Below are 243,372 nucleotides of genomic sequence, written 5' to 3'. Positions count from 1 at the left end.
AGAATCTACATGTGATCCATGCATTGCAATGGATTTAGATATGCCCCCTCAGACTTCTTAAGTCTATAGGTTTCCCTCTCCATCTCTCATTTTATTTTCCTTGGAAATGTTTTGTTGTTGTCATTGTTGGATGAAACAGTTTCTCTGTTTTATCGTTTCCTATAGAAAATATCCCTCTAGGATTAGAAATTGCTGCTATAAAGAGTCATTTAGAATAGCTACTTACTAAATGGTTATGCCTCTAACTTGATTCAGAGTTAGATTTCACTTGTCTTTTTCTTAATTTATATTTTTGGGAATTGAGTTTTAATTTGTTCTCTTATTTTACAATTATGTAAAACATACATTATTCCAAATTCAAAACTATAAAACAAAATATATTCAAAGATTAACTTCTACCCCTTTCCCCATTCCACTCCCTCCCCCATTTTGTTTAATTTTATAGTTCTTTAATTTTAATTTTATAGTTTATCCTCCTGCTCTTTAAAAGCAAATCTGTGTATACATTAGATAAAGGTAGATAGATAGATGATAGATAGATAGAGAGCTATACATTTAAATAAATGGTAGTTCACTATCCATGATTTTTTATCCTCCTCACTTTATAAGAAGCATATCCCAGAGATCACTCTATAATAGTAGAGAGATATAGTGTTCCCTCCCTTTCAGAACTAGAATCATCCCGTCAGGTGGATAAATAATGGTTCATTAGACTAGTCCTCATTGATGGACATTGGGTTGTTTGCCTGCTATCCTCTTTTTGAAGTGTTAACTGCTTGTGCTCATAAAGACTGAAGAAGGTTCAAGGCCCCAGCACCTTCCCACAAAGAACAAATGGCAGTTCTTTTGACTACTGTCATTCCCACTTAGATGCCCCCCATTTCTCATCTTTCTCCTTACTCTGTTTAGGAGAGGCTTTTACCTAATCTCTTTTCTCAACTACCCTTTCCTATTTTCCCACAACATCTTCACCTCCACTTGGTGGGCAGGGGGCGAGGGGACACAACTGTACTCTGCAACATTCTCAAAAATCTCATCTTTTCTTCTTTTTTCTTTCTTGGTGGAAAGTTGAAGGAGGTCTTTATTTTCCTTCAGAAATCTTGTTATTTTGATAAAATAAGTGGATTGTGGGCGGCATCACTAGAAAGAAATACTCCTCAAAAAATTAAACTCTCATGTCCCGTACTTCCTGGTTTCTAAGAATATAAACCATTAAATATTCTCATGTCCAACATTTCTAGCCACAGCTGCCCAACACACTATGCTGTGTGATCTTCTCTCACAATGCTGAGTGGGAACAGCGAACTGCCGCTCCCAGTCAGCCACACGCTCCCAGGGGTGAACAATAGACACAATCATTCTCTGCATGCAACCCATTCTATTTTTCACTCTGTAATTTTAATAAATTACATGAAATACTCAACACTATTATAAAATGGGCTGTGTGTTAGAGGATTTTGCTCAACTGTAGACTAATGTAAGTGTTCTGAGCACGTTTAAGGTAGGCTAGGCTAAGCTATAATGTTTGGTAGGTTGGGTGTATTGATGTATTTTTACCTTATGATATTCTCAACTTTTGATGGTTTTAGCAGGATATAACCCCATCTTAAGTCAAGAGAGATCTGTATTTTTGGGAGTAGCCCATCTCAGTCTGTTCACAGGGCCTGAGAGTCTTCCCTTGATTCTCATTCTTTGTTAGAATTTATTCACATGCAAGAAAAGAAAGCAAGGCTGTTGAGAATCCCCAAAACAGGTCACTGTGGCTGAGGTAGGACCTCAGGTCCATGTCTCAGCTAACAAAATAAAGGGAAGTCTATAGAAGGAGATGGAGGTGTGGCCTCTACATTAGAGGTGATGTGGGTTGGAGATAAACATTGAGAATGACTTACAGTATTGAGCTGGCATTTGTTCCTCTCTTCTTACTTTAATCTTTCATCATCTCCTCCTCTCATTTGGCTCAACCTAAATCCAGGGGGATTAAGAAGTGGTAAAATAAGAACAAAAATAGGACTTAGTGAAGGTGAGGCACAGACCAGGCCCTTACTCACCTCTTTCCCTCTACTGTTAGTCTTCCTGTGTTATTTTTATATCATTATATTATTATGAGTCACTATAAAGAGTACAAAGGAGTATATAGTGACAAGTAAAATTCTTCTCCTGCCCTCACCCCACACCCTACACAGGTTCAGCTCCCCAGAGACAATTATTAAGGGAAATACTTCCTACCCCTGATTTTTCCTTCCACATGGGGATGTGTCAGTCCTGGCTTCTCTCCATTCCACCATGGAATTTGTTTTTTTAAATGGCTTAATCTGGGCGCCTGGGTGGCTCAGTTGGTTAAGCAACTGCCTTTGGCTCAGGTCATCATCCTGTAGTCCCAGGATGGAGTCCAGCATTGGCTCCCAGCTCCACAAGGGGTCTGCTTCTCCCTCTGACCTTCTCCCCTCTCATGATCTTTGTCTCTCTCTCACTCTCTCTCTCAAATAAATAAATAAAATCTTTAAAAAACAAATAAATAAATAAAAATGAAAATAAATAAATGGCCTAATCTGAGTGGTAAATTTGAGAAAGAAACTGGGGGCTGGAGCTTCAGGGGGAAGCTGTGCTCTGCTGCTTGTCCAGATGTGGGCTCTGCCTGCACTTCTGGAAGGGCTACCCTGGTCCAGCACTTTTATGACTGCGTGGATCAAGTTTCTCTGCCTGACAGGCAGTGAATGAGCCTTTTAGCTCTCACAACCACATATACTCCAGCTTAGCCTTTATAAGTAATAGAGTAACACTGGAATCTCCCATCAACCTACTCCTTGCCTTACCCACCAGTTTGTTCAGAAATTGGTTGGGAAAGAGGAGTTCCATTGACTAGTTCTCTTCAGAGGCTCCAACACCACTTACTTCTGACTCTACTATTCATAATCTTTGTAATCTTTGTAAGGTTAAAGAACTGTATCTCCTATTTCTCTATCCCCCTGCTTCAGATAGTATTTTTCAACTACCAAACCTATAAAATGAAAATTTATGAAACGAAGAATTAGTTCCCTACATTCTTGCTCCAACTTTTCGTCTACATCATCTTCCGGCTTATCAGCTCTACATTTAATGTGTACATTATTGAAGTTTATGGTATTTTTACTTTATGTGGATTTACATACATGCAATTATAATTCAATGTTCTAAACTTTGTCTAAAAGCCAAATTATGAAAACTAAAAAACAATTACAAATATTTAAAATATGATTGAGGAAATGCTATTCTCAGCAGAACAAATGAAAAGAGTGAAACAGAAGCTTACGTCAGTGAACATGTGCTACTTGAAGGAAATTTTCCAATGTTGAGATGAAATGAATATTCTTTTCATATATTCCATCAATCATTATCATGCCACATTTTTTGTTTGCTTCATATTCAGACAATGAGTTTTATACAGATGATTGTTTTCTCCCACTGTGTTAATCAGCTCAGGCTTCCACAACAAAACACCACAGACTAGGTGACTTAAACAATATATTTATTTTCTTATAGTTCTGGATGCCGGAAGCTCAAAACCAGGGTGTTAACAGAGTTGGTTTCTGATGAGATCTCTCTTCCCGGGTTGTAGATGGCCACTTTCTCACTGTGTACTCATTTGGCCTTATCACTGGAGATCTTTTTCTTCTTATGCAGATACTAGCCCTATATATATATACAGCCCCACTTTTATGACCTCATTTAACATTCATTGTCTTCCTAAAGGTCCCATTTCTAAGCAGAGTTACCTTGGGGATTAGAGTTTCAGTATATGAATTTTGGAAGGACACAATCCAATCCAAAACAGCCATGGTTTTTCAAATTCTCCACATTTAGTAAATACTAGAATAAGTAATCCCCTATGTCCATAAATAGAGAAAAGTATTATTTACCAAATGTCTAGAAACTAACCTGGGGATGCCCTAAAATGAAACCATGGGCTTGTCTGCTCTGGAAAATATATATAAAGTTGTAAAATTCCCAAGCCAAATTACTCTTGTCCTTGGAGAAACACGAATTCTTATCTAAATCCTAGAGCCCCCCTTGAATGGTCTAGGACCAGACAGTTGTTTTTGAAGACACTGAAGACTATGCCCTCTCCCCCAATCTACTTTCTCCACCTCTCTCACATCCTAGTAAAGTTATTTATAGATAATATGACCTACATCCAAGAATGAAGGGGTGATGAGCCAGGCAATCACTCTCTTCATAAAATCATAGAGTGAAAGTCATCTTAGGTATCCTCTTGTCCAAAGTCTCCATTTTATAGTTGAGTAAACTGGAACCCAAAGAATTCGGTTGATATTTTATGCTCAAATTACAGAGCAGGGTATATTAGCCTTCATTGACTTATCACAATAATATAATAAAGAGGCAAAATAATAAAAAGCATTGGCTCCCTCAGTGTTCTATTTTTGTCTCATGGGTCAGCTCTAGGTGAGATTTAGATATATTAGCACAGATGAGGAGATTGTCTCACTATTTGGGAAGCTCTGGATGGGGAGGAGGACAAGAGTGGAAAAGTACTAAACACTGAGGCAGAGTGTAGAAAAGGGTCTTGAAGTCTGCTTGAGAAGAATGCCACTGAATGAAGGCATTTGGACTAGGAATACAGATATGTGCAACAGCACAGCTGGCCTATGGGGGAACCAAGTGTCTGAAACACCCTCCAGACAGCATCAACAGTGGCAAAGGCAGCTTTCTCCCAAGAGGTCTACCAGATAAAACCTTTCTAATTGCCTATAATTGGGCTTGGAAGATCACACATAGAATTTTGGTCTGGAACCAGACTCCTCAATTACCTATGCTAACAGCACCTTTTCATGTCCTTAGACATGTTTACAAAAGGTCTCTAACTCCCTAGGTATGACTACCGTTTAATGTGTATTTTGATTATCGCAGTTAACTATGGTCAGAATAAATCTAATTATCACAAAATTTTCTTCATGGTGAAGATACCAAAGAGGATATAATTGGACATTATTATGTATTATTATGAGTGCTTTTCTATGTTCAAATACAGAGGTGGCACATTGCAAAAATCTCAATAAATACATGCATGTGTTTCTTTACTTGTTTTGGTTACTCTAAAGATCTAAATATAAGCAGTAGTCCATTATGTTTTCATTTCCTGTACTATATGACCTTTAAATTTACTTTCTTATTATTCCATTCATTGTATATGGTTTTAATTATAATCTCACATCTTTCTTTGTAGAAATAATCTTGGTGGAAATAAAGAAGATACTAAAGATATGTTGATTGGTATGTAAAAGCTTGTGGATGCTGACTAAGGAGATTTCATCCTAAGAAAAGATACCCCAGCTAGGATACAGGAATCTCCCTTCCCTATTCTTGCCTCTAGACCCCACCTGCTTCCCTGCTTTAACACATCCCCTAAATCAGGACAAGAAAATCTGGAGAAAAAAAGAGGTGGGAAAGAGAAGAAATTCACAGCCTAAAACAAGCCAAAGCATGTTCCCACCCATTTCATAGGACTTTTTGAAACTTACTAAAGTAAATTTAGCTCTGTAAATGTTTATTTTTAAAGGTTGGATATTAAGTATGGAAGGGAAATTGAACTGCAGAGCAAGATGGAAGTGTTGTGTGAAATTTCAATGATTGTTCCCATTAACTGAAAAAATATTTGCTTAGGACTTCTTTGCACTACCACCCTTAGGTTAGCCAAGGGAACTGGAATGTGCTGGCCAGGAGAGCGTCACTGCCATTTTACCTACCCATGTTTTCAAAGCTGGAACATCTCCAGCTATGCCTTCCTATATTTAGTGTATTTATATACCTTCCTCAGTTTGAATAAATAACATGCAGAATGTTAATAGACCAGATTAAAGAGGAACTACACTACACAAGGGAGAGCAATCATTAAGCTTCATCTTTCTCCTTCCATCTCTGCCTCAGGCTTAAAGCACTTTTTATCCTGAGAGTTAAAACCCTTTATTATGATTTTACTTATATGACAGAGTAAAATTAATTTCTCAGTTGGTATACGGCCCTACAAAGTTTGTTTGAGGTGCTTTGCTCATTTGTTTTTGGCTCGGGTTCCTTTGTTGCCTTAAGACAATTCATAAGCGTTTTTAAAAGTAAGCCTCTAGTATTTCCTTTCCTTGTCACTTTTTAAGGATTTATTTATTTATTTGAGGGAGAGCAGGGGGGAGGGCAGAGGGAGAGACTGAATCTTAAGCAGACTCCCTGCTGAGCACAGAGCCCTACTCTGGCTAAATCTCAGGAACCTGAGGTCATGAACTGAGCCGAAATCAAGAGTTGGATACTTAACCAACTGAGCCACCCAGGTGCCCCACCCTTGTATTTTTTGTTTTCGATAACTGATTTATAAGTCTTCCCCACTACCTTGCTCTTTTTTTCTCTGCCTACTCCCTTGACAATTTTTTGGTCTTTCTCCCACCTAGGTCAGTGTGTTTCAATATGCAACCAGGCAACGTGATATATACACTGTAAAATACAGTTGTCCTGACTTGCTGTTTTCTACCTTTATGCCTGGAGAGAGAGTAAAAATCTGGAAGTGTGTGTTTCCCATCTTCTGGGGAAAAAAAAATCCATGCCATACTAATTGGCCTAAATTGTTAAAATCCAAATTCAGTTGGCCTATGTTATGACTTTAATCACAGGTTCCTTTGAATAGGGCCAAATCCCAGCTGCCCAAACCAAACATCTTAAAGGCTGGAAATAAGTAATGCTATTGCCTGACTCCCCATTGCTCTTCTGGCCCAGATCAGCAGGTGTCACCTCGCCCTGCCCTTCTCAGCCCTGTTCAGGGGATCACCCCCTTGGTGCAAGGCAGGAGCTACAGACTGAAGAAGGAAATAAAGGCGAAGACATTATATCTGGGACTCTATCAACCAGAAACACTAACAGGCTCTGGTTTCCTTCTGGCCACTCTTTGAGACCACCAGGAGAACAGTGACTACTTCAGCCTCCTTTATTCATGAATAGAAGTAAAATTAACCTAAATTATGCTTGGGTGAATTCTCCTTCTCATATCCTCCTACTAAAAAGGACCACATATATCCATGAAGTCAGTACCTTTCCGTCATTTACCCATAATTAAATTACTCAGTATTTCAGAATTGTTATGTATTAAGGCTAACTGTAATCCTTTCCAAAGAAAATCTACCAAACATAGTCCTAAGCAATGAGTCAGTCTCATCCCAGAAATCACTCAGAAGTTGTATATGAGCAAAGATAAGGAGGACGTTTTCATGGAAATACACCAAAAACAAGATACAGAATAAGAAACCACTCCAGACTATTTTATATCTAAATATAAACAAGAAGAGCTATATTATAAACCATAGACAAGAAAAAACTTGAATGAGTGCTATTGCATCTTATCCATCTCTGTAGAACAACTTGCTAAGACTTGGGGAGAAACTATGCCCTACTCTTCTACAAATAAAGAAGAAGAGGTTTGGATTTTCACACAGGAAAAAAAATTTGTCCATATATGTATGTGACATTGAGTAGCAAGGAAGATAGTAAGTGCCACCCCTGTATTAAGCATCCCAGGAATATGAGGTTCACAGACAGGGCTTTGGACTCTGCTTCTAAATAAGGAGACTCTGTTTTCCATTTGTATTGGCAGTCAGAACACTTGGCTATCCCACCAAGAGTAATTGCCTTAGTCACAATGAGGCACTTAACAAAGAACCAAGGAAAATAGCATTCAGTCTCAGGTTTCATAATCAGATCAAAGCAGTGAGATGACTAGAGCAGTGAGTTTTGTTCCCTGATACATCCCAAGTACTTATAGTGATTCCTGACACCTAGTAGGTGATCGATAAACATTTACTAAGAGAGTAAAATATGGAAGAACAAATAAGCAATGATTCAACACCATTTACATTGAATTATAAACTATTTCTTGGTGTGTATTACCATGAGACATTTTGCAAAACATTTTGGAATTACAGCAGCCTCCTTTACTTGCTAATAAGTTACCAAATATTAAAGCTGAAATGAATTTAAAGCAAGAACATAAGCATATTTTTTAATTCAGCAAATAAGTATTGTGGTCCTACTATGTGCAAAGCATTGTACTCTATAAGAGTAAGAGCTGTTACATGAAAAGCGAATCACAAAGCAAGTATGAAACAAAACAGAAGTGGAACACACGAAAGAGGATGAGCAGAGTTGACAGCATCAGAAAAAGCATGATACTTGCTTTAATCATTTGAGCCTTAATGAGCAGTAACCAAAATCTCGTATCAAGAAATCCACACTTTCACCCTTAATGTCTCTCCTTTTTTTTTTTTTTTTTTTTGGATTTTATTTATTTGACTAGAGGGAGAGATCACAAGTAGGCAGAGAGAGAGGGGAGGAAGCAGGCTCCTTGCTGAGCAGAGAACCCGATGCGGGGCTCGATCTCCAGACTCTGGGATCACGACCTGAGTCGAAGGCAGAGGCTTAACCCACTGAGCCACCCAAGTGCCCCCTATGTGATTATATAGATTGTGTTGGTCAGAATCTGGTCAAGAAATCAGAAACCACTCTAAGTGTTTCAAGCAGTGAGGAATCAGAGCTCTTACACAAAACCACTGAAAGGATGAAGAGAATAAAAGTCAGGGAAGCTCCTCGCAGCATTTAGAAATCAGGAAATTCAGGGTTCAGAAGAAACCTCTGCCAATGATCTCAACTTTCCACAGCACCAGAGGGAGTGATTTCCAGAAGAATATTTAGAAACTTCACACAAAGCCTTATGTCTGCCTGTTGCTAGAATTTACATGCTTATCCACAGCAGCTGAGTCAATGGTAACTTTATTTCTCTTTTTTCTTCCTGTTACGTCCTAAATCTCATGGAGTGCTTTGCATTTCTGGAACCTATACTATAAGTGTGAGGGCGAAGCAGTTTGGAAAAAGTAGTTTCCAGGCCTCCAAACCCTACAGTATGGAATACGGGGCTGGGTTGGAGGGGAGATTAATATTGTGCAATTGGAATATTGCTTAGATCCCAACAGAAAATCCAGCACAATGATTTAAGGTAATACTATAGCCAGATGTACATTGTTTTCATTCATCCTGTAGAGTTAGTCATCTTTCTTCTGTAGATTTGTTGCTGTTGCCTTTCTGAAAATCTCAAGTTCAAGACCCGCTCTATAGGTGCCATCCCAGAAAGCTATGGGGACTGGTTGGGCCCAACTGACTACTTGATCTGTTGTCCCAGAGGGGACAAAATCCTAGTAAGAAGCTTGCCTGTGGGCTGCTTAGAGAATGCTGCTTTGTTTTTTTGTTTTTAAGATTTTATTTATCTATTTGACAGAGAGAGAGAGATCACAAGCAGGCAGAGAGGCAGGGGGAGGCAGGCTCCCCGCTAAGCAGAGAACCTCATGTGGGGCTTGATCCCAGGACCCTGAGACCATGATCTGAGCTGAAGGCAGAGGCCCAACCCTCTGAGCCAGCCAGGTGCCCCGAGAATGCTGTTTTAATAAAGCGATATTTCCACCAGGATAAGGCCCTGGGAAGTCATAACAAGATGGGAAGAAAGTGCTTTCAGGGAAGGTCTTGCCAAGGAGGATTAGTAGCGTTTCTCCAAGCAGACGAAAATGCAGCGGACAAAGAAATCAACAGAAACAGCATGATAAGCCTCTACTATAATTTCTTTTTAAAGAAATTACTTTTTTGAGTTTTAAAGAAATTTACTTATTTGAGAGAGAGAGAGCATGCACACACATGTGCAGTGTCCGGAGGAGAGTGCAGAAGGAAAGAAAGAGAACTCAAGCAGAGTCCCTGCTGAGCTTGGAGCCCAAGGAGGAAATTGATCTCACAGCCCTGAGATCACGACCTGAACCAAAACTAAGAGTCAGATGCTTAACTGACTGAGCCATCCAGGTACTCTGCCTCTACCATAATTTGTGTATTGTCTCAAGAAACCATCATTACAAACTGTTTTAAAGTTAGTGCTATCAACTGAAGAGAAAAAAAAATGTATACTCTAGAAGTAGGGCTGAAGAGAAGATACAGAATGGAATGATACAGTCATATTTCTCTCACTTAAAACAACTCAAAACAGAAATTGTTTCCATCAGCCCTCCCAACTTGAGCTCCCAACAGAAGCCCCTTGGGCAGTGTAGGGAAGAATTATTAGCACAAACAGCTCACCTACCCACTGCTCGGGCCACTCCCTTACTCTCAGTTCATCTCTCCAGGAGGGAACTTCAGGGCCACCCAGGCTGTGAGCAATATTTTGCTCTGGAGAGAATGCCTCTGGGAATGGAGTTTGACCTCCTAAGTGGAGAGAAACTCCCTGCCCTCCCTCTTCTGACCGGCTTCTTTGGGTTAGGGAGCACTGAAAAACCAAACTCAAGTCTCAGGTTCCTATTTTGATCTATAAACTAAGAATAACGGTCTTTTATCTTTTCTCTCCAATCTCTAGAGTTTTTTTCCTGTCAGCAGAAGTTCAGGCTCCAAAAACCCACCTAGGAAGCCGACCCATAGCCAGCTCAAGACCCATACCCCTTTTCTCCAGAAGACACAGCAGGAAATGTACCAGAGGACTTAGCCAAAAGCAACATGGCAGGAGTTGTACAAGGAGAGCAGTGAAGGGGTGAGAATCTGTGATAAGATTTTAAAGGTACTTCTTCTCCACTGGATTCCATTATTCAAGATGGGTAAAAATAAAACCCTTGGAGAACAAAAATACATTGAGAAGTAGCCAAAGCACTAGAATCCTCTTCATTAAAGAAGGAGGAAAAAAGGAAGGGACAGAGTGAAAGTGAGTGAGTGAAAGATTTTAATTTTTCCTTAAGGAAAACTAAAGTCTCTTCTATGAGGAAACCCAGATTTAGGATTACAAATACTTCTTTTTTAAAATTTAAATTCTATTTAGTTAACATACAGTGCAATATTGGTTTCAGGAATAGAATTCAGTGGATCGTCACTAACATACAACACCCAGTGCTCATCAGAACAAGTGCCCTCTTTAATGCCCATCACCCATCTTGCCCATCCCACACCCACCTCCCAAGTTGCAAATACTTTCAAATACATTAGTATCATATGGAAAAGACTGAAAAGAAGTTGATAATATATCTCTTTTCAGTGTGTTTACTTGCCCTGAATTTGATGGGTGGTGTACTTCAATTATGGTTTTCTTCCTTATAGTATAAAATGCAATTAGGGAACGGTCATTACTAGACTAATCCTTCCCTTATATTAATCCTCTGTAATAAAGAATAATCAGTCATAGGGAAAAGAAGATTAAAATTAAAAGGTTTAGTCAAACCCTAAAACTACAGGTTGAACACAGAGCTGCAGCTCTATGGTTGCCAGAATGCCTTTGCATGAAGCTAACAAATGAAGAATATATGTTACCGAGACATCCTTATGCTCAGTAAGTTCATTACTGAGAATAGTTTTAATTAAAAGTCTATCATGCTGCATGGATAAACTCATTAGTACAACCCAACTATCCCCAAATTGGACAAAAAAAGAATGTGAGGCCAAAAGACTATTAGACTTTTTTTTTGAAGTATAATCAACATACAATATTATACTAATTTCAGGAGTACAACATAGGTATAAATGTCCACATAATGAGCATTTATATACATTTGGAAATGATCACTAAGATAAATTTGACTACCATCTATTACCTAAGTTCTAAAAATGTTAACTACATTCCCTATACTGTACACTATATTCCTGTGACTTATTTATTTATAACTACAAGTTTACACTTTTTAAAAAAGATTTTATTTATTTGACACACAGAGATCACAGGTAGGCAGAGAGGCAGGCAGAGAGAGAAAGGGGGAAGCAGGCTCCCTGCTGAGCAGAGAGCCCGATGTGGGGCTCAATCCCAGGATCCTGAAATCATGACCTGAGCTGAAGGCAGAGGCTTTAACCCACTGAGCCACCCAGGTGCCCCGAGTTTGTACCTTTTAATCCCATTCCTTTATTTCACCCATCGCAAGGTGGTCCTCTCCTTTGGAAACCACCAAATTGGTCTCTGTATCTATTAGTCTGTTTCTGTTTTGTTGGTTCATTTGTTTTGTTTCCTTAGATTCCACATGTAAGCGAAATCCTACCATATTTGTCTTTCTCTGTCTGACTTATTTCATTTAGCATAATACCTTCTGGGTCCATCCATGTTATCACAATAGCAAGATTTCATTCTTTTTCATGGCTGTATAATCTTCCATTGTGTATATATATCACCTCTTTATGCATTGGATATTCTTTTTTTTTTTAACGTTTTCTTTTTTTTTAAAGATTTTATTTATGTTTTTGATAGAGATCACAAGTAGTCAGAGAGGCAGACAGAGAGAGAGGAGGAAGCAGGGTCCCTGCTGAGCAGAGAGCCCGATGTGGGGCTCAATCCCAGGATCCTAAGATCATGACCTGAGCTGAAGGCAGAGACTTTAACCCACTGAGCCACCCAGGTGCCCCTAACATTTTCTTTAATTAACATATAATGTACTATTTGCCTCAGGGGTACAGGTCTGTGAATCATCAGGCTCACACACTTCACAGCACTCACCATAGCACATACCCTCCCCAGTGTCCATAACCCAACCACCCTCTCCATACCCCCTTGCCTCCGGCAACCCTCAGTTTGTTTTGTGAGATTAAGAATCTCTTATGGTTTGTCTCCCTCCCAGTCCCATCTTATTTCATTTTTTCCTTCCCTACCCACCAAACCCCCACTTTACCTCTCAAATTCCTCATATCAGGGAGATCGTATGATAATTGTTGTTCTCTGATTGACTTATTTTGCTCAGCCTAATACCCTCTAGTTCCATCCATGTCATTGCAAATGGCAAGATTTCATTTCTTTTGATGGCTATGCATTGGATATTCTTTATGTATTGGATTGTTTTGAGTAAGAATTAGGCTCAAAAAATGTAAATGAAAAGTATTCTTTATCTGTTTGGTATTTTCTGTGTACAAATTCTCCATCCCAAAAGTCTAGGTAAAATTGTAAAGCCTAGAAAAATTATAAAGTCCAAAAAAACCTCTAGCAGGTATATTTTTGAAATCTGATTTTTGTAAGCTTCTCTCTAAAATAAATCTTTCAGGGTGTTGTGGTGGATCAGTCAGTTAAGGGTCTGACTCTTGATTTTGGCTCAGATCATGATCTTGGAGTCATGGGATTGAGTCCTGAGTTGGGTTCCACTCTTAGCAGGGAGTCTGCCTAGTATTCTCTCTCTTCCTCTCCCTCTGCCCTCCTCACTATCTCCCTCTCTGAAATAAATAAATATATTTTTTAAATTAATTAATTAATTAAATCTCTCAATGTGACCACTTTCAGAAAGCATCTAACTGGGGAATTCCAAAGCAACTGGTTTTTCCTCGGACAATGTTACATGAGAATCTTTAATAAAGCTTTTCTTAATCTCAGCAATTGCTACATTGTTGAATCATTACCATCAAAACAAAACTCACTATTCAGAGAAGTATGTTTTTCATCTGCATCTCCTTCCTTTTTCCATTTTTGATGATAATTTCATGATTATTCCCAGCTTTGATCTTCTAGTGTTTTCTGTAGGGCCATAATGGAATTTTATGGAGGATGATTCTTCACTGTTCAAGACAGTCTATGACATTGTAGGACAAATTAGTATTCCTAACTCACTACATTGAGCAACATCTCCCAGTTCTTCTGACATCACACATTCTCCCCACATTCCCAAATGCCTACCAAAAGGTCGTACTCATGTGATTGAGAACCACTATACCTCTAATGTATGCTTCTGTATGGCCAACTACCTTCTCTCACAATTTATACTTCTTGTGACTGGGACACAAGATTTCTTACTCATAATGCAGAGGTTTCTCTCCAGAGGTGTATTCCTCTCTGCTGAAGGTGTGGTTCCTACTGAATATGGTCCCATTCTGACCATGACACATGATTGTTGTTATTTAGGGTTTTCTTATAAGATAAGATTTTCTTATCTTATATGGAGACTCGGAGCAATGTGGAAGTAAAAGTGTACGTATTTGCTTGACCTTGGAATTCCCTCTCAAGCTGTCTTAACCCAGCTCTGCCTACATTCACCACGGTCCAGCACTTCCTCATCTGAAAGGGCAAATGAAAGTGTTTTCTAGATATTACTGCACCAGTTGTATTCTTTTCAAGAAAGGCTCTCAGTTCTAGTAAGAGGAACTACTTTTATTCACTGAGGTCTTTTCCCAGCAACATATGTGGTGTGTCTTGAACACAGCCACCATGTGAATGAACTACAGCAGGCTTTTTTAATCTCAGCAGCTTCCCCAAGGATAAGAGACAAGTAGCTGCCTAGTAAACAACAAAGAGGAATTACGGATTATGAAGAAAGTAGGCCACTCTGATACTATAGGACACTATATCATCAATCTTGCTAAGGCCTTGAAGAGCTTTGTGTTGAACATTTCTGTCCTTTGTGTTGGTGGTCCTGTCAGTTCTCAGGTCTGTACTCATAAAGAGTTTTCCATCATTCAGATTATTCATCATGAGAACATAAAACAAGCAAATTCTTAAGTCCACATGATGTTTGGAGAGAGGGAAAACATTTATTCCTACGCATAGGTGGTGATCTTGGCATGATACAATGCTTGGCACAAAGAGTAAAACATTTTGGAATAAGATGGAACAAATGAAAGAGATCACCCTCAATTCCACCTTGCTCCAAAAACTATTTTTATTTTTTCATGTAACTTCCAGATCCTATCTACAATTACATAGTTTACATGTCATTTCATGTATTGTGCTTTTAAAAAATACATTTTCTGTATTCTTACTAGCCTACATAATAATTATATTTAATGGTTGTACTGGAGTCCCTCTTGTTTACAATCTGTAATTAACTACATTATTACCTTATTGTTGGATATTTAATATTTTTCTTTTTCTTTTTTTTCTCTTACAGATAGAAACATCTGTCCTGTATCTGTCAAAATATTTCCTTAGGAAAAATTCTCTAGTGTAGAATTACTTGGTCAAAGTACATGAATATCTTTGTAGCTTTTACTCAATGTTATCTTACACATTTTAAAGGGAGATAAGTCAATTTGAAATATTCTTTGTCACATATTTGTATTTAAACTTTACCTTCAACTCAGATGACATAAAATGATAACTCTGAATTGCCTTTCTTTGTTACTAGCAAGAGCACCTACCTTTGATTAAGCTATGCTCAAAATATCACCTTGCTCATTTGCAATTCTTTCTCAAAGTGGAGAGTATCACAGCAACAACAGTTGATGAGCTTGTGTTGCTTTCATCCAGAGTTAAGTCAAATTGCAGAGGAAAACACTCGAAGGAGACAGACAACATATCTTTTATTCTTTGTTTTCTGATGATCCTTTTCCTGACTTTCTTCCATTATGTAAAAAGAAGCCTCAAATATTTTGTGAAAAGCCTACCTACTGAATTAATAAGCCTATGTAATAAATCAATGTTTCTTTCACTACATAAAATATAAATTTACTTTCATTAACCAAGAAGGAAAAAGAATGTATAGGAGGTATACTAGTGAATCTAATAGAATACAAGGAAGATCTGGGTCACTATGGTCTATCATTTAGAATATATTTTATTGCAAGTAACTGAAAATTTAAGAGTGGCTTTAGATATAAAGAGATTTAATTATTTGGCAAAATAACATTCCAAATTTTCCAGGGCTGGTTCTGGGACTTGACAATGTCATCAAGCAGCCAGACTCTTTCTACCCTTTTACTTCACCAGCCTCAGGTGCCAGCCATTTTTGTGCTTATTTGTCTCATGGTACAAGATGGCTGCCTTGACACCGGGCACTCCATTCAAAGGCAGAAATCAGAGGGTGAGGGTGGTGGTGAAGGCAGAGAGAAACTTATCATTCTTTCTCTTTTTCTCAAGGAATAACAAGTATTTCTCAGAAGACACTTAGCAGACTTTCTATTATGTCTCATTAGATAGAGCTGAGTTTATGATTATTATTGAAATGAATTTGGTTATAGGTTCATGACCATCCCTAGACTAGAAGTTGTACCCATTTTCCTTGAGATCAAGGAATCTTCAGCTAATACTGGAGGGAGATTGTGATGTTTGATAATGGATAAAAACAGAAGCTATGCTTTTAGGTACACAGCCAGAGCCGGCGTCACATTTGGGAACCAGGGATTTTGTGGACCTTCCTTTCTTTTATAAATGGGTACCCATTGGCAAGGAACTCAAATATCTATTTTCTTTAGGTCAAACTACAGGTATCTAAGAAAAAAAACCTTATTAGTTCCATGTGAGGTTTGGAGAGAACCTCAAAGTGAAGATATAGTTTCTGGTGCCTCATCTGGTGATTCACAGGTGGGAAAGGGGAGTGCATCAGCCCTTAAAAAAAAAAAAAAGGGTAATTCCTGGATGGCTCAGTCAGTTTAGCATCTGCCTTCTCCTCAGGTCATAATCCCACCATTTTGGTGTCATGGGCCAATGGTGTGTCCTTAGACATTGCTTCGAGAAATTCTGCTTCCTTCAGGAAGGCTTCATCTTTCCACCTCCTCTTGCCTTTTTTAAGACATTCATTTTTTAAAAATTTTTATTTATTTTTTAATTTCTTTTTTTTAAGATTTTATTTATTTATTTGACAGAGAGAGATGACAAGTAGATAGAGAGGCGGGCAAAGAGATAGAGAGGGAAGCGGGCTCCCTGCTGAGCAGAGAGCCCAATGTGGGACTCGATCCCAGGACCCCGAGATCATGACCTGAGCCAAAGGCAGCATCTTAACCCACTGAGCTACTCAGGCGCCCTATTTTTAATTTCTTTTCAGTGTTCCAGAATTCATTGTTTATGCACCACACCCAGTGCTCCATGCAATATGTGCCCTCCGCAATACCCACCACCGGGCTCACCCAACCTCCCACTCCCTGCCCCTTCAAAACCCTCAGATTGTTTTTCAGAGTCCACAGTCTCTCATGGTTCATCTCCCCCTCCAATTTCCCCCAACTTCCTTCTCCTATCTTCCCATGTCCTCCATGTTATTCCTTATGCTCCACAAGTAAGTGAGACCATATGATAATTGACTCTCTCTGCTTGACTTATTTCACTCAGCATAATCTCTTCCAGTCCCATCTATGTTGATACAAAAGTTGGGTATTCATCCTTTCTGATGGAGGCATAATACTCCATAGTGTATATGGACCACATCTTCCTTACCCATTCGTCCGTTGAAGGGCATCTTGGTTCTTTCCACAGTTTGGCGACTGTGGCCATTGCTGCTATGAACACTAGGGTACAGATGGCGCTTCTTTTCACTACATCTGTATCTTTGGGGTAAATACCCAGTAGTGCAATTGCAGGGTCATAGGGAAGCTCTATTTTTAATTTCTTAAGGAATCCCCACACTGTTTTCCAAAGTGGCTGCACCAACTTGCATTCCCACCAACAGTGTAAGAGGGTTCCCCTTTGCCCACATCCTCTCCAACACACATTGTTTACTGTCTTGTTAATTTTGGCCATTCTAATTCATGTAAGGTGGTATCTCAATGTCACACCTTCATTTTTTGAGTGGTTAGTGAAAACTCTATTATTAAGGGCAAAGTTTTTAAATTCTTTTATAGACACAAAGCAAGCACATAATATAGCATACAGTTAATGATTCTGCTGTGTGATAAAGAGCAAGTCTTTTAAACTTTCTGTGCCGAATAAATCATTTAAAGAAAAATAGTATGATTTGTCTCTCTTTCACTTTTTCAGTCAGGTTCCTCATGTAAACCAGTGACATAGCCGCCAAAACGTGTAGTATTTTAGCAAAGCATTTTATAAAAGTGTGTAATCCTTTTATAAGAAAATACCAGAGTTCAAATGGATTTCTTATATACTCTCTCTTTTGAGAGAGATAATAGCCCTTCAGTTGGAAAATCCAATTACAGAAATCTATATATTTTCTCTTAGTCATCAGAACATTCAGAAACACAATGAATCCCATTTAAAAAAATGTTCATACCCTTGAATGAATTATAGTAAGCAGGACTAAGATCTAATTAGAAATGCTGCTATTATCTGAGATTATTTGTGAGCCAAAAACCAACTGCTTAAACCAAAGCAGAGAGACACACAAAGGCCCTGGACTAACATCTGGGTTGAAAATTTGGTTAATATTTTCCTTCCACACTGAAGCACCCAGATCTGCATCCATTATTACCACACAGAAGTTCTTGTTTTTAAATCACTGAATACTATTCAGGATTTTCCGCAGGAAGCAGACCCTTAGAAACAGGAAGACTTTCTAAAAATTTCTCCTTTCAGGAAAAAGACTAGAAGTCAGGAAAAGGGGAATGCATGCTACAGAAGGAATCTGCCGTATATTAGACTGCATTATTTCCAGATGCAGCTGAAAAACACTTCCTTTGTAAAGCCTTCCTTGAGCCCATAAATTAGCAATTAACTTCCCTGTTTTGGAGACTACCAGAGCTGATCATTTAAATCTCTTCCTACCATTTATGTTAATGACTTACACTACTGTTAGTTATTTTCCCATCAATCTTCCTTACCAAAGTTACAAATTCTTGGGGGAAACAACCAGTTCTTTCACATTTGAGTTGCCTCCTTACCCCCGCAGCGTCTGGAGTAGTTAATAATAACTCCTACTGTGTGTCAGGCATTGTGTTAGCTACCAGACAGAAAATGGGTAACAAAATCAGCACAGTTCCCTTTGCCCATTGCTTAAAGTCCAGAACACATAAGAGATATAACTGAGTAAGCAATAACAACAAAATGCCAGTGCATCCTGGGATGGAATTTGAGGTGACAGTTCATTTCCATGGCATGCCTACATTGTGAATACCTCAAGGGTATGAATACCTGAAGTGCAGTTTGTTCGGTAGAATTCCACATAAAGTTGAATATAAAATCATGGAAAGCTGAGGGAGTTCAGATGTCAGTTCCTAGTCTTTGAGTCTGATAAGGATCATGTGAGCCTCATACACAGACTATATATGCACTAAAATGAAAAGGGTCCCTGCAGCCATCCTGAGGCTTTAGGGTGGGGAGAAAGGTCCTTTAGCTCCCAATGCCCCAGCTTTGCCGATTGTTCCTTTTAATGAATGTCTTTCTAAATATTCCTAAAATCCAGTGTTTGCTTGTGCTAACACATGTGCAAGCTCTACCTTTCATGAGGAGCTCAGTGAACTGGGCTGGTAGATATCCCTTGCATGAAGGAAAGTACCGGAAACTGGAAACACACACAGAACGTACAACTTAGTTTCAACATACATTCATTTGTATTGGTAAGTGATTACCAAAGCTTGAGAAAAACAGCATTCAGATAACACTAAGAAAGTTAAGATGGATATGGAAAGTATGAATTATTCGTTCAACTTATAATTATTGATGGTCTGTTACATGTATGTTCTTTTACAACTATGAGATTTGTAGTTACTTTAGAGTTTAGGGACTGGATTTTTCTTTTCTTCTTCTCCATCTTATTCTTTAATCCTCAGAATCCAGGAGGGCTCAGGAATCTGTGTTTTATTTTATTAAGGATTTTGTTTATTTATTTGACAGAGAAAGACACAGTGAGGAAACACAAGCAGGAGGAGTGGGAGAGGGAGAAGCAGGCTCCCCACTGAGCAGAGAGCCCGATGCAGGGCTCAATCCCAGGCCCCCAGGGATCATGACCGTGAGCTAAAGGCAGACACTTAACTGACTGAGCCACCCAGGCGCCCCTGGAATCTATATTTTAAAAATATCCCTGATGTGGGTGGTCTAGCACCTGTACTTTAAGGAAGTATGTCTAAATTCTAGAGTAGGTCTAAATTCTCTATTCTCAGCCTGGCATTTCTTGATGTCTTTTTTAAAAATTTAATTTAATTTAGTTATATATCAATTTATTTAAACTAAAACAAAAACAAAAACAGTTCACCCATTTCTCCCACCTTCTATCCTTTGCCTCTGACAACCAATCAATCTGCCTCTGTATCTATGAGATTTAATATATACTATATATAAATAATATCATTATATAAATTATTATTAATGATATACACATTGTTGCTACAAATATATAAATCATTAATATTAATTATATTAAATATATTAATATATAAGTATATATATAGATTCCACACATAAAAGAGATCACACAGTATTTTTCTCTCTCTGGCTGACTTATTTCACTTAGCATGATGTCCTTGTGGTCCATCTAAGTTGTCATAATGCTGGAATTTCCTCATTTTTGCGGTTGAATAATATTCCATTGAGTGTCTGTATCACAATTTCTTTATCTATACATCTACCAGTAAACATTTGAAATCAGGGGGTGGTGATGCCTCCAGCTTTGTTCTTCTTTCTTAAGATTGTTTTGATTATTCAAGGTCTTTTATGGTTCTATACAAATATTAGTACTGTCTGTTCTGTTTCTGTAAAAATGCCACCAGTATCTTGATAGGATTTGCACTGAATCTGTAGATTGCTTTGAGTAGTATGGACCTTTTAACAACGTTAATTCTACCAATGCATGAGCACAAAATATCTTTCCATTTGTTTGTGTACTGTTCAATTTCTTTCATTAATGTCTTCTAGTTCTCAATATACAGATTTTTTACCTCCTTAGTTAAATTTATTCCTTGCTATTTTTTTTCTTTTTGATGCCATTATAAATGGGATTATTTTCTTAATTTCTCTTTCTGATAACTCATTATTAGCATATAGAAATACAATAGATTTTTATATATTGATTTTGTATCATGCAACTTTGCTGTATTTGTTTATTAGTTCTATAATTTTTTTTTATTTTTTTTCCATTTTATTTATTTTTTCAGCATAACAGTATTCATTCTTTTTGCACAACACCCAGTGCTCCATGCAAAACGTGCCCTCCCCATTACCCACCACCTGTTCCCCCAACCTCCCACCCCTGACCCTTCAAAACCCTCAGGTGGTTTTTCAGAGTCCATAAAAAAAAAAGAAAATTTGGAAGGGGAGGCGAACCATAAGAGACTATGAACTCCATCTGTACTTTTTGATGTAACATTGTTTATAATCTGGGGGTGGAGAGGAGAAAAAATATAATGTCTAATAAGGAGAAAAAGATAAAATAAATCTAATTAAATACAAGACATGAGATTTTATATAGTTATGAAGTATCATTTTTCAGAAATCATTCATGATAAGTTAAAAGAGTATAGTACAAAGAAATACAGCATAATAATAATGTGTAATCTGTACACATACATTTAGTACAGGAATGGAGAAATGCTCATTAAAATATTTAGTTTCTTTTGGATTTCTTTTTTTTTTTGCTTATTTATACTTTGTAAATTTTCTATAGTAAATAAGCAATATCACTTTTCCATTTTTAAGGGAAAATTTCAAACTTACACAAGAGTAGAGAGAATAGTAAAATGAACCTACATGTATCTAGTTATTCCACTCCAACAGCTATCAACCGAAGTCCTTTTATTTTTTTTTCTCCCATTTTATTTATTTTTTTCAGCATAACAGTATTCATTGTTTTTGCACAACACCCAGTGCTCCATGCAAAACGTGCCCTCCCTATTACCCACCACCTGTTCCCCCAACCTCCCACCCCTGACCCTTCAAAACCCTCAGGTTGTTTTTCAGAGTCCATAGTCTCTTATGGTTCGCCTCCCCTCCCCAATGTCCATAGCCCCCTCCCCCTCTCCCAATCCCACCTCCCCCCAGCATTCCCCAGTTTGTTTTGTGAGATTCAGAGTCATTTATGGTTTGTCTCCCTCCCGATCCCATCTTGTTTCATTTATTCTTCTCCTATCCCCCTAACCCCCCATGTTGCTTCTCCATGTCCTCATATCAGGGAGATCATATGATAGTTGTCTTTCTCCAATTGACTTATTTCACTAAGCATGATACGCTCTAGTTCCATCCACGTCGTCGCAAATGGCAAGATTTCATTTCTTTTGATGGCTGCATAGTATTCCATTGTGTATATATACCACCTCTTCTTTATCCATTCATCTGTTGATGGACATCTAGGTTCTTTCCATAGTTTGGCTATTGTAGACATTGCTGCTATAAACATTCGGGTACACGTGCCCCTTCGGATCACTATGTTTGTTTCTTTAGGGTAAATACCCAGTAGTGCAATTGCTGGGTCATAGGGTAGTTCTATTTTCAACATTTTGAGGAACCTCCATGCTGTTTTCCAGAGTGGTTGCACCAGCTTGCATTCCCACCAACAGTGTAGGAGGGTTCCCCTTTCTCCACATCCTCGCCAGCATCTGTCATTTCCTGACTTGTTAATTTTAGCCATTCTGACTGGTGTGAGGTGATATCTCATTGTGGTTTTGATTTGTATTTCCCTGATGCCGAGTGACGTGGAGCACTTTTTCATGTGTCTGTTGGCCATCTGGATGTCTTCTTTGCAGAAATGTCTGTTCATGTCCTCTGCCCATTTCTTGATTGGATTGTTTGTTCTTTGGGTGTTGAGTTTGCTAAGTTCCTTATAGATTTTGGATACTAGCCCTTTATCTGATATGTCGTTTGCAAATATCTTCTTCCATTCTGTCAGTTGTCTTTTGGTTTTGTTAACTGTTTCCTTTGCTGTGCAAAAGCTTTTGATCTTGATGAAATCCCAATAGTTCATTTTTGCCCTTGCTTCCCTTGCCTTTGCCGTTGTTCCTAGGAAGATGTTGCTACGGCTGAGGTCGAAGAGGTTGCTGCCTGCATTCTCCTCAAGGATTTTGATGGATTCCTTTCTCACATTGAGGTCCTTCATCCATTTGGAGTCTATTTTCGTGTGTGGTGTAAGGAAGTGGTCCAATTTCATTTTTCTGCATGTGGCTGTCCAATTTTCCCAGCACCATTTATTGAAGAGGCTGTCTTTTTTCCATTGGACATTCTTTCCTGCTTTGTTGAAGATTAGTTGACCATAGAGTTGAGGGTCGATTTCTGGGCTCTCTATTCTGTTCCACTGATCTATGTGTCTGTTTTTGTGCCAGTACCATGTTGTCTTGATGATGACAGCTTTGTAATAGAGCTTGAAGTCCGGAATTGTGATGCCACCAACTTTGGCTTTGTTCTTCAATATTCCTTTGGCTATTCGAGGTCTTTTCTGGTTCCATATAAATTTGAGGATTATTTGTTCCATTTCTTTGAAAAAAATGGATGGTATTTTGATAGGGATTGCATTAAATGTGTAGATTGCTTTAGGTAGCATGGACATTTTCACAATATTTATTCTTCCAATCCAGGAGCATGGAACATTTTTCTATTTCTTTGTGTCTTCCTCAATTTCTTTCATGAGTACTTTATAATTTTCCGTGTATAGATTCTTAGCCTCTTTGGTTAGGTTTATTCCTAGGTATCTTATAGTTTTGGGTTCAATTGTAAATGGGATTGACTCCTTAATTTCTCTTTCTTCTGTCTTGTTGTTGGTGTACAGAAATGCAACTGATTTCTGTGCATTGATTTTATATCCTGACACTTTACTGAATTCCTGTACAAGTTCTAGCAGTTTTGGAGTGGAGTCTTTTGGGTTTTCCACATATAGTATCATATCATCTGCGAAGAGTGATAGTTTGACTTCTTCTTTACCAGTTTGGATGCCTTTAATTTCTTTTTGTTGTCTGATTGCTGAGGCTAGGACTTCTAGTACTATGTTGAATAGCAGTGGTGATAATGGACATCCCTGCCGTGTTCCTGACCTTAGCGGAAAAGCTTTCAGTTTTTCTCCATTGAGAATGATATTTGCGGTGGGTTTTTCATAGATGGCTTTGATAATATTGAGGTATGTGCCCTCTATCCCTACACTTTGAAGAGTTTTGATCAGAAAGGGTTGCTGTACTTTGTCAAATGCTTTTTCAGCATCTATTGAGAGTATCATATGGTTCTTGTTCTTTCTTTTATTAATGTGTTGTATCACATTGATTGATTTGCGGATGTTGAACCAACCCTGCAGCCCTGGAATAAATCCCACTTGATCGTGGTGAATAATCCTTTAAATGTACTGTTGAATCCTATTGGCTAGTATTTTGGCGAGAATTTTTGCGTCTGTGTTCATCAAGGATATTGGTCTGTAGTTCTCTTTTTTGGTGGGATCCTTGTCTGGTTTTGGGATCAAGGTGATGCTGGCCTCATAGAATGAGTTTGGAAGTTTCCTTCCATTTCTACTTTTTGGAACAGTTTCAGGAGAATAGGAATGAGTTCTTCTTTAAATGTTTGGTAGAATTCCCCTGGGAAGCCGTCTGGCCCTGGGCTTTTGTTTGTTTGGAGATTTTTGATGACTGTTTCAATCTCCTTACGGGTTATGGGCCTGTTCAGGTTTTCTATTTCTTCCTGGTTCAGTTGTGGTAGTTTATATGTCTCTAGGAATGCATCCATTTCTTCCAGATTGGCCAATTTGTTGGCGTAGAGTTGCTCATAGTATGTTCTTATAATTGTCTGTATTTCTTTGGTGTTAGTTGTGATCTCTCCTCTTTCATTCATGATTTTATTGATTTGGGTCCTTTCTCTTTTCTTTTTGATGAGTCTGGCCAGGGGTTTATCAATCTTATTGATTCTTTCAAAGAACCAGCTCCTAGTTTCATTGATTTTTTCTATTGTTTTTTTGGTTTCTATTTCATTGATTTCTGCTCTGATCTTTATGATTTCTCTTCTCCTGCTGGGTTTAGGGTTTCTTTCTTGTTCTTTCTCCAGCTCCTTTACGTGTAGGGTTAGGTTGTGTACTTGAGACCTTTCTTGTTTCTTGAGAAAGGCTTGTACTGCTATATATTTTCCTCTCAGGACTGCCTTTGCTGTGTCCCATAGATTTTGAACTGTTGTGTTTTCATTATCATTTGTTTCCATGAATTTTTCAATTCTTCTTTAATTTCCTGGTTGACCCATTCATTCTTTAGAAGGATGCTGTTTAGTCTCCATGTATTTGGGTTCTTTCCAGCTTTCCTCTTGTGATTGAGTTCTAGCTTCAGAGCATTGTGGTCTGAAAATATGCAGGGAATGATCCCAATCTTTTGATACTGGTTGAGACATGATTTGTGACCCAGGATGTGATCTATTCTGGAGAAGGTTCCATGTGCACTAGAGAAGAATGTGTATTCTGTTGCTTTGGGATGAAATGTTCTGAATATATCTGTGATGTCCATCTGGTCCAGTGTGTCATTTAAGGCCTTTATTTCCTTGTTGATCTTTTGCTTGGATGATCTGTCCATTTCAGTGAGGGGAGTGTTAATGTCCCCTACTATTATTGTATTATTATTGATGTGTTTCTTTGATTTTGTTATTAATTGGTTGATATAGTTGGCTGCTCCCACGTTAGGGGCATAGATATTTAAAATTGTTAGATCTTCTTGTTGGACAGACCCTTTGAGTAGGATATAGTGTCCTTCCTCATCTCTTATTATAGTCTTTGGCTTAAAATCTAATTGATCTGATAGAAGGATTGCCACCCCAGCTTTCTTCTGATGCCCATTAGCATGGTAAATTGTTTTCCACCCACTCACTTTAAATCTGGAGGTGTCTTCACGTCTAAAATGAGTTTCTTGTAGGCAACATACTGATGGGTTTTGTTTTTTTATCCATTCTGCTACCCTGTGTCTTTTGATTGGGGCATTTAGCCCATTAACATTCAGGGTAACTATTGAGAGATATGAATTTAGTGCCATTATTAGACTGTAAGGTGACTGTTACCGTATATTGTCTCTGTACCTTTCTGATCTACTACTTTTAGGCTCTCTCTTTGCTTAGAGGACCCCTTTCAATATTTCCTGTAGAGCTGGTTTGGTGTTTGCAAATTCTTTCAGTTTTTGTTTATCCTGGAAGCTTTTTATCTCTCTTTCTATTTTCAATGATAGCCTAGCTGGATAGAGTATTCTTGGCTGCATGTTTTTCTCGTTTAGTGCTCTGAATATATCATGCCAGCTCTTCCTGGCCTGCCAGGTCTCTGTGGATAAGTCTGTTGCCAATCTAATATTTTTACCATTGTATGTTACAGACTTCTTTTCTCGGGCTGCTTTCAGGATTTTCTCTTTGTCACTAAGACTTGTAAATTTTACTATTAGGTGACGGGGTGTGGACCTATTCTTGTTGACTTTGAGGGGGGTTCTCTGCATCTCCTGGATTTTGATGCTTGTTCCCTTTGCCATATTAGGGAAATTCTCTCCAATAATTCTCTCCAATAGACCTTCTGCTCCCTTCTCTTTCTTCTTCTTCTGGAATCCCAATTATTCTAATGTTGTTTCGTCTTATGGTGTCACTTATCTCTCGAATTCTCCCCTCATGGTCCAGTAGCTGTTTGTCCTCTTTTGTTCGGCTTCTTTATTCTCTGTCATTTGGTCTTCTATATCACTAATTCTTTCTTCTGCCTCATTGATCCTAGCAGTGAGAGCCTCCATTTTGGATTGCACCTCATTAATAGCTTTTTTGATTTCAACTTGGTTAGATTTTAGTTCTTTAATTTCTCCAGAAAGGGCTTTAATATCTCCAGAGAGGGTTTCTCTAATATCTTCCATGCCTTTTTCGAGCCTGGCTAGAATGTTCAGAATCGTCATTCTGAACTCTTGATCTGACATATTACCAATGTCTGTGTTGATTAGGTCCCTAGCCTTCGGTACTGTCTCTTGTTCTTTTGTTTGTGGTGATTTTTTCCGCCTTGTCATTTTGTCCAGATAAGAGGATATGAAGGAGCAAATAAAATACTAAAAGGGTGGCAAAGACCCCAGAAAAATGTGCTGTAACCAAATGAGAAGAGACCCCAAATTGTGGGGGGAGAAAGGGGATAAAAAGAGGTTCAGAAAAAAAAAAAGAAAAAAATTTAAAAAATAAAACAAATAAAGAAAAAATATAAAAAAGAAAGAAAAAAATATATATATTTAGATAAACTAGTCAAAAAACGTTAAAAAAGAAAAGGGTAAAAGTTTTAAAAAATTTAGCAGAAGAAGAAAAAAGAAAAAGAATTGAAAAATGAAAAAAGAAAAAAAAAATTGAAGTAGCCGGAAGACTAAAGAATCACGGGGAGAAAGCCATGAGTTCCGTGCTTTGCTTTCTCCTCCTCTGGAATTGCGCTGCTTTCTTAGGAGTTGAACCTACTTTCCTTGATAGATGAACTTCGTCCTGGCTGGATATTTTGTTGATCTTTTGGGGGAGGGGCCTGTTGTAGTGACTCTCAAGTGTTTTGCCCGAGGCGGGATTGCACCGCCCTTACCGGCGGCCGGACTAAGTAATCGGCTCGGGTTCGCTTTTGGGAGCTTCTGTTCCCTGAACGCTTTCCGTAGAGTTCCGGAGGACGGGAATGAAAATGGCGGCCTCCTAGTCTCCGGCCCGGAGGAGCCGTGAGCCTGGGGCCCCACTCCTCAGTGCGCCCCCAGAGGACAGCACCCAATCACTCCCGTATCCCCAGCCTCTAGCCGCGCTCCGAGCTCACCCAGCCCGCGACCAGTTCAAGGTAACCCCGAGCTGAGAGTTCAGTCCTCGGCTCTGTCTCTGCAGCCGGCTTCTCCATTCTAATACCTGTGAGCTCTCCGACACTCCGACACCCCCGATCCTTCTGTGACCCTGCGGGGCCTGGGGCCACGCTGGCCCCGCGTGGGCTTCACCCTGGTTTAGCCTCTGGAGCAATGTCCCTCAGTGGAACAGACTTTTAAAAGTCCTGACTTTGTGCTCCGTTCCTCCGCCGCTTGCCGGGAGCCGGCCCCTCCCCCCGCGGTCTATCTTCCCGTCGTTTTAGATTCACTTCTCCGCCAGTCCTACCTTTCAGAAAGTGGTTGATTTTCTGTTTCTAGAGTTGCTGTTCTTCTCTTCGATCTCCCGTTGGATTTGTAGGTGTTTGCAATGTTTAGATAAGCTATCGAGCTGATCTCCTGCTACCTGATGTAGATTCAGCCTGCTACTTCTCCGCCATCTTGACTCCTCCTCAGTTCTATAATTTTTTGACAGAATCTTTAGGGTTTTCCTCATATAATGTTATGTCGCCTATAAAGAGTGACAGTTTTATTTTTTCCTTTCTAATTTGGATGCATTTTATTTATTTTTCTTGCTTAATTGCTCTGGCTAGGACTTCCAATACTATTTTCAGATATGATCCCTAAAGCACAGGCAATAAAATAAAAAATGAGACTATATCAAACTAAAAATCCTCCACACAGCAAATGAAACCATCAAAAAAGTGAAAAGATAATCTACAAGATAGGAAAAAAATACTTGCAAACCATGTATCTGGTAGGGGGTTTGTATCCAACACACACAAAGAATTTATACAACTGAATAGGAAAAAGACAAATAACCCATTTTAAAAATGGACGAAGGAGGGGGATGGGGGGATGGAGTAACAGGGTGATGGACATTAAGGAGGGCATGAGATGTGATGAACACTGGATGTTATATATGACTGATGAATCACTGACCTCTACCTCTAAAACTTATAATACATTTTATGTTAATTAATTGAATTTAAATTAAAAAAAAAAAAAAAACAGCCTGGTGAAGGGCCATGTGGTGTGGTGTTAAAGGAACAGGCCAGGGAGCCAAACTTCCTGCCCTCCTGTTGCAACTTTTTTAACATAGTAACTAGGTGGCTTTGAACCAATTATTTAACTTCCTTGTGCCTCGGTTTCCCCAACTATAAAATGGGGATAAAAATAGCACCAACCCCTGTAAGGACCGATTTAGCCAGAGGCTTCCATTAAGGTTAAACAATAACCTTGTTGTTTAATCCCTAAACTGTCCCTGCTCCCCTTTCCCCGGGGGACTGACTTAAAAACAAGTCCCAGAAACCAGCCCCAGGTAACAAAGCCCAGATACAAGCGTGGGTCCGGCCATGTGGAGACATCCCATCACTGCGAGGATGCATACTGTCACCCTAGTTACCAAGGAGTATGGGCCCCACCCTTTGGGAACCTTTTGGGCACCAATTCTAACCAAGGTGTGATAGGCTAGGTCAAATGTCTACTATAGGGTAAATTGTAATTCAATTGGTCACCTAGCATCACTATGCAGCTTTCTCTGTGTGTTACAATCTCATTGGCCACCTATGTGTGGCCAGGCCCAACCGCATGGCCTTTGCCCTAAAAAACTAGTCTGTGAAACAGAGAAGGGCCACCCTCTCTGTAAGAGGCACAGCCCTGGCCCACCAGTTTGATTCTTGATGCTTGGCGCGAAATAAAGCTTTGCTTGACCTTTGCTTTATATCAGTCTCTCGCCTTTAATCAAGGACCCATTTTGGGGGGGGGGCATAACAACCACATAAAATTTTTGTGAGAATTAAACATGTAGAGCGATGGTGGCAAATATCAAGCAGTCAATAATTGTCAGTTGAATCTATGAATGGGCATTGGCCATCTCTTAAGGCAAGACTGAATAAAAAATACCAATGAGGTATATCTTTTAAAATGTAATAATAATAAATAAATAAAATAATAATAATATATTAATAATAAAAAATAAAATGTAATAATAATAAAGTAATAAAAATTATTATCACCAATAATAAAAATTATCATCTGGGACTATTTTTTTAAAAAGATTTTACTTATTTATTTGACAGAGATCACAAGTAGGCAGAGAGGCAGGCAGAGAGAGGAGGAAGCAGGCTCCCTGCCAAGCAGAGAGCCTGATGTGGGACTCGATTCCAGGACCCCGGGATCATGACCCGAGCCGAAAGCAGAGGCTTTAACCCACTGAGCCACCCAGGCGCCCCACATCTGGGACTATTTTTATCATTTCTTACTCTCTGGTGATCTCAGAACTTCAATTTAGTGTTTTATGGTTTTTTAAGTGAATAATTTTAATAATATCTGCCTTGTAGGGTAGTTGTTTTGGTTAGAAGTTCAAGAAGTTATAATGATTATTCTGAGTAAGCAAAAACAAGTTAAATTACTCTTGATATTCTCTATTAAATATTGACAGGGAAATATTTTAGAAATATTTTCACTGAAAATAATTTTAACTTTAATGTTCAAATTCAATTATGCTTTGAAAAATATTCTCTTCAAGGCATTTCTTTCTCTTAATCCCACAATGGGGAATTAAAATAAAACCTGGGGACAAGCTAATGTATAAACCTAACAAAATATATTCTTTCCCTTCCCCAAGCCAACTCTGGGAACTAGAGGGCTATATTCTCACTACAAATGTAAGCCTGAAGTAAATCTATTCTCGACCCAAGAATTGCAAGAAAAATCAATTCTGTCAAATGTGACCCTGGTAAAAGAGGGGGAAATGATGCTAAGAATTTGGATCCACAACTCAGTTCTCATTGTGGGTTTGTATCTGAGATCACATATGTGCAGTGCAAAAATCTCAAGCTGAGAATTCAACATAATCCTTTACTGGTAATACCCCAGTTTCCTGAAAGAGACAAATGGAAATACACTCTGCAGAAATTCAACTTCCAACCAAGCCAATAAGAATCCTCACAAACAGGGCACCTGGGTGGCTCAGTGGGTTGGGCTGCTGCCTTTGGCTGGGGTCATGATCTCAGGGTCCTGGGATAGAGCCCTGCATCAGGCTCTCTGCTCGGCAGGGAGCCTGCTTCCCTCTCTCTCTCTCTCTGTCTGCCTCTCTGCCTACTTGTGTTCTCCCTCTGTCAAATAAATAAATAAAATATTTGCAAAGAAAAAAAAAAAGAATCCTTACAAACAAAATTCTAAGGAAAATGAGCAGTCCACAATCAAAAATAACAAAAGTACATTGTTTTAAAAAGGTACCAACAGGGATGCTTCAGTGCCTCAGTCAGTTGAGTGTCTGCCTTCAGCTCAGGTAATGATCCAGGGGTCCTGGGATCGAGTCCCATGTCGGGCTCCTTGCTCAGCAGGAGTCTGCTTCTCCCTCTCCTTCTGCTTGCTGCTCCCCCTGATTTTGCTCTCTCTCTCTCTGACAAATAAATAAATACAATCTTAAAAATTAAAAAAAAAGGCACCAAGAATGAAAACCAGTACAACACTATGGCCCTCAAAAGAGTCCTATAATAAATTCAGACTGTGGGGTTATCTTTAATGGATTTGTAATGTGTCAGCTTCACTAGGTTGAAGTGCTTTTCCCAGAATTCTCTTTCTTGAATGTTTCCGGTTAATGTTTCCTGTAGCCTGACAGGGGAAGTCCTTGGGGTTTGGAAAGCCAGAGGCAAACAGCAACCATACTGTTGTGTGTATGCAATGTTGCTTTCACGGCTCACCTCTTGAGGTGAAGCATTAACTGGACCGCAATGGCTCTTGTCTTCCTTCCCATCCTTCAGTTGTTTCTCTGACTCCTGGGAAAAGCATGTGTACATAGTTCTGTGACAAAAACCAAAAACCAAAAAATAAAAACAAAAACAAAACAAACAAACAGAAAAACCCCACTTCTATAAAATACCCTTGTCACCAAGAGCGAAGACAGCAAGAATGCACATGTGTTTCAGTCCACCTCACGGAAGTCCAGTTCACGCTGGTGAGCTCCAACCTGCTTGCGATCTTCCTTTGCTGCCCTGTAGACTTCTCCAGACTCAGAAGTGCAGAACAGCTTTGCAGAGATTATTTAATCAGCTCTCCAATCTGCATGAGCCAATTCCCAATTAAAAAAAAAAAAAAGTATGTGTGTGTGTTTCTTAGTGAAAGATTTATGCTGCTGTTGGAAACTTGACTATTACATTATCAGACAGATTATAAAATGCCTGTGTTTCATCTGTTTAAAGAAACAAGAGGTCGGGCTTCTGCATTGGATGTAAAAAGCTGCTAGAGATGGATGCCCCCCATCCTAACAGGAGAGAGAAAATCAGGTAATTAATAAAATTAAAACTTCTCTTAAACTCGTCAGAGAGGTCATCACAAGACAACCAAGTAAACTGGATTCTAAAAAGTGACAATCCCCTCTACAGGGAAGCAGAATTGTTTTGCTTTTGAGAGGACGTATGCAGAACTGATTGCCGAAAAAAAGAAACTGGCTGAGAGTGACAAAATCTTTTTGTTTACGATTTTATTCATTTATTTGAGAGAGAGCGAGAGCGCAATAGCGGGAGGGATAGGGAGGGAGGGGGCGGGAGAGAAGCAGACTCCCTGAGGAGCAGAACCTGACACGGGCTTGGTCCCCGGACACTGGGATCATGACGTTTAACCGACAGAGCCATCCAGGCATCCCAGACTGACAAATTCTTGAAGGCTAGTTCAGCAGCTGAGCATAACTGGGCGCCCCAGGCACAAAGAGAATCTACACTCACTTTCAAGGTCCTTCCTGCAGGCTTCCTCTAGGTGTTCACAGGAGAGATGGAGCATAGGGCAGAAGAGTCAACAGAGTCCCTATTGGTAAAACAAGTCTGCAACGGTAATGGAATGATGGTAGAGGAAAATGCAAGAAGCTGCTTCCCTAGACCCTTCTTTCATATGAAGCACAAGCTCTATACCACTTGGGTAGGGGAAGTAAACCCTTGTGAAAGATCCACTTCCGGAAGGAAGGGTAGAAATAAAAGCTCTGCTCCTGAGAAAAAGATAGGAAAACCTCTTGGGCTCAGATTCCTGTACCGGTATAAATGAGGGGTCTGCTGGGGCGCCTGGGTGGCTCAGTGGATTAAGCCACTGCCTTCGGCTCAGGTCATGATCTCAGGGTCCTGGGGTCGAGCCCCGCATTGGGTTCTCTGCTCCGCAGGGAGCCTGCTTTCTCCTCTCTCTCTGCCTGCCTCTCTGCCTACTTGTGATCTCTCTCTCTGTCAAATAAATAAATAAAATCTTTAAAAAAAAAATTATGGGTCTGCTGCCACTGGAGGGAGGGTAAGAATATATAATGAACGCTACTGTGTTTATAAATAAAAGAAAAAAGATAACATTTGGAAAAAGATACATATGTGTGTGTCATTAAAGAAGAAACTCCAATGACAAACATATTAAAAATACTCAACTTTATTAATAATTAGGGAAATGCCAATGAAAACCATGAGACGCCATTACATACCCTTCGAGTCTGCATAATTTTAAAAATCTGGCAAAACCAAATGCAGAAGAAGAATTCTTCTTCAGTAGGGATTCTCATGCAGTAGGGATTTCTCATGTAGAAATCTCATGATTTCTACAAGGGTAGTAATCGGTATGACTGTTTGGTAAACGAACTTTTCATCACTAGTAAATATAAACTTATACACACACTGCAATGTCAGTAATTTCACCCCAACGTATAGATCATTTCATGCGCATGAGCAGCTGGGGACAAGTGTAAGGACAAGCAAAGCAGGATTGTTCACAATAGCCCTAAACTCAAAACAACCTGAAAGCCTATCAACAGCAGAATAGATAAATAAAATGCAGATACTAACCAGCAATGAAGAGGAAGGAACTGCGTCTACATGGATGAATATCCCACACACACAACATAGAATAAAGTAAGCAAGTCATAAAAGTACACATAACCCATGGTTGTATTGATAGGAAATGCAAAGCCAAGCAAACCTAAAAAATACATTCTTTAAACATGCAAACATGTGGCAAAAATATAAAGACATAAACTGAATGGTAAAATTCAGGGGAATTATTTTCTTCTGGAGAGAAAAGAAGAGAATGGAATTGGGGAGAGGTATAAAGGGAAATTCTAATAAACTCTCCATGTTCTTACTTACAACTTGGTTGATGTGTAAAAGGATGGTTGTTTTATTATTAAAAACATACATATATATTTTAAATGTTCTTACGTATGTGGGATAGATTTCACAATAAAAAAGAAAAAAAAGTGAAAAAATAATGACTCTTCACTTCAGCCAGAATAGAGTAACAGGGACCAGATTTATTCTACTACTTAAAACAACAAAACCCAAAAAAACTGTACAGAACATATAAAACAACGGTTTCAAAACACTGAACATCAGGCATTGAAGGATAACGGTTCCTGATAGACAGGAAACGAATAAGGTGGACCCAACAAATGGCCCGGCTTACTGCTTTGAGAGAGTTTCCAGTGCAAGGAACAGAGGGAGATCTCCCGCAGAGCCTGGGAGACTCCCAGTGGTGATGTGGAACCAACATGACTAGAGGTCACAGCACTGAGAACCAGAAAGAAAGCAGCTGCTTGGAGAGAAAACTCCAGAGGTCTGCAGGGAGTCCTCTTTGAGAATGTAGAAAAATTCTGATGAACACATGCAAGTGAGGAAATCATCCAAGTTTGGGGGGGGGAACCCTGAAAGAATCAAAGGAGATAGTCCTGAGCCACAGGAAATTATGTTGTAGGTTATTTACTGAGTGACTCCTATATGTGAAGAAAGTTAACATGCATCTCTCATCTTCACAATTACCTGTAAGGTAGATAGAGGGTAATAGTTTTTGCAGGGCTACGCAGCTAGAAAATGTCAGGACCCAGATTCAAGATTAAGTCTTCTGACCAAAACCACACATCTTTTGCAATTTCATGTGTTCTCTCTCCTTTTACAGTAGCCTGTGATTGACAAAATTCCAAGAGAATTGATTTGCTCTTCTTTCTTATTTGGTGGAGATCTCCCTTTCTTAACAAACAAGTGCTTGAAAATTGCACAAAACACTAAAAATGTACGTATGCAACATATTTTATGAATACTTTAAATTTCCTTCGATTTTTTTTTTTAAGTAGGCGCCACACCTATTTTGTTTTTTTTTTTAAAGTATGCTCCACGTGTAGCCCAACATGGCTTGAACTGCAAGCTGGGCTTGAACTCACAACTCTGAGATCAAGACCCACAGGCTTCACCGACTGAGTCACCCAGGCATCCTGCGTTCCTTCATATTTTAATTCAAGGTCAACCATCTTTTAAAGAAGGGTTATGGTTTTACTTGTCTTATTTAAAAAATGAACTGACTACTTATGGTGCACCAGAATAAACTGCAAAAATATTTACATAGAGTTTTAGCTATTTGAAGCTATTTTTTAAATGATTTATTTTGTCTACAAAAGCTTTTCCATCTTCAAGAATGTTGGTAAAATCCAGGGGCTTTAATTAAGGCATCCCTGAAGTCGGCATCACATGATATCCTAGAAGGTTGTTGGAATGAAAGAATAAAATCCCTAACTGAAGAATCAGATTTGGTGATGGTATGCACCATCTCCAATTGAACAACACAGAAGGTCTGGATTAATCTGGGTCACTAGAACCCTGAAAGTAGATCCAAGATTTTTAAAGATTTTATTTATTTATTTGAGAGAGAGAAAGGCAGAGAGAGCACAGGAAGGGGTGTGGCAGAAGGAGAGAGAGAAGCAGACTCCTTGCTCAGCAGGGAGTCCCATGCGGACTCAGCCCAGAACCCTGGGATCATGATCTGAGCCAAAGCATGTGGACTCAGCCCAGAACCCTGGGATCATGATCTGAGCCAAAGCAGCCCTTTAACTGACTAAGCCATACAGACGCCTCCCAAATTTCATGGTTTTGCTTGTGTAGTTTTCCAGGAGGAGTCTAAGAGCGTTCTTTGGACTCCCAAAGGAGTAAAAATAAGAAACTCTTCCTCAAAACTTGTAGTTCTCAAAGTGTGGTCTCTGGACCAGCAACATCAGCATCACCTGGGACCTTGTTAAAAACTCCAGTGCTTGAGGAGCCTGGCTGGCTCAGTTGGTAGAACTAGTGACTCTTGACCTTGGTGTCTTGAGTTCAAGTCCCACAATAGGCATGGAGCCTACTAGAAAAAAAAAAAAAAGCACCAGTGCTCAAGCCTCATCTGGACCTGCTGAATCAGACTCTGAGGGTGAGGTCCAGTGACTCCCATTTTCACCCATTCTCTGGATGATTCGGAGATATGCAGCGTTTGAAGACACATCTCTATACTGCCATTCGATTTACCTCAGAAAGTCACTCGTTCTCATCTGACCAAAAAAGCCTTCCCCTCTTCCCTTCAGAGAACTCCCTCCCTCTCTTCTCTCTCTCTCTCTCTGTCTTTCTGTCTTTTTCAAGTTCATCTCTAATGCTACTAAATGCAGGAAGCTTTCCAAGCCCAGAGGAACTAAATTCAATTTCTCCCATCATCTGGAAAGAGTCACCTCCTGCAGCTCCCACCCTGACCTAGCAGAGGATATTCACATTGTTTCTTGAAAGAAAAGTAAATAAACACAGAAAACCAGAATCAAAACTTCAAACCAACCACAGAAAGCACTTGGTGTGTGTTTGGACGATATGTGAATAAACAGGGGACATGTTTATTTTACTGTTTTAGAATTTAAACTTCTGGACCAAAGGAACTATAACATATATAATATATAACTCTTGGGCAGCAGAGGAGTCAAACATATTTTTAAACACTGTATAATTGTAAAAATACTCCCAAATCATGATTCTGCCCGATTATCTGCTGTAGAATCGCCCGGCTGGATTTAATCAGTGTTCACGTAATTGCTTGCATTTAAAATTTCTCCTCCGAGGTTATGTCCCTGCCATGCTCTAGCTACCACATGGAATATATGAAAACTCTGACCCCTGTTCCCATGGCCACTTCCCGTGGCATTCTATGCTTCTGGCTTAGCTTTCCTGGGAAGAAAAACTGGATACTTTCTTGGTACTGAGCCATGCTCCCATCTGGGATAAACATTAGGAAAGAGGGAAGGAGCTTTTGTTCAGATTATAAATGCCAGATGCTGCCACATTAATCGTCCTGCGCATCCCAATGGTGCTTACTTCAAACATTTGGTTTTCAAACCCACCCCTCTAAAAGAATGTGCTGGTAACTGTCAGGAATCATAGAGGAGTGATGCCTACACTACTTTCACAAACACTCTAAGATTGCCACTGACAGAATAAAGGGAAATCCCTGGACCGTATTGTGGTTTATCAGTTTTCACATAGCAGAGTGTTTCCCAGATTGGAGACTTCCCCACCCCAGGGAACCATGAGAATTGTTAAAGAGGTCACCATTTTGGCTTCAAGCCAAAAGGACATAAACCGCCATCAACGAGAGGCTTTTCAGCCTTAGAGTTAGTATTGACTTATAGGAAGCCACTCAGTTACTATAAATGAAAGAGCTCTTTGACCATTTTTCTTGCAAAATCTGAGGGAGAGTGGATAGGTCATAGCTGATGTGAAGAAGCAGCGAGAAGAAATGTGAAGGAATGATCAAGAGGAGAGAAAGCAATAGTCAAAGAAGAGAAGGTGGAAGGAAAGAGGAAGCAATGAAGAGGGAAAAACAATCCAACAGAATCAACTTCATTTCTAAATCAGTGCTTATAATAATCACAGTGATCACTTTAGGTCCAGCTTTCAAGGGAAAAAATATTACAAAGGAGTGTAAATAAGGTCTGGATTGGTAGGACTGATTTTTGCTTTTGTCTTAAGTTCCAACATGTTCCAGCACTGTTATAGATCCTGCCCCCTTTTTTTTTAATTTTTAGATTTTGTTCATTATAGATTTAAAACAATTTTTTTAACATTATTTATCTTGATTACTGAATTTTTTGGTGCCACTTCAATTTTGCACTCAGGGCAGGTGCCTCTCTTGCCTCACTCTGGTCCTGGCTCCCTAGATCAGACTTCTCTTCAAAAGTCGGTTTGGGGGCGCCTGGGTGGCTCAGTGGGTTAAGCCTCTGCCTTCAGCTCAGGTCATGATCTCAGGGTCCTGGGATCGAGCCCCGCATCGGGCTCTCTGCTCTGCGGACAGCCTGCTTCCTCCTCTCTCTCTGCCTGCCTCTCTGCCTACTTGTGATCTCTGTCTGTCAAATAAATAAATAAAATGTTTAAAAAAAAAAATGAGATGGAGAAAACACATTTCTCTAGAATGGAAAGTCTAAGTGAGTTCAGCTGAACATAGATTTTGAGACTGGAAACTCTCTCAAGAAGTTATTTTCACAGATTATGGGGTTAGAGACATGCTTGTGCCTGAAGAATTAGATACGAAGACTTATTCTGAATACAGTTTCCTCCAAGTGCCCGTTGACGTCATCCAGCCAAAGCCAGGCAAACAGTTGCCTCCTGGTTCTCTCTTGCTCTGTCACCGACCTAAGGCCCTATTATGAAACTGAAGATTCTTGTCCTGCTAAGTCTGATGAGAAGGACAAACCAGGAAGACAGCAACTCGCAGGTTTGATCTACAGTTTGAACCTGATAGACTTCTCCCTGGAGCAATGTCAGAGGGTTCAGAAAAAACATGCTTTGAATGTTAATTTATCTGTTCGTGTGGGAAAGATCCGGCTTCATACATATTAATTCTGAATCTGTAGACTCCGGCAGGAGACCACAGAGATGCATTCAGATGAAGAAAATCCTTGTGGAATAAACCTAAATTGACTGACCCGACCTAAATGGAGAATTTTACTATTACTATTTTACTATTCTCCATTTTTCATCGAAAGAAACTGAAGATTAGAAAAGCGATTTGTAGGAACACCTGGGTGGCTCACTATGTTAATCATCTGCCTTCGGCTCAGGTCATGATCCCAGGGTCCTGGGATCAAGTCCCACAGGGGCTCCTTGCTCCATGGGGACCCTGTTTCTCCCTCTGCCTGCTGTTCCCCCTTCTGGTGCTCTCTCTCTCTCTGAGACAAATAAAATCTTAAAAACAAAAACAACAACAACAAAAAAGAAAAGAAATAAAAGTGATCTGTCCTTGGCCAAATCAAGCAGCTTGTTAATTAGGGGGCTGTATGTTTAACCTGAGTCTATCTTATTCCAAAGTCTCCATGCTTTCCCCTAAACCAGGACTCTGCAGACGACAGACCACTTGCCAAGTCCACTGTGTCACCTCACAGTCCGCAAGCTAAGATGGTTTTTATACCTTTAAATGGTCGCAAAAAACCCAAGGAAGAATATTATTTTGTGACATCTGAAAATCACCGGTGTCCATAAATGAAACTTTACTGGATGGAACACGGCCACACCTACTCGTTTCCTTAGTAATCTGTGTGGCACCCCCAGTACAATGGCAGAGACACACAGCCCACAGCCTAAAATATTTACTATCTGGCTCGTTAAGTGAGATAACATTTGCTGACCCTGCTCTATGTCACTTTGCATCCTAATTCAGTAGTAGCAATTTTTTTTCAAACACCATTTAAAAAAATAATAATCCCAGCATTAGCAGGCTTTCTTTCCTCACTGTAGACAGAACCAATATTCCTGAACCACATCTCTCTGGTTTTCTACAAAAGTTAAATCTCCCCGCTTGCCACCTCCAGCCTGCAAAAGAAATCTCATTCCTACTTACTGTTCTACCAATCACACTGACTTTCTTCTTTAATTTAATTCCAGTCCATATGGAAGAGAAAAACCTACCCAAGCATGTAGACATGACTGCTGGTTTCTTGATAAATCCACGGATTTCTGCCAATCCCGTACCTGGTTATAGGAATCTTACCAAGCCAGGAGAGAGCTCATACTTAAGTAGCAGCAAAAGAATATTTTTTCAAGCTACATAATCCTCCGAGTAAAGAATAACAAAATTACGGCAAGGTAAATACCACCATGCCACAATGCAAACAAAACAGAGGAGCTATTGCAAAATTCTATTTGAATATCTAGTCTTCTTCCAATAGGGCTCTGCCGCCTGCATTTCCTCTGACAGTCAGTCACTCTGCTGACCTGGCATCCCAGATATCATTGTGCAAATGTTCTGGGAATCCAACAGTCAGTTCTTAGCACCCTTCTTCTAGCCCCCGAGCATTATTCATAATGCTAATGTCATCACCATGAGCCAATTGTATTCCCATAATCTCCTTCAAGCAGTGGAAGGAAGGAGAGGAGAGAACTGTCTCTCCCAGGGACTTAAAAGGTAAGGCTGAGACCAGTCCTGTCTTCACAACAACCAGATTTCTCCAGCCCTTGCTTCTCAGAGCCGCCTCCTTCAACCTGTCCCCAATGGTTTCCAGTGGTACTCTCCAGCTATCGTATTTATGACTCTTGCTATCCACTAAAGGAATTCACGGAACAAAAATTAACTATTATTAATAGGGCTAGTAGAAAGCTCTTCCTTAGATAATGAGGTTGAGGTGTCTATGCCAAAAGATATTTTCTTATGTAGAAATTCTATTTTTTTTTGCCCAGTCCTCGGTGGCTTAATTTCCCCTCCCATTCTTTGGCCTTAGTTAAATCATCTTTTTTATAGGGAAAAATGTTCCCAGCAACCTAGGTATACAACAAACTTCCATGAAAATAAACTCTATTTCTCCATTCCCCCGAACTCCCAGATTTCTGACATGAGATTTTCTAGAGTCCGCTAAAGTCAAAGGAGTTCCACAAATACCTTATGCACTAATCTGGTTTTTAGACCTACTTGATATGATGCAGTTGGGTTTTGACAGGCTAGCAGAAAGGAAATGACTTAAATCAGAAGCAGACTTGGTTTAAAATTGTCTTGTCTGTGTGGTGGTTGTTGTTTTTTGTTTTTTTTTTCCCTAGATGGTTCCAGAAAAAACAAATACAATTCTTTGTGAGTGTCTACTTCGGAAATCGTTTTTTTCCCTTCTTTGTCATTCTCTGTGTGAATTCCAAGGGGCCACTGAAGAGAATTTTCCAGGAGCAAAGGGAAAAGAAGAGCCAGTGGAAGACTCAGCTTGCTCTTACTAACATACTCTTTCATACTTGTGGGTGAGCTATCTATTGATTAGCCGGCAATGAGATTATTGTTAAAAGCTCACCTGGTTCCTTGACTTCAGGAAAATAAGTATCCTTTAGTTCTCAAACTAAGACCAGTTTGAAAAGTGCTCTTTAAGAACCCTGCTAACTACATCAGAAATGAATTAGATAACTAGTCCAAATAACTTAGATAACTAAACCAACATTTTAAAATAAAAATATTTTAGGGAGAAAAGCAAGATTTAAAAAAGTCTAATTCCAATGAGAGCAAAGATAACCCTTTAAATGTGGGAAGGAGCTGAGTCAGACTCTGTCAGCAAGCTTCACTGAAGCCTGGGGACATGTAGCAACACGATCTAAAACACACACACACACAAAACAAAAACACAAAAAACTTACACAGCAACTTTTATTCAAGGATCTCAAAGTATGCTACAAAAGTAAAATCGTCTACCATTCCATGGAGGGGGTAGGTTTGGGAAATTACCATTGTCCTTCTAAATCGGCATTCTTGACATTTGAGCTTGATAATGCTTTGTGGTAGGGGGCCATCTAGTGCAATGCAGAGTGTTTAGTAGCATCCCTGACCTCAACCCGCTAGTTGCCATTAGCGTCACTTTCCCTTTCCTGGTCATGACTATCAAAAATGTCTCCGGACATTGCTGTGTGCCCTTTGGGGGAAAAATGGTGCCCAGTTGGGAAGCACTACTCTAAATAAACAAGTCTAGGCACAAAAGCGGTTAGTAAACTTGTACAACAGTGCCCACCAGAAAGCAGTGGTCAAACTGGAAGAAGAAAGAGATGATTCTTGAGTCCCAAGCATGTGACTCTTACTACCACTTCTGCCTACTTCCATGGAAACTCATCTGGGTCCCTAATTTATTACTTGGGTTGGTTAGTTCTGAAAATACATCCACTAGGACTCAGCAGTCAATGTAAATTTTCCCTCATTACATACTGGATGGTTGGCTGTGTTGAGTACATGTGACCGGTGTTATTCTCCTGGGTGTCACTAAGTGATTTCTGAGACTAACGCCTCTCATACGGGGCAAGTCTGTATAGCCAAATGGACCGGCAACAACCCCCTAGTTGTACATGCAGAATCAGTGAAAATGTAAAGCTTTTACTAAGAGCAGAGTTGTTGTGGGCAGAATGGGGTGGGATGAGGAGCCCACTGGATGACGTCACCAAGCAGATGAATGCTTTTAGATTTCATCTAGTAAGTCCCTCAACTACATTAATTTTTTTTTAAGAACATTGCTTGGAAATGATTGCAACATATACTTTTGTGAATTGATTTATTTAAAAGATATTTCATTTGCATACACAATTTTTGATATGTCAGTGCTTGTCTCTTGACAAATTATAAAATGCCTATGCCTTCCCTCTACTTTATTCACATCAGTGTGTGAACTTGTTGATCTCTCCCAGTGAGTCAGTGAAATCACGTACAGATTAATTCAAGCAATGCACCAGCTCAAGCATTTTGGGAATACAGACAGGTGTAAAAAATAATTTTTAAAATACGAGTCTGGGAGACACAGAAGAAGAATGGGGTGGCATGTTGGCGCAACCATTAGGCAAAACTGGATATAAACTTGTGTCACTTGGCTCTATATGTATTCAGTGAACATATGTTGAGTACTCACTGGCTCCAAGGCTCTGTGCTAGAGAATATGAGAATGCCCAGAGTCAGCTTCTGCTTGAGACATATATATATTCTGTGTGTGTGTGTGTGTGTGTGTGTGTGTGTTTTGCATAGGTTAATAGGAAAACTATTATGTATGTATAAGTAATCATACTATGAGGCAGAAGGTAATCAGTACTTTAAATAGTACTTTAAAGAGGAACAGGCAGGGGCACCTGGGTAGCTTAATTGTTAAGTGTCTGCCTTTGGGTCAGGTCATGATCCCAGGGTCCTGGGACCGAGCCCCACATCAGGCTCCCTGCTCTGCAGGAAGCCTGCTTCTCCCTTTCCCACTTCCCTGGCTTGTGTTCCCTCTCTTGCTGTGTCTCTCTCTGTAAATAAATAAAATCTTTAAAAAAATAAATAACTAAAGAGGAACAGGCAAAGTGTGCGTCTTTGGCATTCCATGAATCCACAAAGAATTAAATTTTCATCATAAGAGTTGGGTGTGGAGTAAGAGATGCACTGAATTTCCCTGAATTTAGGGTCAAAACTCTGGGTTGACTCTCTCTCTCTGCCTGCCTGCCTACTTGTGATCTCTCTCTCTCTGTCAGATAAATAAATAAAATCTTTAAAAAAAAAAAAAAAAACAGACCTCTGGGTTGAATCCTGGTTCTTCTGTTTCCTAGTTGCATACCTTCGAGCATTTCATTTAGCTTCCAGTCTCATTCTGTCACCAACAAAAAGAGAATAGCAGTGCCTGAACCAGTAATTGTGAAGAGTGTAACATTATTAAATATTCAGTTAAATGTTATAATTCCTAGTGTTAGGAATCAATCATAGTTCTACTTGGTTTATTGCTTACCTCTGCAAAGCCCCTTAAGATAGTATCTCTAACTTACAAAATAATCCTATGAAATAGGCATCATTATCTTCCTTTCATAGGTAAAGAAATTGAAGGCCGGAGAGGTTAAGTGATTTGTCTGAAGTCATATGGCTGCCTTCAATAGACTCTGCTGAGTCTATGGAACCTAGGCCTGTTGAACTTGAAAGCTTGCGTCATTTCCACATCATCATGCTGCCTTGTCCCTAGGTCTCTATTTCATATCTGAGAACAAAAGGTATGAATAAACAGGTTAATATGGGATTCACTGAAATACAGGGATTGATAAAATAACCATCAAGGGAAACATTGATTTACCATATTTCAAGGAAAAAAGAGAGAGAGAGAACAAATACAAGTTACTCTGAACAGGATTCTTAGAAAATGAGACAAGGTAATAGAGAACTTGAGACAAAAAGCAGGTGTGAGGAAGCTCACACCTCTTTCCTCCAACACTGGGGCAGAATGAGACCCTGAGAATTTGGGGAGTTTTTGAGAGTTCGTGTGTGAACTCAGACCCCCGCAATGCCTCCCCTACCTGCACCAGGCTGGAGTTGTATTCTGCAGCACGAGAAACAAAAAGAATTAGCTAGCCTGCCCCCAGAAATGAAGACATTTTCTTTTTTGGCCACAGTCTGACATATCAGGGGGAAATAATCTATTCTTATGCTTCACAAATTAGAAAGATGTTGTTTTTCTGGGAGAGAAGGAGAAACATCGAATCATGACAAGTACTCAAGGCCAGCAAGGACTTAAAGAACTCCTTTATAAAGTGATGGGTCATGAGCCGGCTTCATGCAGCTATCTCACTGCATCCTTGGGACATGAATGTAAAGCGCGTATGCCATATCACTGTTTCGCAGGTGAGAAAACTGAGGTTCGGTGACCCTTGTATTTTTCTCAAGGTGTCTCTGGAACAATCATTTGTGTTGCTTTGTGAGGATCAGCCACCTTCAACAGGAAAGTGTGTCTGCTCTCATCGACCAGGCCTGCTCTGTTCCCTGAGCACAGACGTACTTCCACTCATTTTCTCTGTTCTGCTCACCCTCCATCGGGCACACCAAGAGACTCTAGTTGGCACAAAAATGAGCACTGAAGGTGTTTCCAGTAGCCTGTGACTTATGAACTGAAAAACTTTTGACAGCCAACTCTCAATTATCTGCAAAAGGCTTGCAAATCTCCTTGGCAAACTCCTGCCACTTGGCTGTATTCCCACAATACAAGAGGATAAGTCCCGTGGTGTAAGGGATTTTTCATTTTGGCATGAGCAAAGAAGTAGGAAGATAAATCTGTAGGCAAGAGGAACCATATGATGCCTCCAAAGCCAAGGAGAAACTCGTTTTCTTAAGATTATCTATTGCTCTCCTCCACTAAGGCGGATAATTGGGGTCACCTGAATCTCTAACCTTACACCAGTGCTGAACTAGGTATTAGTCTATCCTTATAGATGATGAAAATATGTCTCAAAGGTTAAGCAACTTGCCCGAGGCCGTACAGCTGGCGGGTGCCAAAAGTGAGGCTCTTGAACCACACTTACCTTTGGTAAGGCACTCCCTCCCCAGTGAAACTAACATCAGAGTGAAACAAAGGGGAAGCACTCCTTCTCTTTCAAAGCATGATTAAAAAGGGTTAAAACTTTGGCTCAATTATCCAACCTTTTATCTAGTCAGCTACTTACAGTACATGTTACATTTTATTCTGGCCTTTTCCTTTTGTAAGTGCTCATTGATAGAAGAATAATATCAATATTAACCCCAAAACATGGTACTGCAAAAATAAAATTCTAGTGAGAAAACACCTTCAAGATACTGGATTCATTCCGAGTCAAACGGAAAAGACTTTCCCTAGAACAAAGTTTGGATCTATCATTTTATTAATACCATCTAATAAAAGTTACCATTAAGCATTGATCATGCCAGCTCTTTCTAGAAAGTGGAAGTTTATTCCTATACCAAGTTGACAAAACTAGAACTAAGCCACTTGCTCAAGGCCACTGGCCAGAACCTGGATTCAAACCTAGGTCTTTGTAAGACTCCTTTCTTCTTACTGCATTGACACCTGTAACAAAGAGCTGTTTGTATATGCAACCCTTCCCGTGATGACCTCTCAGCCTGTCATAAATATTAGAGAATGGAAAGTTACAAGACTGAGAAATCTGAATGGATCTAGTGCCCAGAACCCTTCACCACCGGGCTGACTTACAGCTCAAAATTTTTACACTTCCAGTCATCTGACTAAAAGTAGAGGCTGGTTTCAAGAGCAAGCTGGGATGGCAAGCATGACAACAGATTAACTTGGCCGGGGGGGGGGGGGGGAGGGGGGCGGGGAACCTGAGAGACACTAAAAGCAAAGAGCTCTCAGGATACACGCGACAACATGGGGGCATGAAACACCCAGATGAAGTAAAAAATGACCTCAGCTACAAGGATCATCCCAACCATTAGACCCAGGCTTGCCTTGGCTAGCAGCACTACTCATCTGCCATGTGGAGAATGGCTTCTATAAGATCCGTCCACAAAACAATGGTTAAACCAAAGATGAGACCCAGAATGCCCAGCTGCCAGGACAAAAAATATATTTAGAAGACAGAGCTAGTATCTAAATTGTGTCTTCAAGAAGCAAGTTGGGTGAAAATTCCGATTCCTCAACCAGATGTTCACCACTGTTGCAGGTTCCAGAAGGATATCTACAGAGTCATCCCACACTCATGTACTTTCTCACTTGCTGAGCTTCTCACCCCCATCCCTCTACCTCTGTTGAGCTGGATAGGCACGGCCCCTCTAGCTCAATTAAAGCTTAGCCTAGAAGTAGGCTGAACATTCCGGGGTCAGTGATTCTCCAACTTTAACCTGCTTTAGCATCATCTCGAAGGCTTGTTAAAACACGACCTACTGGGCTCCACCCACAGAGCTTTTGATTCAGTAGATCTGGAATGAGCCCTAAGAATTTACATTTTTTACTAGTCCTTTGGTGATGCTGATGCAGCTGATCTGGGGACCACATTCTGAGAATCACTGTTACAGACCCACATTCAGACCTCGACCCCAGGGTTCTATGTCTCCAGAAGAAGGAAGAGAAGACAAATTCAAGGAAAGAGCTCTTCCACACCAGGGCAAGAACAGCTGACCAATCCATTCCTTTCTCAGAGCTCCATTCAGTTCCTCCTAGGACTTCCAAAGGCCCTGCCAATTGACAAGCTCCCTCAGTTCACCTCTCTTTGAACTGGCCACATGGAAAAAAGAGAAAAGAAAAGAAAAAATTAAAAGGACAAATTGAAGAGCAAAATAAGTCCCCCTGCCCTTCCAGAGGGTACTCCAAGGAATAGGAAAAAAGGTTAACCTCCCCCAGGAATGCCACTCTATATCACGATGACCCAATTATTGATCTCCTTTTTCATGGGGGAGAAGGGTTAAGCTTAGACCTGCCATTAACAAGGTTTATGGCCTCACACTGTACCAGGTGACCTTTATTTTGCAAACACATTTACCATAAAGTAAAGGAATTGACACATCTACTAAGAACTACCAAGAAACATGCACCAAAATGAATCTACGCATCAACACGTGGTAACTCCCCAATTATTTTTTCTCTTTAGACCTATGATCTCAGAAAGTGCTTTTACCCATGCAAATTAGAGAAGATGGAGTTAATTCTATAATGTATTAGATGGCTGCTGAGATAACTATTGATTTTTTTTTTCACCTCAAAAGACATTCAATTAAGGAACATGTGCAAATAAATCCTCACTGCTTCCAGCTTGAATGGTAATTTATAAAGGTTTAGGGGTTAGAATGTGCAAAGTAATTTTAGCTTGGAAGAAGAGTTACAGGCTGGAATGTTTGTGGGAAATATCTTCTACATGAGGAATTTCTGCTCCAAAATGCCTTGATTAATTAACATAAATAGTTCTGAGGAAAAAAGGAACAGCATCTCAGGTCTGGCAGGACCCTGGCTGAATTCTTTGGAAACTACAACACAGGCTAAACACAGCGAAGCCAGGACTCTCCCATTCATGGCTGGTCCAATTCCAAGGAAACGCCTTGGGCTTGGGACAGTTCTGGAAAGGATCTGCTCTAGTTGGCGGTGAACAAAAGTCCATTTCTGCTGCTCCCAGGTCCCCTGAGAGAATGAGTCAGCTTCAGGGTCCTAGAGGTGTGGGCTGCAGCTGAGGAGACCTGCAGGACGTATAAAGAATAATCCTAAAGCCCTGAGCTTCATTGCAAGATTGTCCTTCCAGAATTCCAAAATGAAATGAAGCATTATGGGAGAGAAACAGAGTATTTATATTCAAAGTATCCTGCTGAGCTTTTTAAACATGCATTATTTTATTTAGTTCTAACATTAACCTTGCAGGACAGGATTCTTGCCTCTTCTATTATGCATGGAAAAAACGAAAGGGCGTTCAAAGAAGTGAAAAAATATGCCCAGCATCACACAGCACGTCAGTGACAGAACCAGGTTAAGGACCAGAGCCTGTTTCACTCCAAAACAACAGTCTTCTTTGTCAGATTCTTCTAATTAACTACAGGAAAGAGAAAAATTTTAAACTGCTCTACAATATTTTAAGCCACTCAGACATTGATTGGGGAGCAAGAAATCTGCAGGTTTTCCTCAATGTCAGGAGTGAGTCCCACCAACAGGTCCCTGGGCAATATTGCAAAGTAGGTAATGCTGGGTTTACAAACTTTCCATCTCCCGGGATGCCTGGGTAGCTCAGTCAGTTGAGTGTCAGACTCTTGATCTCGGTTCAGGTCTTGATGTCAGGATCCTGAGCTTGAGCCCCACATTGGGCTCCATGCCCAGAGTTCTACATTTAAAAAAAAAAAAAAAAAAAAAAAGGAAAAGAAACAAAACCTTCCCATTTCCCAATCTCCCTCTCCTACTCCTGAGGCCCTACATTGTCCCCTTTATCAAAGCTCCCCTCCAACTCCTGGAGCTTTCCAGACCATGTAGTTGTACTAGAGTCCACTCCTCTGTGCAAGAAGAAAAGAAGAAACCTGCCTAATAATAGTAGGGAGGCTACCACCCCCCAACCGGCTTAAAATGAACTCTTCACTCTCCACCACTAACCTCTTAGCTATCCTTCTAATGCCTCCATGTACCTGACTTCTTATGAGATGAGAGTAAACTATATTTGAGTAAAGTAGTTTGCACCATTTGAGTGACAAGTAGGTTCAATTCTTCAAGGAGATATCTGTATTTTAGAGCTTTTAATTAACTGGTGATGCTACGTGGGGAATTTTATGAGCTGGGAGGTTTTTCTAAACACATTCCTTCTTGTCTCTATCAATTTTCCCTCTCATTCCCCAAGTAGTCAGGGGAGCATATGGAGTCCCCCACATGAAAATTTGTTAAAGTCTGCTCTAACATTATTAAGTTTTGAATTGGTGAGACTTTTTGCTCCTGCGATTTCTTCCACATAAAGAAATTTAATTTTTTTATGAACAATGTTCTGCCTAGAAATGGAACAATGCCAAGAAAACCCATTAGAGTCAAGACAGTTGTGAGACTTCCCCAAATTCCAGAACTAGATGGTATAGATTCCCCCCCAAAATTTCATTAAATAGTATATGTCACAAAACTTTTTATGTAAAGTAGTCAAAATCTTCTTTGTTCAGACATGCTACTTGCTGAGGATTGTTGAATAGCTGCTAAGTCTTATCTTACAGCGATTATCACTGCAATTTTAAGAAACTGAAACATTAAATTTGATATTTACATTCAGAGCAAAAGTTGCATATGCTCGTCTTTTACTTAATAGTAAAGAAAAATTCCCTGTGTATTTAAAACCCCAATGGTATATTTTCTAAAGCAGAATGGATGTGGAGTCCCTTATCGGTGGTAAAAAGCCGAACTTGCTTCTTACAGTTGTTGGAAGTAGGAGGGGTAAATACAAATAGCGGGGAGAGGAAAAGCAGGTGAGACCACAGAAACCCCTACCATCTGTTTTCTCTCCTCTACTCTGGATTCCTCCAAATCACTGCTTCTTATGCCACTGCTAGAAGCTGATGGCTAGTGGCCTCTGAGGAGCAGGGTACTGCCGACTATGGCCCCTGAGGTCCTCTTCTGTCCATGGAGTCCCACTGGCCTCCTATCTATTTCTCACACATACCCCATGCCCATCTGTCCTTGGCCTTTGCTCAAACCGTTTCCTCCTCCAAGCACATGCTCACTCAGCCTTCAATCTTCCTCCTAATAATTAAATATTAGTCATTTCCTAAGGCCCAAAGTCACATGTGACTTTCTTCAGGATGCCTTTCCCCGTCCCTCCCAACAGAGGCACAGCTCTTCCTGTTCGAGCCTCTCAAGTGCCATCTTCATATTTACCAAATGGGCCTCTGCCATCTAGTTCTCGATGATTCCTAGGGCCACGTAGTAACAGAGCTCCCACCAGAAGGGGAACGAAGGCCTGTCCAGCCTTGTCCTTTTAGTGATGCTTGTCACAATGTCTAGAATATGAAAGATGTTCAGTAAATGTGTTTTTCAATGGAAGTGAGAAGAAAATAGTAGCAGGGTAAGGAAGCGAAATACTCCTAGAACATTCCCTTGGAAAACGGAAAGAAAGATAATTTTTAAACTGTTCCCATCTTCCAGGACTCTTGCCCTACCTTGTTTTGAATATGAAATTCAGGTTATTGTGTTTGTACTTCCCATCAATTAGTTGTGATCCTGCCCAGAGATGAGAATGCTCATCTAGAGGGGTGAGAGCGGGAAGAGTCTCTCGCTTGCCCACAAAGAGAAAGAAGTAACGGGAGAGTAGAATTTGGATAACCAGGATTGTTTATTCATCTCCTACACTGACTTGCTCCATGGCCTTGCAGGTCAACCCCTGTAATAAGGCTTTATATCTGGTCTGAAAAAAATTACATTTAGTGACTTTTGTCACACCTGGGGACCTCCAACAGGGTCTGTTGTCCTGTGCCTTTGTAATCCCCTCCAGGCAATAGGATAGTACTAGCCTGATTTTTTAAAATGTCAGATGAGGTGGCAATCAGGAAAGACTCTCCAGGTGAAGTTCTAAATTTTGCCCCATAAGCCCTGAGACATCTTACTCTTACTAAGTAACGTAGTTGTTCACGCTACAGCATGAGTGGACTTCCCCACCAGCCAGCCTCCACCAAGCTCTGTGCTGAGGCTTTTCCTCCCACACCACAGCTGCCCATCAGGGGTCAGCGCCAGCCTTCTGTCCACAGAGGGCTGGTTCCCCGGCAAAGAGCCCCAACCAAAGGAGGGGCAATGAGCACAATTTCCAGGCGACTGTGGCCCCTGTCCAGGGGTGGTATCAGGTTAAGGAGAGGCTTGCCCTTGGCTCCCATACTTCTATCCTGGACGTTGCCACACGGTGTGTGCCAATTCAGCCTCTTACCTCTTCCTTCCCCTCCAAACTGCACGCTCTGTCAACCTTGGCTCCAGCCAGATAGCTGTCTTCTAGTCCCCCTTCATTAAGGCATAAACTCCAGGGTCATGTATTTCCATTACCTTGGGTCAAGCTTGGGAGTACAGAGCAGAATAGTACCGTTTCCTCTTCAGCTTTTCCATTAACCAGTCCAGATTTTGTTATTGGCCACAAGCTCAGAGGCTTAGGGAGCAGCGCTGGGAGAGCTCAATGATACAGTTAGCGTTCTTGGACTAGAGGAAGAATCTTTCTATAACCAGGGGACCCCAGGAGCCCCTCCTAGACAAGTCAGACCTGAGAAAAGAGAAATCGATTTATTTATTCGATCCTATTTATTTATTTATTTATTTATTTATTCATCAGACAGAGAGAGAGACCACAAGCAGGCACAGTGGCAGGCAGAGGCAGAGAGAGAAGGAGGCTCCCCATCGAGCAAGGAGCCTACTGTGGGACTCAATCCCAGGACCCTGGGATCATGACCTGAGCCTAAGGCAGCAGTTCAACCACCAGGTATCCTGAGAAATCAATTATTTTAAGCTAGCGTTGGCATATGCCTCTCCTGCAAACCCCCAACCCCTGCTCTCCCAACACCTGTATCAGGTTCTGAACTTCCCAGCTACAATATGCACCCCCTTTGTTGCCTGGCAACAAAAGTCTATATAGCAAATTGCTGCCATTTTCCTACAGGTCAGTGAGAAAACACCCAACGCCCCAGTATCAGCACATTTTTAACCGTGAAAAAAGTGGCCCTACCAAATTATAGAACGTTGAGAGAGAAGTTGAGGGGTCGTAGACAATATCCATCTTCTTTATAATTTTTCTTGGGGCCGCCCTAGATAATCCTCAACAATTTATCTTCAGTTCTCTCCAGTAACAAAAGCTGTTCACAAGAATTCCATCCCATCACACTCCAGTGGGAACACTGGCTAGAGTGCATGGAAGCGTCAATGCCTTGAAACTCCTCAGACACCATCTCTTGGGAATTTCCCCAGGGATGGGAAAATGGATAATTGATCTCTCCCTCACCCATTTCTCCAATTTTGACTTTTCCTTTCCTTTTTTTTTTTAATATATAATGTATTATTTATTTCAGGGGTACAGTTCTGTGATTCATCAGTCATACACAATTCACAGCACTCACCATAACACATACCTTCCCCAATGTCCATCACCCAGCCACCCTATCCCTCTCACCCTCCTCCTCTCCATCTACCCTCAGTTTGTTTCCTGAGATGTGACTTTCTTTGGCATATTCGCAAGGACAGAGGAGTACTAAGAACAAAGTATAGTAGTTAAAAGCAAGGGTCTTGAAGTCCAAAAACTCTGGTTTCATATTGTGACTCTGTATTTCATGGGTTTTATGGCTTGGAGCAGATTACTTTAGCTTTCTTGGCCTTTCTTTTTTAATTGAATAATGGAGATAACATCTCACTTGCCAGGTGCCAGGAAGATAATACACACTCTTAGCTCAGTGAGGACTCAACCATGGCAGGTATTACCAGTACCGAATGAGGGTCCACAGGGCCACAGGCACGAATGACATTTCCTGGAATTGCTCAGCCCCATGCCTGCAAGGACATTTTACCCTGTAGCTCTGGGAAGATGTAAGTGAAAAGGAGAATCTTTCATAGTCCACGTGAAGCAGAAGTTGGACAGCTATTGGGCAAATTCTCAGCAGAAGCAATAATGCTTTCAATTCTGCCTACGTATAAATTTGGTCAGGGCAATTCTGGAGTTCTGGAGGAAGCAAACCCCTTTACTAATTTTTCTGTATCAAGGGAAGAATGATATCTTGTAGAACTTCTTAAAGGAAAATCTTGCGTTTTTAATCAAATAAACACCTTGAACTTTTCAAAAGAACACTTAAAAATAGAAAGGAACTTTATTTTACTCTAAGTGCATGTCAGGAAACACTAAAATTTCTGAGATGTAATGGGGTATTAGGCAAGAGCAGGAGGAATATTATGCAGATTAGACATAATTAGACATAACAATTAGGCATAATCGCTACCATCAAGGAGCTTCCAGTGTAAAGAGCAGGGCTTCTTAACCGGGGGTGGGGGGGTGGGGGGGTGGGGGTGGGGGTCAGGGGGGGTGTCCTGGATGAGCCTCAGAGCACCCATGAGCCTCCTGAAATTGTATACACAATTAGGTGTGTATTTGTGGGCAATCTCGGTCAGAAGGTCCAGGGTTTTCTTCCCATTCTCAAACAAATGAAAAAGAAGAAGAAGAAGAAGAAGAAGAAGAAGAAGAAGGAGAAGGAGAAGGAGAAGGAGAAGGAGAAGGAGAAGGAGAAGGAGAAGGAGAAGGAGAAGGAGGAGAAGGAGAAGGAGAAGGAGAAGAAGGAGAAGAAGGAGAAGAAGAAGAAGAAGAAGGAGAAGAAGGAGAAGAAGGAGAAGAAGAGAGGATTAAGAACCACAGATCAAGACTAAAGAACCATTTAATTGTAGTGATTTTTCTATGGAATGCTACAAAAATAGACTACTTCTTGCCATCTAATTCTGGGTTTCTCACACTGGTTTAGATAAAGGACAAGCTTAATTCTTGGCCTGCTGAATTTAAAGATAGTCTGAGTCTTTCATTCTTCTGTAAACATGTGATTTTTCAATACATTTGGATTTCTCAGAAATTATTCACAAAACCTGTGCCAAGATCTATGGCCCCCTTGGTATTACATTTGGGCCGCCTTGAGCCACACCATAATTTACAACCCGCCCCGTTGTGTTGAGCCCTCCTCCCCGCATGACTAACAGGAAGAGAAGTTTGGCAGCAACACAGTCTTAATGAATGAAAAATGCAAACCTTGCAAATCCCTCTGCATTTAAATTCCCCAGAGTCCTGATGCAGACACATTTCCAAAAAGCCTGCATTTTCAAGATGCGATTTACTGCCCTTAAAGGTTTGCTGTAGGCCACCCAAAGTACATAGTCCTTATTAAAATGGGCTTTTATCAGCCAAGCAAATACAGCGATTCTTATGATAAAAGGGAAGAAATTTGTTGAAATGAGAAGCTCCAGTGAGAATGATAAGTCATATGTTATCATGCATATTTCAGTCTGATTTGCACACAAGGTCAGGAGAGAGAATTGATCTCTGACTCCGCATGGTTTTGCTGCATTCCACCACTATACCTTGAAGAAGGAAGGAGACTTCCAGCTAGTTGTACACTTATATGGGGTTTTCTTCATAAAAAACAAATGTATACGAAGGGAGAAGCTACCCCTCCCGGGGTTCTCACCGGTGGTGGCCAGCAATTTCTTTTCATTTGTAGATTTGAATTCAGTGCAGGGAAGACTCTGGGGAGAAGCAGAAAGGCTGCCTTTTTTTTTTTTTTTTTAAAGATTTATTTATTTATTTGACAGACAGAGATCACAAGCAGGCAGAGAGGCAGGCAGAGAGAGAGGAGGAAGCAGGCCTCCTGCTGAGCAGAGAGCCTGATGTGGGGCTCGATCCCAGGACCCTGGGATCATGACCTGAGCCAAAGGCAGAGGCTTTAACCCACTGAGCCACCCAGACACCCCAGAAAGGCGGCTTTTTTGTTAGCATATGGAAAATAGGCTTTTCTGGAGTGTGGGGGTACTATCCACTCTAGAAATAGGATAGTATGACTCCATGCAGGATACAAATTATAGTACAGGCCAGGATCCATTTACTTGAAACTCTTGGGGTCAGATGTGTTTCAGAATTTTGAATCTTTCAGATTTTTTAAAGGTGAATATGGAACATATACTCTTCTCTTCAGAGAGAATGGGGCAGCTCCTCATAATCAAACAGACTCCATTTCCCCCTTCCTCGAACATTAAAGTATTGGTCAGGGTCCTACCTCATGGTCCCAAGATGGGTACAACAACTACGAGAATATTGTTCTCATACAATGATATTTAAGAGCTGGGGGAGAGGGGCATGGGTTTCTCCTCAGGTCTCTTTCTTACCGTGGAGAAAAATTCTTTCCTAGAAGCCTCCAAAGAGACTTTCCCTAAATGCTATTGTGCAGAACTGGGCCTGAAATATATTTGAATATGAATTCCAGACAAGAATTCATTCCCTGCACTTCCTGAGCACGCGGCAGCCATAGCTGAACAAAGAAGTCAGGGTCCTTATTCAAGGACTAAGGAAGGAATAGAGTTGGCTAAAGTAACTAATGGTGACAACCACCCAGATTTTATCAGACAGTCCAGGCAGGTCCTGGTTCCTAGGGAAGGAACATCAGAAATGGCCAAATTGGCATCCGATTAAAGCATTAGCCATCTGGGACCCTCATTTCTGTGCTTCTTTTAAGACGCCCCTATAGACACTAAAACTCAGACTTGTTACTCAGGTATATAGATTGGTATAACCCGTGGTAATTAATGCCCTGTCTTAGGATTTGATCCTAAGGGATGGTGTTTTAATTTCAGCAATATAAAGGGAGGGGATGAAGGTGGAAGAGATAAAGTAAGAGAGTAAAAAACAAAGCCATAAAGACACAAGTTATAGACTGGACCAGGGGGTCAGCAAACTTTGGCTGCTGAACCAAATTCAACCCATTGCCTGTTTTATAATAAAGATATGTATAGGTACACAATCATGCTTATTGGTTTACACATTACCTACAGTTGCTTGTGTGCTACAACCATAGAGTTGAATCTTTGTATCAGAAACCACATGGCCAGCAAAGTCTAAACATTTGCAATGTAGTCCTTTACAGAAAAAAAGTTTGCTGGTCCCTGAGTTAGATCAACTCGCCAAAGGAAGGTAATAAGAGAACAACTGTAAGACAACATTCTCCGTTCTCAGATCAACAAAGGGTCCCAGAGGAATTAATAGGGATCACAATAGATGGGCTGCATGGCAAAAGGGAATCTAAGTTAAATGTCCTAAGATCCGGGCATAAGGCCATAGGCATGTGGGAACTTGGAAGAAGGCATAGCTTGATCCCAGAACTCAATGCAGGACTGCAGGATTAAGCAGATGACTTGGGTGGGGATTTAAAATGAAAGCCAAAGTAGATGCATGGCTCTTCCAAATGGGTTTGTGCACCAGGGAGAGTGTGTGTGTGTGTGTGTGTGTGTGTGTAAATTCAAAAAATTGAGGGCAACAACCCTATAATTAGGGTTAGAACCCCACAGATCAGCAAGCTATAAATCAGGAAACAGTGGTTAGTAGAGATTTACAGCACAGAAGCCAGTGCTTGGATATTATGTTTGGGATAAACCTACAAGAGAACTAAGTAGTAATCCTTCACTGGTTGGGGGGAATCTGGATCTATTGAAATGATTCCTGTCTCAAGTCAGAATTGTTCTGGGAAGTGGTCAGAATGGAGCCAGATGGCAAGAGACCAGCAGCTCAACTGAGAGTCACTGGGGGCACCACAGGCAGGGACCCTAGGTGGCTGGAATAGACCTATTTCCCTTGGAAGTAATTACTTGAAACTATTGGTCTAGAATCACCATCCTCTACATTAGATAGCACTAAAAGAAAAACAATTCTTTTCCCACATTCTTTTTTCGATTCCCTTCTATTTGTGTAAGTATAACAGCAGCTATATCCCACTTCCCCACTCTTTACTCTAATGATGTTGTTGTAACATGCTGCAAGATTATATTTTAGGTTAATGTTTCCTGGTGGCAGCTGGAAAGACACCTTAACATCAATATTAAAAAATACTTGGAAATTGCATTGTAAGATGGGCTTCCTGTAGACTGTGAATCCACCCCACAGTGCGAGGGTTATTACAGCTCCATCGAAGAGGGTGTTCCCTTCCGGAGGCAGTGTCCTTGCCTTTTCCTGTTCTTCCGTGGCCCAGATCTCATAGGAAAGCCTCCCTAACCCTTAGAGATTTAGCCAGACTTGGCTTGAACGCCCAGAGTTACAGCTTGTATGAGTCCAGGGCCTCCTAATTTTTCCCCAAGCACTCCTGGCCTTTTAACCTTCTGGTTCCCTCTATCTTTGCTCCTACGTCCGTTTCTATAATCTGAATCTCATCTTCCATATGAGTTGAATTCCATCTCCCAAGAAAGATATGTCCCCCCAGAACCTAAGAATGTGGCTTTCTTTGGACATAAGGTGTTTGCAGATGGAGCGAAGTTAAGATGAAGTCATAAAGGTGGGCTTTGATCCAGTATGACTGATGCCTTTCTGAAAGGGGAAAATTTGGACACAGGGATAGACTTGCAGAAAAGAGCCAATGAAGTCAAGAGACACAGGAGAAGGTAGCCATCGTAAGACAAGGAATGCCTAGAGCTACTGGAGGCTAGGATAGTGCCTTCCCCAGTGTCTTCAGAAGGAGAGGAGCCCTTCTGACACCTTAATTTTGGACTTCTTGGCTCCATAACTGTGAGACAATACATTTCTGTTGTTCTAGGCCATTTAGTTTGTGGTACTTTGTTACAGTAGCCTTCGAAAACCAATACACGTGCCCAGCAGGTCTCGGCGTAAAGCTCTGCCCCTTGCCTATGGAACACCAACACATCTGCTCATGCCAGGCCTCCGCTGGCTGTGTCCAGTTAGGGTTCCTCAGAGCAGTGAATTTTCCATCCAATTATCCATATGAGAAACTGCCAGACGCACCATTCCCCCCCAAAACTGCCCTCCCTCCACATTTTTCTAGTCATCTCTACATCTTCATTTGCCACCACCCCGACTTAAGTCACTATTGACCTTCTGTAGCAGTCACCTAATTGGATTTACCTGTTTCCAGTCTCACCCCTCTAACCCATCCTCCCAACCGTAGCAAGTATAGTCCTAAAAAATGTAAATCGTCTCACTATGCAAACTCTTAAGACAAGATCTAAAATCCCTAAATTGATCCAGTCTTTTCTCTGGCCTAAAACCCTTGACAATGCTACACTCTAGTCTTGTGGAAATCTTTTCAGTTCTTCAAATATTCTGCCCTTTCTCTCCTCCCCACTTTTGCAAGTGTTGTTCCCCTTGCTTGACACACTTCCACGTCCTCATCTGGTAAATTCCAACCCATTCATTAAGTCCCAACTGAAAATTCTCTTCTTCCAACCAGGGCCCTCCCTGAACTGGAAAACAGGTTATGTTTCTGGCTACACATCCCTGTACTTCGACCATGGCATTCATTCCTAGAAATGTCTTGTTGACTATCCATTTACCTCACTAGAATAGGAACTAACCCCCACTTACTACTATAGTCTTCATTTCCAGTAAAAAGTCCAACATATCGTAGGCACTTATGAAACACTTGTAAGAATTCATGAATTATTTCAATGAATTTGACCGTAGAGGTACTTTCTTGTATTTATTTCATTAACCTAATCCATTTTAGGAAATACTGTTCCACTCGTTAAAACTAACCTCCTTACCTGGGATCCATGGCTCATCAGAATCTTTCCACCTTCCTTATCAATGCTCCCTATTCTTACCTTCTTGCATCTGGGCCATAAGGATATTATTCTCTCCACTGGAATGCAAGATTCTGGCCTCTTACCTGCCCAAAATGTAACCGCCCGTAGAGTCAACCTCCTCCATATAATCCAATCTGTCTCTACAGTTAACTAGCACTAATTTCTCCTTCCTCTGAGTACTCCCAAGAGCACTAAAAGTCTGGACTAGTAATTCTGCATATAGTGTTCATGGTCTTCGTGTTTTACCCTTGTGTTTTTCATATATTAACCACTATTTTCTCCCTGGACTTTCCCAATTCTTTCCTTTGTCTGACCCACTTAAGCACATGGTCAGACCCGAGTTCTGGCCACAGGGAAGGAAGCAGGAGAAAATAAATCTCTGGGTTTTGTGACCAAAAAAGTAAATTTCCAGATTGATTTTAAAAATCATATCAAAGAGAAGAAGAGATGAACCGAAGATTCCCCCAGACCAGGTAGAGAGAAGAATAAAGATGGAGAGGCACTAAGCCAAGAGACATTAGTGCATCCCAGAGAGAGTGTTTCTCTACCTGCTTCAGGGCAGAAGCCTGGGAAGGAAGCAAGACCTCTGAAAGGTGTGGGGACTGGACGCAAGAGGCACCTGCAGGATGCTTACTGCACAGAGCTCCAGGGAGACAATAAGCCTCCAGAAATTTGTCTGTAAGATGTGTCTGAGCAGATAGAGACATGAACATCACAAATACACTTCACCTCAGCTAGGCAAGAAGGAAGCAGAATAGATCCTGGATTATATTACATGAGAGTATTTGAGAGGTTTGTAAGACCTAAAAAGCCATACAGACTCTTTTGGAATGAAGGACATCTTAGTGACAATCGTATGCAAGAACAACTAGAACAGTGGATCCCTGATGGACAAATGATTCAAGGACAGATGGCTCTGTCCATCCTGGCACTATTTACACCCTCTAGACTTTAGACAACCTGGAAATTAACCTTGCTAAACTATCAGCTTCTTGATAGCAGAGATTTCATACAATTTCCTTTTAGTGTCTCCTCACAAAGTGGTGCCTTTTACCAAAATGGCAAATGAGTAAGTGAATAAATGATGTTCCCTGGAAGGAAATTGCAGTTCTTTAACTAGAGTCTCCAAGAGGAATATATTACTAAGCCAACTCAGTAGTGCTGTGAAGTCTAGGTCACTGCACATTGAACATAGGAACTCAGGGGAAAGACTACCTCATCCCATGGTGGAAAGAAAAGGGTATGTGAGCACAGAGAAGGCCCACTGGTCACTACAGAACAGGGACTGGTGAATGGGTATCTGGAGGCCACACACCTCACCTTATTATGATTGTGCCTTCATTATGGATGATAGATCATGGAGCATTTTGCAGAGACGGCCATTTCAAGTAGGCCTCAGAGTTCCTACTTTTCTCACAAACCCCAGAGGAATTGGATCAAATATCTTTACTGAAGGTACTCTTTCTATACTGTTGGTAACATACAAGTTTACATCAACTTATTAAAGTTTTTTGTTTGTTTTTTTGTTTGTTTGTTTGTTTTTTAGGTATCTAAGTGCAGAGATAAAAGAAAAGGGGATAAAAGTAGGGGTTTTGTTAGAATGCATTAGTGCATTGGTGGGAATGCAAGCTTGTGAAACCACTCTGGAAAACAGCATGGAGGTACCTCAAAAGTTGAAAATAGAGCTACCCTATGACCTAGCAATTGCACTACTAGGTATTTACCCCAAAGATACAAACGTAGCGATCCGAAGGGGCACGTGCACCCGAATGTTTATAGCAGCAATGTCCACAATAGCCAAACTATGGAAAGAACCTAGATGTCCATCAACAGATGAATGGATAAAGAAGAGGTGGTATATATCTACAATGGAATACTATGCAGCCATCAAAAGAAATGAAATCTTGCCATTTGCGACAACATGAATGGAACTAGAGGGTATTATGCTTAGTGAAATAAGTCAATCGGAGAAAGACAACTATCATATGATCTCCCTGATATGAGGAAGTGGAGATACAACGTGGGGAGTTTGGGGGTAGGAAAAGAAAAAATGAAACAAGATGGGATCGGGAGGGAGACAAACCATAAGAGACTCTTAATCTCACAAAACAAACTGAGGGTTGCTGGAGGGAGGGGAGTAGGGAGAGAGTGGTGGGGTTATGGACATTGGGGAGGGTATGTGCTATGGTGAGTGCTGTGAAGTATGTAAATCCGGCGATTCACAGACCTGTACCCTTGGGGCTAATAATACATTATATGTTTATTTTTAAAAAAAAGGAATGCATTAGTGCTTAAATTCAAATGATCTCAGAAAAAACTATAAAAATAAATCCTGAGAAAGTATGGACAGGTTGTAATAGTTTGGTTTTGTTTTTTTTTAAAAAGATTTTATTTAATTGACAGACACAGATCACAAGTAGGCAGAGAGGCAGGCTGAGAGAGGGGGAGAAGCAGGCTTCCTGCTGAGCAGAGAGCCCGATGTAGGGCTTGATCCCAGGACCCTGGGATCATGACCTGAGCCAAAGGCAGAGGCTTTAACCCACTGAGCCACCCAGGCGCCCCAGGTTGTAATAGTTTTATTCTCCACTATAAAATAGCATTTTTTGTATTGTAACTGCATGAAAAATCCTAAGGTCTAAAAAAATAAAATAATATAAAAACTTAAGTAGAAAGCAATGCCATTTTTGGAAATCACTAGTAGTATACACATTTTAAACATGTTAATTTCCTTTTTATTGGGCCCAAATAGCTCACAATTGTAACAAGATAATAACTATGGTTTTGTTTGACTCTTTGCTCATTGCCAGCAGCAACTTTTTGTGGTGCAACTAACAATCTGAAAATCATTAATCACTTATCCAGGAATTTAAAGATGTGACTATTTCCAGATAAAATACATCAGTGAGGAAATCTTGACTTAACATTTTGTAAAAAGATAGAAAAGGAAAGAGAATCTACAGGAGAACATGAGACTAAAGCATTATAATTGGGGCAAAATCACCTTTATAAGGAAAAGAGTTGGCCCTTGGGTTCAGGAAAGCATACTTTTCAACTGCGGGTGGGGCGGGGGGTGGGGTTGGAAGTCCCAGGTTGAAGAGCTATAGCACTTGCAGACATCCCTGCTCCAGCAAAACACAGTCAGGGTCTCCCATTGGTACTTGTCAGACTTGCACTTGGATTCTCATTCAGCATGTCCTTTTCTCTTGGGCGTCCTGACCTCAGCTTTTTGTAGTTTTATAGTTCTAGCAATATCCCAGTCTTTAGTGGCTTTGCCCCGAATACTTTCCAGATCTGTCTTTTTAATCAGACCACTTGGAGGAAGGCTGAGGTGAGGGAGAGGGCTGCTCCCAGTGACCAGGTCAGTGAGGGCAATGAAGCAGCAAAGATCACTCATTCACACATACAAGAGCAGTTCTGGGCTGAGCTCTTGAGCCGTACAAATGGGTTCCCCATGCTTCCCTCCTAAGTTACTGGAATTTATATATCCAATTCCCAATAATGGCTATTCTATTTGGTTTGCAATTCAGCTTTGCCCCTGGCTAAAGATTTTGACACCTCCCAGAACCTAGCTCAGTGCCTCTCATGAGAATATTTGTTGCCATCTCAGCCACCTGACCGTATTCCAGCCATCTAGATACTGGGCAACATCTGATACTCCATCAACACTCCAGTTGTGACTGAGTATGCCCCCAGACTGGGTCAGATTAATCAGGCCAGCATGCCACAGAGCAAAGTTTCTTAATCTGTGGACCTCACAAAGCTGGGAGAGATGGCTAGTATGATGAAGATGTTTCAAAGCTCTTGAGAGATTGGAAGCCTGGTTCAAAAGCAACAGAATGAGACTTAATAGCCTTGAGTTTGGGTTCCAAATACCATCTCATAAATACAGATGTTGGAAAAAATGGCTAGGCTATTTTATGTGAAAAGACTGGGGTGTTTTTGTTGATCATAAGTTCAGTGTGATGTGACTTAGCTGCTCTAAAAGCTAATCCCCTTGTAGGCTGCATTAATAGGATTGTGTCCAAATCACGCAAGGCAATAATCTCAGCAGACTCACCTTCAACTAGTCAGGCAACAGCTGACTACTCAGATGTGACCTCCATTCTCCAAGAAGGTCATCAACAACCACAGACAACTCAGGGGAAGCAGACCAGGACAGAGAAGTATGAACTGTGCACTGCATAGGGGATTGTTGGGACAACTGTTGATTCAAACTCTTTTGATTCAGCAAAAAAAACTTAGCTGGTTTAGGCAAGTGGAGGTCATGAATCCTAATGCAATAGACCCGGCTGCCATTCAGATGAGATACATAGGTACGGAAGAGCGAGTTGTTTATCTCTAGCATCTGATCTGATTCATTGGTTCCCATAGAGTAGCAGCTTTAAATATTTTGAATATCACCCCTAGAAACAGGAGTGCCTCCTAGAATCCAAGGGAAGGAATATAGCTGAGCTTTGGGAAGGGCTAGAGCCAGGAAATGGAATGTCACCGGGAAGGCTGGCCCTATTGACTCTCTACTCTCCCCTCTGCTTCATTATTCTTTGTCTATGAGACAACTTTTTCCAATCCCTAGTCTACTTGCCCCAAACAGGCTTTCTCTTAATCCCAGTTCCAAGTTCCCAATAGAAGGGATTCTGTTTGGTGTAGCATGGGTCAAGTACCTAGCCCTATCCCTGTCAGTGTGGCCATGTGGATGGTGTCCATTAGACAAACATGGCAGCTAGAAACTCACCCCTATGAATTTAGATGGGGATGATCAATGAACCGTTCTGTGGCAGGCAAATATCCAAATGTTTTGTACCAGTTTCTTAACTTTCTTTGATGTCACATGCCCCCTTGAACACTTGAAGTAACTTAAGTTTTCCTCTGTGTAGAAACACCCACAATTTTGTTTATGTTTGCAGGAAGTTCCCAAAACCTTGAAATATATCCACAGATCCCAGAATAAGAAACCCTGGCCCAGGGGCACCCGGATGGCTCAGTGAGTTAAGGCCTCTGCCTTCAGCTCAGGTCATGATTCCAGTGTCCAGGGATCGAGCCCCGCATCCGGCTCTCTGCTCAGCAGGGAGCCTGCTTCCCTTCCACTCTCTATGCCTGCTTCTCTGTCTACTTGTGATCTCTGCCTGTCAAATAAATAAATAAAATCTAAAAAAAAAAAGAAAGAAAAAAAGAAAAGAAACTCTGGCCCAGACAGTGAAACACTGAGGAGAGAAAATATGAATATCTGCCTTCAAACAGCTGAAGAATTGTTGGAGAAGGGGATTAAAATATGTAAATGTATATACGGGAAGACTAGAAAGCTATATAAAAAAAAATGAAAATGTGGTTCTCTTTGGGGATAGTATAAATGGATAGCTCTTACTTTTTTTTTTTAAGATATTTATTTATTTATTTCATAGAGAGAGACAAGTCTCCCACTGCATCCCCTACAACTGTCCCTCCAGCTTATTCTGGTTCTTCTATTCCTCAAATTCCATCACTTCCTTAAGTCTCTCCAAATGCCATGTTTTCAGTAGGGTGCACTCTGTTTTAACCTGCATTCTTCTACCCCTTCATTGCTGTTACTCTCCATGCCCCTTATCCTACTCACTTTCTTTTTCTCATAAGATTTATCATCTTCTAGGGGCACCTGGGTGGCTCAGTGGGTTAAGCCTCTGTCTTCGGCTCAGGTCGTGATCCCAGGGTCCTGGCATCGAGCCCCGCATTGGGCTCTCTGCTCAGCGGGGAGCCTGCTTCCCCCTTCTCTCTCTGCCTACTGCTCTGCCTACTTGTGATCTCTGTCTGTCAAATAAATAAATAAAAATCTTAAAAAAAAAAAGATTTATCATCTTCTAACATACTACATCAATTGCTATACATTCTTGTTTATCATCTAATTCTCCTCATATGAATGTAAGTGCCAAAAAGGCAGTGGATCTTGTCTTTTTAAATTTTTTTGTTTGGTTTGTTCAATCCCAAGCACCCAGAACAGTGCCCAGCTAATAATGGACACTGAGTAGGCATTTGTTGAAGGAAAGGAAGGAGGGAAGGAGGGGGAAAAGACTTGAAGTGGTTATACGGGGACAGAGCGGTTCTCTCACAGGAGGAATTCCTGAAATGAGAGAGAAGTTTGGCTTGGAAATTTGAAAGTTTCTTACAAATCTTAAGTTTCTATGTGATAGGATTCCTCTTCTTCCACCATAACCCAGATTTTTACTTACTTAGATTTATTATTTGCCAAATTTCTCAGACAGGAAGCATTTGGTTACAAGGAAGAGAAACCACCCAGGTTATATTAAATGAAAAGGGAAGTTTTATTTTTACACATGGACTCTCGTGGATTCCAAGGGCAAGAACTACAGGGTGGCCCCTTGAGAGGCTGAAACCGGATCATCTCTTTGCCTTTCTGGTATTTCATCTCTCTTTCCCTCAGGGACATCTCATTTCTCCTTAGTGGAGAGCTGCAAGACCTCCCAGCTCTAGGACCCATCGCTAACTAGTTAGAGTCTCTGTCTCTAATCCAAATTCTTCAGGAGTACATCTGATTGGCTTGGCACAGCTTATCAATTGTTTTCCCAACGTCCAATGGTACCATCAGCTGACACCAAAGACAAAAACATTAGAGAGTGCAACCATGACCAAAAGAAGCCACCATGGTGGGCTTGGGAAGGGAGGCAGTTCTCAGAGAAGAAGCACATGAGCTGAACAGGCAAAGTAGCTAACATGCCAAGGCACCACCCCTCTGGAATCTAACTGCATTAACGTTCTGAACAATCTAATTTCATTTCCCCAGCAATTTCCTGTCTGGAAGAGGTTGCTGATTTCTTTGAAGCTAAAATAGGCACATCCCTCACTTGTAAAAATAATAAACAGCTTTTTGAGAAACTTCTAAGGAAATTTTTTTACCACCTGGAAAAGCACAGTGAGAGGGTTCATCTCCCAGAATAAAAGCAACAGAGACTCTACCCTGAAAGAGATCTTCAACTTATTGCAACATTCCACACCATCATCACAGATGTATATATAATTTTTTATAATAAACTTTTAAAATTGAAGTATAATAAATAAAGACATGTACACCAATCATATTCAGCTTGATGAATTCTAAAAGGTTACACTCAGTGTAACCAGCAACCAGATCAAGAAACTAACATTACCACCTTACTGGAAGCAATTTCTCCCCCGCCCCAACACATAGCAAAGGTAACCATTCTCCTGACTTCCATAGATTAGGTTTGCAGTTCAAATGTTTGGCCCTTTTTTCCTAGTGAGTTACCTATGTTGTGTTTGTTGTTTCCTGTTTGTTTGCTTTTTTAAGCAGCTTCATGGAGGTATAGTTGATATGCAGTAAAGTGCATGTATTTAAAATGTACAATTTGATAAATTTGTACACTGTAATCAAGACAGTGAATATACCCATCCCTCCCAATCCCAGCTAACCACTAGGATTTTTGTCATTATCCATTCATTTGTATTTTCTAGAATTTTTTATAAATGGAATCATGCAGTATGTCCTTATTTCTGCCAGGATTTCTTCACTCAGCATAATTTGAAGATTCACCCACATCGTTATACGACTCATTCCTAGTTCATTCCTTTTTATTGCCAAGTAGTATCCCATTGTATGGATATGCCACATGTGGTTAATAAAACCTGTTAATGGGCATTTGAGTTGTTTCCAGTTTGGGGCTACTTAAAGTAAAACTAGAAAGAATATTTTCGGACTAGTCTTTGAATTAACATATCTTCTCATTTATCTTGAGTAAATGTGTAGGAGTGGAATGTCTGGGTCCTATGTTACATGTATGTTTAACACAAAAAACTACCAAAATGTCTTCCATTTTATACTCTCACAAGCAGCATATGAGAGTTTCAGTTGTTCAGTCTCTCACTAACACTTGATGTGATCAATCTTTTTTAATTTTAGACATTCTACCAGGTGTATAGTGCTATCTCATTGTTATTTTAATTTGTATTCCCCAAAGTTTAAAGATTTTTTAAAAAATATTTTATTTATTTGACAGAGAGAAATCACAACTAGGCAGAGAGGCAGGCAGAGAGAGAGGAGGAAGCAGGCTCCCCGCGGAGCAGAGAGCCCGATGCGGGGCTCGATCCCAGGACCCTGGGATCATGACCTGAGCCGAAGGCAGAGGCTTTAACCCACTGAGCCACCCAGGTGCCTCAAGATTAAAGATTTTGAGACATCTTTTGATGTGCTTTTTTGTTATCTATATGTCTGTTTTGGTTAAGTGTTGTACAAATCTTCTGCTCATTTTTTTTTTTAAGATTTATTTATTTATTTGAGAGAGAGAGAGAACGCAGGTGAGCAAGTGGGGGAAGGGTAGGGTGAGAGAGAGAATCTGAAATGGACTCAGTGCGGAGCCTGACAGGGGGCTCCATCCCAGGATCTCAAGATTATGACCTGAGCTAAAACCAAGAATCGGACACTTAATGGACTGTGACACCCAGGCACCTCTCTTCTGCTTATGTTTTAATTAGGTTGTTTATTTTATTATTATTGAGTTCTAATAGTTATTTATGTTATCAGGATACAAATCCTTTATCAAATATGTGATATGCAAATAACTTCTCCCAGTCTGTGACTTGTCTTTTCATTTTCTTAGCCGTGTCTTTCAAAGAGCCAAGATTTTAAATTTTGATAAAGTCCAATTTATCATTTTTTTCTTTCATGGGTCATACTTTGGGTATCATAGCTCAGAGGTCGTTCCCTCACTCAACCTCACACAGATTTTTCTCCTATATTTTCTTTCAGAGGTTTTATTGTTATTAGGTTTTATATTTAGCTCTATAATCTGTCATGAGTACATTTGTGCATGTGCTGAAAGTTATGTATTAAAGTTGGTTTTGTTTTCTGCTTTTGTTTTTGTTGGATTTTTTTTTTTTTTTTACATTTTGCTATCCCACTGCTTCAGCATCAATTATTGACAAGACTATTTTTTCTTCATTGAAATGCCTATGCACCTTTGTCAAAAATCAATTGGCCATATATATATATATATATATATATATATGTCTATTTCTGGACTACATTCTATTCCATTAATCCATCTGTCTATGTTGATGCCAATACTACACTATCTTTGTTATTGTGGCTTTATATAAGTCTTGAAGTCAGGTAGTATAAATTCTCTAACTTTGTTCTTTTCCAAAGTTGTTTCAGCTGTTCTAGGGCCTTTGCATTTCCAAATGAATTTTAGAAATAGTTTATCAATTTTTCAAACAAACAAACAAAAACATTACCAAAATAATGATTGTATTGAATTTATAGATCAATCTGGAGAAAAACTGACAACTTAATAATATCATCTTGTGATTCATGAACTCAATATATCTTACTTGGGTCTTTAATTTCTCCCAACAATGTTGGGTCTTTAATCTATGGGTTTATAGTTGCAAATTTGGATAATTTTTGGCCATTATCTGTTCAGATATTTTTCTGTACCTCATCCATCCTCTGGAGACTCCAAGTCTATGTACACTAACCCAGTAGAAGTGGTCACATTTTTATTGATGCTCTGTTTATTAGTTTTAATTTTTTTCTCTGTGTTACATCCTACTATGTGTTCCAATTCACTAATCTTCTGTAATGTCTAATTTGCTGTTAATTACATGCAGTTTATTTTTCACGTTATTGTATTTCTCATCTCCAGAAGATTTATTTACATCTTTGTAGTATCTTCTGTGTCTCTACTTAATATGAGGTCATCTCTCTAGCTTCTTGAAAATATAGGATATAGTTATAATAGTTACAATAACATCTAATTTTGTCAACTAATTTTATCATCTGTGTTGTTTCCAGGTTAGCATCAGTTGATTTTTCTCCTCATTTTGGGTCATATTTACCTGCTTATTTGTAATTTCTGATTAGATGTCAAATATTGCAAATTATATCTGGTTGGGTGTTGGATATTTTTGCTTACTTATAAATCTATTGAGCTCTTATTTGGGACACAGTTAAGTTACTTGTAAACAGTTTGATCTTAAGAGTCTTACTATTAAGTGTCTTAGGCAAGACTACAGCAACATTTATTCCAGGGCGAATTTTGCCTCACCATTTTAAAAAAGATTTTATCTATTGATTTATATAGAGAGAGAACGAGCAAAGGGACGAGCAGAGGGAGAGAGAGAAAGAATCTCAAGCAGGGCTCTATCTCATGACCCTGAGATCATGACCTAGCCAAAATCAAGAGTTGGACACTTAACCAACTGAGCCATCCAGATACCCCTTTGCCCCACTATTGAGACAAAAATCCTTCAGAGTACCCTGCAGTGCCCTATGAATTATGATGTTTTTTCTTTTTCTTTTTTTTTTTTTAAGATTTTATTTATTTATTTGACAGAGAGAGATCACAAGTAGGCAGGCAGAGAGAGAGGAGGAAGCAGGCTCCCTGCGGAGCAGAGAGCCCGATGCGGGGCTCGATCCCAGGACCCCGAGATCATGACCCGAGCCGAAGGCAGTGGCCCAATCCACTGAGCCACCCAGGCACCCCTGAATTATGATGTTTTTCACTCTGGTTGGGAGAATGGAAATTATTCCTACTCCTACTCTGGTGATTTTTTCCTCTCGTAATCCTTTTCAGTAGTTCTTTCCCTAGTGTCAAGTAATTTCTTCACCTGGACCTCCTGATTCGTGTTCAACTGAAAACTTGAGGGGACCACGTGAGTGGGGAATCTCCAGGGCTCTCTCTCTGTAGCTCTCTCCTGTCTAGTACTCCGTCCCATAAGTTCTAACTGCATTTGCTTTCCCACAACCCCAGATCCATCTTCTCAACTCAGAGAGAGTGCAAGCTCCCTGTGCTATAAACTAGAAAGTCTTTTGCAGAGAGTAAGCAAAGACAATTGTAATGTTCACCTTCTTTGTTCCTGCCTCCAGGTATCACTGTCCTTCAATGCCTGAGGTCTAATGTCATGAAAATTGATGTTTCAGTAAAGGTAGGTAAATCTAGTCTCCTTTACTCAATCTTGGTTGGAAGCTGAATTTTTAATTGCCTATCATCTTCTCACTGATTCAGACATTTCATATATTCTAATTATAAGCCCTGTGCAAATAGAGGTAAGCAAATGTCTTCTTTCATTCTGTCACTTGTTTTTGTATTCCTTTTAACATGATTTTGATGAAGAGATATTCTCAGTTTTAATGTTGCCCAATATATAACTTTTTTAAATTTTAGGGTTAGTGCCTTCTGTTTCTGTTGACATTTTCCAAAATCAAAAGATAATTTGGTATGTTTTTGTTTAGAAAAGTTCTAGTTTTTTCACTTCATTTTTTAAAAAAGATTTTATTTATTTATTTGACAGAGAGAGAAATCACCAGTGGGCAGAGCAGTAGGCGGGAGGGGGAGAGTAGGCTCCCCACTGAGCAGACATCCCCACACAGGGCTCGATGCCAGGACCCTGAGATCATGACCTGAGCCGAAGGCAGAGGCTTTTTTTTTTTTTAAGATTTTATTTATTTATTTGACAGAGAGAGATCACAAGTAGGCAGAGAGGCAGGCAGAGAGAGTGAGAGGGAAGCAGGCTCCCTGCTGAGCAGAGAGCCCGATGTGGGACTCGATCCCAGGACCCTGAGATCATGACCTGAGCTGAAGGCAGAGGTTTAAACCACTGAGCCACCCAGGTGGCCCATCACTTAATTTTTTTTTAAAGATTTATTTACTTTAGAGAGAGCATGACTGGGAGGGGCAGAGGGAGAGGGAGAGAGAATCTCAAGCAGGCTCTGCGTTGAGGGCAGAGCCCAAGGGAAGGCTCAACACCAGGACCCTGAGGTCATGACCTGAGCCAAAACCAAGAGTCAGACACTTAACCTACTTAACTGACTGTACCATCCAGGTGCACCTTTTCACTTTAATTTTTATTTTTATTTTTTTTTAAAGATTTTATTTATTTATTTGACAGACAGAGATCACAAGTAGGCAGGGAGGCAGGTAGAGAGAGAGTGGGGGAAGCAGGCTCCCTGCTGAGCAGAGAGCCCGATATAGGGCTTGATCCCAGGACCCTGGGATCATGACCTGGGCTGAAGACAGAGGCTTTACCCACTGAGCCACTCAGGCGCTCCACTTTAATTTTTAAATCTACAAATCATTGGGTATTGATTTTTGTATATGTTATAAGATAAGAATCAAGATTTTTTTTTTCTTATGAATGTCCAACTGACTCAGGACCATTTACTGAAAAGTCTATCCTTTCCCCTCTGTACTGTACTATCAACTTTGTCCTCAAATTAATGATTATAGATGTATTGGTCTGTTTCTTGCTTCTCTGTACATATAGTTTTTATCTTAGTCTGATAAATAACACTGGTCTGAAGCAGTCATTTCATAATTTTCAGTTTAAAAGAAAACTGAGTCAGGGCATCTGGCTGGCTTAGTTGGTAGAGCATGAGACTCTTGTTCTCAGGGTCATGAGTTTGAGCCCCACATTGGGCATGGAGCCTACTTAAAATAAAAAAAGAAGAAGAAGAAATAAAAGGAAACTGAGTTTTCTTAAGTATATATAATGTTGACTTAGTAGAATATTGTTGTCCACCCAAAATACAATTTGAACTCAAGAAGTGTGAAAAGGTAATTATTATATAAAATAACCCTAATACCATTATATAAATGTTTTTTATGTTATAATCACAAAGGTATTTTGGTTAAAAACTGAATACTCTCTCTTAGCTCAGTAATAACCTACATTTTGAAGCATTAGGTTAGAAATGAAATTATGCAATCCAGGCAGTGTTATCATAATCTGTTTAATTTTTTCATGGCCCCTAATAATTATAATCAAAATATTCTAAAGACAAACAATATACTATCCCTTTCTCAAGAGACCATTTTCTCATTGTATCTGTGTGAATCTTATTCCAAGGATTTTTTTTAAAATTTTTAAAAATATTTTATTTATTTGACAGAGAGAAATCACAACTAGGCAGAGAGGCAGGCAGAGAGAGAGGAGGAAGCAGGCTCCCTGCGGAGCAATGAGTCCGATGTGGGGCTCGATCTCAGGACCCTGGGATCATGACCTGAGCCGAAAGCAGGCTTTAACCCACTGAGCCACCCAGGTGCCCCTCCAAGGATATTTTCATTCCAAGATTATTTAAACAGAACTTCCTCAGAAATGCTTAGATATATGAAAATTATAATTTGTAAAGTGCACATTTAAGTTATTTTTTTTAAAGATTTTATTTATTTATTTGACAGAGAAAGAGATCACAAGTAGGCAGAGAGGCAGGCAGAGAGAGAGAGGAGGAAGCAGGCTCCCCGCGGAGCAGAGAGCCCGATGCAGGGCTCGATCCCAGGACCCTGAGATCATGACCTGAGCCGAAGGCAGCGGCTTAATCCACTGAGCCACCCAGGCGCCCCAGTTATTTGTTAATTTTAAAATATTACATGTCTTTTTTAACTTGAAAAAATCCTATTATAAAAGTAATGCATTTTGTGGGGCACCTGGGTGGCTCAGTGGGTTAAGCCTCTGCCTTCGGCTCAGGTCATGATCTCAGGGTCCTGGGATCGAGCCCCGCATCGGGCTCTCTGCTCAGCGGGGAGTCTGCTTCTCCCCTCTCTCTGCCTGCCTGTCTGTCTACTTGTGCTTTCTCTCTCTGCCAAATAAATAAATAAAATCTTAAAAAAAAAGTAATGCATTTTTGTTATAGAGAAAAGGTCAAATATATATAAGATACATGGAAAAGCTTAAAAAAAATCCCACTTTTAGGTTAATGATACAAAGTATGGTTTGCCACTTTTTGGAGCCTAGTTATTCAGGAGACAATTTCTACCTGTCTTAGTCTATTTTGACTGCTATAATAAAAGTAACTTAAACTGGGTACCTTATAAAAAACAGAAATTCAGAAATTTATTTCTCACAGTCCTGGAGGCTGGGGAGTCCAATATCTCAAGTACCAGCAGATTCAGTGTCTAGCAAGAGCCCTCTTTCTGGCTCATAGATAGGGCAAGAAAGCTGTGTCCTTACAAGGTGAAAGGGGGTCATGGAACTTTTTCTGGCTTTTTAATAAAGTTACTAATCCTAATCATGAGGGTTTTACTCTTATGACCTAATCACCTCCCCAAAGCCCTACCTCCTAATACCAATGGCTTGAGTGCTAGGATTTTCCTACATGAATTTTGAGGGCACATAAACCCTCAGACCATAGCACTGCACCTTGATGCCAACACCATTTCTTGTTACCATGTCAGTAGAAAGCAAACATCTCGGTCACTCAGCCTCCTGATCAGAGCCCTTCACTTCATCTATTCATTACCTCATTCAACAAGTATGAGTTCTGTACCTGTTATACACCAGGTACCCTGCTAGGTAGCAGGGGTACAAATAAACTGAATGAACACAATAGATATGGTCCTTTCCCTCCATAGAGTCCATTGTGTAGTGAGAGAAGTAAATATCAATAAAATAACCTCAGAAACAGATGTAAAATGACAACTATGATACATATTCTGAAGGAAAGGATAATAAATAACACAGTAAGAGGGTAGAACACGGATATATATCAACCAAGGTATGAGGAAAAGTTTTCCTGTCGGAGAAACGGGTGACCCGATCTGAAGGGTGGACAAGAATTAACCAGTCCCAATAAAACGAAATGAAAGTCACCCAAGGGGGATGGCAGCGTGCCAGACATGGGAACAGCAAGAACACAGGCCTTGTAGTAGGAAGGGAAAAGCATGTGTTTGCAGAATTGGAAGGCTGAGTGACTTAGCATTATGTAGGTCATATTAAGGATTTCGGTTTTATCCTAGGATCAATGGGCAGCCATTGAAGTAATCATATTTGTGTTTTTTTTATGATTACTCTGGCTAAAAGTGGAGAATCTACTGATCAGGGGAAATAAAATGTAGATACATGACGACTATAACCAAAAATCCAAGTGAGAGATAAAATAGCTTCAAAAAGAGTGGTAGTACATGCAAGAAGGGAAATAATCAAGATTAGAGCAGAGATCAATGAGGTAGAAACGAGAGATACAGTAGAACGTATCAATGAAACTAGAAGCTGGTTTTTTGAAAGAATCAATAAGATCGATAAACCATTGGCCACACTAATCCAAAAGAAAAGAGAGAAAGCCCAAATTAATAAAATTATGAATGAAAAGGGAGAGATCACAACTAACACCAAGGAAATAGAAACAATCATCAGAAATTATTACCAACAGTTATATGCCAATAAGCTAAGCAACCTAGATGAAATGGATGCATTCCTGGAAAGCTACAAACTCCCAAAATTGAACCAGGAAGAAATTGACACAACCTGAATAGACTGATATCTAGTAATGAGATTGAAGCAGTGATCAAAAACCTCCCAAAAAACAAGAGCACAGGACCTGATGGATTCCCTGGGGAATTCTACCAAACTTTCAAAGAAGAAATAACACCAATTCTCCTGAAGCTGTTCCAAAAAATTGAAGCAGAAGGAAAACTTCCAGACTCTTTTTATGAAGCCAGCATTACCCTGATCCCCAAACCAGGCAAAGACCCTACCAAAAAGGAGAATTTCAGACCAATATCACTGATGAATATGGATGCAAAGATTCTCAACAAGATCCTAGCAAACAGGATCCAGCAGCACATTAAAAAGATTATCCACCATGACCAGGTGGGATTCATCCCTGGGTTGCAAGGTTGGTTCAACATTCGCAAATCAATCAGTGTGATAGAACACATCAATAAGAGAAGAGAGAAAAACCACATGGTCCTCTCAATTGATGCAGAAAAAGCATTTGACAAAATCCAGCATCTGTTCCTGATGAAAACGCTTCAAAGTATAGGGATAGAGGGAACATTCCTGAACTTATAAAATCTATCTATGAAAGACCCACAGCAAATATCATCTTCAATGGGAAAATGCTTGCAGCCTTCCCGTTGAGATCAGGAACACGACAAGGATGCCCACTCTCACCACTCTTGTTCAACATAGTATTAGAAGTTCTAGCAACGGCAATCAGACAACAAAGAGAAATAAAATGTATCCAAATTGGCAAGGAAGAAGTCAAACTCTCTCTCTTCGCGGATGACATGATTCTTTATATGGAAAACCTCAAAGACTCTACCCCCAAACTACTAGAACTCATACAGCAATTCAGTAACGTGGCAGGATACAAAGTCAATGTACAGAAATCAGTGGCTTTCTTATACACCAACAATGAAAATACAGAAAGGGAAATTATTAAATCGATTCCATTTACTATAGCACCAAGAACCATAAGATACCTGGGCATAAACCTAACCAAAGAAGTAAAGGACCTATACTCGAGGAACTACAGAACACTCATGAAAGAAATTGAAGAAGACACAAAAAGATGGAAGACTGTTCCATGCTCTTGGATTGGAAGAATAAACATTGTTAAAATGTCTATACTGCCTAGAGCAATCTATACTTTTAATGCCATTCCGATCAAAATTCCACCGATATTTTTCAAAGAGCTGGAGTAAATAATCCTAAAATTTGTATGGAGCCAGAAGAGACCCCGAATTGCTAAGGAAATGTTGAAAAACAAAAACCAAACTGGCGGCATCACGTTACCCGATTTCAAGCTTTACTACAAAGCTGTGATCACCAAGACAGCGTGGTACTGGCATAAAAACAGACACATAGACCAGTGGAACAGAGTGGAGAGCCCAGATATGGACCCTCAACTCTATGGTCAAATAATCTTCGACAAAACAGGAAAAAATATTCAATGGAAAAAAGACAGTCTCTTCAATAAATGGTGCTGGGAAAACTGGACAGCGATATGTAGAAGAATGAAACTCGACCATTCTCTTACACCGTACACAAAGATAAACTCGAAATGGATTAAAGACCTCAACGTGAGACAGGAATCTATCAGAATCCTAGAGGAGAACATAGGCAGTAACCTCTTCGATACCAGCCACAGCAACTTCTTTCAAGATATGTCTCCAAAGGCCAAGGAAACAAAAGCAAAAATGAACTTTTGGGACTTCATCAAGATCAAAAGCTTCTGCACAGCAAAGGAAACAGTCAACAAAACAAAGAGGCAACCCACGGAATGGGAGAAGATATTTGCAAATGACAGTACAGACAAAAGGTTGATATCCAGGATCTATAAAGAACTTCTCAAACTCAACACACACAAAACAGATAATAATATCAAAAAATGGGCAGAAGATATGAACAGACACTTCTCCAACGAAGACATACAAATGGCTATCAGACACATGAAAAAATGTTCATCATCACTAGCCATCAGGGAGATTCAAATTAAAACAACATTGAGATACCACCTGACACCAGTTAGAATGGCCAAAATTAGCAAGACAGGAAACAATGTGTGTTGTAGAGGATGTGGAGAAAGGGGAACCCTCTTACACTGTTGGTGGGAATGCAAGTTAGTGCAGCCACTTTGGAGAACAGTGTGGAGATTCCTGAAGAAATTAAGAGTAGAGCTTCCCTATGACCCTGCAATTGCACTGCTGGGTATTTACCCCAAAGATACAGATGTAGTGAAAAGAAGGGCCATTTGTACCCCAATGTTTATTGCAGCAATGGCTACGGTCGCCAAACTGTGGAAAGAACCAAGATGCCCTTCAACGGATGAATGGATAAGGAAGATGTGGTCCATATACACGATGGAGTATTATGCCTCCATCAGAAAGGACGAATACCCAACTTTTGTAGCAACATGGACAGGACTGGAAGAAATTATGCTGAGCGAAATAAGTCAAGCAGAGAGAGTCAAGTATCATATGGTCTCACTTATTTGTGGAGCATAACAAATAACATGGAGGACATGGGGAGATGGAGAGGAGAGGGAGTTGAGGGAAACTGGAAGGGGAGATGAACCATGAGAGACTATGGACTCTGAAAAACAACCAGAGCGTTATGAAGGGGCGGCGGGGGGGTGAGGGGGGTGGGAGGTTGAGGAACCAGGTGGTGGGTAATAGGGAGGGCATGTACTGCATGGAGCACTGGGTGTGATGCCAAAACAATGAACACTGTTATGCTGTAAATAAACAAATAAAAATAAATAAATTAAAAAAAAAAGAGTGGTAGTACAGAAATGGATGATAGGAAATGATTCTGTAGGCAAGCTCCTCTAAATTTGGTAGTGCGCTGGTGATGGAAGATGAGAAAAGACGTAAAGAATGACTCCAAGAGGAAAGAATCAGAATGGGACTAGATTGGGTGAGAACTGGGAGATCAGGATTTTGATTTTGTTGATGTTGTAAAGCCAAGTGGCATATAAAGAAGGCAGTTAGATTTATAGGATGGTCTCTCAGAAGAGAGAACTCGGCTAGGAGAGAAAACTGTGAAGTGTCTGTGTGGAGAGAAAGTCACAGATACCACCACACGGGAGAAAGCACAGAATGAGACGAGAGGTGGCTGAACTTTAGAAGGCCAAGGGCAAGTAGAAGAAGAGTCTGCGAAGAGATCTGAGATGGAGCAATGAGGCATGGAGGTTCAAAGATGTGGGGTCTCAGAGAACAGGGGTACTGAGTTTTTGGAAGGAGTGATTAAGAAATGTGAAGACTGAAAATTCTGGTCTCATTTACTGATGTGGGGTCTACTGGTGACCTTGGCAAATACAAGAGAGAAATTGGGATGGTTGCCAGGATGAAAGCAGGTTGAAGAATGATGGAAGATAAACTAGAGATAGAAACTATAGCAGTACTTAAGAGAGGTCTGGCGGTGAGAGAAGAGAGAAGAGTTGGTGCCTGAAAAGAAATGTAAGTGGCAAGATGTAGAGGGTTTTTCACATCATTTTGTTTAAACAGAAGAGATATATGTTTAAAATGTGATGGATAGTTTAATCCATTTTTCAATTAAAATGAAAGAGAACTGTAATCTATTGCCTCTAACCCTTTTGTCAACTACAATGTAGCCAATTTTCATTTTAATTATATGGTAGTTTATTCAGAAGAATAGTGCTAGCATTAGGGAAGAATTAAATAATCTATAATTGCATGTTATCAGCAATTTCATATAAGATTCTCCTCACAATAGCTATAAAAGGTATTATAGTAATGGTTCACTTCCATATTTAAAAAGTATAGTGTATGTGTGTGTTTATGTGTGTGTTAATGTGAACCCATTCAGATTATGATGGCATAAAGTAAAACTTGGCAAACTATTGCCTTTTTGCCAAATCTGACTCACCATTTGCTTTTGTAAATAAGGTTTTATTAGAATACATACATACACAAATGGCAACGGAAAGGACTACATTGAGAATATTTGGATGAAGAAGAGATCGTTTATAGGTGAGGCTCTTGAGAAGGTGCACTGTGATGAAATCCAAAGCATAAGTGGAGGGATTGGCCTCTCATAGGAAGGAAGCAATGTTTTCTATTTGCCATAGGAAGAAGGAAGAGTAAGAGGAATGAAGATAGTATGTAGGTTTGCATAGTTGATGGCTATAGTTTGAAGGAGTTTACATCTGAGTACTTTGGCAATCTTCAGTTGATGGAGATGGTGGGAGAGGCAGAAATTTGAGAAGTCTGAGAAGGTTTAAGAATTATTGCAAGCATTATTTCGAATAGCCAAAGAGTAGAAACAATCACAAATGGAATATTATTTAACTATAGAAAGGAATGAAGTGCTGATATATGCTACAATATGGATAAACCTTGAGAACAATATGTTAATTGAAAGAAGCCAGCCACAAAAGGCCACTTATTGTATAATTCCATGTATATAAATGTCCAAAAGGGGCAAATAGAAAGATTAAGTGGTTGTTGGAGGCAGAGGGGGTGGGGAAGATGGGGAGTGACTGTTAATGAGAATTTCTTTGTTAATGGGACTTCTTTTGGGGGCAATGAACTATTCTAAAATTAAATAGTAGTGAGGTTGAAGAGTTTTATAAGCATACTAAAATCACTGAATTGCACACTTTAAAAATGTGAATTTTATAGCACATGAATTATATCTCAATAAAGCTATTTTTTTTTTTTAAGACAAACTAGTGCACTGTCCAGATAAAGGAAGTGTGACTGCCAGGTAGCAGGGACATCCATAAAGTGAATGAAACTTCAGTGCAGGTCTCCCATGAGGGTAGGGAGCTGCTGGGAGAGATGGAGAGTCCTAGTTGGAACTGGACGCCAGGATGCACTCAGGAAGCATACTTGTGTAAGGATTCTGGTAAATCATCATTGAGATCTCAAAAGAAAGGCATCTATATCTCCATGGATCTAGTAAATATGCTTGTCATTTATGTCTTCATTCTAAACACATATTCATCCTAATTTTATATTTGTAATTATATATTCTTTTCTTTGAAAAGGACTCTCCAAACTGTATAAGCTTTAGGGCCCAGAAAACTAAGACCTGTCCTCTGCAGAAAGATGAGGATCTACTCGAGGTCCTTAAACATTAATTTATGGTGATTCCACTTATTCTGTCGGGTGATTCCCTCCAAAAGTACTTGGTTGCTTGGGTGCAGAAGAAAGTAAAGTTGGGCTCATCCAGAATTGGGTTTTATGAGTTGGGACCATGTCATTAAAAATATGGATCATAGAATTTAAGTTGGACAAAGGGGAAGCAGAGAAAGGAGAGTTCTGCTCAATCATGAGAAGGCAAACTGTTAATAGGCTAGAAAAGCTGTTATGAAGATTACACAGGGGGGCGCCTGGGTGGCTCAGTGGGTTAAAGCCTCTGCCTTCGGCTCAGGTCATGGTCCCAGGGTCCTGGGATCGAGCCCCACATCGGGCTCTCTGCTCCGCAGGGAGCCTGCTTCCTCCTCTCTCTCTGCCTGCCTCTCTGCCTAGTTGTGATTTCTGTCTGTCAGATAAATAAAATATTAAAAAAAAAAGATTTAAAAAAAAAAAGAAGATTACACAGGAAGATCTTAAAAGATCAAGCTGGAGGACATGTGGTTAAAGGAGGATGCTGGAGGTGAATGACAAAGTCCCTAGTAGTGATTGCTCGAGTGATCCTTTGCTCTAAGAAAAAGTCTCAACTCTAATCTGCAAGCATCAGTGCAACCTGTCCCTTCCCTGTAACCTCACCCAGTCCAATGTCCCTCTCACTTGCCTCACTGCTGCCTTCATCCAGGTCCTTGAGAGCTCCTTCTAGACTGAGGACTTGTACACCTAGTAGTTCCTCTGTCTGGAATACTCTGCTACTTTACCAGGCTCACCCCACTCAACCTGAAGATCTCCACTTAAGTCTTTTCCTCAGGGAAGTGTATCCCAACCTATCCGTTCTCTTCTCAGGGGTAGATTCTCCTGTTCTATGCCCAAATAAAACTGTCTATATTTTTTTCACACCATTTTCACACCACATTTGACTGTATTGTAGAATTTACAGGGCTAATTAACTGTAAAATGTGTTTCTCCAGGATAGAGGAATGGAAGAATAGGTCTGGCTTTCCTCCTTATCATATCCCAGGTCCTCAGGGACTTGCACATAAATATTTGTTGTGTGAAAGAAAGTTAAGATTCTTATGTGTGATAGCTATTTCTGGCATGCATTTTAATGTATAAAGATATAAAATGTGATTTCACAGATAATCTAAAAATTGCATGTAATGTTAAAATAATGCAAATTTCCTTTCTAAAATACATACACGAAGATGTATCTCTCTTCAACCTCTCTTTGACCCTTGTTTGATCTAATACAAATCTAAAACAACACAGTTGAAGATAGGGAAAATACTTAAAGATTTCTTCAAATATTCTATCTCATAGAAATGAGATAACTGAATCTCTTATTTGAAATAACAAAAAAATTACTGGAACTTCCAAAAGCTAAATAGTACAAGATATATTATAATTTTCCATTAGAAAGGCTTTATAACAGGAGTGGAGATAGTGAAGAATTTTCTTTTTTCTTTTTTTTTTTTAAAGATTTTATTTATTTATTTGACAGAGATCACAAATAGGCAGAGAGGCAGGCAGAGAGAGAAAGGAGGGGAAGCAGGCTCCCTGCTGAGCAGAGAGCCCGATGCGGGGCTCCATCCCAGGACCCTGGGATCATGACCTGAGCCGAAGGCAGAGGCTTTAACCCACTGAGCCACCCAGGCGCCCCAGAATTTTCTAAAGCCAACAGTGAACTAATGTTATGAATGTTAATTATAAATACTTTTGACTCAGTGTACATACACACTTCCTATGGGAGAAGTGGAAAACAAATTCAATGATTTATTTTCCTTTGGACTTGTGACAAAATCTGCATTCACACACTTAAAAAGAATTGCTCTGGTTTATTAGCTGCTGTAAAAATGACAATCACTGACATTCCAAAAGCCTTAAAATTTAAGAAAAACAACAAGTTCCCTTGCTCGTTCTTTCTCTCTGCCATGGTCAAGCTTATTCTTTTATCTTTTCATAAAACAAGTCTTGGGAGTCTCTCTTCACATCTTACAAATCTCCATCTAAATGTCTCTTCAAGGAAGTCTTACCTCTCACCCCATCTGACTGAGCCCACCCCACTTATTCTTTCACTTTACTATATTTGTTTGCCTCAGGGCACAACATTTATCACAATCTGTGATACCTTTTCTTTAAGATCCTATGCCACTACAGGAATGTCACCTCCCTGAGTGCAGGGATCTTTGTCGCTACTCCAGCACCTAACTGCAATTGCACACTTTCAAACTGAGAGGAACTCCTGAATATGAATGTCGTGTTAATAAGCAAATGCCGTGTTAACTTAGCTCCTAATATTTTAGCACTTTCATCTGATTATTTATATTACCTTCTGCAGATTGTTTTGGGGCTATGTTTTTTATAAGTAAATTGGGAAAGATATTTCTATTACAGGACAATGGTAAGCTCAGGACCAGGAGTCATAATTGTAAAACACACACAAGTAGGCAAATAGAAGTAGGACATCCAGTAATTCTCCCTGTTCTAGACCAACATTCCAAGGGTAGATTTTAAACAAATACAACGTCAAGTGGAAGAAACTGGCAACAAACGGAGGGAGTGTGAAACTTCAAAATGTCCCACACAAAGACTCAGTCAAATCCCACGACCCCACTAAGAGATCCTACCACCCTGGCAGGCCTGCTCCGGGGACCCATCCACGCCAGTCCGGGTTGGTCCCCCGTCCTCCCCACCAGGCTAGTGGTGCGCGCTGCCCCCTCACCCTCTCTCCTCTCGTCCCGGGCCTTAAGTTTCCCCGGCCCGGATCCGCGGGGTCGCGGTCTCCCGTTTTGACTGCAGGCTGTCAAGTAGAGAAAACCCCCCAAAGCCCTGATCTTCTGTATACTACAAACTCTGAACTGATACTCGACAGAGCCAACTGGCAAACCCCAAACTGACACTCGAACATTCCTCGGTCCTCCCAGGGCCCGAGCCCCGGCAGCCCTGGTCTCGCCAAGGCTTCGTCCGCCTTCCCCCACCAGGTGCCGGCTGGGGGCTCCGGCTGCCGCCGCCGCCGCAGGGCGGCTGAGGACCCCGTTCCAGCTTCCCGAACTACAGATCCCAGGGTGCCTCTCGGACTCCCGCTCCCTCCCTCCGTCCGCTCCCTCCGCCCCCGGCCCTTGTTGTTTTGGCTGGAAGCGCTCCGCCGGAGTTTCAGAGAAAGTCTAGGCAGAAACCGGAGCTGGCCAGAACGGGGGAGGGGAAGGAAGAAAGGGAGAGGGAACTGGGAGGCCCTGCCGCTCTGAGCCTGCTGCGCGCCCCTTGGCGGGGGAAGCGACGCTGGAGGAGCGTGAGGGGACGGGACAGTGGGGTCCTTCTCCGAAGCCAAGCGCCGAGTGCCTGGTTCCTCCGCCGCTCTCCGCCCTCTCCGGCGGCGGCGAGAGCGGACCCACCCTCCCGCGGGACTTGCGCCCTGCCCAGCTCCTGCCGCCCAACGACACTCTGCGTTTCGCCGCCACTACGGCGGCTCCCTGCGTAGCCCAGGACCTGCCCTGAGCCCGCACGAGACCCTCGCGGTTTCCTTTTAACCTCTGTCCGCTCCCCGCTCTTTACCGGGCGCCGCGGAGAAGTGACCCACTCTCTCCCGAGGAGGAGGAAGGGGAGGATCGCGCCCGGCGCACCGAAACCAAGGGGCGATCCGGAGTGGGCGCCGCATGGGGGCATTGTGTGAGTGAGTGAGTGTGTGTCTGTGTGTGTGTGAGAGAGTGTGTGTGTGCGCGCGCGTGCAACGTAGTGTCTTTCGGAAAGCGCTCGGGGAGGTCCTGTTCTTAGGGGGCGGAGCGCAGGGGACCGAGGCTCGGCTCCGTGCTGGGGTAGAGTCTCGCTGTGCCGGAGCGCTGCAGAGGCGGCCGGCGGGACGGCGCGCCTGGCGGCTAGGCTGGCGCACTGAAGGGAGGCCCGGGCGCCCTCGGCCCGACAGCTGCCCCGGCTCCGAGGTGTCGGCCTTGGAGACGCTGCCAGCTTCTGTTCACCGTCAGTGGACCCGCGTGGGAGACGCTTGGACGCGCACAGCCAGCGCGCCGCGTAGCCCGCGCGTCCCGTCCGGCCCCGGCTGCGCCTCGAAAGAGCGAGGCTCTGGCGGCTGCGCTGCCGGCGGGCGTCGGCTGTGTCGGGAGCGCGCCCGCCCGCCCCTCAGCTGCCCGGCCGGCAGCCGGAGAGGCGCGCACCATGAGCGGCGGCGAAGTGGTCTGCTCCGGATGGCTCCGCAAGTCCCCCCCGGAGAAGAAGTTGAAGCGTTATGTAAGTAGAGCTTCGGCCGCCTCTCCTTGGGCCTCCCCGACCGCACCGCTGCCCCGGCCGCGCGCGGGGCGGGTTCTTCAACTTAGTCCCCCATCTCTTTCCCCTCGGCCCCTTCCCCGGCAGGCTCTGCACCGAGGCTGTAAAGCTCACATCCCCGGCTTCCCTCCACTTTGCCGGCTAACTTTCTTCCTCCAGCTTCCAGAAGGCCTGCTGTGCGGCGGGCCTCATCGGCCCGTGGGAGGGCCCGGGTTTCCACCTAATGCCTGCAGCATGTTTTTACTACTCCTCGTAGCAGAGGTGAGGGGAAGAGTATTCTTCTTTCTTTATGTCTGCGTTTGATCATCATGGGGCTGCTGAACACTGAATTTCCCGCAACCGAGAAACCGCTGAGGTTTTAGAACTCAGCAACTCTCTCTTTGGTCGGCGCCCTCATCTCGTCTTCCCCCACCCCCCAACCCGAGGTGCGGGCGACAGTGGACTGTGAACCTCAGAAGTTGGTATTAGAAACCAGCATCTCAAATCCGTGCAAAAGGGAAAGAAAAGTTAACTACGCGCCCTGCCGTTTGCCTAGCAGGGTTCGCATTTTCGCGGTTTTGAATCGAGGGACGGCGGGGTTTGGCCCGAGAGCCTTGGCAGTTTGCAGCGAGAGGAGGGCGCTGGGGGGAGCCTGGCGGCTGGTATTTGGGCGCCTTGGACGCGCTGTCAAACCTCGCAGGAGGGGGGACAGCTGAGGCCCGTAGGATTTCTGTGTGTTGCGGTCCTTTCCCAGGCCACCAGGGTTACTTAAATGGCATTGGTGTAATTGATACAAGATGCTGATTATGTGTTAAACCATTTTAGCTGTTAAGAAAAATATTCCTTGAAAGAACCAACCTCACTTTGGTAGAAATCTATGCCTTCTTCAGGGGTCTGGATTCTTACCCCTTCTCCCCCGTTGGTTCTTTGGTCGCTCCCCTCTGCAAAGGAAAAGAAATGACGTTTGTCCTGGTGTATGGAACCAATGTTTTTCTAGTAAAATGTGTTTTCAAAAGCAAAATGTATGCCTCCCTAAATACAAGTCTACTGTCAGGGGCCGGCACTTCCAATGGAACTTACTTCTTGTTGAATGATATCAACACCCAGCATTAGAACCCAAATTAGTCTTAATAGTCACTGCTTGGATAGTGGAGTGAAGTGCAGTGTTTAACTGCACCGACTCACCAGAGAGTTTCTGGTTCACTTTCTGCCAGTATTTGTTATAGACAAGTAATTGTCATTTAAGAACTTGATGCCACACATCCCAAGAAACTCGAACCCTTCCAGATCCCGTCTCTTTACTTACCACAGTTTCCTGAATGTTCTGGTAGAGATGCAACTTTCTTCCAACATTTGCGGGAGGCCGTGGTTTACTTAGGTCTTTAGTTCCAAAAAGAAGGTTGTATGTGTGTGAGAAGGGGGAGTAGGGAGATAGGTGAATTTGTCTTGAGAGGCACAGTTTAGAAAACACGTGGACCTAACGATGTTCTAGGAGGAAACTAAAGGGACAGTACAGTTGCCTAAATAAGTAGTGATTTTAGAGACGTAACACATTCTTTCACATGGTTGGTTTATGGCTCTCTCAAAAGATGCCTGCCACTGGACTAGGCATCATAAGATTAGACAATATAGCGGGAAAGAAGCCCTGCCTAGTGGGCTTGCAATTTAATGTAATATAATTTAAAAAGAAAATCAGCCAAAAAGATTGTCTTAAGACAATGAAAAGTGCCCCCCCCATATGTATTATTTCATTTGATCATTACAACAGTTTTATGAGGTAGGTATTATCTCTGTTTTACAAATGAGAAAACAGTTTCAGTAACCAGAATGTGCCATAGGATTTGAACCCAGATCTGCCTAACTGCTATAAAGGTTAATGACTCATCTAGTTCAAATGGAGCTCAGACTAAGTCATCTTTAAAGCTCCTTTCAGTTTATAACGTTCTAGGAGTCTGTGAATATTAGTTGAGAATGCTGGGAAGAAGCAAGTTGGGGGATAAGATGCGTAGGCTAAAGAAACATAAGACCCTCAAAGCAGCTTTCTGAGTTTTCAGAGAAATGAGACAATATGTGAAATGAGCCAACAGCATAAAGTGGTTTCAGATCGTGTGCCAAAGCTGACTGTTATTTATTTATTTTTTTAATAGATGTTTTGAGGAATAAGCTCATTGTAGTCTGAAACCATAGGGATACTTTTGAGAGATAGCAGACTCCATAAACTGTTTTCAGCAGGGGGAAGAATATGCCCAACAGCTTGGAGGAGGTGGGGTTTTTCTTGCCTTGCTGAGTACTAGTGTTTTCTTTATACATGGATATGGCCCAGGAAAACAGTGTGCAGGGTGGCTACCAGAATTTAAGGGGTCCCAGAGGATGACTGGAGAATTGTTAAGTTAGAATGAGGACTATCTTACAGTTTAGCTGTCAAGTTGGTTGCCCAGAAGTTTTTGACATTTCCAGATTATCGATCTTGAGGCGTTGATGTCCAGTTCAGATTGTTTTTGCTAAAGCAGTTTTGACCCTCAAAGACATGCATATATTCATCTATTTCTTTTCATGTAAAATCTTTATGAAAATAAAGGGCAAAAGGAAACATTTTTGGCCATCCAGTAGACAAAATGTTGCTTGATAATAGTTTTTAATGAATGGATTTACTGTGAAAAGATATCTTGGATGAATGGTACTGTGATTGTTAACGAGATGTTAGGGAGTTTGGACGTTGATTGTTTTGGGGAGCATTTGGCCCATGGGATTTCGACAGTTGTCTTACTGTTTACAGTATTTATAGGGTAGTCCAAACGATTAAGATGGTACTTAAGGGCTTTTACATGACAAGAAGTGGTTTTAGTTTTTATCTTTAAAGTCATCTCACTTATGGCTTCAGTGCATTCCATTTACAGCTCCTTTTTATGTTTACTATTTCATAGTCAACTCACACAGCCTTTTCTTTGCACACTAGTGTGTTCCTCTGGTATGAAAGCTTTTCTTAAATTTCCTAGAGAGAGTGAAAGGGACATGAAAAGAGAAAGCCTGGAATAGTGTGTATATTCCCTAGCCTTTTCATTTCTTTTTACTTTTTTCTACATCTATTTGCAAAAGGGTAAGAACCTCTTCTATGTATTTCATCCTCTGAATTTTTTTGAAGTCTACTTAAAGTAGAGGTGAAAATGTTCATGCTTTCTTTCAATTTTGCTACCACTGTGTTTCGGTTTTTTCCTATGTTGTATATTAAACAGCTGCTTTTTTACGTTGAGGACCTCAGTGGAAACGTATACAGATCACCATCCCTAGGGTTACAGAAAACAAGTAAACTCTTGGTAGTTTGCACTGAACGGTGGTGCTCAGATTTTTAAGAAGTTATTTAAAGACAAATCAGCTATTTGAAATAATGGTAAGATTTTCATCACTACTTGAAATTTCAGCCAAGATGAAATGTAAGTCTGAAAACAAAGGATTGATTCAAGCCAGCTGGCTATCACCATATCTCTGCAGGAGGAGCTTCCCTGTGGCCTGCCTCAAGTCTGGACACCAGGTTTGGGCTCCTCCATGGCCCAGCTGTCAGCATTGGGCAGGTGTGTAATCTCAGCAGGAGAACCTGCTTCTGAGGCCAGACCAAGGTGGCCTGGGAGCTGCCAGCCAGTCTGGGAGCAAGACCTCGGCCAGTTCTCTAGTGTGTAATCAGCACCCAGCTTGGGCTCCACTGTTAAGCTGTCAGTTAATAGGATGGTTCTTGTCTGGACTTCCAGAACATGCCCCTGGTTTTGGAAATGGGCCTAGAAACAGAAATCGCCTCTTTCTCTCATTGGGCACCTCACATCTTACATGGAGGACAGGGGTACAAGTGGGCAGAGTTAGCATCTCCTTGTTCAGGTACTGCCCAGGATCTGTGCTAAGCATTAGGTCACTGCTCAGTAGTGCCACTACGGCACATGGGATTGTGATGTGATGTCTGTAAGCTCTTCTGTACTTTTTTTTTTTTTTTTTTTTTGCAATTACTAGTAGCAGTAAAGGGACTCTCTGAAGCTTTTACTTAGTGATTGAAGGAGCATAATTATTCTGTCGAAGTAATTTTTTTCTTGAAAACCCCAGGATAGTAAATGTCCATTCAGATTCTTAATGTTTTCTTTTTACCTTTTCTCATGTGGCAGGAATGCTGTTTCTGTTAACAAAGATCATCAACTACTAATTACATTAAGCCTTCATGATAGGTGGTTGATAGTTGATAGTTAATTGTTTCATTATGCCTGGACTTAATGATGAGTATAAAACTCTCCATGTAAAACTTGCTGAATTCCTAAATCTGATTGTTGTCTTTGGGATTTAAAATTATCATTAGAAAATTGTATCAGTTTGGAGGGTAGTTTTAGAATTCTGCTGTTTTGAAAATTTGATTTTAAGTTTTTTAAAAAGATCATATTTGAACAAAATACAATAATATGACAAGGGTTATACTTGGATAATCTTGTTGACAGCTGAATTGTTTATCTCAGTGTGTTGTGTAGTTATTAAGCCTGCTTTAAAAATAAAGTATCGAAGCTTTTTTAATGACTAAATTCCATATGTATGTATGTATTTAAAGTTTATTTTCAATAATCTCTGTACCCAACGTGGGGCTCTAGCTTATGATCCCGAGATCAGGAGTCATATGCTCTTCTGACTGAGCCAGCCAGGTGCCCCAGTAGAATTCCATATTTTGTAGTTAACATAAAAATATGTAGATAAGGTCTTGATAATTTGCAGATGGAGGAAGTTTAAGAGTGACAGATTCAAAACATTGAGTGCTATCACTCCTAATTTTCTTAGAAACTAACACAGGGGAAGGGACATCACAGCAGGTAGACTACTACTTTATTTGTGAAGGATTTGGAGAAAATTGTGCTACTGTGAAAGGAATCCTGGACTGAGTGTCAGGATGCAGGATTGGATTGACTTTGCCGTTTTCTAGGTGATTCTTTGACCATTCTGATCCTCAGTTTCCTCATCTGTAAACTGAGGAAGGGGCATGCAGGTCTAGATTCTAAATTCTCTTGTGGCTTAACATTCCATAGATATTTCCTTGGAAGTGAGAGGCAGAGGGGAGGAGCTTCTTATTGAGAAGCCTCCTTTTTGGGAAATAAATTTTAATTTCTTGCTCATCTTAAATAGTTTAGTGAATGTATGAGGAACTGCTTAAGCAGTCTGGGGACTCTCTAGCATTTGCCTTAATAGAACAGAGGCTCACTGAGTACAAGGCCGTGAAGTTGCTGCCCTGAGTGTCACAGTGTCATCGTGTCTCCAGTACCCAGTGCTGTGCCTGCCTCAGAATAGAAGTGCAGGTATCTGTTGACTGAATAAATCAACTAGTATTTCTGGAGCTTTTGTAATGTGTCATGTGTGGAATACAATGGAGGGAAAGGCCTGCTCCCTGCCCTCAAGGAGTTTCTGATCTATCTGTGAAGACACGCTGTAAATGCACCTACATTTAAATCGTTTTACAAGACATATGTTATAAGACCATATATGATTACTTGCCAGATGAATGATTCAGACAATAATTGCTTAAGAGTTCAAACTGAGAGGGGAATGGGAGGGGGCTGCCAGGAGAGGATTCACAAATGACTTTTCAGGCTCTGTTCTTGGAAGAACTGAGGTCTTGCTGGCAGAAATAGTAGATCCCAAGGGAAGCCTGGTTTTAAAGGAAGAACAAAGACAGTGTTGAGTTTAGACATCCTAGGGAAGAGAACAGCTTCAGAACATCTAAGTTTCAAGCATGGAGTTTGGATGTCAGCTGTAAAGTGTGGTTTGAGAAGTTTCTGTTTCTGCCATGACCTAATGCTCCTGATGGGATCCTGACCACAAGTGAATATTATGTGTCAGATAAGAAAGGAACAAACAAAACAACTCTTTTGGTCACCTGAACTTATTAAAATTCCAAGGGACCATGTGTTATTTAAGAATTTCTTTATGTCTGTTTTGAGCTAAATAATTCATTCTGGCAAGCATTTAGTTTACAACAGAGAGGGAGCATGTTCTGGTGGGAGGGAGAATAAAAGAGCCTTTGATTCATTTGCTCCTGAGTTCCAGCAGGAGGGCCAGCACTCCCTTGGGCTAGTGTCTTATTTTGGACTTTGGAAGCCATCTTAGCCCCGCTGTGTGAGTGCCAGCTAGTGTTGGAGAAAAGAGAATAACACCATTGGGTCTCATTAAACCCCCTCTGACTGTTGATGGACGGGTTTCTCTCATTTCACATTCCTCAAATTAACATGGTGGCTAATTTCCACCAAGTTAGAGCGTCATCTGAGTTTGCCATTTGAACTTTGGCTTGAAGTCACAACATTTCTGTGAGTCCTTTTATCTCAGTCTAGGGATTTGAGTACAGGAAACTTATCAAGTCACAGGTCTCTTTATTCTCTCCTCTTTGGCTACAAGCACACATAAAATTAGCATTCTTTTCTTCTTTAGATTACTCCTGGGGAAAAGTGGTTCTTTGTACAGTGGATTTCCACATCCATTAAATAAGTAGCCTCTTCAGTTGCCAAGTAGATGGCAGGGAGTCTTACAGAATAGGAGGTGGCAGTTCAGGCCTGTGGAAGTACTGGGAAAAGTCACTTTAGTCACTTTGACCATTCCAGGCTTATAGGTGTAAGCCCCTTAAATAGTATAAGAATGCCTGAGCTGGAAAAGGGAATCTTTTATATTTTCAGCAGTTCTTTTATTCACAGGCGCAAAACTCTCCCTAACTGAAGAGAATAATTCTCATTGCTGAAGGCACATGAAGTAGAGCCTAACAGCTTTTGACCCTCTCGCAGCCTGCTTTGTGAAAAGTAGTTACCGCTGCGCACCGAACCCATGTTTGGTTGTTATCTCTGTTACATTAGCTCTTGAAACGTTCTGATTACAACTTGTAGCTGCCAAGCCCTGTCCTGCAGTATTATCTGGAACAAAAATTTTCCATGTGGTTGTTTTTAGCAAAGCTGCTCTATACAAACTGCACATGAAGATGTAAGTTGCAAGAAATAGAGCTTCTAGAAGGGGAAATGTGAGTTATCTTAAATTTTTTCTACCATTTAACTATTCTCTCCTTTTGTGTATTTCAGAAATTTTTATCATACTTCTAAACTGAGTTTTATTTTTATATACTGGAAAGAATGCCAAATTCACCATGAGTTTTTCTTATGGTGGTATTTCTTTTTTCTCTCAACCTTTTACTTAGAATTCATACTTGGCCTAAATAATTCCCTGTGTCCAAAAAGAAAAAAAAAGTCCTAAAAGGAAAAAAACAAATGGCTACATTGTTCCATGAATTAAAAACAATATACGGAGAGTCCAAATATTTCTTTTCAATGTAAAAATCTTAGGTCATTTTTTTTTTAAAGGAAGAAAAATATTAAACTTTGCTTTAACTATCCTGTTCATTGTTTTTCTTTTCCTTTTTTTATTTTTCTTTGACTCGTGTGGTTTAAATTTTTTTTTTTGAAAACAGTTTTATACGTTCTTTAAGAACGCCACAGATGAAAAAAGAAAACATCAACATTCCATTTTACATTTCAAGAGAAAAGTGAGAGGAGGGCAGCTATAGTCTGAGAAGGGGAAAAATGTCAGTTGACGCCATGGCTTTGTACATTACTTTCCTGTTGCTTGGTTGAGTCGGATATTTGTCATTTGCCTACAGATATTTAGTTAGTATACATGAAGGAAGCAGGTAAATATAATTTTAGTCAAGGTTTGCTTTTGTGAAATGAGGACATAGGACATTAGCTCTCAGGAGAAGGTTGAGAACTCAATCTATTGTTCTTGTTTTTGTTTTTATTTTTGTTTTGTTTTTAGTTTACTTATTTATTTATTTATTTTTATTTTGTTTTTTTTTTTTAAAGATTTTTGTTTATTTATTTGTCAGAGAGAGAGAGTGAGCACAGGCAGACAGAGTGGCAGGCAGAGACAGAGAGAAGCAGGCTCCCTGCCGAGCACGGAGCCCGATGTGGGACTCAATCCCAGGACGCTGGGATCATGACCTGAGCCGAAGGCAGCCTGTTAACCAACTGAGCCACCCAGGCGTCCCTTATTTTTTTTTTTTAGTAATCTCCAAACCCAGCGTGAGGCTCGAACTCATAACCCTGAGATGAAGAGTCCCATGCTCTACTGACTGAGCCAGCCAGGCGCCCCTTTATTTTTTGTTTTTAATACATCAGTTACCTAGTTGCTATAACTATATTTTATTTGCTAACTTTTTTTTAAGTGGGAGAAAGGTGAAAGAACTCTTTGTCCCGTGGATCTCTATCTACCCTCTTGCTCTTTTCTCTTTGTTTTCATTTCTCTCTCTGTAATGTAAGCCTAGCCAAGCTACCAGTATCACAGAGTATTTGTGTTAGAATCTTTATATACACGTTCTTTCATCTTTTCTCTAAAAGGGGGGAGTTATTTCTGACCCTGTAATGTGGTAATCAAGACTAGGAGTAATAATGTTCCACCTAGCATGTAGATTGTTTTCCTCTCCTGAAATGCAGTTTTTAGTTACTACTGTATTGGGAAATGTGGTCAGGCCACTTTCCGAGTAGCAGAACTCCTCCCCAGATGACTACCTGATTAAAGAATTAAGTACCTGGTGTGCTTTCTCAATTCTGATCCATCACATATTCCCATTAGTGCCTTGGCCAGGGTCATAGCAGCCAAGATGAAAGTGCTTCTAGTTGGAGGGATGACCAGTTGCTTAGCGGGAGAGAACTTTTAATCTTCCAGTCTTGAAAGAGAAATACTTGGTAAAATGCTTCCTCCAGTGTTTTGAATTCCAGTGGCGTTAGGTAGATCTTGAAGAGGAATGAATGATCACCTCCTTCAGTTAAGGAGGTATTATTTGAACCCCCTTCCCTCCGGCAACGTTATAATTGACCCCAAAGTTGTGTAGGAGTATTAAATTTTACAAGTTCTCCTTGACAGTTTCAGATTTGAATGTTTGAAGTGTTGAGAAAAGGTAGAAGGAAATACTGAACAAGAATGCAAAGTATTTGGGGAGGTAATTTGATCCTAGTGATGCTGTTACATAAAACCAAAGCCTTCTGAGTAATCTTCACTGGGTATATAGGTCATTTATCTCCGAAGAACAGGGTGCAAAATTAAAATGGTGCTTTTGAACAGTATTCCTTTTTTCCTTTTTCTTCACTTAAGTAAGTAGTCAAAAAAGGAAAAGCAAGCCTAATATATTTTTGTATTTGATGTATTTTTCCAGGTGATTTTCATAATGACCTACAGTATACACAGTAGAAGGTACATACACACAATTTGTTTACAAAGAAAATTATAGCTTCAGTATTCATTCTTTACTGTTTGTAATAGGATATTAATTTCCAGAGGACAAAGATGGCATTTGTTCTCTGTGTCTAAAGGTACAGTGTGATACTTAGCATGATCTCTTGAACAACATAACCAGATAATTATACAATTTTAAACCTAAAATTATAGATTGTCTAGTATAGTGTTTTTCAATGTTTCTAACCCTTGTCATTTGGCTGTCTTTTGGCTTTTTATCCAGTTTTTCTTTCTATGATTTACATTACCAAAACAAGTTATATTGAGTATCTTTCCCAGTTACACGGATATCCTTCCCTAGTCAAGAATCCAACCTTCTCTTTTTATAAGGAGTGAAAATTAGCCTCTGGGAGACTAACTGATTTGTCCCAGGTCCTACATGTTAACTAGCTGTTCTGGCAGAGCCAGATCTCTCATCCCTTGGGTCATATCTCTTCAGTCACTGAGGGAATGCCTGCTATGAAAAAGTACTGTGAAGAATTCAGAAAAAGAGGACCAAGAGGGCTGTCTCCATTTTTTGGGAGTTTATATGCTACATAGGATGCATTTAGTATGATCAGTGACATTTGAGATAAGACTCTAGAAGAATTTAGCAGAAGGAGGTGAATTCAGGGACTTAATGAAGGCTTAATGAAGGTGGTTAGATATTTCTCACCAGGATCTTGAACAGTGGATTTTGTTTTCAAAGCAGGAGCTGAAATGAGACTCTTTCTATTCCTCCTTCCTTAGACAGACTTTTTTTTTTTTTTTTTTTAGTAGGCTTTGTACCCAGTGTGGGGCTTGAACTCACAACTTTGAGATCAAGAGTTGCATGCTCTGCTGACTGAGCTAGCCAGGTGCCCCCAGCCAAATTCTTTTTTTTTTTTTTTTTTTTTTTTTAAGATTATATTTATTTAGGGGCGCCTGGGTGGCTCAGTGGGTTAAAGCCTCTGCCTTCGGCTCAGGTCATGATCCCAGGGTCCTGGGATCGAGCCCCACATCGGGCTCTCTGCTCCGCGGGGAGCCTGCTTCCTCCTCTCTCTCTGCCTGCCTCTCTCCCTACTTGTGATCTCTTTCTGTCAAATAAATAAAATCTTAAAAAAAAAAGATTATATTTATTTATTTAACAGAGAAGGAGAGAGACAGCAAGAGAAGGAACACAAGCAGGTAGAGTGGGAAGAGGGAGCAGCAGGCCTCCTGCTGAACAGGGAGCTGGATGTGGGTCTTGATCTCAGGACCCTGGGATCATGACCTGAGTCGAAAGCAGACGCTTAACAACTGAGCCACCCAGGCGCCCCACCACCAGCCAGATTCTTGAGTGGGTTTTGTACACTTGGCTGCTTCCACCTGCTGCTCATTTCCTAATGGAATAGAGTCTGTGTCCTTTTCCTAAACAGTTCGCTCTGAGGTCCCCAATGACCTCCTGGTTGCCAGATACAGCAGAACTAGATTTGAACTTTTTAGTTCTTACTTTTCATGGAACTCCTGACTACATTGATGGACAAACAACCAGTTCCTCTTTTCAGAGTCTTCTTTCCATGCTTTCCTAATACTGGGCTCTAGTCTCCTTATGTATGGGAGTTCTTCAGCGTTTTAGTGCCAGTCCTGCATGGGCCTTGTCTCTCATTTCATGCTGTTGATTACTGCTTCAAAACATGTGAGTTCATGAATCCCTTTGAAAATTTGATAAAAGGTCTGGGCTCTCAGTTTCTGCAGAATTCTTATAAACTTACACATAATTGTTACTATAACCTTGCATTTTTTCCTAACCTTTAAAGCCCATCTCTGGATCTTAAATGGCCTTGAATCATACAATAATGATTCAAGGGTGTTATCTCAGTCTGTTTCTCAGTCCACATCTGTGGATCTAGCTGCTTAGATCCTTAACTACATAGATGCCCCACAGCACCCCAGCCTCAGCATATCCATAGCCAGCCTTAGCCTCTCCCTCTACCTGGTCCTCTCGCTGTTCCCTCAGTCAGTGCCTCCACCATCACTTGTGCAGAGCTGTTTTGTGTTATCTGTCCTTCATTCTCCATACCCAGTGACCAGTCCTATCAGTTTTACCTCCCAAATATCTCTTTGAGGGGCCCCTGCATGGCTCAGTCAGTTAAGCATCCAACTCTTGGTTTCAGTTCAGGTCATGATCTCAGGGTTGTGAGATCGAGCCCTGGGATCGAGCCCCACATCGGGCTCTCTGCTCCATGGGGAGCCTGCTTCCTCCTCTCTCTCTGCCTACCTCTCTGCCTAGTTGTGATCTCTCTCTGTCAAATAAATAAAATATTAAAAAAAAAAAAAGATCTTTCATCCTCTTCCACTGCCCCACCTCCTTACCGCCTCATCCCCCTGCGTGCATGTGCATGATCTCTCTCAATCTCACTTAAAGAAAAAAACAACATATAAATATCTCTTGAGTTAATCAACTTCTGCTACCTGAGGTGCCTTTGCCTTTCTTCTGGTTTGAGGCAGTAGCCAGTGGCCTCTCTCCTTCCATTCTTCCACACCATCTTCAAACTGTCTTCATTAAGGCAGCCAGAGTGGCCTTTGGAAACACAAATCTGAGCATACCGCTCCCAGTTTGAAGCTGCTCTAAGCAGTTCCTTTGGCTTTTGCCCAAACCTCTTCTCTCAGTTTGCAAGGCCCGTTGTGATGGGGTGCCTGCGTGTGCCTCCCGTAGTATTTGTTGCTACCTTCGCACTCCGCTTCAGCTCTACTGAACTTCCACATCCCACACTGGCCTTGTGACCTGTCAGTCTGGCCTTTGCCCTGCTCTCTTCTTCTCCCAGAATTTTTGGTCCTCCCATCTGCCGGCACAGCCAGGCTAACTTCTGCTTGTTCTCTGCCCCTGAAGCCTCCTCTGAACTCCCACCACTCTCGCACATAGACACAGTGGGCTGCCAGCATCTGTTTAATCCTCCTTTGATACTCTTCTGTTTCCATAGCATGGTGCCTGTCGCAACTGATCATACATGCTTGTTTTAATTGCTTACTGCCCATTCGTATAGTGGGGCCATATGGTGCCTAGTGAACCCCAGGTACTTTTGCCTTCGTGGCCTTCCCTTTCTCTATTAAAAAAAAAAAAAAGAATAAAAGTTGTATTTTGCAAGTGTGTCACTATAAAGATGAGTAAGTTCCAAGCTGGTATTGTTATTGTTATATTCTTTTTTTATCCTGACTTTAAAATAAATTAATATAAAAACACTTCTCATGGGCATTGTGCCTTCTGTGCCTGATGGGTATGTTGCTTTGTTAAATGGGCATAAATACTTTGGGCCTACTCACAGTTATTTTATTATGTGCCCCTTTTGTGATGGCTTGGATACCCTATTAAGCAATATTAAGATTTTGTATTTTAGCCCCTAGTAATGGAAAAAATATATGGAAAAATAGGGTGATATACTCAAAAGGTATATATAACATATATATGTACTATACACATATATATTTAAAAGAATATATATATTTAAAAGAAATTGTGAGTTTTCTTATGATGTCAAAAATATGTTGTATGAGTTATTTTATTAATACAAGCTTTTCTTCATGACGCTTCTGTATCCAGCAGTGGTTTTGGTGGATGTGGGGAGGTAATTTGTGGAGACATTCCAGAATGTCTGGAGACATTTTTAGCTGTCACAGCAGGGGTACTTGGGCTGTTAGTCGGTGGAGGCAGGATGCTACTAAACATCCTGCATTGCACAGTACAGCCCCTCCAACAAAGAATTATCTAGCCCAAAGGGACAGTAGTGTTGACATTGAGAAACCTTAATGTAGAGGGATTCTTCACAAAGCTTAGTTTCTGCATGCTTATTATTTAGATTCTTTCCCTACGTGTCCATTAAAAGCTATATACTTGACCCCTGAACAACACGGATTTGAACCAGGTGGGTCCGCTTAGATGTGGACTTTTTTCATTAAATATAATGGAAAATGTTTTGGAGATTTGCAACAATTTGAAAAACTCAGAGATGGGGGCACCTGGGTGGCTTAGTCCTTTAAGTGTCTGACTTTAGAATCCAGCTCAGGTCAGGATGTCAGGGTTGACCCTCAGGCGGGCTCTGTGTTGGGCATGGAGCCTGCTTGAGGTTCTCTCTCTCCATCTTTGCCCCTCCCACCCTAAAAAAAAAAAAAAGACAAAAGAGAAAGAAAAACTCACAGATGAACCAGGTAACCTAGAAACCTAGAATACCAGAAAAATTAAGAAAAAAGTACTCTTGTAAGAATGCAGTATATAATACATAAAACATATCAAGTATGTGTTGATTGACTATTTTATAGATAAGCCTTCTCTGGTCAACAGGAGGCTATTAGTAAAGTTTTGAGGGAGTCAGAAGTTAAATGCAAGATTTTTGATTGCATGGCTGATTGCATCCCAGCCCCTGTGTTATTCAAGGGCCAACTATATTTCAACTGTAGGATTGTATTGTAGCACTGGAACCAAACTTTTTTTTTTTTTTTTTTTTTTTTTTTTACCTCAGTAAGGCTAAGAACAGTCATTGAAGTGGCTGAGCTTATGAACACGAGAAGTTGGTGCTGTGTAACTTTCACTAGGGTTTATTTGAGACAAAATCTCTCTCAAAGGGTCTGTTGTCATTTAAATCATTACCCAGATATTCATTTTTGCCCTTGCTAATCCTCGCCAGAGTACAACCAATTGTTGTCTGGGTGGGGAGGGGGATGTGAAGTGTTTATTCATGATTTTTATTACCTCTTGGCTTCAGTATCACCATTCATTGTTCACAAGGCACCCAGCTTGTTTACTTTTTATAAATTACATATAATCAGTCCTCTTGCAGGTCTGGCTACTGTAATTGGCAGTAGCCACAGAGCAGGGCTGACGAGTCCGCATTTATGCTGATGTCTCTCATTCAGCTCATGTTCTACTTTCCATGCTTTCTTGCCTCTTCCCTCTGTTTTTTAAAAGGAAGGTGAAGAGAGAATTGCCACCATGCTCTTTTCAGATACCAACGGTGCTTGTTTATTATTTGGTTGAGTCCCTGTGTCTTTTGGGAAGAATCCAGGCTTTGGGGCAGTGGTATTCAGACTTCTTCCATATGTATTATAGTCACCTGGGCAACTTCTAAAGTGAGGATTCTTGAGCCCTACCCACCTTCTGCTATTTAGTAAATTGAAGCTGAAGTCCAAACCACTTTTTGCCTCAAACCCCTGCTGATTCTGATATAGGTGATTTTTGAAATTATACTTGGAGAAATCCTTAGTTGGGCATGGAGGGGAAAAGGGAGAAGAAAGGAAATCCAGTAGAAGTAAATGTGTATGAAGAGTGGGCTAGGAAGACAAAACCCGAAACTCAGAAAGTAACTTTAGCCTCTCTGTTGAGAGATAAGGGAAATATGCTGTGTTGCTATGTGCTTTCTGTTTCTAGTAGTGATTTAGATCCAACTGTCCCATAAAGGGGACATACTTAGAGGAAGACAGAGTGAAAGGGAATTTTTAGAAAGGTTAGAATGTGAGAAAGTGCCTAACTGAGATGCTCGGAAGACATTATTTAATCAAGGAAGGTATTATGTAACTATTGATTTAAATGTGTGTTCCTGAATCAAGAGTTTATGAATGGCTTAAGACAAAGGGGAAAGATATGAAGAAGGATTAACCCTTCACCAGAAGTTCTGGTTATTCTGGTTATTGGATCTGAGAGCATATTATTAAAATCCAGGTTTCCTTGAATAGTTCTAAATTCAAGTATTCTTTCCTACTGTCGTTATTATTCATGTCTGGTTCACTTTAATTTGGGTTAGTTGAGATGTGGTTGATTTATAAAAGAGCAGCAAAGAAGTTCTTTTGTTTTTCAGTCTGTGTGTGTCTCTGTGTATCTGTGTTTAATGTATATATTCTAATCTACTTTTTAAACCTAAAATTTGATTTTAAAGTCCATTTTAGAGAAAGAGAGCAAGAGAGACAGACAAGACAGACTCTATTTAGAAAACTAGTCAAGAAGTGGACTAGGTGGAAGTGGTTATTTAATCCTAGCAAAGGAATAAAGTAAAGTACTTTATTTCCAACTTCCTACTGAACTTAACTCCATTTCTAGAAAGCTATGTCTGTTTTTTGGCGTATTAGTTCCTTAAGGGAACTTCATGATTCCATTCAGTTACAATGCAGAAAGCCCTTGACACCGCCCCCATCCAAAGTAAAAGGGTTTTGGAGTGTTACTTACGAAAGGGTGGCTATCAGCTTTTGTGAAATCATTCTTTACCCTGCTCTCGGCCATCCCTGTGTCAAAGTGTTCGTTTTTCCATGCTAGCAACCGAGACTATTTTGTAAAACTTTTCACCATTATGGTATCGTATTTACTGGCTTGCTGATCTTTCCTCCCTCCCTTCTTTTTTCCATCCTTCGTGCTCTCTCTTCTCCATTTATTTAAATGCCCAGAAATACTTTAGCCTCTTACATACTCTTCCCATCTGCTCACAAGATCTTAGAGAATCTCCACATCTACTTTGTAAGTGTCGAGTATCATTACTGTTATTATATGAAGTGTCTACCACACCCTCTCTTTGCACTGTGAGTCCAAGTAAGTTTGGTTAGTAAATCACTTGGCTCCTGAAGTGAGGAGAAGGGCTGTTGCTCGATGCGGAGACCAGAACCAACTTTTACCACTTACTCTGGCAACCAAGAAAGGGTAGACTCCTGTGTGCAGAGAATTGAAGTCAGGGCTCACGACTTGCTCTCTTCATTCCAGGTGACCTTATTTTCTAGCGTTCCTGTACTGTTTAAATCATATACTTGGTAAACCTCTTTTCTTAGGAGTTTCTTAATATTTCTATTTTTTCGATTGTTTCTGTAATTTATTCCAATCCATATGTTGTTTAACATATCGATAGATGTTTCGAGTGAATATTTATATTTGCTGAAAACAAGGATGAATGCTCTTCGGGAGAACCATAACATTAAGTAGTCCTGCAATTGCAGCATAAAAAAATATATAGCTTATCAGATTTCAGTAGGAGTATTTTAACTTAAAATTTTCTGGTTTAGGTTCAACTTGGAAAATAAGTTATAAAATCTTAGGTAAGCAGATTTATTGTCCTTTGTATAAGTTACTAAAGAGAAGTATTTCTTGTATATGATTAATCATTAAAGTTAATATATATATTTAGCCTTATGGTAATTTTATATTTACTTATATTTGAATAGGAAAAGTACATGGATTGACTTAAAATTTTAGTATGTTGATGCTTTGGTTATTTATATGTTTTAAGGTATAGTTTTTAGTACTCAGACATATTTAAATGTTTGATATTTCCCTACTAATTTTAATGGGTCTTTAGCAATTAATGATATTCTTTTATGATAGGTTTTGTACATACTTAAGTTTTGAGGAAATTGGCTTTTATTCCTAAGTTGGAGAAACAGTATATTTTAAGTATATATTTTATATATATATATAATGTATATATATATTAGTATATGTTTTTATGGAGGGAAATTGGAACATGGATATTAAAATATTTTTAATCTTTCACATAAGGTTCTAGCCTTGAAAACATTCATGTATGTTTTCAATAGAAATCGCTTGTGTTTTTAAACCATATATTTCCAAAGCAGAATAAATTTTCATAACTTTGAGATTTTTATTGAAAACCTTAGGGGGAAGAAAATGACTCAAGAAAGATAAAGACCAGGTTTTCTTTTTTTTTTTGGTAAGACCAGGTTTTCTTAGAGTAGTGAAGGGGTTAAAAAATTTCTACTGCTCTTCCTATTCCTAATGAGAAAAAATGAGGTCCTAGGCAGTTGGACCTAGGAAATACCCTGAATGCAAGGCCAGCTGGGTTCTGCAGGCAGACATAGACAGGAGCACAAGCTCCAGCCCAGCCCAATGCCATTCCCAGTACACACTCTCCCCCTCTGCTTTCAGTAGGTTGCTGTGATTTATCACATTTGAACAGATGGACACTCTTAAGAGTATTTTCATTGTCTCTCAGAGCAGTGGCAATATGGTAAATTTACCCCAATCCCTATTTTTTTTTTAATTTTAATTTTTAATTGTAAAAAAAACAAATAGTATAAAATTTACTAATGGGACACCAGGGTGGCTCAGTTGGTTAAAGCGGCTGTCTCTGGCTCAGGTGGTGATCCCACAGTCTTGGGATCGAGTCCCACATCGGGCTCCTTGCTCAGCAGGGACCCTGCTTCTCCCTCTCTCTGCTCTGCCTGTTCCGCCTGCAGCCCTCCATGCTTCTGCGCACGCGCTCTCTCTCTCTCTGATAGATAAGTAAATAAATAAAATCTTTTAAATAAATAAATAAAATTTGCTGTTGCCCATTTTAAAGTGCACAGTTCAGTGATGTTAGCTATAGTCCCAGTGTTGTGCCACCCCAGTCTCTCTTGCCTCTCCATTTAATCTTTATAGCATGGGAAACACCTGCAGGGGCTTTATTCCAGCGCCATTTGGAAAGGTTGGGCACCTCACCTATGTTTACTCCTTCTCTGTAGTAGGAAGTTAATTATGTGGGATTTGCTCACCTGAGCCACACAGAAGATCCTACTTTAGTGTACATTTGGAAATCCCATGCCCCTGTCTGCCCCTGAGGAAAAATTCTTTCGTGATCTAGAGTCAGTGTTCAGTTTACTCTTGAGCATATGAGAATGAGTCACCCTGGGTAAGTATGTAATCCCATTTATACCTTCCTTCCAATCTCCCTTTAATTTTTAAACTTAAGATACTAGATCCTGACTTCCTTTGTAGGGTCTGGTGACTGGGGACTGATTTAGGGACTGGGCGATGTTGAGATTATTTTGGAACAGCACTTTCTGTTCCACTGAAAATGAAGCTGTATGGCCTAAGTTTTAAAATTCAGACTATGTGTGGAATGTCTGTGTGGATGAAGAAACATGTTAAATGCTTTTTGGGAAGGCAGGAGGGAAGAAGAATGAAAATTTTAAGCTAGTCTGATTTTTGTGGGAGCAATTTTGAGATTTTTAGAATATGTATAAACCAAAGATGACTGACTAGATGCTCTGTGATTTCTTTGTGTACACAGAAGGAATACGTGATATCCGGCTAAAGAGATATTGCTGAATAGGTGTATTAGCTGACAAACTATGAGTTCTGCTTTTGATTCGTTACTATTATCTGAACAATGTGTAACCACTAAAAATATTTCACTGGGAAATTATTTTTAAAAGAATACTTGCAGGGACGCCTGGTGGCTCAGTGGGTTAAAGCCTCTGCCTTCAGCTCAGGTCATGATCCCAGGGTCTCTGGATCGAGCCCTGCATTGGGCTTTCTGCTCAGCAGGGAGCCTGCTTCCCCCAACCTCTCTCTCCGCCTGCCTCTTTGCCTGCTTGTGATCTCTGTCTGTCAAATAAATAAATAAAATCTTTAAAAAAAAAAAAAAGAATACTTGCAAAGTACTTTGGAATCTTTAAGGAACTTTGAATGTGGTACTTAAAGAATGTAAACCATTAGTGTTTATATTTTCATACCTGTGGAGGTATATGGCAGTGGGAGTGAACTTCACAATATCCATTTTTTTTTTTTTTAAGATTTTATTTATTTATTTGACAGACAGAGAGCACAGGTAGGCAGAGAGGCAGGCAGAGAGAGAGGAAGGAAAGCAGGCTCCTTGCTGAGCAGAGAGCCCGATGCGGGGCTCGATCCCAGGACCCTGGGACCATGACCTGAGCTGAAGGCAGAGGCTTTATTAACCCACTGAGCCACCCAGGCGCCCCCACAATATACATTTTTTAAGACAGCATGCATTTGAACAAACTATTCTCCCTAAATGCTTATTTTAAATTGGCAGTGGTTTAGCCAGCGCTCAGTAATCTCACATAGCAAGTGTTTGGCACGCCTGTTTTAACCTGCACAGGTTCACTTCGCACAAAGAAAGGGAGGGTGGGGTTACATGGTGGAAGCACCATGTTAGCCTCATTAACATATTTTGAATAACTGTATTTGAACACTTGCCAGCGAAGCTAGGCTATTTGGATGCTTGCCAGATGAGCAATGGGAACTTCTGAGAGGAGCATAGAGATTTGAGCCTGTAAAATGTTTACTTTTGCTTCTTAGAGGGGAAACGTTTTAGAAGTTGCTATTTAGGATATTTCCCTTATTCTCCCAAAAGAACAACTTTTAAAAAAAATTTTTTTTTTTTTTAAATTCTGCAGAAATTTGAGATCTTCTCTTCCCACCATCTTTGTGTATTTTTTGGAGGGCGGAGGGGAAATGTACCTTGGGACTTGTTTCAGAAATACCTTTGATCTCTCCCGGATTAGATTGAGTTCCTACTCAGCCTGTCTTTGGTTTTTGCAAAATTAGTCCTAAAGCTCTTTCTGTGGGCTGATCTGGAGAACCTCTTCTGCAAGCTTATCGTGTGAACACAAATGGCTGGAACAACACAGACAGGATAAACTAGGGTGCCTGTAGAGTCAACTTCTGCCCTGTGGATGCTCAGATCATAAAGATGCCAGCCTGGCTCAGCTCTGTGGAGCACAGAAATGGTCTTTACAAGGTTCTAGTTTTGTGGCCTGTAACTGTGTCCAGAAATACTTCTTTAACTTTGCATTGACACCATCTGGCTGAAACCACAACTTGGGGCTCTAAAACTAGTTAAGGAAATAAAGCCGAAACTGGGATCTTCGATATTGTGGTGTAGCAGATTTTAAGGGTAAGAAGATGAGGCAGCACATACGCTTAGCTCTGTAGGCCTTACTTTGGGGGCCAGGTCAGGGAGCATGAAAGCCACCAGGGAGCTTTTATAGAACCTATTCTCCATGATTGCTTTTTTTCCATTTCACACATATTGCAGACAAGGTAATGAGGAGGCATTTGGATCTACAACCTGTTGAAACCATGGGTGCTTGCCATTGTGTGGTAGTTTCCATTTTTTAGGCCACTTTGCAACCCTGCCTCTTGCTTACTCTTCAGAATAGAAAGATACAGCCTGATAACACCATGTCTCACTGCTCCTGTGAAAGATTTTGAAGTAATATGTCAAATGTGCATGCACTTAAGAGACTTACCAAAGAGGGTTTTCTTCCTGCTTAGGGCTTTTTTTCCCCTTTATTTCTTCAAAGTTGGTTCTTAAGACCAATTTATTAAAATCACACAAATATAGTGTAGCTATTTTTAAAAAAAATTTAAAAAAAATGAGAACCTAGGAAAGAACCCTGTATATTAAATGAAGTCCTGAATTTCTAACGGGTATTATAATGAGCATATCTATTTATATTTTATATGCCAGTCATATAATGTATATATAAATATATGTGATTTTATATTTCTAGATGCAAGTTATTAAATTTCAGCTAGCTCTTGGTGAATTTTGTTGATTTACTTGTAATTTTGTGAATAATGTATGTTATTTGTATATTTACATAATCACTATCTACTTTTAACTAATTACATAAATATATCTTTGAGTCTTCATAGCTTTTTTTCCTTAGTGATTCATAACAGCCTGCTTATAAGAAAAAAATTTATAGGTGATTGTAATCATGAAGCAATATAGTGTTAATGAATACCTTTGATCAATTCTGTATTTACATTTTTTGTCATAGAATGTTAACTTCCTGTTTGTGGAGCTTCTCTGTTGTGTCAGTTTCTTGTTTATAGGAATACTTATGGAATGTTACTTTGTTCACTATTTAGTACATGTTTAACATCTCTGAGGGTGGTAGATATGAAATCCTTTTCTCAAATAAGAAACAAACAATTTATTCAAGTCCTTTAACAATACTAGTGAAATTTGAGTTCTGGCACCAGGCCCACATATAAGCTGATATTGTGTGTGGGTGTGGGTGTGAATGATACTAATCACTGATAGTCTCTTTAGAATGTGTTAATATTTTTAGGTCTAAATATGAGTTATTCAGTAGGTACATCAAATTTTAAAAACTAAGTGAAATGTTGTAAATATTGACTTTTGTGTCCCTTTTAATTAACTTTAGTGACTTCCTAGGTGGTATTTGTGGAGTTACATATAACTTCTTTATTGGTTGTTGTGTTCTCCGTAATTTAGTTACAAAGTACTAGCCATGAAATGTGAATGAAGAGGCTACCTTCAGGTAGAGTGAGGGTTTAGCTCATTTAACCACTGCTCTAGCTTATCCTCCACAGCATGTTCCCTGGCTGGCTGGCATATTTACATATTATATAATCCAGACTGGTTTGTCCTGTTTGGTAGGTTTGTTATAAACTGCAAAGCTAAGTAAATGTGTGATAACATTTTAAATGGCATTACAAGTTAAATAGTACTTGCCAGTGATGTAGCCCAGGGCCCCAGCTGTCAGGTGGCCCAGGGTCAGCCTCCTTTCGGGCCATTTCCGTTTTCTTGTGGGTAACAGGAAATAAACATGAAACTGTAGTAATGCCTGACCAGAGGACCACTCCTTTTTCCAGGTGACATCCCGCCTGATACTGAAAATGTCTGATACTGAAAGTAGATGTTGCCTCTGTCCATTAATGACTTTTGTGCATAGGCAGAAACCAGCAAACCAAACTGGTGGAACCATTTCCATCTGTCCATGCCCAGTGTGAAAACAGTGAAGGAGGAAGGTAACTAGATGAGTTTTGTTCCCCTCCTCCCTCAGGGTATAATGAGAGAACATTGCCATGAGCTTGGTGATGAGCATTTCTTAATGGCTGCACAGTGCTTGGTTAAACTGACATATGGTGCTTAACTTACCCCCAGTTATAGGGCTCCTGGGTTTTCTAAAGCATCCTCTGTCCTTATATGTTTACTTTATGAAAGCTGTGCATTCATGTGAGTGTTCTAAACCCTGTGGTGCGTCCCTCTTCAGTGTTGTGTATGTCCTTCTTGTGTTCACTTCCCATTACGCCCCCAGCTGGAAACTGGGATCGAATGTTGGGAGTGGAAGTCTTCCCCGGGATGCCTCTCTCCTCCATGCAGGTCCTCTCTGAGATTTGCAGGGGTTCCTAGTGCTGCAGGGTGTTAGTTAAACTTGTGGTGGTAGTATTGACGACCTCCCCCTGCCATGCTACATGCTTCAGCCTCTCACGCTCTTACCTGTTCCAATCGCAGGCTTCTCTTTGAGCCTACAGACTGGGGACCCTAACTTAGAAGATCTCAGTTTAACAGCAACCTGTTTTTTCCTCGTGAGTCAGTGCTTAGTTTGAAGTATGCTGAGTGAGGTTCTCATTTCTGTAGGTCAGGCAGGTTGCAGCCTGCTTGAGTTTTTAGTATCTCTGGTTAATAATGACTTTAGAGCGCAGAAGAGGAAATGGCTCTTTTATGAATGTTGCATAAAACTCTGTGGCCTTGTGCAAATGATCTAACTTCACGCGAATCATGCCTTATAGACAGAATCTGCATTTGTGTGGGTAGATTCACCACTCTTTGCTAATCTGAAGTAACGAGGGACAGAATCATCGCATATATAGCATATACATTTTTTAACATTATTTTTGCTGTTTTAAATTTGCTTTTTTTGAGATCAGAAATACGTTTTTAAATCTAACTTTTTATTTTTGAACTGAATATTTAAAACTTACATCTGTGGAATTACCATCTTTTCAATGGTTAATTACTGAAGTTTATATTCAGAAGATTGTGTGAGACCTTTAGAGGATAAAATGGAAAATAAAATTAGGTCTAGAACAAGGAATTCTACTTGGATATTGCAAAAATAGAAAAAAAAGTGAATGAATAACTGGCAACACAAACACTTTTTCCTGTAAGTTCCTTTTTCCCAAACTCTTGCCATCAAGCTAAAAAAAGTTTTCTTGCAAGTTGATTTTTCTCAGAATCCTGCTGCTTACTGTTAGTAAGAATTTTTTTTCATGTGCCAGAGTTTTGTTTTTCATGTGATTTCTGCAGCCATTTGGGTCTTACTGAAAATATTTTTTTAAGTGCGGTGGCGAAAGTTAGTGATAGTGAGCCAAAAGGAAAATTTAATATGAACTTCTGTACAATTTAGTTATAGTGATTAGGGGGAATTAAATGTGTTACCCAGGGTAAATGAAGTTAAGTTATTATAGGAGAAATATCAATTCTAACTGAAGATAAAGTAAGAGTGCTTATTTCATTTCAAAAATTAGATTTTTCACTTGCTACTTGGTCTTTTCTCCCAAGGATGCATATTTTTGAGATTTTTTTCTGTCATGCTAGTGCAAGGTAATGCTACTGACTGAGCCAGATTAATGCAGTGACATCATGGTTTCCTTGGGAATAATTAAGCGGGGTAAAATATTCAAGTTTTTTAGAAGGCATGACTGAACTTCTTGAGCAACGTGATACCTTAGAGCATACAAGAAAGTAATTGAATGCTTTTAAGGGGATAGCCGGTGTTTGCATCTCTGTCTGATAGGAAAAAAGAAATCATATTTTAGATACTACGATTAAAACAGCATGTGATGTATTCATCCTGTTATTCCTTTCAAGAAATGATTTCAGAAATGGTCAAGAACATCTTGTTCAGCAGCTCACTCCGACTCCTTGACTTATTAGGAGGATCTCACTCCATTTGTTTGCTCTATAAATTGCACAGGGACCTTTGAACAAAAGTAATGAAATACTACCTGACCTGCTAGATCAGTCAGGATTCTTAGCTGTAAACAACAGAAACCCTTATTTCATCAGAAAAGGAGTTTATTAACGGTATTAGGTAGCACACACACTCTCTGGGAAAGCAGAGGACCTAGCTTAGGAGCTGTCAGTCAGGAACAGTACCACTGAGCTGGTTCAGGATGCAGTAGGTTATTACTGCCTCACAGGCCATGACCATGGTCCCTGCATCTTATACCGCCAGCACCAGTGACACTAGATAATGAACACGCCATTACTACCTCTGGAAGCTGCATTTGCTACCCCAATCCAAGATTCAGATTTTGTATACTTCTTATTTCTTGAGATTTGAAATCTGGAGTAAATTTGTTTGGTGAAGCCAGTGCATCTGATCGTGTAGCTGCACTCTGTTGCAGGAGAGCTAGGACGGCAATTACCTGAAATTTTCTGCTTTTATAGCATTAACGTTAGTGATTTTTCAAATACAGGGAGGGGAGTTCAGATGCTGGACATCCTAAAAGAATCCTTTAATTCTGCTGTTCTAGGCATATTGAGGGTAGAGGTAGAAGGACAGCTACCCTCCTACAGAACTTAAAATGTCTACTAATAATAGGTTTGAGGAAAAAATGTCATAACAAAACCCATAATTTCTTAGTATTCTCACATCAGCTGCCTCCACAGACATAAGAGAAAGCACTCTTGTTTACTACACAGCTGTTACGTTCTTGGTGGTGGTGTTTCTATTTTTGTTTTAAAATTTTATCTCTAATCCATACAACAACCTTGAAAAGTAAACATTACTACCCCCATTTTTACAGGTAAACTAGTATTCCAAAGTAAATTACCAAAATTACATAACTGGTGGATGTCAGTGCTGAAATTCAATCTCATTTGTGCCTGTTCCAGAACCCCTGTTATTTCTATTGTACCAGCTTTCCCCCTCACTGAAATTTTGTGGAAGAGCCCATATTGCCTCCCTGATTTAAACCAGAAATTTTTATGGGTACTTCTGCATTGTTTCCCTTTATCCGGCACTTACCATTTATCATGAGTTGGGAGACCCTGCTAGGCTCAGGAGAGTGACTGGGGCTAGAGATGCAAATGCAGGAACGATAACAATGTTAGTGTCCCTGGGTGCTTTTGGGAATCCATGCCTTCATCCTGGAAGAGTTTGTTGAGTGAGAGGAGGGGTGATGAGACTCACAACACTGGTTTGGCAAGTGGATCAGGAGAGGAACCAGCAACAGACACAGTGATTTCCCTTGGTAGGAGGAGCTTCAGAAGAGGGACTTGTTAGGGAAGCCAGAGATCCTGGTTTAAAAAGGAGGGTGTGGTGCAGTCAGGTGCTTCGAGAATCAAAATAGGATGAGGTGGAAGATAGCCATGGAGGTGAACTGGCCAAGCAGGAAGTTATGGTGGCCTTTTGTAATTTGAAATAATGCTCTCTGAATCTTACCCACCTCTGTTAATCTACCATGAATTGCAGTGATGGAAACACCACCCTGGATTTTAGGTTTTCACACTCAATAGACATGTACAATTTTGTGTTTAAATTTGTCATTCCTGGGGTGCCTGAGTGGCTTAGTGGGTTAAAGCCTCTGCCTTCGGCTCAGGTCATGATTCCCGGGTCCTGAGATCGAGCCCCGCATTGGGCTCCCTGCTTGGCCGGGAGCCTGCTTCCTCCTCTCTCTCTGCCTGCGTCTCTACCTACTTGTGAGCTCTGTCTGTCAAATGAATAAAAAAAATCTTAAAAAAATTTTTTTTTGTTTTTTTCATTCCTTTTTTAAATAATGCTTTTTTAAATAATGCTTGTTGGGGCCACACCTGTATAGAGAACAGTCCAGATGGACTAGAGTTTTCCATGTTCCCTATTCTGGAGTCACATTTGTTTTATTTAGAGGCCGTTGTCCCTCAAGAAAGACTTGGATTGACTCCCCTTCAGTCTGTTATTTTTTGTGTGCCCACATAGAAACTAATCGTCCACTTTCCTTCCTACTCATGCGGCTTTGAGAAATCTTCCAACCACTTATGCTGTTTGTCTTTTTGCAAATAAACTGATCATCATGTCACCTTAAAGCATCCTTCTTATTAAACTTCAGAAAGGATGAAGGATGAGCAATTAAAATTTAGCTGTGTATAGTTTAATTCTTCCCTCTCTAGAGAAACTCTTTAGAGAGTACACAGGCATAGGAGTAAAAATAAAAGCATTCCTGAATGGGTTACAGAAAATTATGGGGAAAAGGGAGAGGTGTTGGAATGGATTTTAATATCTGTAAGGTTGTATGTCCAGAGCAGAGTCCATCTTGGATGGGCCCTGAGCAGGATAACCTTTTCCTGATTGAGATGCAGCCTTATCTTGTCTGTTCTGATCACTGCACAATTTCTCCTTTGTCCTGGAGTGATGGAAGTTCCCTCCCCGCAGCCTTTTCTGGTTACTGCTGAAGCCCCAGTGTTTGCTGGTTCACTCCCCCACCTTTGTCAATGCCGGTCATCTCTAGCCTATACTAGTTGGCATTGGGATTTATAAAAATCCCGATGGTGATGAAAATAAAAGCTCGCCCTGCATCAACTTTTTAGTTGTATGTCTCTGTCCCTCATTTCCTTTCACCCCAGTGATGAAATGAATGCAGATAAAGGATGAAGGAGAGGGAAATGGAACCTCATATTTTTAATATTCTTTTCCTTTTCTGCTCATCAAACTCTCCCCACTCCCCTGGACCCCTATTCTTGTTTCTAACCCTTCAGTATCTGTCTTCCCCATTAGGATGTAAGCTCCCAAGGTAGAAAGACCGTGTCACTTTTGGTCTTTGCTGTCTGTGCCTAACTCCCCACCCCATTGCCTAGCATAGGGCCTGATGCATAGAAGACATGTGTGCTTGCTTGGTCACTGAGTGAAGAGAGGAGGACATGGGAGAAACCATTATTTCTGTTAGTATCATTCTTGACAAGTTTACCCTGGTCTGATTTCTTATTCTTCCCCCCAGTTCTCTAATCCTGAGGGAAACCTGTCTCCTGGAAAGAAAATGACTCTTACAGTGGGGGGCTGGACACGTTTTTTCCTGTGGTACATTTTTCTGTGTAGTGATTAGTCTGTTGGAACTTTATACTTGAGGAAGCTCTTGTGGGCTGGCCAGAGAAGTAAGCCATTACGTACAACATTGTTTCTATGGGAAAATGCTTTGTGACTTCACATGAATCTACTTACATACAAATTTTTGGATTACAACCTTTCTATTAGTTGAGACTGCCATTGTATGATCTTCATTCAGGCTTTTATTCATTACTAGTATATAAATGAACAATAAGACATTTCTTTGTAGAAGGACCAGAGCCAGAAGTCTTTCCTTCTGAGATTACAAACTATTACATTAAAATGAATTTCATTCATCCAACAAACATGGCAGTTTATTTCAAATGTATTTTATAGAGTGCTTGGCACATAACTGGGCTTTGAACAAAGAATTGACACGTGAATAAAATAGGGTCTCTATCCTGGTAAGGTCACAATCAGCTTTCCATTTAAATAGGAATTAGACTGATATAGTCCACAAGGTTACTTCCAGCTCTGATATTCAGTACCTCTTATTTTGAATTGCTCTATTCATTGGCCTGTTGTCCTTGTCGTATGTGGTTCTGTTATAAAATGTATTCTTAGATAATGCTAGAGAGAGTATTGACAGTCATGAGTAGCAATTAATAGTAGCAATTACCACCTTTATAGCTTTTAAGTAATTCTAAATGTGTTTTTATTATTAAAAGTGAGAAATCCAGGGGAAAAATTACTTTTATTCTAGCTTTTATTGTAAAAAAATGAAGCCAGATGCATCATGAAACTGACATAAAAAGATATTGAATGACAGGGGCTTTACCTTGAAAGTGTAAGTATTCTGCAAGGATAATGTATATAGGTGTTGGGATTCACAAATATTTTTCATTTTTTTCTCAATGCTTTTCTGTAATTTTTGAACAGTTTATAGCAAATATTGTACTTCTCCACTGCCACCATTGCACAATACTCCCATGTACATTTGTATGCAGCGCTTCTTCAGATAAATCGGAATATTTTAGTGAGGTGTGCTTCTTTCCCCAAATCATTTACCCGTGTGTCTTAACATTTGATCAACAAAACCTAGGTTCTGGGAGATGGAATGTGGGAAATCTGAGTGTTTATATAAAAAAATTCTACAGCTATTTATAAAATATACTAAGAGTTCTGTGGAGTAAAAAATAAGCCTTTCTTGAACTCTCTCTCATTCGTGGCTTGGGTTCTGTGGAAATAGTCTTATTCTGCCCTGAACCTGAAAAGTTACCTGGTAGTTAATTTCAAATATGTTTGAACCACAAACTTCCTTATTGGTGGAGTTCTGATTTTTTAATAAAAGTCTATAATTCAAGTAGTATATTAATTATTTCTAACAAGTGGATAAATGAATGTTTCCTCCAGCACCTGGAGAAAAACAGGTGCTGTATTGAGCTTCTAGAATTCCCCCATATAGTGATCAGGATAATCCCTGAATTAGTATTTAGAGTTAAATTTGCCAATACATTTTAGAGTGTTATTTTTCTTCTCCATAGTAATACTAATAAACTACATATTTTATTACCTTATTGGTTTCCTAGTCATTATTTTAGCAGTTTCTTTATTTTATTTTATTTATTTATTTGTTTGTTTGTTTCTTTTTTGTATTAAGACTTATTTATTTTAGGGTGCCTGGGTGGCTCATGGGTTAAGCCTATGCCTTTGGCTCAGGTTGTGATCTCAGGGTTCTGGGATCAAGCCCCACATTGGGCTCTCTGCTTGGCGGGAGCCTGCTTCTCCCTCTCCCTCTGCCTGCCTCTCTGTCTACTTGTGATCTCTCTCTCTGTCAAATAAATAAATAAAATCTTTTTTTAAAAAAAGATTTATTTTATTGAGAGAGAGATCAATCACACAGTGGGGGGAGGGACAAAGGGAGAGAGAGAGGCAGAGAGGTAGAGAAGCCGACTCCCCACTGAGCAGGAACATGGAGCCCAAGGTGGGGCTTCATCTCACAATCCCCAGATCATGACCTGAACTGAAACCAGGAGTTGGAGGCTCAACCAGCTCAGTCGCCTAGTTGCCCCAGCAGTTTCTTTTAAGGTAAAAATCAGCCTCTGGCTGGAATACCATAATTTTGGGAGATTGAAAACCCACATTAGAGGAGTTCAGTTTTAGGGAAAGAACAGTTCATAAAATATTCAGTAATTCGGTTCTCTGGTCCTTTAAGTATGCTTTGCTATTTTATTTAATATATAATGTTAACTCATGCAGGTGTACATCAACCATGCATCTGTTGACAAAAAGAGATCATTATCTAGATGGCAAGAATCTCAGATTGTTAAAATAAACTGGATGCATATTAATGTGGTTTAATCAGTATTTACTAATGTTTCACCATTAAAGAATTTGAAAGTAGAAGCATTTGCACAAGTTCATTGGAAGATTGTTTGTAACTAAAGTTTCTGTTTTAGGAGAAATCACATTGCAAAGTAATGCATTAAATTTAAAATGAGAGAAATGCTTCTCTTGATAACTGGTAAATAATAGGTGTGCACAAGTAATGGTTTCGTTTATGACAAAGAAGGTGAACATTCAGATTTAGAAGTTAGGGTCATCTCAGCAGTCCACAGGTCTACACATCATGGGGCATTTTCCTACTATTTGTGCACATGGTGCAAAATTGGTAAGCTTTTTATTCTTTTATATGCAGTTCTGCTTTTTTACTTCCATAATTTTTTAAACTTTTCATTTGCTTTTACTCTTACTAATTTTTTTTTTTTTTAAAGATTTTATTCATTTATTTGACAGAGAGAGAGGTCACAAGTAGGCAGAGAGGCAGGCAGAGAGAGAGGAGGAAGCAGGCTCCCTGAAGAGCAGAGAGCCCGATGCGGGGCTCGATCCCAGGACCCTGAGACCATGACCTGAGCCGAAGGCAGCGGCTTAATCCACTGAGCCACCCAGGCGCCCCTGCTTTTACTCTTAAAATGAACTATTGCTTGGGGCGCCTGGGTGGCTCAGTGAGTTAGGCCTCTGTCTTCAGCTCAGGTCATGATCTCAGGGTCTTGGGATCGAGCCCTGGGTTGGGCTCTCTGCTCAGTGGGGAGCCTGCCTCTCTGCCTACTTGTCATCTCTGTCTGTCAAATAAATAAATAAAATCTTAAAAAAAAAAAAAGAACTATTGCTTTAGGTAAATTTTTACTTGTCTTGAGTCAGGTCTTACTTATACTTGAGGTTTTTCTAAATTTACTATGTATAACAAAGTATACAATCAGAAATGTATGGTAAATATGATTCAGAAGGGGAAATTTGGAGCTTTCTAAAGTCTTTGAGTCTTTCTCAGGCAGACAAATTAAATACGCATATGAAGCCCACTTTGTATAATTAAGAACAAATAAATGAACCACCAGTACAAAACAAAAACCAGCATCTGAAAATGTATGATTGGTCTTTTTTTTAATGTGGTCTTAGAAAACACATACAATGGAACGTAGCACCCCCGGGTTTCAAAAATAATGCCATTTGAAAATACACCTGATGCCATATAAAAGACACTAATACCTTATTCTAACAATTTTACCTTGTGTTTGGATATTGAGCTTCATAAAACTTTATTGTTTTTTTTTAAATACCTGAAGTGAACCTGATTTGAGGGATTAACAAGATGGTAGATTCATTTCTTCTAGAAAAGTTCTAAGGCAGTGAATCTTACACTTAAAAAATTTCAGTCTGCTATTATGTTCTATGTTTTGTGCATACGTGATATCTTCTATACATAGTTAATATGTACGTCTGGTGAAAATACATATAGGACATTAGCCTAGGTATTCAATTCTGTATAAACATACCTATTCAAATAGATTGATTTTGTTTTTTTTGTAACAGTTTTGATATATAAATCATGTACTAGAAAGCGTAACTGTACCCTTATATAGTGTAAAATTCAGTGGTTTTTTTAGTGTATTCACAGTTACGTGTCTATCACTACTGTCTAATTCCAGAACATTTTTATCACTTCAGGAAAAAAACCCCATTCCCATTAGCAGTCGCTCTCTGTAGGCCCCCAGACCACACCCCACGAACCTTAGGCAATCATGGATCAGTCCATATAGATTTGTCTATTCTGAATATTTCATATAATGGAATTATATAATATGTGGTCTTTCACTAGGCATAACGTTTTTTAAAGTTGATCTACGTTTGTCACATGTATTAGAACTTCATTCCCTGTGATTACATGGCTATATGACAATTTAGGTATCCAGAATGGATTAAATTTGTTTTTGAACTGAAAACCTGGCAATTCCCAAAGCCCCCTGTAATTTTCCCAGACTTCTTTCTCATATCTCTCTCTGTCCACATCCCACACCTTTCATGACTGGGTTTTCACTGTTTGTTTCCTTGTCTGAGGACTATCTCAAATACTACTTCCTTTCTGAATTTTTTTTTCCGTAATTGCTTCAGTAATAAGTAATCTTTCTTCCTTCAGATTTTTGCAGTTCTTCATCTTTGCCATTGCCATTGTTTCTTCTCTTTCTTTCTTTCTTTTTTTAAGATTTTATTTATTTCTTTGAGAGAGAGTCCGAGAGCACAGGAGCCAGGGAGAGGGGCAGTCCCAGAACTGGCTCAGTCCCAGAACCCCAAGATCATGACCTGAGCTGAAGGCAGGTCATGCTTAACTGACTGAGCCACCCAGGCGCCCCTTTGCCATAGTTTCAGCATGAGCTTTGGTTGTTGATATACTTGTCTCTCATTTCATATTTTAATGCACGAGACCAGGGACAGTTCTGTTGCTATCAGAAATAACCGTGTAAATAGCCAAAAATCAATACATGGTTTTTCAAATATTGAATGAGATCATTGAAGATCACTTGGGTATCATAAAATAAGGCTGTCATTGATAAGTTATTATTTCTAGCTGGGATGCCAAAACGGTCGCAGGAGTTAAAGAAGATAACTATGTTTTTGGAAAAATCTGTCTTCTCATTATTAGTGCGGTGACTTAGTGTCTGGTACATAATTAGAACCGAGTAAATGTTTGTTGAATTGGACCCTGTATCTGGTAGCAGGAGTGGGTAAATTTTCAATGTTGCTAGCAAGGAAATCCTGTATTTGTTCATAAATACACTTAGGAGGCCCAAGTTCAAAAGAGAGCAAGAAAGTGAGAGCATATGTTGGTCAAATGAGGAAAAGGTTTGGAGAACCTCTTTGCAGGAGTGCCACAGAGCAGTTGCTTTTCACTTTTATATTGAATGTGTCGTATTTGGATATGTCAGTAAATGTTTGCTTTTTTCTTTTCCAGAGGAGTAAGTTCTAGTTACCACTGTTTTAATAAAACAGACTATAATAAGTTCTCTAAGTGCAAGGGCTAAGGGTACATCTTACATCTTTTTTGAAGTCCTATTTCAACCAGCCTTAAGTCAGAGGTGGAATTGTAAATTCAAATGAAGGTCTGTAAGTTCTGACAGTGGGGTCGTTTACCTCTTCTTGGGTGCAACCACATCCACAGGGCTTTGAAAAGGAAGAAGGAAAGACAGGTGGGTCCTGTCTTTGAAGAAGAAAAGAATAAACAGGGGTTCCTGTCAGCATGGCAAATAACTTCTTATATTTTAGTGCTAATTACTTTATGTGGTCAAAGATCAGAGAAAGAGGGCCCAGGATCAGAAGAGGTAAGCGCCAGACTCCTGGGGTTCTCTTAGTTTCTCTTTCTCCCATGACGGTTGTCCTCAGAATAGAACTGCGTTGTTTTTGGAGTAAATGATGGTACTTCTTCATTTTATGATTCTCTAAAACTTAGATTACTTAAATAGATTGAAAACTTGTTTTAGTAGGAATTATGAAAGCTTTATGGTTTTCATTTGTATCTTCTCTATTCCTACCCTTCTACGTTACTACAGATATGCCAAATTTCTGTAACTGTAGTTTATATAAGCAAATTTCTATAACTATATTTTCTATAATCAGATTTCTATAACAAATTTTACAGTTAAAATATTTTAATTATATGATACATAAATAGTTGTTCTTGGTAGTTGATTCCTGTGGAGGTTTTTCCTTACATTTTGTGCAGCTCTCAAAATTTGGTTCCATTTTACTTAATAATAACTTATGAAGTTGTCTTTTCTTTTCCTTTATCTAAATTCATCCAGTTTTATCTGTACTTTTCCCACCTGACCTTTTATTTGCTTAATATTTGCTGTGACTCCAAGACATATAAAGAAATACTGACCTTTACTAAACATTTTCATTCATTTTATACCCCTCTGTTGGCACTGAGAAAAGGTAGTACTTTCCCCCTTGGTACAGTCTTTACAAGGTAAAAATCAGTGCAAGGTGAAAATATCCCATTGCTCTAATAATTCCCACAAAAGGTCAGCCTCAATAATAAGGATGAATAGAGAAGTTTGGTAATGTTTCTTCTTTCACAAACTCATATCTGGAGAAAGAACAGAATTTATACATGATTTCCTGATAACTGCCTTTTGTGTCCCAAATCTGATATTGTTGCATGATAATCTGACATTGCTTCCTGTTTCTGAGGGGATGAGTGGATGTGAAGCCAAACCGCTTGCTAAACCAGGAAACTGCTATTTCAGAATGCACAGGAATTCAGGCTGCTTGAGCGGTTGTGCTGAGACATAGCCTAACTGTAAACTGTACGGGCTGCATGTCTTCCCACTGTTGTGGCTGGTTTTTAAAACTCAAATACAGGAAAGCCCTAGTTAGTTAGCATTATAATAGCAATAAAACTAAGGAGCAACAAGGCCTTCAAAACCTACTGTGCTCCCACCCTGTCCCTGTAAGCCTTCACACAGAAACTGGATGAGCTCAGGGGGTGGTTGGTCAGGGACCTAATGGGAAGCAGGTGGCAACACTCCATAATTTGAGGAACATTCAAGAAAAAAAACTGCTTACTAAGATACATAGTATAATGAGAATACAAGGGCCCATAAATGGGGTGGGCAAGGGCTAGTACCTATGCCTGAAGAGGAAAGAGGAGGGGATGTTACCAAACCTCCCAAAAGATGGTTACATAGAAATAGCTGCCTTGCTGGAGCTGAAATCTTCAGTCAAAGGACATAGCTGTCCATTGAGAACACAAGGATGCAGCCAGAGCATCAGCCCCCTGCCCTGAAGCCCCTCTCTCTATTAACCCCATTGGCTAAATCTGATCGAAAGCCAGAGAACAAACGAGTTGATGCAGTTCTTCACAGTTCAGCCCTCCAGGCGCAGAGCGTGGTGGAACTCGGTAGAAGGTGGGTCTGGGGGGAGAGATGTCAACTGTCCACCACAGTTGTTCCAAGAGATTCCTGTATTGATTGGGATATCCCTCTCTTCCCTGTTGATAATACGGAACTCCCTTCTATGTCTTTGAGTCTCAAAAATACTTAAGGTTGGGGCGCCTGGGTGGCTCAGTGGATTAAGCCTCTGCCTTGGGCTCAGGTCATGATCCCAAGGTCTTGGGATCGAGCCCCATATTGGGCTCTCTGCTCAGTGGGGAGCCTGCTTTCCCCTCCCCCTCTGCTTGCTTGTGATCTCTCTTTCTCTCTGTCAAATAAATAAATCTAAAAAAAAAAAAAAAATACGTAAGGTTACCTGGTTCAGGCATGTAGAAAATGGCGACTTTATTCATCCAATGTCTATTCTAACATTTTCAGTTACAAAGTTGTACTTCAAGAACCAGCTTGTTCTTTTGTTAAACAGCTCTAATCAATAGGAAGGTTGTTCTTGCATTGAAACCTGCCTTCCTATAACGTGTAGTGGTTGCCAGTTCTCTCTTTTGGAGTTACACAGAAGAAGGCTACCCTGTTGCCATTTATCTTTTATCCTCATTTTAGCTTTGTGCTGTTTAACAGTCATTCATTTATTCAGCCTGTACTTATCAAATGTCTGCTGTCGGCCAGGACTTGGTCTAGGTGCTGGATATTCAGCAGTAAACAAGGCAAAACTCCTGAATTCATGAAGCTTCTGTTTTAGTGGGTAGGGACAGACATTGAGCAAATGTATATAACATGGTGTCCAGCAGCGAGGGTTGCTGCAACTATTGACTCCTAACCGTCATTCACACGAGAAAACTATGGTCGGATTGGGGTCTAAATTCGTTATGAGTCAACTGTGTAATGCAGTTGTCCAAATGCCTAATTCCATTTTAGTCTGTGTAAATAGAATGCCCAACACTGGGCAGGTCATGTTTCCTCTACTTTCTCATCGTGCAGCTGGACCTGGAGTGTTGTTGCATTTATATTCTAGAGGGACATTGACAAACTGAGACTTGTTCAGGAGATGTCTTCATTATAGCCTTTTAGATCATTGAGGAAGGCCACAGAGTATTCTTAAGGCCAAACCTTCCAAGTTTTATCAACAGTTTCTCATGTGGTATCATCTCTGTACTCTTAGCCTACTTGATCTTTGTCAGATAATTAATTTACTCTCACAGTGCTGCTCTCAGAATTTAACTCGGTTCTGTAGTTGTGCTTTTGACTTAGGTAATGCCTAGTAAACTGTTTCTTCCCTTGATCTGGTTATTTAATTTTAGTAATGCAGCTGAGGATTGAATTTCCTGTTGTTGTTGTTTTTTTAAACAGCTGTGTTACATCTGACTCTCAACGAACGGTAAAGTACTGCTAAGCCAAGTTTCCAGCATTTCTGTTTGTACAAGTTATGTTTCTACTTAAATATAGGACTTAATGTATATCTCTATTAAAATACCATCTCATTGCTGGCCATATAATATTCTGCATTAAGATTCTTTTGAATATTGTCTTTTATCTTTTTGTCGTCTGCCAATTAGTAAGCATATTCTCAAACTTCATCTATGTGATTAATATAACTGTTCAATTGAAGAAAAACAGTGACACCAGATCATTCCTTCAGATTATAGCTGCTCAATAATGAATATTTTTTTAGGATGGTATTTCAAAGAACTGTGAGCACCCTTAATTATGTCATCCATCTCACATTTTTCTATTTTACCTGGACCTTTTCGAGAAATGAAGATACATTTTATTTACAGTATTTCTCTCTGATAGTGGCTTATCTAAAAACACATTAATCGGACATGACACTGGAAATACAATAGGCCATTGCTGCCCCTCCCACACCCAAGTCTTATAATCTATCTATACTTGAAAACCCAAGGTAGAATTTTGTTTGAATTGATACCGAACTACCTGTCAATGGTTTCCTCTTTTTTGTATGTACGCTTTTCTTCTTTTCTGGAACTCTACTTTCATGTATAGGAAACTTGCCAGGAGTGATTCTTTGGTTCTTGAAGATGAGATGAGGCTAAAATTTAAAAGTGACCTTTGTTCCCTCTTTTCAGGTACCATTTCTAGTTTTAAGTCTCTTTCTTGATCAAATCTAGAACATTGAGGCAAAATAGAAGCTGGATAGTAATACCTTCTCACTTCTGTGAACGTTGTGTCATTTTTGCTAGGATTTTAAAAGAAAGTAGGGGAATGGATGTGTTACCCTGGTTGCTGCTCCTACTGGCTGTGCTTGAGGTCTTTCTGGGCTCCCAAGCCCCCCTGCAGTGCCTGCGGGGAGTCAGCTCTTGCATTTAGTCTTAAGTCTGTGTCCAGAGCCTCAGTATGTCTTTGGTTTGGTTTTTAATTTGTGAGCTTCCTGTAAGACTACAGTATTTTTTTAGAGTCCTCCATATTTATGGGTTAGAAAAAAAAGACAGTCTTGACCTTACTCTTCATGGGAATGTTTTTGTTTTCCAAAGTGTTTGGTATCCTGTTTGCCTGGACTTTTTAGATGAAATATATAACATCTTGGCTCTGTTCAAATGCTTAAGAGCACATACATCTTGCTGGCAGAGTGACTTTAAAGGGGAGAGTTACTGAAGTTGTCTCTTGCCTCATACACCAGTGTCCATGGACCTTGTGGTTAAAGATACCAAACCTGTGAAGTCAAGCGGCTTCTAACTCAGGGTTCGACTTGACTGCAGGCCCTGGAGATGTGCCGGTGCTGATTGGGAGACGAGTGTTTTAGCTAAGTTTAAAGCCGGAAGCTGTTTAACAATTTTTCTTGCTTTTCACATACTGCAGAGAAAAGACTAAATCCCATCTGGTGCACACTATTGTGGGAATCTTATACTTCAGATTCATAAACAGTATGTTCGGGTTTTCTAGATTTGGCATTTGCCTGAGTGTGTTCTGTGTTGATTTTATACTAAGTGTAAATTTCTTTCCTTTTAACGATAACTGAATTTTAGTTGACTAAAGGAGTAGAAGTTGAACTTGTGTTTATTAGTACCTGCAGCTGTTACCAGGCTTGTGTGGGGATCACTGTCCTCCTGAGGTTGCTTCCCAAGCTCAGATATAGCAGTCATACCCTGGGAACCACCTACCCTGGTTTACACCAGTATTTTGTCATAAGTCCCTCTCAGAATTGCCTTGATTTGGAAGAAAAACTGTATGGTTCCCTTGAATACGTCCCAGAGTGTCCTAGAAAGCACATGGTTCCCACTGTGCAGTCCTTGCTCTGACCTCTGGGCCTTTCTTATTCACTTTTCCCTATAAGGACCCAGAATGACTTGTAGGACCAGAAAACCCAATGATCCTTGGAATACTGCTCATCTTCGTGAAGGGACATTTGATTACGTGCTTCCTTAGAAGAAAAGAGCCGATATGCATGGCTGGTGAGCAACTTTCATTATGTAGGGAAATTGAAAACACATTTTCTTAATGTAACCGAACTTTCCTTGCTGAATGGATCCATTTAAAAACTTCCCGGTGATGGTTCCTTAATAATATCTGCTGTTTATCTGCTGTTTAAATGTTTTTAGGGGCACCTGGGTCACTCCGTTGGTGGAGCATACTACTCTTGGTTTCAGCTCAGGTCATGATCTCAGGACTGTGGGAATGAACCCACATTGGGTTCCACAGTTCAGGGCAGGGTCAGCTTGAGATTCTCTCTCCCTCTCCCCCTCCGCTCCTCCCCACCTTGCACTCTCTCTGTCTCTCAACTAAATAAGTAAATAAATAAACTCTTTTAAAAAAATAAATGCAGGATCTTTTAAAGAACCCATGGACTTTTTCAAGCTGTATTGTCTTGCTCTGTCCAAATACTGACCACTGTCTTGATTTGTCTGTCTCCCCTAGGTGGTAGCACCTGGAAGGCAGGGACCCTGGATTATTCCTCTTGCCTCGCAGCACTGATCATTCAGTAGGTGTGGCTGAGAGAAAGAGTGAGATTGGAGGGAAAGGAGGCTGTGACTAAGCCCTACTGCTTTCTGCTTTCCTTTTAAGAACTGAAGTACCAGGGCGCCAGGGAGGCTCAGTGGGTTAAAGCCTCCGCCTTCGGCTCAGGTCATGATCCCAGTGTCCTGGGATCAAGCCCCACATCAGGCTCTCTGCTCAGCAGGGAGCCTGCTTCCCACCCCCCCCAACCCCACCCCCACTGCCTGCCTCTGCCTACATGTGATCTCTGTCTTTCAAATAAATAAATAACCAAAAAAAAAAAAAAAGAAAGAAAGAAAGAAAGAACTGAAGTACCTGAGCTGCATGTCTAGGAATTTGAAGGGTAGTAAATATTTTAGGAAATGGCCTTCCCAATTTTCTGAATATGACATAGTTTCCTGGGGTTGTTACTCTGCACAGAACTTCTCAACCTCAGCTATATGGATGAGTCTGTTGTAGGGCAGGCTCTCTTTGCAATGTAGGATGTTGAGTTAGCAGCATCCTTGGTCTCCACCCACTAGATGGCTGTAGCACACCCCACCCCCAGCTGCGACAACCAAAAATGTCTCTAGACATTGCCAGATGACTAGGGCGCAAAATAGGGACCCACCCTACCTCTTAAGAACCATTGCTTTACAGAAGCTCCAGTCTGGAATAAATGCAGACCAAAGAAATGAGGAAATAATAAGGGAACTTAGAAATCATCTCGTATGTTGTTCCTCCTGGTTCTCCTCATCCCCATCCCCACTGCAATACATACCACTGTTTTATACCTGAAGAAACTGTGGCTCAGGGAAATTAGTGAATATAAAAATGAAAAACACATAAGTATTTGAAGTAATACTGATTTTGGATTGTAGACTTACTTAAGTTTGTTCACAGATCCGTGGAGGGAGAAGCCTCTCTTTCCAACCAACTCAAAATTTAAAAAAAAAAAATCAGTTTATGGAAATAGGTAAGAAGGGGATAATGATTCATATCACAAAAAAACTAAAGGCTAGCACCACTAAAAAAGAATTAAAGATGTACATTGAACATTTTTTTTTTTTTTAGATTAAAAAGAATAGAGCAAACTAGGATATGGCTGTAGATTTTTGGCACAGGCTTCCATGTGGAGCTCTATGTGCTTCATATTAGACTATTTTAAGTGTGTGTATCTAAAAATAGACGAAAGAGTATTTAATAATAATTTGGCTCTTTCCAAATGACTTGCGTTTTACGTCCAGATAATCATGGTAATGGCCTGCCTGATGAGATATTTCTTCCATAGGTTAAGTTGTGTTTTATAAGGGTATTTTGTATCTTACTAAGAATTCTCGTATAGAGGTAAGAACTCCAAATTAAATATTAGCTGCTTGTGGTTATTTTAAGACTCATCTCAATAACCAAGAGAATTTGGTTCTCACACTTTGTACCTTTTGATTACAAACAGCTTTAAACAGGTTTATGTTGTACTTCATCAAAGATTATAGAGCATCTGCAGACTGAGACGCTTTGGGACTGAAATTGGGCAATTCAGAGTTTCTCATGCATGTAAGCCGCCTTTTGTTTGATCCCTATCATTCTTAGTCTGTCTTTCTCAAGATTCTGCTGGAAGACTGTCCTGAGTGAGGACACAAGAGAAAATGGTAGGATACTAAGGCACCGGGGCCACATAATACTCCTGTTTGAGGTAGGGTGAAATCCAGTTGGCAGACTTTTGTCAGAACTTGCAGTTGAAAGTGTCATATTTAGATTCCGATGGTCCTTCTTGCTGTTTTTATTTGGTTCGGTTTAAGCACAAAACAGACACAATCTTAAATGATAAGAATGTTTCTGAAAAATCATAGGTAAGTCCATTTTTAAAAAATCAAAATGTATCAGAAGAACTTGCCAGTTAAATTTATCCTAATGTTCTGGTCCCCTGTTTCCATTAAGAGACACAGTGATCACAACCATGCTCTGATTTCCATCTTTAGATAAGCTGGGTGTTTTGTTGTTGTTGTTTTCAAATATTCTTAAACCTGATGCTTTGATTCTCAGTGAGAACACTTTCAACCATGTATGTTGGTGATTTGTTGAAAATTCAAAACTGAAAACCTGCCACTCTGCTTTTAGTACTTGAAATCCCTTGGCAGGGAGACATTTTTCACAAAACACATTGTGAAAGGTCAGGAAGACCTGAGAAAGTTCATTAGTCTGGCAAGAGGTCCTTTCTGAACTTTGGATCATTATAATAGTATGCTGATTTATGTAAAGAGTGGATTCGGACTTGAATAACTGTAGAGTCCTGGCAGATGTGAACATGTCAGATGTCTTGGCACAGTTTAGGGGCAGAAGGGGACTTTCCCACTTCCTTATGTAATCCACAATCATAGTATGTGGGAGTTTTATGAAATTTCTTCCGTTATACTGAAATGCTTAGCTTTTCATACCGTACATGCTGCTCAGTGAGAACAGGCTCTGTGTATGTATGCATATATTTAAATGAAATGAAAAAGGAAAATGAAATCCAAGAAATTCCTTAAGTTTGCAGTGGTGATTATTTTTAGACTGTGTTCATGTGTTCCAGAAGATCTCTTTTAAGTCAGTTGATTGGAGCTTGGAACAGAACTTGCCATAGAAACAATCGTATAGTATATATGGTGGTAAATGTTCCAGATGAGGCTTCAAAGCTTTTTTAACCCATCATACACTAGTGTGCTTTGCAGTACAAGGGACAATGACGTGTAGTTTATTATCAAAACACTGTTTAATGATACTCAAACTGAAACCTGTTTCAAAGCTAGAACTTAAATAAAATTGAAAAATTTTTAAATGAAGAAGAAATAAATGCTATTTCTACTAAAAGGTGCGTTTGAGGGAAAGTAATTTAAAGAGACTTGGTGATGTGGTAGAAGAGCCCGAGGCCCACCTGAAGATGAGACACTTAGTAGTTTGTGCATATTGAACAAGTAAAGGGACCCCTTGAGCCTCAGTTTCTTCAAATGTTGTAGTTATAAGGGTCTAAGCAAAACGTGCATATGACGGTGATTTATTATCCGCAGAGCTCTTTGCAAATATACAGTGTAAGTTCTGGTTCCTTCCTTATGAAAATCTTGTGACCCGATCTTCCTTTTTCGTGACCTAGGTGTAATGGTAGCAAAACCCTTTATGCTTAGCATAATTAATAAGGTTCCTTTTAGCTCACCTACACAATACATGCATATTATTTAGCCTGCTTGGAAGACAGTAATATTTGCTTTTTTGAGATGGATGGAACTCCCAGAGTAAGCTCTCTCACACATTTTTCTAGTCTCCAGGTCTCTCCTGTCCTTCCTTTGTCTGAGTATCTCTTACTTAATCACCTTCTCAAGTTTCACACCAGGGCTTGCACTGCAGGCTGGCCTCCTGGTGGCCTGGCCTCTCTGACCTGTGCCTGTGGACTCAGACCAGCCCCGTACTGCTAGCAGACCCTGCAGTTGACCAGCTCCAGCTGGGGCCCTCTTCTGCTCAGGGTCTTCCTGGACATCCGACAGAGGCAGCCAGTCTGGGGGGAACCCGGCCTTATTACAGTACAGCTGGTGTGATGGGCTCAGGCTTGGGCCCTGAAGACAAGAATAAGGCTAGGAGTTCTTGGGCCTACTCTCACAGACCCGAGGAACTTTTCTGGTAGAAGTAGTGTCAGAACATAAAACAAGGATTTTGGCCATCACAGAGCAAAGCTTTCCCATTCCCTTATTCACTGGGGAGGGTGGGCATCAGGAGTGCTGTATCCTTGTGAGAGTTAAAATAACACACCAAAGAGGCAAATTGAAGGGGCTTTATTGATTTTTTTTAAAGATTTTATTTATTTGAGAGAGAGAGAGAGAGAGACAGATAACGAGGGAGAGTACAACCAGGGAGGAGAGGGAGAAGCGGGCTCCCCGCTGAGCAGGGCGCCTGAAGCGGGGCTCGATCCCAGGACCCTGGGGTCATGACTCGAGCCAAAGGCAGAAGCCCAAACGACTGAGCCACCCAGGTGCCCCTAAAGTATTATTTTTTGGGTCAAATTTATAAGTTTAAGGCTAAACAAAATGATGTTTTATATTAGAACAAGTCTCAGAGATCAGGAAATGCAGCTTACTTATTTTACAGTGGAAGAATCTTAAGCTAGACAGGTTAGTTGATTTGTAGGTGTCTTATGCCTTCCAATCTTGAAGTGTTTCATAGGACATCAATGAAGACTACGTCTGGGCCTCACTACCCCTCTGTTTTCTGTATAAGGTTGGTACTGATTTTGCACAGCTGTGTGTTGGGACCTTATGATCTGCCTAACAGTCTACAAAGACCAGAAGGGAAGAAGGAGGTATACCACCTCTGATTCCCTTCTCTCACCATAGCGAGAATTAGTAATATTTATTAAGCAAGGCAGTTTGTAAACGTTGTAGATACAAGAAGTCTGACGCAGTTCCTGCTCTTTCAGAGCTTACAATATTGTATTATCTTACATCATTAGGGGTATCTAATTCTGGGCCATGTGACACCCACTGAATTGGATATTAGTGCACCGGGTTCTAGTTTTGTTTCTTCCACTGATTCTGGTTATGACTTAAAAGGTTGTTTAGTTCTTTTTTCTTTTCTTTTCTTTCTTTCTTTCTTTTTCTTTCTTTTTTTTTTTTTTTTTTTGATTTATTTATTTATTTGACAGAGAGAGAGCACACATGAGTGGGGAGGGGCAGAGGGAGAGAATCCTCAAGCTAAGCAAGGAGCCCCATATGAGGCTCAATCCTAGGACCCTGAGATCGTGACCTGAGCTGAAATCAAGAGTTGGACGCTCAACTGACTGAGGTATCCAGGCACCCCAAGTTCTGGCACCTTCCTTAGTTTTCTTATCCATGAAATGAGGAGATTAAGTTCTGAAGTCCTTATGTCTATACTTTTTGAGTCATGTCTCATGATACTTTTTTTAGTCATCAGCTTTTTGAACCCTATTATTTATTTTAAGAAATTCTTAGCCAAGATGTAGGCACTAATTTCTTTGCCAATGTGATGGACAACTTAGCAGTTTATTGAACCACAGGCTTGAGAGAGTCCAGTAATTTATAATGGTCCATAGCTTCAATTTTAAGGGAGAACTAGATCCCAAACCTCTGTAAAAATTATGTACCTCATTAGGATTATAAAATAGATATACCTACTTTAGAATATTCACAGAGTTGGAAAGTAGAGAATAATTATAAAGAGCTTTTGACTTTACAGAGGGTCATAACTACTGAATTCTTTTCAATAGTGAGTTCTGGTGCAAGTAAAGTAGAATAGGATTTGCAGAACCTTAGTTTACATTTACAATGCATAGATCTCTGTGGTAGTGCTGGGCATGTGCATACCAAATACGCCTTCTGTTTCCCAACTGAGAATTTCCTATGGCTTGAGAGGCTTTTCTGCTTTTATGTTGGAACATTACAGACCTCTCTTCCCTCACCCTTCATGTTGCTCCTAGTTGTTCAGGCAGCATTTGTTTCTGAAGTGATTAGCTCAGATATGGGAGATCATCTCTGGTTGTTGGATGAGTTCCCAATTAGGAGATGAACCTGTGACTGGGGAGATATGATGCTTTCTGTAGTGGCAGGAACGCGGACCACGTACAGTTTTAGGATCACTTGCCAGCCCTACCTCTCACTGGCATTAAGCAAGACACTTAACCCTTCAGAATCTGTTTTTCATTGGTAAAATGGGAATGATAATGACAGTAATAATAATAATAATGTTGATATGACATGGTAGATGAGAACATTTATCCTTTCTGAAGAAACTGGCATAAAGTAGACACTCTGCCTTTCCCCTCCAATCTAGGGAGCAGCCTGAAAGCAGGAACAAAATTGTCGCCCTGGGAGTAACAGTTTCTGAGGCCTCTGTGAGGTATAGGCAAGCAGAGCTGCAGGTACTAGCGGTGCGGGTAGGATAGTCTCATGTGGTGATTAAACCCTTAACCTCCAGAGCCAGAAAGCCTGGGTTCTACTGTACTAGCTTTGTGATCTTGGAAAAGTCACATACCTGTTTAGCATCTCAGTTGCTTGATCTGTAAACGGAGGTTAATAGCACTTATCTCATCAGGTTGTTGGGAGAGCCGGTGTGTTAATCTCTGTACACTGCTCAGAATGGTCCCAGGCACGTGATAAGTCTGTGTTTACTGCAGTCTGTTGCAATGAAAATCTTTGAGTTTAATGCAAACTTTAAAAACATTGTGTGGAATGATGACAGGCTTTATGAGGATAACTGGTATTTTCTCCTGAGGAGTCTGTTATTTCTGAACTGCGCTAAGCCTGTTTCTTCAGCAGGAGATAGATTGGCTCTTAGAAGTCTGCATCAGCTTTCATCTCTTCCTCTCTCCCTGCATGTCCACTCTGTACAGCTTTTGTTATTAATGTGGAGCAGTTGAAGTCACTGACTTGGGTGCAGGCCAGGCCAGTGTTAGCGGGCATATATTACTTTCCGAGACTCTAGCAGGAGCTGGATGATGGAAGTCAGAGGTACGGGGAAGCTGTCCTTTTAGGCAGCCCACAGAAAAGGTGTGTTTGCTGTCTCTGTCATGTTGATGCTGATAGATCAGAATCTTATTTAGTATCTTAGTAATGCTTTTTCCTTTTACTCTACAGCATTTCTCTTTGAGCTGTCACTTTGCTTGTTCTCTGGTTAGAAAGACTAATGCTGTTTTGTTATGTATCTTTCTCCATTGTTGTGTCATTGTTGAACATCTCTTCAGTTAATTAAATATTTGTTTAAGGCAGGTAAAATTTCCCCATAAAGCTGTATATTTCTGTAGGATTATATATGTCCTATATAGAGTATATTTGATGTTTGTTGATTATACAGTCTATCTTGTCTTTTTTTCCTCTAAATAAAATAATCCTGTGGGGAAAAGAAATACTCACTGAAATAGCAAGCAAAAGTGTTTTTTCTCAGGAATGGTGTAATTTGAGAACACATTTTTATCTTCTGCTCTGCTTTTGTATTTGAAGCTTAGGAGACTGTGTTTTTGTTTTAGAAAAGCAATGGAATTTTATCAGACATTTTCCTGAAACTCCCTACCTTCACCTTTTCCTGAACTATTTCTTTCAAAGTCCTGTTTTCCTTTGTTAAGAGGCTCCGTCGTTTAGAAAATAAAGGAGTTTGGTTGGTTTAGGCCTTCCTGGGCATCTTGCTGGCTTTATAAAAGAAGAGGCTGTTTGTCTGAGAAGCAGCACTTGGAGGATCATATGACCATTAGTGCGAAACTTGGGGCAGTGATTTGTGAGCTTGAGCCTTTTAGGTTTTTTTGTTTTTCAGTTTTCTCGTTATCAGCAGACAGAGAGGTTGCCTCACACCCTGTGACGTGGGGGAGGAGATACATTTTCCGATTTTAGACTTTATCCTAACAATGTTCCTAATTGTGGGGGTTTTCTAAGGTTTTAGTTAACTCCCACTGTGAAATAGAAACTGATTTCTAGTTGATTTTAGCTACTGCTCAGTTGTGACATGCACGTATTTCTTTTTAATTTGACAGTTGTTTTCTCACATTGAAAGCAGTAATTGTGAATTAGAATTCCTGGAAATATTATTCTTCCGTAATGATATGTCACAGATGTTTGAGTGCTACACACACTCCTTGTTCCATTTTTAATGTCGATGTAGTAGTGGGGATGAAATGTGGAGAATAGCTGTGCATTGTAATGAGTCTGGACCCTTTCCCCAGTGGCTCACTCCATATGCTACGGTACCCCTCTGTTCTTCCCGACACGTCCTGTATTGGAACATCGAGACTTGGCGTGTTGTTTAATATGTGAGTTTCTGAGACTTTGTAGATTTGGCCATAAAATAACTTACCCTATTCTCCAGACCGCATTCTACGTCCTCACAAAACACAGGAGAAATCTGTGGCCTTTAGTGTCATGATATTCTTTCTAGTTCTTTTAAAAATGTATACTTTTATGGTCTGTTCTCTTAAGATTTTGAGAATGCTGAGAAGAAAATAAAAACCACTTGCAGATTTACCACTCAGAGAAAAACTGCTGTTAAAATGTTAAGGTATTTGCTTCCAGACTAATTTTCTATGTGTATTTATATAGATACATAGTATTCTTTATAAGAATGTCTGTAAGCCTTTTTGAAACCGGCTTTTTTTTTTTTTTTTTTTTTTTTTTTGGCATAGCGATATATGTGAGAACATTTTCCACATTCCAAAATATTTTTTGGGAAATATGATTTTCAATGGCTGTATGATTTGTCATCTATTTGGCTCTGGAAGTACTTAAAGATGTACCAAATTTAAAAGTCCACTTTGGGGGTGAGGTCTTACTTCCCGTTTTAAAAATAATTGGTTTAGAAAGTAATTGAGAACATGTTAATTTTGTGCCTTTCCTCAAGACAGACAATCTATTCTTCATTACATTTCTGTAACAAAACATCATCTTTAACTGCATAATCCTTGGTATGGTAACAATTACTTTTAATAATTAATTTTTAATTAGCCGTTCATAGCTGATTAAACAAGTGAAGTTTTCAAATAAAGAAACTTATTCTGTTAAAAAAAAAACTCCAACTAGTTTTGAAATAGTTCCTCCCTTCAAATTTGAAGAAATAAGGTTAAGATTTTTTGCAACTAAATTTTGGGTTCCTCTCCCAGGTGCCATTGGCTGTGCTTTCATGTTGGGTGAACTCGACTTTCCTTGAGCCTCCAGGCTGTACAGAACAGGAAAGGCCATGTGGTCAGGGAAATGGAGCCAGATGGTCCCCGTGATGGGTGCCAAGCCCCCAGCAGAGACGGATGCTACACCTGGCAGAGTAGGGTCAACAGCAAATGTCGGTGGCATTGCTCACCTTTTCCTGGAGAGAAAAGAAAATCTTCTCCTCTGCTGGCATAGTTTGAAACTCCTTTGCAGGCTCCATTCAGCCTGGTGTAGCAGGTGTCCAGGCAGCTAGTTTCTCATGGGCAGTGGAGGAGGAGGTGGTGGCAGTAGCTGAGAACAAGTTGGCGGCCCCCATGGCTGTCTCATAAAATCCACATTCTGGCATTCTTAGAGCCTTTCAAGGGAATCCGGGTAAGTCATTAAACTTGTGCCATTTTGGTTCACTTGGCTCTTTAAGGGGAGTAATAATTAAACCAAATGGAGCTGTCATTCAGTGGATCTTAGTGGTGCTTTTCAGTTTGAAAATTGAAACCTGGAATCACAGAGCCATCTCTAAATATCACCCTAGAATTGACTACTGTGGCTTGTCCTTGACACAAGGGAGTTGATTTGTGGGAAAGTATATGTTTGAGAGTCACATGTCCCCAAGTTTACATATCTGAGCAGTTACTTAGGAACAGTATGACTTTGGGCATATTTGTTAATGTCTCTGAACCTCATCTGTAAACATGATCATAATAATAACTCCTTTCACGATAAGTGGGAGCTTGTATAAGTGCATGCCACAGAATAAGCTTTCACTTGATATTAGTTCCTGTGATGATGACAGATTCATGCAGGGTCATCTCACCAATGTGTGGGTTTGTAATCATTCCATAGCCCTGCAACAAAGACATTTCCCCTTCAGAATACAGCCTCATACACTTGAGCTAAACCTAAAAATGCAAAACTTTATAAAAAGATGTACCAGAATATGGTGATTTAACAGGCTAAAAGGTTTGGGGGGCTTTTTCCTTCTCATTCTGTCTTAGAATAGTCCAGATGGTCCATGCTGGTCCAGGACTACTTATGGTACTTCACTAGGCAGATCCCTTCCACCTTGTTTCTCTGCCATCCCCATCTTCACAGTCAAAGATGACTCACCATGATCTCTTTTCCGCCCAAGAGAAGGGGGCTAATCAAGAAGTTATGCAGATCATTTTCGCTCATATTCTGTCAGCCAGAACCGAGTCACATGACCACAGCAAGCTGTAAAGGAGACTGGAAAACATCGTCTCTAGCAAGTCAGCCACTCTGTGAAAGCTTCTGTTACTCTACAACAGGGGTCAGCAAACAGTGATCTGAGTGTCACATCAGCTAGCCACTGTCATTGTAAATAAAATGATATTGGAACACAGCCACTCCCATTTGTTTATGAATTGTTTGTGGCTGCTTTCACACACTGGAAGAGGTAAATAGTTGTGCCAGATACCGTATTCCCTGCAAAGCCTAAGGAAGTTATTATCTGGCCCTTTATAGAAGAAGTTTCCTGGCTTATTATCAAAAAAGGGTGCTACTGAGCATTCTGTCACAGCCACTGACTCAGGAAACAGGTCAGCCCTGGCACACTACGCCAGCCAACTGCTCATTCCCAGGAGTCCCAAGGGGGCTGGACAGATTGAAAGTGTGGCATCTGGCTGGGCTTGCCAACACTTTTGCTGAACAAACTTGGATAAATTTGTCAGCAAGAAAAGCCAATAACTCAAAAGATGAGGGTTTAGAAAAGAGTAAGGAGACATTTATATTTCTGGTGCCGGCAGCCGGAAGTGCCAAGCTCAAGCTTTTATCGACTTTTCCTCCCATAAGATGAACACCTAGAGTTTTATAGGAAGAGGTTCAGGGAAGGGACTGCATGGGGTGTGGTCTTCTAGGCATTCCATTGCTATCAGGGCTTTTCTGGACTGGTGGGGTTGGAACGTTCCATCAATTGTCAGTGTTTCGAAAAGTGCCATAAGAAATAACTCTTGGGGTCTATAGTTGAGCAAGAGGGCCCGCTGATAAGAGGAAATGGGTATTAGGGGAGCAACGGGTAGTCTCTACCATAGTAAGGGGCCTGGTAAGCAGGGTAAGTTACTGCCTTGGACATTCCGAGTCAGGACTTGGTTCTTATGAAGACTAGTAAACCACAATCAGTTGGTATGCAACTGATTGTTGAAGAAGTAGTGTTTAAGGAACGATTAAAAGAGCCTCAGCATTAAGTGATTTTGTGGAGGTGAGTGGGGAGAATACAAAAGGTTGGTTACTAAAGTGAGATTCCATCTTTAGAGCATTATTGGGGCAACTGGGTGGTTCATTCATTTAAGATTCTGCCTTCAGCTCAGGTCATGATCCCCAGGGTCCTGGGATTGAGGCCCAAGCCCCACGTTGGGGCTGGGAGAGGCCCCCAGGTGTGAAGACCAGAGAAGGCCTCAGGGGGAGGTGGCCTTGAAGCCCAGGCAGCAGCAGCAGGCTTGCAGGGGGGAAGAGAGCACCTGCCTCACTCCCAGCCCACCCTCTCCTGGATCCAGATGATTTCCCTTCTCAGGTTTGGCCAAACCCCTAAGGAATATGGCTGACCTTGGTCCCTGCCATCACAAGGCATAGCCCTCAGACACGATGTGAAGCATCAGTTGGTCGGTGTTACACCGATGCTGTTTACAAACAGGGCCATCTACAAATTAATGCCCCTCACTAAAAACTGGCACTTACTACCTGGAGGAACTTAGGTGTAAATGAAAATAGAGCTCTGATAATTGCATTCAAAATGAGTGCCATTTAAGATCTTAAAAACCCAGAGCCATTTTTAGCTAGTTTTTAGTGAAAGACTATATTTTTTTAGTGTTTAATATAGTGTAAAACTGTATTTTTTTAGTGTATCCTCAAGACCTAAAGCAGTATTTGAATGCAGTCATATTTGGAAGTTTTAAACAGTTCCTTGGAAAGCCAAGGCTGAGCCAGAAGCCAGACAGTGCTTTTGTGAGGCATAAGGAAGAGCATGTGTGCGGAACCCGCTGAGTGCGGGAGATGGGTCACCTGCAGGAAAGCCAAGTAGGCCACCCCCAGTGGAGGATTTTTCTCAGCCTTCCTGCTAGAGGCTACCTGACCACGTGGAAGATCCCGCTAAAATCACCCCTGTAATACTCACAGAAAGTAGTATTTTCACAGTTTTGTCTTTCCACAGTTGGCAATCCAATGTAAAAGAGCTTTTATTTTTATAGAAATGATTGGCAACTCTCTTGTCTTCTGTCTTTTTAACCAAACCTAGAATGAGGAGACCAATCTAAATAATGAAATACTTGCTTATGCTGGCAAAGAACTCACGTTGTTCACTCATCTCCTGCTAATTAAAACCTGGTGAGGTTGGTGACCACGTTGGGAAGCAGATGGATAAGGATCGATTTTCAGTGTGTCTTCAGACCTTGTGAAGGATTGGGAGGAAGGATACCACTTAGACAAAGTGGCAAGGCTTCCTCCGCGAGTACAGGAGCGGGCACCGGAAGCGTTAAATGCACAGTACTCTCAGCCTTCCGATGGAGGCAGCATACAGGCTCTGCATTTTGCAGTTACTAGAATGTAAGACAATTTATTCCGGAATTTTCACACCAGCTTAAGTGAAGGTTAAAAACCGTTACCATTACGAGAAGGTCCCCAAGTTTACTTCTTCCAGGATTCTGCTTTTACTGTTCTGTGTCCAGTGTCTGGTGCAGACTCGACAAACAGTATGTGTTCAGTGCATATTTATTGATTGAGTAAATAAACGGGCTCTGGCACTTAATTGTAAGAGCTTTCTAGAAGATTAAATGGATTCTTAGGAAAAATGATTTTTCTAAAGAGGTGAAATATAAAGACAAAGTCCCCCTCGTCCCTCTCCCCTATCACACCTCTCCAATACTTACATGCTTGGTAACTCTCCTGGTTTTCATCTAAGAAGTTTGGGAGAAGTGAAGGTTGAAGGTGTGTGGCCTCATATTACCGAAAGGAAAACCCCCGTGTTGTGTAAGCATATCATGGGCCCTTTCATAACAAACACAGTATTAAACACAGCCAAAAAGATTTTGTTTTGATCTAATCCTGTGACTCAACAGCACCGAACTGAGGTGCAGATCTGCGCTTTCTGTGTAACATGATACAATTTTGGAAATAGAATAAAAAGTTTCAACTGGTAGGTTTTTTTCAGCTTGCCTGCTGTGTGAATCCTTTGAAGTTTGGGGGTTTTATACAAATTTAGAGATTCAATATAGTAAATTAAAGACATTTATGAACAAGCCAAATATAAATTGTATTCCTTAATTTTGAGCTCATAATATTTATACTCTCGGTATGTAAGAGATAACAAAAGAAGAATCTCAGAGTGAGATAACTGGCACAGTGATTAGCAGTTTCCTTTTGAGAAATACAGTTGGGCATCTGAACTTTGCATCATACAGATGTGCAGTTGACCACTGCACCGTCCTTCCTGCTCTTTGCCCTTGGAAAAGTCACTCAACCCTCTGAGTCTGTATTTTTTCAGGAAAATGGGAATAATAACGGTACTTTGCTCAGAGGCTCATTAATGAGATAATTCATGTAAAGCATTCACAGTGTTTGCACCAATTGTGGCGAAGCCTGTGCTGCTGGAACAAAGAGACCCCGGCATATAATAAATTAAAGGAGATAAGACTTTATTTACCGCTCACATAACCATGTAAGCCTTCCAGGCTCTTTGCCAGGCAGTCATCCTCCTTGTAGAACTGCAGGGAGCCACGTTCTTTATGCCTTGCTACTCCATTGCCCCCTACGTCACAGAGTCCATCTCCATGGTTAGGGCATGGTCCTGGGCATGTTTTGTGTCCCAGCTTGAAGGTGGTAAGGGAGAAGGGTGTGGGGGAATGTGGAGACATCATGCTCAGTGCATTTAAGCCCAGACCCAGAAATGGTACACATTCTTGCCATTCACTGCCCCGGGGAGAATTGTCACCTGGTCACATCCAGTGGCAGGGGAGGCTGAGAAGCGTCATTTCTAGCTGGACAGCCCTGTACCCAGTTAAAACTCATTTGCTATGAAAGAATAGAAGAGCAGCTTTGGGTGAGCAACTCAGAGTCTGCATCACAGTGCTTAATAAATGCAGCTTTTGTTTATTTACTAAAAAATAACATTTTAGGGAAAGGTTTAAATATTCTTGTTCAAGCGGAGAGAGGGATCAAAGATCTGCTGCAGCAGGATTTTTTGTCCCATAAGATGTTTGTTCTTTTGGGGGAGGGGGTCCTTTAAGTATTGAACTTCAAATCACGGTATAAGCTTTGAGGGTGAATCACAAGGCCTTGAGGGTAGAAAGGGTGGATTAAAAAGCAAAAGGGGCGGAACTGTGATAAAGGAGTGAATGCTGATTTAGCTGTGCTCCTCCTTCCTCTCCACCAGGCAGCCACTAGGAAAAAGGCCTGATGTGTAAATTAAAGTTAACCCTTTATCTGACCTGGCAAGGACAAAGTACACCAGCTTCTAAAGAAACTTTTTTTTTTAGGAGCAAGGTAGTTATTTCAAAGCACAGGAAAAGAGGGCAGGGAAGAGGGTATTGCACAGCCCATCCTTGATTTTTCTCTTTAATAGGTATACTTCGTACTGTGTTAACAAACACCTACATAAATATTCATTGAAATTATCCCTGACTTGTAACTGTTGTCAAAGAAAAAGCAAAGGTAAAATGCGCAAGTTCCTGCATTTAGTAGAAAGTGCTTCAGGTAAAAATTAACTATTAAGTAAGCAACTTTTCTCAACAGAAGAAATGTACAAATTCTTAAGGACAGCCAAGTTAAGGGTAAAGATCTAGTATAACAGCAAATGTTTTTAAACCCCTATAAATGGGACCTCCTCCAGTTAATGTATTTGTGTATATTTAGCAATTGCTAAGAAACAATTAGAAGGAATGAAATCATGTCCTGAGTTGAAGCATAGTATATTTTTTTTAACCTGCATTTTTAGCCTTGCCGGGTAACTTGCTTTGGACTCTTGTCTGCAAGTAATACTTACATGTTTGATAACAGGGTCTGTCATCTTAAACAGCAGGCGTCTGTTTTTGTTTTTGTAAGTAACCCATTGCCTAACTGCTAAAAATAGTTTCAGTCATTTTAAACAGATGGTCCAAAGCTGATAGGAAAGAAAGAAGTGAGTCCGTTTTTCAGTTTTTGTTTTCCCCCCACCAAAATGGCAAAAATAATTAACAGTAATACTGTGAGCCATGTTTTATCTAAATGTTTACCTCTAAGGAATAAGTTTCCTAAGAGGTGGGATTTGTAGATTTACCTGTTTGACTTGGTAGAGTCAAAAGCCAAAATAAAGTGCTTAAATTCCTTCTTTCTGATTGCATTTATCAAAATGATTACTTCATTGTTGAAATACAGCTTTTGCTTTGCTTTTCTTTCTTTCTTTTTTTTTTTTTTAAAGAAAAGCTGTGGTAAAATGTATGGGGACTAAGAAAGCATGTAGAAAATTCTGAAATCTTAAGAGAGTGGTAAGGGGTAATGACATGTTAGTATTTCATGTAAGTGGGACGTTGTCTGAGGACCCTGGAGAAATACCAGTTGATGAAGTTTGTATCCTTATGATATCCAGGTTCTTCAGGGGTCTTGAACTAATAGTTGATTAGCTACTCTTCTTTAGTTTCTGACATTGAAGATAATGAGTCTTTTGATAATGCAACAATGAATTCGTATTTATGAGGGACTTCGAAAAAGAAGAAATTTCTTTAACATGCAGATGTTGTTCTTAGACATGGATGAACAGATTATAATAGTTTTGCCCAGCAGATAAAGTAAGGAAGAGAACCATCCAGAGTTTTCTACTTGTGAATTACTAGGGTGTTGAAGCTCACTTAGATTTTTTTTTTCATTAATTCCCACTCATATGTCCTTGTGTTTGTCCACAAACCACCTGCAATTCTTTGATTTTTGAGGTTTGCATTTTCTTTACCTTTACTGTTTCAGTGGCAGCCTGCAGTTGAGAGCTCTTGTGCATTCATGGACAATGGATTGTAAGCTACCTATCTGGAATCTTTCACCTTTGCTTCTGTCCAAATTTGTCGAAATAAAAAGTAGTAGACTGGCTCACAGAAAATAATGAAATCATAGTCCAGGAGTCAGCATTCTACAGCCTGTAGCCCTGATTATATGTGAGAAGGTTTTTTACATTTTTGGAAGATTGTTTAAAGAGAGGAATAAGCAAAGAACAATTAGAGGCCACATATAGCCTGCAAGGTCTACAATATTTACTAGCTGGCCCTTTACAAAAATGTTTGCCGCCCCCTGTCATAGACAGGTAGTATAACAGTGGTTAAGGATTTGGGCTCTGGGGCCAGGCTGCCCTGGTTCAAGTTCTAAACCTTACTACTTCTAGTGTGACCTGGGGCAAATGACTCAATCTCTCTGTGACTTGTTTTCTCATCTGTAAATGGGAATAATTACAGTGCATACCTCATAGGGTTATGGTGAGAACTGTGTTAATGTATAAAGTGCTTAAAACAATGTCTGGTATTTAGTATTCAATGAATGTTAATGATTATTATTACTGTAGTGGTGGTGGGAAGTCTTTAGAGATGATCAAAGTAGTGCTAACCTTCCAGTGTTAAGTGTCCAGATTATTAAAGATCATTTTCTGTCCTCTGCATCAAGAATGAAGGGCCATTTTATTTTTAATAATGGCTGCTTTGCTGAAAAAAGAAATCAAGATGACCTACACTTGGGATACCTGGGTGGCTCAGTCAGTTCAGCATCTGCGGTCGGCTCAGGTCGTGATCCCAGGGTTCTGCGATTGAGTCCCACGTTGGCCTCCCTGCTCAGGGGAAAGCTTGCTTTTCCCTCTGCCTGCTGCTCCCTCTGCTTGTGCTCTCTCTCTCTGACAAATAAAAATTTAAAAAAACCCAAAAACCTCAAATTAAAAAAATGATTGAAAGCATAAAAAATAATAACGATACCTATTTTTAAGTTAAGAAAAGGACATTAAAGGGGCACCTGGGTGGCTCAGTGGGTTAAAGCCTCTGCCTTCGGCTCAGGTCATGGTCCCAGGGTCCTGGGATGGAGCCTGGCATCGGGCTCTTTGCTCAGCAGGGAGCCTGCTTCCTCCTCTCTCTCTGCCTGCCTCTCTGCCTGCCTCTCTGCCTACTTGTGATCTCTGTCTGTCAAATAAATAAATAAAATCTTAAAAAAAAAAAAAAAGAAAAGGACATTAAATATGACAGACACTTAAAAAAGCAAACAAATTCTTTGATGGGTATATGACAAAGTGTAAGAAGAAATAAAGTAGATGAGAGACATGGAAGAGAGGATAATGGTTAGAAAGAAAAAGAAACAATAAGAAAGGTGGTCAGCAGAAGAGGAGAAATGTTTCGATGAAAAGGAACGTGGGGGTTTCTGCAGGATGGCCAGTGTTAACATTCGTACTTCCCTGGGGACCCCACTTTCATTGCTCCCATTTGAAAGAAAATATGTCTCCTTTTGTTTGATTATGTTTCCTTTGCAGAAATAAATTTGCAGCATCAAGTCAAGTAATGCTTACTGAATACACACTGTATGTAAGATATGTTCCCTCAGGAAACCTGTCATATATTAAAAAAATCATCATATTTTATATATTTATTTTTAGGTCCAGTAATTTTATTATCTTTAGCCACTTGCCTTATCACCATACAACATTTATTGGGTGTCTGAATACTTTTCTTCATCTTCTCTAATACCTCTTTATTCATTGCCTTGCTCTCTCTCAGGTAGGGTAAGAGCAAACTTTGTTATTTTAAAATGTGGAAACTGTTAAAAGAAACAGAAGCAAACATATAACGAAGGTTAATTCACTCTTTCTCTTCCCTTTTTTTCACTCGAGTTGTTTATTCTGTTTATGGATATCGGACTAGAGAGATAAGTGTTCCAGGACTGGTATTTGATGATGTCAGGGGACTGAAGTAATGGCCTCGCATGGAGATTACATGGTGAAGCCACACAGTGATTACCTCATCTTATTAGCTGATGGAGACCTTTGAGAAGACAAGATTGCAGAGCTTTCAAGCGTACTCCCAGGATCTGATCCTAAGAGCTTGATAATTTTCACTGCCCGGTGGGACTGTGTTAAGAGTAGTGATGGCTTAGTGTACTAAACTACTTTCTGTGAGAGTGTCATAACAGTTCCACACATCCTTTGGCTTATTTACATGAGATTGGGACTTTCAGATCAACTTCAGTTTTCCTTTCTAGCAATTAGAGATTTCTCAAACCAGTTCTGCTTGTTGGCTTGTTTTTGTCTTCCTTCACTAGAAATTGAGTTTGCTGAGATAGGTGAATTTTTGTTTCTTGAATTCTTAACCATTCCTCCAGTAGCCAGAACAGTGGCACATACAGATGCTCAATAAATACTTCTGGATGAGTGAGCGAATGAATAAATTGAGTATAGTTACTCACTATTCCACTGAAATATCCTCTCCAGACTTACATGGGGTTACCAGTTGATATCATTTTATATGTTTTTGTGCTAAGAAGAATATTTTTTATTTTGAATTAATTCTGTTCCGATATGCAGTTGAGTACATAAAAGGGAAATGGAACACGAGATCCATGTTTTCATAGGATAATATTATTGTAATTTAAATGATGAAGAGTAAGATTATTAGATATACATTAGTTAGGTAGTTAAGGCCTTTAGTTACAACTCAACCCCAAAAATGTTTGAAAGGGCTTTAAAATATTATTGTTCCCTTTATTCTAAGAGAATAGCATAACGGATACTAATTTTTAAAACTGTTCTTTCAAATAAAAGTAAATTATGAAGCAGTAACCACTGTGCTGTGCTGTTTCCGGTAAGCATGCCTTCCATGTGCCCTTTCTCAGGATTTGGATGTAACAAATGAGGAATAAACCAAGGAAGAGGGAGATACAGCGTGCAGGGGTTAGTGGACCCACCTTGGGGAAGCAGTGCAGGAATTCGCAGATGAAAGGGCCACAAACCAGGCCCTTCAGCACCCAACGCTGGTGAAAGAGAAGGATAGGGAGGTGGCAGCAGGGATTCCAGCAGAGTGGAGGGGGCTGATAAGAAGTGAAAGTTGATAAAGACAGTTGGTGAGGTAAAACACAGAATCCATTAGACCTTGTCCATAGGAGCATTCTCTGTCGTGTGGCCGGGGTAGCGGCACTGACACAGGACCAGGACAGAGGCACATGCAGCCCCAGCCCCAGCCTGGGACTGGAGGAAACAACACATCTGTTGTCATGATGGTATCGGTGCCCCTCACTGATTTTAAACTCTCAGACTCAACCTTACAGTGAAAAACCGGAAAAGTGGGGTGGTTTTGGAGCAGAACATCAGTGTATCAGCCTTGACAATGTAGAAGTATATGTACAGCAGAGGACAATTAGGAAAGGGCATGAGGAAGATGAAAGCAGGGGGTGAAAACGTATCCTTCCAAGAAAGTTACCTTCTGTCTGTGCTGATAACGAAAACTGGGCATTAAGTGTGTGGTTTCAAGTTCTCTAGTTGAGGGACTGGAACTGGTGGTCTCTCTACATTGGAAGAAAGAAGGAGAGAGACAGTATGGGGAAAGTAAGCTGGCTGGCGAGGCTGGGTAGATAATGTAAAAGGAATAAGCCTTATATAAGCATAGTATTTGGAAATATGAGGTATCTTTTAGTGTCCTGGTAAGAGACTTGAATTCAGCTCAGAAGGTTCAAATGCAGACTATACTGAAGGACTAATGATGCTGCAGGCTGGGTTTAGAGGAGGATCCTTGTACCTTTATGGCTGGAGGGACAGGGAAGGATATAATAAATACTAATTTTAGTAACTGTGTGTATATAAGACCCTTGAGTTCTGGAACAAGAAGAAACTACTCAGGGGCACTGTGCTTAAGAATTACGGAGCCACCAGTGGGTTAGGCCTCTGCCTTCGGCTCAGGTCATGGTCCCAGGGTCCTGGGATCGAGCCCCCAGTCGGGCTCTCTGCTCAGTAGGGAGCCTGCTTCCTCCTCTCTCTCTGTCTGCTTCTCTGACTACTTGTGATCTCTGTCTGTCAAATATATAAATAAAATCTTTAAAAAAAAAAAAGAATTACGGAGTCACTACTGGAAACAAGGAGTTAAAGCCAGGAGAGAAGAGAGTAAACACATTAACCCCCTCCCCAAACACAGAGAAGGGCAGAAAATGATTAGGGTTGGAGCAGGGCAGGGCTGCTGGAGGGGCAACTGTGGTTTAAACCGAGAATAACCAACCAGAGTAACTACCAAGACAAGCCAAAACCAGGACATGCTTTTCTTTAAAATAGACCTGGGGTCGGGGTGGGGGTGCCTGGAATGGGGATTATTATGTTGTCTGATACTGTAGGGTTGATGTTTAACCTCCTGGAGGTATGAATTTAATAGGACAGTGTAATACAAATACTTTTATTTGTATTATTACTATTTCATCTAATGTGCTGTGAGGTTGGTAGACGGGAGTGACTCAGACAATCTTATGCTCTTAAGTTGCTGTATGTAGTCTACTTGGAGAAAGAAAATGCCAAACAAACCAGAAGAAGAGATAATAAATATGTTACAAGTTGTGATTAATGCTAAAGTTTAATTTCATAGCACACTAAAAAGTTAGTGTTGCTTGTATAAACTTAAGCCTTTACCAGTGATACTGCCCTAATTAAAAAAAAAAAATGTAATTACTAGAGAGTGGAAACAGTTCTGAGTAGCTTATTTTGCTTCTTTTAACAATAAATACACAACATACTGCAAATCAGATACACAAATTGAACAGCTGCTTCTTCATTGTTTTGTTCCTTTGTTACTCATTTTAATGAATAATTCGAGCAGACTTCAAAACATTAAATTAGATGTATAAGCATGCTTTAAGAATTGTATCATAATGTCACTATATTTAAAAGTTAGTAGTGATATCATTGCCTAAATACAGTAAATTTTTAAAGTCAATTATTTTAGCTGCTTTACCCTCTATAAATAATCTGGTAGTAAAATAGAGAAGAGAAAAAAATTAACCCGTGGATCCATATCCAAGTACAGAGACTTGGGGAAATTCCCCTCCCCGCTACCTTCCTGCTTTCTGACATATGAACCTTAATGATTTGAATAAGTCTTTTGGGGGTCCTTGGTTGGAATTTGCCTTTTCCTGCTTTTCTAGGAGAGATCTGAGCAACAAGAGAAATTGGGGAAAGCATTGAAAGCATAGGAGTTCTATCCGATCTTTTGATACTTCCTGTCTCTGAGGGTGTTGTCTAAAGGGGAAAGATAAATGAACAAGGAAGATGGATGTCAGCTGTCTCCTCATTCCTCTCGCCTTTCAGAGCATTCATGGCAGTCAGAACAGAAAAACTCTAAGTCCTGTATTCCTATCCTCAGCATTTGCTTGTTAAAATAAACCTTTGAACATTTTATCTCTCCTAATTTAGGCTACTCTGTTTCCTTCATGAAAAAGCTGGCCAGGGTGTTTTAAGCTGATAGTGCATCCCTATAAAATGTAGTCATAAATCACTGGAAGCTTGCTGCTTTTAGAACCTGCCGGAATTATCATATTAATGCATTTCTTCAAAGGTTGTTAAGAATGGTAATTAAGTAAACTCTGTTTGTTTTTGTGCCCTTATGCATCTCAGAATGCTTTTGGTACAGATTCTCTCATTTGATTTTGATACGGTTCTAGGAAACAGGATTCTTACTAATGCAGGGGGAGTTTTATATGTTCAATTCCTTCAATATGGGAGAAAATCTAGAATTGCCTCTCCAGATACAATTTTGTTTCTAATAATTGTGATTTACACATTCGTACTGCTTTAGAAATTAAGAAATGGAACCACAAGATCACTGTAGCCCATAAACTAGGTCTAATGTTTGCATCTCCCCTTCAGGGATCATTTTCTGGTGTTTTCTTCAAGGAGTATAGTTGTATAACCCTGGCTGGTTGTCTTGCGAATGTGTGTCAGCAGTCACAGGGGTAGAGGGGCGTGCCCCATGATGAATTATTGTCTGTCATCTTCATGTTTAAAGAGCTGTACATGTTAGTGCAGAACTCTGGCATAAAATGGACAGACAGGTTAGAGGAGAGTCCGCTGTTGCCGATGATGAGATCATAACCAAAACCCACACTCCTCTCTAGACGGAAAGATCCCCGTGGAGATAAGCATGCTTTTTGAGAGGAGTCACTCAGCCACGCCATCACTGAACCATGGTCTCTTTCACTTTACCTGTTCCTTGACTTGAAGTACTGGGGGCATAAATCTGTAATTTTCTAGAATCTTTGGTTTTGGAAAAGACTTTGTTTTAGCTATTTGGGTCTGAGACACCTGAAAACCAAAAGTGGTGGCCAGACCATGTCACCTTAGAAACTGGCAGTTAGTAAGTTGTGTGTCCTCTTAAATATTGAGAAAGCCATATACTACCTAGATTCAATTTAGAGATGCAGACTCTTCCTTAAAAGGCAATGATCACAAGTCCAAAGGTGCTCAAGGAAATAGTGAACCTACCTAGGTTGATAAAAGAGTGTTGTTTAATAGGAATTCGTAAGTTAACTTGCTGTTCTCAAGTAACTGATTTGTAGAAGTCCAAAGTAAGTGCTTCGTACTTTGTTTTGTTTTGTTCTGTTCTGTTTGTGTTTGTTTTTCATTTTTGTGGTGTCTGCCTTTTTAATGTTTTCTCTGCTCACGGGGACTCCACTAGGGGGCAGACAAAAGAATGGAGAAGAAACCCATCCCAGTGCACTGTATTCACTATAACCTTAAGCCTGTGTTTGCTACTCCTTCTGGATACCTTGGGGGAAAGTTTTTCTATTTAATTGTATTTCATATAGTGGGATCTAAAGTGGTTTTTTGTGTGTACTTGTTTCTACATTTAAAGTGTAAACATATTTATACAAGTTTAATGATAATTTTTGTATCAACTCATTGTCATAGTGTTTGTTTTGCTTTTATGGCATGTTTCCACCATCAAACCACTTAATTATCTTTTGATGACCATCATGATCAGCTCTCTGCAGTTCACCTTATCCATGAAGACTTTCACTCATTTACTCAGTCCCCACACTTTCAAGTTCCTCCTTTTTGTCGGGCATTCTGTGTATTGGGTTTGAGAACAGAGGTGTGAAAAGGTAGATCTAGGAGACTGACAATAAACAAATGGTAAGTTATGGTTGCCCTCTAGGCTGTTTGAGGGAAGAACTGAGATGAGAGGAATCAGAAGAGCTTCTTAATGGCTACAGTGCTGGACAATTTTTATATCTGGTTATTTTCTTTTTTCAAAGTGCTTGTGAAAATTAGAATGCCATATGGGTTTGGACTGGGGGCTTCAGTTGTTAAATGAGACCGTAAGCCCCTCTTAATCTGGGCCATGTCTAGGAAGACAGCTAAAGATTGTTTTTTATTCTGTTTTTTATTTATTCTGTTTTTTATTCTTCCTTTGTCTTTGCTCCACCAAGAATTACATCTTAATTACCAAAAAGTCGTTTACTTCAGCCAGCCTGGGGCTACATAATCTGAATCTTTAAATGAAAATCTCTTTGCTTTGCCTTGTCATGGTCAGTTAATTTAACGAAATACAGAAGGGTGCTTTTGTTTTTATTTCATTTTTAAAGCTAGTCAGGTGTTTACGAGAGATACTTTGTTTCTCCTCAACTTTCCCTCTGCTTTGGGAGCAAACTATCTTTTGTTCATTGTAGACAATCTATAAATAGATTCCTAATCTTTTAATTTTTAAGGAATAAACATTTAAATGGGTAAGAAGTAGAGGTATTTATTTCAAGAATGTCTTCAGGTTATAATGCCTAACACAAGTGAAGTATCAAAATATCTTTTGGGTGAAATACTTCATCTATTAGATATAATAAAGCATTCTGTACAGTATGAGAAAACAATTATTGGTAAAATAAGTAGTAGCATTTCTGCTGAGGATTATACATACTTGTTTTAGTTATTATTTGCTTATAGCATGCCTATCATGCTGTAGCAAATTGGACAGGATCTGATAGGACATTCTTTGAGTTCATAATTAAATATCTTAATTACTAGACTGTATCTGGGATGCTTTGCTAAGAAAGCCCACCATAAATAAGTGTCCTGTGTTTTTAGTCACTAAATATATTTTCTTTATTGGGTTTCAGAAGACATTTTAGTGAGGGCTTCATCTTTATTTTCCATAATTCTAACATGGTAAACAAGACTTGGGGAAAGTCACAATAAGTAAAATATTAGTGAATTAAAATTTTAAACCTGAGGGCTTTAAACCTCTGAAAGTTTTAAGCATAGCTCATGAAACCAAAGATACATTCATCTCATTTAAAAATTTAGCTGCTTAAGAAGTACATATGAATAGGGTACCTGGGTGGCTCAGTGAGTTAAAGCCTCTGCCTTTGGCTTGGTTATGGTCCCAGGGTCCTGGGATTGAGCCCTGCATTGGGAAGGGAGCCTGCTTCCCTTCCTCTCTCTCTCTGCCTTCCTCTCGGCCTACTTGTGATCTCTGTCTGTCAAGTAAATAAATAAAATCTTAAAAAAAAAAGGAAGTACATATGAATAAAAACTAGATGAAAATATAGAAAAAATTTTTTATGTCAGTGGGATTATATATAACTTCTCCCTAATTTTTCAGTTGAATTTGTTGTTGGTTCTAGTTTATTAATAATAAATTCATTAAGAAACTACCCATGCAACTTACATGATTTTATTCTGGAGAACACTTGACTTGGAAATTGGATAACCTCCAGAAGTACAGATCCCACCATGTGCTTTAAACTAAGAGGTATAGTCACATGGACATTTATGACATAAAAGTGTAGGGCTAAGCCTTTGCTGCAGGTTTTTCTTTCTCATTTTTTAAATAGCTGTTTCATTTTAAAGATGTCTTAGAATTAAAGGCAGAGGATAAAATTTAAATAAATTCTATCCAAAAATTAATATAAAAATAATTTTACATAACATAGAGAACAAATGGACTTTTTTTCCCCTACACCAATAAAATGCTCCTTTGAATCTTGAGTAGTCTTAGTATTTACTGACCCACACCCCTATCCCCTGACAATCCCAGTTGGTTTAGTTGGAAAATTTTCCATGTGTTTGACTTAACTTTTTTTTTAATTTTAAATTTTTAATTGAAGTATATTTGACTTACAATATTAAAGTAACTTCAGGTGTACAGCATAGTGATTTAAGAATTATATGTATTACAAAATGCTCACTAAATAAGTGTATACAGTATTATTAGCTATAGTCCCAATGTTGTTCTTTTCCTCCCCGTGTCTTATTTATTTTTAACTGCCAAGTTTATGCATCTTAATCCCCTTCACCCACTTGGCCCATCCGCCCGCCTACCCATTGGCAACCACCAGCTTGTTCTCTGTATTTATGAGTCTCTTCTCTCTTTGTTGTTGCTGTTGTTGTTGTTGTTGTTTATTTGTTTTGTTGTTTTCAGATTTCACATATAAGTGAAATCTTGGTGTCTGTCTTTCTCTGTGGCTTATTTCACTCAGTGTAATACTCTCTAGGTTCATTCATGTGTTCACAAATGGCAAGATCTTAGCCTTTTTTTATGGCTAAGAAGTATTCTCTGTGTGTGTGTGTGTGTGTGTCTGTGTGTCTCTGTGTGTGTCTGTGTGTATACCACATCTTCTTTATCCACTCACCTGTCCATGGACAGTTGGGTTATTTCCTTATTTTGACTATTGTAAATCATGCTGCAGTAAATGTAGGGATGCATATATCTTTCCCAATTAGTGTTTTCATTGAATACCCAACAATGAAATTATTGGATCATATGGTATTTCTGTTTTTAGTTTTTTTGAAGAACCTCCATACTGTTTTCCACAGTGGCTGCACCAATTTGTCTTCCCACCAACAGTGCACAAGGGTTCAGTTTTCTCCACATCCTTGCCAATACTTGTTTCTTGGATTTTTAATAATAGCCATTCTGACCAGTGTGAGGTATTATCTCATTGTGGCTTTGATGTGCATTTCCTTAAAGATTAGTGATTTAGAATTATCTCACTTTTTAGGAAGAGAATAAAAATTAAAACTGATACCATCAACATGCCTGCATTCATGTAGCGGCTGGGAAAGGGGGACTTTTCCATATGTGTGTATGTTCTACTTGACTTCCTGTCTACATATATCTGTTGCAGCAGCATCTACAGTCTCAGGAATGAGGAAGGGGTAAGAGATGGGATTGGAGAATAGATAGGTTGAGTGGAAAAATACAGACAGGATATCCTCTTTCAGAGGATCACATCCCACCATCAAGAGTTGGGGGTTTGTGGGACTCTGAAGCCCTCTAATTAAATGGGGAAAGAGGTACAATCTTTTCCTCTTCTGTTCATCTTCCCCAATCCAAGTCCACCCCTCCTTCACTCTAGTTAAATACCACCAATTGCATATTTAAAGTAAAATACCTTAATGTGAATTTCTGTGGTGAAGTGTGGGATGTCCCGATGATGTCCCTGAACACCCAAAGCCAGTCCCTGTACGCCGAACTCAAGGTTTATATTTAGAAGACAGTGTGGATCCTGTAGTTTCAGAATGCTGTAAACATGTTTGTGTGGTTATTTTTAGTTTTTACAGACTTTAGTGAACTTTCAAGTTGGCAAGTCAGACACAGTCAGTTGTCGTCTGTTACCTCAGATGCCAGCACTTTGTGAATGACTCTGATTGTCTCAAAGGATTTCTAACATATTTAAAGCAGATAAATGTAAGAAGTTATCTTGTGTCAACTGTGTGTGGCATATCTATATATGTATGATTCTGCATACTGTACATATTTTTAAGCTTTTATGAACTGTATCATTTGGGTAACAGTTTTGCTTGGAGTTCAAGACGAGTTGGGTGCTGCCAAATGGCACTGTTAACTGGCAGAAATAGCTGGTCGTTTTCTCCTTCTCCCAGCCTTTCTCTCCTAGTTCTCAAGCATTAAATCATCATACACAAATCCTTACAGTCACTGTTATTTTCAACCCATTGTATCTACTTCCTGCTGGTCAAAGGTTATGAGGCTTGAGTGGTGTAGAGGGTGAGATAGACAGTGAACAGAAAAAAGAAAGCTGGGCTCATTTTAGGGCTGACACACCGTAGAATGGGCAAGGCAGCACTGAACTGTTGAAAACAAAAAGTAATAAATGATCAACACCTTGTCTTGTATGATGTGATCCTTGTCTGTATGTTACATGAATGAAAAAGTTATTTCACCCCAAGAATGCTGCTTTAGGAAAGAGTGACACCCCACTCTGTCGTGGCGGAGGAGGGGGAGTCAGCAGCAGCCCCAGCACCAGGGCTGAGTCTTGCACATTTGCAGAGATCTTCTTGATTTCGTTATCTGTGGAGTAATTTTTATACATGTTCAACTTTGTGGTTAGTTCCCCTCTTAGCATGAGGTTATCCTTCCTTGCATCTTGAACTTGATGTGTTTTATAGTCAGTGACTCCAGAATGCATAATTTATCTATTTGGAAGTGTCATTCTAAGGAAAACTTTCAGTGCCCCATTTCCTTTGTTCTGGAAGCTTTGCTGTGAGTTTTATGTTTAGAAGAAAATTGTACTAAGTGTTATTTTGGTTTATTATACATAAATGTAATTGTGGAAAATTTAAATTTGTTTTGTAACACTTCAATGCTTTCCTCTAGTTCTTAATGTTGTTTTTGAACCATGATCCAAGTCTTAGTGTATCTGTGTTTTACTTTATTGTGAATGTTCAATAAGAAACACAGAATAGAAAATGAGAACATTTTTTGTACGTTTTGCTGGAAACTCAAAACACTAGCTCTATTCTAGCATTATTTTGGATTGGATAGCTGAACAGGAAATGTGGAGTTTAGAAATTTGTCAGTTTTATGGAAGATAATTTTTTAAAATTCCGGATTATTATTGGTATTCTGTTTTTTTAAAAATCTCTGTTGAGGGATGCCTGGGTGGCTCAGTGGGTTAAGCCTCTGCCTTCGGCTCAGGTTGTGATCCCAGCATCCTGGGATCGAGCCCCATATCGGGCTCCCTGCTCAGCTTGTGTTCCCTTTCTCGCTGTGTCTCTCTCTGTCAAGTACATAAATAAAATCTTTTTTTTTAATTAAACAGATTTTTATTTATGTATTTGACAGAGAGATCACAAGTAAGCAGAGAGAGAGAGGAGGAAGCAGGCTCCCTGAGGAGCAGAGAGCCCGATGCGGGACTTGATCCCAGGACCCTGAGATCATGACCTGAGCGGAAGGCAGAGGCTTAACCCACTGAGCCACCCAGGCACCCTACATAAATAAAATCTTAAAAAAAAAAACAAAACTCTGTTGAAGCAAGCTTGTTCTTTTCCAAATAGTAATAATAACAAACACATAGATGGCATGCAGTTGTGGGTCAAAGTAACTTTGTGAAACACAGTGAAATCAAGAAAGGGGTTCGCATCGTTGTTACCATCCTAGGCACAGCAGCTTACGGTAGTGCTACACAACTCTTGGTGGGTCTTACTATTTAGAGCTGTAGGCCTTTTGAGAAACTGGTATTGCCTGTCTCTCAAGTCAAAGAAATGGACTTAAAAACTGCACTGTCCATATAATAGTTACCAGCCCCACGTGACTAAATTAAATAAATTAGAATATCAGTTCCTCAGTTGTACCAGCTACTCTCCAAGTTTCCTATGGTGGCATGTGGCTGGTAGCTGCTGGGATGGCCAACGTAGTCATTTCTCAAGTTGCAGAAAGTTCTGTTGGACAGCACTGCTCTAGATTGCAATTAGAATTTGCATCTGTGCTGGAGAATCTTGTGACTTTAAGATGTGATACCAGCTTCCTCCCATGTAAACAATAGCATTTAAGCGAAATTCTCACATCGTACTCTTCAGTTAAACGTGTACATTGACATCATACTTCATAGTACATGGCAGTCTGCCCGTAGTCTCTCTTATGACATTACATTCTACCCTCAGGCACTGGAATATCATTTTACACAGGCATACACATGTGCAGCAATTTTAAGTATGTGTGCGAGCATCTGTGTAGGGAATATAACTATGTATATATATAATTAAATATACTAACGCAAATAATATTTCATAACTAAAATATGTAGATGTCCCAATCCCACAGGCAGTATTTGAAGTTGTAGTTTCCTAAGTTTCATACTCTAGTGTGGTTTCATATTGAGTTATTTCTTTATTAAGTTAGTTTCACTTTTTGGTGTTGACTAAACCTTGTGGAGGAGATTTGATAGGATTTATGGCCGATTCATTCTTCCGGAGTAAGAAGGCCCACTGTTGCCTTTAGTGTATCATCCATTTATGTGGAAACTAAGTCAATGGACAACAGAGACAGCGTCACTGGGGTCACTGAGCGATGTTAGTCCATTTGTTCAGGTTAACAGTTTTCACCTTTTAGGCCACCAAGTCCTTGCATGCTGTGCACTATGCCAAGCACTTAAGGAGGAATGAGACAGGATGTTAGGGAGGAAAGCAACTGTACAAAGGACTGATTGACATGCAAGAGAAGGGTGCTTTGGTAGAAGTTTGCCCACAGTGTTGCAGACACCCTAGAGCAGTCAGCTCTACCTGGCACAGGTGACAGGTAGAACCATAGAAAGTGTTACCAGTATTCTTTCACACTGGTTTCCAGTTATTCCAATGGAAAAGATTAGTTCCTTGCTCAACTCTCTCAGTATTTGGAAATTTTATAAACCGTGGGGGAAAAAGTTTTAAAAATGCCTTTCAGTCCTTTTGACGACTTTGTAAGACTGCTGTATGAAATGTATCCTAACTTATTTACTCAATTCCCTTCTCTCACCAACCTTACTGCTCTGCTCAGGACAGAGAGATTTCCCAAGATGCGGAACTTTGAGTTTTCTAAAACCAGAATGATCCTGGAAAAACTGGGATGGTTGGTCACTTTACCTATTGTTGAATATCTAGATCATTTTAATTATTTACTCATATAAACAATACTGTGTTGAATATTTCTATGCTTACGTATTTAGCTGCATTTTTGCATTATTTCCTTAGATGAGATTCCTAGAAATGGAATGCATGTTTGGAGCTCATGATAACTCTTACAGCCCTTTATTGTATTTTAGCCATTTTCAGCCAGATTGAGAAGACTCTGCCTGGACATTTTGTGCTACCTCTGCCTCCACAGGTTCTAGGGAGATATGCAGAAAAAAGAGACAGGAACATACTAGCTATGGCTCCCATTCTCAATCTCTAACTGGTCTAATTACATATGACTCCTATGACCTTTCCTTTTTTATCACCTTTTATTGTCTCATTTCATTTCACATAATTATTTCTTGAAATTCAGTTAAACGTAAGAAGTATTTATTACCTACTCTGTGTTTAGTTTCATGCTGGACAAAACATAACAGAATATCAAGTAAATAGAAGATACTGTCCCAATTCATTTTAGAGCACAAGAGTACTAATTGTTCCAGGGCAATCCAACTACCTTTGTCTAGGCAAGGCTGAAGTCTGATTCCAAAAGAGAGTGGACTCCCTGATCCCATTCACCTACGACCACACCCCAGTGTGAGCTCTCTGACTCTCAGGGCACAGCGTTAGAAAGGAGTGAGATCAGAAGAAACCCAAAGCTGGCGGTCTTCCTTCCCAGTCCAGGTTCAGCTGTATGTCACCCCAGGCCTCCAGCCCCAATCATTTCAGCATGTTGCAGACTTCTGGATCCACTGCTAGCCAGGCTCTTGCCTCTTTCAGCCACCTCTCGCTCAGGGTAAGGAAGCCATGAAAACCCCCAGAGTTAGAGTGTGTCCCCATAGCCCTGACAGTTGGGCATATGATGAGAAACATGAACGAGGATTCACATTTTTGACCTGCCCTGTGATGCAGCATGAGAGTTCATGCCATGAGGTGACCCACTTTCCTGTGGAACTTCAGTAACTAAATTTCCCTGGTTGGGGTGCAAGGTCTCATACCATACTGTTCTTTCTAGTAAGAAGTATTAAAATGTTGTTCTATTTCAGGCCTTCTTAACATGTGCCCCAGGGGTCCTATGAACCCCTGAAACTGTATACAATGTTATTTATGTGCCTTTTTTCTAAGAAAAAGTTCGATTGCTTTTATCAGATTCTCTAAGTGGTCTACGACCCAGAAAAGGTCTAAGAACTGCTTTGTGTACATTAAATACTCAGAAGTTTCTGCTGTTGCTTCTTTTGTTTGTTATGTAGGACTTGTGCCAGGGCTTTGAGGTAGGCATCTGTTTAACAATGATTTCAACAAGTGAATTATATGTACTTTTAATTAATAACTTAAAATTACCTGATTCCCCCCCCACCAGATACTATAGTATTTAATTCTGAGTTAAATTTGATTTTCTTTTCTTTTTTTTTTTTTGCTTAGTTTTGCTATTATGAAGTTGTTTCAGGTCCAGCTAATTTGTTTTTGTCTGGGCAATATATGTAAACTCCTATTAAAAGGTTTGGGTCATTTGTTAGCCTACATCTAGGTATTGTTCTGCATTATTTTTGGTGTATTCTTTTGTTTATATTACTAAGCTAAAGTTAGCACAGATAGCACCAGGCTAGAAAATGGTGACAATAGTTTGAAAACAGGAAATTTTAGGCTTGTGTGTGTTTGGAACAGATGATCATAATGATAGAGCCAGTGGAGTGGAAACTTCCACCGAGCCTGTTTTTTCCTTATTTTGCTCTATGAGAAAAGATGGTGCTTCCTGGAAAACAACTCAAGTCTTTAAAGCAAATGGTTTTCTTTTGTCCCCGTTTCATGGCTAATTTGTTTTATTTCATTTACCCTGGTTGTATTATTATGGAAATTTAATATTTTTTAATAGGTAAAGTAGTTCCCAAAGTGCTTGTTTTAGATATTTAATATTTAGATATTCAGTATATTACAATTAACTGACATGGTTTTTAAAGAAAATTAAAATAATATGAATATTATAGCCACCAAACTTTATGGGAAGTCTTTTAAGTGCTCCCAACTTGCCTTTTTTTTTTTAACCCCCTACCTCCCAGTCTTTAAAACAAAGTAGTTATACTTTGTCTAAGCTATTTCCTGACTAAGACTCCTTCCAGATGTATCCTGGAATTCTATATTTAAAAGAAAGGCTAAATTCATTCACTAATTTCAGAGCAAGAAGAGTATGCATTTCCATACATACATAAACTTTGTTTTGTATACATCATTCCTGAATTTTTATATATTAATAGACTTTCTTTTTTAGAGTATTTTTAGTCATAAGCCTTTTAAGCATGTAATATTTTTTTAAATTGTAGAAGTAGTAAGTGGAGACTCCTTGAAAAAAGCCAGACTATACAAAAGTATATAAAATAAAACTAGCAATAAAACCAGGAAACTTGTCTGACCTTCCCATCCCTATTTCTGGAATTACCACAGTGAAGGGTTCCAATGTGTCTCCTTCCAGACATGTTATCTAAACATAGTTTGTGTGTACACACACATTCATTTCAGGCAAATGGGAATCATACAGTATATATAATTCTGTAAGTTACTCTTTTTTTTCATTTGCCAGTTATCATGTGGGCATTTTTTAATATATAGATTCTATCCCATGTTTTAAATGTTTTGCATCCATTTGTTACTGTATAGGTGTCTCATTTATTTAATTTAACCATTAGCCTGAAGAAGAAATTTAGATTAAAACCTGTCTTATTAGGGACTCCTGGATGGCTCAGTAGGTTGAGCATCTGCCTTTGGCTCAGGTTGTGATCCCGGGTTCCTGGGATCCAGCCCCAAGTTAGGCTCCCTGCTCAGTGGGGAGTCTGCTTCTCCCTCTTGGTGCCACCCCATCCCCCATGCTCACTTGCTGTCTCGTTAGAATTCTCTTGAAGTGCTCTAAGGGAATGGGCTTGTTAATGGGCTGCTTGGGACCTGTGTGATAAGAGTTCCAAGGAATGTACCTGGAAGGTGCCTTCATTGTGGGGAGTTGAGGAAAGCTGCAAAGAAGAGGCCTTGAGGAATGAGTAGGAGCTCACTGGCCAAGAGAGTTAGGGTGTGTTAGACTCAGAACAACAGAGCCTCGGTTTTTGGTGCGGTCGTCTGGAGGTGAAAGATCAGAGAGATGAGCGGCAGATAAGTACGATTTTAGAGAACCCTGTATGCCATTCTGTGAAAGGAGTTTGAACTTTAACCTAATAACAACTTTGAACTTCTTTTTTCTTTCCCTGAGATCTTCTCATCTCAGTTCACTGACTCTCGCGTTCATTCCAGTGAACAGAAAACTTTAAAAGCATCCCATCAGGGCTTTGAGTGCTTCACAACCTGTAAAGTGCTGTTGCAGATACAGAAAAATTTAAGGAATGGTCTTAGCTTTCAAGGAACTTGAGGTCTAGTTGGGGAAATAATTCATAAGCACTTGGAACATTTGGAAATGTATGTAGTAAAATAACAGATGGTTCCATGCTGTCCCATAGCAATGCAAGAGATACTTCAGAGCAGTTACTGCTGCATTGCCAAGAGTCCAGAGGGAAGGTGTGGAGAGGAAAGGTGAAGGTTTGGACAGAATCTTGAAGAATGGATTAGGTTTCCAACAGTAGAAAGGAGTTCAAACATTTGCCAGTGGGATAAATATGACCAAAAACAAAGAGAGAGATATAATTAACCTCACTGGCAACAGTGGAAGGCATAAGGAATTAGATAGATATAAGCTTCAAAGGATCTCTGATTGTTTTTGAAATTCTGTTTTCATTGAGTAACCCAATTCTGCCTATTGATTGGACCAGTGGTTCTCAGTCAGGGAGTCACATTAGAATCATCTGTTGAACATTTAAAACTGTCTCTGCCCGTGCCAGGCCTAATGCCCCAGACCAACTGTCAGAGATGGAGCTCCAGGCATCATTTTTTTTTTTTTTTAAGTAAAATTCTCCAGATACTTCTTATGAGCAGTTAGAGTTGAGAATCACTGGACCACCCTGAACTCCTCTTTTTCTGTCCACCCATAAATTGGTTATTTCTTTCGTAATCAATTCTTCCAGTAAAGGGTTCAGGGAAGGAATTAGGGAGGCTGGGCGAGCATTACAGCAGGCATGTTGTCTATCAGTGATGCCACAGACAAGTCCGAAAACAGCAGCGCAGCAGTTTCAGTGTTTTTCTTTAAAACAGAGCCCATTTGCCATTTTATGCCAGTTAGGCATATTTTGTGGATTTATAATATTATTGCAGGTAATGGTTTGAGGCTAACCTGGATTGAGATTGTTTTTCTTCCCAAGAGATAATGGAGCTCCACCTGTACTTTCTAGCCAGTGTGTACAGACCCATACTCTGTAGGGTGTATGATAGACCTATTTTAAGACCTTACCTCAATGTGACAAGCCTGTTTTCAGTTTAACTTATGTAATTTGATTAAGTACAGAAGGTATTTAAAAGAAAAATTCCAGGGCGCATCGGTGGCTCAGTTGTTAAGCCTTCGGCTCAGGTCATGATCCCAGAGTGCTGGGATTGAGCCCCTTATCGGGCTCCCTGCTTGGCTGGAGGCCTGCTTTCCCAAACTCTCCCATTCCCTCTGCTTCTGTTCCCTTTTTCACTGTCTCTCTCTCTATGTCAAATAAATAAATACATAATCTTTAAAAAAAAAAAAGAAAAGAAAAATTCCTTTAAAATGAAGTTTAAGGGCCACCTGGGTGGCTCAGTTGGTTAAGCAACTGCCTTTGGTTCGGGTCATGATCCCAGGGTCCTGGGATCAAGCTCCCTGTCAGGATCCTTACTCAGTGGGGAGCCTGGTTCTCCCTTTCCCTCTGCCTGCTACTCTGCCTGCTTGTGCTCTCGTGCGTGCGCTCTCTCTCTCTCTCTCTCTCAAATAATAAATAAATTTTTAAAAATGAGGTTTAAAAATACCTCTCATATCTATAGAGTTTTTAAAACAAATTAATTTATGGCTTAAAAACCTCTATCTTGCCTGACAGTTCTCCATTTACAAATGGGTAGGGCAGATTGCATTTATGTCATTATCCCCATAACACATAAGATAATGTGAGATCTTCCATGTTTTTATTCTTGCCTCCTTTGATTGGCATATTCAGCGCACAGAGACTGAGCGCCTCCTTGGGGCTGGGCAGCAGGAAAAGAAAGACAAAAGGTAAAAAAAAATACAGCTCCAGCCCTCAAGAAACTCACTTGTAGAAATGTTAAACATCATTAACTAGCATCAAGGTGGAAATGGGGAGCGTGGAAGGGCCCATTCTGGGATGGTGCCCTGACGGGGTCTGAGCTGGGACTATGGGGGTAGATTTTGGGTCACAGGGCAGCGTGTGTCAGGCCATAGGCAGGGCAGAAGCAGATTGTTAGGGGAGCTGCAGTCATTTCCGATGTGGTTGGGAGGCAGAGAGGAAAGAGTGAGGCTGGAGAGACAGGGAGAGGCCTGAAGGGCCCTGTGTACTCTGCCTGCCAGAGAGTTTGAGCTTCATCCTGCAGGCAGCCCCTGAACACAGGGAATGGGTAAATGGCAGTGCAGATACTCCAAGCATTATGGATATTTAGTTTGGCATCTCATCTAAATATATTTCCATTGAGATCTATGGACTATATAGACTTCTCTTTGGATGTTAGTATAGTAGCCAAAGTCACTCTTAAAACCCTGAGACAAGACACTGGGACTAGAGTAGAGTGTTTTTAAGCTACTTCAAAATGTAGACCTGATGATGAGGTCTTATTACTGCACCATTTATTCAACTTAAAATTGAAATGAGTACTGCATGTACGAAAAGACAACGAAGTAAATTTGCATAGTTCCTCTCAAGCAAAGCTGCTTGTAATGAAAGTCCGGTACTGAAAATGATGTTTTACATGAATTTGATGTAAAGTTGCTTTGAATATTTGGTTGTGAAGGTTTCTAGAAAACTTGTCCTTTTTTTGTCTGTTATTGCTGCAGGATTAGTAAGGCAATGTACAGCTTTCTTTGGGGCTACCAAGGCAGCAAGGATAAAAATAGGGCAAACTTTAAGAATCCCAGATATTTTCAGATAACAAAGACTGATTTATGTGGGCCCATTTTGCACTCTGACAAAACATAGAGAAGCTTTTGTGCTGTGATTAGCAAGGGTGCTGATGTCAGTTCTCTTGTCGAGCATCAAGCTTTATTCTGTGGCTAAATTGTGCTTTGTACCATAATCCAGAGAACCTTTGTATCTGCCTTATTAAAGTGTGTAGTTTATGTAATTGCTTTTGTTTTCCAGTTTAATCTGTGCCAGATTCAATGAGAGTGACTCATTTTGTGACTGAGACAAACATTCACATTTGGACTATGTTAAAAATAAATAAATAAGTGGCAGGTGCTGTTGGCTAAAGTCTGTGTTTTAATGTTGTAATTTCCTGCTTTAAGGGTTCATTTCTTATCCTCTGTAATCATGAGCGCGACTTATCTACTGTGCCCTGATTGATTGCTACTCATTTCTTGGCTACTTATTTTAGTTTCCAAGAGCCTTTTAAATTTGACCAGTATCATTTCAACAGAGAAGCGAAGAAATGGCAGGGAAGCAAAGAGGGACAGATAAGCTTTAGCAGAAGGACACGTTCTATTCTTTTCTTTCTGTCATTTTCCTAAGGTGTCTTGTGCATGTGTTTTGGTAAAGCTGTCTTAGTTATATTTATTTTATTATGTATGTGTTCAGTACCGGAGCTCTTTTTTTCTCGTGTGGAAGAGTTTTTCTAAGCACACCTTTCTATTAAACATGGCCCATCTGTCTAATCTAATATTCTCTAAGACTCTGTAGAGTCTTAGGGGAATTCTCTTTATTGGGCAAGTATTTCTAGGTACCAGACACAGTGCTATGCATTGAGTGTGTAAAGACAAATGGTCACTGTCTTTTGTGGACTTTATAGTCTGCTTAGGGAATTAGGTGCTTAATAAATAAATACAAAGAAATTTAAATTGAAGAATGACAATAATCACCACAAAGGTAATAAAGTATATTACATAGGTAATAAGGTCCCTCAAATCGTGCCCTATTTTACACTGGGGGCCATTGGGAAGGGAAGGCCTAGAACGTCAGAGTCGGCCTGGCCAAGACAAGGAAAGAACATACCAGACTCACGAAATGGCATGTACAGTGTCTCTTGAGGCAGGAAGCAGTTTGGCATCCTGTTAACTAACTGTACTAGAAGAGAGAAGTGACAGGTGATAAGCCTAACTGTATGAAAAAGATTATAGGTGAACTAGAGGAGCACAGCAGTACGGGCAGTGTTCAGCATAGGGGCAAATGATCTTCCATACAGTTCAGTAGCCTCTGAAAGCTTTCCTAAAAGTGCAGAGTAGAGATTGATGCCTATAATACTACGTGAGTCATTGGGGAATGGACGAATTATGTTCAATGAATTATGTAGGAAGGCATTTTAGAAAGATTTCCATGTAAGACATTAAAGTTTTAGAAAGTCATTTCTGTATTTAAAGACGGAACCTTCACTATCTGGAGAAATCACTTACTAAAAGATACGATTCCTTGATGGCCCTAGATAAATGACATAGTAGTGTATTTTCTCTTTTTCTTCTCTGTTACTTTTGCAAGCTTACTGCTCGATAGGGAGATATCCTTAGAAGCATAACTTTGCTAAGAGACGATATTTATTTATTCTGAAGTAAGTAGATGTCATTTATTAACTGAGTGGATTTTTATAATCCAGAAATCGGTTCTAAATTCATGTGAATTAACACGTTATGATTTTTCAGTGTTTTTTTTTGTCTAAAGCCTAAAGTGTAAGAACTCCCCACTGCCTTCTCTTTCTGGACACCGTTAATCATTTGCTCTTGACTTGGAGCTTTAGTCAGACTGAGATGTTAATTTAAAACCTTGATAACATTAAAGAACTAGATAATACTTTTAAGCCTTTGTTTGGTATTTCTACTAACCTTGTTGAAAGATTGCACCCAGTGTTTTCATGAAGGAGTGCCTCTCCATTTGGCAATAATTCTGCAGATACTTTGCTCGGTTTGCTATATTCTTAAATATTTTCATGTATGGTAACTGTTTTCTTTGTTATTAGACAACTCCTTGAGAGTAGCAATCATGAATTAACGACCTACTCGTATTTTCTTCCTATGGGTATTTACAATATAATCAATAACTTACTGACTAGTTAACTTGCTGATTTATCTTTTATGTATCTACATTTCTATTAAAATACATTTTAAAGAATTTTTAATTTTTAATAGAATCTATTAAAATGTTAAACCTGAAGTTAGCACCCAAGTTAATTCAGTTGTGGGTACAGTTGTCCACGTTATTAAAGAGCAAGACCTTCAGAGAGGAGTAGTGCTTAGTATTGTTTCTGGGCAGAATTGTTGGCTTAAAGACTGCTGAAGCTGACTGTTTCAGTCATTTGGCTCTGCTTTTATTATTTAACCAATGTGGATTTCAAGGAGAGATACAGTACAAGAATTTTAGATTTCTTCAGGCATAACATCATATTTAAAATTTACCAAAGCTTGCAGAGAGAATGCATTGTGAGCGCATATCTAGATTGCCAATGTATGTTTGTTGGGAAGAGAAGGAAAAAGAGAAAGGAGAAGGAAGACTACAATCTATACTCAGTGATCACAGATCTTATCCATGTGGTCTTTAAACAATAGACTGACCAGAAGAAAGACACAGTCCATTTCTTTCTTGCTTTTCAGGTAAGAAGTCAGGGAAGCTTCTGAACCTTTTTCCCCCCTCCTCTGCTCCTTGTACCCACCCCCAAACACACACACACACACGAGAGAGAGAGAAATCTATAGCTTAAAATGGGAAGGAGTCTTTTGAAGTATCTGTATGTATTGAGTATCTTTATGTATTCTTTATGGCATGATATTAAGGCATGAAAAACTTTGCTTTTTTTAAAAATGTGGTAAGATATACCTAATGTAAAATTTACCATTTTAACCATTTTATCATTTTTACCATTTTTCAAGTGTACAGTTTCAGTGGCGTGAAGTACATTCACTTTGTTGTGTAACCATCACCACTGTCCCATCTCCAGAACTGTATATTGTCCTAAAACTGTACCCACTAAACACTAACTCTTGATCCCTGCCTTCCAGCCACTGGCAACTACCATTCTGCATTTTGTCTCTGTGAATTTGATTACCAATAAGTACCTCATATAAGTGGTCATACAGTTTTTTGCCCGTTAGTGACAGGCTTATTTCACTTATCACATATTTCACTTATTTTCATGCAGTTTTTTGTCCTTTAGTGACTGGCTTATTTCATGTCTCAAGATTCATCCATGTTATAGCGTGTGTTGGATTTTTATTCCCTTTTAAGACTTGAATAATATTCCATTATATGTATATACCACGTGTTATTTATTTCTTCATTCAACAGTGGACACTTGGGTTGCTTCTACTTTTTGACTGTTGTGAATAATGCTTCTATAAACATGGGCGTACAAATACCTGTTTGAGACCTTACTTTCAATTCTCTTAAATATTTACTTTCAACTGAAATCTTTGGAGGAACTGCCATACCGTTTTCCATACCAGTTAGACCATTTTGCGTTCCCATCAGCAATGCACAATGGTTCCAGTTTCTGCCACCGTGGCCAACACTTGTTATTTTCTGCTTTCTTGTTAACAGACATTCTAATGTATGTGAAGTTGCATCTCATTGTGGTTTCGGTTTGCATTTCTCTAAAGATAGTGATGTTGAGCCTCTTTTCATGTGCTTCTTGGTCATTTATATATCTTTGGAGAATCTATTCAAGTCCTTTGCCCATTTTTAAATTGGATTATTTATTTTTGTTGTTACCGAGTTTTAGGAATTCTTTATATATTCTAGATGTTAATCTTTTATGGGGTAAATTATTTATAGATATTTTTTCTCGTTCTGTGAGTTAGCTTTTCACTCTTTGATCGAGTCCTTCAGTATGTAAGTTTTAAATTCTGATGTATACCTATTTTTTCCTTTGTGTTTCTTCTGCACTCTTAGTGTCATGTCCATGAAGCTTTTCCGTTTTCTTCTAAGAGTTTTATAGTCTTAGCTCCTACCTTTAGGTCTTTGATCCATTTTCAGTTAATTTTTGTATGATGTAAAGAGTCCACCTTCATTCTGTTACATGTGGATATCCACTTTGGTTCCATTTGTTGAAACTATTGCTCTTTCATATTTAGTAAAAACTAAGTCTTTCTCATTGACTTGGTATTACATACCAATGTAATATCTTCTGATATCAGTCAGTGTCTTCCAGTCTTCTATTAAAAGGTCTAATATATAGACACATTATTAAGTTAATTGAGGCATCAGTAAATTTTGCTGGAGTGGTGGATTATTCTGTCGAAACAAAGAAAACATGTATGTGACTTTCTCTAGACAACGCATTTGTAAAATTAGTCTGATAAGTGTGCACTCTCTTGAAAAACTTCTGTCAAATTAATACTAGATGGATATTTTTGTTTTGTTCCTAGGCATGGAAGAGGAGATGGTTTGTGTTACGCAGTGGTCGCTTAACTGGAGATCCAGATGTCTTGGAATATTACAAAAATGATCATGCCAAGAAGCCTATCCGTATTATTGATTTAAACTTATGTCAGCAAGTTGATGCTGGGTTGACATTTAACAAAAAAGAGTTTGAAAACAGCTACATTTTTGATATCAACACCATTGACCGAATATTCTACTTGGTAGCAGACAGTGAGGAAGAGATGAATAAGTGGGTTCGTTGTATTTGTGACATCTGTGGGTTTAATCCTACAGAAGAAGGTAAGCTCAAGATTTTTATTATTCAACCTGAGTTCTCCTTTATTACTGCATTTTTAGAACTGTTATGAAATTCTTTGTTATTTCAATGACACAAAAAATATTGCTTGTTTTTTTATAATAGCTAACAAACAACATGTGAAAAAAAAAAGTACTAAGGTCTTTAATCAGTTTGGGGAGAAATTTTTTCTAGGATTTAGGGGAGACTTAACCATTGTGGGGCAGTGTCTAAATAAATGTCTTGAAAACGGTGACATACTTATTTAAGAGCATTTCTTGATTCTGTATATATCAGGTTAACCCTTATAGCACTACTGACATTTGACTATTTTTCACCTATTAAAAGCATCATTTTCATGTGACTCTATACTTTAGTTGTTATCTTAAAAACTATGTTGGATTATGAAGTTAGGAAAAAGTCAAGATGATTATCAGTACATATGAAAAGCAAATGACAATCAGTCACAAAACATGATGGAAAAGTAACAAATGAGTTTGCTTGACACAGGGATATCCTTTTTAGGTATCTCTTTTTAGAGCATGGAGGGAGAGGGAGCTCAAGGTTTGGATAAGATGTAGTGAAGAAAAGCTTCTCAGGTAAACTGTAGGCTTTTGAAGGAAGTAGTATTTCTACGTAAGTGAAGAAAGAGCTACAGAACCCCCTAGACTTACGGGCAAGGGAGAGCAAGGACCCAGAGGTGGAAGAGCGTTCTACAGGACTGGAGCAGGGGGCTGTGAATGATAAAGGCAGGGGAGAGTTCCTTGAGGAGCTGAGATTTGGAGTGCCTGTCCTGGGAAGAGCTGAGTGGGTAGAGGTCTCATGAAGAATCTTACAGGTGGAATTCTTCTTCAGGTGCTTTTATATAGCTGTCCTGACCACTTATTCCCTGTCCACTTCTCTGCTTCTCTTCCTTTTATAACAAACACCTATCTAGGGGACTCCAACACACATTTAGGTTCGTAAAGCCAAAAATCAGAAAGAAAGGTGGCCTGAGGTCTTTGACCTTACCGTCTTCATGGTTATATTCACATTACAGTGTATATTTCCATAGATCTATATTTAGGAGTGCTGGAGGCTTGGTGAGGGCTGGAAAATTTGCATCAACAATCCGCATCAAGTTTTGGATGAACTGCAAGAGCAATCATCTCTAATTAGCTCAGGTCAGCCTGCTGCTTCCTTTCTGGCCAGTGGGCAGCCTGCAAGAAGGAGCCTTCCAGGGCTGGGATTGGCCCGGCAGGGTGGGGAAACCCCTCGGCGAGGGAATCCAGAAGCCTGAGGGGGCAGCACTGAGACAGGAAAGGAGGCATCCAGTGTAGACAGGAGGTGGCTAATGAGCTAGAGCTTTTCATCTGAGCTCTCGTGATTAAAAGCCTCAAGAAATTGTTTCATGTGTGGAATTAAGGCTTCAGTGGTTTTTGTGAAGTACTAAATATGTTCACATTTTAAGTGGGCATGGGGGTATTATTTCTAACTCCAGTTAAACTCCTTTCCTTTCTTGAATATATAGTCTATATTTGAGTACAGTGAAGGATTTTAAAGTTGAAGTCACAAATGAGATAGCTCTCTAGTGGTTACTTAATGACCACTCAGTAATGATAATTTTTGGACTAAGATGCTACATCAGTTTCATGATATGATGGATTTTCAGTTAAAATAATTTAAGTCATTGTATACTCTTTGAGTTGATGATGTTCTTTTGCCTGCTACCTTTTCAGTTTATGTTTTGTTTTTAGTGACATAAAAGTAGACTTCTGTCCTTATCAGTTGCCTGTATGGATTCAGTTGATCTAAAAGACTTTAGTAGGTGTTCTTCCATCTCTCTTTGCTTTCTGTATAATTCTCCTAAATATAATTAGCAAAGAAAATGAGAGACCCTCCTAGAGGAGATACATTCTTCAGTCAAGAAATAGGTCTGGGCACCTGGATGGCTCAGTGAGTTAAAGCCTCTGCCTTCATCTCTGTCATGGTCCCAGGGTCCTGGGATTGAGCCCCGCATCGGGCTCTTTGCTCAGCAGGGAACCTGCTTCCCTTCCTCTCTCTCTCTGCCTCTCTGCCTACTTGTGATCTCTGTCTGTCAAATAAATAAATAAAATCTTAAAAAAAAAAAGAAATAGGTCTAATTTTTGGAAGCCCATTTAGGAGTGGGTGGCTTTGAGACCCCTCCCCCGCAAAATAAGAATTTCGAATGCACAAGTATCTGAGATTAACTTTGTGAGTTTGAAGGCATGAAGTCTGGTCCATTTGTCCACCTTAGAATGATTCTTATCATCTGAGAGTTTGATGAGCATCCAGTCATCTCTGGGAAAAAGGAAAGTTTTGTCTGCTTTAGAAAATTGATTCATTCATTTACCAAATTGATGCCTTTGCCAGCACTCTACTGGGCTTTGGACATTCGTTTAACCTACACATTGTTAGGTGACTAGATAGGGAGACAGATGGCAAACATTACAAACATAGAACTGAGTGAGCACCTAGTGGGGAAGGATTCATATCAGAATAATTCATCACAGTTGACGAGTGCAAGATACATTGTGTGTGTGTAGTGTATCATACTTTACTGTGTAAGTATGATTACATACATACATTAAAGTATGATACTGTAGGACTGTGTTAATACAGTTCTTGCCCTCATAGAGCTTACAGTCTGTCTAATAAGGACAGGCTAATTCTCTAGGAATTGTAATATTGGTAGATAAGTGTCCTGGTAAAGAGGAAATAAATAAGCACAAATAGCAGCTAATTTAGTCTTAAGAACGTCAGGAAAAGCCTAGGTAGTTTTAAATGGTTCTGCGACTGTAGCTTATAACATACTAAGCACTTTATTTTGTACTTAGTGGAAAATTTTCATTGATATTAGTAGTCAGAATCAGTTACAATGTCTGTTTTTCACTTAATAAACTTAACTGATATAGGGAGGGGGCAAACTCTCAAATCCTTTTAAAACAGATAAAGTACAATTGCCTTGAATGAAACTCTCAATTTGTGAATATTTTATCTTCACAATATCAATAAAGGGGGAGGTTGTAAGAAAATTAATAGTATTATTAGTCACATTTGATATACATAATGAGTTGGTTACCAAGAACAGCTGTGCTAATCATAACTCATTTTTTATCTCTTCATTAAAAAAAGCCACTAAGGACTTCAATTTGCTAGTGCTTTCTAAATGTAATTTATGAGTTATATCTAAATGCAGCTGCATTTGTTTTTTAAATTCTGCAATATAGATTTTTTACAAGTTCATCCTGGCCTTCTCCCAGATAGCCACAGTTAGAAATGTCTTACTCTGATGTTGAAGACTTGAGCTCCTCATAAATCATAAAGTTGTAAGTAAATCAGTAAGCCATAAATCAGTGAAAGATGAACAGTCCTTCATTGTGTAGTATCAAGGAGCCACAAAAATATCTTGTTCTGTAATTTTGATTTTTCATGCCTAGTAGCAAAACTGCAAAAAGGCTTTAAAGCTAACCACTCTATTTCTGTATTCAGTTGTAGTAGCTGACTTTGCTAGATGCCTTTTTTTAAAGAAAATCCACACATTTAAAGATTTGTATCAAATCCTAAACTGCAGAGAACTGCTATTATCCTTTGTGATCACATTCGTACAATTTACTGTGACAAGATAAATATCAAAATGCCTGTGTTCTTCCATTTACTTTACCACTGCTTTATACTTTCTTGCTTCCAGATAGATCTCACCACCAATAACTAAATAAAAGGTGTTTTTGTTTTTACTTAGATCTGTCCCTGGAGTCCTGTGCTCTTCCCATTTCAGAGCTGAGTATGCTCTCACTCTTGGCTTAAAACTAAAGACACCAAACCATTTTTCACTCTACTTGTGTCAGGCTAGATGTGGGAAGAAATATCCTATGCTTGGATATTACAGTCTGAGAAAATAACTATCCATGGTCCCTATGAGAATAACTAGTTTTTGCTGAAAACAAAGGGAAAGGGGAAAAATCTGACCCGTGTTTTGATTCCAGGAACCTCTCAAAATATCATTACCATGTTATTTCCGCTGCCCCAGGTGACCACTGCTATTATTGAATACTCAGAATGCTGGCAAGCTGAATCTGTTTTTAAATTCTAGCTCACTGAACTATGTGCAGTTCCTATGAATGCTTTTACTTAGCAGATTTGAAGGTAGAGACGAATTTCTTTTGTTTTTCTTGGAAATGTGCAGATTTATTTTTGTTTCTACACCAAGGTGGAAGCTGTTAAATCTGCTCCACAAGTACCAGGAAACACAGCCTAACGGCTCTAAACAGCTTACTGGCTTGGCGCAGAGGCTCCTGGTCTAATTTCAGGGTGCAAGATCAGAAAGTTGCCTTTTATCAGTCAGTTGAGTTGCTTTTTCAAAATGCCCAGATCTAATAGTAGCTTTAAAAAATAGTGATATTCTCCATTTGATATTCTTCCCTTTAGGAAACTAACATAAGAATATACATATGCTCCCTTTCCTATAAAGTGGTGTTTCTTAGAGAACTTTTAGACTTCTCTTTATTTACTTGTTTACTCATGTGTAACTTACTCTTGTGGAAGGTACAGATCTTAAGTATACAGTTCATAGTTTTATATATCTATCTGTATCTACATATAGAAATAGAAATCTGTGTAACTGCTGCTCAGATCCGGTGGTGGAACATTTCCAGCCACCTGGAAAGCTTTTTCATTCTTTTTCCCAGTAAAAACTGAGAAAAAAAGCCCAAATATAACTATGATTTTGCTTCTATAACCATAGATTAGTTCTACCTATTCATTAACTTCATATAAATAAAACCACTGAATCTGGCTTTTTTCCAGTAGAAGTCCGTGAGATCCCTCCATGTAGCATGGTAGTGGGAGTCCTTCATCCTCTTCTGTAGCGTTCTGTTGTATGAATGGATCACAGATTATAGACCTGTCTGGATGTTGATGGACATTTGGGTTGTTTCTAGGTTTTAATACAAATAAAGCTACTGTGAGTTGTGCCGTGTGTGTGTGTGTGCGTGTGTGTGTGTGTGTGTGTGCGTACCTTCTGATGGACACGGACACTTGGTTCCTGTAGGTGTGTACCCATAGGCGGAATTGCTCCGTCATAGGTTATGTACTTTTTGCTTTCGTACCAGCGGTGTAGGAGACTTCCAATTACACTACCTTCTCACCTACATTTGGTATAGTCAGTCATTGCTTTTAGCCATTCTGGTGAATGTGTAGTGGTATCTCATTCTGGTTTTAATTTGTATCTCCTGAGGACCAGTTCAACCAGAGTCTTCATTCGGTTTTTGTTTTCTTACACATTTTCAAGCTATTGAGATACTGATTCATTCAGTCTCCTAAGATGTGGCTCAGGTACCTAGAACTCTAAAAAAGTGATTCTGATGCCATGATACTTCTGGATAAGAATTAAGGCATTTTCAGTAATTCCTAAGGGTTTATTTTTAAAGTCTCCTGAGGACATTTGTTAAGGAGATAATCATGACAAGTAAAAAAAATCAGTTGAAATACTTTAAATAGATTGGACTATGATTAAAGATCTTCAATTTTAATTAAATAAATTGAAGAAAATTGCAGGTTGCTTCACTGAAAATTGCAACTACTGCTCTTTCTTGTTTGTATCCATTTGTTAGATTTACCTTTACAAAATGTTCTTCTATGAGAAATGTCGTACTCAGAAATGAGAGGATGGTTACTTGAGCATCGATGATAATGCATATTCTTCATGCATAGACTCTTATTTGCTAAGTATCTCTATTGCTAGAGATACATCCAATCAAAATAATTAGACATATAGCCAGTCAAAATGCTTCTCTTGACAAAAAAGAAATTCTACAACAGACCAGGTAAACTAGTAATTAATAGAAACAGAGTAACCCTGACCTGTTTATCTTTAATTGTGAACATAAAGGTAAAATTTTTGTAGTAGAAACCAAAAAATACCCCAACAACAAATGTAGCCCATCTCGAGACAGAAGGATCTCATCTGGTCTCCTGTCAAGGACATGAGCAACACCTCAGTTTTATTACCACATGCTAGATACAGTATGGCAGTAGTCATAACATCAGAGAACCTGTCACATTGATCTTGAAATAATCTCCTTACCAATGAGAAAGAATCAGGTTGCTTCCCTGGGCTTATGCCTTTTGGTTTGTTTGTATATGTATGCGTATGTGTGTGCAGATGAATTATTTTGAATTTTTTGAGGCATTATGTAGACACCCCAACTCCTGTGAGGGACACTAACACTACAGCATTATGGTTCCAAATAGGATAAAACCGTGCATTAAGCCAGGGATCATGAGGACCAACTTATTATTTGTGGTTTTCCTCACATAATAATGTGCATCTCTTCACTGAAAGCTGGTTAAGACTGACTTTACCAGGGGCGCCTGGGTGTCTCAGTGGGTTAAGCCGCTGCCTTCAGCTCAGGTCATGATCTCAGGTCCTGGGATCAAGTCCCGCATCGGGCTCTCTGCTCAGCAGGGAGCCTGCTTCCCTCTCTCTCTCTCTGCCTGCCTCTCTATCTACCTGTGATCTCTGTCTGTCAAATAAATAAATAAAATCTTAAAAAAAAAAAAAGAAAAAAGAAAAAAGACTGACTTTACCAGTACTTACTAGCTTTCTTAGTAAAATTCAATTAAGGATTTTCTCTAGCAGCTTATTAGGCCTTTAACGGATGCAAATTATACTTTTCATGCCTTTTGAATTAAGAGACAGGGAATAATTTTACACACATAAGCAAACCCTGAACTGATATTTGGTTCTCAGAAACTTGATACCAGCATTACTTAGAGCAGTAAGTTAGAAACCTAGCTGAGGCAAAAAGCAGCAAACGTGGCTGTACCACTACTTATCGGGGAGAATGAGGCAAATCACGTCTTTATATAGTGGAATAGAAGTTTCTTTTTTCAGACCTGTTGGTTAACCTTCACCAGAAATTTTATATTAAGGAATATTTAGACACACTGCAATGCTTGCATAAAAATATGCAGAGCTGAGTAATATTATATGAGTAATATTAATATGAGAAAATAACCCCAAAAACGAACACTTTGAAGGCAGGGCATTATTTGAGGCAAAGTGGTAGAGCAGTGTTCCCTTCTCCTTTAAAGTCCTTTGTATGCCATGTTGTTTGGAATGGTTGGGCTTGCTTTTCATGGCTGTGTGCAGGTCTTTCTTTTGGGAGCATGCTGGTAAACATAATGGAAGTTCTCTCCAGAAGTAGATGTAAGCTTTCCCATATTGTGATCAAGATACTATATTTTTGGATGGAGCTCTTAGAGTGTATTACACTAAATGAAACAAGTCATGCAGAGAAAGACAAATACCATATGATCTCACTTGAAGAGAACAGATGAACATATGGAAGGTGGAGCGAGGGAGAGAGGGAAACAGACCATAAGAGACTCTTTAACGGTAGAGAACAAACTGAGGGGTGATGGAGGAAGGTTGGTTGGGGGTGGGCTAGATGAGTGGTAGGTTTTAAAGAGGGCATTTATTGTTGTATGTAAATGATGAATCACTGAATTGTACTCTAGAAACCAATATTATACTGTTTGTTAACTAAAATTTAAAAAAAAATATATGAAGCTCTGCCCCACTGCCTTCACTGCGTGAGGACATGTAATAGCATGAAAGTGGAAATAGCATGAAGGTCTGTGAGTCACAAAATGGAAAAATAAACTGTAAAATATATTCATTGATAAAGCACTCTCTCAGTGTTAAATCATGTAATAGCATGAAAGTGGAAATAGCATGAAGGTCTATGAGTCACAAAATGGAAAAATAAACTGTAAAATATATTCATTGATAAAGCACTCTCTCAGTGTTAAATGCAACTGAATTCATCTGTGTTCTTGAGGAATGCGCTCCAAATAGCAGAAACAGGGACAAACAAAAGAATTCTTTTAAATAATGCATATTGTATAACATATCTATTTTAATTTCAAGAAATCACTAACAAAAGCAAAAAAAAAAAAAAAAGGAACCTTTGACTCCCAGTGTTTCTTTCTTTTTTCCAGAAATTGAGATCTTCCATCTATAAAGAGGGTAAAAAAACTTTAGTCATTCAGAGGTGGGAGAAATGGAAGGTTAAAAATGAGATGGTGCCATTGTGTTAATAAAACAAGGTCATACAAATGTGATTGCCTGGCCTGGCTGGGTGATTCTTTTCCTACCTAAGATGAATCACTCAGTTCACTTAGTGTATAGCTATCAAATTTTAAAACAAAATTTAAAGGATAAGTATATCTATAAAAACAGCCACCTGGAAAACTTACTTCAGGAGTTATACTGGAAGATTAAAAATCTCATACTGTTTTATGTAGTGATGTATTTCCAGTGTTGAATTTCATTTTGTTTTGGTCATAACTAAAAACTGAATGGGATTATATAATTTTACCGTACCTGTATGGTACAAAAAGGAGACGTATGTAAAATCTATTTGTGAATACAGCCTGTAGGATGCAGTAAGTGCTTTCTGACCACTCTGCTCTTTTTTTTTCCTCTTCACTGTTGTATATGTTTTTCTAAAAGCTCTTCCTTAAAAGATAAATAATCCACAAGGATTTACTGACTCACTGGTTAATCTATGGCCTTTAAAAATCCCCTTAAATAAATTGTTTAGATTTGTAATTGAGTCAAACAGTAAATCATTGTTTCATGGAGTGTGTTATATGCACTATTTATAATCATGTGTTAGACACAGTGAGATATTTATGAGTTCCCACTGAACTTATGGCATTATGTCATATAAATGTCCCCCCCAAAATATTTTTCTTTTCTCACCTTTCCTAAATAAGAAAGAATTAACTAATAAACTCCTGGCATAAAGTGTTAGATTTTATTAGATGAGCTTGTGTGCAGACTTGACGTTGCCTGCAGCAGGGCAGAGGTAAAAACATTAGAAATTAGCTCAACTTCTACTTACTCAGACCAGACTCTCCAAAAGAAAGAAGTCTTTAGACTTAATTAGCGTCTCGTAGGGCTCACATAGTTCTTAAGGAGCAAATTCCACACTGCACGTTCCGTTGAATGGGTCTTGAATATCTGGGAATGCCTCTGGCCTCTTCCAGCAACACATAGAGAAGGTGCTCGGTGAGTGCACTGGGTGAATGAAACCATGTTGAGCATCGACAGCATGTAGGGTAAACTAACACATAGCAGTTCTGATCCCTTTTGTTTGTTTGGGGGAACCACAAATAAAGATAAACATATTTAACCATATTTACGTATTATTATTCAAGCTTTACAATTATGAGCTTCTGTGCCAGGAAGAAGAGTCATAAAATACAAAGTACATAAATTTCGCTGGGGTGCATATACAGATATTAAAGTCATTACATAAAGACATTATCAAAAGCTTATGGACTTAATCTGTAGTATCTGGAGAAACTAGAGCTAATGTGGAGCTCCTCCCTGGTGATTCAACAGGCCAGATGACCTGTATTTGATTTTATTTGGTAGAACATATTAAGTCCTTTATCAATTTTTATTGTCTTTTAGGGAATGTTTTGTTGTAAAAAATCTGTTTCAACCCAGGCTTTTCTGTTCTGACATAGACAGTAAACAAATTTGGTTATTCCTATTTGAGCATTGATCTTTTTCTGGATGTATAGCCTTCTATTCCTAACCAGACTATGTCTAGGTTTTCAACTTGTTTTCAAATTACTTCACTCTAAACAATTTAGCTAATTTCATCTGTCTTCTCAGAATGTTGTTAAGTGCTTAATAAATTGTTCCTTTACTTGCTGGCCCCTTCTGCATGAAAATACTATAGAAATCCAGTAAATGGTACTTGAAGCTATGAGCTGAGGGAAGAGGAGATGTCTTAAAGAAAAGCTCTTTCCCTGAACATGAATCCCACAGTTAGAATTTCCCCTTAGTCTGCTGAGGAGCAGAAAGAAAAGAATGAACAGCAAAATAAAGATGGGACAAAGAGGTGATCTTTGTGCCTGCAGATACCACATAATAAGAAGGGCCTCCTTGGATGGTTGACTTGGCTTGGGAAACACTTTGGTTTTTTGTTTTGTTTTAAAGGTTTATTTATTTATTTGAGAGATAGAGATAGAACGAGTGAACGATGGGAAGGAGCAGAAGGGGGAGAGAGAGAATCCTCAAGAAGACTCCTTGCTGAGCACAGAGCCCGACACAGGGCTCCAGCCCAGGAGCCCGAGATCATTACCTGAGCTGAAACCAAGAGTCAGATGCTTAACTGACTGAGCCACTCAAGCCCCCTGACTTTGTTTATCATGGAAAAAATCTGTCTCCTGTGCTAAGATTGTAGAACATGGTCATTGCCAGTAGCCTTAAAACTAAAGACTGGTCAAGGCAAAGTTAACCGTGGCTTTATTACAGCCTCTGGAAGAAAGAGCCCTACTCTTCGGATCTCTTTGACAAGAGCCAATTATTTCCTGTATAAATGTTGCTGTTTAGGTAGTATTTGTTTTAACTGACATTGTCATGGTTTATCATGCTTTTGTGTGTTTAAACAGTTTTTCTCCACACCTTCCAGTAGTTTATTTAAGAAAAAATTCTTAAAATGGGATAGATGATGATAGTTACGTTTTGGTGTTGCAGATCCTGTGAAGCCACCTGGCGGCTCCCTACAAGCGCCGGCTGATTTACCTTTAGCTGTAAATACAGCACCACCTGCCCAGGTGGATTCATCCTCCGCTGTCGCACCGCCTCCGTACCAGCTAATTAACCTACCACCACACCTAGAAACCCTCGGCATCCAGGAGGATCCTCAAGACTACCTCTTGCTAATTAACTGTCAAAGCAAGAAGCCTGAACCCACCAGGTAAACCACAGATGACTGTGTGTGCGTGGTGTGTGCGTGCGTGTGTGTGTGTGTACACTTAGAAATCTTACCTTTAAACTTCAATTCTGATTCAAAGGCTTGAAAGAAACCCAACTCTATAGGTTTGTATTTTAGGCTTACTATACTCAGGATCTATTCCTCTAACATTTCTGATACTCAGGAGATTTATGGAAGAAACATGTTCTCTGCTATCTTGCAAAGAACACTTGTACCTTCAAGACTCTTTTGGAAATCTGTCTCCTGTTTCATAGTCTTTGTTACAGACTCACAGTATTACTTGCTTAACAGATTTCACTGATATATAAATGGTGATCTTGCTCCATTTCTTATGTGATTGTAAACCAGCCAAGGGTCATCTTTTGTTTCTGAAGAAGGAGAGGAATACCTACTACTAGAAGATTTTGAAAGCAAAACGATTCCATTGCAGTGAGTGTGTTGTGGTTGCTTTGGATCTGTGTGAGAAATTAATTATTCAGGTAAAATCCCAATATAGCAAATTCTACGGGATATACAAATTGGGTTTTAGTGAAATTTGATGAAATCAGATATATTGCTAAAAACTTAAACTTTCCAATCGTCATACCTAGCAATGAAGCAGAGCTTACTCTGACGTTACCCATTTTTGAGTAGAAAGACATATATGGATTTCACTGCTTGCCCAAAGGTATCATAAAGCCTTTCCGAATCATCGTCATTCCTGCTCCCTTCTTTTTTGCTAAGCTATACAATATTTTAATTTGGTCATTCTTGTCATTTGCCGTTGAGTAATTGGAAGGCTGAGGTAACAGTGAGAATTGGAGCCAGAAAATGAAGAGCAGGGAGCCCATTTCTGCCATTAGAAGCAGTGTGACAACTAGTGATGTTGGGGGTATTTACATCTTGATTTGCATAGCAGATGTGAGAGATTTTTTTTAAACAGAATGATTGGATATTAAGCATTATTTTTTTACATCTAAAGAGATGTTGTTTTCATGGAGAATGTGACTGTTACTGGGCTAAGATCATACAAAGTGCTTGTTCAGTTTTTATGTAGAATTTATCAAGAACCACAGTTTAGTTGCAGCAAATTATTCCCTGAGATAATGGAATACAAATATTCCAAAGATGGGTTTCTGCATATTTGTTGTAATGGGATTTTACCTGTAAGAGCAAAAAAAAGAAATCTTTTTATAAATCAACACTAGTTAATAATACCAAATTCTAACTTGATTTTGCTTGTTTGCTGTGAGTATTGAAAATTACACATTCGCAACTTTGTTACCTGTGCTACTAACTGAGATTTTATTTTATGGAGATTCTCAGCTGCTCTTCAGTATCAGCTTTTTAAAAGCCAGCAACTAAGTGGCAGTTTTCAGTACATTTTCTTTTTATATGGTATCTTTCATTGATCTCATTGGTTTTACACCTTTTCTGTTGCACTAGAAATTATGCTCAGAGTCCTTGCTCAGATATATTTTGTATCTACATTTTACAGAAATTTCAGATAATTGAGAAATATTTATGAAGTACCCACTGTGTGCCCACTCTTTTGCTGGGTGCTGTGAAGGTAGAGACTAATTACGTAAGATACAGCCCCCTCACATACAGTCCCTTCAGAGTTTTAAGTCAAGCTTTCGAAGAAGTCAGAACATGGAACTATTAAATGTTTGTACATGAATTCACGAGAATTGCCTTGTGAACTCTTACTCATCCTGCAGGACTTATCTCAGGCATGTACTCCTCTAGAAAACATTCCCCCAAACTTCCGGGCTGGACTAAATGCCTGTCTGGGTTTTCATAGCATCCTGGTTATGCCTCCCTATCTGTGTTTTATCACAGAGTTGGAAATAGCTTGATACTTTATTCTTCACTAAAATATATGCTACTCAAGGGCAGGGAACTTATTACTCCTAGTATTTCTAACTTTTCTTAACTCACTTGTTTGTGAATTCAATGAAATGCAAATGTTAGAATATGTGTAGGTGCATTAGAAATTCTTAGAAGGGACAGTGCAAGTATTTTTAAGGTGGAGGGTGAAACACTTCAAAGGAAGAGTAAGATTTGAACTACATTGGTTGGTGAGTGGAAAGGACCTTGTCATTTGCAATCTGCATAAAATTATTTGAGGGAAAGGCAAGGTAAAAGTGAGGCATGGGAGGAAATGAATGAAGAAGGGAGTTTGCCTGGAGTAGAGGGTTCCACTGGAAGAGAGTAGGACAGAAGATCGGCAAGCCAGATGGAGCCAGCGATGGTAGTCTTGGAACCAAGTGGAGGTGCTTGTGGACTTCTTATAGTTCCCACAGCCTGTTGAGACCCTTAACAGGTTTTTCTCCAAGTAGAAGAGTGATATGAAAACCATGTTCTGAATATACTGACCTTATAGCAATATAGCAGTATTGTCCCTTGGATTCATTGGAAGAAGGAGAACTGGAGGAAAGAAGTCCACTAGGATTCTTAGGAGAGTTTAGTGGTGTGAATCTTAGCAGAGACCTGGATCTGAACCTGAGGCAGTGACAATGGGAATAGAGCAGGGGTATAGTTAAACTTGGTTAGAAGAAGGACCTGATGCCTCATTGGTGGTGGAGATCAAAGAGAATGAATCAAAGCTGATAGTGTTTTGAGCCTCGAAATTCTGGATAAAGACATTTCTTTTAATGGCAAGTCAGAAAGGACAATCAATTTGAGAATTAAGTTGAGGTTGGTTTGGTACACAAAAGCAAGGTAACACTGGGATAACCAAGCAGAATAATATTTTAATGCTTTGAAAATATGGGACTTAAGAGTTTGGTGAGAAGATGGGAGTTGTTGGCATTTGAATGGAAGGTGAAGTTACGAGAAAGGAGGATCTTTAAATGGTGTCTGTGGTAAAGCATAAGAAGACTGAATTCTGTTGGCTGTCCCCAGGCAGAGACCCAGGAAGAAGGAGCCAGTCAGCGAAAGAAGGGAATAATCAGTGAAGAAGGGAAATGAGGGTATTGCAGTATGACACCAGAGGGGGAGAGTTTGAATGAATAAATGTGATACACAGAGCCAGGTGTAAACTAAGAAATCAAGGAAGATTAGACCTTAAAAAGTCTATCATAAGTTATTTTTCTTTTTTTTTTAAATAAGATTTTATTTATCTATTTGACAGAGAGAGATCACAAGTAGGCAGAGAGGCAGGCAGAGAGAGAGAGAGGGAAGCAGGCTCCCCGCTGAGCAGAGAACCTGATGCGGGACTCGAACCCAGGACCCTGAGATCATGACCTGAGCCGAAGGCAGCGGCTTAACCCACTGAACCACCCAGGTGCCCCCATAAGTTATTTTTCAGAAGATTGAGTTCAGGTTCCTACAGGACTCTGGACAACACTCACAGTAGTTAGCGTACCTTGTTAACCATTAAGGAAGTGCATGCAGTGTGCTGGTATCGTCAGCTTCACTTTGGCTTCTACCCAAGTTTTGTGGTACCGTGAAAGGCAGAGACTAGATATGTACCCAAAACATTAAATATACTCAAATAAGAGTTTTCAAGGTTAATTATTTTTTGGAATTGGCCGCTTTGTGACTTGTATTTTGAACATCTTTATAGTATTGGCTAAGAAAATTAGTAGAAAAAAAGATACACAGAATCTTTCAAGTTGCCACCTCTTGAAGGTCACATTGAATTTCTGCCATACCAGGTAATCATTAGACTGTTAGTTTTCTAGAACAACAGTTGCCAGAGGTAGGCTGAATGATGAGCAATGGACCAACTTGATAAACTGTGTTGGCACGAGGGTTCTGCATGCTCTTCAGAGGAAATGCTTTTCCTTGTGTCTGCGCCTTAATCATTTACCTTTCTCAGAGTTTTGTATCTTTCTAATTCCAGTGCCTCAGGGATCATGGTTTTATGTGTGGATTTAATAGGTGGAGTTGGGGGTGTGGGCCGGTACAGGATAGGAATTAGGGAGAATGCTTTTGGTGTTTTTGTGGTGGTGGTTTTGTTGTCTGGTGTATAATCATAAAAAGTAAGAAATATTCATGCTTTCAATCTTATGGGTCGCCCAAAAAATCGAATGAAAAACGTGTATTTTGATTGTTAAGCTATTAATATATTTATTAAAATGTAGCCGTATGTATTCACCATGTTTTGTTTTTTGTCATTAACAATTTTTATTTAGAACACATGCTGATTCTGCAAAATCCACCTCTTCTGAAACAGACTGCAATGATAACGTCCCTTCTCATAAAAATCCTGCTTCCTCCCAGAACAAACACGGAGTGAATGGCTTTTTTCAGCAGCAAATGATGTATGACTCTCCGCCGCCTCGTGCTGCATCTGTTTCTGTAGACTCCAGCCTTTATAACCTGCCCAGGAGTTACTCCCACGACGTTTTACCAAAGGTGTCTCCATCGAGTACCGAGGCAGATGGAGAACTTTATGTTTTTAATACCCCATCTGGGACATCAAGTGTAGAGACTCAAATGAGGCATGTATCTATTAGTTATGACATTCCTCCAACACCTGGTAATACTTATCAGATTCCACGAACATTTCCAGACGGAACTTTGGGACAGACGTCAAAGCTAGACACTATTCCAGATATTCCTCCTCCTCGGCCACCGAAACCACATCCAGCTCATGACCGATCTCCTGTGGAAACGTGCAGTATCACACGCACAGCCTCAGATACTGACAATAGTTACTGTATCCCTACAGCAGGGATGCCACCATCACGTAGTAATACCATTTCCACTGTGGATTTGAACAAATTGCGAAAAGGTCAGCTCTAACTGGCTTCTACTGTGTTAGAGGTTAATGATAGAAAATCTGTTTATCTGAATATTTGTTCTTTGTAGCATAGTATGATGTTAAATGATAGTCCTTTTTTTTTTTCAGCTCTGCAGTTACCCACTCATGTAGTGAAGATATCAGAGTCTCTGTAGATCGTTGGAAGGGTGTTGGTGCATGTAGCGTGTGCCTGTGTGCGTGTTCTGCTGGAAGGGAGAAAGACTTGGAGTTTTTCACCCCTGAAGAAGTATGGCCTTAGTAATACCTTCCTGCCTCAGGAAGCGTGCACCCCTCTTTCCTGCTTTCCATGTATCCTGGGTGGGTTGACTCTCTACTGGGGCAGAGGAGCAGGAAATGGACCAGCCACGGAGCCCCTCCGAGTCATCCCCTTCCTGTATTTGTGTGCCATTATGGCTGCTTCTGTGTCACATCTGCTGGGCTCCGTTTCCTTCCTTCCTCAAAAAGCAATTTTTACGTTGTGTCTAACAAGTAGACTCCTTTCCAGTCGTGCCATTCTGCTTTTGTTTGGTTTTATTTATTTCTAAAGCTTGCAGTCTTCTCTCCCCTTACCCTAGCCACTTCACTTAGTCCTATACCATCTCCTAGAGTCTGCCAAAAGTTACAGACCTTGAGAGGAGAAAAATTCAGTCTGGCGTACACTCTGAGGTTCTTAAAGTCCTAGAAATAGAAGGCCAGTGTTTAAGATGCACATGCCCCCAAAACTATGTGCTAACGTTTTTGTATTATGGTAGTTACCCACCTATCCTAAAAAAAATAAAGATTTAATATATCACAAAGAGTACTAATAGGGAGCCTTCACTTAACCATTCAGTACCAATTTCTGATTCTCTTCATGAAGTGGCTCTGTAATCTGATTACAGGTTAGTGAGAATAGAAGTTAGGCCCAAGGTGGTACAGAAGATGAGAAAAGAGAAGTATTTCTTTTCTCTGTCTTTTTTTTTTTTTTTTTTTAAGAATTTATTTATTTATTTGACAGAGAGAGACACAGCAAGAGAGGGAACATAGACAGCGGGGAGTAGGAGAGGGAGAAGCAGGCTTCCTGCAGAGCAGGGAGCCTGATGTAAGCTTGATCCCAGGACCCTGGGATCACGGCCAGAGCTGAAGGTAGATGCTTAATGACTGCCACCCAGGTGCCCCTTTTCTGTCTTTAAATAACCCAGCATCCTGGGCTTAGACATTCATTCATCATCGTAATCAAATGCTGGTACTGTTTAGCATATTAGTGAGTGTCTGCATTTCCTAGTGATTTAAGGCACCCATTCGGGATATTATTCTGTGAGCATCTTTTTAAAAATCTCTGTATGTGCGTGCATACCTGCGCACATGTGTGTAAAGAAAGAGAACAGACCATTCTGAGAACTGGCAAAGATGGGAAGAAAAACTGATCGTTTGTTTTCTATTTTAGATGCTAGTTCTCAAGACTGCTATGATATTCCACGAACATTTCCAAGTGACAGATCTAGTTCACTTGAAGGCTTCCATAACCACTTTGTAAGTATAACTGATCTTGGTGCCATCAAGTGTATTTCGCTGTCGGAATCTTCACATTCAGTGCTCTGAAATTAAATGAGATCATTTCATGTGCTCTCAGATCCATATGAATATGTGTGACTTATGACTGTGTTTTCCTTTTTGAAAATAGTTTCTGTTTTTTAAAAGAAATGTATGTATGTTTTAGAAAATCAAAAATATATTGACAGTGGGAAGCGTATCAAGTGAAGAACTAGATGAAAATTACGTCCCAATGAATCCCAATTCTCCTCCACGACAACATTCCAGCAGTTTTACGGAACCAATTCAGGAAGCAAATTATGTGCCAATGACTCCGGGAACATTTGATTTTTCTTCATTTGGAATGCAAGTTCCTCCTCCTGCACATATGGGCTTCCGGTCCAGCCCAAAGACCCCTCCCCGAAGGCCAGTTCCTGTTGCAGACTGTGAACCACCCCCCGTGGATAGGAACCTCAAGCCTGACAGAAAAGGTAAGGAGGGCATGACATAGTAAATGGGTTGGGGGGATGGGGGGTGCCTGTTTAGATCTGCCAGCTTAGATCTGCACTTAACTGTCAGAAAATCCCAAATGGATTTGGGACTTTCGAAGTTCTGAAGTCATTCATATTACCTTAGTTATCAACTTGTCTTAAGTGTGGTATTGCTATTTGTAGATTAAGAATTGTTATATGTTGATGCCCAGGTGAGGTTTCTGTCTCCCCTCTCTAGAGCAGAGGTTACCAACTAAAATACTCCCAAGGTTTGGCAAACAACAGGAGAAAATTGGGAGAAACTGGAATCCACTTGCCCATTCTAAATGGAGTAACTAACTGCTCCTTGGCTGTAATCCTTTGTTGACTTATGAAAATAATATGGGCCCATATGGGCAAATCATCTGATGTATCAGGAGAAGCCAAAAATTTCATCTCTTAAATGTATTGTCTTTGATTTTTGAGTGTAATCTGCTAGTTTAATTTAAAAACAAAACCAAAAAACACCTCAGACCAAACAAAACAACTTGTAGAGGCTGGATATGGTCTTCGGCTGCTGTTTTGTAACCTCTTCTCCAGAGTATATAATATCAAATCAGACAGAGATTATTAGTGCATTTGACGTAATTCTTAAAGAACAATGAGGCTGCTTGTACAATCTTTCCAGTCTGTCTGTATAACACCTTCTTAAAAATGATTCTGCTTTTGCTGGGGTATAAATGCTTCTAGTCTGTTCCTTCATACTGGCCTTCATAAGTAACATTAAATTCTAGGGTAGCATGGTTTGTTAAGAATTCAGTATAAAAGAGACTCCAAACTGGTAATACAGACTCGGGTTTTTATATTTTGGGTTTGAGTGGTTAAAACCCAGACAACTAGCTGTGTTGCAGCATGCTGTTAGTGTGATTTAATCTTGACAACCAAATAAGTTAGTATATTGGCTGTGTGATGAGTTGGTGCTGTTTCTGGGAAATTCAGCATATTTGAAGTCTCCTGTGCTGTACATAGTTTTTAAGGGCATGTAATATCTGTGTAAATTTCTCATTAACCTGGGTTTTTAGATTGTTAGTATATTTCTAATTAAGTTCCAATTGTAGGGAACAGAGTCTGAGACTCATTCCAAGTATGTGAAGAAAATGAGTTTTGTTTTGTTTGGCCTTTAAGTAAGTAAGTAAGGCTGGTCCTATGCTAAAAAGAGAAAATTTACTGAGAACAGAAGCACTCCCAAGGGACCGTCACTTTGTCCTGTTGTCTGCATTTCTGTCCTGTGGGAAGCCTTTACATCTCCTTTGTTCTGTCTCACATTCTCTCCTTTTCTGTTTCCTGTCCTGTATCCTCTACTTGGTTTCTGCCTTCCAAGAGCTGTGGCTGACAATGCCCCATTGTGGCCTCACTTCTGCCTCCTGGCTCCTTTTTACATGTGTGCACTTTCTGCACCTGCTGCCGCCATCATTGTTCACTCGCTGTAGAGTGCTCACAGAGAATTGGATTGCTCTTATTTGTCTTTTCACACCAGGCCATTTGACAGATTGCAGGCCAGCCCACAGATTGGCTACCGCTAGTCAGCTGCCCACCTTTGGTCTGACGGCTAGAAAGATAGCCATACGTAACACCCATAGCCACCCACACAGCCCGAGCAGCGGGGCTGTAATCAGGGGTGGTTATCTTAGAAAGGGTATGAGCATCAGAGGCTTTTTATTTGACAACTTTTCCTTTTGCTTCTCTTTGTCCACATCTGTCTTTAAATCTATTTAGACTCATTAGTCATTTTCCTTGCATCCAAAATGCAGAAGTATGTTTAGACATGCATAGATTTATAACTGAGTTCACAGGTTGCTGAAGGATTAAGGCCCAAGTGTTACGAACTCTCCACAATACTGAAATATTCATTTTTAATGCTAAACTGGTTCTTTACTTACCACTTAGTGCGTGTGAGCAGCAAATCTCTACTTTTTTTAAGATTTATTTATTATTTTAGACAGCAAACAAGCATGTGAACACAAGTGGAGGGAGGGGTAGAGGGAGAGAAACTTCAAGCATATACCCCCATTGAGCACAGAGCCCACCTAGGGCTGATCTCATGACCCATTAGATCATGACACTTAACCAACTAAGCCACCCAGGTGCCCCAGCAGATCTCTGTTTTTTAACCCCAAATGTAAGTTTTATATCTGGAAGTCCTACGTAAATGTGGAGGTGATATTGTTAGGGTAAGTGTGCAAGGCGCAGAGTCCTACCTGTGCTTCTCTGCCTGCCCTTTCCCTTCCTCGGGCTCTGCAGAACAGAGTTCGAAAATTCCTGGTATATTTCACAGTTTGTGATTACACATGGTAAACCTAATGAATACTCAGAAAACGTCCCTATTTATATGTTAGAAAAGTTTTACAATCATAATGATATGTGTTTAGTGTTCTCTAGGTCTGATAGAGCTCATGTACCTCATATGATAGATATCATTTTATGTATATATCACCATATGGCATGTATACTATATATCATTTATATTACATTTATGTATAATTATACCTCCCTATGTATACAGTGAAAGTACTGAGTATTCTGTATAATATTCTGTATAATATTCTATATAATACTGAGTACTCTATGAGGATATAGTGAAAGTACTGAGAAAGTACTATATATTCTAGTACAGTAGCGATTAATTTCCCTAGGTTTCTAAACCAGCCTAAAGAGCCTAAAGTGACCTTACAGTAGAACAGAACAAAGTAGGTTCTTGGTTACTTCTGGAGGTTGCATTCAGGCTTTTACAAAATTAAGTGAACTCTTGAGAGACAGTCCTGAACTCATTGGCCAGGTTGTTTATTTGGTATCTGTGCTTAGACACAGAATGAACTGAGAAAGCACCTGCAATAAAATACATAGTTTTTGGCAAAATCAAGGAGAACAGGTTTAGCAAAACAGGGGAGGTTACTAAAATCATAGTAATTTTAAAAAAAGATTTTGCTTTTCTTTTAGTACTGTTCTGCTTTTTAAATAAATATAAGAGAGAAAGCATGAGAGACTATTTAACTTAGCAGACTTTGTCAGCTCACCTTAGGAAGTTATAACTATTCAAGAAGAACACATTGAAAACCCAAATTAAGATCTTGGAGCAATTTATCTTTAAAAACTTAAATTGTAGGGGCACCTGGGTAGCTCAGTGGGTTAAGTGCCCAATTCTTGATTTGGGTTCAAGACATTATCTCAGGATCATGGGATCGAGCCCCATGTCTGGTTCCGCACTCAGCATGGTGTCTGGTTGGGATTCTCTCTCCCTCTCCTTCTGCTCCTCCACCAATACAAGCCCCCCACCCCCATGCTCTCTCACTCTCCCTTGCTAAAATAAATATATATATCTTTAAAATAAAACTTAAACTGTAAAACAAATGTCTTATTTGGTCATGAAATTCTTCACATGCATAGCATCAGATGAGTCCGTTTTACTTCTCGGTTTTGTGACATCAGATACATGACTCAATCTGGTCTACTATCTCTTAATTAACTATACCTCACAATTAGCAAACCTGATTCTATCAAATACAGCTTGATTAGTTTCAGAGCCCAATATAACTAGTTCAATACCCAGTGTAACCAATTACTGTGATTGTCTTCTTTGAAAGAGTCTACAATAAATGAGTGACATTCTAGTCTTGTTTATACCCCCAATTATAGATGTCAGCTGCTGTAGTTAGTAGTACAGATAAGTTTTTCAAATACTTTTGGGTAATTGAAGCTTCAGAAATGCATAGATGTTCTAAACACTTATGTTTAATGTATTTTCATAGACCTTTTTCCCCATCACCCAACTTGTGGTAGCTATATTTTCACCTCTACTATTTCTGTCACAACGGTATTTGTTACAAACTAAGTTTTGTGTAATATTAATAGACGAGAAAAGCATAATTTGCATATATTAAATAGAGGAAAGCAGGTAAGTCATTGTAAATGCAGGACAAATTATGTTTTGATTGCTTCAGCTGAAAGTTAAGTTTTAATTGAAGAATAAGTTTATAAAGTTTTGGAAACTTCTGTAAGGTATCTGTTGTGGCTTCTCTTAAAGTAAGTCATCACCTGAATCTACCATATTTAACTGCTGCACTTATCTAGGCCCTCTACCCCCATCCAGTCTTCTAACATGATGTGGCAGCCATTTGAGCCTCAGACACCATCTTTACACTTTGTTTTGTTTAGCTTTGTCCAAGCATGGCTTTCTGCAGTTGTTCTGACCGTTAGTTATAGCATGACAAAGCAGTGTGAAAAAGCAGTACAGGTTTACTTCTGGTGTTTTTGCACATTGGTTGGCTTAAAGTATCTTTGGGAATGATCTTCACTTTCAGTATAGAAAGCATCCAGAAGACCAGTCTGAACGAGCTTCCCTAGATGGGTCCTTTTGACAAAGTTGACCTATTTGCTCTAGGTGTTTTTTTGAGAGATCTTCTGAAGTTTTTGAATGTGATTAAAAATAAACATGCTTTTTGTTCCTGTTTTTTTAATTAATATGCTTTTTTAAAACTACTTTTATACTGTATTAAGTGTTTGGGAGATGGATGAGGAACACTAGTAAATATAACTAGATTTTAATAAACAAGTATTAAGTTTGAATCTCAAGTCAGATTTTTGGTTTGGTGTTGCAGTTTAAAGGAAATACAAATGGAATACATTTTGGGGGTGCCTGTCTGGCTTAGTCAGAAGAGCATGTGGCTCTTGATCTCGGGGTCTTGAGTTCGAGCCCCACGTTGGGTGTAGAGATTACTTAAATAAATAAAAACTTTGAAAAAGAAAGAATGGAGTGCATTTTTATAGCATAGCCTTTACATGCAGATTGTTTCTCCTAAATATTCTTTACCTTCCAATACGTATCATTATTATGTTCTTCATACAGTCAGACCATTACGACAAGTGTAAAAGTTTTTCAATATACTACCTGGATTAGTATTTGGATTTATCAGAGGATATTAATGTTGTGAATTATCTTTCTTCTTTCTTGATTTTTGAGATGCCCAATGGAAATAGTATAATCTGTAAAACTGCGGAAGAGTAAATAATTCAGGCTAAGTTAAACCTGTAGTAAAACAGAAAATAAACTTTCCACTTTGTGTTGAATTTATGTAAGCAGTACCTATGGAAATATGCAAAAAAGATTGCATCTGTTTATTTGAAACATGATCTCATGTGACTGCCTTGACCATATTTGGGATTATCAACTTTTGAAACCACATTCAGTTGCTCTCTTTTTTCCCACTTAAAGGACCAGCAAAAAAATTATGATATTGATCAGATTAAACACCACCAGCTTTAAGAGACCTGCAGTTCATCAACATAGATTTAAGTGCCTGCCAGTTATAGGATCTATCCTTTGTTAGTCCTTGGTCTCCAAACACAGGAAGAAAGGTGGCTTCCCTGAAGAAGCTCACTGTCTAGTGGAGGAGGTAGAAAAGTAAACACATTATCATAACTGGCGTGGAAGGAGCTGTGGTTGAGGTAAGCTTTTGGCACTGCTATCTAAGCTCCCCTGAGGAAAGTCTGAGAGAGTGAATGGCAATTAAATGATGGGAGAGGAGGGGAGGATGGCAAAGGACCTTTTAGTCAGAATAAACAGCATACCCAGATCCTTTAAAAGAGGGCAGATGGGACTGGCTGGGTTGTTAGTGGGAGGGAGGGAATAAGATAGGGATGGAGGAGGGGAGCAAAGTATGAATGGAGGAAGGAATGCCAAATGCCTTGCAGGTGCCTGATCCTGAGGGTGTTATAGTCCATGCTAATGAGTTTGGGCTTTATTCTGAGTACACCATTAAAGGGTTTTATGCAGGCAAGTAACATAATCAGGTTGGCCCCTAGAAAGCTGATTCTAACATTTAAGATAGGGCAAGATGGGTAGGATAAAATTTAATTTGATAGGAAAAAAACACTATTCTCTTATGTAAAATGTTAAAAAAATCACAATTATTTTCAGCATCTTCCTCAAAGAGTGCTTTGCCTGGTTCCAAATCCAGGGTTCTTAAAGCCTTGGTTTAGAAAAGATCAGATAAGGAAAGGCATAACAGAGCCCCTTTCCTGGCTCTTATTTGTTCCCTCAGCTTGGGGATTTACAGTGATTTTAAAGGTTTGAAGGCATTTGGAGGACAGCTGGCAGTTATTTAGCCATACAGTGTGAGCTCATCACTTTCAGAAAAACAAACCAGGTAAGTGAGGTACACATCAGAAGCAGGAAAGTTTTAAGAAAGGACTTCAGACTTGCAGATTTTTTCATTTTCTTAGGTAAATGAAAACAGACTATTATATTGTCATTATAAATATAAATTAAAGTTTGTAAAATAAAGATTAGAGAGAAAGTAGAATTTAAAATGACTTGTAAGAGATCTGCAGTGGCAACTGGTAATCGAGGAAACAGCAGGTCTGTGGTGAGTCAGAGGAGAAATTGCATTTTGAACATGTAGTGTGAGCGCCTGCAGAACAGCCGTAAAGGATGGTTGTGTTAATGTGTAGCTTAAGATTTCCAGAGGAAGATCTGAACCAAGGATGAAGATCTGTCAACTTGTACTCCATGTTAGGGAGCAAGTCACATGAGCCAGAGATTGCCCCCCCACCCCCCCGCCAAGGGTTAAAGCATAGGAGGAATTTCGCCCGTAGTCAGTGCTCTCTGCTAAATGATGTAATGTTTTTCTTTGTTCAAAGGTAGTCTAGCTAAAGCCAAGTTGTAATCTGCTTTGGATTTAAAAGTTGAGGCTCAAATGAGTTACTCTGTTTACTCTCGGAATTTGAGAATCTGTGTATCCCCTGAGTTGGTTTATTTTTGCCTTTACTTTCTTATGCTTCTTTCTTACCCTTTGTTTTCACCCTTTTCTTGAACAATCAGGAAAACATTCAAGTATTGGCTATTAGATAGTAGAGAAGAAGACAGGCCCAAGACAGGCGTACTAACACCAGGGGCCTTTTTTCCACCTTTTTCTCTCACAAGTAATACCGAGCCATCATTTGGGTACAACTTTCATTTCTATCTGGAACATCAGTGTCAAACTGAGTTTGGAGGGATATAAAGAAATAAAGCTGACAAAATGTCTGAGTGACTCAGTATGATTCAATGCCACACTTCCAAATTTCGACTTTCATCCCAAAACCAACCTTGAGCCTTGCGTGGAATGGAAAATACATATAAATTTTGTAAAAACACTTTTAAAACCTCACTTGATACAGTATTTTTCTATTAGGAAAACCAAGGAGTACCCTCGGGAGTGCTTGACAGACGGAATTGGTTTAGAGAAAAGATGGTCCGTTCAGGGTCAGGTAGTAAAAGGATCTCTGTGGGGAGCTGTGGGACAAGGGAAGAATGGAACTAGATCACAGGCAGGTGGAGTTAGTCGTCACAGGATCTTGAGTATTTAACCACCAATAAAGATGAAGATACCAAGTATGCAAAGCTGAGAAGTGTGGAGGGTGACTGCTGGGGGAGAAGCACAGTGATAAATCGGAAGGAATCCCAGAGTTAATGAATGTGGGTCTTTCAGAAAAGGAGGAGGGCAGAAGACACATTGAGGGAATACCAGCGAACCAGAAGTCACCCAGAAGAGCAATTATTAAACTTCATGTCACTCACGGATCAGCTACCTGTGGCATTCAAGTAGATCTCAAACTGAACTGAGCAGTTCAAAACTGACCTCTAAACACTGGTTTCCTAGGATATTTGATTGTCCAAAAAGCTAGAGAGGTAAAAGAGTGTGGACAGCACAGGAGCATACACCAGCAGGTGCGAGGTTAGGGGAGCCTTTGTTTGGCCTCTATAATCAATGCTGTGACCCAAGCAAATTACTTAACCTTTTTTGTTCTTCAGGGGTATCTCATCCATTAAATGAAGAAGCTGGATTTGATCTGTAAAAGCCTTTTAGCTGTAAAATAAGTGTATTTTTCTATAGCAATCCTTACCCTCTGCCTCATACTCTTTTTGAAGGGAAGTACATTGTATTGGGGAGTTTATAAAAAGCTGACCTCCTCCGTTGTTTTTAGGAAAGTGCCCTGCCAGCGTGGGCCCTGGATAGGTACTCAGCATTAGGGGTAGGATTACAGCCCCAAATCTTACCACTCACATTTTCAACTAGACCTGTCTCATTTCTCAATAAACTCAATGTATTAATTGCCTGACTTAGAAAATTGGTTCATTAGAGAATTCTCACATTTTATAACCTAGAGATTCATATTTTAAGAAACTTTACACCTTCGGTAGGTAGGGTACTCGATATTAGCACTTACTCAGCAAATTCTAATCTTGCCATCTAATAGATGTTGACTCAGTTTTGCAAATGCCAAAAAAGATGAAAATGTGGTGCCATTGAGAAAAGAGCAACTTAAGTTACTGGTTTAAATGGTATTGTTACTCTGGCCTCCAGGCTTCCTGTGGGAAAAAGGGAGGCCACTGCTGCATGTTAACCCCGTACTTTTCATAAGGCTTTTTTCCAGCAGTACTTCTTTGTGGCAGAGAATAAATGAAAAGAAAATGAAGGCAATTGAATTTATGTTTTCAAATACTTACATCGAGACTAGACAATCAGCAGTTCCAGAATTAAGACATCTAATCCTTGCAAAATGATGTCACTGGGTAGCTACCAGTATCCAGGGGAAACAAACAGTGGTCTTGGTTTTTATCTTGGAATAGCAAACATTGTAACATCAACCTGCTTCTCTAGAAGGGCTTTTGGTCAGGGGATCAAGGAGTAGTCAGATTAAGGTTTTTTTTAAATACCTCCATTAAATCAAGCAAGAAATATTATAGGGAAGTAGGCCTTGGTACTTTCTTATCAGACTTCAAAGAAAAGATGTACTTCGAGGTCTGACTGAGGTATTTTATAATTTTTTGTTTGATCCAGTTTTCTAAGGCTTGTTAAAAGAATAACTAACATGGCATGTGTCTTTCCTCCCTTCCTCCAAATAAAGATAACCACTAACCAGTCTGGTTATCCCACTAAAACTTTACCATCCTTTATAACACTTGGCTTGTCACACTGTTGCATGAAGCTTCTTCCTTTCCATTGTACTGAGCATGAATGATATGTAGCAAGGTTGAAATATTCTCCACAAACAAACTTTTGTATATGCTTTTGAGATGTAACATTTCTGCTCAGGGCTCTGTTGCTTTTTTACAGAATCCATTTTCCAATTAAAAAATAACATATTAAGAGAGTCTTCTTTTTACCAATTAGGTCAAAGTCCTAAAATTTTAAGACCCAAACCCCATGGTTTAGAGCGAACTGATTCACAAACCATAGGTGACTTTGCTACAAGGAGAAAGGGTATGTACATTAGCACCGCATGCTGGATGGGGCACTGGGAATTTATTTTGTGGTGGTTTTTCTTAAAAAAGTAAAGGAGAAGAGCCTTAAGTACGACTGCTGTTGTGAATAAAGCTTCCTAGCACGTTATTTCTAAAGTGAATGCTTCTCATAATGTGTGTCTTCCCATTGTGTCTTTTCATAGACACAAGTCTACTTGTTATGCCATTAACAGCAGCATGTTAAATTTGATAATATTTAGTCTTGTCCTTTTGCATTATTCTCTTAACCTTTTGGACATCAATACATTGTTTGCTTTAAGCTTGTGATCTACTTGTGAGTTCCAAATGCCTCCTTTATTTATATGTAATGTGCTGTGTATTCTGTCCTGAGACAAAATATAGAAACACTTCCCATGGATTAAATATTTATGCCATTACTTAGAATTTGACAGGTAAATTGGCAGTAGCCTTTGGGTTTCAAAAAAGGTGAAACATAAGAGTTAAAGAATTACATTCACTAAGCACAGTATTCTGTGCATGTCTGTTTTAAGTGTATAGGTGAGCAAAATTTAAACTCAGACTTAATCTAGTCTTCAAAAAAATTACATTGAGTTTTTTGTTTTGAATAGACAAAAATACTCATAAGCCCAGTGAATCTACATAGTCCTTTAAAATGACCACCTATTTTATAGTTTGATGGTAGTTATAACATAGTTGATTAAAAGTATGAGTTGAGTAAAAGTATGTCCATATATGGGCAAAACCTAGAAGAAGGAAATGTAGAAAAGTGAAATTTTTTTCTTTGGAGTGGCAGGATGAAAGGTAAAGTATTTACCTAACATGTTTAAATAGTCTCCCAAAATATAATTCATATTAACATATAGTTGTAGTTTTTTAGTTCATTTAGTTAATTTCTGAAAAATGTTTTATTCTTTAAGGGGGGCTGAGAGCTCTGTGGTATTTACTACATGGTAATTATCTGTTGTAATAATGAGGTAAATAAGCAAAGACCACTTATAAATCAAGCCAATAAGAATATTAGTGTTTATTATTATTTAATTTGGTAAAGAATATTGTTGGTTAAATAAGCTAAAATTCAAGGTAATTTTTAATAATGGTCTCTCAGAGCTGAGTTTGAGTCTCAAGATATTTTTATTGCTTTCTTTTATTTCTTTTTCAGAGTGGGCTTGAATTAGTTTAAAAGAGTTGGTCACTTCTTTTTTCAGTTTTTGATTTTAGCAGAGTTTGGTATTTAATACCTTCAATACATCATTTTATATATATAGTTGTATAACCGATGCTTCAATGTTGGAGAGTAGAAATGTTTTTACATAGAAGATGAAAGCTCCATACTTGGGGATCAAATTACTTTTTTTAAAAAAAAGGAAATAAGGAAATATGAAATGTATACATCAAGTAACTAAAGGAATTGGGTCACATTACCCTTTCTTCTCATTTAGTTTATTTTCATAAAATATTAAATTAAGAAGCAACGTGTTGTAATAGAGCTTTATTTAGACTTTGAGTCAACAACCATGAAACATTATTGACTTTAGCTTTTGTCACTAATTACTTAGCTGTATCACCTTGGGCAAATCATGTAACATCAGCTCATTTCATGTGTGAAACCAGCTGGTCTTAGGTGTACTCTGGCTATAACATATAAGTAGAGAAAAAGAGCAAGGATCTTGTTTTGTTTTCCAAATTTCCATGTACTGAAGCCTCTTATTCTCTCTTTCATTTCAGTCAAGCCAGCACCTTTAGAAATAAAACCTTTGCCAGAATGGGAAGAGCTACAAGCCCCAGTTAGATCTCCCATCACTAGGAGTTTTGCTCGAGAGTAAGTGTTTGTTTAAAATATGTACCTTGATTGGTCACTATAATGGAAAATCACTGGAACAGTGGTTCCCAAAATATGGTCTGGAAAGCTTGCCTTTTTGGGGTTCTGTGAGGTCAAATTCTCATTAAGATGCCATGATGTCTTTTGCCTTTTCCACTCTTTTTCTCGGAGTTTTCCGAAGGCTCCATAGTGTTTAGTCCTATCCCTGGGACAGGTAATAAATAGAAAATATTTGTGTACTCTTGTGGTGTTTTTTGTTTTTATGTATAAGTCTTTTTTAAATTCAGTTAATTTACATATAATGTCTTACTAGTTTCAGAGGTAGAGGTCAGTGATTCATCAGTCTTATATATTACCCTGTGCTCATTACATCACATTACTTCCTTAATGTCCATCCACCCAGTTACCCCATCCCCCACCTCCCTTCCCTTCAGCGACCTTCAGTATGTTACCTATGATTAAGAGTTTCTTAGGGTTTGTCTCCCTCTCCGGTTTCATCTTCTATTTTTTCTTCTCTTCCCTATGATCCTCTGTAAATTCCACATATGAGTGAGATCATATGATAATTCTGTCTCTGATTGACTTACTTAGCTTAGTTCAAGTTCTGTCCATATCCTTGCAAATGGCAAGATTTCATTTTCTTTTTTGATGGTGGAGTAATATTCCGTTGTGTTTGTGTGTATGTATATGTGTGTGTGTGTGTATACACACACACACACACACACACACACACACACCACATCTTCTTTATCCATTCATCTGTTGATGGACATCTAGGCTCTTTCCATAATTTGGCTATTGTGGACTTGTGGACATTGCAGCTATAAACATTTGGGTGCACGTGCCCCTTCAGATCAGTACATTTGTATCTTTGGGGTAAATACAGAGTAGTGCAATTACTGGGTCATAGGGTAGCTCTATTTTCAAATTTTTGAGGATCCTCCATGCTGTTTTCCAGAGTGGCCGCACCAGCTTGCATTCCCACCAGCAGTGTAAGAGGGTCTGCCTTTGTCCACATCCTTTCCAACATCTGTCATTTCCTGACTTGTTAATTTTAGCCATTCTGACTGGTGTGAGGTGGTATCTCATTGAGGTTTTGGTTTGTATTTCCCTGATGCCGAGTGATGTTGAGCACTTTTTCATGTGCCTGTGGGCCATTTGGGTGTCTTTTTTGCAGAAATGTCTGTTCACATCTTCTGCCCATTTCTTGATTGGATGATTTGTTCTTTGGATGTTGAATTTGGTAAGTTCTTTATAGATTTTGGGTACTAGCCCTTTATCTAATAAGACATTTGCAAATATCTTCTCCCATTCTGTCAGTTGTCTTTTGGGTTTTTTCTTTTTTTACTGTTTCTTTGGTTGTGCAAAAGCTTTTTGTCTTGATGGAGTCCCAGTTCATTTTTGCCTTTGAAGATATGTCTAGCAAGAAGTTGCTGTGTCTGAGGACGAAGAGGTTGCTGCCAGTGTTCTCTAAGATTTTGATGGATTTCTGTCTCACATTTAGGTCTTTCATCCATTTTGAGTCTATTTTTGTGTATATAGTGGTATAAAGTGGTCAAGTTTCATTGTTCTGCATGGGGCTGTCCAATGTTTGCAACACCATTTGTTGAAGAGACTGTCTTTTTTTCCATTGGACATTCTTTCCTCCTTTGTTGCAGATTAGTTGACCAAGAATTCAGGGTCCATATCTGGGCTCTCCATTCTGTTGCATTGATCTATGTGTCTGTTTTTGTGCCAGTACCATACTGTCTTGATGATTACAGCTTTGTAATAGAGCTTGAATTCCGGGAGTATGATGCTACCAGCTTTGGTTTCCTTTTTCAACATTCCTTTGGTTATCCGGGGTCTTTTCTGGTTCCTTACAAATTTTAGGGTTATTTGTTAAATTCTGTGAAAGAAGTTGATGGTATTTTGATGGGGGTTACAATGAATTGCTCTAGGTAGCGTAGACATTTTAACAATATTTGTTCTTCCGTCCACGAACTTGGAATGTTTTTCCATTTCTTTGTGTTGTCTTCAATTTCTTTCATGAATGGTCTATAGTTTTCAGAGTACAAATCTTTGCTTCTTTGGTTAGGTTTATTCCTAGGTATCTTATGGGTTTTGTTGCAATTGTAAATGGGATCGGCTCCTTAATTTCTCTTTTCTTCTGTCTCATTGTTAGTGTATAGAAATGCAATCAATTTCTGTGCATTGATTTTATTTCCTGCCACTTTGCTGAATTCTTGTATAAGTTCTAGCAATTTTGGGGTGGAGTCTTTTGGGTTTTCCACATAGAGTATCATATCATCTGCAAAGAGTGTGAGTTTGACTTCCTTGCCAATTTGGATGCCTATTATTTCTTGTTGTTGTGTGCTTGCTGGGGTTAGAACTTCTAATACTATGTTGAACAACAGTGGTGAGAGTGGACAGTACCTGACCTTAAGGGGAAAGCTCTGTTTTTCCCCTTTGAGAATGATATTCGCTTTGAGTTTTTTGTGGGTAGCTTTTATGATATTGAGGTGTGTACCCTCTATCCCTACACTGTGGAGAGTTTTGATCAAGAAAAAATGCTGTACTTTGTCAAATGCTTTTTCTGCATCTGTTGAGAGAATCATATGGTTCTTGCCCCTTCTTTTATTACCGTAGTATATCACAGTGATTTATTTCTGAATGTTGAACCACCATTGTGTCCCAGGAATAAATTCCACTTGGTCGTAGTGAATAATCCTTTTAATGTACTGTTGGGGGGCGCCTGGGTGGCTCAGTGGGTTAGGCCACTGCCTTCGGCTCAGGTCATGATCTCAGGGTCCTGGGATCGAGTCCCGCATCGGGCTCTCTGCTCAGCGGGGAGCCTGCTTCCCCCTCTCTCTCTCTCTGCCTGCCTCTCTGCCTTGTTGTGATTTCTCTCTGTCAAATAAATAAGTAAAATCTTTAAAAAACAATGCTTTAATGTACTGTTGGATCCTGTTGGCTAGTATTTTGGTGATAATTTTTGCATCCATGTTCTTCTGTAATATTGGTCTGTAATTCTCCTTTTTGGTGGGGTCTTTGTCTGGTTTTGGGATCAAGGTAATGCTGGCCTCATAAAAAGAGTTTGGGAGCTTTCCTTCCATTACTATTTTTTTGAAACAACTTCAGAATAAGTATTAATTCTTTTTTTGGTGTTTGGTAGGATTCCCCCGGGAAGCTGTCTGGGCCTGGGCTCTTGTTTGTTGGAAGATTTTTTATTATTCAGTTTCCTTGCTGGTTACCGGTCTGTTCAGGTTTTCTATTTCTTCCTGGCTCAGTTTTGGTAGTTTATACATCTCAAGGAGTACGTCCATTTCTTCCAGATTGCCTGATTTGTTGGCATATAATTGGTCATAATGTGTTCTTATAATTGTTTTTATTTCTTCAGTGTTGACTGTAATCTCTCCTCTTTCACTCATGATTGCATTTATTTGGGTTCTTTCTCTTTTCTTTCTGGTAAGTCTGGCCAGGGGTTTATCAGTCCTATTAATACTTTCAAAGAACTAACTCCTAGTTTCATTGATTTGTTTTGCTCTTCTTTCTCCAGCTCCTTAGGTGTAAGGTTAGGTTGTGTGTTTGAGACCTTTCTTGTTTCTTGAGAAGGGCTTGTATTGCTATATACTTTCCTCTTAGGACCACCTTTGCTGTGTCCCAGAGATTTTGAACAGTCGTGTTTTCATTTTCATTTGTTTCCATGCATTTTTTAAATTCTTCTTTAATTCCCTGGTTGATTCATTTATTCTTTAATAGGATGATCTTTAGCCTCCATGAATTTGAGTTCTTTTCAACTTTCCTCTTGTGATTGAGTTCTAGTTTCAGAGCACTGGTCTGAAAATATGCAGGGAATGATCCCAGTCTTTTGGTACTGATTGAGACCTGATTTTTGACCGAGGATGTGATCTATTCTGGAGAATGTTCCATGTGCACTAGAGAAGAATGTGTATTCTGCTTTGGGATGGAATATTCTGAATATATCTGTGACGTCCATCTGGTCCAGTGTGTCATTTAAAGCCTTTATTTCCTTGTTGATCTTTTGCTTAGATGATCTGTCCATTTCAGTGAGTAGGGAGTTAAAGTCTCCAATATTATTGTATAATTATCAACCTGTTTCTTTAATTTGTTATTAGTTGGTTTATATAATTGACTGCTCCCAGGTTAGGGGCATACATATTTATAATTTTTAGATATTCTTGTTGGATAGACCCTTTAATTATGATATAGTGCCTTTCCTCATCTTTAATTACAGTCTTCGGTTTAAAATCTAATTTGTCTGATACAAGGATTGCTACTCCATTTTTCTTTTGATATCCATTAGCATGATAAATGGTTTTCAGCCCCTTCACTTTCAATCTGGAGATGTCTTCGGGTCTAAAATGAGTCTTTACAGATAGCGTATCCACGGTTTTTGCTTTTCTATCCAGTTTGATACCCTGTGTCTTTTGATTGGGGGCACTTAGCCTATTTACATGCAGGGTAACTATTGAAAGATATGAATTTAGTGTCACTGTTTTGCTTGTAAAGTGACTGTTTCTGTATATTGTCTCTGTTCCTTTCTGGTCTATGTTACGTTTAGGCTTTATCTTTGCTTAGAGGACCCCTTTCAGTATTTCCTGTAGGGCTGGTTTGGTGTTTGCAAATTCTTTTAGTTTTTGTTTGTCCTGGAAGCTTTTTATCTCTCCTTCTATTTTCAATGACAGCCTAGCTGGATGTAGTATTCTTGGCTGCATATTTTTCTTGTTTAGTGCCTGGAGTGTATCATGCCAAACCCTTTCTGGCCTTTTAGGTGTCTGTGGATGGGTCTGCTGCCAGTCTAATGTTCTGCCCTTTTAGGTTATAGACCTCTTGTCCCAAGTCGCTTTCAGCATTTTCTCTTTGTCACTGAGATTTGCAAATCTCACTATTATATGTTGAGGTGTTGACCTATTTTTATTTATTTTAAGGGGGGTTCTCTGTGCCTCCTGGATTTTGATGCCTGTTTCCGTCTGCAAATTAGGGAAGTTCTCCGCTATAATTTGCTCCAGTCTATCTTCCGCCCACCTCTCTCTTTCTTCTTCTTCTGGGATCCCAATTATTCTAATATTGTTTGGTCTTATGATATCACTTATCTCTCAAATTCTCCCCTTGTGTTCCAATAGTTGTTTCTTCCTCTTTTTCCCAGCTTCTTTGTTCTCCATCATTTGACCTTCTATATCACTAATTCTCTCCTCTGTTTCACGTATCCTAGCAGTTAGACCCTCTGTTTTTTATTGCATCTCAATAATAGCCTTTTTGATTTCAACTTGGTTAGATTTTAGTTCTTTTATTTCTCCCGAAAGGGATTTTCTAGTGTCATCTATGCTTTTTTTCAGTCCCAGCTAGTATCCTTATAATTGTTATTCTGAACTGTAGTTCTGACATCTTAACTTATGTCCATTCTGATTAGGTTCCTGGAAGTGAGTTCTGCCTCTTGTTCTCTTTTTTGAGGTGAGTTTTTCCGTCTTGTCATTCTTGAAGAAAGTGGTTGCTTTTCTATTTGTAGAGTTGCAGCTATTCTTTTCTTAGCTCTCCAGTTGAGTTCTCAGGTGTTCAAAATTATTTGATAGCTATCTAGCTAAATTCCTGGGACCAAACAAAATTAAGGTCTTCTACTTCTCTGCCATCTTGGACTATTACTCTTATGTTTTTAAAAAATGTTCTATTATTTGTAATATAGTAAGTAGGTGTAACCCAAATAAACAATGTTCTTTGGGGTTCTCAATAATTCTTAAGGATATAAATGGTTCACGAGACTAGAAATTTCTGAGACCCACTAATCTGGAAAATATGGCAGTTTCTTGTGGGGGTTATTTAATCAAGATTTTTTAAAAATATGTATAGGGAAATGAACGAATATGTGAAGTTACAAACCTGCATTAAATATGTGTTAGTGTTTTATGTGTTCATATAGCTAGTTCTTTTTAACTAGGAACTCTTCGATATTTCTTTTCCTATCTGTGACTTTCTACTTATCCCTCAAATCACTGACAGTACTTTTTTTGTTCTACACAAGGAACTTGATGCCTGAAGATATACTATGTGCATTTGAATGTATGCAATAAATTGCATTAAAATAAATGTATCATAAATGATTGTACACTTCAGTGAATATTTCTGAAAGAATGTAAACTATCACTCATTTTTATTTTGAAAGTGATTTTAGACATTGTCCAGGTTTAGGTTTGTAACAGTGGTTTCTATAATTAGCTCCTCTAGGTTTCCCTTGTCTCCCCGACCGGATTCAGTCCACAGCACGACTTCAAGCAGTGACTCCCATGACAGTGAAGAGAATTATGTTCCCATGAACCCAAACCTGTCCAGCGAGGACTCAGTACGTAAAGTCTTTACAAGCAGCCCTTCCAGGTCCTGCAGGCCAGGACCTTTCCTCCCATCTCTAAATCTTACCCTTACATCCTTCTTTTTTTTTTTTTTTTTTTCCCATTTTATTCATTTTTTCAGCGTAACAGTATTCATTCTTTTTGCACAACACCCAGTGCTCCATGCAAAACGTGCCCTCCCCATTACCCACCACCTGTTCCCCCAACCTCCCACCCCTCACCCTTCAAAACCCTCAGGTTGCCCCAACCTCCCACCCCTGACCCTTCAAAACCCTCAGGTTGTTTTTCAGAGTCCATAGGAGAAGAATAAATGAAACAAGATGGGATTGGGAGGGAGACAAACCATAAATGACTCTTAATCTCACAAAACAAACTGGGGGTTGCTGGGGGGAGGTGGGATTGGGAGAGGGGGAGCGGGCTATGGACATTGGGGAGGGGAGGCGAACCCTTACATCCTTCTTTATATACTTAAGGAAAAAGGATAGAAGACAACTTTTTAAAGTGCTTCTTAAATAATAAATGCTTCTTAAATAATAAGCTTCTTAAATAATAATATGGTAAAGTTTAAAACCAATAAAGTATGAATGTATAATATCAGCATCTATAAAGTAGATTAGAATGAGTTAAAAATCATAAAATTTTATAGTTATATTTATTTTAAGATATATTTGATTTTTGAAACTATTCCAAAAAATATACTGGAGTATTCCATAATGCAGTTCTCCAGGCCCACTGTACCCTTAGAGTGAAATGATCTTACATAGGAGGTCTTTGACAGTCTTTCAATAAAATACCCTTAGATGTGGCTTAAAGACCTGATTTGTTTCAGATTGGCTGTACAAACCTGATTTGTTTCAGATTGGCTGTATTACCGTAAGGCACAAGAATTTTATAACTGTAGCAAGCTTGTGTTCTGCAGAAATTCTAAGTTGCCAGAAAATACTTCAGATATTTAAGAATAAAATCTGATTTTAATGTTTAAAAATATTTTACTTTTATTTTCCCTCAAATCAGATTCAGTGCTTGCTCTGTTACTTGTATTTTAGTAGATGAGTAAATTAGTTATGATTAGATTCACCTCTGAGTAACAAAAAATAAACAAATAACAGTGATTTTAAACAGACGTTCATTTCTCCGCATGTAAGAGTCCAGAGAGAGTCAAGCCATGGTTGTTGTGGCAAAACCCTGTTCTACAGAGTCCTCGGGGACTCTGACCCCTTCCAGCTCTCCCAGCCGCCATCTTCTGGGTGTGGCTCACATGCTCATAGAACAAGGCATGCTGTACCAACAGTTCACATTCTAAGCTTCAGGATAGAGCACAGCCTTTCTGCTTATAAAGAAGGTTCCCAGAAACTGCTGTACACACCATGTGGCCACATAAACACGAAGGGGGCTGGGAAACATCCCTTCTTCTGAGGGACAGTGGGCCTGGCTAAAAACCCATTCACATGGGAGAAGGAGAGGCAGATGCTAGGGCACAACCAGTTAGTATCTGCCAAGGTAAGCAAACATGTCATATCAAAATTTGGAATGGAATTTTTGGAATTAGTGGCTTTATTTTCTTTAGAGTGATACTCTACAGGTTCAAATAGAAAAGTCCATTTCTAGCAACAAATTTGTTTTACATATTTAATGTACTTTGGGCTAAAACAGGTTCCTCATAAAAATGAAATGATTTGAAAAGCTTGATGTGGTGCTTAAACTAATTAACTTTAAAGTATAAAATGTATATGATGTTCAAAATGAGTAAAATAATTTAAAATATTTACATCAGCCCTGGATTAGAATACAAACTAGCTATATCAATAATCCTTTCACTGGTTTTTAAGGCAGTTTTTACTAATTGGTTTCTGCTTTGGCATTCACAATTTTTTAATTTGATAAGTGGGATTTTACTTTTATTAACTTATTTTTTCTCATCATAGTAAATAGACTGGTAAAAGTCTACATAAATCCTCAGTGCAGTATCAGAGTACATACTGTCATCAATTTTTATCTTTACCTGGTTGAATGGATTTTTTTAAATTACAGAAGCAATTATTTTCTGAGATACTAAAAGAGTTTCCTTTTGCCCAAAATAGTAAATCACCATAAAAATCTTAGAAAGAACATGTAATAGGCAAGTTTGGAAATGTGATTTGTCATGACTTAATGTTAGGTGAAAGGAAAACATGAGAAAGAAAAACATTACATTCAGAAAGTGAAAGGAAATTAAGAAAATAAAATTATTCCTTTATAGCTTGTAACATTAAGCCAGAAAGATACTTTTGCCTGCCAGCCAATGATTTTCTAAAGTACTTAGGTCCTAAGTGTTAGAAATAAGCAAAAATGTTCCTGGTGAAAACACACGCACACACACACACACACACACACACACACACACACACCCTCGCCCCTCACAGTAGAAAAACCAACCACCATTTCCATTTACTCATGCTGCCAGCTGCAAGAGTTCATCATAGTCCGGACAATTCTTCCTTAGAAAAGAATGTGATATAGTTACAGCAATGTTTTCCATACCTCTTGGGAGTTAGTGCATTAATGGAATACCATAGAAATTCACAAGATCTCATTATGCTTGGACAGATGACGTCAGTAAAAAAATTGTCTTGGAAAAAAAAATTGTCTTGGAGAAGTTGAGACAGGATCAGATCAAATTAGATCAGATCAAATCTGTCTTATGCCTACAATGAAGATTAAATTCTATACATTGAAGATTCAAAGCATGATACATTTCCATACTGGTGATCATAGAGCAGGTGGTGTTTAATGAAACCATGATGCTGCCTATTAATTTATACAGAGATACAAAGTCAGGCATTCATGAAGTGAACCCTTAATATGACACTTGAAACTTGTGTGACTGTACATCACTACTAAAGATATAAATATTATTATATAACAATAACAACAAAAATATGTTCAGCAATTTTCCATACTTTAAAAAGAACTTTAGAAAATCAAAGCACTACTGTTTTTTGTTTTTTGTTTTTTGTTTTTTAATTCACAGAACATTATGATCACTCCTAGAATCTTACAGTTTTTCTAAACTGTTTTGGAAAAACAGTGGGTTAAAGACTAGAAAGCAGAGACAGGCTGTTCCCGGTTGAGATTAGAACAAGAGTAAATGGACTACCTTGCAGGGACCCAAATTTTAACAATACTTAAAGATGAAAAAATTTCCAATTCTAATAATAACTAGACAGAAAACAGTTTTAACTAGCAATTCTGAGAAATTCTCTTTAGGAACAATTTGTTGAGTTTAAATGTGTACATCATATAAGCTCATAGGCTCCTTTGATAGTCTTTCCATACTATGAACAACTGTAGGTATTTCCAGTTAGGGGAATTCCGGGTATGGGTTCTTTCATGAGTCACATTTGAATACAAAATTTTACACACACACACACTTCTGCTTGATTTTTTATGTGAGAATGAAATATGGAGTCATTCAGAAAAAAAAATTCAGTTTTTTTATGAATTAGGGGGGAAAAAGGGAGAGGGAAATACCTATAATTGAGCAGCAAAACTTGCTTACACATTTTTGTGCCTTACATGTTACTGTCAATATTTTTTTAGTGCTTTATCAGTAGTAGTTCATAGATTTGGTCAAAAGATCTTTTCCTACAACTAGAGCCCTCACATTCAGTCCTGCAGCTGCTCCTGCATAAATACACTGTGTACAGTATGTAATACACATGGTAGGCTGCACAGTATTGTGTCTTTGGGTACATGCAGTTCAGACCATGTCCTGCTTACCAGACCATGGACCCTGGCACAGACTCTGTGTAGACCCGCAGACAGGAGTACCTTCTCTAATTCACAAAAATGTTTCACATGGGCTATTAGCAGCCCTGCTTCAAAAGAAGAAAGAAATTCAGTGTTTTTCTAGCAATTTCCTTTGCCTGAACCACAGTTTACTCTGTTTAACTTGAGCTAGAAGCAAAGGAGTAGCAATATAAAAGGATCAAGAGGGGCACCTGGGTAGCTTGGTCAAGCATCCAACTCTTGATTTCAGTTTCAGCTCAGGTGATGAACTCAGAGTTCTGAGATCAAGCCCTGCCTGGGGCTGTGGGCTGGGCATGGATCCTGGTTAAGATTCTCTCTTTCCCTCTCTCCACCCCACCCCTGCTGGTATGTGTGCTCTCTTAAAAAACAAACAAACAAAAAAACAGGTTTATGGAGTTTCCAAATTGTTTTATTATATCAAGTATAAATTTTAAATATATTACATCATTATGGTTTTCTTCAGAAGTATGAGATAGTATGTGAATATTCATATGTACGTGATAGAAGACGCAAGGATGGAAGTTGCTAATGTCTTGACTACAAGAAGTCCAGAATATTTCTAGGTGAGGTTGAAAGCAGCAAGGCAGGGAAACAAGGCATTTGACGGCACACATTTGGGACCATTATAAGTAACGTATAGGGTATATGTAGGGGCATAAATTCATGTCATCCTTTCCTTCTTGTTCAGCATTGATCTTCAAGTTCCTAACAGCTTGTTTCTTTTGCATTTCTCTGTCTCAGGCTTTTTCATTTTTATCATTTATTGGTGTCCTCTATCTTTTTCCTTTATCTTTTTTTGGAGAGTGGCTCTTCAGTTGTACAATTCCTATTAGGACAGAAGAAATAAGGCTAAAGAGAAGACAGAAGAAATGAAGTGGTAAAAATTCCAGATGGTTAAAACAAAACAGACTTTGCCAGTGCAATAATTGTTTATAGCCTTTAGTTAATATACATATTCTAAACTAATTTCAGTGTGAGAGCTTTTTTTTTAAGATTTACCAATTTATTTATTTGAGAGAGAGAGAGAGAGAGTGTACTCAAGCAGGAGGAGGGACAGAGGGAGAGGGAGACTCCAGCAGACTCCCTGCTGAGCACAGAGCCGATCCCATGACCCTGACATCATGACCTGAGCTGAAACCAAGAGTCAGTCACTCAACTGATTGAGCCACCCAAGTGCCCCAACATGAAAGCTTTTCAATAAAATATGGGACTTTTTAAAGACTTTAATTAGAAAGCAAGGAGTGAAAGGATCTGGTAGTATAAAAATGTAATTGAGTAAAGATACCATTTTAATAATGTTCAGGTGGCACTCTCGCAACTAATTGTAGCTTGATGTTTCAGTCTTAGTTTGAACAGTTTGACTTTTTTTTTTTTTAATTTATTTATTTGACAGACAGAGATAACAAGTAGGCAGAGAGGCAGGCAGAGAGAGAGAGAGAGGAGGAAGCAGGCTCCCCGCTGAGCAGAGAACCCGATGTGGGGCTTGATCCCAGGACTCTGGGATCATGACCTGAGCCGAAAGCAGAGGCTTTAACCCACGGAGCCACCCTCCAATCCTAAAAGGTTATTTAACTTTTTAAGCAGACATTGTTTTAAACCATATCCTCTTGAAATAAATATTTTGGCTTTAGTAGATGACAAACAAGATAAGCAATATGTCTCATGGATGTCCAACAGTTGATTTGTTGTATTACCATTTTCAGAATCTTTTTGGCAGTAATAGTCTAGATGGAAGAAACAGTCCTATGGTCAAGCCCAAAGGAGACAAACAAGTGGAATACCTAGATCTAGATTTAGATTCTGGGAAATCCACACCACCACGTAAGGTAAGTGAAATCTCATTCTATAAAAACAATTAGCTCACCTTTTTAATCCCACAGAATCATGTTTCCTTTGGGGAAATTTTTTTAGCATGTTTAATTTAAACTTAATGAAGTCTGTTAACTTAATATTGTTTCATAAATCACAATTAACAAAGTTATGTAGATAATAAGTTGCTTTTTTTCCTTTTTAATGTTATAGAAATGATACACTTCTATTTTAGTGGTTACTTTTGAAGTGCTTGCTTAGCTAAATCTGAAGTTATTCATTATCTTCATACTCTTTCCATTGTTAGCTCACATTCCCCCCTGCTGACATATGTGCTATTTTTGACCAAAGTTTTGGTTTTTTCCATTTCTTAAATCCACAAATTACACAGTAGTAGTAGTAGTAGTAGTAGTAGTCGTCGTCGTCTTATAATATAGACAGTGTTTACTTACATTTTCCTACATGTTTGCAAACTTCTCTTTCTTACCGTTTCTTCGTGTATTTTAGCCCTTCCTTCCATATTCATTTTTTCTTTCTTTTTTTTCTGTTTTTCTTGAGAGAGGTGGACTGGGGAGGGACGGGGAGGGCATGTGAGGAGAAGAGCAGAGAGAGAAGGAAAGAGAATCTTAAGCAGGCTCCACACCCAGCACAGAGCCCAACTCAGAGCTCGATCTCACAACCCTGAGATCATGACCTGAGCTGAAATCAAGAGTTGGATGCTTAACCCCGGTTAATCATTTTTTCTTCCTCCTGAAATACATCTTTTAGAAGTTCCTCTTGGGGGGAGGGGGGACCTGTTAGTGATAGATTCTTGCAATTTTTGTGCGAGTGAAAAAGTCTATATTTTGTCCTCGTTCTTGAAAAAGTTTTTTTGAGTTCACAGTTCTTGATTGGCAATAAATTTCTCTCAACACGTAGAAGATACTGTTCACTATCATCTGGCTTCCATTGTTCCTGCTGAAAAATATGCTGTCAATCTAATTACAGTTCCTTTGTAGATAATTTGTCTTTTTTGTCTGGCTGATGTTAAGATCTTTTCTGTATCTTTAGTATTCTACAGATTTATTACAACATAGCTTCCTTTTTATTTATCATGCTTAATGGAAGTTGTACTGTTTTTATGTCTGGATTTGTATTTTTTAATCAATTCTGGAAAAGTCCCAGTCGTAATCCCTTTTTTTTTCCAGTAATTACTTCTTTAAATATAGCTTTTCAACTATTCCTCTTATCCTCCCATTTGAGGTTTCTTATTACAGATTAGTTAGAACTTACGCTATTTTCCGTACATCTTCACCTTTTCACATTTTCTTTCTATTCATCTCTTTGTGCTTCTCTGGATAATTTTTTTTGATCTGTCACCAAGTTCACTATCACAATTATCCTGTTTAACCCATTGTTTAATTTTTAATTTCAGTTATTTTATTTTGATTTCTAAAATGAAATTTTGCTTGTTTTTTTAAAGTATACCTAGCTGTTTTCAATAGTTTCTTACTCCTTTTATTTAGTTTTCTTGATTCCTTTAAAGATTTTGTGCATATGTATTTTATACTGTTTATTGTCATTTCAGTATCAGACCTTGGAGGTCTAAATCTGTGTTTATTCTTTCTGCTCACTCTTGATAGCTTATTTCCTTACATGTTTTATACCTTTTTTTTTTTTTTTTTTTTTGCAAATTCTTTTCCTGAGTATATCTGTGGGAATCCTGCAGACCTAAATTTCCTTCAAAATAGATTTGCATTTTCTTCTGCTGGGAAACACTCTGGGACCACCTCAATTCCCTTTAGGGATCCCTAGCTTAACAGGATGGTCTCAGATTGAGCATGCCATCCCATCCAGGGCCTCTTAACTGCATTGCTGAGATTGACATTCATCCTAAAGATAACTGTAAAGTTTACCGTGAGCAGCTCTTTGTCCTCTCTGTTTCCCTCACACCTTGGGTATTTCTCTTACTTTCCAGAGAGCCCAGCACTGCATTAAAAATTATATGTGCCTTAAGTTAGTTAGTATTTAGTTGTATTTTAGAAATAAGAGGTCCTGGGGCACCTGGGTGGCTCAGTCGGTTAAGCATCTGCCTTTGGGCTCAGGTCATGATCCAGGGTCCTGCTCCCTGCCCAGCAGGGAGTCTGCTTCTCCCTCTCCCTCTGCCTCTCCCCCTACTTGTGTGCCGTCTCTCTCTCCCTCAAATAAATAAATAAAACCTTAAAAAAAAGAGAGAGAGATCCTGTCAGCCTGTGCAGTTTGCCATTCTTGAGATACTGCTTTTCAAAAAACATTTCTTAGCTCTGAAAGTAAACACTGATACATGTTCTAAGGACTTGAAAACGTGAAGCTTCAGCTAGAGGGAGAAGTAAGCTGTGTATCTTAAGCTGAACCAGGGGTCTGCAGTCCCTGTTTTCTAAGAGTTCCATCTGTGTTGGGAGCATTAGTCTGTGTTCTTATATATAGTAATTCTAAATTTAAGGGGAAAACAACGTACAATTAGGAAAAAAACAACATTTTTAGATTGAGGTAATGTTACTTTGTGTGTACGTGTGTGTGTGACCCAATAGAATTTCAAGAGTTATTCACAGCGTGTGAGTGTCTTGCATTTTAAGACTAAATTTCACTCAGAACTCTTTTATATGTGGGGTTTTATGGTGTTCTTCTTTGCTTTTTAGCAAAAGAGCAGTGGCTCAGGCAGCAGTGTGGCTGATGAGAGAGTAGATTATGTTGTGGTTGACCAACAGAAGACCTTGGCTCTAAAGAGCACCCGGGAAGCCTGGACAGACGGGAGACAGTCCACAGAATCGGAAACACCAGCCAAGATTGTGAAATGAAAATACTGCTTTGCTGTTTCTGAACAAAAGAGAACTGAATTGTAGAGATAAACCCTGTTTAACTGAAGAAGACTTGACACTTCTAGATAGATCCTCAACTGAGTAGAATTGAAGTCAAAGGACCTTTCAGACATAATCAAACAATTTAAACTGTAAATGGTGCTTTGTGGTATCTGAACAATTCATAACATGTAAATAATATGGGAAAATAGTGTTGCTTAGCTCCCAGAGAAACATTTGTTCCATAGTTAACTCACTAGTAGTATTACTGTATTTATGTACTTTTTCATTTAAAACATTGGTTTGGGTATTCCCAGATGTTCCTTAACATAATTCCTTTGGGAGTTCTTGTTTTTCCTCACACTACTCTATATAACAATACTAAGTTAACTAAGCTACTTTTAGATTTGGAAATCACTCTTTAAATGCACTCTAACAACATTAAAATGAGAAGTAGATCCACAATTTACCTTTCTACCCGAAACTTCAGGTGATAACCATTAGCTTAAACTACAGAGTACAGTTGGACTCATCATTCACTGCCTTCCAGCATGCTGCAGATAATCATGTACTGGTGTCAGGATCTAATTCTCTGGTTCATGTATATTTAGTTTTCAGTGGTGGAGCTTTATTATATTTTGTTAATTACAGTGTTTTTGATTCGTTGAGTGGAGATTCTGCCAGGTGGGGTCTTGCACCTTGGAAAGACTGAATAATTACACTGTCAAGTAAGACTGTAGATCACTTACAGCATGCAGTGATGATGTGCTCTCACACTTGTTAACGTGTATTAAACTTTACATTATTTGCAAAACATAGTTATGTAACTAATCAGGTACGTACCAGGCACCGATGTGCTAATACACTGATCAGGTTTAGACAATGAGCTTTAGTTGTGTTCTTGTAAGTCCTAATATTGGTTTCCAGTTTGGACCTAATGAAACATTCACTGTTAGTTATAGCAACATACTGTGATTTTTTTAATTAGACAGTAATTCAGATTTATTACTCTTACGAATGAAATTCTATCTTTTGACACCGTAGTGCCCTTTCTATGATTTTTTTTAAACTTTACTTTATATTCTTCTTGGCCTTATATTTAAATCCCTATGCAATTAATATTTTATAATCTACATTTAAAAAAAATAGATGTTCTACAAGTGATTCTCATATGTAGCACTTATTGCTTTTCCAGTAAAAGAATTAAGGATTTTGTACTGTGATTTCTATTCACTGCCCTAATTCAAGAAATATTGAAGCATTGCTATAATGTGAATTCTTATAGTCATGGACCTCTTCCAACCAGATTTCTGAAACGACCTGAGGAATTATATAATTCTTTCTCATCTATAATATGGTCCTATGACATGGATATCAAAACCACAAATTTTATATAGTGAGGCTATAGTTGTATTTATCTGTTTTGGCTTTGCAGTGTAATTTAGAAAGCAGGTATAGTTGTTTGCTTGTTTTTTAACTACGTTACATACAATCTTTTACTGATTTGAGACTTACTAACAGTTTTCGGAGGGGGCGGAGAAAAGCGTGCCCACAGCTGAGGCATGATTCCCTCCATTCAGACCTCTAACTGTTGCCTAAGGACATAGATGTACCCTGATATCTGGTCTCTTAGCCATAGTACTGTGCCTAATCAATGTAATGGGTTTATTCCCCCAATTCATGAACTAAAAAAATGTTCATAACAAGATGAATTGTAGACTAGTAACATTTGATGCTTTTAAATATTTGCGTCTTTTTAAATGAAAACTAAAACCCAGAAGTGAATTTTCAGGTGGATCTTTAAATAAAAAGACTGTTCGAATTTGGTGTGCGCAAGCTGTTTTGTAATGAAACCACAAAATAAAATCCAAAATTATTGAAATGTGCCTAAACTATTAAAACACACAGCACAGTTGATGTGTAAAATTGCTAAATTGTGTTATGTGGAAAATGAATGCATTTTCAGATTTAGAATACAACAGTAAATATATTCAATAAGTATATTATCAATTCAAAGGTGGAAATGTTGTTTAAAGCTGCCTTTCAAGAGTCTAAGGCAAATAGACGGACTTTTTTAGTGTAGGTTTTCAATTTTTTACAAGTTATCATTTTTGAAGGCCTGCAGCACTCTAATTTGTAGAAGTTTTTCCACTGTGCAGAATAATTTAAGAATTGAAATGTATTAGGCAGTGAGTTTTAGAAAATGTACTCACGTTAAAACATTGTATTAACAAATTAAAAGACAGTTTCTTATGGAGCATCATTTTCCAAACATTTTTTAGCAGTGGAAACTTCAATAAAATTTTGTGTAACGCCAACATATAAAGCCTGAAAAGTTCATTTTATCAATGTAAATATTTTGGGTTCACATTTAAGTTTATTTATCTTAATCCATTACTAGGAATAAAATTTGCAAGTAACACGAATGTGTAATTGGCCTTATAGAGTTGGCCAAAAACTTAAGCAGCCAATTTGTTTTATTTGCATATTATAAAGAAAGATTTGATTCACACAAACTTAAGTAAGTGTAAATAATAGCAGGTTTTAAGCACACATCTCAGAATGTTCTTTAATTAGAGATAGCTGAAGTTGTATTTCAAGGTTTAAAAAAAACAGTTCTTATAGTGGAGTTAATACATACACAGTCTTCGGTGTGGTTAAAAAAAAAAGGAGGGGGTATGTAACACATTAGAATGGGCATTTTTATTGTTTTAAAAATACACATTTATAAAAACAAAAATTTTGAAAACCCTAATCACCTCCAAAAAGCTGAGTTTTAGCCAGGCAAGATTTGGAAACCACTGGTTAATCATGTGAGTTACATTATAAGTCAGAAGTCTTTTTATCCCACATGTTTGATGTTGTGTATTTTTTTATTTCTTACTTTGAAAAACAGTAAAATTTTATGAGGTTTGAATACCAAAGCGCAGTTCTGCTTTTAAGAATTGAAATTTAAACTTGAATAATTTAAGCTACTTAACCCATGGAAGGTATCACTTAGTAAGCTATAAAAGATGGTTTTTATCTACACTCTGTACATCTTCGTCAATGAGATAAGCTACTGTGAGCATTTTAGAGAATTCCATAAGGTACTGCTATGAATGTGTGTGTGTATAGCATTGTATTTAATCATAGACTAAATTTGATAGAGAAACACTGCTATACTTGCACATTAAGGTCATAAGTCAATTTCTTGTGGACTATATAATTAAGGGGGGGTCACAATCTTCATATTCATAAACGCATTTAAACTGGAAATTGAGCACAGTGTTTGTATTTCTTTTTCTACTAGTAGGAAGTTGTCTGCTTACCTCCCTTTAATGAAAACAGTATTTTTGATATTTTTTAAAACAGCAGCTCCTTTATGCCTGTACACTGTACCATAGACAGTGATCTCAATTCTTGGATGCTTTCAAACGCTCTTAGTGCCTCTCTCTTTGGCCCACCGAAAGTATTGGTATTAGTATTTTGAATGAATACAAAGCCTGTAGAAATTCAGAGACAACAAAGTCTCTCCTAACTCTATGTTTGGGTCATTCTGGTGGGTCTTGTCCTTTATTGTCAAATAAGCAGTTGGGTCCATAGCAGGGATTGTACATATGACCAAATCAAGTGGCTACAGGGAGAGAGACATATATATACATACGTACATACATACATATCTTAGGGTAAGACTGTCAATAACATCTGATATGTTATATGTAAATCTGTATATAATTTAAAACACTGACAGCTCTGAAATGAAAAGCCATGGTGTAAATGAATAATGTTGACATTATAGACTTGATAGGATGAAAAGCTGATTGCCAGGTTGTAGAGATAATTGGTTTTTACTCTGACTAAATATGTTTCTGTATTCCTACAGCTTGAAATAATTTAGTTTGTCTTCTTTTCCATAAACTTAACTTTCTTTAGGTTCATTATAATGTCTGTTACGAGTTTCAACAAACTGTTTAGTCAAGGAATTAACGTAGCTTCTACTTTCTTTCCCTAAAAAGACATGGCCTTGTGTAAGTTGTTGTAACCTGCATCAATTGTTGCTAATCATCCCAAATTTCGACAGCAAAATCTTATGTATGTTTATTTTCCCCCCTTTGCACACATTTTTTTGTAAAGATCCAATTGTAGGTATTTTCTGCTACCAAATAAAACTTTTCAAACAATTTGGCTTCAAGACTAACTAGTCAGTTTGGATACCGAGACTGTGAACTAAGGAAGACATATAAATTTATATTTCTAACCCTTCTTTAGAGTCTACCTAAATAAAATTAAAAAAAACAATTCTGCCATTTACTATTCGTTGTCCCTTGAACAACATAGGTTTGACCTGTGTGGGTCCACTTATTCACAAATTTTTTTTAGTAAATAGGAACAGTACTCTATTTTCCTTATGATTTTGATTTTTTTTTTTTAAGATTTTATTTATTTGACAGAGAGATCACAAGTAGAGAGGCAGGCAGAGAGAGAGGGAAGCAGGATCCCCACTGAGCAGAGAGCCTGATGTGGGGATCGATCCCAGAACCCTGAGATCATGACCTCAGTGGAAGGCAGAGGTTTAACCCACTGAGTCACCCAGGTGCCCCCCCCCCTTATGATTTTCTTAATAGCATTTTTCTAGCTTTATTTATTGTAAGAATATAGTATATAATGCACATAACACCAAATACGAGTTAGTTGACGGTTTATATTATCAGTAAGGCATTTGGTCAACAGTAGATTATTTAGGGATGCCTGGGTGGATCATTCGGTTAGTGTCTACCTTTTGCTCAAGTCATGATCTCAGGGTCTTGGGATCGAGTCCCACATCAGGCTTCTTGCTCAGCGGGGAGCCTGCTTCTCCCTCTGCCTGCAACTCCCCTTGCTTGTGTGCTTTCCCTCTCTCTCTGTCTCTACCTCTCTCTAACAAATAGTCTTTTTTTAAAAAAAACACAGTAGATTATTAGTAGTTAAGTGTTAGGGAAATCAACAGTTAATGTAGGCTTTTAATTGTGCAAGGAAGAGGGGGTCAGCATCCCTAAGTCTTGTTCAAGGGTCAGCTGTACTTTCTCAGCCCTACTTCCAGAGGGTCACTCCTTTTCTGCCACCAAGATCTCACTAGATCATGCTGAAATACAGTCATCACAGTCTAAATAAGAAAAACCTCTGAGACAGTTGCCATGTGCATAGGCCCTTGTTAGGCCTTCATTCAGCCCAAGTACTTCCAGCCTTTTGTTGAGTAAAAGACCAGTAAATAAGGGTCTGCATGCAGCCTTTTCCATCAGAAAATACATTTTATATATAAAACATGACTTGGGAAGTGGTAACTTGCTGGGCTTTTCCATTTCTGTGAGAGTTTTCAAACATCTCCAGTACTTCATAAACGCCAAGGACCATGTCCATCCTTTGGCCTACTCAGGCCAGCATTTTGCAACTGACTCATTAGATCATATTCGGGCAGTTTGGGGAATGTAAGGTTATCTTTTTTGAGATCATCCACTCCTCATCTGTGTTCCTGTCACCTTGTAGATGGTGACACTTCTATTTGCAGATTATTTCTTTGGGAAAAAGGCTGCTGTCTCTGATAAACACTTTTTGAGTTACAGTTTTATTAGGAGAGTTTTATAGAGAATAATTTGGCAATTCTGTGGATATGTTATTGCTTACTTAAAAGCTGTCAGTGATGGGAGGCATTTTATTAACTTATGATGGGTAACGGGGAGCAGAGAGCCCGATGCGGGGCTCGATCCCAGGACCTTGAGATCATGACCTGAGCCGAAGGCAGCGGCTTAATCCACTGAGCCACGCAGGCGCCCCCTCACTTCCCTTTTTTAATATTAAACAATACTTTTGTAATAAAATACGTGAACATGTATAGAAAACTCAGTTTCTAAGATGTGTCTCTATACTTCATGAGAACAGGGTTTTATTACTATTACAGTGATTATGTTGGTGATTAACTGTTAGCATCATGTTCTGGGGATAGAGGGCACATACCTCAATATTATCAAAGCCATCTATGAAAAACCCACCGCAAATATCATTCTCAATGGAGAAAAACTGAAAGCTTTTCCGTTAAGGTCAGGAACATGGCAGGGATGTCCATTATCACCACTGCTATTCAACATAGTACTAGAAGTCCTAGCCTCAGCAATCAGACAACAAAAAGAAATTAAAGGCATCCAAATTGGTAAAGAAGAAGTCAAACTATCACTCTTCGCAGATGATCTGATTTTGCATTCTATGTGATGCCCAGAACATTTGGAATACTGAATGTGAGGGATGTACAGAGTTCAGAAAAGAAAACAAAGCAAATCCCCAAAAAGGTCCACTTTTTCAAGTACAGTATTGTGATGGCTGTATCAAGTTGGCAAGGCTGTGGTGTCCACGTGTTTGTTCAAACCCGTAGGTATTCTCTAGTCTAGATGTTGCTGTGAAGTATGTCGTAAATGTGATTAATCGTATCACTCTCTGTAATGTGGCTAGGCCTCATCCAGTGTACTGAAGGTTTTAAGAGCAAAAGCTGAGGTTTCCCACAGAAGGATTCCTGCCTCAAGACTGTAGCATAGAATTCCTGCCTGGATTTCCAGCTTACCAGCCTACAAATTTCAAACTTGCCAGTGCCCACAATTGTGTGACCCAGTTCCTTAAAATGAATCTCTCCTGCAGACAGGTGGATAGATGGTTGGATGAGCAGGTAGATGATCAGTCAATCCTGTTGGTCTGTTTGGTAAACCCTGACTGATATCGGTATTAATTCTTTAATCTGAGTGCCTGTTACACCCCAAGCAATGATTTTGAGGTTTAACTTGAAATATATTGGCAGTATCTACTCCAAAATTATCTTCTCTTCTAAAATTAAAGTGTTGATGGATTTCTGAAGCCATTTACTAACAGTGAAACATGTTTCTACTTATGCTAGCCATAACTTTTATCTTTCAGGAACCATTAAATTGGCATGAGGGGGAGACAGTATGCTAAAAGAAACAAAGATTTCATTAGATTCTTGCTGGGTGAGACATATATCTTATTAACAGAATTTCATTTGCTACCCTCAGGTTGTCCTCTTCACTATTGTCACATGTTATGACCTTAACACATTTATTTAATTATCCCTGCTTTAAATTTCCCTTGTGTGTGAGAGGCACATATCCGATATACCTCTTAAACTACTTTTCAGTAGTTCTATAAAAAAACTTTGTAAAAACAATGAGACCAAAAGCTGCTCACTCCAATCCTTAGACAAAACAATAATTCTGGAATTCAGACTAAGAAGAAAGTACTGTTGTCTCACATTTCAGTTCTACTGGATGGTGGCTTATTAAAAAATCGTTTCACTGGAGTAGCTTCTACATGTGTGGCATTATGCTACGTGACGTGGGAAACAAATTTACATCATCTTTATCTTTACAAATGTGTGAAATAACACATTATATGAGAAAGCAAATTACTTCTGAGGTACCAATGATGAAGAACTGAAGAAGACTCAAAGTATCGTAATCAAGAAAAGCTTCAAAGAGATGGAGATTGTGCTAGGTCTTATAGGATTGGCAAGGAGGAAAAAGCGCATCTGAAAAGACAACAATATGAACAATTTATTATTTGTTTGCTATTGTTTTGTGAGATGAAGAGAGCAAAAATGTCAGAAGAGGCAAAATATGGAGAGCTATGTATCAGGTTGAAGGTTAGAAATACTATACTAGGTATCTAATGCTGTAACAAACCAAAATGTAATGGTTTACAGGCATTTAAAAAAGTCATTTATTCTTGGTTTCCATGATCAGAAATTTAGGATTGTCTTGGCTGGGCAGTTCTGGTTCAGAGTCTTTAATAAAATGACAGTCAAGTCAGCTGAGACTAGTCATCTTGGGGCTAAAGGATCTGTTTCTGAGGCAGCTCACACACATGACTGGCAAATTGGTAGGAAGCCTGTGTCCCTCTTCACGTGAGTTTCTTCACAGAGCTCCTTGAGTATCTTCATGGCATGGTGGCTGGCTTCCCCCAAAGCTAATGATCCCCAACACCGTAGGCTTCAGTGTCTTTTATGACCTGGGCTCAGAAGCCACACACTGTCCTCTCTGTTGTACTTCATTGGGTCATAACAGTCCACCCTGACTTGTTGAAGAAGAATTACAAAGACATGAGTACCTGGAAGTAAGGATCGCTGCAAGCATCTTAGAGGCTAGCTATCACAACGGCAGAGTTGGGTGTTAAGAGATGATGCCAAGGGTGGGTAAGAGATGATGCCAAGGGTGGGAGGTCTTGAGAACCAAATGGAACTCAAGAGCATTGGGAATTTGGGACTTTAAAACATCAGAACAAACCTAAGCATTGAAAGGGCAGGTCAGATGATCATGTCAAAAAATGGGCAGAAGACATGAACAGACACTTCACCAATGAAGACATAAGATGGCTAACAGACACATGAAAAAGTGTTCATCCTCAATAGTCATCAGGGAGATTCAAATCAAAACCACATTGAGATACCACCTTACACCAGTTAGAATGGCCAAAACTAACAAGACAGTAAACAACATGTGTTGGAGAGGATGTGGAGAAAGGGAAACCCTCTTACACTGTTGGTGGGAATGCAAGTTGGTGCAGCCACTTTGGAAAACAGTGTGGAGATTCCTTAAGAAATTAAAAATAGAGCTTCCCTATGACCCTGCAATTGCACTACTGGGTATTTACCCCAAAGATTCAGATGTAGTGAAAAGAAGGGCCACCCGTACCCCAATGTTCATAGCAGCAATGGCCACAGTCGCCAAGCTGTGGAAAGAACCAAGATGCCCTTCAACGGAAAAATGGACAAGGAAGATATGGTCCATATACACTATGGAGTATTATGCCTCCATCAGAAAGGATGAATACCCAACTTTTGTAGCAACATGGACGGGACTGGAAGAGATTATGCTGAGTGAAATAAGTCAAGCAGAAAAAGCCAATTATCATATGGTTTTGCTTATTTGTGGAGCATAGGGAATAACACAGAGGACATGGGGAGATGGAGAGGAGAAAGGAGTTGGGGGAAATTGGAGGGGAAGATGAACCATGAGAGGCTGTGGACTCTGAAAAACAATGTGAGGGTTTTGAAGGGGCAGGGAGTGGGAGGTTGGGTGAGCCTGGTGATGGGTATTATAGAGGACACATATTGCATGGAGCACTAGGTGTAGTGCATAAACAATGAATTCTGAAAAAAAAAAAAAAAGTTAAAAAAAATTGTAAATAAATAAATAAATAAGAAAGGGTAGGCTAAAGGACATCAAGAAACCATTCCAAACCCAGGTCTAGGAGTTTAGCTGTGTGTTCTCATAACACACATAACGTCCAAAGCTATTCAGCAGTTACTGAGACATTGTGTTTTATATTTATTCTTATCCCCATAATACTGAGAGGTAGGTACTACTATTCTCTCCAACTTTCAAGTTCTGATTGAGACAACTCAGTATTTCCCGCAGCTCTCCGCCCTAAAAGTAATGGCTCCTTCCTCTGACAGTAACACAACTTGTAACTCTTAATAGATTTTTCTTATTTGGCTTTTATGATGGTGTTATGAGTCTGCTAGGGCTGTCATAAGAGACTGGGGGATTTAAAACCAGAAACTTATTTTCTGGAGGCTGGAAGTCCAATTACCAAGGTGTTGGCAGGTTTTCCTTCTTATGAGGCCTCTATCCTTGGCTTGTAGATGGCCATCTCTCTATCTACCCTCTATTCATGCAAGCTCTTGTGTCTTTCTCTTCTTATGACACTAATGACACTGGATTAGAAGTTGTGCTTAATAGAGCATAGGATCACCCTTGTGACCTCAATCAACCTCAATTGCCTCTTTAAAGGCCCTATCCCTGAAAGCAATTATACTCAAAGGTACTCAGAGTTAGCACATGAACATTAATTTGGGAGTGGGGGGCAGAATTCATTGCATAACAGACGGCCATATTTATCTCATCTACCTGGCCAGAAGCAGCTTGGAATAAAAACTGTGTCTTGTCCATCATTATGTCAGTCACATTCCTGGAAGGAAAAGATGGCACATTCAAAGAAGTAATTGAAGAGAGTCAAGTGAAGGAACTACTCCATATCTGTGGGTGAGGTTAAGGGAACCAACAAAGGGTTGTTAAAAATGCTTAGCAACAGTAATAAGTCATTAATATTTCTAGAACTAGGAAGGCAAGTGGAGGGTACTCTAAATGACGTCCAGCAAGAGCTATGCACCAGCAGAAGCTTTCATCTTAGGTAGGAGAACACAACGACTACCAAAAGCAGACAAGAAGGATGGGAGTCAGGTTACTTCTTCTATGACTTGCCAATGGATAAAACTAACTAACAACCAGAAATAATCAAAGAGATGAATATAAGGGCCAACCTCCCATGGCACATGTCAAGGCAGAGAAGGGAAGAGGGCATGATCAGGCAGGGCACAGAAAATCCTTAACAATATTCATAGTTATTACTACATCTTATCATCAAGGAAATAAAGTGTTGGAGAAGATTGGCTTGCTTAATAGCTGATCCAACCTCTTTTTTGAGTGCCATCCCATACTTCAGTAGCTGTACAGATAAAAAGTACATTTCCCAGACTTCCTTGCAGCTAGAGTTTTGCCCATCTCTGACCTCCCTGCTAGTCACAATCACTTAAATTCAGAAACTCAATCAGTGGAGAGGCAGCCAGAACGTGGTGGGGCCTCAATATCATTAAATCTAGCAGCTTGCATCTAGTAAATAAGCAGAGTTCCTATCTTTGGTTCACAGGTAAGGTGGGCCATTCTGCACCTTCATGGCACTCTGGCTATGGGATCCGGATTTCAAAAGTTGGCGCAGCAGTTTCCTGAACCCAGATTCTCGAGGGTTCACACATCTGGTGGTTCTGTGGCATTGTTCCAAGAATCACCCCTAAAGACTCTTCACTCCTGGCAGCAATTGTAAACTCTTAATTCTCTATCTTGAATTCTTTTTTTGTTTAAAATTATTAGAGTGATTTAAGTCTGTTGAAAAGTCACACAGGAGCTAATATTCTTGCATTCTGGATTTTTTCCCCTTACCTTCACATTGTAAAGCTGTGTAGTTCAAGAAAATTTGGGGGAGAAACAGGAAAAGTGCCCCCAAACTATGTTAATTCACTATCTTTGCCTGAATGTGCAGTTGGACTCTGGGGTTTTTTGCATTGACTGCTGTCATAAGTATTTTTGCAGGTGTGAAGGACCTGAATCATCATCTTGAGAGACTGAATAATATTCCTTCCAATATTTTCAAATATTCAATAATAATATCCAATATGGACACAGGTATGGAGAATAGAACACTCCCAATACTACCTCTAGGATCATAAGTTGGTACATTTTTTTAAACAGCACTTAATCATTACAATCTTAAAGTCTTAAAACTGTACATAATCTTTTGCCCAGCAATTGCATTTCAAGAAATTAACCCCAAAGCACTAATCTAAAATGTGCACAAGGTGAGTTGGAGCACGGGAGGAGCATGGCGAGGACAGGGCGGTGGGTACTCACTCCCCTCTAGTCCTCATTCCCAGGGCACACCATTCCCAGGGCACACCCACTGGGTCTGGAGTATCCCCCCGCCTCCACACTATCTTGCCCACCACACGGGGTAGAGGGATGGTGGGGGGGTGGACATTTGCTGCTGCTGTCACCCACTTGCAACCTGAGAGCCCAGGGAGGACACGGAGCCATGATCTGCCTACCCAATTGGATGGTATAGCCAACTAATGAGTCACTGAACACTACATCAAAAACCAATGATGTACTTACTATATGTTGGCTAATTGAACATAATAAAAAAAATTATGATCTGTAAAATTGTTAGCTAAATGAATGTTCATTTTTTTAAACCACTAGAAAAATAAAAATTAAGTTTAAAAAAAAGGTGTGCATAAAAATTTATCTTTAAGGGGTTAGTAGCATCCAGCAGTAGAGGGTGGGTAAAATTGCACATACAGAAATATGTAACCTTATACAATATAGAAAATAATTCTCAGTTTGGAAGACCTCAAACAAAAGGGAGACCAAATGTTTGGGAGATCCAAACCCCGCCCCCTTCACTTTGCTTTTAAACAGGGTACCTCCACTTTTTCTATTTCTACTTTAAAAGATAAAAATAAGGTTTTATTTGAAAAATTGGTCCCATGGCATGAAAAAGTTCAAGGTGTTGCAATGAAAGAATATTTGATGTCATTAGTGGTTTTTCAAGATACACTGCTGTGTAAAAATTAAGGCTATATAGCTAAATATAGTAAATCCAATGTTTGCATGTAACTAGTCAGATTAAAACATCAGGATATTACTGAAGATGCTACGGACAACCTGAGGCTAATAAATTTGGAAATTATATAAAATGAACAAATTGCTAGGAAAAAAAATTACTAAAACTGAGAAAAAGAAAAAAAATTTAAAATAGTTCTGTATCAACTAAAATGAATTTGTTATTAAATACTTTTTGACAAATCGAATCGGGCTCATGAAATAAAATGAATTTTACCAAATAGTTAAGAAATACTGCCAGCCATACACAAGTTCAAGAAAGCAAGGCAATACATCAAATCAATAAAATAAAGGGGGAAGAGTTACACAATCATCTCATTTGGTGCAGAAAGACAATGATAAATTTGAACATCTATGCATGATTTTAAAAAAACAAAATTCTTATCAGCATGAAGTAAAAGGGAAATTTGTTATAAAAAAAAAGAATATATTTTTAAAAATCCATCCGTGAACCTCGCACTTACTTAATGATGAAATGTTGACAACTTTATCTTTGAGTCCAAAACAGGACTAGTATGTTCACTGTTACCATGTCTGTTCATTATTATACTGAGGGACCCAGCCAGTGAAAAGTATATGATTTGGACATAGTAAATAAAACTGCCATTGTTCAGAGATGGTATGATTGTGCAGGCAGAAAATCCAATAGATATCCACAGATTGAAGACTGCTGAAGGCAAGGCCAATATGTAAAAATTCATTTTATTTTTGTAGCACCTACAACAAACAATTCAAAAATGAAATTTTTGTAAAAGATGAAGATTATGGTAGCATAAAAATAATACAAATACATTTGAAGTAGAATGTACAAAACCTCTACTGTAAAACATGGTTAAGGATAAATGAAAGCAAATGAAGGAGTATGCTGTGTGTGTGGATTATTGGGTAATTGAGCAATCATTACTGTAAAGATGTCAGTGGTCCCACAAATTTCATCTTTAAATTCAAAGCATTCTCATTCAAAATCCCAGATATATTTTGTTTTTTGCTTGTTTTTTAATGAACATGAGAACCTGATTCTTTAATATTTATAGAAGTGCAAAAGACTAAGAATAGCCAAAACACTCTGGAAAAAAACAATGTGAAAGACATACAATCCAAAATTTGAGAGTCATTATAAAGACATAGCCATTAATACAGTGTAATATTGGTACAAAAAAGAAAAATGTGTCAATAAAACCCGAGAGAGCACAAAAACAGAAGAACACAAAAAAATGGATACTTGATTTATGATGAGATACTCTGCAGAGCAGTGGAAAAATAATGTTATTTTCAATAACTTGTGGTAGACAAATTGGATATCCATATAAAAAAAAGAACATTGACTTGTAACTCACATCATAAACAAATATCAGTTCCTAGCAAACCACAGAAATTGTGAGAGGCAAAACAATAACAAAGTTCATAGAGGATAATTTTATTGTGGTTTAAATTTCTTAAAGAATACAAAAAGGAATAACCAAAAAAGAAAAGATTGATAAATTGGATTATATCAAAATTAAGAACATCAATATGCACCATGAAGACAATCAAAGGCAAAACACACTATGGATTATATTTGTAACCCACATAATTAACAAAGGACTCATAACCCAAATATATTTAGGTTATAGGTCAGTAATCCAAAAAGGGAAGGGAGAAGATAAGAGAAATAAACAGAATTTTCACAAAGACTATAAAGGACTCAAGCATGAATGGTTCAACCTTCCTAATAATGAGGAAAAGCAATTAAAACTAGGATGTCATATTACTGTACCTCCACCAGAGTGATTAAAATTAAAACTGCTAATACCAAGTGTTGGCAAGGATGTACAGCAACAGTTATTCTCATGCAATGTCAATGGGTTCAAACTGGTACAACTACTTTAAAGATAGTCATTTTTCAAAAGATGTTATTTATTTATTTATTTGATGGAGAGAGAAAGAGCACATGCAGGGACAGCAGCAGGCAAAGGGAGAGGGAGAAACAGGCTTCCCCAATGAGCCAGAGCCCAATGCAGGGCTCAATCCCAGGGTCAGGACCCTGGGATCCTGAGCCAAAGGCAGATGCTTAACTGACTGAGCCACTCAGGTGCCCTGAAGACTGTCATTTTTATGAAATTTGGTCTCATCATTATATTCCTGGGTATGGGTCCAATGAAATGCAAGCACGTGTATACCAAGAGACAGACGCAAGCATGTGCGTCATGGTAGCTTTATTTATAAAAGCAAACATGAGAAATAACCTGAATGTCCATGAGTAGTGGAAAAGACATATTCTTACAATGAAGCTATGTAAGTGAAATAGCTACAGCTATTCACATGCACACAGATGATCTCACAACATGGACTAAAAAAAGCTAGACACAAAAGAATACTTACTTTATGATTTTACTCATAAAATTCAAAAACAGGGAAAACTGTACCATGGCATTTCATATATGCTTGGATGGTAAAATTATAAAGAAAGTAGGGCTCAGTTTGCATAAAAAGAATAGTGATTTGGTGCCTGGGTGGCTCAGTTGGTTAAGTGACTGCCTTTGATTCAGGTCATGATCCTGGAGTCCTGAGACAGAGTCCCACGTCAGGCTCCCTGCTCAGCAGGGAGTCTGCTTCTCCCTTTGACCCTCCCCCGCTCATGCTCTCTCTCTCCCTTTCTCTCTCTCAAATAAATAAATAAATAAAATCGTTTAAAATAGTGATCATGTTAGATGGTGAGAGAGAGTTAAAGAGTTATGAACGGGTACATGGGAATTTCTGGAGTGCTGATAATGTTCTATTTATTGGTCTGGATAGCATCTGTAAAAGTGTGTTTTGTAATTCATGATGCTGCTTTGTTTTGGTTTTTTGCACAATAAAAGTGTTAAAAATGAACTTGTCAAAAAAAATTTTGCCAGACTCTAACTTTCAGATAACAGAGGAAAATTTTAAATGATACCACTAGGAAACAGCCAGACAAATGTAAAACATCCCATATAACATAACTTGCCTGGTCTCTACAAAAAATCATTAATAAAAAAAAAAAAAGAGGGGGAGGAGGAGCAAGATGGCAGAGGAGTAGGAGACCAAAATATCATCAAGTCCCAGGAGTTCAGCTAGATACTCATCAAACCATTCAGAATACCTACAAACTCAACAGGAGATAGAAGAGAAAAAGAGCAACAATTCTAGGAACAGAAAATCAATGACTTTCCAGAAGGTAGGATGTGAGGAGAAGTGAATCTGAGGCAACATATGGGAAGATAGACCATGGGGGGAGGGGCTGGCTCCCAGCAAGTAAGAGAGCAGCAGAGCACAAAATCAGAACTTTTAGAAGTCTGCTCTGAGGAGGGACGATGCTCCAGAGAATAAGCAGGGGGTGGAGCCCTCGCAGGGACAGTGTGGTCTCTGGACCTGCAAGGACACAAAAAATCCAGGAGTGTTTAAGTGTGGCATAGCTCCCAGGTATTGGAGCAGGAAAGCCGGCTACAGGGATGGAGCCAAGGAGTGCACTCTCAGCTCAGGGTTACCTTAAACCGTGATCTGAGGCACAGCTGGGCCACTGCTCTTTGAGAAGTGAGCCCACAAGTGGCGGATCTGGAAACACCCCCTCCTTCCTCCTTCTGGGGGAGTGGCATGGGAGTGTGCTGCAGGAATTTGCTGGGTTTGGAGACTCCAAACGGGGCCATGCGCAAGAGATAGAAACACTCAGTCACAGGCTGGAAGAGCACAGAATGCAGCCAGAGACCAGGGAGATGGGACTGATTGACTGCTTTTCGCTCAGGGTGTATTAAGGAGGGGACCTGAGCTCTCAGTTCCTAGGAGGCTGGAGATTGGGAGGCCATTTTCATTCCCATCCTCCAAAACTGTATGGAAAGCATTCAGGGAACAAAAGTTACCGAGACCAAACCCAAGCAGATTACTTAGCCTGGCCCCTGGTAAGGGCAGTGCAATTCCACCTTGGGCAAAGACATTTGAGAATCACTGCAACAGGCCCCTCCCCTAGAAGACCAACAAGAAATCCAGCCACGACCCAGTTCACTGATCAATGAGAACTGCAGAACACTAGAGCTAGGAGAAAGCAACATATAGAATTCATGGCTTTTTCCCCATGATCATTTAGTCTTTCAAATTTAAATTTTTTTAATTTTATTTTTTTCTTACTCTGTTTTTTAAAAATTTTTCCTCTTTTCCTATAACTATTCCTATAACTAGAGTTCAGAATGATTATCAAGGTACTAGCTGGACTCATAGAAACCATGGAAGATATTAGAGAATCCCTTTCTGGAGAAATAAAAGAACTAAAATCTAATCAAGTTGAAATTAAAAAGCTATTAATGAGGTGTAATAAAAAATGGAGGCTCTTACTGCTAGGATAAATGAGGCAGAAGAGAGAATTGGTGACACAGAAGATCAAATGATGGAGAATAAAGAAGCTGAGCAAAAGAGAGACAAACAACTACTGGACCACAAGGGGAGAATTCCAAAGATAAGTGATACCATCAAACAAAACAATATTAGAATAATTGGGATTCCAGAAGAAGAAGAATGAGAGAGGGGGGCAGAAGGTATATTGGAGTAAACTATAGTAGAGACTTTTCATAATTAGGTGAAGGGAACAAGCATCAGAATCCACAGGCACAGAGAACTCCCCTAAAAATCAATAAGAATAGGTCCACACCCCGTCATCTAATAGTAAAACTTACAAGTCTTAGAGACAAAGAGAAAATCCTGAAAGCAGCTTGGGACAATAAGTCTGTAACATACAATGGTAGAAATATTAGATGAGCAGCAGACCTATCCACAAAGACCTGGCAGGCCAGAAAGGACTGACATGAAGGAAATAAAGACTAAATGACACACTGAACCAGATGGACATCACACATATATTCACAACATTCCATCCCAGGGCACCTGGGTGGCTCAGTGGGTTAAGCCGCTGCCTTCGGCTCAGGTCATGATCTCGGGGTCCTGGGATCGAGTCCCGCATCGGGCTCTCTGCTCAGCAGCGAGCCTGCTTCCCTCGCTCTCTCTCTGCCTGCCTCTCTGCCTACTTGTGATCTCTCTCTGTCAAATAAATAAAATCTTTAAAAAAAAAAAAAGAACATTCCATCCCAAAGCAACAAAATGCACATTCTTCTCTAATGCACATGGAACATTCTCCAGAATAGATCACATCCTGGGTCAAAAGTCAGGTCTCAATCAGTACCAAAAGATTGGGATCATTCCCTGCATATTTTCAGACCACAATGCTCTGAAACTAGAACTCAATCACAAGAGGAAAGTTGGAAAGAACTCAAACACATGGAGGCTAAAGAGCATCCTACTAAAGAATGAATGGGTCAACCAGAAAATTAAAGAGGAATTGAAAAAATTCATGGAAACAAATGAAAATGAAAACATGACTGCTCAAAATCTTTGGGACACAGCAAAGGTGGTCCTGAGAGGAAAGTATATAGCAAAACAAGCCTTTCTCAAGAAACAAGAAAGAGGGGGCGCCTGGGTGGCTCAGTGGGTTAAGCCGCTGCCTTCCGCTCAGGTCATGATCTCAGGGTCCTGGGATCGAGTCCCGCATCGGCCTCTCTGCTCAGCAGGGAGCCTGCTTCCCTCTCTCTCTCTCTCTCTGCCTGCCTCTCTATCTACTTGTGATCTCTCTCTGTCAAATAAATAAAATCTAAAAAAAAAAAAAAGAAAAGAAAAGAAACAAGAAAGATCTCAAGTACAAAACCCAGCACTACACCTGAAGGAGCTGGAGAAAGAACAGCAAAGAAAGCATAAACCCAGCAGGAGAAGAGAAATCATAAAGATCAGAGCAGAAATCAATGAAATAGAAACCAAAAGAACAGCAGAACACATCAATGAAACTAGGAGCTGGTTCTTTGAAAGAGTGAGTAAGATTGATAAACCCCTGGCCAGACTTATCAAAAAGAAAAGAGAAAGGGCCCAAATCAATAAAATCATGAATGAAAGAGGAGAGATCACAACCAACAGCAAAGAAATATAAACAATTATAAGAACATATTATGAAGCATACACCAGCAAATTTGACAATCTGGAAGAAATGAATGCATTCCTAGAGACACATAAACTACCAAAACTGAACCAGGAAGAAATAGAAAACCTGAACAGACCAATAACTAATAAGGAGACTGAAGCAGTACTCAAAAATCTCCCAACAAAGAAGAGCCCAGGGTCAGACGGCTTTCCAGGGGAATTATACCAAACATTTAAAGAATTAATTCCTATTCTCCTGAAACTGTTCCAAAAAAATAGAAATGTAAGGAAAACTTCCAAACTCATTTTATGAAGCCGGCATTACCTTGATCCCCAAAGCAGACAAAGACCCCATCAAAAAGGAGAACTACCGACCAATATCCTTGATGAACACGGATGCAAAAATTCTCACCAAAATACTATCCAATAAGATCCAACTGTACATTAAAATGATTATTCACCATGACCAAGTGGGATTTATTCCTGGGCTGCAAGGTTGGTTCAACATCCGCAAATCAATGTGATACAATACATTAATAAAAGAAAGAACAAGAACCATATGATACTCTCAATAGATGCAGAAAAAGCATTTGACAAAGTACAGCATCCTTTCTTGATCAAAACTCTTCACAGTGCAGGCATAGAGGATACATGCCTCAATATTATCAAAGCCATCTATGAAAAACCCACAGCAAATCTCATTCTCTATGGAGAAAAACTGAGAGATTTCCCCCTAAGCTCAGGAACACTGCAGGAATTCAACATAGTACTAGAAGTCCTACAGTACTGTAATTCAACATAGTACTAGAAGTTCTAGCCTCAGCAATCAGACAACAAAAAGAAATTAAAGGTATCCAAATTGGCAAAAAAGTCAAACTATCACTCTTTGCAGATGATATGATATTTTATGTGAAAAACCCAAAAGACTACACTCAAAAATTTCTAGAAATCATACAAGAATTCAGTAAAGTGTCAGGATATAAAATCAATGCACAGAAATTGGTTGCATTTCTACACACCAAGAGCAAGACAGAAGAAAGAGAAATTAAGGAGCTGATCCCATTTAAAATTGCACCCAAAACCATAAGATACCTAGGAATAAACCTAACCAAAGAAGCAAAGAATCTGTACTCAGAAAACTGTAAAGCACTCATGAAAGAAATTGAGGAAGACTCAAAGAAATGGAAAAATATTCCATGCTCATGGACTGGAAGAACAGATATTGTGAAAATGTCTATGCTACCTCAAGCAATTTACACATTTAATGCAATCCCTATCAAAATACCATCATTTAAAAAAAAATGGAACAAATAATCCTAAATTTTATATTGAATGAGAAAAGACCCTGAATAAGCAGAGGAATGTTGAAAAAGAAAACCAAAGTTGGTGGCATCACAATTCCAGACTTCAGGCTCTATTACAAAGCTGTAATCATCAAGACAATATGGTACTGGCACAAAAACAGACACAGAGATCAATGGAACAGAATAGAGAGCCCAGAAATGGACCCCCAACTCTATGGTCAACCAATCTTTGACAAAGCAGGAAAAAATATCCAATGGAAAAAAGACAGCCTTTTCAACAAATGGTGTTGGGAACATTGGACAGCCACATGCAGAAGAACGAAACTGGACCATTTCCTTACACCACACACAAAAACAGACTCAAAATGGATGAAAGACCTCGGTGTGAGACAGGAATCCATCAAAATCCTTAAGGATACCACAGGCAGCCACCTCTTCAACCTCAGCTGCAGCGTCTTCCTAGAAACATCACCAAAGGCAAGGGAAGCAAGGGCAAATATGAACTATTGGGACTTCATCAGGATCAAAACTTAGTGACAGCAAAGGAAACAGTCAACAAAACCAAAAGACAACTGGCAGAATGGGAGAATATATTCACAAATGATATATCAGATAAAGGGCTAGTATCCAAAATCTATAAAGAACTTATCAAATTCAACACTCAAAGAACAAGTCATCCAATCAAGAAATGGGCAGAAGACATGAACAGACATTTCTGCAAAGAAGACATACAAATGGCCAACAGACACATGAAAAAGTGCTCAACATCACTCGGTATCAGGGAAATACAAATCAAAACCACAATGAGATACCACCTCACACCAGTCAGAATGGCTAAAATTAACAAGTCAGGAAACAACAGATGCTGGCGTAGATGTGGAGAAAGGGGAACCCTCCTACACTGTTGGTGGGAATGCCAGCTGGTGCAGCCACTCTGGAAAACAGCATGGAGTTTCCTCAAAAATTTGAAAATAGAGCTACCCTATGACCCAGCAATTGCACTACTGGGTATTTACAAATTACAAATATAGTGATCCAAAGGGGCACATGCACCCAAATGTTTATGGCAGCAATGTCCACAATAGCCAAACTATGGAAAGAACCTAGATGTCCATCAACAGATGAATGGATAAAAAAGGTATAGTATATACATACAATAGAATACTACACAACCATCAAAAGAAATGAAGTCTTGCCATTTGCATGATGTGGATGGAACTAGAGGGTTCCACCTAAGTGGATGCTAAGTGAAATAGGTCAATCAGAGAAAGACAATTATCATATGATCTCCCTGATATGAGGAATTTGAGAGGCAGGGATGGGGGTCTTGGGGGATGGGGGGGATGAAACAAGATGGGATTGGGAGGGAGGTAAACCATAAGAGACTCTTAATCTCATGAAACAAACTGAGGGTTGCCAGGGTGTAGGGGGGTCGGGATAGGAAGGTTGGGTTATAGATACTGGGGAGGGTATGTGCTATGGTACGTGCTGTGAATTTTGTAAGCCTGATGATTCACAAACAAATTGTACCCTAGGGCAAATAGTACATTATATGTTAATTTTAAAAAATGAGGGAATGCTCTAAAACAAAAGAGCCTGAAGAGGAATAACAATCACAATACTGTGTGTAAACCTTGATGTGGTGGGGCAGGGGGAAGCTATATAAGACATTTCAGGCGAAATAGAAAATTTCAAATGGACTGGATAATAAATTATATTAAAAACTACCCTTGGGGTGTCTGGCTGGCTCAATAGGTTGAGCCGCTGTCTTCGGCTCAGGTCGTAATCTTGGGGTCCTGGGATCGAGCCCCACATCGGGCTGTCTGCTCGGCAGGGAGCCTGTTTCCCCCTCTCTCTCTGCCTGCCTATCTGCCTACTTGTGATCTCTCTCTCTGTCAAATAAATAAATAAAATCTTTGAAAAAAAAACTACCCTTAATTTTCTCACGTGTGATAATGGTATTATGGCAATGTAGTTGAATATCTTTCATCAAATAGCTGCATACTGAAATACTTAAGGTATTAAGAGCATCTGAAAATAAAACTTGAAAAAAATCTGGGAAAAAATGCTCACATTACACATAAATGTAGAGAAACAGATTTAAACAAATGAAATGAAACAAATGAATGCTACAAAAAATTATTGTCAAAATGGTGAGTACTTACTGTAATATTTTTTAAACTTTCTATTGAAGTGTTTAGTAGGAAAAAATTGAAAAATAATTAAACAATTAAATGATCTTCCCTATATATTGAACGAAAGAAAGAGAAAAAAGGAAGAAAGAAGGAAAGGGAAAGAAAGAAAACAGAACGGTAATAATAAATTACACAAGGGAAGATTCTTGAGTTCATTAGAAGGATTTTTAAAAGAAAACTATTAGTATAATAGCAATCATTTATTAAAACATTTTAAAATAATCTCTATATTTTGTATATATTCTCCACATCTTTTTTTTATCAAATTCATATAGTCTAAATAAGAACAAAATATTTTTCCTTATAAAGTATTTTTTCTATATAACATTTTGCATAAACAATATAATCGCGTAGTTCAGAACACAAAAAGCATAAAATATTATTCAACAAAAAGTATCCTCTCAGGAGAAGAAATGTAAACCCTTGTGCAATATTGGTGGGAATGCAAACTGGTGTGGTCTCTGTGGAAAACAGTATGAAGGATCGCCAAAAAATTAAAAATAGAAATACCCTATGATCCAGTAATTCCACTGCTGGATATTTACCCAAAGAGAGCAAAAAACACTAACTTAAAAAGGTAGATGTGCCCCTGAGTTCATGCAGCATTATTTCCAGCAGCCAAAATATGGAAGCAGCCTGGGTGTCTATCAACAGATGAACAGAGAAAGATGTGGTACACATACAACGGAATATTACTCAGCCATTAAAAATGGAATGAGATCTTGCCATTTGTGACAACATGGATGGACATAGAGGATATTATGAAATAAGTGAAATAAACCAGACAGACAAAGACAAATATTGTATGAGTTCACTTTTATATGTGGAATCTAAAAAACAATGAACAACCAACCAAAAATGAATAAAGACAGGAGCTGAAAATTACAGCATAGGGATATAGTCAATAATATTGTAATAAGAGTTGTATGGTGACAGATGGTAATTACACTTACTGTGGTGAGTTGCGTGGAATTGTCAAAACACTTGGTCGTGTACCTGAAACTAATACAGCATTTATGTCAACTATACGTAGGTAATAAAACTTAAAACAAAGTCCCCAAAGTACCCTCCCACCCATGTCCATGTTATTTGCCCTTCTAGTTATTGTGCATTCATAAGCAAACTCATGTATATATTAATGGGACTTGTAAATATCAGTTGTTTTTTTTTTTTTAAGATTTATTTATTTGACAGATAGAGATTACAAGTAGGCAGAGCGACAGGCAGAGAGAGAGAGAGAGGAGGAAGCAGGCTCCCAGCCAAGCAGAGAGCCCGATGCGGGGCTCGATCCCAGGACCCTGGGATCATGACCTGAGCTGAAGGCAGAGGCTTTAACCCGCTGAGCCACCGAGGTGCCCCATATCAGTTGTTTTTTATACGTTGTTTTTTCCCTGAGATTGTATTTGCTTACTTTCTTGCAGCCTTCAGTTTGTCATTTGGTGGACAGTGCCCTCTTGTGTACAAAACTGAATCTGCATGTCAGGTCCTGACAAAAAAAAAAAAAAAACTAAACTCGAAATCCTTCTGCAGTTGTAGAAGTTCCTTGAAGTCATATGGTGTGTCACCACACGGTCATTTACTCAGTTACGGCCAGCTTCAAAATATTAGACCTTTTCTTTAAGCCCTCAAAGAGGGTGTCCCCGGGCTTGCTTTAGTGATTTCATACATAGTTAGCACCAAAGTATTTTGGTCTTCAAAGTATTCTCCCAACCATATTTTGTTTGACCAAAACAGGAATGATTTCTACTGATGTGTAATTCACATACTATAAAATTCACCCATTTAACAGCTTTTATTTATTTATTTTTAAATATTTTATTTATTTGACAGAGAGAGACAGAGATCACAAGTAGGCAGAGAGACAGGCAGAGAGAGAGAGAGGAGGAAGCAGGCTCCCCACTGAGCAGAGAGCCTGATGCGGGGCTCGATCCCAGGACCCCGAGATCATGACCCGAGCCGAAGGCAGCGGCTTAACCCGCTGAGCCACCCAGGTGCCCCCATTTAACGGCTTTTAGTATATTCAGTTATGCAACCATCATCATAACAGATAATTCTAGAATATTTTCTTCACCCCAAAGAGAAACTCCATACCCATTAGCAGCTACTACCCATGTCCCTGAACCTACCACCCAGTCCTAAGCAACTGCTAGTAACTTTGTCTTTGTTGATTTCCCTTTCCTGGATATTTACTATACGTGGAATCAAACAATACGCTGTGTAGTTTTTTTGTGACTTTCTCTTTTCACTTAGCTTAATGTGTACAAGGCTCATCTGTGTTGTAGCATGTATCCCCACTTCATTCTTTCTTACAGTTGAATAATATTCCATGGCAGGGATGCACCAAATTTTAATGATCCACTAGTCAGTCGACGGACATTTGGATCATTTCCACTCTTTGCTCGTTATGAATAATGCTGCTACAAACATTCAATTGTTTTCCTTTTACAGGTGCAAAGATGGAAGACTTCTAATCCGAAATGACAGCTCAAAGGCCACAGTGAAAGGAGTCTGCTCGATCTCCCTATTTTTGTAGCTGGAACAGAAAGAAGATAGGGAAAAGTCGGCGAGGTGGCTGGACAACCCACGGAGACTGATGGCCCCGGAGACGGTGGTGACAGGGAATATGCTCAGGAAAAGAAATATACTACCAGTACGTTCATGCTTATCAACGCACATTTTGTGATCGATTTTAATTGTGAAGAATTCTCATTAATGTATTTTTACAACCCTCAGTCCTTTGTCTCTGCTCAGATAATAAATAGTTCTTTCTCAAATCCATTCTCTTCTCCTGCTACTGCTGTAGTTTACTCCTGCATCTTTTCTTACCTGAACCACCGCCACCCTACTGCTAAATGGATCTTTATCATCTCCAATCTGATCACATCACTCCTGGCCTCATGTTCCTCAGGGGGCCCCTCTACCACCTTCAGAATAAAGTCCAGCTCACCACTGTTTCCCTCACCCCTTACACTCAGGTGTAAAAGCTGCTATTGGAAACTGTGAGTAAAAATCAAATTGGTGTAGGGGCGCCTGGGTGGCTCAGTGGGTTAAAGCCTCTGCCTTTCGCTCAGGTCATGATCCCAGCTTCCTGGAATCGAGCCCCGCATTGGGCTCTCTGCTTGGCAGGGAGCCTGCTTCCTCCTCTCTCTCTCTGCCTGCCTCTCTCCCTACTTGTGATCTCTATCTGTCAAATACATAAATAAAATCTTTAAAAAAAAATCAAATTGGTGTATTATTCACTTCTCAGTAATAGCAATTACAGAAGAGTTATCTGGGAAGTCAATACAAAATCTGAATAAATTTATGGATCGAATTGCAACATGAAATTAAAAGAAATTTAAAATCAAAATTAAAATAATTGGGAACTCAGAATCATCATGAAATTATCAGTATTTTTAAATTTAATCATCGGGGGCACCTGCGTGGCTCAGTCGGTTGAGCGTCCCACTCTTGGTTTTGACTCAGGTCCTGATCTCAGGGTTGTGGGAGGGAGCCCCATATCGGGCTCCATGCCCAGCACAGAGTTTGCTTGAGATTCCTTCCCCATCCTTCTCCCTCCCCCTCTTTTTCTCCCCAACCACTCACTGCTGCCACGTGCTTTCTCTCTCTCTCTAAAATAAATAAGTACATGAAAGCTTAAAAAAAAAAGAAAATTAATTTTAACAATCAGGAACTCTAAATAACTATGAAGTAACAATCAGTTTTAAAAATAATAATTTATTGGGGTGCCTGGATGGCGCAATTGGTTGGGTGCCAACCCTTGGTTTCAGCTCAGGTTGTGATCTCATGGTTGTGGGATTGAGAGCCCCAGGGAACTTGTGCTCAGCTTGGAATCTTTGTAGAATTTATTAACTCCCTTGATGTTTTCAAGGTCATTATTTACATTGTGCTTAGTCATATATCATTTTGACTATACTATTATTTTTACTTAGAATATTATGTCAAGTTCATTCTAAGAAAACAAATTTAAGGTGGAGATTTTCAATTTATGCCTATAGCTCAAGTTATAGAATCTACATGTTTATTAATGACATCAATAAATTTTACAAAAGGATTGCATAATAGCTATAATTGAGTTTTTAATGGCCTGGTGGTATCATCTCAATTTTCCCATAGTGTATTGACAATAGTTTCCAATTTCTCTTTAGTAAATGTATTTTGGGTACGTTTCAATGTGTTGTTGAAATGAAAAAAGTAGCTATAAAATTAGTGGATGATATTTTTAAAAAATCAGTGTGTAAAAGACATTCTTCTGTTGCTTCATTCATTACCAAGTTTAAAGAGTAAATAGAGTAAGGATCATAATGCCCTAGACTGTTTTTTGAGGGCATGTTTTTTCAATGTGTTAATATTTGCCTCAGATGTACGGCATTGTCATATCCCTGAACTCCCAATTTATTTTTGACAAGACTGAAATTTGTCTAAATAGACTACTAAAAATGTGTATAATCTTTCTTTAGTTATATCTTCTATCGGACAAACTCCTCAAAACTATCCAAGGTAGAAATATTGGCACTTTGAAATCCATGAATCTAACAATAATTTGAAAGTATTTCACATGATTTACATTCACTACACCTGAAAAGTAATCAGGTAATAGCATGTCTTACTTTGTTCAAAGTGATTTTGTGACTCACAGTTGCTATCATTTAAATTATTTTTGTATTTCACCCTCTGTATATTGTGTTGTATTCATGTCAGTGTTGGTATTCTGCATAAATATATACCATAAAGTTATTAATTTTTACTGTGGCTTGAGTGGTACGAAAAAAATTCTCATTATCTTATTCCAACATCTATTGGATGATCCTCTGAATGCTAAACATGGCCTTGCCAAGAACTGCAGCCTCTGTGTGATGCACTTGACATGATCACACCAGAAACACCGAGCCCTGATTAGAAGTGTGGATCTTTCCACCCCACCCCCATCCACACAGGACCGGAGAGGGGCTGGAGACAGAGTTAATAATTGAAGCCACCATAAAAATCCCTAAAATAAACTAAAATCCCTAACTAAGCCATGAGGTTCGGAGAGCTTCCAGGTTTGGGAAACACATACACATGCGAGGAAGGTGGTGCATCCCAACTCCATGGGGACAAAAGCACCTGTGTTGGGGACCCTTCCAGACCTCAGCTTACGAACACCTTCATCTGGCTGTTCATCCGTATCCTCTTTTTTTTTTTTTTTTAATTTAAATTCTTCCTCTAGCTCACCATGAAGGTCTTTTTTTTTTTTTTTTTTTAGATCTTATTTATTTATTTGAGAAAAAGAGAGAGAGAGCAAGCATGAGAGGGGAGAGGTCAGAGGGAGAAGCAGACTCCCCGCTGAGCAGGGAGCCCAATGTCGGACTCAATCCTGGGACTCCAGAATCAGGACCTGAGCTGAACGCAGTGGCTTAACCAGCTGAGCCATCCAGATGCCCCATCTTTACCCTTGATTATGTCATTTATAATAAACCAGTAAATATGTTTCCCTGAGTTCTATGAGCCAGTTAGCAAATTACTTGAGGAGTTAGTAAAAACCCTGAGGAGAAGGTTGTGGGAAGCGTCAATGTATAGATTTCTACCTGGTTGGTCCAAAGTATGAGTGACAACCTGGGACTTGCAACTGGCATCTGAGGTGGGGACAGTGTTGCAGGACTGAGCCCATGAACAATGAGCTATGAGCACATGAATAAATACTCTAAAAAATTCTAAGACACAATTCTAAGTCTCTTAGAACTGACGAAACGCATTAATTGTCTTTCAGTGTCTTTTCTAGTGACTGTGTTTTTCTTTTTCTGGTATGTATGTATATTTGAAAAAATTTCTTCTGACATCATGGAAATGTAATATCATATTTTAATATTTTAACTTAGAATTATGGCATTTTAATATGATATATAAACAATATACCAGTGAAATTTTAATAGTAATTAATTTTTTATTGAAGAAATGTTCATAAAGACAAATAAACCCCACTTTTTATAATTAGTTACCAATCTTTCCTTTCTATCTTTATGTTACTTATTTACAGTAATATATCTGTGTAATAATTAGTTTTTTTTTTTAAAGATGTATTTATTTGAGAAAGAGCACACATGAGTAGGGGAGGAGCAGAGGGAGAGAATCTCAAGCAGATTCCCTGCTGAGCACTGAGCCCATCTGAGGCCTTGATCCCATGACCCTGAAATCACTACCTGAGCTGAACCCAAGTGGCTGCTCAACCGACTGAGCCACCCAGGTGCCCTAATATATTTTTTATAAAAATATTTTATCATTTTAAGTAAGTATTTATATTATAAACATTTATGTAATACAATATGTATTTATGCCATATATTTATAAATGCAAATATTTATTTGTTATATATATCTATGTTGTAAATATATTTTTAAAATATCTATTTTTATGAGATGTGTTAATACATAAGTACATTATACATGTTATATATAATATTTTATGTAATACAGTGTAATTAGAAAGAATAATACACATACTACGTATAGCATATAGTATATATTTTATAGTATAATTTTATATTTATGTAAGTTTACATTAATAATCACACTGTATACATATATATTCACACAAATATATTATCTACATATATATGATAACTCTATAATATATTGTTAAAATATTTATACTACAAATACATATTTTTATTATAGTTGCTTTTCTATTCATTAATGATGATTTGTTATATAATGAAAATATTTGCAATGGAACACTGGGTATGTTGCATAAACAATGAATCTTGGAACACTGAAAAAAATTAAATAAAATTAAGATGTTAAAAAAAAGAAAGTATTTATTGATTTAAATTGGAAATCACCAATAGCACTCGGTACAGTAAACAAATAGAAGACTATCTGAACTGCCAGATAAATGGTCAAATTTAGCCAGCATACCAGTACCACTAGGAGTTTTCTCTCTCTTTTTAAAATTTTCAAGATATATAATAATCATTACATCAGCCAGAAAAGCAACTTTTTATTACAAGCACATATTATTTTAGATATTAAATCAATGAGATTTTTCAGTTATCAAATTCTTATCTTTTTCATAAAATGGAACACAAAATATCAGTCAAGTTAGTAATTGACCTTAATCTCATCTGTTGGAAAATTATAATACACTGGTTTTGTTAGAATAAGATCTATCAGTGCTGTCCGTTAGACAAGTATCACTATAATTACACAACTCATCCAAAGTAATGAAGATATCTACATTCGTTATCTATTGCTGTCTAACAAATTACCTGAAAACTTAGTGACCTTAGACAACAATGTACATTTAGCATCTCACACAGTTTCTGTGGACCAGGAACTTGAAAACATCTTGGGTGGCTCATTCTGTCTGGAGGTCTCATTCTGTCTGGGATTACAGGCAAGATGTCAGCCAAGGCTATAGGGACCTAAAGCCTTCACTGAAGCTGGAGAATTTGCTTCCAACATGACTCCCTCGCAGGAGGTTACAGTTCCTCGCTCAGGACCCCTCTCCGTAGGTCTTTTTGAGCATGCTAAGATCCTGACATCTAGCTTCTCCCAAAGCAAGTGATTTGAGGAAGAAGGTGTATGCCTCAATGTGTTTCAGACTCGTTCTCTGAAGTCACACACCATCAATTTCACAAAATCCTATCAGTTACAGTCAGTCCCACTCAGTGTAGAGGAGACTACACATGGACAGGTACCAGCAGGCTAGGATTATTGGAGGCCATCTTAGATGCTGGCTACCGCAATATCTATGACATAAACAGCACTCATTTAGATGCAGGACTTTGTGTAGTGCACAACTTGAACAACCATGCATGTCGGCCATAAGTAGTCACATTGAACAATATACAGTGTTTTTAAAGAAGACATTTTCTATGTCTCTGAGCAATAAACTAGTTTGATAGGTAAGATTTCTTCCTAACTTTTGAGGTTTTTCTTCTTAACTTTTTTTCATTTAATTGGTACATTTTTTCCCCTATATTATCCTATCCTAATGTGTTCCTTTTCTGATTCTGTATCTTATAATATAGTAGATGGACTTCATAAATATTTGTATTTATTTCCTCTTGGTTCTAATTATCTTGTTTCTTCTTTCTTCTTTATACTTTTTCTTTTTAAGTTCTCCTCCATTTTCCCTTTTTGACTTTCTGCTTCACTCAAACAGAAAGTTTTTCTCCTCATTTTCTTTAATAATGAATAATTTTAAAGTTACCCTTAAATAAGTCTTCTAAAACCATCAATTCTACCTGCATCTCTGATTAAGATGACATTCAGGCTACATCTCTTCATAGGATGATGTCTACCTTCTGGTTTATACTTGTTTAACTGGACTAATTTTAAAAAGCTTTCTGTCCCTCATAAGCATCCTGATATAGAGCATAAATTATATGGCATAATACTGACAGGGAATAATAAGGATAGGGAATTTGTCTGTCTTGTAGGCAATCTGATAGATCACATAAGAGCAGAAATCAGTGGCAGAAAAAACGATTTTTCAGTTCTACCAAAGGCTGTGGACAACAAGTATTATATATATGTCCCCTGGCTCATGGATTTTGAGATGTCTAATGATTGAGATAATAAACACAAAAGTGAGACTGCCACATAAGTCAAATATTTATGTGTACAATAGATTCTTGAATTCAGCTTTATGTGGTTTTATGTGTTTTCACATGATAAGAAATTTTTTTAAAGATTTTATTTATTTATTTGACAGACAGAGATCACAGGTAGGCAGAGAGGTAGGCAGAGAGAGAGAGGAAGGGAAGCAGGCTCCCTGCTAGGCAGAGATCCCGATGCAGGACTCGATCCCAGGATCCTGGGATCATGACCTGAGCCAAAGGCAGAGGCTTTAACTCACTGAGCCACCCAGGCGCCCCACATGATAAGAATTTAAATTGGCAACTTTATAAATCCTAACTTATTTGCTTCTTGGTTTTCTACTGAAGTTATATAAGATTAAAAATTACAACATTGTCAACTTTGTGAAAATTGTATATCCCAGGTAGCTGTCCTAACTTGGGTTCAAATAAAACTTGTTTTGTGTTGGGTGCCTGGGCGGCTCAGTTGGTTAAGTGCCTGCCTTCAGCTCAGGTCATGATTCTGGACTCCCAGGATCGAGCCCCCTGCTTCTCCCCCTGACCCTTCCCCCTTTCAGGTGCGCGTGCTCTCTCTCCTCTCTCTCTTGCAAATAAATAAATAATTAAATCTTTAAAAAAAAAACTTATTTTGTGTCAACATTTCCTGGTGTAGTAGCCAGGAAATCGGAGCAAGTCTCCTGAGATCACCCGGTGGGTCCTCTGGAACTCGGTGTTCGGTACCAGCACAGACTCTTGGTGCCCATCCGATGTCTCAGCTCCTCACAGATATGCCAGGTGAGGTCTCTTGCTATCTGTACCTCTTCAATTTGAGTTGATGGTCCTGACTTTTTTTCGAGCTATTGAGTGTTACCAGTGATATTCCGAAGGTGGGAATAACTAGAGGGATTGGAGTGGATGGGTTGGTTGTTTTGTTTTGGCATTATACCAATGTTATTAATATAAGGCTTGCATAAATTTTCTGGCTAGAAATATCAGAGACTAAATCACCCAGCTCCAAAGAGCAAGGAAACTTGCTCCTTTCAGCCAAATGGTGCTTCTGGGTGACTGAAAGCCTAGTGGAGCCGTCTGAGGATATTCCTGGTGAAGAGTAGCTGTCCCACAGGAATTTCCCATCTCATAAGGTAATTAATGATTGGCTCGTCTGAGGATACCCACATAAGGATTGATCATCCAGTGCTCTAAGCCCCCTGGATGGTCTCAGACCTCACTGAGAGAAACTGAGACACATAAAAAGATGAATCAAGACCCTTTGGAGGTGACTGTCACAAGCAGCACCCTCTGGACCCAATGCACTTTACATCTTTAGATTTTATTAAAGCCTTATTCTAAAAATAAAGCCGAAACTGAAAGGAATGGGGAACTGTGCTTCAAAAGCTAGAACCACCGCCAGAAAACCAACAACCACCTGCGGAAAATTCCAGCAGGCTATACATACAATACATAGGGAGCTATACTTGCAAATGCTTATTTAAATGAGAAAATGTCAGGATGACCTGTATCTCAGATGGCCCAAATCAGGCTCTTCCGACACGTCTGTATTGGTTTTCTGGTGTGCACAGTGAGAGAAACCCGGCTATGTGACTAAGTGCTCAGAAACTAAGAAGCCATTTGGTTCAGTCTGTAAAGCCACCAGCTTCTGGAGGGAGACCAGCTTTGGTTTCCCAAAGAGAGGTGCTTTGGGCTTCATGTGCTTTGTCTGTTGCTGCAGCTTGTGGAATCTTTGCACGAAACCGGTCATGCAAAATAATGAATTCATGGATCCACAAATTATAAAGCTGTCTTATAATTCATTTTACTTTAATAAAAGGGGGCTAGTTGGAAATTGGGTCTTGAATGTCCTCTGCACAAATGTTAGTGAAACAAAGGCTAACTTTTGTTTGCATCTTATCTGTATCCATGTGTCTGTGCATGTTACGAATGTGAGATATATTCTGTACCTCCAGATGTATTGCTAAAACTGATTTGGAATGGAGCTCTATTTAATGGAATTAAAAGCACGTGCATTTTAAAATTGGGGATTCTAAAACTCAAGAAGATAAAAACTAACCCAAATATTTTCAGGTTCACATGATCTGGGATAAAATTCTCTACATTCAGGTGTTTATGTTACTCCATAAGAAAAGAAAGATTCATCACAGGACACCTGGGTGGCTCAGCCGGTTAAGCATCTGCCTTAGACTCACATCATGATTCCAGAATCCTGGGATCCAGCCTGGAGTCCAGCTCCCTGCTCAGTGCGGAGTCTGCTTCGCCCTCTACCTCTGCCTGCTGCTTCCCTGGCTTGTGCTCTCTTTCTCTCTCTGTCAAATAAATTAAAAAATCTTTTTTAAAAAAATGAAATAAAGACACATCCCAGGAAGAAATCCAACCAACGGTCCAAAGACATAAAGATGAACAAAAATTGTAGACACCTCACTCCCTTCCCAATACTCAGAATAATGAGGAAGACCAGGAGGAAGATAGGCGGACACTAGAAATCCTAAATGCACCCCATCTCCAAGCACAAGCCCCAGAACCAATGTCCAACCCACTGCCTTCTCTTCAACCTCTTCCAGAGCGCTGAACCGCAACCAGAGAAAAAGCCTGTTTTGCAAGAGAAGACAGGAGATGGAGGCTAAAAAATAGGGAATATCCGTTCAAAAGTTAAAATCTGCCTCCGGTCTTGCCAGTAGCACCCCTGCTGCCTCTGCCTTCCCCTCCTCCTGTTCCCGCACCCCGGTCTCCGCACAGCAGCCCCTGTCCCAGCCTAAGCCCCTCCACGCCCTGGGCTCCTGCTCCTCCCACCCTCGCTAGCAAGGAGCCAGGAGCACCCCAAGCTGTTGGGCCACGTCCTCATGAGGTTCAAACGGAAGCATCTCCCAAATCAGCAGGCAGGGTCCCAAGTGCCCTCCACCCCCCGACCTAAACCGCTCACTTGGGATTTCTCGACGGGAGCCCCAAGGAAAACTGGCGGTGGGTTACAGACTGACTTGTTAGTGGGGGCCGTGCAGCATTTTCAGTACTGAAGCGAACCCGAGGTTGCTGGTTCAATTAAAACAGACATATCTTTAAAAAAAAAAAAAATAGACATATCTTTGGACTTGCCCTGATTAAATATAAAACTTTTATACTCCCAAGGTTTATTCAAGCCAAAGAAGCTTGTGTTATCTCCATTGTAATTTGTCAAAAAAAATGACTTAAAAGGATGGTTGATTTTTGTCTGTTTCATAAAGTTTTCATGAGTAATTGTTAAGAGCCAATAGGTTAAATAAATAAAAAGGTTTATGGATAAACTTTAAAATAGCTTTCAAAATCTTTAGTAACCCAAAACTTTGAAGTTTTGCCAAATTAAATGATAAATTGGGTTGAATTCATTGAATATCTAAGTTTTTTCGAAATAAGATTAAACACTGAAACATTATTTACTAAACCATAAGATTTTTCTATCTTGTATCAGAAAAACTAGAGATATTTGGGTCTGTTAGTAAACATTTTATGCTTTCTTAATAATTCCACTATTTAAAAAACAGGCTTCCAAAAAATGATGGAATATATTCATATATTTGCCAATGTAAAGAATTCTGGTCTCAAAGGGTACATTTGGTTACTATCACTTTTCACTGGAGACACGTTTGTAAGAGTTAAAATTCTGCTAAATGTAATTAAGACTACTGGAAAATGATAAGGAAAACAACTCTGTCTGTAGGAAAGTAGACATGTAAGAAAGGTGTGCGGAATGGGAATACATTTTTTGTTAAGAGAGAAGAAAGTAATTTAGTCCTGAAATAAGACTGTTTATTTAGGAATTGAAAACTTAGGACAACGTCGGTATTTAAAAAAAAATAAAGGAAAAAAAAGGTTGTAGAAAGTTTGTGAAGGAGAACCTTTGGAAAAGAATTTTATGCACAGTCAGGACTAAGATTGGAATAGAAGAGTTTTGTTTTTTTTTTCAAAGATTTTATTTATTTACTTGACAGAGAGAGACCACAAGTAGTAGATAGAGAAGCAGGCAGAGAGAGAGGAGGAAGCAGGCTCCCTGCTGAGCAGAGAGCCCGATGCGGGGCTCGGGGCTCGATTCCAGGACCCTGGGATCCTGACCTGAGCCGAAGGCAGAGGCTTTAACCCACTGAGCCACCCAGGCGCCCCAGAATAGAAGAGTTTTAAAAGTACATTGGCATCGGGGTACCTGGCTGGCTCTGATTGGTGGAACATACGGCTGGATCTCAGGGTTGAGTTTGAGCCCCATGGGTAAAGATTACTTAAAAATAAAATCTTTAAAAAAATAAAAGTACACAGGTTTGAGATTTGGCTTTTCTCCCTGTTAGAAAGATAAGATTTTTTTGGATTGTTCGTCTGCTCTTGAAAAGAAATTATAAACAAAGTTTTTTTCCCCATCTGCTCAGAAAAACAAAGTTTCTATATTTGTTTTTAGCAGGTCTCTAATTACTTAAGAAAACTAAAACTCCTAATATTAAAGGAGCTAAGTTTTGTTAACAACTGTATATCCTTTTATAGAATCTCTTATGGCTACCTTGGTTAAACAGATAATTAATTCTTAAGGTTTATAATGATCTGTGGTCCTATTTAGGCATGTGCCATGAAATATATATTGAGGAAGAGAGAGGGAATGACAGAGGGAGAGAGGGGAGAGGGGCCAAGGGAGAGAGAGAATGTTAAGTAGGCTCCACACCCAGCACAGAACCCAACACAGGGCTCCATCTCACCATCTTGAGATCATGACCTGAGCCAAAATCAAGAGTTGGAGGCTTAACCCACTTAGCCACAGGCCCCTATAAAAGGGTGCTTATATATTTATATTATATATATATATAAAATATATATATAAAGGTGCTTATATATTTATATTTGTATTATATTTATAGTTTAATTTAATTTTTATTTTTATATTTTAATAGACTTCCCGGAAATTCAAATTCTAAATACAGTCTTCTTTTTAACTACTTTGGCTATAGGCACATTACAGATAAGATTTACAAAAAGATTTACAAAACTTGCTTATCTGAGGAGATAAAGAAGTAGCTAGAGAGGTCATCATTCCGATTCTTCAAGACTGAAAAATGACCATAACTGGGGGGGAGGGGGGCATTGAAACGGTGCCCTAAAGGGTTAATGAGATTAAATTAGCAGAAAATCTAGAGCTTGTTTTTCAGAGAACTGTCTCTCCCAATCAGCTAGTGTGTCTTTTCAGACTTCACTAACAAACTCATTAGCTGTCTCTGCAGAAGTCTGGACTCCAGGTTCCAACCTAGCAACAAGCAAGGCCCTCAATTCCTTTCCAGAGACAAGCCTAAGACCCCATCCCGGTCATGCTAGCTTTTGGAGTATGCCCATAGCCCCTTCCTTTTGTCCTAAGGTAACCTCCTGGCGTCAGGGACTGAATTTTCTCCTACTCTGGTGTTAAGTCTCCACCAGAAAGTAAACATGGGGATATATTTTACGTATGTGTTTGCTCGATGCATATGTTCCATCTTTCCTCATAAATAATCATAAATTTCCCTACCGCTTTATCAAGATGTATATAAAGGATTCTTTAGATTTTTTTTTCTCCTGTCTATTCAAGTCTATTCCAATGTTGCATTGGTTCCTTCAAATTATACTTATTTGAATTCTTTTGCTATCCATGTGTTTTGTTAAAAATGCTTTGCCAGGGGAGCCTGCCTTCTGCTCAGGTCATGATCTCAGGGTCCTGGGATCGAGCCCTGCATGGGGCTCTCTGCTGGGCAGAGAGTCTGCTTCCCCCGCTCTCTCTCTGCCTGCCTCTCTGCCTACGGGTGATCTCTCTGTCAAATAAATAAATAAAATCTTTTTTAAAAAAATAAATAAATAAAAATAAAAAGTAAAAATGATTTGCCAAATAAAAAAACCAGATGATCTAAGCCAAGCACACATTCTATGTTTGCTTGTCAATATGTTAACAGAGAACATATATCACCTTTAAGCTTCCCACCATTTATGTTATGATAAGAGAACCCTTAGGTAAAATATATATATATATATATATATATATATATATATTTATTCATATTTAGCAAAGAGAGCTTGATGGACCCAGAGCAGACAAGCAGGTCACCTTGGCATGAAGGGACATAAAAACATAAAGTTGATCATTCATGCTTTCTGAGGAAAGATTATTGATCAAAAGGGGACAATGCTAAAGGAAATTTTCAACTTTTAACATTCGTGGGCCCTGCTCCTGGGCTCCCGGGGAAGCTATGCTTTAACATTTACCAAGGTCAAAATGACTCAGCAAAACCTCAAAGCGTGGGCTCTATTTCTGCCCCAAGCACACATTATTTATCTGCTTTGTTAAAAAAATAAATACATAATAACCAAAAAAGAGCATTCTGAATATAAGGATATGTTTCCCATGGTTCCCATCAGATTAAAGTCATACAGCCTTGTATAACTAAAAACATAAGAGAAAGTCTGTAACTTTCTGGAACTTCCTTCATCATGATAATTTGTAACTCTTTATATAGAAAAACATATAGAAGCCTGAACCAAATGTCCCTTCCTTGGAGTGCTGTCTTCTTTGTGATGATTGCATAACCTGGACAGCTGTCCTGACTTGAGCTCGAATAAAACTCTTTCCCTTTCTCTTTAAAATTTTTCAAAAGGTCTGTTCATTTTTGTCGATAATCCTGATTCATGAAAATTGTGAGACAATAAATACATGCTGTTTTAAGCCCATAAATTTGTGGTAATTTTTTTTTTTTTATGTAGCGATAGAAAACAAGTATATATTTACTCTCTGCCCTCATTCTCTTTTATGTCTCCAAATGCTTTTGTCCCTCTCTCTTCCTCTACTTTAATACAGTGTCAGGTATCCCTGGCTTTCCTGGCTGTCCAGGGCTATTCGGCCCTTCCTGGAAGGAACTCTAGGCTGTGCCTGTCCTAAGAATTCTATGCCCTTCCAAACCCTCGTCTAGAGGCTAAGATTTAGACAACATAGAGAAACAGAAGAAATGCCCCCAAATATGCGTCTGAGGCAGCCAGAGAATTCCAGGATACAATTTTCAGTCAAACTATGGAAAGAGCCCAGATGTCCATTGACAGATGAATGGATAAATAAGATATAGTATTAATATACAGTAGAATATTACTCGGCCATCAAAAAGAATGAAATCTTGCCATTTGCAATGACATGGATGGAGCTAGAGTGTATTAGGCTAAGTGAGATAAGTCAGTCAGAGAAAGATAAACACCATATGATTTCACTCATATGTGGAATTTAAGAAACAGCATAGATGACTGTAGGGGAAGGGAAGGAAAAGAGAAATAAGGTGAAAATAGAGAGGGAAGCAAACCATAAGCGGCTCCTAACTATAGGAAACAAACTGAAGGTCACTGGAGGGGAGGTGGGGAAGGAGGAGGTGATTATTGGGTGATGGGCATGACGGAGAACACCTGACGTAATGGGCGCTGGGTGTTATCTGCAGCTGATGGATTGCTAAATTTTACCCTGAAACTAATAATATAGGATATGTTAACTAAGCTGAGTTTAAATAAAAAATTTTTTAAAAAGCAAGCAGACACTCTCCAAGGGATTAGAACACATGACAGTCAGTGTATCTCCTCAGCAGAACACTCCATGTCATCATGGCTATTGCAAGAGCTCAGACTTTCAAGTGAGCCTGGGTGTTTGGTAATTGTTATGGTTATGAGGGCTTTCAGAGTATGAGACAATTATATCCAATAAAAACTGTATTTTCTAAAATTTACCACTTTGTAAATGCATATGGAGTATTATTTTTTTTCTAAAGATTTTATTTATTTATTTGACAGAGAGAGCGAGATCACAAGTAGGCAGAGCAGCTGACAGAGAGAGGGGGGGGGTAGCAGGCTCCCTGCTGAGCAGAGAGCCTGATGTGGGACTCGATCCCAGGACCCTGAGACCATGACCTGAGCTGAAGGCAGAGGCTTACCCCACTGAGTAACCCAGGCGCCCTGTATATGGAGTATTATAAACTGACTGTTACCAAGGGGATTCCATTGCTGTTGTGCACCTCCACTACTGAGATGATCTCAATTTAATCTAAATGACTTTTCAACACTGCTTTTCAGACTTACATGAAACAGAAGTTAAAAATGGTATCGTTAAATCACTGCTGTGTGATTCTTTAAAGTGTGACACCTATTGATAATTGTCACTGCTCCTACAATGTCAAAAATAATTAGGAGAGTTCTTAGCCATAAAAAGCAAATTACTACCAAACTGTAGTACTCAAAACAGGGCGGCATTGGTACAAATGTAGACACACAGATTAACAGGACAAGATAGAGAGCCCAAAAATTAACCTAGGCTTATATGATCAATTAAAGTATGACAAAGGAGGCAAGAATATACACTGGGGAAAAGATGGTCTCTTCATTAACGGCGCTGGGAAAACGGGACTACTTTCTTACATCATACACAAAAATAAACTCAAAAGGTATTAAAGACCTAAATGTGAGACACGAAACCATAAAAATCCTAGAAGAGAACATAAGGGCAGTAATTTCTTTGACATCAGCTGCGGAAACATTTTTCTAGATATGTCTCCTCAGGCAAGAGAAACAAAAGCAAAATTAGACTACTAGTACTACAACAAAATGAAAACCTTTTGCGTAGCAAAGGAAACCATCAGTAAAATAGAAAGATAATCTACTGGATGGGAGCGTGTATTTGCAAATGATCTATCAAACAAAGGGTTAATACCCAAAATATATAGAGAACTTACACAACTCAAAACCAAAAAATCCCTAATAATCTGATTTAAAATGGACAGAGAACTTGACGAGACATTTTTCAATACAGGTAGCCAATGGACTGATGAAAAGATGCTCAATGTCATTATCAGGGAAATGCAACTTAAAACCACATTGAGATATCACCTCACATCCGTCAGAATGGTGAAGATCAAAAACGTAAGAAACAAGTGTTGGTGAGAATGTGGAGAGAAAAAAAACCCTCATGCACTGTTAGTGAGAATGTAAACTGGTACAGCCACTGCGGAAAACAGTATGGAGATTCCTCAAGGACTTAAAGATAGAACTACCCTATCATCTAGTCATTCCATTATTGGATATTTACCCAAAGAAACCAACCAACAAAAAGCAAATTATTGGTACATATAACAACCTGGATGACTCTCCAGAGAATTACGCTGAGTGAAATAAGTCAGCCCCAAATACTGTATGATTCCATTTAATATAACATTCTTAAAATAACAAAGTACAGAAGTGAAGAGATTCATGGTTGCCAGGGCATCAGTAAGGTTGGGGGAGTAGGACAGAGTGGGTGTGGATATAAAAAGACTCTGTGGTGATGGAAACCTTCTATACCCTG

General features: G+C 39.3%; 1 protein-coding gene across 7 annotated transcripts; it reads left to right on the top strand.

The window, feature by feature from the left end:
- Window positions 1-81,159: 81,159 nt before the first annotated feature.
- GAB1 (GRB2 associated binding protein 1) lies at window positions 81,160-205,583 on the top strand. Of its 7 annotated transcripts, none has more exons than XM_045992833.1 (12): window positions 81,161-82,182; window positions 160,075-160,369; window positions 170,926-171,148; window positions 171,515-171,595; window positions 175,288-175,889; window positions 177,325-177,410; window positions 177,598-177,901; window positions 187,093-187,182; window positions 188,910-189,003; window positions 195,217-195,340; window positions 200,840-200,962; window positions 203,603-205,583. In XM_045992833.1, the coding sequence occupies exons 1-12, from the start codon at window positions 82,111-82,113 to the stop codon at window positions 203,759-203,761; spliced, it is 2,253 nt and encodes a 750-aa protein (XP_045848789.1). In that variant the 5' UTR covers window positions 81,161-82,110; the 3' UTR covers window positions 203,762-205,583. The 7 variants fall into 7 exon arrangements, with proteins under 7 accessions (XP_045848847.1, XP_045848789.1, XP_045848798.1 ...); XM_045992871.1 differs by lacking the exon at window positions 81,161-82,182 and adding an exon at window positions 126,588-126,652; XM_045992882.1 differs by lacking the exon at window positions 81,161-82,182 and adding an exon at window positions 142,259-142,318.
- Window positions 205,584-243,372: the final 37,789 nt, after the last annotated feature.

The sequence above is a fragment of the Meles meles genome, chromosome 2 (assembly GCF_922984935.1).
Source record: "Meles meles chromosome 2, mMelMel3.1 paternal haplotype, whole genome shotgun sequence".
NCBI lineage: Eukaryota > Metazoa > Chordata > Mammalia > Carnivora > Mustelidae > Meles > Meles meles.
The sequence above is the reverse complement of the archived record's forward strand: the minus strand, read 5'-3'. Positions and strand labels throughout refer to the sequence as shown.

What these genes read in the sequence shown, in the direction of transcription:
- GAB1 (XM_045992833.1), top strand. Translation starts at nt 82,111, where the DNA reads ATGAGCGGCGGCGAAGTGGTCTGCTCCGGATGGCTCCGCAAGTCCCCC. An exon ending in AGAAGAAGTTGAAGCGTTAT is followed by an intron (nt 82,183 to 160,074) that starts GTAAGTAGAGCT and finishes TTTTGTTCCTAG; the next exon opens with GCATGGAAGAGGAGATGGTT. An exon ending in ACCTGTCCAGCGAGGACTCA is followed by an intron (nt 195,341 to 200,839) that starts GTACGTAAAGTC and finishes TACCATTTTCAG; the next exon opens with AATCTTTTTGGCAGTAATAG.